At 38.4% G+C, this 288,358-nt stretch overlaps 2 protein-coding genes and 1 pseudogene across 3 annotated transcripts; all 3 read right to left on the bottom strand.

Moving 5' to 3' along the window:
• Positions 1-7,607: 7,607 nt before the first annotated feature.
• On the bottom strand, positions 7,608-223,603 carry LOC131031435 (external alternative NAD(P)H-ubiquinone oxidoreductase B1, mitochondrial). The gene is made up of 10 exons (XM_059207574.1): positions 223,330-223,603; positions 160,870-161,146; positions 125,085-125,288; positions 124,622-124,872; positions 87,451-87,670; positions 87,181-87,285; positions 42,282-42,554; positions 38,566-38,687; positions 8,202-8,321; positions 7,608-8,082 (listed from the first exon to the last, which is right to left on the bottom strand). Exons 1-10 carry the CDS (start codon positions 223,473-223,475, stop codon positions 7,995-7,997), a joined length of 1,806 nt encoding a protein of 601 aa, XP_059063557.1. The 5' UTR covers positions 223,476-223,603; the 3' UTR covers positions 7,608-7,994.
• On the bottom strand, positions 8,328-24,117 carry LOC131031433 (uncharacterized). 2 transcript variants are annotated; one of them, XM_057962551.2, is made up of 7 exons: positions 24,023-24,117; positions 23,109-23,745; positions 22,781-23,013; positions 22,534-22,686; positions 22,033-22,433; positions 21,488-21,893; positions 8,328-21,364 (listed from the first exon to the last, which is right to left on the bottom strand). In XM_057962551.2, the coding sequence occupies exon 7, from the start codon at positions 20,438-20,440 to the stop codon at positions 18,518-18,520; it is 1,923 nt and encodes a 640-aa protein (XP_057818534.1). In that variant the 5' UTR covers positions 20,441-21,364; positions 21,488-21,893; positions 22,033-22,433; positions 22,534-22,686; positions 22,781-23,013; positions 23,109-23,745; positions 24,023-24,117; the 3' UTR covers positions 8,328-18,517. The 2 variants fall into 2 exon arrangements, with proteins under 2 accessions (XP_057818534.1, XP_057818535.1); XM_057962552.2 differs by lacking the exon at positions 24,023-24,117 and having other exon boundaries at positions 23,109-23,802.
• Positions 169,733-170,761, bottom strand: LOC131031436 (phosphatidylinositol/phosphatidylcholine transfer protein SFH6-like; annotated as a pseudogene).
• Positions 223,604-288,358: the final 64,755 nt, after the last annotated feature.

Below are 288,358 nucleotides of genomic sequence, written 5' to 3' on the forward strand. Positions count from 1 at the left end.
ACGAACTGTCGTCTCCTCAGGAGGAAGCACTACTGCACGACTGACTCGTAACTTGATCCTTGTGCCCGAAGATGACTCACCCTCCTTGTTGTCAACCTAAATCTCAGACTTACGTCCAAGAGGCCCCGTAGAATCATCTTCTTTACCAACCTTGATTTTTATAAGCCTAACAACATTACTTTTCAGCCATGCGTTGGTGTTGGCCAATATAGGCTGAAATCTCTCAAGGATGGATATGCACTCTTTGTGCGACCATTGGATCAAAGGAAGTGGAGCTTCCTCAACCCTTCGTGAAATGTATTCAGGATCAAGTATATGTCCGTCCTCAATCATTCCTTGTGGGATATTCACCAAGTTCAAATCAACAATTTGCTCAACAGTGAGACTGCAGTAATCCATCTTCAGAACTTCGACTTTTGTGCGGAGATCTACCCAGATGTCCTCAATGCGATGCACATGCACAAAGGATTTCTTGATCTTCTCCTTCATACCCCTATAATCAAAATTAGCTCTAGGTTTAAACCTTTTGAGCTTGATTTCCTGCAGTTCAGTCTCCATGGCCTTAGCTTTCACAGATGTGAAAAGGGAATACCTGCCAATTTTCAATAGGTTTGTGGTAGAGATCCCCATTCCAACCTTGTGTCTAGCAGAGTGAAAAGTGTGGACAGCCATGATCTGTCTTCCCAACTCCATAAGAATGATCTTATCAGTTGGGTATCTGAGAAGCATATATGGTTGACCGCCATAGCATCTGATCCTCATATAGGTGAACGTGGGAAACTGCAAAAACAAACATCCATACTAACACACCTTGTCTCATCATCTGCTACTCTCTTGTTGCTGAGATTTCTATCAAACTGACACATGAAATATTCGAAGAATGCATCTTGGACTCTTCTGAAATGTAGTTTGCTGGGTCTCAACGGCAATTGGTCATAATATTCCCAAACTGGTATAAGTGAGTGATCACCCTTGGTAGAAAGACCTGGAAAGTGTCTAAGTGATGCTGCCAAATATACCAAATAAGAACATTAGAATGCTCAAGGCTCATCATCCTGTTGAGAAGGGTTATGGTGTCTCCAATTTCCCATTTGAAATCGCAGCAGTACAACTTTGCCCACCTTGAGAAGGAGGCTCGTGGCTCTTGGATCCACCTATTGATGTGTCATTTCCAATCTTTTTCCCTCTTCACGTAATACTCTGTTACACTTTCTTTGGAGATTTCCATATAAACAGGGTTAGGAGATATTCTGAAGACCTTCTCAATTGTATCTGCATCGAGACGAATTATAGCTTCGCCATCATCATTTTTGATAACTCTTGACTCTTTGTCAAAATGATGGGCGCAAGCAAGAACAAACTCAGGTTCTAGGGCAGCCATCGAGAAGGAAGATGCATGATGGATATGGCTGTCCAACAACCGCTACAACTTATTATCCTGTGGATCTTCTACCCTCTTAATGAATTCTAACATATCAACGTGCCCTACCTCCTTGTCTCTGATGCAATCCAAAGGAGAAGAAACCTGGGAAGGTGCAACCTCGTTATGATATTTGTCATATTTGTATTTCATCTTCTTTGGAGTTGGAGATGTCGGCAAATCTGACATTGATTGTGAACCTGGAATGCTGTGATGAAGACTTAAGGCAACATCATAGATAGCTGCAAATATCATTCTTCCTTCTCCAAATGGGAAAAACTTCGTTTCTTGAACTTTACGATTTTGTGAGAGGAAGAGGGGAAAAATATGGGAAAATCTTGACTTTGACCAATTTCGGATCTTGGGGGAATTTTCGCAAATATAAAAGTTGGAAAGAACATACATGTAATCGGCGTTTTAAAATCCGAATGCAAGTACACTTGTAAATTTGCAAATGGAGAAATGGACAGAAAATGAGATTTTGACTTGCGGAAAATGACAGAAATGGAAACTCTTCAACATGTAATCCGGTTTTTAAAACCCGAATTTGAAAGGAAGAGGTATTTCACACTTTTCAACTCGGAATTTTATCCAAAAATGGTTAAATTCCTTAACAGTAGGGGAAGAACAAGAATTTCTAGCGAACTTGTAATCGGGATTAAAAATCCCAAATACATGTAAAGAGGGAAATATGGGAAGAACAATGCAATTCAAAAATTGCATACCAAGGGGAAGATTTCTCTCACAAAAACTGATATTTGGGGGAAGAACAACATATTTACAAAAATGCAACTAAGAAAGAAAACTAAGAAAACAAGAAAATAATAAAATGAAGGAAAGAAAGGAAAGAGAACATACCTTTCTTCAAATTGAAAATGCTTCTCGAAAAATGCAACAAACATGGAATGGAGAAGAATATCCAATAAATAGAGACAAACCGTAAATCCCGAAACCCTTGCCACGTTTTTGTAAAAATGCCCAAAAATGAAAAACGTGGCAGCAAATGTATGAGAAATGAAACAAATAAAGCTCCAATCTCCATGCCTAAGTAGGAGAGTTCAAATCGATTTAGAAGAATACAGCTTCATTAAGTTTTAATCCCCCAACATGTGGCATTTTGGAAACACGTTTTTGCTGATTTGGAGCAAAAAAACAGTCAATGCAACCTCCAAATGGCGTGACAAGTGGTTTCAAAAGCATAGGTATAGGGTAGAAACCAAAACGCCTCTCCTTCCTTGAAGATCTCCACAAAAATCGATTGAAAACTTCAACAAATTTGCTTCCAACTGAAAATTGGGTTTTTTGGAGAGAAGAACAAGTTCGAATTTACACTTGCAAGTGAAAATCGGGTTTTTGGGAGACATATACATGTTTTATTTTCACTTTTTCACTTACTAAGCCTAAATCGGGTTTGTTGATCCAAATAGAAAGTTTTATTTTTTACTTTTTCACTTACAAAGCAAATTCGGGTTTTTTTGGAGTGAACTACAAGTTTAAAATTAACAAAAATGCACTTTACGCATAAAATCGGGTTTTTTGGAGAGAAATGCAAGTTTTAATTACTTGTAAAAGGGAAATAAAATCTTTACAAGAAGTTATACTTGCATGGACATATGTAATGGGGATTTAAAATCCCTATTACATGTAAAAACCATTAAAGTAGGGGTTTTTAGATCAAACTACAAGTTTACTTGTAATTTAGCTAAAAAAATCCCTATTTTAACTAAACAAGACCAAAAACAATAAAAATAATAAAAACAATAAAAGGGAAATTTATAACAAATTACAAATAACATCTTTTAATAAAAGCGCACATGTAATGAGCCAAAATTCCCCTACAACAACCAAAACAATGAATATCATTAAAACTTGCAGTTTCAAGAAAATTCTCCACCTGCAATCGGGATTTTAAAACCCGAAATTGAAGGAAAAACATAGCAAACGAACTCAAAATTTGATAAAATTCGAAATGTAGTTCGAGGATGGACTAAGGATTAAGTCAATCCAAGGATTAGTCAAAATTATGCCTCGGGAAGTGTGCTATAGAGTAAATTTTTTTATTTTTTCACAAAAATTTCATGTAGTGGTCATTCATTTTTGGAAACAAAAATGAGGACAATAGGAGACAACTTACAAAGAATTGTTTTAAATGTTTAAGTGTCATATAGTCTCTAATAACCAACTTATGCAACAAAGACATGAAGCCCTCCAAATGGTATATAAAATACATGATGAGATGGATGAGCATAGACTAATTTTTTAGGAGCAACTTGCCTTGCAAACACAACTCACTAATGTAGAATTAGTATCAACCCACTAGTTGATGTTGTGTACAAAGGAGGTACACAAGCTTCAACAACTCGGCTCCTTGACCTCCACTCCCACATCTTTTGTACATCCAACTCCAAGAATGTCTTCTCATCCACCTTCTCAATAGCTTTTGGTTTTACATGCTTTCAGCTCCCAACTTTGTCAATCTATTGTTTGGAAGATAAGTTTCCTTTTTTTTTGGTGGGGAGGAGGGGCATGATGAAGTTCCTAAATAAACAAAATAAGTTGATTTGTAATTAAGAAATTAGTTCCCAACAATAGGGTGTTGGTAGTTATCGATAATTGACATTTTCAACCACCATTGACTTCGCTATATATTTCTTACTCTACTCAAAGTCGAGGACTACATGTATGAATTCCTATATTTGTTTCTTATTTGATGAATGAATGAACAAATGAATGAAATGACATATCTTTCTAGAACATTGTTGCAAGTAATTATTATATTATGTTATTAAAAACTATCATGTTTACTCTCTAGTAATCATTCAAGTAGAATTATCGAGAAAATTGATTGCTCTTAGAATGTCAAAACTACATCTAAAAAGTACCATCGAACTATCTTGATCTCCCGAGGTCATTGTTACTATCAAAATCCCTTTTTGAAATGGTATCTACGCTGCAAGGAAGTTGGAGTTTCAAAAAATGTTGGAGTAGGGCAAAAAATGCAACATTACAAATTATTTAATAATTGGCTACTTAACCAAAATAATATGCCATGGAAGATAATCATTCTCCTTTATGTATGAGACCCACATTAGGAACAAGAGAATTGTTTTAACTTTATTTTACCCAATATCCATAATATTGCTAAGCAATTTGCCTTAGCAAACCCTAAAATAGAACTCTAAAAAACCTATGTTTGACTTCACTCTCATTAGGAAAGAAAGATTACAAATCATAGAACTTAATGCTCATTATACAATTAGCTCCATATAAACATACAAAAGGTGAGGTGCACCTTCATAAATCCGAAAGATAATAAAATATTAACTTCTTAACTTGTTAGATGCATGCATCTCTAAGTTTGAAATAAGGACATCATAAATAATAACAAAATCCCAACTAGAATCGCTATTTCAATTATTTCATCCTTTGGTAATCTTGGCTACCATGAGATGAAATTAGAATTGTCTTCTAGTAATGTTGAGGCATGGAAAGGAAATTAGAGGAATTAGAAGGATTCAATAAAGCTCCTAATCAATTAACTTTAATCAAAGTTTAAGTGTTGTTTATAGCTGGTGTCAAAGGTATCCTACCTTAGCCTCAAATAGCCAAGTTGCAGATTCGGGTACAGATGTGGAATTGCAGAATTGGCCAAAAAATTTCCTATTTCCGTTCATGTATATATATATATATATATATATATATATATATATATAGAGAGAGAGAGAGAGAGAGAGAGAGAGAGAGAGAGAGAGACTCATAAATCCATAATTGCAAGTAAATAGAATATTTTGATAGCTCATTCATAATTTGCAAAATGAAAATACTCAAGCCTCAAAATGTCATTACACAGTGCAAATTCAAATTCAAATTCGATTTTAATATTCATTTTCTTCAACAGGAGCATCAAGGTCAATCACAATCAATTGGGTTGCCATTACTACTAGCTGTGCCAAGTGTAGAAGCTGGTTCAATTTCATTTGTCAAACATTTGACAAAATGCCAAATCATTAACAATACAAGGAAAGTGATTTCACAAAACATAAGCAAACAGCTGCTACATATACATAATGTAAAACAATTGAACTCAATCTCAATAATGCTGATATAAAGTTTACTAAACCCGTGTTTACCACGTATAGTTCACAAATGCAACTGAAATGATATTTAATTGCTTGCTTGCTGGCAAATTTTGATAAAAATGCTGTCACAAAGTTATGAGAGTAAAACTGAGGTTTTAATGTATGAAATTAAGCTTGGGTACGACGCTTGGTACTTCTTGGTTGCTCAGGTTCTGTATGGTTCCTTCACAAAAGAACCCACAAAGAATCCATGCACCCAAGAAGAACCCAAGCCGTACCCAAGGTCGTACCTAAACCTTTACTCGTACCAAGACCCAGGCTAAAACAAAAGAATTCAGTATCTTAGTCAAATAGTAACCATGATATTATAGTAGATAGTTTAAAGTTGTGTTGGGTATTGAGAGCAAATTGCTTCACTATAAACTTTCTTGTGGTCAATTTTAGTTGAATTCTTACCCCATTTAGAAAGCTTCAACGAGTATAGTACCTTACAATATTATACTTTAAATATCGTAAGTTATATTCTTAAGCACGCAAGAATATCTCCTTTGAGGATTAATTGCAAGGGGAAGTTTATATTTGCTGACTATTCACACTATACATCTCTCATGAGTGGTGATTCAAAATTATCTCATCTTTGATGAGATTGAATGGTGCATTTGATATTTATTTCACTAAATAATGCTTGCAAGAGTGAATGAATCGGAAAAAAACCGGCAAAATAAACTATCGCATAGCAGCATTCACCCTCATTAAGAATTGCACTAAGATTGCCCAGTCATTATCATCATGCCTCAAGTACTCATAACACCTTGGCATTTTCCTTGACAATCAATGTGCTACCCCATGTGTAACACCTTAGTATACTAAACCATTTATTTTATAACTCCCAAGTTGTGATCTGTTTCAAAAACTTCTCAGTTTGAGAGTCACCACCATATTCCTCTAAGGATTGGATCTACAAACCTTCAATAGCCGAAAAGATTTAGAGAAGTAATCACATTTGCAGGATGCCCTAAAACCACATTTGAATGGTTGTTTGACTGTCATCATTTCAAGTGAAGTTTTAAGAATTTACACTTTTCAATGAATTAAAAGTTACCTTTCACTTGAGGGGGAAATCAAAATTGATCTTCTTTTACTTTCTACACAAATTAAGAGACCCTTCATTTGAAAAGGGAATTAAAATTTATACTTCTTTTACTAGCTAAGCATCCCTTAGAAGAGCGGCATTCCATGGTTTACTAGGCTTCATAGTTGAACAGCGTGATTCGGCATATGATCTTGGATGCAATGGTACTATAATTTTAGCCTTTTCTTCTATTTTCACTCCTACTCTGAATTGACTATTTGGAGCATTGAATTTCACCAACTTTCCCTCTCTTTAGGAAGGCCTCTGAAAACCCTTGTATAGGTCATTAATGAGAGGGGACAGAATGGGGAGACAAATGAGGGCAAAGGGAGTGGAACATAGGGAAGGACCAAATCCCGCGTATGCCTTATGCCTGCTAATTACTTTCCCTAGATAAGCTACGTTTTCCTAGTACAATATTGTGATTTACCACCTCGATTTAATACGATATGTTCTCTTGATTGACTTAGGTTCTCTCTATTAGTCAATGGCAATTGGTGTCCCCTCAAGAATACATGCCTTCCAATGCAATGGATTGAGCTAAAGTTGATGCCCTGCTGATTGATGAAATTGATGATCAGACTGGTGTTTCATTCAACCATGGAACATATTCTTCAATTGCCTTTCATTTGTAACTAATTACTGAAGTTGAGAATTGTTTGAGGTTTAAGAGTGATGGAAACCAGAATTCGGTTGTTGTTGCCTGCCCCATCTGAGGTTAAACAGTTACTTTGCTCACTTCTTGTCCCCTGTCATCATGCTTCCTCAGCTAAAGAAAAAATCAAGTTGATTAAAAAGTACAGTAGGTCACATGTAATAGAGCATAAATCGAAATCAGAACTCCTTTAAAATAAATCTGATGATTTCCATATACAAGGTAATAGAGCAGAAATAGCTTTAAACCGGCCAAGCTGAAGGGCTAGATTATTCAAATATGTTGGTGTGCTTAGTATATTTCCATAATTTAAAAAAAAAATTTAAAAATCGATAAATATCCACCTCCAGATGTGAGGATAGTGGTTATAATTGCATATTGTTTTTCGTTTATTTATTTTGCTGTGCCAAATTTATCATTTTTGGTATTTGGGAGTCCAAAACGTTCAAGGAAATCATGCCACATACCTTCTAACTCAGCTAGATACTTTTGACATGTTAAAAAGTTGTATATTTCAAGAACTTTTTCACATAATGGAGCCTAATTTTACAAAACAAAAGAACAGAATGTTCTTCTGCATAAAGGGAAACAATATTATCTCCTTAATAGCTGATAAGAGAAATGTTATAAGCTGAATGAATGGATTTATAGTTTACAAGATAAAAGCTTAAATATTGAACATCTTTGGATCTAGAAATTTGATGTATCTCACATGCCACTTGAATCCCTTCCAAATATTACCCTCTTTGTCCAATCAAAGACTACCAATACTCTTGTACGCCAACTGACTTGCTTGCTGGGTTACAAAATAAGTAAACACGTGAGCAACTGAAAAACAGATTTCTAATACAAAAATACACTCAAAAAGAAGAGTGGTAGGAAAGTGAAGTTCTTGAAAAAGATATGGAAACATGCCTGGCATAAACAGAGTACCAAAGCCATTGACTGCTATGGCCAATCGAAACCCAGTCCCCGGGTAATTGTGCAGCTGTCTGTTCACCACCCAAGGGAGCAAATTGCCCCAAGTGCTTGTACCTGTTCAGTGTCATTATTTTTAGCTTACTGTGCTTAAGTAGGCACAATTTTCCACAGCCCATAAATCTGGTTATACAGAGTGTTTTTTGGATGTAAAAATACACAATTGAATCCAAAAGCACTCTGCATAACTGAATTAGTGCACTTTGTTGTGCTCTGGCAAAAACAGAGAGACTGAAATGGAACAATCTTGGGTTTTCTATTAAAGCTGAATGAAGAAAATGACATCCTCTAAGAAATTGTGTACACTCTAAACTTATAGCTAGACTGAGACACATCTGGAATGCTGGATAAGAAATGACTGAAGTTTACATCAGAAACTCAGGTGAAATGATTTGCTCCAACCCAAATTGTTCTGCACAAATGTCTAGAAAGAAATGTTACACCCAGTTTTTTGATAACAAGATAAAGGATAATATTTACATATGAAAGTAATTTATACAAAAAGCCATAATCCTTAACCAAATATAAAAAGGATTATAAGATGAGGAGACAATATATAACTATACATTACTGTGACAAAATTTTGGCATAAACTCATCTTTTCATGAAAGCATTAAAAGAAGCAGTATATATGATCCATAAAGTGGCTCAGTTTAAATGGACCACACAGGGTCAATACTGCTGACTCACCTGTACGAGTGATAGAAACATTGTGGTGATGCAAGTGTTAAATCTTGGCTGCATATAGCTTGCAGCAGGTGCTATAGTTCTTATGGTTGGCTGCAAGATGACCTGTAGCAGTGTTGCAGATGTTCTATTTGGCCACGTTCTGAATGGCTACAAGTTAACATGCAATAGTGCTGAGAGTGTTCCAAGTGACTTAGGAGCCTACCAGGCATCAGATCAGATCAAATGCAGTAGAGTGAAGCACCTTTTTCTATTGGATACATATATTGCAAGTGGCCGATTGGCTAAGGCAGTTAATGTTGAGAGCCATGGAATGGACAGTGAGTGTGACACTTGGCAAGTTGGTCTTGTGGATGTGATGGGGATCATTTGAAGTATCATTAATATAAAGTTACTTTGATATCCTTATACCTCCATATGTTAGCTCCCACTTTGGGCTTTAATAAATGATTTTTATATCATTAAATGAAAATATGCATTTAATGCCATCAATTATAAAGTCGCTTTTAATAATAATTTTTTTAAGTCATTACTTTAATATTAATAATAATAAATAAATCATAAACTCCAATTAAAGCCACTATAAAAACAATTAATTAATTCTGCCAACACCCTAGGGGTAACCATAGTTCTTGCTGACCATCCAGATGGCTTACTATAAATAGTAAGGTCCAACCCAACGTCCATGTGACTTACTAAATATAGTGAGTGTAAATAGAGCCTGAATGACCCATGGAAGGCAAATCTCAAATATCTCAATGCATTGGAAAGGAGAACACAAGAAAACGACACCCAAACTGTCAGCTGAAGAACCCTGAATGGTCTCCAAATCAAATCATTAGCCTACAGAAACCAGTTAGATATGCTAATCCCTAATAAACACTGATGCTAAGAAAGACGCAAAAATGGGGACATTACAAATCAACCAAAGTGTTGGATGTTCACATGGAGCATTGCACAGATGGATCGAATTGCTGGAATATGTAATAGACCATTTTTATGAAGTCGATTATCTCTTGACAAATCGCTTCTTTATTATTCTCCATTTCTGCCTTATCGTATTATCAAACTGCTTCACATTCTCTAGTCCATTGTCTTCATGCACAGTCACGAAACCATTCATTTATCATTTGTTACTCATTGATGTCTTCAATACATTGATCACTTCCTAATGAAGTCATCTGATATAGTCTTTGCTTGGGTATGATATTCATAATTTCATAGTGAAAAGCACACAGAAAATACTGGGATGAGAGTGGGGTTGAATCAGTATTTTAAACTTTTAAATGCACAAAACCAGATAAAACATAGAGAGAGAGAGAGCAAAGATCAAGATGCAAACATTGGATTTCATGTGGAGAACCCAAAACGATAGCTTTCATTAACAAATGGGCACCAACCCAAATTACAAAAGTGAGCACCAACTCATTGAGAGCACCAACTCTCCTCAAAGTACCAACTTCGTGAGATGCAAGAAATACACAACACTCCCATTCATTACACCAACCAGCCTAAAATGAACAACCATGCAAAACCTTCACTAAGAAATAAGCATCCAACCACTTTCAATTTGTAGTAAAATATCATTTATGTTGTTCCCCACGCCTTTTTTACAATGGTCCTTAATCTTCAGCAACCCTAGATGAAATGAGTTCTCAGTAACAACACCCATACAATACTCAGCAAATTTCAATCTTGTTGGCAGTGGCATGAACTGAAGCAAACCAATTTTTAACCTGTCTTTGTCAAAGACAATTCCCAAAACTACTTTAGTCCTCAAAGCATAAATCACTTAGCAGAAATTTTTTAATCAGAAGATAAAAAGAAAGGACCACGCCAAGGTCAAAACGTGACTCATGACTGATATATCCCACCACTAACAAACAACACCAATAATAATCTCCACATCTGAACACGGTGTGACACTTATAAGGCAATAAGTATTCACTCTAACTTCTGCTCTACGGACTCCAACACAAACATTACACCTAAAGAAACAACGCCAAAAAATCGATGCAAATAAATACTTCTTTTAATACCAATAATTGATGTGATTTCCATTAGACTTTTGTCGAGGGAAAAAGGCCACGATACACCATGTTTCAATAATGATTCCTCACCACCCATGAATAGGCATCGCTACTAAAAGTCTAAAGCCACCACTGATAATCAACACATAGGAGATGAAACCAAGATGTCTACTACGAACAAAAACTTATAGCTCATATATTCTGAAAAAGAAAATTTGTTCAGTCGGAAAGGTATTTTTAATCAAAAACTGTCCATGCATTTCAATCCAATATTTGTATTGTTTGTTAAGAATATAATCAATGAATCACATTCTTAGCTATTTAAAGGCAGTTGGACTCTCATGGATAACCACCACTACACAGTACACTGTCCAAACTTTAAGATTATTAGATTCTATATAAATATCGCATCAACATCTGAACCATGAAAGAATATTGAATTCTAACCATTGTTTTATTGAATATTCAACTAGTGTTGTGTCACTTAGAAGTAGACAAGCTGGTAGGTGAAGTGGACAAGCAACTAGCTCAAGCTAACACCCAAGTAGCTCAAACACACAACCAAGTAGCTCAACTAGACAACTAGGAGCTCAACCAATCAAGCAAGCAAGTAGCTCAAACAAGCAATTGCTAGACAACCTTGATCATCATTCTTTGACATCATGACAAAATATCCAACAATCTCCCCTTTTGCTACTGATGGCAACTCCATCTTCAACCAACCTAAAACAAAGCTTTCAAAAAATACTGCTCCCCTTAACTTATGAGTCCCCCTTTGACATCAATGACTAATATCAATCTGCATAACTGAAATGGAGCTAAAAGAATATGATGAAAACTATCCCTGAGTTTAAAACATTAATTCAAGATGGAGTGAAATCACTCCCAACTTCTGCCTCAAGAATTCAAAAGTTTCATTTGGTAGACGCTTAGTAAACAAATCTGAAATCTGCTCTATAGTATACACATATTCCAACTTAACTTGTTGATTAGTAACTTGTTCTCTCAGAAAATGATACTTAATAGGAATATGTTTAGTCGTAGAGTGCATAAAAAGATTTTTAGAAATATTAATAGCACTCATGTTGTCGCAAAAGATAAATATAGGATGATCATACTCTACCTTAATATTGTTCTCAGTTTGCTTCATCCATAAAACTTGTGTACAACAAGACACTGTTGTAACATACTCCGCTTCAGCTGTAGACAAAGTAGAAGCTTTCTTTTTACTTAACCATGAAACAAGACAGCCACCTAGAAACAATACATCTTGACTTGTGCTCTTTCTATCATTGCCTTTGGGATACCATAACCCATAATCCATAGTACCCTTAACATACTTAAAGATTCTTTTAATTGCATGAACATGAGTATTCTTAGGAGTAGTCTGGAATCTGGCAACATAACCAACTTGCATAATGCCAGGTCTAGTAGCTGAAACCTACAATAAACTTCCTATCATAGACTTGTACAATGTTTACTTAGCATTTGGAGACACATCATCTTTACTTAACATACATCTTGTTACCATTGGAGTGCTCACAAGATTGCAATCCTCCATTCTAAATCTTTTCAACAAATCTATTATATACTTTGTTTGAGAAATGAACCAAGGAAGAAAGACAATTCACCCAACATGGACATTTCAAACTCCATCTACATATTAGTAGCAAAAGCTTGACACATCTCTTCACAATCACTACCAAATCTCAGATCATCAACAGAAACTACAACAATCCACATATGATTACCTTCTTCCTTAACATACAATTTTTTATCCGCTATCCCTCTTCTAAATCCTCTTGCAAAGTTCTCTTTGATGATTTGAAACCCGAATCCCTCCAAGGTGTTGAGCTTTTATTTTGCTGTCAAATCATTCATCTAAATCCTCAGTGAATAACCTTGTTGAGTCCATCATCCTTGTGTTGAATTTGTGGACCTAATCCTTCATGGTGTTGATTATCATGATTCCATCCCTTGCATCAATCTTCCAAAACGGACAAGTATTGGATCAAAACATTATGAAATGAAAGAAACAACATTAATCTTTCACCCTAGCAAATCTAGATATGAAATTTATGATGATTTTCAAATACAATCATCATAAATTCATAATATTTATTAGTTAGTAGCTAGCTATTGTATCCAATTCCACTAGTCAGCTTCGTATGATGATGCCATTTTGAAATCCATATGTATTGAACAATCAAATTTAATAGAAAACACTTCCTCATGGTTTTTAGACTCATTTGATACATTTTGTAATTGAATTTTGCAAAAAAAAAGTGTTTTTATAAGAAATTTCAGTACTTTTTAAGTTGTCATGTTTTTGCCGAGTTTTTGCCAAGTCAAAAAATTTGGGCTTGCCAAGTACTCTTCGAGTCCAAGTATGCGAACTATGCTTGAACTATTGCCAAGCTAAGACAACTACCCTACTGTTGACGTGTCTAAAATCGCTGAACTTGCGACTTCATCCGGCCAACGCAGAATAGAATGTACTCACTGAGTATCCTATCCTCTCTTAAGATAAGGAAATCCCTAATGCTGGTTTTGTTTGATCAAAGAGGACAACCTCAAGGTTTCGATTGTCAGGTCTTGACTGCGGGATTACTCAGTGGTCGATGTGATTTGCTAGGAGCACAAGGGGAATTACGATTTGCAACAAGCTGGTCTGCTGCGATTCTCAGACTACAAAATAAAATCAAAAGGGAAGGGATAGGAGATCTAAAACTAACACAGGTATGCGGGTAGACATGTTCAACATAACTGATTTCTGCTTGGCTAGAATAGCTCACAACCTTGCAGGAACAGTGCAATCTTCTAGGGGACTTGGAAGATTTTCAGACTGCAAACGCACGGCTAAGCTCCCAATTCTGGCGCAGCTCAGACGAACACCTGCAATTGAACTAAGCACAATCGAAGGCTCAGGTTAACCATACAAAAGGATACACAATCAGTATATCCTCAATGGTATGAGCCTGAATCTATCAAATACCTGCACACCCAAAACAGAAAGATCTATCTAAAATACCGGAAGAAACCATGCAAACAGGATGAAAACAAGACAATAAACACCAAATCAATGTTTATATATTGATTTCAGCTGCCTATTACAACAATTTCTGCAGCATCTCTATGCTACTGCTAAGATCTAACCTATTCTACCTTCTAAAATCTAACTACAAAATTCTAACCAACTGTCTGACTATCTAACAAAAACCTCTAACCATCTAACCCTTTACAAAACAAAGGCCTCTGCCTTTTATAGAATTTACAATATTGAATCGAAGGCTAGGATGGACTGCATCCAAGGGTCCTGATCTGCCTTCCAGAAACTAGCAGCCTTAACCCATGCCCATTAAATTCTCACTCATCCATTCAACCACAATTTCAACTACCTGCCACTATTTGGCTTCAATTTGAGTCTATCCGGTAGTTGGACATAACTGTCCAGAACTGACTTGTTTCCCCTTTCTTTCAAAATATCTGAGTGGGGCCTATAAGTAGTTTTACAATAAAACAAAATTAGCTTTTTAGAAATTGAATTCCTAGAATTAAATCCAGTTGTGTGCTTTTTCTCGAGAAGGCATAAACTTGCAGCATTCAGAGTGTTCTTTGGTCTTTGGTCCTGGTGGTGGCTTTATCTTTGTTCAACGACACGGTTCACAATGTTTGGTTGCTCTCACACTCCTACAGTGCGTTCCCACATCTTTTTTCTTTTCCAGTCTTCAGCGCCTGGCCTTGATTGCGATCCTTCTTCGATTTGCGTTTCAGGTCTTTCTCCTGGTTCTCTACGATGGTGTCCTGCGACCTGCAAACCATTAATCCCATTTTAATAAATTAATTTGAAAAATTAAAATTAATTTAACAAACATTAAATTTAACGCCTGGAGGGTGATTTGAAAATTTCCCAAGTTTAACACTTTTACTCCTTCCGCGAATTTACTTGTTCCTGGCAATTTCGAGCAAGAGGGGCGTTTGAAAAGTTTAATCACGCGATTTCCTTCTTGAAATTTTAAACATCGCGATTTAGAGCCCTTGATGTGAACTTCGAGATTTTGGGCACTTTTGCGAACTTTAAAAACTTTGACATTTTTACCCCTTTATGGCCAATTTCGGGATTTTAGGCACTTTTGAAAACTTTGAAAACTTTGGGCATTTTAGAAATTTTGGACCTTTTTGGCCTTTTGCCAATTTTGCTTTTTCACATTCTCACTTAAAGGTCCGAATTTTGGCCTTTTGGGGCATTTTGCCAACTATTACCTTTTAGGCGTTTTCACTTAAAGGTCACTTTGAAAATTTCAGACCTTTTTGGCCTTTTGCCAACTTTTCACTTTTCTAACATTTTGGCTAAAAGGTCCGAATTTCGGCCCTTTGAGGCATTTTGCCAACTTTTCAATTTTCTAACATTTTGGCTAAAAGGTCCGAATTTTGGCCCTTTGAGGCATTTTGCCAACTTTTCACTTTTCTAACATTTTGGCTAAAAGGTCCAAATTTCGGCCCTTTGAGGCATTTTGCCAACTTTTCACTTTTTTAACATTTTGGCTAGAAGGTCCAAATTTTGGCCCTTTGAGACATTTTGCCAACTTTTCACTTTTTTAACATTTTGGCTAAAAGGTCCGAATTTCGGCCCTTTGAAGCATTTTGCCAACTTTTCACTAAAAAGTGCAAGTTTTGGTACTTGGGCGAGTTTGTCAACCTTGGCACTTTGCATTCTTTATCTCCTTTGTATCCCTTGGCGAAAATCGACATTTCAACGTCATTGCAGGCCTTAACTCTTTCTTCACATTTAGGCGATTTTGCGAGAATTGGGGAGTTTTAAGTTCGCAATATGGCCCCAGAGGCCGAATTTGGTTTTAGCGACACCTGACCCTTCATATCCCCTTCCTCTTCCGCAAGGATAGAAAGGCACAAACTGGGGGGTCCCTGTCCAAGACGGGGATGGGTGTGCGATTCGCACAACAAATGGCGACTCGGCTGGAAAATGTTCCTGAACATTTCAAGGATGACTATCCGTATCGAACCCGAGAATCTCTACTATATACCCCACAAAACAACCCAAATGACAAAAGATAGATTCAAAGTAAAAATGAGGTCGCAAACTGAATCAAGTCACCAACCTTGAGAAATCAAGTGTGTGCAGTGAAGTTCATTCAAGCCTAAAGAAGGTTGAGATATCATTGTTTAGTTAATGCAAGTTATGTAGAGCGACTCTAACTCCAAAAGCAACCTGGATAGAGCCCCGCTGCCAACAAGCGTCTATAGCCCCGGCGGAGTTATCGCCTGTAAGCTCACAGAGATTGCTCTGTTTCTGATAAATTTTCTTGTTGAAAATCGGCAAAGGTGTTTGCTTTACCAAAGCCAAGCAACTTGATATTTCTTTGCTTTTCAATTTCTTTTCTTTTGATTTTTCTCTTTTATTTTCACTTTTTCACCTTGGCTGGTAAGCAGTGAAGCCTACATGGGATTGAGCATTATAGTGGTCGCTGAAGCAGAGCTTCAAATTTTTTCACTTGCAGTGACCTCCCTTTGATAAAACAATAGACTTAATCGTTTTTAAGCGTTTAAAAGTGCAGTGATCACAACGTTGGCAACAAGACGTAGTAAGCAACTAAATTTTTAGACTGACTAAGCCTTAAACCAAAATGAACTGACTACGGGGGCAACCGTCAATTAGGTGCTCTACCAAAGTCGGCATCCAAGAAATGAGCCGGAAAAAAATTTTCGACTTCGTACACCAAAGCTGGGAAAAGCAAACAAACCCCTTCAAAAACTGACAGGGAGACAGCCCCTTCCGAAAGGACACCTACACTACGGAAAGCAAACTAAACTAAAGCAGAAAACAAGAAATCTAAGCTAAAAGAACAAAAAACAAACAAAAACAGAAAACAAAAACCTAAACTATGTACAAGGAGAAACTGACTGTACAAAATGCGGGCTGCATGCATGCGTTTCCGACCTAGGATGATTTTTCAATATGTGCAACAGTAACAGGGCAGTGGGAATAGTTCTCAGTTTGGCTTGTTTGTCTTTGTATTCTGAAAAGAAAATTTTCAATTGGCCACTCTTGAATTTAACCAGAACATTGGGCAAAATTATTAGTTGAGGGAGTTCATTAGGTCCGTGGTGTTGACGTGTCTGAAATCGCATTGCTGCAAACTCCATACGGCCAACACAGAATAGAATAGCCAACTGATTATCCTACTCTCTTGAGATAAGGAAGTCTCTAATGCTGTTTTCTAAGTTTGATCAAAGGAGACTACCTCAAGGTTTCTATTGTCAGGTCTTGACTACGGGATTTTTCAGTGGCTTGATGTGTTTATGTTGGAAACACAAGGGGGACTGACGTTGAACTGGTAATTTATAGATAAGTTCCCTAGAACTTTTATGATCTTTCTATCGGATGATTTCAGTTAATTTGATACTGTTTTAATAAGGCTGTAGATTTTCTGAATAAAAAAGGAGAAAAAGGAGGGAAGGATAGAGAGAGAGAGAGAGAGACATGAAATGTAAATTCTAACTAAAATAGCAAATTCAGTCAAACAGACAGACACCTCCAGGAAACTAGATTAAACATCACCAGCTGCTCAAGCACAATGTTTGCATAAATCCAGTGCAATCTTCAAAGGAGAAACTAGATTTTCATATTATCAAGTATGATATTAGAACTTCTACATTCATAGTATGTATTTGATAACCGAACTAAGCATGAAAGGTCCAAATTAACAATGCTGAAAGAAAGGCAATCAGCTGCTCCCTAATGGTGTGGACTGCAAGGATTTTATCAGATGCTTGATTGAAAAACGCTATGTAAAATAAATAGACATAACTGAAAGATTTCTAAATTAAGTGAAGAAGGAGACCATGCACTCACAAGGAAACTTGAAAATAGTCTTAATTCTTTGCATTAATTCCTATAAATTTCTCCCGAGCTTTCGCAACAATCCAAGAACTTCTTACAAAAAGAGGGAAAACCAATCCCTTAAATAGGCTTCAAAAAGGATGAATGGCCTAGATTTAATCTAAACGAGTGGCCCAGATTCATCCATAAAGCATGGCTGCCCATACCCATAAATGGGAGGCAAATATCAACAACCACCCCAAAATGGGCAATAACTACCCAAAATGGGATAATTACAGCAATTTGAAATAATCCAAAAAGGTGCATCAAATAAAGCTTTACATTTGTTGACCAAAAGTCAACTGTCACCTTTTTGTGCAAAAGTGCACTTTTAAGATTTAGAGGGAAAAAAGCACTTTTGAGAAATTACTTTCTCTATTTCAGTCTCACACTCCTTTTCTAGAAATTGATCCTCGCCATCCAGGTATTTGCGCCATAAATCACGACTTGTTGCCCATTCCTCGCGAACGTATTCCTGGAACTTGATACACAACTGGAAGAGCAAACTGAATGGAGGCATGGGAGGATGGCGAATTTTGTATTGCATGCCTTCGAGATACTGGTCCACGTGTTTTAAATCATCCTTCCAGCTGGAGCGATTACGCTCAAAGCATAATATGTCTGAAAGGAACTGACTAGCAAAACTCCAAGTCCTTAGTGAAATAGGAAATCTTATCCATCCCCAATCTTTCTTCCCAGTCCGGCTGGATTGCATTATCGGACAAGTCATTTATCCATCCTGAAACCATTGATCGGAGGATGGTCTTACCTAGTTCTTGCATGTTTCCCAAAATCACTTCACATGCGTCACTTTCCTTGTCAATAATTTCTTTGGTGTCGTTCTTCATGGTGACAGTCCAGTACCACTCCTTAAGAACACTAATGCTATGAGGATCCAGGATGGCGGACAATGTAGGAATTTGCGCGTGTGTCCAGAAAAGAACTCTCATGAGGGGAAGGGTAGTGGCTGCCACTTCGTGGATGTGAAGGGATTCCTTCTTTACCTCCAATAACTTGATTAGAGTGAGCTCTCGATGGAGGGCCATTTCTTTTACTTCCTTAAGGATCTGCTCTCCCTTTTTCTTGATGTCTTGCATCCATTCCTTGACGGCCTTTGCGGTGTCCTGTACTCCTTCAAATTCAGTTGTGGTCCTTTGCACCAATGCTGTCGGGGGAATATGGGATTCGGAGGCATTGTGCAATGGCCTTAGGAGTTGATTGATGTATCCTTTGGCTTGCTCAGCACAGGCCCAATACATGTCCTTTTCAGCTGTGATCTCTTCGAGTTGCCTGAGTATATTCTGCACTGAATCTTTAAATTCTTCCTTTTCTTGCTCTTTAGTGGCTAGTCTGATGGGGATAGTTGTGATGCTATAATCTGCCGATGTTATCTGATCTGCTAGCTTTTCTACAAGCGGGGTGGCAATATGAAGAGTGCGGTTCCTTTGTTCATCTTTGGTCACTCTAGAATATGCCCTGGGCTTTTTCTTCCCCTTAGCTTTTGCTTGATCTATACGCAAGAAGATATCCTCTAGATCAATGGGTGGTTTGGTGGTGGCCTTGCGCTGGGCTCTGGCAATCAGCCACTCTTGAGGCACTGTTTGTGTTGATGATAAGGTTAAGTCAACGTTCTGTTCTCTGACATTCTCAGTTGACTCACCACAGATTCGCAGCTGCCCTGCCACCGGAGGAGTGAAAGAGGTGTGAAGCCCTTTGCTTGGAGCTGAATTCTCCCCTATTTCGCTGAACAACTGCCTGACATCTTCATGTGAAGGTCGTTCTTCAACTCTTTCAAGCTCATGAGTCTCATCTATCCTTTGTTCTCCTTCGACGGTGGAGTCATCTTTGGCTGTATTGTGGAGCAGCAACTCGTGACAGCTCTGTTGAGTAGGTTCATGCACTTTGACCCCCTGGGTGGATGGAATTTCTCCTCCTTCTATTTGGTTACCCAGTTTGGTCAATTCGAGGGCTCTTAGCTCAGTGTCTAGCACATCGAGCGCAGGAGGATCATTGGCTTCAAATGCATCGATGTCGCTCTGGGAAGGCGGAGCAGGTATACAATCCAATTCTACAGCATCGTCGGACGAACTGGGATCTTTTGAAGATGAAGTGACCTCTGGCCTCTTTATAGGAATCTTTTCCCTTCTTGTTCTTTTGGACATCCGAGTCCCTCTGCAAACCTTAGCCTTCTTCCTTTTCTCTGGTTTCTCAGTTCCTTCCTGGGGTGCACTAGATGTTCCTTCATCTTCTGAAGACTGAGAATCGAGGCTGCCCATTAAGTGGTAAGTGAACTGGACTCCCTCATGGATTAGCCTTTCAATCTGCTGATGCAACCGCTGATTTGTGTACCTTGCTGGGGCTGCCATGACTGCCTCGAAATCAATGATTGGGCCCTGCGACCAATCAACGCCTGGCAAGAGATGCCTTACTGCTTCAAATTCTCGGACCTGGAGGCAATTCCCTGAATCTGTGAGCTGATCTGGGACCCGACTGTATTCAAAGAGTTGCATCTGCTGCACACAGTCTAGAATATTCCCGTCACCTGACCTCGTAGTCATCAAAGCAATTCTTCCAATAGTCTTCAACTGATTCCTTTGCTCTGTACCAAAGTTCCCAGACTCGGACTCGGCTCGGACTCGACAAGGCCGACTCGACTCGTGACTCGGCTATGACTCGGCGACGACTCGACTATGACTCGGCAAAATAAAAAACCCTTGAAATTTAGAGATTTTTAAAGATTTTTAACTTGTTTCATGCACCCATTATTGAATAAAGCTTAAAGACACTATAACATCATCAAATAGAAGCTGATTTGATCACATACATAAACATACATCCATCACATGCGTAGAAATGTAAATTGTAGCTAAAGGAAATAGAAAACATGAATATATAGAGTTATAAATGTTGTCAAATGTATATAAAATCCATGACATCAAATGTTCCCAAACATATATATAACTGTAAACAAAAACAAGTATATGGCTCAGGCTCTAGCTCATCCTGAGCCTCAGAGTAGTCTGTCTGCCTCCTACAAATGCGTCTAAGGTAGGTCCTGGATGACTGAGAAGCCATAGTCTCCGCCTGTGAGGTGCCTGTGCTGGATGCTCTATCCTCCTCCTCTGCCATAGCCACAGCCTCAGCCTCTCTGTCTACCTGGTCAACCCACTCATGGTCCTCCTCAGTGAAGACAGGATCAGTAGACTCAGTGATCCACTCAAACTCTGGATCGATCTCTGCTAAAGTGATCGGAGAGGAGTCAATGTCCAAAATCTGTCTGGTCCTAAGACGGAGGTTGTAATGAACAAAAACAAGATCATTCAACCTCTCCACAGACGATCTATTACGCCTCTTCGAGTGGATGTGCTCGAACATGGACCAATTGCGCTCACATCCAGAAGCGCTGCATGGCTGGCTCAAAATACGGATGGCAATTTTTTGAAGGTTTGGGGTTGAGTGCCCAAACATTTGCCACCATCTATCTGAAATAACGAAAAAGAAAAAAAAATCAAACTCATTTCCAACTTTAAGGCTAGATTATAAAATCAAAAATTAAAATGCATAAGCCATAAACTTAAGAATCTTAAGTTTACATATATTTCTACCTAGCTGCAATTGTGTTCAAGCCTCTACGCACATGCTTCTTGAGAAGATTGCCCCTTCTCGATTATTATATTTATCCAGCTGGAGCGTTGTACTTGAGGCTGTGCCATCAGTACACAACTTTTGAACCACTGTATACAGGCCACTAAGAACCTTCTCATTTGCCTTGAAGTCATCACGGAATCAAAATGCCAGATTGAGGTAATAGGCTGCTGCATGGATGAGCCTGTGAAGCTGGTTCTGCCATCTCCTATCAATAATCTCCCAAATGGGGCCATACTTATCCTCATCTCCTGCATATATGGACCTAATGGCCTCCTTGGCCCTATCCATACCCTCATATATATAGCCCATAGAGGGCTTCTCCCCATCAACAACTCATAGGAGAACTACGAGGGGCTCAGCGACCTACACATAATGTTAAACAAAAACAATTAAGTCACAAATTAAATTAAAAAAAAAGAAAAATTGCAAAGTCAAATTGTTAATAAATTAAAATTAAATTACTAAATAGTAGATACTAAATGTTAAATTGTAATAAATTTACCTGCACGGTTTCTCCACAGGGGGTCCAAAAACCTGACTCATCAAAAATGCAATTTACCACATCTATCCCTGCAGTGGTTGTAGCATAGGATGAGGAAGTCCACTCCTCACCAACAAACATACGCCTCAAAGCCGCCTTTGATTTTATCAAGGATTTCAGTGTGAGGAAGTTTGAGGCAAACTTCGTGATACCAGGACGAGCCAACTCCTTTTGCCCCGTGTATTGCCTCATAATGCTAAGGACCAATGCATGATTGTAGATAAACTTGCTGATATTTTTGGCCCTTTCAACTATTGATTTCACCCATTCAAGCTTACCAATATCCTCCAACATGAGGTCAAGGCAATGGGCCGCACAAGGAGACCAAAAAAATTTCGGGTGCCTCTCCATCAAAAGTTTACCTGCAGCAATTTTAAGTTAATTAGAAATTTTGATGTGTTAAGAAAATTTTAAATAATCATAGATGCCTCTCCATCAAGACTTGAAAAGTTCAAAATTTACCTGCAGCAACATAACTTGCTGCATTATTTGTCACCACCTGCACCACATTTTTTTCCCCCACCTCTCGTATGACTTCCTCAATAGCCTCACATAAGTATGTGGCATTTTTCACATGTGAGGAAGCATCAATAGATTTCAAGAACATGGTGGATCCTGAAAATAGAGTTTCAAACTTTCAACAAATCAAAATTTAATTTATTCAATGCATTTAGGGAAGTACAAATTAGAATGAATCATGATCAATCACCTCCGCAGGAAACAAGAAAATTTAGGAGTGTTCTATTCCTCCTATCCGTCCAACCATCTGTCATGATGGTGCAACCCTTTTGGCTCCAAGACTATGGATGGTCTTCTAGCTCAACTTTCATATCCTCAACCATTTGTAACAAGAGGGGGCCACATAACTCAGCATTAGTAGGGGATTTAAACCCCGCACCACAAATGGTTATGGAATCTACCATGCCTTGCCAATAAGGAGACCTGTCACAAATAGATTATGATTAGACAAAGTAGAGTTCAACTTCAAACTATAAATTTACTTTTAAACTTAAAGCAATCAAATCAAAAAGAATTACCTAGCTGCAATAAATGGAATGTTGCAAAAGTACCAAAACTTGCAAATTTGTTTTCTTGCAGCATCATGAACCTCCTTGTTCCAACCCATGCCCTCAAGCGAGGGTTGTGCCCCAGGAGCACTACGCGGCACAAAATAACTATCCAACCTGGATTTCCGAACTCTAGGGCCAAAGGTAATAGTGCCACTAGGAGGAGTAGAAGTAGAAGCACTAGCACTAACAGAAGCACTAGGGTGAAAGGGAGGCATGGAAGAACCCTCTCCAACACAGCCTATGGATGTGGATGCGGATGCGGATGCAGATGCGGATGCGGATGCGGATGTGGGTGCATGGGAGCCAATAGCACTTAACTCTTCCAATTGCCTCTTCTTAGTTAACTTTTCTTGTTCATGTGTTTCTAATTGGACATAACAGAAATGTTTTGCCTCAGGAGTTTGTAATTTGCATACCTCAATATCATGGCCAGGTATGCCGGCAATATGGTATTTAAATCTATTGATGCCACCAAAATTAATTTCTTTACAAAAAAGACATTTTGTTTGATTTTTTTGTCTGCCAATAAAGTCTTCAGTATATTTCCAAGCCTCATCCTTTTTAGGCATTGTGAAAAATGAATGTTTTTTAAACGTGAAGGCTGCTGCAATAAGAAAATTTAATAAAGTTATAAACTAATAGAAAAAATCAGCAAACCCTACTTTAAAAAAAATAAAAATTGTAAATACATGTTTACAATTTTTTTCTAAAAAAATGTAGGGTTTGCACTTTGCTATTATTCTACTTCTCTCATTGTAATTAAGCTAAAAAAATAAAAACATTCAAGATTTGGAAAGTTAACTGTTAAACTAAAAAAAATTAACAAACAAATGAAAAAAATCCATTAACACACCTAAAAAAACCAACAAAATCTACCTTACCTCTTTCAAATGAGTTGAGAAGTCTTGCTTTGGACTCCTTGATGCTCTCAATGCAAGCCTATGGCCTCCCCAATGTGATTTTTGGTCTCCTTGATGCTCTTCTTCCTTACTGGTTGCAAACCTATGACCTCTTGTTTTCCTTCCTTTCTCTCACTTTTCCTCTCTTCTTCTCACAACTAACAATTAGAAGACCTTTTAGGGTTATATGAAAGAGAAAGGTAAAAAAAACAAATAAAAAAGCTTCTATTTTTTTTGTTTTTTAAAATCCGAATTGCCTATATCGCGAGGCCGAGTCCGAGCCGCGAGTCAGCAAAACTCGCCGAGGTTGGCTCGACTCGCCAACTCAGTGAACTCGCCTGACTCGCAGCGAGTCTGGGAACTCTGCTCTGTACCTTCTACCATAGGCTCTTTTTGCTAGATTATCATGATCGAAATATTTTCTTGGAAAATTGTCTTGTAGGCCATAAGAGGCCAGCTCTGCAAGGGACTCCTCTGCTAGGGTAGGGGTCTTCAAGTGGACATCATGGTTGCCTATGATCATAGGAAATGTGAATCCAGCCTGCTTGCTTTCTCGGAGGAAGATGTCGGCCGGGCGTGACTGCCTTGCAACCTCCATAAGAATCACTTTGTCGGTTGGGTACCGTGGAAGTCGGAGAGGGGCACCATCGAAGCCAGCTATTCGGATGTAGGAAAACCTTGGGAACTGAATGAACCAAGCTCCATACCTCTGTACTAAAGTAGTAGCTTGCTCCGAGAGCCTTATGTGTAATCCTCCTTGCATTAGCCTGACCAGGCACATTGTGAAGGCGTCATTGACGCGTTCATATTGACCAACTGTATAAGCCGGGCTGCTCTTTTCCCTCTGAGCTATATCTTGGTAGTGCAGCTGCGAGTAACAATCATAGACTTTTACCTGACCGGGCCCATTCTCGATTTCACCTTTCATTATCAATCCTGGGAGTGGCTGGTTCTTGGCGAACATATAGACCAAATAAGAGGTCATGGTGAAGTACTTCTTCATCTCGAGCTCAATCAGCTGAGTGTGGATGTTATCGCTTATAATCTGGGCCCAGTCAAACTTAGACTTTTCGGCGAAGACCTACTCTGTAAAATAGAACATCCACTCTTCAAAGTAGCTAGACTTAGGAAGTCCCATGACTTGGTTGAGTAAGGTGACCATATCCCCATGTTCATTATGAAAATCACTCCTGGGGGTCTTTTTCACAATTCTGGCCCTTGAAGGCCTTTTCTCCTTGAACCATTCTTCGTTGATCAGTGCCTTGCATCGAGCCGGATTCATATCATATGCCCCTTGTGCTTCATCTATGGTTGTACCTGTGAGATTGTTTGGAAAGGGGATGTCAAATGCATCACCAATGGCCTCAGGAGAGAAGTCGGCGATAGTCATATTCTCGAGGAGCACTAGTTTGGAATTCGGTTCATAATGTCGGGCAGCCTCTACTACTAATTCATAGTTCTGTATTGCTGGAGGAAATCCCACCGCTTGGGCGATGCCACTTTCCACCATCTGCCTAGGCCTGCCATACGCGTTGGGTGAGAAGACCTGATTCCTGAAGTTTTGAATATCGATATGGCCAAGGTCGGTATCACCGATATTGTCCCAGACGCTCTGAACCTTCGACTCCCTCAATCCTCCTCTTTGATATTGGTACTTCATCCTTTCAACCTTACGTGAGATATCTGATTTGGATGCTCGCGATGTCTCGACTGCAGTGGGCGTTTTTTATGATTCCACCACCGATTTAGGCATTTATCCTGCACAGCCGGACATGGTTTACGAGGTGATACAAGAAAAGTAATGCGGGTTAGATTAGCAAAGTGCTCCAGCATGTCGGGATTAATTTAAAATTTAGATTGGACATGGGGCGACGTTTCTAGCTAAAAAGGGCTTGATCAATTTTAACCACAACATTCATGAAGATTTTTGATTGTGAATTTATACTTAACGCTTTCTGGATTTTGAATTAATTTCAACAGAGACAAAGCATGAAAAGTTCTCCTAAGTTTGAAAAGAGATGCAATTTCTGGTGAAGCCTTAGGGGAACTTTCTAAATTTAGAGTGCTTTGAACAACGTTTTATGAGCGAAAGAGATGCAGATTTCAAGAATTCAAGCATTTTGATCAAATTTCACGCATTTATCTATTTGATTTAAGCATTTTCAAATGATCATACGAGACAAAGCGTACTTACCTGATGAGAGCGGATGGCGAGAGATTACCCGACCCTGCCGCGTGAAATGAACGGACGATCCTGCAAAGTTTTGAATTCTAACGGTTATCTCTTTGGTTTAAATTTTTTTCGCGGTTGTTGGACGAGAGAGAATTTATCATTTTAAATAGTTTTTTAACCTAGGCAATTGGCAATTTAAATTTGGATGCTTTGGAAAAGTTTACACAACGCCTTACCTTGAATATGATTTACACAAAATGGCTTTGTCTTCGTTTCAAATCTGTCGTGATCTCCTTCGCACGAAGTGCAGCAGCATGGAGGGGGTTTATCAAATTTTGGAGAAATGGAGGATTTTAAAATTTCGAATGATTTCACCTTTCAACTTCGAACCTTGGAGAGTTTGGAGACCCCTTTGAAATTTAAATTTTGCCTTCCATTCAATCCCAAGGGCAAATTTCGGATCAATAACGCTTTCTTCCTTGCAAGTTTCGCAAATTTCGCATTTTACATTTCGCGATTTGTAGGCTTCTGGCGAATTTCGGAGGTCACCGCCTTGGAGAAAACTTCGGACTAACACCTCTTCTTTTGCGATTTGGAAAGTTTGCGATTTTCACCTGTTGGGGCTTTGGCGAACTGAAGGTTTTCGGAGCACTGGCATTGTTTGCAAATAAAACTTCGGACTTAAAAGATGATCCTGCAAATTTCAGAGCTTATGGATGCTCTCGCTACCTTGGAGATATTTTCAGATTTCAATGATTTCACAAAAACTTCGGACCCTTCACTCACTGTTGGCAACTTTGGACTAACCTCGGACCTCAACGTGCTTCCAAATTTCAGAGCTTTGAATGAATTTAAACTCCCTCTCGCGATTTTAAGACAAACTTAAGAGTTGAACACGCTTCTATTTATCGAAATTTCGGACCTAGGGGATGATTTAGCAAATCTCGGGGGTATTGGATGTTTCCGCCAATTTTGTCGCCTTCAACCTTTCGTGATTTTGGAGATTTCTGGAGTTTTCGAGCCTGACATATACTTCGCGATTTCAACGCTATGGAGCCTTGGGTGTTTGAAGCGCATTTTGCAAACCTAAACAAACTTCGGAGCTTGGAGCGTTTCATGGAGAACTTCGGACCTTTATACCTTCTTTGCAAATTTGATGGGTTTTAAAATATCGGGGCTGGGGTCCGAAAATGGGTGTTTAAAGCGAACTTCGGACCTAGAGGGGGTCTTTGCAAGATTTTGCACTTTATATCCTTTTCCGAAATTGCTCCAGGGTCCGAAAATGAGGCGCTTAAGTGATTTTGGAGCTTAAAGCACTTTCAGAATACTTTGCGATTTTACCGTTTTTATCCCAAGGTCCTAAAATGAGGACTTAAGCGATTTTCGGAGCTTGAAGCGCCTTTTGCGACTTTCGACACTTTGTCTCTTTTCCAAAATCGCCCCAGGGTCCAAAAAAGAGAACCTTAAGTGATTTCGAGGCTTAAAGCGTCTTTTGCAAGATTTCGCACTTTATCTCTTTTTTGTTTTTTTGAAATTTCGGAGCTGGGGTCTGAAAATGAGATTTTACTTGCTTTTCGGACTTAAACGCCTTTCTTTTATGAATTCAATATACTTTCACTTTCCTCTCCAGGGTCCGAAAATGGGTCTCATGGCGAGTTTCGAACTAAAACGTTGTTTTACCAATTTGGAGCTCCAACGCCACTCTTGCGATTTGCCATTTTTTTAAAATTTCGGAGCTATAGTCCGAATTTGAGGCTTCAGGGCGTTTTTCGGACCTGGGGGCCGTTTGGGAATACTTTGCATTTTCACACTCTCCAGTTTTCGCCCCAAGGTCCGAATTTGGACATTCTTTAGTGATTTTTGGACCTGGAGCTACCCTTCGCGACATTTAAAGGCCTTTCACATTATTTTTGAACCAAACAGGAAACATCAAATTTTGAAATTTTCGCCCCAGGGTCCGAAATTCGGCCCCCTAGGCGATTTTGGCAATTTTAACTTAGTGAAATTTTAACCCCTTTGGGCCTCTGGGTCCAAAATTTGGCCCCTAAGGCAATTTTGAAAACTTACATAAAACATCTGACCTCAGACCAGCCTTCGCCAGATTCCACAAATTTGGATTTTGGAGGCTTCGGAATCCTAAGGCATTCAGGCAAGCTTTGCGACTTCAGCATTTTGGTCAAGGAGTTTGATCCTTCATAAGTAGGTGAAAATCATCCTTCATTCAAATCCCTACAAACATTCGTGGGAATAAACCTCATGCAACCCGTTTCGTAGCTCTTGTGCGAAAAACAGCGACTTTGGTCTTCGTGCGACCTTTAGGCGCACTACTCTTGCTTGGCGGGCTTCCCCAATTTCTACTACCTTACGCCTACCCAAGGCGATTTTTAAAACTTCGAACAAACTCTCGGCACTCACGCTCGAGGGCTAGACTAGTCAGGAGGATTCATCGGCTCACTTCCCTGACATCATCACTCTATGGACCAGTCGCGGACTCGCTCGAAAAGACGCGAGACATTCCGCGTGAAACTCAACAGGGCAAAGACGAAAGGCTCAAAACAGGAAGGGGGACACTGTCGGTGACAAGGTGCGTGTGCAACGCACAACACGTGGTTTGTAATGTCCCCTTCTCAGACCTGATCTTTGACTTGGTCATTATTGGCTTCAAGGCATGATTGAAGAGTTAAGTTGATATATTTAATTAAAAGGTCACGTTTTACTATTATATTCGAACGTTGACCCCTTGGCCTAGTCTATTGACTTTATGTTGTTTTGAAAAGTGGGCTTTTTGAGGGTGGCACCTTCATTAAAGATTATTTTATTAATTTCCAAAGTCAAAGCAAGCTTAATGTGGGCGCATTTATCAAGGTATTGAATTTAATTAAAATATCAATATTAAGCTTGAAAGGAAAAGGATGCCATCTTGGAGAAAGGATTAGGGTTTGGATATTGAAGTGGATTTTAGGGTTTCGTGAAGCCAACAAGAAGTTATAAAAGGAAGACTTTGAGCATCATTTCACATCTTTGGTCTACAGTACTGTTATGTTGCCGGTTTGGCTCTGGGTTTGCTTCGAGGAATGAAGGCCTCCTAGCTCGGGCATCGCTTCTTGTTTGTAAGACAACAACTAGTGGTGATTTTAGTCTAGTTTGTGAGTTCATTGAAATTTGTGCATTGTAATCTGCATTTGTCTATTTAGGTTCAGTTTTTGCATATTAGAGGTTTCTGGTTTTTGGCATTTTAGCTTCAGCAGATTTGATGTTTTATTCATAAATCCAAAAAGACAAAAAAAATTCATTGTGGGTATTGTTTATTTCCTTCCATCTTGGCTAGGCGCCCCTGTGTGCAAATTTGTAGGTTTTTTGAAGAGGATCTGAATTTTAAAAAGCAAAATCGCCCCTGTGCTGGGCCGTACCATTTATGGTGTCTTGGAATTCGTGCATTTCATGTAATCTGCATTTTAAGTCTGTCTTATGCTCTTAGTTTTAGCGCCTCCCTTCTATTAGTGATTTGCAATTGATATCAAGCAGTTTGAATGAGAAAAGAGTGAGTTCCGAGCATTTCAAGGAATCCTATGTTGCTGGTTATTTGTTGAAAGGTGCAGGTCTGTTACATCAGTTTGGAGAAATCTGCACTTTCTTTATTGGATGGTGATGAGAGTTCTTTTAAAGCGATGTGGATGCTTCATTGAAGATTTGTCCAAGTCTGGAGAAAAGGTTGGATCTGTTTAATGCCATTTCCGTTAATCTTACTTCTCAGCAAAGAAACTCACTAATATTGTACATCTCTATTTATATGCTGATTTGTATTGTTTGCAAGATCTCATCTTTCATAGTGTAAGCTGGCAGTAATACTGACAGCAAATTATAATCTTGCTTTACCCGATTGTAATACTCATTCTTCTTTCAGTAATTATTGTATTAGTTACATCTCCGCCCTATGGTAGCTACTTTCCCAGTTCGGGTTAGAAAGCACATTCTGGGTGTTGAGTCCCTTTCAGCAATTCAGTTATTTCATTCAAGCATTGTTATTTGTAATTACTCCGCCATATGGTCGCCCCTCACTCCACACTGGATTGGGTAGCACATACTTGGTGTCGAGTTCCCTTTCAGCATTTAGGTAGAAGATCCTCTGACCATATGCTCGCCATCACCGGCGCCATTCTTGGTTAGAGTTCCTGCATAAGCATTTTGTTTTAGATCCTCTGACCAATGCTCACACCTTGCCCACATTGGGATCCTGGTGTACATTCTGGTTAGAGTTGCTTCAGCACGTTTTGGTTTAACCTCTAACCTTAACGGGTGCATTTATTTGAGTTTGTAAATTGAAAAACAAAAAAATTTGGCTCGGAATATTTCATGGTTAGTCCATTTACAAGTTGTTTTCCCAAAATATTCAAAATTAAACGGAAAATTTTCAAAATTAACAGCAGGAGGGAAAGAAACAACCTAGCAAGTTTTTGAGTCATGCAGAGTATTGTACGGTGGGTTGTGTGGGTGGAAGGTTTCAGCAGCTGTATCAGGAGGTCGCCATTGGTGGTGCAGCATCTTGGTAGCGCTCAGAGTGTGCAAATCAGCATCAGATTTTTCATCAGGTGGCCCAAGCTGACAATTGATCTCAAAACTGAACTCGAACTCAGGAAAGAGGGGTGCATCATCTGTTGGTGCATCTTCATATTTTGTGAACAATGCAGCCTTAGGCACCTCTACCAACACGTCTTCAAACAGCAAGGATCGTTCAATTAATTGGCCCTCAAAAACATCCTCGACAAACTCTTGGACTGCATCGTCCATTGGTGAGGTTGCTGCAAACTACTCTCAACCTGTGGCTGATCCACAAAGCTCACTTGATCGTCCTTCTAAACACTGTCCTCATCAGTTGCAGGGATAATAAATTCATCCGCTACCTTGGTCTGATTGACTGGTTCATCTTGCTCAGCAATTGATAGCTGCATACTTTCATCATCGGGGAGTGTGGCACTGCATTGATTTTGCATTCGTCTATACTTGTCTGCAGCAAGGTAGGCACTCCACACTTTGCTGGTGATGCTCTCCCCTGGTTCTTTCGACAGTCCAAATTGGGCTTTGAATTGACTATCTGCTTCTATGCATAGCGAGCAGGTGAATTTTGAAAGTGGGGTGCGGTGAATTCTGCACCACCAAGGTGACAGCACGTTCTCCAAGCATAACTCCTCATCAAGACCAAACCAATTCTCAATCAAATTCTTGAATCTTGTAAATTCCTCGATGTTGGACGGAGGACTGGGGATATCTGACTGTATGATCGCCTCTGGTTTGGGGACATCCCAAAAGAATATTTGCCCCTGTAATGCGAGCTCAACCCTTGACAAAAATGTCAAGCAATTCAGTTCATCATGCGTTATGGTGTCATGAATTCTGCAGTGAGCTACAGATGCAAATTTGAACAACCACTTGGGATATAGCTGCAGACTCAACCTCTGATAGATTTGAAAAATTTCAAACTATGAACAGCCTTCATGAAGCGACTGACTCAACATATTGGCTCAGAAATAATTCTTTTTGTATTTTCAGTTTTCTGATTTTTTGGCATTTCTGGTTTAATAGGGATCTTGCATTTCCCAAGTATAGCATTTAAAAGGTCTCAATAAACTCAACTTGCTGCCTGGATCCTGACAAAGGCCCTTCTAGTGCCAATTCTGTTGCACGCGGAGGAGGTTAAAAAAGCTATAAGGTTACTCCTCACAAATATGGATTGATATGATCTTGAATTAGCTATCTACACATTTCATCATACCGGCCCTCCTAGCACCAATTCTATTGACGTGTCTAAAATCGCTGAACTTGCGACTTCATCCGGCCAACGCAGAATAGAATGTACTCGCTGAGTATCCTATCCTCTCTTGAGATAAGGAAATCCCTAATGCTGGTTTTGTTTGATCAAAGGGGACGACCTCAAGGTTTCAATTGTCAGGTCTTGACTGCGAGATTACTAAGTGGTCGATGTGATTTGCTAGGAGCACAAGGGGACTTACAATTTGCAACAAGCTGGTCTGCTGTGATTCTCAGACTACGAAATAAATCAAAAGGGAAGGGATAGGAGATCTAAAACTAACAACACAGGTATGCGGGTAGACATGTTCAACATAACTGATTCCTACTTGGCTAGAATAGCTCACAACCTTGCAGGAACGGTGCAATCTTCTAGGGGACTTGGAAGATTTTCAGACTGCAAACGCACGGCTAAGCTCCCAATTCTGGCGCAGCTCAGACGGACACCTACAATTGAACTAAGCACAATCGAAGGCTCAGGTTAACCATACAAAAGGATACACAATCAGTATATCCTCAATGGTATGAGCCTGAATCTATCAAATACCTGCACACCCAAAACAGAAAGATCTATCTAAAATACCGGAAGAAACCATGCAAACAAGATGAAAACAAGACAATAAACACCAAATCAATGTTTATATATTGATTTCAGCTGCCTATTACAACAATTTCTGCAGCATCTCTATGCTACTGCTAAGATCTAACCTATTCTACCTTCTAAAATCTAACTACAAAATTCTAACCAACTATCTGACTATCTAACAAAAACCTCTAACCATCTAACCCTTTACAAAACAAAGGCCTCTGCCTTTTATAGAATTTACAATATTGAATCAAAGGCTAGGATGGACTGCATCCAAGGGTCCTGATCTGCCTTCCAGAAACTAGCAGCCTTAACCCATGCCCATTAAATTCTCACTCATCCAATCAACCACAATTTCAACTACCTACCACTATTTGGCTTCAATTTGAGTCTATCTGGTAGTTGAACAGAACTGTCCACAACTGACTCGTTTCCCCTTTCTTTCAAAATATCTGAGTGGGGCCTACAAGCAGTTTTACAATAAAACAATTTCAGCTTTTTAGAAATTGAATTCCTGGAATTAAATCCAACTTTGTGCTTTTTCTCGAGAAGGCATAAACTTGCAGCATTCAAAGTGTTCTTTGGTCTTTGGTCCCGATGGTGGACTTTATCTTTGTTCAGCGGCACAGTTCCCAATGTTTGGTTGCTCTCGTGCTCCTGCAATGCGTTCCCACATCTTTTTTCTTTTCCAGTCTTCAGTGCTTGGCCTTGATTGCGATCCTTCTTCGATTTGCGTTTCAGGTCTTTCTCCTGGTTCTCTGCGATGGTGTCCTGTGCCCTGCAAACCATTAATCCCATTTTAATAAATTAATTTGAAAAATTAAAATTAATTTAACAAACGTTAAATTTAACGCCCGGAGGGAGGGTGATCTGAAAATTTCCCAAGTTTAACACTTACTCCTTCCGCGAATTTAGTTGTCCCTGGCAATTTTGGGCAAGAGGGGCGTTTGAAAAGTTTAATCTCGCGATTTCCTGCTTGAAATTTTAAACTTCGCGATTTAGAGCCCTTTATGTGAACTTTGGGATTTTGGGCACTTTTGCAAATTTTAAAAACTTTGACATTTTTACCCCTTTATGGCCAATTTCGGGATTTTAGGCACTTTTGCATACTTTGAAAACTTTGGGCATTTTGCCAATTTCGGACCTTTTTGGCCTTTTGCCAATTTTGCTTTTTCACATTCTCACTTAAAGGTCCGAATTTCAGCCTTTTGGGGCATTTTGCCAACTTTTACCTTTTAGGAGTTTTCACTTAAAGGTCACTTTGAAAATTTCAGACCTTTTTGGCCTTTTGCCAACTTTTCACTTTTCTAACATTTTGGCTAAAAGGTCCGAATTTCGGCCCTTTGAGGCATTTTGCCAACTTTTCACTTTTCTAACATTTTGGCTAAAAGATCCAAATTTCGGCCCTTTGAGGCATTTTGCCAACTTTTCACTTTTCTAACATTTTGGCTAAAAGGTCCAAATTTCGGCCCTTTGAGACATTTTGCCAACTTTTCACTTTTTTAACATTTTGGCTAAAAGGTCCGAATTTCGGCCCTTTGAGGCATTTTGCCAACTTTTCACTAAAAAGTGCGAATTTTGGCACTTGGGCGAGTTTGTCAACCTTTGCACTTTGCATTCTTTATCTCCTTTGTATCCCTTGGCAAAAATCAGCATTTCAACATCATTGCAGGCCTTAACTCTTTCTTCACATTTAGGCGATTTTGCAAGAATTGGGGAGTTTTAAATTGCAATATGGCCCAAGAGGCCGAGTTTGGTTTTAGCGGCACTTGACCCTTCATATCCCCTTCCTCTTCCGCAAGGAAACTGGGGGGTCCTTGTCCAAGACGGGGATGGGTGTGCGATTCGCACAACACCTACCAAGCAAAAAAAAAGTGGGGGTCCCCATTTGCAATGGGGCGATGTGTGAATACATCACAACAAGACTCATATCAATATATATTTTTTGAAGAATAAGAAATGGATACTTGGAAACACCAAAAATTATGTGTTTTACTAGGTCCTAGATCTGGTCCAAATCAAACTTAGTTTGGATTCCAAGTCAATCAAGGTAGGGATTTTGATAGGGAGCATTTTTTATAAAGTCAGTTTGTTCAAACAAATCAATGCATATCCATTAATAATCCACATGTTTTGTATTATTCCATGTGAATCCATCAAGGATTTGTGAGTTTTTAAAATTTTGACTAGATCCCAATGTCGCTCTTTGCACATTGAATACTGGTTATTCTCGAATACAATTGTTTGAACCATTGTTTTAGGACTTGACAAGTACACGCCAAGACTCACGGGTCCTAACACTTGGTGAGTGGACTCACCTAGGACTCACGAGTCGAGTCCCACCAAGTCTCGGTGAGTACTTGCCCAAGTCTCAACTTGGGACTCCTTGAGTTCCAAGATCGGACTCCCAAGTCTTAGGCAAGGACTATCGGGTCCACCTGGGTGTGTTAAAATCAGAGAAACAGGACTCACCCGGACTCGCCTGAACTTGGCAAGTCCGAGTCCGGGTCATGCTCGGCGAGTCCCTAGGACTCGGACTCAGACTCGCCGAGTTGGCAAGTCCGGAGCCCCAAACTCGGCTACTACCTGGAAGTAAAATGACAAAAAAAAACATTTTAAAATTTTTTTTTAAAAAGAATTGGTCTCGTCTTTGTTCACTACAACCTCCGCCTAAGAATGAGAAAAATTAGGGTTACAACATGTCAGCCAATAGAAAAATAACACCCGACGCCTTTATTAAATAATAAGTTTTTTTGACCCCACCTTGGGGGCACTGCCCCCACACCCCCGTCGAAAAATGTGGGGGGAAACTGCGTCGATAGAAGTAGGGAAAATTTAACCTCCGAGTCTAACATTGATTGGATCGACCAGGTAGATATAGAGGCTGAGACTGTAGCCATGGCAGAGGAGGAGCGAAGAGCACAAGCACAGACAGGAGATTCAGAGGCAGATAGTGACACGGATGTTCCTGATGTTGGTGAGCATGGCATGGTGTCACGGGGAGCGGCTATTAGTTGTATTTACCTTTGGTATTTGTATGAAACATTTGATGATGATCATATGATGACATGGATTTTTTATTCCATGAGTTTTGTAATATTGTATACATTTGACAATATTTATATATCTATGTTTGTTATTTCCTTTGTATGCTTATGTGATTGATGTATACTTGTGTATGTAATCAAATGAGCCCAATTTGATGATGTTATTGTGTCTTTAAGGTGTATCCAATAAGCGGTGCCTGAAACAAGTTTTAAATCTTTTAAAATCTCTAAATTTCTTGAGTTTTTCACTTTCCCGAGTCCAGCAAAGTCTGAAGCCGAGTCTGACTCCGAGTCCCGAGTCCGAGTCCGAGCCGAGTCTGAGTCCCGTTTCTTTGGTTAAAATAGCAAAAAGTTTTTTCCTTCATATTTTGGTTCATACTCATTCATTCTTCATATTTTGGCTCAAACTCATCCATTTCTTCATATTTTGGCTCAAACTTGTCCATTCTTAATCATCTAAAAATAGAATTATGAGGGCATAGCCCCCTAACTGCCACTAGGAAACCCCACACCCCTTCTATTGTTGGGTTTTTCTCACATCTAACACCCTGTGCAACGTATCATTCATGACCCTCAAACCCATTAGGGTCTCCACTCCCAAACCCCCACTAGTTCTTGAGTATGAATTATGATATTTCATATATTGAGTGTTTGAAGATCATATGACGTGTAATGTTTGAATTATGACAAATTGATAGTCAAGTTAGGCTTTTATGTTCTCTAAATGCATTAATTTCTTCTTTTTTTGTAAAAGTAAGGTTTTTTTTTGTTGAGTTTTTGCCAAGTCTCGAGTCCGAGTCCTATTTTGGGCTATCGAGTCCGCGTCAAGTCCACTTCCTAAAGCTTTGGTTCAAGCCATCCCTTGACATGAAGATAGGGATAGGACACTAAACATAGATATACAAAAATGCAAAAGTAGAATATAATATGGTGGTGCATAAATGTCATATTGAAGGGGTTCATCATCTTGTTGTAGAATTGTACAAGTTTTATAGAATATACTCTTCTTGCCTAACCCATATATCTAGCAGTGGCACAAATGTCAAGCTTTCTTTTACATTGAGGTGTCATGGATGGAGGACTTCCTAAAAAATTTCAATGGGTGTTGCTGAGATTTTTTAGGATTATTTTAAAGGGGACGATCTTATGAATTTTGTAGCACAGTTTAAGCTACGAAATTTATGGAAGGATGGTCTCATGAATTTTGTTATTTAGCATATTCAATTCAACAAAGTAATAAATATAAAATAATAAAAAAATTAATTGACAAAAATTGAAAAACTTGAGATAATTGACAAGTGGCAGAAAATAAGCCTAAATTGATGGGGCAATTTCTAGCTCTGCACCTTTTCCACCCAGTCAAATCTACAGTCTTAAAAAACAGGGGCTGCTATTTTTTAAGAAAAGATTTCAACTAATCCTATAGCAATTTAGTTTTTGCTTCATGAAACTTCTTGCTTCTAAAAAATAGATCCTGAAGCCCCCTCATGGAACCCCAACCTTAATCGTCTTTTTGAGTTGCTCACCATGACATAGAAAATTGTTTTTCACCATGACAAAGAAAATGGGTGGAGAGTTTATTTATTGTACACATTCCATTTGCTTTAACTTTTTCTATTTCTTATTTATGATATAAGAGGTTGACAAATTGATATTTAGGTAATAATTTTTATTTACTTATTTATTTTTCATATGTTATATGGCATTCAATATTTTAATTCTAGTTCTTAGATTGCACTATATATATGGAAAAACCTAAAAAAATCCAATTGCAAAAAAAATTGACTCAATCTACAAACTAAACCTTGATCATAAACTAATAATATAAATGATAAATAATTTTTTTATTTATATATATTATATGACATTCTGAACTTCATTTTTCTTCTTAGATTATATCATATATAGATCAACCTAATATTCCTTTTTTTTAAAACTAAACCAAAACCTAAATAAAACTAATAACTTAGATAGATATAATTTTCTAAAATAAAAAGATGAAATATATTTAAAAAAATTTAAAATGGCAAATTCATTGAAACTATCTTATTGAATCGAACGCAACATTTTAAATATCAAAATATAGTGCAGTTCAAAAGTACAAAACTTATAGCATGAAATAAGCGGATGGGGACATATAAAATTAAATAGCTTGCTCAAATTTCCAAATGTGTAAGATGGAGACGCACTCCATAAATGTTAGAGCATACATACACTATTCCATATAGTATGTTTGACAGGGAATTTTGAAACAAAAGTATAACCTAAAGTTAAACATCTCAGTTTAATGTTTCCTAAAGTTAAACATCTCAGTTTAATGTTTAATATCAAAAGTATAAATTCCTAAGCCCAAATATATATGAAATAAATTATTGACTCAGGGATCTTGGTATAATTTTTTAAGCGAGGATTTTGTGAGAGGTTGGGACCATTTGTCAACATTTTACACAGAAAGTGGGCAGATTTGCAGAAATCAATTAGATCTGATGTGCTGTCCTATAGACTTTATTAAGTTTCGTAGATATTAAAATAATTTTTTTTTCTTTCTTATATATTCAGTGTGAAAGATACAGATTAAACGTGCTCTATTAAGTTCGTGATACAGAAAAATTAGAACTTGAACGCTAGATCACATGGGAGATAGCTTAATCCTGCATGCCAAACCTATTCACAGAGCTTAACGGGAAGATACAAAGAATTCACGTAAGGCTTCGGAAAATACAAACACGGGAGGCGTCCAGAAAATCCAGAAAAAAATGCTAAAACAAAAGTTTTTTTTAAAACAGGGATGCTTGAAGATGCGACTAGAGACACGTCTCCCTAATATTTTGCATATACCTAATGAATATATCTAAAATTTCTAATGCAATGAAACATGGAAATAACAAGTAATTTTAAGGATATCAGCTCATACAAAAATGGACGAAATCGATGACGCCCTGTCCCCGTAAAACGTAAAGGGCCTTCCGGTTCAGCTGCAGATATGTCCATTCGATTGAAGCACCTTGCAAGGTAGGTGCCCTGTTGAGCTGCAACCTGCAAACACAAAAGAAAGGAATAGTAAATTGAATATTAAGAAAGATAAAGAGAAAATGAATTTTCAAATTAAAGGAATAAAATTAAGAGAACACTTGCATTGGAAAAGAAGACTAAAAGCACCAACAATATACATTAAATTATCAAATTTTAACAAATTGTAACGTTTGCAAGACAATTAACATTAGCATGTGATCAGGATAGAAGTAATGATAGTGACGGTCATAAATGGTTAAACTATATAAACCGATAAAAATAAAATATTAATGAGTATAGAAGGATATAGAAACTTGACAGACATGTATGGGAGCCCGTTGAGTATCACCTATCAAGGTGTTAGTGAAACTGAACTGTTATCTTCAGTTTATGTCCTAATATGTGTCAAACCTATTGTGTGTTGGAGAAATTTGAGGAGTCCTAATTTTTCAAGTATTAAATTTAAACCAAATTGAAGACAGGTTAGAGCGAGAATGAAATTATACTAATCTCTGCCGATCCCAAAACACGTCAATGAGACTTAAGCACTATAACCCAATATAAATAGCAAGAAAAAGAAAAAAAGAAAAAAAGAAAAAAAATAGTGTAGGCTCCAAAGAGAGGGTACAAGATTAAACTAAAACTAAAAGCAAAATAAGAGCCTAGCTACCATATAAGTGTATTGTCCACTTCCTAACTAGTTAAGTATGCTGGACAGGTGCTAATGTGTTAGGGTTAGAGAACTTTAGAGATAGTTGATCCAGCTGGATGGCAATATGAAAGGTTTAGTTGAGCTTCGGCATTTATTATGAGCATAATTGCCTTTTCTGGAGTGACTTTGGGTGATTTCTTTCATACTAGTTTCAGCATTTTTATACTTAGATGTATCAGTGGAAGCAGTGGATATCACTGTCTTGATATTTGGTATAATCCGGTGATTTAAATTTAAATAACAATAAATTAATATTTTATAAAGTTAAATTAAATATTTAACTTGCTTTGTTCCTTGTCTTGCCCTCTTCTTCCTAATGATGGATCATTTAGTTTGATCCGAAATATCGAGGAAATAAATTCACGCAATTATTTCCAGAAACAATGCATAATAAATATTTAATTGTATTGTTATTTAATATATTTTAAATAAAAGACTATTTGGGCACCAAGATTAAAGTACAAATATTTAATAAGGGGGGCTCTTTGAAGACATGGGTGCACTTTAAGAAGATATGGATTTTATTTTAATGTTTTAAAAGGCAAAATTAGAAGACACTGAACCCTTCTTGGAGGGTATAAAGAGAGACTGGGAACTCACTTGTGTTATGCAAAGTTTGATATTTAATATTGCTTCTTGTTCTTGGAGGAGATTGCTCTTCTCAGGGTTTGTGAGGACGAAATCCCTTGCAATTGACATTCTCCATGTTGTTGAAAGACACAATCTGGAGGATTCTTGGTATATTCACTCAGGAAACACAGATGAACTGATTGGGGATTCAAATATTGAGTTATTGCTGGAGTTTTTCATTGCATATTTGATTCAAAGAGCTGATTGAGGAAGTTATTGAGAAGTCTAATTGTTGTTCATGTTATTTTTGGCTGGGCCATACTCTCTCATATGCTAGCTGTATCTTTTGCGAAGGGCCGTACGCTTTATTGGCTGGGTGGTTAGGGTTTGAGGAATTTCAAGTTGCTGTTTAGAGGCATTTTGGACCTGCAATACCTTGCTTAACATCTGCTTGGGCTTTGGTGGAGACTTTGGAGAGTGGCGTCCACTTTTGGCACATCCAATTTGCATTAAATGCTGCATTTTGTGGGTATGTCAAAAATAAGTATGTAATATCATTTAATGATCTCAGTTGCTCATAGTTTTGATAAATATTGTATATTCAACTCAGAATATAAATCTGGAATTTTTGGCCTTATATATTTTTGAATATGTTATATTTTTGAGTTGCTTGATTGCTGCAATTCTCTTTATTATCTGCACTTCATTTGTCATTTCAAAACTACTGCAAAACACATTTCAAAACAAAACAAAAAAAAGACAAAACAGGGCAGCATATTACAATAAGGTAAACCATAACATGTCAAAACAATAATGCCGCGCATTACAAATCATAATAGCATTCCATTTATGCAGCATTGACACATGGCAAAAGTACAATAGATCAATGGGACTGGAATGTGCAGCAGATACAGTAGCAAAGGACTAACACTAAAAAAGAGGACCTAGAGATAAATCATACACAAAAATGTTACAAGAATTGAGAAATCCAAACAAAACAAAACAAAAAAAAGTTAAAAAAAACAATTAAACAGAATTAAGTTGATTCCCATTCCGAAGGCAGTTCAAGCTCAAAAGATGCATCAATCAAAACTAATTACCTTGCGAGAATCATTTGTTTAAGGGTGTTGATTAAGAGGGTTTACTACAGTCCGAAGTAGGATATAACCAAAACCTACAAAAGTTGATCCTATTATGATACGCTATTTCATTGCAGCTGTAGCTTTAGTGTGGCTCCGCACTAAGCTATGGTTGGCTTAATTTCCCTCCCTTAAGGTCAATAAATTTCAGGATTAGATCATGGTATAAAACTTAAAAGAGAGCATTGGCATTTAATAGTTTTATTGCTTTTAAAAATTTGCCTTTTATGGCCACCTGCCATGTGTATTCCCCCAGGTTCAACCAGGGCACTGCCTGAGCGACACCCTGGCCATTCCCAAGGCAGACCACATGGGGACCTAGGCCTGGACCCTGACCCAGACTTGTTCAAGGTGGGTACAGGCCTTCAACAGAAAACCCACAACTTAGGTTAAGGGCAGTGAAAACAGGCAAGGATAGGGCAGAGATGGAAGCTGTGGGTAGGTTAGTGTTTTCTGAAGCGTAGCCTCAAGGTATATGCATAAGTAGGGAATTAACGAGGTGGGAAATGGAGGGAGTGACATTGGCACTACCACACCTACAATTCGCAGAAGGGTTTCCTTAAGAAACCTGAAGATTCAAAGGAAGTCCTAACCATCCTCAATGAGTATTGTCTGCTGAGAGATTCACCATGCCCTTTGTTTGAGAAGCTCAGTATTTCATGATTGAAGCAGAAGGGGTTTGATTTCTACATTCTGGTCAGGATTTCATCATATATTATTAGTAATGACTCCTGTCACAATCTTGCATGTTTTCAATGCTATAAATAAAATATCGCATTAGGACATTGAATTAAGCATGTGAGTTGTAATTACAATTAATTGGTAAACAGTTGCCCATGACTGTGGTGATCATGGGAGCCTCTGAAGAGTATAAAGATTTATCCCATTTGAAATGTGGGGTTGTCATGATAGTGCAGAATTTTTACCTCAACTTCAAAGATTGCACAATAATTGATGTGCTTACTTTGTTTAATCTTTTAATTGATATTATTTCATTACATTCATTCTCATAACCATTTGTTTAACGTCCCTAATTTCGCTCTATGCTTCATTCTTAGAATGTACCACTAAACTTGGGCTTTGGGAAAAACCCATTGGAGCACAAAGACCCAAAGACAAAGCAATAATCAATTCCAAAATGATTTGTTACATGTCTCTGTTTACTATGATAAATTGGAAGAGTAAAAGAGGAATTACCTGTGCAGTTGCTGGTAGAGCCTTCATTTGAGAATCCACACGGCTGATTGCAGTCTTGAACTGCTCAATATTGAGTTGTATTGTCTGACCATGTGCATTTTCTGCTGTCCCCTCCAGCAGTTTGGCTGCATTTTTCATATGCTCTCTTTCCAAATAAAGATCTATTTGAGGGTATCTCATCCGGATATCTTCTATAACATCCTTAAATTCTTTCACGGTTAAGGTGCCAGAATTATCCTTATCTGCAATTTTGAATATGTATGATATGTCTTCCTGCAATTTATTAAACATTCAAAAATTTAACACACAACAAGACATATATCCACTCTAAACAGACTTAACAAGTTTCATAACATCAACGTTTAAGCATTATAGAACTGCAATTTGCATTTAACATAATTACCAAGGCCAAAAACTATTGTGTCAAAATTAAAACTTTCTTACTACTTTCATTAATGTTTTGCTATAGTTCAGTAGATATGGTCTTTTGTAACATCTCTTCTGGATAAGACTGCAATGATGTTTTTAATTATCATCCACACATTTTATTACAAAGATGTGTTAACAAAAATGCATGAACATAGAAATTTGAAATCTTCAGTTATTTAGTTGGCATAGAACAAAGGGAATAGCACAATGCTTTAAAGTTAAATGTGTAAAAAAGTGAGACTAAAAGCAATTCATAAAACTAATGTTTAGGTATGATTTTGGCATGCCATTTGAATGCAAGTGTAATATTCCCCTTTAAAAAAAAAATTATTTCAATGCGAGATTACCAAGCAAACATAATAACCTATTGAGGTTAGAGAAATAATCCAAAACCACTAAAAGGGAACCCTTCCACCTTTTGTTCACCGAGAGCTCAATCTGGGAGGGTGAGAGCATACGGTGTTCCAGAGATCGTTAGCACTATAAACTGAACTGAAATTACAATGCACAGGCGGCAAGCCAGCCCCTTCTGCTTATCCAGTAGGATAGAAACTCAACTACTTGGCGGCAAACCAGCCAAGGAAAACAACAAGAAATTTAAACACAATCACTCTACCGCATATTTCAGTGGGAGGATAATACATAGAAACTATCACTCTACCGCATATTTCAGCAGGAGGACAATATCACTCAACCACTTACTCAGTGGGAGGACAAAGGTTACAAACTGAAATTTCAATCACTAAGGCGGCCAAGCCAGCCTCTTCCACTTATGCAGTGGGGATTACAATGAGCACTTCAAGTTCAAATATAGGGGTTAGTACTACTAACCAATGATACAAGATGATTACAATAAAGTACTGCAAGCTTACGATAATCAACTAAAGCTGATTTCAAGCCACTAACACAAAATAACAAGTCTGATATAAAATAACAGCAATTCTAGAACTGGACCAGCAACACTGTAAATGCTCACAACTCACTCCAATCCACTCTAAATCACACCAGAACTGAAGCAAATGAAACTAACAACTAAGGCAATTAATCTCAAACCTTAAATCAGCACAATTGAAGCTTCAACAATGATGCACGCAACCTGAGGCACCTCCCAAATGGTACAGCCTACTGTAGAATTCGACTTGCAACCAAAAATCAAGAACACCACGTCCCAATCTACAAATTGGTGAAGAATATCGCCTAGGGAGTATGGTGAACCATGAGATAGAGCTAGGACCCAGAATGCAATGATCGACAAGCAGGGAGATATGAATAAAATGATGCTTCAACCACCACGTCCAGCAACACCAAAAAACACAACAGCAAACAAACTCCTCAAATCCATACAAAACGCAATCCACAGGAACACCAAGCAATCCACAATATCGAACCACAGCTAGGAGTGATGTCTCACACTCAAAACTGCAAAGGATAATCTAGGAGTTTTTCACCCTCAAAGAAGTTTGGAGTCATTCTGACAGCATAACATTATAATTTCTCTGGATGATCAAATGAGGAGCCAAGCACCTGTATATATAGATTTCCAAGTCTAGAATTCAAATTCAATTGCCTCCAAATTCACCTCTCCAATTTGCATTTCATTTCCAAAGTGGACCCAAATATGGCGTCCCCCCTTAAGTCAAAATCACGCCTAGCAAAGGGGACCACGATTTTTGGCATAAAATATACTTTGTCAAAGAAAATAAAGTCTCCTTATTCATTTTGGTGTCCCCCTTCATGACACAAATAATTCACCTAGCAAACTTAGGAAAAATCATATTATGCACAATTCCCAATATCATTAATTAGTAATAAAATAATTAAATATTAAACCTTAGGATAAGGAAATAATATTTAATTAAAAAACTAAAATCCAAGATGAAGCTGAGCAATGAAGACCACTAAAATGCACAGGATCAAGATCCCGTCCAAGACTGCTAAAAATAGAAATGCTCAATACTGCCGCTTGCAATAGTAAGTCATGAAATACTGCTCCAAAAAGAATGATCTTCGCACCCAGAGAAAGAGCTTGGAAAGCTTAGTAAAACTATGCCATCCAAACAGTCGAACCCTAACTTACTAGAAATAATAAGTTCACACTTCATCGTAAAATCAATTGCATGTTATGCCACCCTAGAGTTCATGGAAAACCCAGAAGGAAACCATAAGCGGAACTGAAGAATTCCCTCCTGACAAACCCTAAAAAGCTCGTGTAGAACTCCACAAAAGTTGGAAACCCTAATTCTCCTTTCCAAATAGCCTACGGGTCTCCGGAATAGACCAATGGACCAGTAAATGAACATCACTAAGAAGGGGGCATTACAGCAAGCATCTTCCAAAGATTCAAAATTATGAGTTTAAGGTCTGAACGTGAGATTTTAGTCATCCAACTATTGTACAGTTTTATGATATACTTCTACAAGATGTCAACAACTTTTTGGGTGATGAATATGAAATTCTTTCTCTTCGGTTTATGGAAAATAACATAGATCAGAAGCCTTTACTTTTTATATATTGGGGAAACAAAGAAGCTCCTTCAAATCAGGAAAGGGTAGACGTCATCTTGAGTCAAAGTAAATTCTTCCTAAAATAAAAAATGGTAGTGTTGTGACATTTTCCACACATCGCCCCATTGCTATTGGGGACCCTATGATTTTCCTGCTTTCTAGGGTTTTGTTAGCGTCCTGTGACCTTTTGCTGCAGTTTCACCAAGCCTTGTCCAGTTCAAAGCATTCCAAGCCCTGACAATTGAAAGTTAGTTGTTGCAAGTTATGTGATTCCGAAGTATGAACACCCCCAGAGTGCTTAGACAGACCAAAGGACGAAGATCGCAATTGATTTGGACGAATTTGGACAACTTTCTATTTTTAGAAAGTTTGCTTTTTTTGTTTTTTACTATTTTTTAGGAAATTTCGTTTTTGGCCTTTTTAGCTTGATCCCCGGTATGGCTATTTTTAGAAAGTTTTCACTAATTTTTAGGGATGTCTGCTTTTTGCTTTTTCGGAATGGGAACCTAGGGTTTACACTTGTGCCACTAACCTGCTTTGACCGAAACTCGAAAATTCCAAGTTTTGACCTAAAAAGCTAAATCCCTAGATTTTAGGCTCTTTTGCTTTTGCGGGATGCAAACCTAGGGTTTACACTTGTACCACTGACCAAGTTCGACCGGAACTTGAAAATCCCAAGTTTTGACCTGAAAAAGCTGAATCCCTAGATTTTAGGCTTTTTGCTTTTTCCGGGATGCAAACCTAGGGTTTACACTTGTACCACTGACCAGCTTCGACCGGAACTTGAAAATTCCAAGTTTCGATCTAAAAAGCTAAATCCCTAGATTTTAGGCTTTTTGCTACTTCAAATGATCCACCTAAGCATGGATTTCAAATTTCAAGTTAAACCGGTTAAATTAGATTAAACTGTGAAATTTTGAAGTTTCTCTGAATATTATGCTAAGTCTGGCTAACAAAGGTTTTTGAAGTATTTTGGCAGGCTCAAACCCCACCACGATGCAAGAGAGGCCATGAAGGAGCCTTGCCTGAAGTCCGCCATGCCTTAGAAGGTTGTGTGGGTGCTCACCCTGAAGTCCACCATGTTTTGGGAGGTCACATGGGTGCTCACCTCAAAGTCCGCCATGCCTTAGGGGGTCACATGGGTGCCAAGCCAGAAGTCCACCATGTGCTGAAGAGGCCATGATGGCCAGCACCACCAAAGTCCGCCCAAGCAAGAGGAGGGATGCCTAAAGTCCGCCCAAGGGCTAGAGAGGTCATGTGGGAGCTAAGGCCAAAGTCCGCCATGCCTTAGGAGAGTCATGAAGAGGGACCTTCAAAGTCCGCCCCATGCCTTAGCCAAATAACATCAACAATGGAGGTCATGTGGGAGCAAAGGCTAAAGTCCACCCCAATGCCTTAGCCAAATAACATCAATGATGGAGGCCATGAAGGTGCCTTAGCCAAAGTCCGCCATGCATTTGGAGGCTATGTGGGAGCACTCTCCAAAGTCCGCCCAAGGTTGGGAGGCTAAGGAGGAGGAGTAATCAAAGTCCGCCCAATGGGGAGAAGCACTAGAACTCCGCCCAAGATGCCAAGTCAAGCGAGAGGAGCCTTGCCTAAAGTCCGCCCAAGGAGGAGCACTCTCCCAAGTCCACAAAAGTTTGGGGGGTCACATGGGTCCATGAGTTTGGAGGCCATGGGTGTCATAGCCAAAGTCCGCCAAGATGATGGAGGCCTTGAAGGTGCCTACTCCAAAGTCCGCCCCACCTAGAGAGGCCATGGAGGAGTCAACACCAAAGTCCGCCAAGGAAAAGGATGCCTCGGGAGAGTCATGAGAGGGGACCTTCAAAGTCCGCCCCATGCCTTAGCCAAAATTTTGCCTTGAAGAGAGCTATGAGGGGAGCCTTCCAAGGTCCGCCCAATCATGTAGGAGGCACCACCAAAGTCCGCCAAAATCAACCTACACATGGAAGGTCAAACAAAGTCAACATGATGTCACAAAATCCACAGAGATTTCAAAATTAAATCCAAAATGAAGAAATATCTAAATAAAAAAAAATCCTCAAAATAAATCCAAAATGGAATTTTTTTTGAGAATATTGAGGGAATATTAAAAAATTATTGAGATATTAATTCAAAATGGAAAGTTTTTTTTGAAAGGGAATATTGGAGGATTGATGAATATCTTCAAACTTAAATCAAAATGGAAAGTTTTTTCTAGAATTAGAAATATGAGTTGAATGATTTTAGGGGTTTTGCTTAAGCCTTGTCTACAAATACTTCATTATCAAATTCATTATTACACCAAGAAGTTCAAAATTACTAAGGAGAGCTTAGTAAAGTATGTCAATTTGAAGATCATCTGGAGAAAATTCTAGATATCGCTGGAAGTGGGATAATATTTTTGGCAAAAGGCTTACAGATTTCTGGAGAAAGGCATCTTTTCTGAATTTTCTCAATATTTTGGAGAAAAGTCTAGCCTTCCTCCTATCCAAGTCAGAGGTGAAATTAAAATTGTGAATTTTCTGAATATTTTCCAAAATTTAATAAATGATTTTTTTGAAAATTTTGCAGAAAGAAAATCATTTTTTTTTGGCTAAGTATGAAATTTTTTTTGAAAGTTTTAACACTTGATGGTGACTTCAACCGACCTCAAGGCTGAGGGTCTGGAAGTGAAAATTTAATTTTTGTGGCTAATTATGAGAGTGAAAAATGGAAAATTTTCCAACACTTAGCCATTTTGCGGCCCCGTTATTTTTTTTCAAAATTTTGCAGAAATTTTCTAACTTAAAGTTTTCATCATTCATCTGCAGGTCTTAAGCACCATGAAGTTCCAGGTAGATAAAGATGCTCCTCCAGAGTCGAGGATGACTTCCAAGTGGAAGAACATCAGCGACACCAACCTTGGACACATCAACATGAGGGAGTTTAAGAAGCGAATGTTTGGTCTGGACAACCTTGTGCCTACCACCATTGCGCGAAAAATGATGAAGAGTGGTATCGTGCACGCTGTCGGCTTCCTCCCCACCATGCAGTGCAATGAACTAGTAGTTGAATGTGCCAAACACTACAACCCCATCAGTAAGGATATTGTTGCACTTGATGGAAGAGTGTTGGCGAATGTCAGTGATGAGGCCATCAGACAAGCCTTCAGGATCCCTGAGTGTTGTCCTCAATTTTTTATTTCAAAAATTGGACTATCACATGGAAATTTTTACTAAAAAATGAAAAAATTTACTCTATGGCACGCTTCCCGAGGCAGAAATTTGCCCCATCCTTGGACTAGATTGATTGTTGATCCATCCCCAAGCTACGTTTCAAATTTCGTCCCGTTTCGAGTCCGTTTGCTATTTTTTGCTTCAATGTAGGGGAATTTTTTGATAATTACCAGTAACTGGTATTTTGTTTTTCAAAACCCCCTTGAAGCTTTTGGTCTTGTAGGGGAATTTTTCTCCAATTACAAGTTTTTGGAAACTAGTAAAAAGGGTTTTAAAACCCCCTTTACTAGTAGAATGACTTAAATGTTTTGTAAAACTTGTAAATGGGTTTTTAAAACCCCTTTACATGTTTTTATGACTTAAAATTATTTTTATTTTTAAATAGAACTTGTAAATGGGATTTTAAAATCCCTTTACATGTTTTAAGTAAAATCACTTGTAAAGGGAATTCTATTTCCCTATTACAAGTAATTTAACTTGTATTTCCTTTTCTAAAACCTGAAATTTGCCTTAGAGGCAAAAATATGAACATTTTGAAAACTTCTTGTTTCATTTCTAAAACCCAAAATTTCTCCCATGCCTTTGCAAACTGATTTGGGTTCGAATTTTTTGGAGGAAGGATAGGGATTCCTTCCAAATGCAGATTTGCTGCAACTTTGAAGGATTCAAACCCTTGTTCTATGCATCTATCAAACTGATTATCGCCATTTGTCTTCTTCAACATTTTTTTTTCTGAATCATGTATTTGTGCCATTTGCCATGGTTTGGAGGTTCGAATCTACCCTTTCCTAAGGCGTTTTTGATTTAATCATAAATGCGTTGGATTTCAAACTTCATTCAAACCGTTTTGTGCGCATTTTGGGGAATCGATTTGCAAAAACGCCCTAAAAACCAGTCACGTTTTTTGCAAGTTTCGCACCTTTCTCATTCAAGGTATGCTTTCAATTCTAAATCATTTTTGCTTTCTCTTGTATTTAATGATGAATCAAATCATTTTTGAACTACTTCCTTGGCATTTTTATAGCAAATCGGTTTTTCTTTAGTCACCATGTGTGGCTAAGTTTCTTCCTTTGTTTAAATTCTATTTAAAGGGTTTCATCTTCCATGTTTGGCTGACTCTACAAGCTTGGATCTCTCCTCATCTTTTCAAGGTAATTTTTATTTTTGTATTTCTTTCTTGTTTCTTTCCTTGCATTTCCTTGTTTAAGTTTTGGTTTTGTTCATGTTCATATTGAGTTTATGAAAGGAAATTCCCCATTTTACAAAGAAATTTGTAAAGTAAAAGTTGTTCTTCCCTTTTGAAAATTCTCTTTCTTTACTTGCATTCGGGTTTTAGAAACCCGATTGCAAGTAAGAGGAAAATATGTGTTCTTCCCTTTTTTGAACAAAGACTTAACCTTCTTTGATCCAAAAGATCAAGTTTCAAAACAAGAAAAATATGTTCTTCCCAATTTGCAAAGAAATTTGCAAGTGTGAAAAGTTCTACCTCAAGATGCGTTCTTCCCTTTTTGGACAAAGACTTAACCTTCTTTAGTCCAAAAATCAAGTTTCAATGAAGAAAAAATCAAGTTCTTCCCAATTTCGGGTTTTGAAATCCGGATTGCAAGTTGAAAGTCCTTCCCATTTTGGCATGACAAAGTTCCAAGTGATCTCACCTGATCCCTTCGACTACCAACAATTGAAACAATCAAAACCTAAAGCTATTAAGAGGGCAAAGACAGTTTCAAGGGTGGTCGTTGATGAAAACCGGATGAGAGTGGCAGAGATTGCTGAACCAATATCAGATAAACTAGTTGAAGAAATGCAAGCAGCTGATTATCGGATCACCAAAGTTCAACTGGGTAAGCAGACTCATGAGGTTGTCAAGCACGATGCTCAACAAACAGTGGCTACATTGGTACAACGGTATGATGAGGTGTTGACCAAGAAAGATTAACTGGAAGTAGAGAATCAAAGACTCATGGCAGCCATCCAAAGTATTACTCAACCTTCAAGTGGAGAAGGCCAAGTACCTATTTCTTCCAGGGTCAGCGAACCAATCCAAGGTATCGAGAGAGCCGCCCAAAAGGTTCAAGCCTTAGACACCTGGGTTGATCAACTGCATGACTTATGTTCACAAGTCATAAGACAGGTATTTGAAACGATGGTTAAATTGGAGATCATTGAAGATAAATTGAATCAAATCTTGGGTGCTTTCAAACCAAATTTGGAGAAGGTTGAGGGAAATTTAATTTCTTAGCGAAAGATGCGTCAACATCAGTTGGGTGTTCTTCAGGTGCATAATGTGATTCCTTCCAGAGTCACGTACATTGAATATGAGGAACTTCTGAAGAACAAATCTCTTGTTCTCAGATCACTCATTGAAGAAATTGATGAAACCTTAAAGTTGCGTGAAGCAGTCTTTCAAGATGTAACCTCCCATTGCAAAAAGGCATCCTGCGACATTTTAAATCAGAATGATGAGCTGCTGCCTGAGGAAGAAGTTCTTGCAGACCTGCAACTCAAGATTCATGATGAATGGAGAAGTGAGCAATTCTCAGTCGCTTCCATTCAAATATTGATTAAGTATCAAACTGAGTTGCAGGAAATCCAATCAGCATTGGAAAAAGGGAATTCCACGCTATGCCAATGCCATGATGTCATCGTAAAAACTAGGGTGGTGGCTATGAACACTCATGAACCAGATCCTGATAAATTGCAGAAAGTTATTCAGAAGTTCGAATTGTTCGTATCTTCAAGAGTTGCAACTTAAGTGTTTTTAACACTTGTTGTAAAATTTTAAAATTGTAATTTCAGAATTGTAGTTTCCCTTTCGGCAAGTTGTCATCACTTGCATTTTTGTAACTGCAAGTTGTCATCATTTGCATTTTTGTAATTGCAAGTTGTCATCACTTACATTTTTGTAATTACTGGTAAGGCAACTACAAGTTGTGTCCGATTAGGACTGTAGTTAGAATAAGTCTTAGTTAGTTAATGAAGTCATAATTAGTTGTTGAATAGGTCTCGGTGGTTGAGGGAATTTCTCAAGTTAGTTAGGATCCTCCCACCTTTTTCTCAAGGCTCCTCTCCTATAAATAGAAGAGAGGGTCCTTTGTAATCTTTATCTTTTGGGGAAAGCAAGCAAAAACTCTGCGAAATTTACAGCAAGAAGTCTTTGAGCTTATGTATGTGAATTGAAGGTTTTGAAGAATAATAAAGATTACTCAAGTTTTGAGTCTTTGAGCTACAAGTTTGAGTTTCATTCTTTTTATTTATTCTATGCAAAGTGTTTCTAAAGGAGCTTAGTCCAATCTGATTTGAAGTCTTTGAGCTGCAAGTAGAGAAGATTAATTAAAATAGGAAATCTCTAGAAGGAGCAGCAAGTCTTTGAGCTTACGTCTATTCTTGAGAAAAAATTATTGTTTGATAAGAAATAGCAGCAAGTCTTTGAGCTTGCATTAGTTCTTGTCTTTGTGTTAAAAGAATAAATTATTCCAGTCTTTGTGCTCTCGTCTTTTATTCATTGTGAAATTTAGTATAGCAAAGGGTAGATAGGACTTCCAATAGTCAAGTCTTTGAGCTTGATATTGTTGTCCCGTCCCGAAGGAAGTGATGGAAGTCTTTGCGCTTTCAGGAAACTTCATTTCCTTTCTCTCATTTTACTTAAAAGTAGTTATTACTGTTCATATTCAATCGCTATCCTTTTCTGTGAAGAGAGAAGGAAGACTGCTGTACCATCCTGTTTTTATTTCAGTTTTAGTTAAATAGGGGGAGCCTTCCCTTAATTAGGAGAGTTTTTTACTCGTGTGCTATGGTTGAAACCACAATTTTGTATATTTCCCCAAGTGTACAAAATTTTCAACCAACACTGAGTACCACAACGCAGTATATATGACCAAGGACGAAGCTGACAGTCTGTACCACGATCACCTGGAAGAATATGATGCCATAGTTAATCATTCCTGGCTAGACAAGCCGAGGAAGGGCGCCTCCAAACTCCAGAGAAAGAGCCTAGTGCGAGCATACTTCAAGGAGGACATTGGGGAAATGATTGTCTTGCTCAATAGAATAATAGGAAATCCTCAGCGAGCTCCATTCGAACCCTGGATGTATTATTTCATTAACGAAATAATCAATGGAGTAAAAATGATAGACTGGGCCCGTATGATCAGCGACAACCTAGACAGCCAGCTAAGGAATCTAGAGGCGAATAGGACTTTCTTCATGAGTTCTTACTTGTTCTACTCTTTAGCCAGGACCTACAGGTACAGAGGTCTCACTTGTAGAGGAGAAGTTGGGAACAAGGAGAACCAATTTCCGGTATATGATTGCTATCCCCAGCTCCATATGGAGGAGAAGTTCCATTTCAAAAGGGTGAATGATGCCTTCCTGATGCACATTACCCAGACCCTTCAAGGTGGCCTGCACCAGAGGCTCTCTCAAGAGTCTATGGACTTCATCAGTCGGTTCGGGTGTTGGTACATCCAATATCCAAAGTTCACTTACCTCCGAATTCAAGGATTCTCTGGGCCTCCATACAAGCTTCCAGCTTACCCTACCAACCGAGTGGTGTTGCTCGAGGTTGTGAGACAATTGGAGGAGTATATAGTGATTCAAAGGGATAAGCAGAAGAAGGCAGGGACATCCTCTCTTACAATTGGGAATGGGTTGGAAACATGTCCATCATCGCAGGCTGCAGCTACCGCTGAGAAAGAACTGGCCTGGTATCCCTTCTACCAATACAAGGCAAGAAAAGATTTCGATCCAATCCATAGGATAAAGAAGATCGAAGGGACAACGTTTGAGCACAGACTGGATCTAGAAGACTACTGGGCTAATGCAGCCGATAGTTTCGAGATCCGAAAGAGGTTCTAGTCAAGAATTCCTTTAAGCATGGTGAGAGCAACGGAAGTGTTCAAAGTTGCCGATCAGGTGGAAGAAAGCCTAGAACTTCAGCAGCCGGGTTTTGAGAAGATGAAGAATGAACCTTTAGTCTTGATAGATTGGACAGAGGAGAAAAATCAGATCTAGCAGACCTCATGAGGTTGATGGTTGAGTACTCAAGGTGGTGGGCGTCTGAAAAGACAAAACAGTTGAAGGCCAAAGGTGTGGTTCTAACTTATGAATTAATGGGAGCAGATGATACTCTGTCCGTCCATCCTTTTACCTCCGTCGATGATGCTCGGAATCCATAAAGTGTTGGATCTCAAAAGAGAAAGGAGTTGGGTGGAAGCTCCAAAAAGGTCACAGGGAAAAGGGCTGTAGGTGAGAGAAGACAATCCAGCGAAAGTCACTCCATCCTAAGTGTTGCTTCCATTGCGCCTGATCAAAGTACAATTGGGGAGCAAGAGATGAACATCTATGTGATTGATGATGAAGTAAGAGTGCTTTCCCAGCCAGTTGAGGAAGTGGTGGAGAAGGTCTTCTGAACTCCAGACAGGGGGCAGATTGAAGCCTCTACAATCTTCTTGGATGGCATACTAGCGAACCCAGGAGAAGCAGACGATGAGTTTGATCGAAACACTATAGAACAATCAACCATTCCTGATTGGCTGAGAGCAAGGATAAAGGCCAAGGTTCCCAAGGATGCCCACTCAACCGAGGAGGTTACCGTAGCATTCCTGGAGAAGGTGAATGAACCCGCTATAGCTAAACCGCCCAAACCAGCCAAGAAGTTTTCCCTGATTCAGAGAGACAGTGTCGGATTCAAGACAGTCCAGATAGCAGTGCCCAAAGAAGGGAAGACTAGGGACAATGTCACCGCAGATGACTACAAGATTACCACCATAGAGATGGGTAAGCCTACCTAGGACCAGGAGATCCAATATTTTGATGACTCCTTCAATGTTCTAAAGACGATGCTGGCTCATGAAAAAGAAAAGAGGAAGAAAGTGGAAGAAGTATGTTCTCCATCTTACTAGCCCGCTCAACCATGAAGTCCCGGCTACTCCACCACAACCTCTTCAGCAAGGATCAATGAAGGACTATGATGATATGAAGGGATCATACACTCAAGAAAAGGAGTGGATTTCAGACGTTGTGATACGTGCTGACACCCTGGTAGAAAACTTAGTATCAGCACATGAGGCAACTTCTTTGTTGATTGATCGTATCCAGGATCTAGCATCCAATTGGGAAGAAGTGGATGAAATTCAGAATGAAATACTCCCTCACCTGAAGGTTATCCGAGACATGTCAAAGAAGAGCTTAGTGGATGCAAGCATCATACAGATAGGAGACAGGTATGACTTCGGCACGTGGTACTATGCTCTGGTCACTCGGATTGAGGTTCTGAAGAAATCCGAGACCAAGTGTTTTGAGACAGAGGCAAGGGTTAGAGAGATCCTGGGCAAGGTATTCCGTGTGGCGTCAGAGATCTGGCAGAAGGAAAGCCTAAGGGAGGAGCATTTACAAGCAGAGAACCTGAGAGCCAGGATTCAGGCAAGCTTCTTCCGAGATTCAGGGATGATGAACAAAGGCGATCTTTCGAAGATTGCAAACTTCCTCTCCATCGCTGACAACTTCCTCACCCAAGCAGTGGAGTGGGAAGGCATCCTTGCCACATGCACCGACGATGTGGATCTCATCGACTTCCAGATTGGCGGTTTGCCAAGTGTCACCATGGAGGAGGTCAAGCTCGTGGTGTCCAGATACGTTGAATCTCTGAAAGAGGAAAGTGGCCACTCACCTCAGTAAAATTAGCAGCTGTGCCACTTGTCACTCTTTCATTTGCTTGAACTGATAGTATTTCGGGAAACCCTAGTTAGGGTTTAGGACTTTCAATCTTGGCCCTTGATCACTGTTTGATCTTGGCCATTCATTTATTTTTGAGAAACTATATAAGGTTGTCTCCTCTCATTTGAAAAGGGTGAGGTTTTTGATGTATTGTTGCTTAAGGTCATTTCCAGATAATATATTGCATGTGCACTACTTTGTAATCTCTATTATTTGAATGATTTGCATGGTTTCAATTGCCTCAACACTTAGTTAGAAATAATTTAGATTTGCTTTCATTGTTGTTAATTTGAATGAAGGATTTGATAAGTATCAATTGATGGTGTATTTCTGCTCATACTTTTGGTAAATGGATGATTTCCATTCTACCGTGCAAAGTTAGTCTGAGCCCATCCCCTGTGCATCCCAACATCTCGATCATAAGCACAACCCATTGAAGATTGCACCGGCCTTGTGTAGTTGTCCCTAGTGTGGCGAAGCAAGGTTTGGTTTCTCGAAAGCACCCAGTTGATACCGTCTCTAGAATTCGTAGGATTAGATCAACCTTCCTGAACCCTATCTCTTTTGCCCTTTCTTTTGAAAGTCTAAATCCCAGAAAATCCCGAAAAAAAAAAGAAGAGCCTAAAAATTGCTAAATCCATCTAAGTCCAGCAGTTCAAAAATACTTGTCAAACATAAGTCCCCCTTGAAAATTTCAGCATATACTACCCAAGAAGCTATTCCACTAAAGTCGCTTGTTCGCACATATAGACCTTGGAATCAGTAGTTATTTTTCAGGAGAGGATAGAATACCTTCAGGTATCCTATCCTAATGTTTGGTAGATGATAAAATAGACACCAACAGGTAGGAAGGCCTTTAGTGGCAGCAAAACACGAGGCTTTGATTCCAGACCTCTTTCAATGTATGTACATCCATCTTCTTCAAGAACGGTGATAGGTACTATGATTGCAAAAAATAGATTAAGTCAAAAAGATAGTAAAGTGGTGCAGGAGCCCCTGCCTATGAAGGAATGAACCAAGAACAAGATGATCTTCTATTAGCCTAGAATGAATGTAATAAGACCCTATAGGTCCTTTTTTGTAATTCACTATCCTAGGAGTGTGACAAGTTTGTCCATGTTTGGGTCAAATTGTCATCTAGGGTCTTGTAGAGCAAATTGAGTCAATAAGGGTCACAATGGTCTAAATTGAGGGATCAAGTGACCAAAAGTTTACTTGAGTCATTTTTGATGTTTTAGGATCCAATGTAATCATTTTGGAGAACTATGATAGTCAGGAGTCTAAGTTGGTTGAATAATGCAAAAATTGTCATATTGTCAATTTACTGCCATGACAATTTTGCACTTTTTGTAAGTTGTGTTTCTCCAACGGTCCGTTCAATTTGAAAAATGGTTGGAGGAGGTTGTGTTCGTTTGGGGTAACACCTTTGAGGACCACAAACACCGAAAGATGTAAGTGGGTTCATTTTGGTTGATTTGGAAAGGAAATTGAAGCATCAAAAGTGTTGGAAACTCGGAAAACCGTCTAATTTTTGTTGATTGCATATTGAAGGTGTATTCGCAAGAATGATCATCACATAGATCCTGAAACTAGATCGTTTTACCTTTGTTTTGCATTTGGTGTGAAGTCTTGAAGTGATCGCGGCCCCATTCTACAAGTAAATCTCTACCAGGTAGCCTAAAACCCTCAAACCCCTAGGGTTTAACTGCAATAATGGGTTGTGGCCTATCAATCCTTAACTGAACACTCTGTCATTATAGAAGATGATAGGCCACTGTATCATATGTCAGTTCCAAAAGCCATTAAGAGGACACAAAAGGGCGAGGAGGATGGAGAACTAACCCTAGGTCTGGCATCTCTATGTGACTGTCATGTCCCCTTCTTGATCGTTATACATATACGGAGAGAAAGAGAGAGAGGCCCTAAAAGAAGAAATTATTATTTTATATAATGATTACCAACGAAGGAATATTTGAAATTTATTTATTTATTAAATATTATTATTTAATTAACATTTATTAATAGTCATAACTAATAATATTCCTTAAACGATAAGGATGGGTTAAAAGAATACATACAAAGTAATCACATGCTTTTTCTCCAACAAACAAGAATAGTATTTGGACTAATTGACATTAGCATTTATTCGGATATTACATCGCTAGTGGTCCTCAATTTTGTGGAGTCTCTAAAAGAGATTAAATTGCGAATGTAATCGAAAGACCATTATTATAGATAGGTTCAAGGATTGTGCTTAGCAAGAACCACCATTTAAGAAACTAATCGTATAGTCAACGATCATGATTAAAGACATATAGGGCACTCTAAGAGAATTCACACCGGATGTAAAAATACTTAATAATGTTAATATATGGATTAATTGAATTATGCTAGTGTAAAGAAATGGTTAAAATTAAGTAATCTATGAAAAAATAAGGAAATATATTTAATTCATTTTAATAAAAGAAATGATATTTAATAATTAATATATTTAAATGAAATGTTATTTAATATTTAAATATATTTAAAATGAAATTAAAGGTAATATTTAAATAAGGAAATATATTTAATTCATTTTAATAAAGGAAATGTTATTTAGTAATTAATATATTTAAATGAAATAATTCTTAACATTTAATATATTTAAAAAGAAATGATATTCAATAATTAATATATTTAAATGAAATATTATTTAATATTTAAATATATCTAAAATGAAATTAAAGGTAATATTTAATACAAACCATGCATGACTTACAAACGAACCCGCTGACTCCTAAATAGGCTGGTTAGTTCTGCACGAAGTGGTGCGTGGGTAACCGCAGCCTAAGTTGCGATTACCCCCGCACTCCTTCATGCGAAAGGGGACAGTGGGGGGGACACAACCCCTCACGAGATATAATAAGGAAATACTGAAAGAGGGCAGCAATAAGAATGTTGTTTGGAAATTACTTACAAGTATAGATATGAGATGTTAAGACTGCTAAATAATATATAGTATAATGCTATGAGTGCAAATTAAGACTATTAATATGATATATGAGGAAAACAGGAGAAGTGTCTTCTACTGCAGACAAAAGGTAAGGAACAGGTGGTTTATTGTATTAAATAACATACGTATATTAGTTAATATTCTTCTTAATATGTAACGTCATTATTATTAATGTGTAATACTCACTAATATTAGTTAATGGGTAATGTGTAATGTTAATTAATAAGTGATGTTAATTGTAGTCTAGTATATATATATATGTCTTAATCAATATATAGAACTCACTGGTCATAATGTGTAATGTTAATGAATAAGTGATGTTAATTGCAATCTAGCGTATATATATGTATTAATTAATGTATAGTATTCACTAATCACTAAAAATAGGTAAAAGATATAATTTGTTAATTATTGTATACATAAGTTTGCATATTAAGAAAGATTATGAATACAAAGGTATCTTAAGAAATGTAATGCTGTAAAGCGGAAAATCGAACCCTAGGTGTTCCCCCCACTCCAAGGAGAGAGAAAGGAGGTCACTAGGATTGACGGTTTTCACTTAGGAGAGACTTTACATTCAAAAAAGGGGTTGAAACTCACAAGATCCAATCCCACACAATGCAAGATTGAATTCTAAATGAGTTTCAAGGGTTGAGACAGCAAGGATACCCTCTTTTGTAAAGAATGTAGATAGAAGGATTGAACTAGGAGTGTATGTAAAAGTAAGAAAGATTCGCTTGTAGACGGAGATAGAGACATGGGATGAAGCTACGGACCTGGAATTAGCAGTAAAATGTTGAGACGATGCTGTCCTACAAGTTTGAGCGAAAGTTGACGGGACGATGGCACCCGGAGTGCACACGGTCCTCCGAAAAATCCGCGAAACGAAGGGGGATTTGTTCGTCTCTGTACAAGGATTCCAGATCTTCAATTACAACCGCGTACCTGCAACCTACACATAGAAAAGAGAGGACGATTGGGGGGTTAGGGATTAGAGGTTTGCCTTCAGGTCAAACCCCGGTTTTGGAATTAATCAAGAAATGAGAATGCTGTAAATGTAAATGTTTGTAATGTAATCAAGTACTGATACCTTGTTGTAAGAATGTTTGTATTCTTACATGCGAAGGTGTAATGATGTTGTATGTTGTAGGTTGTATGTTGTAAGTGATCTCCTCTTCAATGGTTGAATCATTGTCTTGAATGCAACACTTAGCCTTGAATGGAGACCTAAAATGCTCAATTGCTTGAAAGAATGCTTGAATGTTTGAATTTTTGCCTATTGCTTCCGCCTCTTGCACATATATGTTTTTTTTCCTTTCAAATGGGAGGGGAAATGTAGTTTATATACTTTTCAATTAGGGTTAGGAGACTGATTTTTCTGACCTTAAGCCGACCTAGGAACATTATTTTCCAAATTGCAAGCTTGAAGACCCGATGCCCAACAAGAGACCGGGCCCAAAATAGGGCCAGGGACCAGGGCGCTGGGCGCCATGGTCCCACCTCCCGAGACAGCAGGGTGCAAGGAGGGTTAGGCCAAGGTGTAGAAAGATGCAGTTTTTGATGTCGTAAATAGGTTTCGGGGTCTCCATTCAGGTTCAACGTTGCGCCGCCATCGTGAAGACCCAAATGCAGTCGAAATTGCAAGTGTCGCAATTTTACGACGCTACATTTAGCCCCCACTTTAGCGAGAGTATAAGCGTACGCCCATACTTCCGGTAAAGTACAAGGAAACAACATTAAAAGACTTTCACCATGTCAAGGAGGCAAGATACACCAAGTCCCCAGTGGACTAAGGATCTTACGACTTCGATTGACAAAGTAAAAGGGAAGATCACGAGGGAGAACCATGACTGTCAGTAGTAAGGTTCCCTCACTATGAGTCATGCAAGAAAGATACCAAAAATTTTCAAGGCAAAGCTAAGTTCGCCAAGAAATTTTTAAGAATCTTGAAGAGATATGAACAGAGTGTATGCCCCCTACGTTAAAGCGATCGCACACGCCTCATCGGGGGTGATTGCTTTAAGGTAGTGATACACATAAGAAATGAGAAGGGAAAGGAGCATGTTATCACAAAGATTTAGCCCCCAAGTGTGAGATAAACCCAAGGATAATAGACACAAAACACAAATCACGAGGTGACTTCGCTTTCCTTTGGGTCAGTATGCTGTATGATAATTCATGTATATCATATGTATGTATGCATAATTGTTCTTCATTCCCCAATCAAGGAAGGTCACCTAGAAGAAGGGCACACGTGTCTTTTGAGTCAACATGAGAGAGACCAAAAGAGATCTCAATGCTTTGCATCGTCCTCAAGTAGACAACACTAAGGACAACAAATAGAAGAATGAGAATAACACATAGAAGAAGTAACAAAAGAGAGGAGGAGAGAGTCTGCTATGCTAATGAACTAGTCTAGCACATCATCCACCCCCCGATCTTGCTGATCAATATTTCGAGAAGGCAGGAAACATGCTAGAGGAGGAACATCCAACACAGCAGATGGAGCTATCACGAGATCCAAACAAGGGCTATGTTCATGTTCCAAGCCACATTGTTCTTGTCTAGGAGCTAGGATAAGTGCTTTAGAAAATTCGTTAGCTAAATGGTTATCAATATCAACATATTCATATTCACTATCAGAAGCAAGACAAGTAACATTTTCATCATGAATAACATTTTCATCTATATCATCATCAAGATTTATAAAAATAGGATCTTTAACTCGCACAGGATCAAAACCATCATGCATCTTATGCTTAGGAGATTTTGGCTCAATTTTCGGCTGAGGAGAAAATGGAATAATACTAGCTGAAGGTGTTTTTGGGGATTGCAAAGTTTGAGAAGCAGTTGCACGAGCTCTAAGACGACGCTTTCGTCGGCGTTCACGCACAGAACGATTTCGTCTAGTCTTAGTAGGAAGTTGAGAAGATTGAGGAGGAGGAATGTTCTCATCCTTATCACTTGGGTGTTTAGGTTGTGGTCTCTTAGGTTGGATAATAGGAGAAGAGGAAGGTCTCTTCTCTTTATAAGAGGAAGGAGGAGGGACTGCTCCATATAAAGGAGGAATATTTGGTTTAGGAAGGAGACCAAGTCCATCATGACGAGGAAGTATAGGTCTACTTTTAGAAAGTTTATTAGACATAGGCATAGTCACATCCATAGGAATGGGTTGGGAATCTTCTTGAGGAAAGACATTAGTTTTATCTTTCAAAGGAAGAACTTCCTTCTCAAGAACGATAGGAATATCAAGTTTGGGTGTTTGAGGTTCACTTAGAGATAGGATCATATCTTTTTTCCACTTTTGATAAGATTTGAAAAGATGATCACTTCGCGGTGGAAGAGATTGGAATTGTTTAGGCCAAAAATAATCAATAGGAACGCTAGAAGTTCTTTCAGCTGGTTTAAAGAGACTATGATTGACAGTAACAATTTCACCATTATGGGGAAATTTCAAACACTTGTGAATAGGAGAAGCAATAGCTTTCATGGAAGATAGCCAAGGATAGCCTAGCTTCACACGAAATTGTTCGGATGATGGAATAATTGCAAAGCTCGCATCAAGGGATTTGTTATGGACCTCAATAGGTAATGTAATAGAACCAATTGCAGGAGAAGAAAATGCATCAAATAATTTCACAACCACATTTGTTTTGTCATAGATCACTTGATTCAATTGCAAAGTAAAAAGAAATTCTTCAGTAATGACATTAACCATGCAAGAAGGATCAATAAGCACTCCATGGCAAGGTGTATTCTTGACTTTTGCAACTATATATAAAGGACCATCAGGTGCCCTGATAGTTTCACTGGAATCAAACGTGATGGAAGGTTCTTTAGGGATTTTCTGCTGCTCTACAAAGTTAATCACATTCGGAGCCATAGACACAAGACCATCAAGTGAGAAAGAGGAACCATTAGTCTCAATCACATTAGAGGTATGAGAAGGTAATGGATCAGTAAAAATCTTAAGATTTTGGTTAGGAAGAGCTACAGATGTGTTGCCTTTATCATTCACACCCGAAACAGAGATAGTATTATTATCAATCAAATCTTGAATTTTACCCTTTAAAGCAAAACATTTTTCAGTATCATGCCCAGGTTGACAATGAAATTGACAAAAAGATTTGTTATCAAAATAGGGTGAATTAATCTTTGCAGGATCTATTTGCTTTATAGGAGGGAGAGTAAGCACATTTTGTTACAATAACTTATTCATAATACTATGCAATGATTCATTCAAAGGAGTAAACTCTCTTTCCTTCTTGAAAAACTTAGAAGTAGGAGGCACACCTGATGCTGCATTCACATTGTTGTTGGTGATGTTTTCATTGAACTTAACGAACCCTCTGTTCGGTTTAAACTTCCCAAATGGTTGTTGACTACTATCACCCTTATCACTCAGAGCCATAGGATATGCTTGTTCCATTTGACTCACAGTCAGTTGATAATTGTGAAGAGTTGCACACAACTATTGGAAAGAAGTAAACTCAGAAAACAGAAGTTTTTCTCTAATATCTTTTTGTAAATTAGAAATAAAGATTCTTTGAATATCGTTGTCAGGTACTGGAAAAGAAATTTGAGCACACAAATGCTTATATCTACCAATGAAATCAGTCACTTTTTCTTTAACACCTTGTTTACAATGCATTAAATCAATCAAAGTAACTTTAGGACTTATATTGTTTTGAAATTGTTGAATAAAAGCATTTGCAAGTTGTTGGAAAGAAGTAATAGAATAGGAAGGCAACGAGCAATACCATTGTAGAGCCTTATCTCTTAATGTTCTAGTAAACAGTTTTGCAAGCAGCCTTTAGTCATGAGCAAAATCGGTACATATTGTTTGAAAGGTCTGAACATGTGTTAGAGGATCACCTTTACCATTATAAAGCTCCAACTGCAGGATTTCAACATGCTTAGGGGGGATAGCTCGAACAATGTCAAGAGAAAGTGGGCTCGCAACATCAAATGTGGTCACACTAAACTTAGATTGATTCATAGAGGCAATTTGTTGCTGTAACGAAGAGACAGTTTGTGCAAGATTGTTAATGGTCGCTTCAGTCGAAGAGCTCATACTAGACATGTTAGATTGTGATGGAGGTATTATGTTATTGAAAGAAGGTATTGATTGAGAGTAAGGTGGCGGGACACTATGATAGTTAGTCATAGGAGATGATTGGAAAAAAGGAACACTACAAGGAGGAATGGAATGGTTGAATGAATTGCCCCCTTGCGTCATGTTCATTTGTGGAGATGTAATAGGGACACTCATTGAAGGAATGAATGAAGAAGTCGGATTGAATGAAGGAAGAGGGTTGATTGAAGAGGAAGGATTGCCCCCATGACTGGTGATCATAGGTGGAATGTTTTGTATTGAAGTAGTCATTATGTTTGATGTAAAAGTAGGTATACTACCAATAGAAGTTGTCAAAGGAATAGAATGATTGACTTGAGTAGGAGGTTGTGTATAACCCAAAGTTTCGGCACAACTCTTCATAGGCATCACATTCGAATCCACGATGTGTGCAATACTACGCAAAATATCAATTCCATTCTTATCACTTTGAACCATATGTTTTAGACCCTCAATTAATGAAAGAGCTTGACTATCGGGGTATTCTTGAGACATCCATTGCTGAAAATCATCAAATTGGTTATCCAATTTCAAAAGTTGTTCTACAGAAACCTCATGGAGAGCTTCTTCATGATTAAGAGGATTAGAGAAATTACCCGTGTCCTCGTTTAAAAGGCCATTCAAATTAGGTTCCATCTCCTCGGTAATTAAACCTTGGAAAGACTTAATTCTAAGGCTTCGTCTAACGGGAATAGTGTAAGTAGGGCTTATTGTTGTAAAACTCATGCACTAGAGAGAGAGAGAAGATTTTGAATTTTGAAAATAAAGTTGGAAAAATTGAACAATGAGATAATGATTATCCAATTTGAACTTTGTGAAAGAAGAGGGAAACACAACTTCCAAGAAAGGTAGGCACAATTGAAAATTAGGGCCAAGGAGGGTAGCTCTTAATTTTAATTGTTATCTTGAAAATTGAAATCTTGAATTTTGAATTTATTTTCAAATTTAGAGGTAGCAAATTTCAATAAAATCAGCCAATCTCCTAGATTTAAGCTGTTAAATGCAATCATGACAATCTCCCGAAATTTCAGAAAAAATGTCAGGGACCGTGGTGAACGGAGTGCACACGGTCCTCGCAACTTTTTTCGAAATTTTCAGGGATGAAAGTTATGATGATTTTAAAGCTAATCTGAAAAAATTGAGTGATTTTACGATCTGTAGATAGGCCAAATTAAAGTTGCAATCTCAAAATTGAACCCTACCAAGATTTTTGAAAAATGCAAAAGTTGAATTTTGAAAAAGAGAGGGAAACTGAAATTTTGAATTTTATGATTTTAGAGGGAATACTAAAAGCAATGCAAGCTTTGAAATTTAAAAGTTGACTCAATTTCATGCAAAATTCAATTTTGAAAGCGGAAATCAAAGTTGTTGCAATTAAACTCTTAATTTCAAAAGTCACAAATTGCAAAAATTTGAATAAAGCACTGAAACTTTGAATGAATGCCAACACACTTTTCAGATTTAGGACAGTAAGAAACACAATTTTGACACAAAATTTCAATTTCAACAATTTTTTGAATGATTAGAAGCCTTAATCCAAGCAATCACTAGACCCACTTTGACTTTAATTTTGAAAGTGTTAGAATTGATGAAATCAGCCAAGATTCTGGATTCTAGCAGAAAAATATAGTAAGATCTAGCTCTTGAAATTTCGGAAAAAATGTCGGGATGGTGCTCGGGGTGCACACGGTCCTCGCAACTTTTTTCGAAATTTTCAGGGATGAGAGATATTATTATTTTGTTGCGGAATCCAAAGTTACAGCCAATTTGGAGGTGTTCTGACCAGTGAAATCATCGGTCAAAAGTTGAATCAAGAGGGTTTTGACACTTAACCACCTAATTATCAGAATTAAAGCACAAATATGAATTGACAACTTGCAATAGAAGGGTAGATCTGAAACAAGCATTAACAATTGAACATTTCACAAGCTCAATTACTAAAAAGAAAATTTAGGGTTTTTATGCAATTAACCTCTAAAATTTGCAAAAGATCAAACATGGAAATGTAATTAAGGAAGCAAAATTTTTTTCAGATCTAACCATGAATAATCAGAATTAGGATGTTCACGTCGGGTCCACCAAAATGTAAAGCGGAAAATCGAACCCTAGGTGTTCCCCCCACTCCAAGGAGAGAGAAAGGAGGTCACTAGGATTGATGGTTTTCACTTAGGAGAGACTTTACATTCAAAAAAGGGGTTGAAACTCACAAGATCCAATCCCACACAATGCAAGATTGAATTCTAAATGAGTTTCAAAGGTTGAGACAGCAAGGATACCCTCTTTTGTAAAGAATGTAGATAGAAGGATTGAACTAGGAGTGTATGTGAAAGTAAGAAAGATTCGCTTGTAGACGGAGATAGAGACACGGGATGAAGCTACGGACCTGGAATTAGCAGTAAAATGTCGAGACAATGTTGTCCTGCAAGTTTGAGCGAAAGTTGACGGGACGATGGCGCCCGGAGTGCACACGGTCCTCTGAAAAATCCGCGAAACGAAGGGGGATCTGTTCGTCTCTGCACAAGGATTCCAGATCTTCAATTACAGCCGCGTACCTGCAACCTACACATAGAAAAGAGAGGACGATTGAGGGGTTAGGGATTAAGGGTTTGCCTTCAGGTCAAACCCCGGTTTTGGAATTAACCAAGAAATGAGAATGCTGTAAATGTAAATGTTTGTAATGTAATCAAGTACTGATACCTTGTTGTAAGAATGTTTGTATTCTTACATGCGAAAGTGTAATGATGTTGTATGTTGTAGGTTGTATGTTGTAAGTGATCTCCTCTTCAATGGTTGAATCCTTGTCTTGAATGCAACACTTAGCTTTGAATGGAGACCTAGAATGCTCAATTGCTTGAAGGAATGCTTGAATGTTTGAATGTTTGAATGTTTGCCTATTGCTTCCGCCTCTTGCACACATATGTTTTTTTTCCTTTCAAATGGGAGGGGAAATGTAGTTTATATACTTGTCAATTAGGGTTAGGAGACTGATTTTTCCGACCTTAGGCCGACCTAGGAACATTATTTTCCAAATTGCAAACTTGAAGACCCGATGTCCAACAAGAGACCGGGCCCAAAATAGGGCCAAGGACCAGGGCGCTGGGCACCATGGTCCCACCTCCCGGGACAACAGGGTGCAAGGAGGATCAGGCCAAGGTGTAGAAAGATACAGTTTTTGATGTCATAAACAGGTTTCGGGGTCTCCATTCAGGTTCAACGTTGCGCCGCCATCGTGAAGACCCAAATGCAGTCGAAATTGCAAGTGTCGCAATTTTACAATGCTACAAATGCATATGTAAAAGATGGAAAATTATATATATCTATGTTAATTAAGAATACATTAAGAATTCATGTCAACACAAGGGATAGTTTATGAATTGAAATTGCTATGCAAATGTATGGCTTGGTTGACTAAAACTCAACCAAGAAGAGAAGGATCTAATCAATTCCCCTTGAGGACTTGGATGATGGAGGCATCACCCAAGACAACGAAAGGCAAGAGTCTTCCTTGGCTGGCTTGGGTATAAGAGGTTATACCCAAGACAAGACTCAAGGTCAGGCCGATCCCCTCTGAGGACTTGGATGATGAAGGCATCACCCAAGGCAAGGAATAGACAAGGGTCTTCCTTGGAGGGCTTGGGTGTAAGAGGACAGGATTCGAACTCATCTTCGATTTCTTGGAGGGCTTGGGACCAAGGTGTTCCAAGAAGGTGGGCCTCACGGCCGCCTAAGGACATACTTACGTATGGCATTGTATCCTTTTTATTAGATGGAAATTATGATTATGTTAATTAAGCATTGAAGTTAGATTATAATTTAGATTAATTATATATATATATATATATATATATTTGTTGTGTTCTAACAATCTGTTTTGCAAGTTAATGATCTCTAATTAGTAGGGACATTACAGTGACAGACCGGTTTGATGAGTGCAGTGCATGAGAATTGAGTGGTAGAGCACTGGAAAGGGGTTTGAATGGGGTAGAAGAGTACTTTGGAGGTTTGCATAACATTTCATGGTCAGTGATGGTCACCAATTAGGAGAACCAAACAAGTTTGTGGATGATGTCCAGTCAAATAGGCCTAATAGCCCTATTAGGCCTATTAGTGCAATATAGGTTGGGATATCTGCAAGTTGGTCTAGTACCAGAAAGTGAGATATTGTTGAGAACTCCCAAAAGGGTGTTTGAAAATATAATTTGTTCGCCTAGATCCTTAGGGTGTCAAAATTTATCACCCGATTCCTTCAAATGGAGCCCTAATTGCAACTAGGTTTGTTTGTGAGCGAGTCAAAATTGGTGTTCCGGTGGGTCTAAACCATGAAATCCTGTTTCATTTGTGTTAAGGTGATGTGTGTTGATTTTATGGTGGTGCTCGTTAACCACAGGCAAACATCAGATTTGTTGCCTTCCCAACCATAGACGATAAGCTCTTATCGTCACCCTCGAGCACACTACATGTCCTTCATGTTATTGAATTCATGTCCTTGCATATATATGAATCAATACCTTACCAACCATAGATGATAAGCTCTTATCGTCAACCCCGAGCACACTACATGTCCTTCATGTTATTGAATTCATGTCCTTGCATATAAATGAATCAATACCTCCTAATGGACCTCAAGTCAGCCATATAATTTTGGCGCCAAGGATAGGGTTAGACCTATATATTACAAGTTACTTATGAGTCTCCCTTAGTTGTAAGTTACATTTAACTTAATCACAAGTTACACAAGTGGTTCGCCGAAATAGGCCCTGCCAAGGCCGACAGGCCACTTGGCATTTTGTGCACTAGGTCGGCCCTAGAAGGGATTCGACCTAGCTACATAACAACACTTCCTCTTAGCTAGGGAGGATTCCTTCTGAATAACCAAGTCACATAGTGACTACCACCATGGCTACTCCCATGAATAATACGTTCACCATAGCTACTCCCAAAGGATGAACAAGCACATCATGGAATTTCTTCCATGATACCCACCATACCTACTCGCAAAGGGTGGAAGAGGGCTTTCACCTCAACCTTCTACCAGAGAAGGATGCATTACCACCATGCCTACTCGCAGAGGGTGGAACGAGGGCTCTAACCTCAGAATTCTCCCAGAGAAGAATGCATCTCCACCATACCTACTCGCAAAGGGTGGAACGAGGGCTTTCACCTCAAACTTCTCTCACAGAGAAGAATGCATTAACAAGGGATTGCACCTCAAACTTCTCCCTCACAGAGAAGAACTCATTAACAAGGGATTGCACCTTGAACTTCTCCCTTACAGAGAAGAACTCATTAACAAGGGATTGCACCTCGAACTTCTCCCTCACAAAAAAGAGCTCATTAACAAAATTTTCATGATGATGTGGCTCCCTTTGAAACTGAAATGCCATGCTCTCTCTGAAGCTGAATTGTCAAGCTCCCTCTGAAGCTGAAATGTCAAGCTCCCTCTGAAGTTGAAATGTCAGGCTTCCTCTAAAGCTGAAGTGACAAGCGCCCTCTGAAGCGGAAATCAATCTTCGGACCTCTTCGTCCAAGGTTACTTCTGACGATATGTCAGACTTCTCCTGAATGTTCCTCTTCGAAGAAGTGCAAGCAATATTCCTTCCTTGAATGCAATCTCTGATTTGTCCAACACGGCCGAGGGTGATCTACTCAGTGCCCAGATACACGGAGTCATTGCAATGCTCCATACTGGCAATCACACCATTTCCCTATACTAGCAATCACTCCATTTCCCTTGAAGTACTTCCTCACGGACTCGCTCAGCCCATTAAAATAAGCCTTAGCCAGTTCCACCCGCCCGCCAAGGCCCTCTCTCAACAACTCCAAAATATGAATAATGTCGACCTTCACGCCATCGATCCCCGCCCGAGACAAATACAAGTGCAATGCATCATAAAGTTCTGTAGCAAGCTCCGGCAGAACGAGGCCCACGCCATTGTTAACAATCTTACCAATAGCCAGATCTTCCATGGTAGTTTCCAACCTTGGCGAAAGCCTTGGGGTCAAAATTTCAGACGGCAATTTTGTACTCCCGGGGTACACACCGCCCCAGTAACCACAAAAAGCGTGTCAGACATACACATAATCTAGACTATGGAACTTCGTTTTCAGATCCACCTTCAAGCGGTTAGGCTCTATAGAAGGAACCCGGTCTGATACCATGTTGATTTTATGGTAGTGCTCGTTAACCACAGGCAAACATCAGATTTGTTGCCTTCCCAACCATAGACGATAAGCTCTTATCATCACCCTCAAGCACACTGCATGTCCTTCATGTTATTGAATTCATGTCCTTGCATATATATGAATCAATACCTTCCCAACCATAGACGATAAGCTCTTATTGTCACCCCCGAGCACACTACATGTCCTTCATGTTATTGAATTCATGTCCTTGCATATATATGAATCAATACCTCCTAATAGACCTCAAGTCGGCCATATACTTTTGGTGCCAAGGATAGGGTTAGACCTATATATTACAAGTTACATATGAGTCTCCCTTAGTTGCAAGTTACATTTGACTTAATCAAAAGTTACACAAGTGGTTGGCCAAATAGGCCCTGTCAAGGCCGACAGGCCACTTGGCATCTTGTGCACTAGGTCGGCCCTAGAAGGGATCCGACCTAGCTACACAACAACAATGTGAGAACACCCCTCCAAGGGTTGTTGTATTGAATTGGTCAAGTGGGCCTTTCAAACCCCTAAAGCCTAGTAGGAGCCCACATATGGATGCAAGGGTATGTGTAGTCACACAAGACTTGAGAGTGTTAGTTGTTTGTAAGTGGACACATTGGAGCCTTTAAGTCTCCCAAGGTATTGTTTAGTGTCATTGAACCATTGTTTGACTTGGTGTTGTGTAAGGATCTTTGGAAGTAGGGATTTGGTTGAGTTTATGAGCCTTAGAGGTTGGTTGGTTCAAGGTTATCCTTCTAGTCTGTTGCCTCCTCATCATATTGGTATCAGAGCAAGATTTTGATGATCACTGGGGTGTGGTGTAGTCTCAGTGTATGTTAGAGGAAGAGATTGAAATAGGGGCTGACAAAATGCCTCCTACGGGTATGTCACAAGATGTGGTGAAGAAGTTGATTGAAGAGATGCTTGAGTCCAATCTTGAAGAATTGAAAAAGACTAAGGGTAAGGATAAGGAAGATGGAAGTGACATTGATGAAGAAGGGGATAAAGAAGATGGGGAAGCCCCTAAGCCGGTAGAGGAGACACCTGCAGATCAGAGGGCATTTGTAGATGCCTTGAGGTCAGTCAATAGGGACACCATTGATGGGTTGCCTATATATGGTGGAAGTATGGAAGCAGAAGAGGTGATAGACTAGATTGAGGCATTGACCAATCATTTTGAGTACAAAGAAATCCCTGAAGACAAGAGAGTTAAGTCAGCATAAACAAGGTTGAAGGGGTCTGCTCTTACATGGTGGAACTATGTACAAGGGGAGAGAGTTAAGGAGAGAAAGAGTATGATAACCTCCTGGGAAAGGATGAAAGCTAAAGTCAAGGCACAATTCATGCCCATTGACTATGAAGTGCAGATGTATAAAAAGTTGCAGAACCTCAGACAAAGAGACCTTGATGTGAATGCATATACGAAGTTTCATAAACTCGGTCTCAAATCAAAGAGACAAGAAGAGGAGACAAAGAAAGTGGCCAAGTACTTGAACGGCCTAAGGATTAACATCCAAGATGAGATCGACATCTTGGCACCAGAGACAGTAAACAAGTGTTTTCAAATGGCCCTAAGGGCAGAAGAGAAACTAAAGAGAAGAAGTGAGCAGGGTAACAGAGGTAAAGGAGGGAGAAGTTTCAAAGGCAAAGGCAGTTTTGAAGGAAGAAGTCCTAACCAAAGGTGTAGTGATGAGTCTAGCCAAGGAGAGCAAGTTGGGGACTCAAGTAGCAAAGGAGGCTATTGTGGGAGAAGACCTAATTGAAGAGGTGCGACAAATGGATCAGGGAGAGGATCCAAGTTCTCCAGTATGAGATGCTATAACTGCAATCAGATGGGGCACCCGGCCTACAAGTGTCCAGAGAAGGCCTCCACTTCTCAGAGTGGTGAGAGGAGAACCATTTTGACTCAAGAAGATGCAAGAAGTGAATTTGACATAAAAGATGGGAGAGAACCTGATGATCAAAAGGACACTGCTAAAAGAACCAGTGAAGACTGAGCCACCCCAAAGAAAGGCTTTTTTTAGAGTCAACTGCAAGATTCAAGGTAAGGTTTGTAAAGTTCTCATAGATTTGGGGTCTACTGATAACATTGTATCTTTGGAAGCAGTAAACAAGTTGAACTTGGAGAGGATACCCCATAGTTGTCCATATAGGGTCAATTGGTTGAACAAAGGGCAACACATACTCATCAATGAACAAGCATGGGTCGAGTTTAGTATTGGGGAGTATAAGGATAAAATTTTGTGCGACATCTTTCCAATGGACTCTTGCCATCTTTTGCTTGGCAGACCATGGCAATTTGACGGAAAGGCTCATCGTGATGGAGAAAAGAATGCTTACTCTTTCCAAAAGGATGGTGTGACTTTTAGGATACAGTCAATGGTAGAAGGGGACCCACAACATGTAGGATCTAGTGTGATGATGGTGGGGGAAAAAGAATTCCTTGATACACTAAAGGAGGAAGGTGGGGTAGGTTTTGCTTTGATTGTGAAGCCCAACGAAGAAAGGAAGAAGAGTGTGAGTGAGGTAGGACCTAAGGAGGTCAGGGAGCTGCTAGAGAGGTACAAAAGAGTGGTTGTAGAAGACATACCTAATTCCCTGCCACCTATCAGAGATAATAGTCATCAGATTGACCTCATACGAGGAGCAGTACTCCCTAACAAGACAGCATATAAAATGACCCCACAATAGAATGAAGAGATGGCTAGGCAAATTCAAAAGCTCCTAGATAAAGGATTGGTGAGAAAGAGCCTTAGCCCATGTGCAGTACCTACTGTTTTAGCCCCAAAGAAGGATGGGAAATGGAAGCTTTGTATTGATTCTAGGGCTATCAATAGGATAACCATCAGATATAGGTTTCCTATTCCTAAGATAGAGGATCTAGTGGATTATTTGGGGGGAGCTACCTATTTCTCCAAGATTGACCTCAAGAGTGGGTACTATCAAATAAGGATAAGAGAGGGGGAATGGAAGACTGCATTTAAAACCAATGAAGGGTTGTATGAGTGGCTTGTGATGCCTTTTGGTCTTTCAAAGGCCCCTAGCACCTTTATGAGACTAATGAATGAAGTGTTGCAAAAGTTTATAGGGAAATTTGTGGTAGTCTACCTTGATGACATATTGGTGTTCAGTAAGAGCAAGGAGGAGCACTTGAAACACTAGAAGATAGTCTTGAAGCGGCTGCAAGAGCATTATAGGAGCAGAAGTTGATGATAAATTTAGTAAAGTGTGACTTCATGAAGTAGGAATTGGTTTACCTAGGCTTTGTCATCTCTAAGGGTGACTTGAAGATGGATTCTTCCAAGGTAGAATCAAAAGAGATTGATTTGAATGTATTGATGAGAGAGGTCTTGAGTTTCTCCCATACATGGGTAGATATTCAGATGAATAAGTTAGTTGATATGGGTGTTTCCTTTACTTATGAAAAGTTGAAGCCGGAAGAATCTACTTCCGAAGATGATCAGAGGACTATCAGTGATGTCAGGATTCATGCAGATAAAGAGAGTCAAGCTCACAAGAGAAGGAAAAACACGCCAGGAGGAGTCAAGGCCAAAGGGAAGAAGATTGAGGACGTCAAAAAGAAGAAACAAAAGACGATCATTCCTTCACCTATCATTCCTTCACCACCTCTCAGTGTCTCATCAATTAAGGAAATTCAAATAACATAACAAAATAAGGAAACCCAACAATGTTCCAACACAGTGATACTACCAGAGAATATTTAGGAGTTACATGCCACAGCGACATCTGCTCCACCAAATGAGAATGATGATCAGTCGGGATCCCCTACTGTCCTTTTGGAGGTTAGTTTGGGAAATGAGATATATGATTTGACCACAAGTAATCCTAATGATGATGATGATGTTATCTCGACATTGAGAGGACTTGATCGAGATATGTGTCTCGATGATGGTATGGATATGGCCGTTATTCCTGATTGGTTGATGAAAAGTATGGAAAAGAGTAAGAAGATGATAGAGGTAGAGCCTATTGATAACATTGATGGCTACCTAGCTGAAGCCAAGAGAGATGAGATTTTGTCGCACATAGCTAGAGATAGACAGGAATGTGGATTGCGCAGGTGGTTGTTCCTATTGGAGGTGTGACAGCGAACATTGCTACTCCTATGGATTTCCAAATTACTTCAATTGCCCTTGTTCGTACTACAAGAGAGCAAGAATTTCAGGAAGTTGGTGATAAGGCGATCAGCGCAAGGTTAGATAGAGAAATTGAAAAGAAGGAGAAGTACAAAGAAGAGAATAGCAAACTTAGAGAGTATATTGTCGGGATAAGGCGTGAGAATCCCACCCTTATTTCCCCTATTGTGGTTGATCATGGACTAAATTCACACTATGAGGCAACGAGAGATACACTCTCGGAGGTGGAGAAGTGGATTGAAAGTGCAAAAAAATAGGCGGATGATTTCCTTACTCAGTTTGTCCAGGCATATGATAGGACAACAGGGCTCATGTTTAGAATCCAGTATTTGGAGGGAGTTTGGGAAGAATTCCGGCCTATTCAAGAGAAGACTATTCCACGCCTCAGAGCTTTGAAGAAGATTCCCAAGTCCACGTTGATTAGCCAGAACATTGCGCACAGTGGAGACAGAAATGATTTCCATGGCCGGTATTGTTCATTGGCCGTGAAGAAATCAACTTATGAGAACGCCCGGTTGAGTTGTACAGAGATGGAAGGATTGATTTAAGACATTCAGATGAAGATCCTTGCCTCAATTGAGGAGTTATTGGATGTTGATATTAGTGATGCTAGTGGTTTACACTTAGCCGAATTAAGAGACAAGATGAAACTTATGTATTTTTGTTAGTTGGACTCTTTGAAGAAGAGTCAGATAGATGATTTGGTCTCTTTCTTGATTCATGTTCATAGTTCGCAGAAGCTCATGCTAGATTGGGAGAACACTTTGGACGCTTGCTCGGATTCACAGGACGTGATTCATTGCAGCAAGAGAACTTGCCTAGCATTTCCATGGAGGAGTTAGATTTTGTATTGGCTAGATTCTTGGAGTTTGCTAGGAGAGAGAGAGATGCAAGGAGGAATCTTCTAGAAGATTCTCTATTTGATGACTAGGTATCTTTTCATTGGGGCCATATGTTGGTGGCACCATTTTTTATGTAAACCCTAATTAAGGGCAATTCTAGGGTTTTGTTGGCATGATCTTGGTCGTTGATCTTGAATCAATCTTGGCCATCCATTTTTGTAAGAGACTATATATACCTCCTTGCCTCTCATTTGTAAGAGAGATTTTCTGTAGAATTGTTGGTATATGCTGCAGCTATTTGAATCTAAATCATTGTTCAATTGTTGGTGATTTTGCTCTTCAAATGTTGTCTTTGCATTCATGGTTCTCAATTCCTCCAAGTTAGATTAGAATTTGTTTTCATGTTTATTAGATTGAGTGAGATTTGTTCAATATATTTGTGTGGAATCCTTAATCCATACCACTAGCCTCTTGCCACTGGTAAGTGCACCTTGTGTGGTCAACTGGAAATTTGAGTAAGCTTAACTTCAACTATTAAGCGCCCCTTGACAAGCATCAACTTGGATGCTGTCAACGTTTGATGGTGATAGTCTGAAAATCTTTGAGTATACCTTAGACGATTGCACTAAGCTTGTGTCAATACCTATTTGTGAGACCCTGCCTAGTTTGATTCCACTAAACTTGTTCATCATTTCCTACATTCCTAGACCTAGAATAGATCTCCTGAACCCTATTCCTTTTGCCCATTTTTTAGTAAGAATTAAGTCCAAAACTACATTGCTAAATCCTAAGTTGGCAGCATACCTATTCCACATATTTCATGATCGAAGAAGATAATCCTAACATTTATGTAAGTCCCCAAGTGAACACAACAATTCACATCGACCATTGAGTTACCCACTCGTCCAGACCTGAGATGTAGGAACCTTGGAATCATTTTAGTTGATCTTACCATTAGCATCTGAGGTGATTTTATTCAACAGAGGGTAAATTACTTTGGTCTTTTATTTTGAAATGTTATGTGCATAAAACACACATCAACATGACCACAGGCCAAACTCCATTCCAACTGATGTACGGGCAAGAAGCTGTTGTGCCAGCTAAGTCTATGGTGCCAAGCCTCTGTATTGCAATCGAAACCAGACTGGGGGATATGGAAAGCCTAAGAGAGAGGTTGTATTTGTTGAACAAGTTGGATGAGAAAAGAATGATGGCTCAGTGGGCTACGGAGGCAGCCAAACAAAGGAGGAAGATGTGGCACGACAAACACTCAAAGCGGATGAGGCTCACTCTTGGACAACTAGTGCTGAACTACAATGGATGCAATGAAATTAAACCTAGAAAATTCAAAGTAAGATGGTTAGGGCCATACAAAGTCCGAGAGGTGGCTAAAAATGGGTCGATCAAGTTATGAACGCTAGATGGTTGCGAAGTGGTGTAGGCTATGAACGGGTCCAAATTAAAACCATATCATGAGCAGAGTCAATTGGCTGACCCCGAATCCTCTCATAGAGTTACTTAGAGTTTTTTGCAAATTTTATTAAAAAAAAAAAAAATTAAAATTAAAAAAAATAAAAAAATAAAAGAGTCGACGAATTCACCGTACGATCAATACCGTACAACGAAAAGAAGAGCCCACCGTATGATTAACGAATATCCGAAGGGGAAACACCCTACGATATAAAACACTTGTGTACGACGCAAAACAAAAAGATTTTCGTGGAAAACCGTGCACTGTACGGCATACGGTCAAAACAGCAAGGTGCAGTACGGTGGAGGAAAAGTTTGGCGAGCACGGTATAAAGCCGACTGTACGGCAAAAAGGAAGAACTTACACCGTGCGACGCGAGGAGAACACTTTGTCGGGAGACGAAGGAAGACATATCGTACACTCGCGCGGTCACTCACGAACGACGAAAAAAAAGAAAAGACATCGCTGTACGATAAAGCACCGTACAGCGGAATTTTAAAAAGGACAATAAAGTTTCAGTTCATTGAAAAGGTTTTTCGGTGATTAGGATTGCAGGATCGAGGGCAGTCGGGGTTATCAAAATATGGCAACGTGAGTGGAGAATCGTGTTCCTTGTGCCCTCGACTTTTGACTTATATGTCTCTGGGCTGGTTTTGGGAAGATCTGCCAGAGGAAGGTTTGTAAGTACCGCTGTTGATTTAAAATCTCTAAATCAGAGAGAGGATTTTGGATTCACCATAAAGGCTGAGAAGAGGAGCAAAGAGTCGTGGTTTCCATGTCTTTTTCTTTCGCTTGAGGGGTTTCTTGAGCAGTAACTCGCAACACTACCATACGACAAATCATAAGGGAGGGACATCGTGGCGAAGGAATTCGCCAACTGGCGGAAGTGTTTAGTCATCGACGGAAGGGTCACAAGATTGGAGGACAATTAGCACATGCAGAAATTTGTTACCCTAACTATTTTTTTTAAATATTTAAAGGGCACAAAAGACAAACGCAAAATCATTTAATGGACCCCAGCGGTGGAAAGAATTGGAAAAGACTGTTGCGCCAATTACCTACTATAGTGTCATCAACCTCTGCGAACCAGAAAGTTATTCGGATTTTGCCTTCAGGTATCAAAGTAAGGGGCGCCATGGGAGACAGCAGCAAGAGTAAGGCACATAAAATAAGACCTAAAGTACAGGTACAGATGGCAGCAAAAGACGTGGTGACCTTTGAGACAGTCACATTCGAGGGCTTGAATGGGGTTGATTGTAGGAAGTGGTGGTTTGGGACGCCCCAAGACGATGGCATCAAGAAGTAGTTGAGATATACACAGGTAGATTGGGCTACCCAGATGCGCATCTTTTGTACTAAGAAATTCGAGGCAGTGCTCAGAAGCATGATCCACATCTATGACAAGCATCAGCAACAGTCAGTATTAGATTATGAAAATCACTAGATTGTGATTTCATTTCGAGCAAAGGAATTTACGAGAGTGTTTGGCATCCCAGGGTCTCAAGGAAAGAAAATTGACAATAATCAGAAACCTACTACTGACTTCAAAAAGACGCTCTTGAAGTTAATGTGTCGCAACAATCTCACACAGAAGGAACAGGATAGCTTGAAACATGCAAGCAAGGGCAGAGGGTTGAAGAAGACTTTTTTACGCGAAGGGGAGTGGAAAAGCGTGCTAGATGTATTGAAGAGTTGTCTCACAGGGGCAAGTAGGGCATCCGACATCGCCATTGCCCAAGTTGTCATCATAAATGAACAAAGGAATGGGGTGGTCTATGACTGAGCGTCCCCCTTGGCAGACAGGATGGACGAGTTTATGAGGCTACAACATCGCACATTTTACATGCCCCGCCATACCATAGGATTATTTCTTGATGCGGTGCGCCAGCAGATACCACCAGGGACCCAGGATCTTCTAGTGCCTAGCAGTCGGATGGCTCCTGACCACCTATTTTTTATTGGACCCATTTGGATATCCTAAGGCCAGGAAGTGAATTGCAAACAGGGAAGAAGAGGAAGCGGCAGGTGGTAGTTTCAGAATTAGAGTCCGACACCGACACGAATGGGGAGGATGGTGAAGAGAGTACGGAGGCACCTTCCACTGATTCATCCCACACCAACAGGGGGAGTTTCCAGATGGTTGGCAGAGGGGGAGAGCTAACAAAGGAGAGAGATACCACATCCCCCATCCCTCTTGTTGAGATAGTTTTTGTCCCACCCACCTCGGCCATCCTGTTCACACCTCCACCGTCATCGAGGAAGAGTGAGTTCATCCAACCCATGCCACCTCCTGGTGCCACAACAACTTTTGTGCCAGTACCAAGTTTTGGGCAGTTGAGAGCACCTGTAGACATGACCCCTCCAGGCATAAGCACAACATTGGTGGGAGTAGTAGCTACTAGAGCAGTTGAGGGAGGGACTCAAATAGAGGACGCCATACCGAGTGCGGAGATGGAGGGAGCTATGGCAGTCACAATACTAGGGTTGGCACCGTCGGGTGGAGCGGGTGTGCAAAGTGGCACCCCATCCCAAGCTGAGATTGTTGTCGGGAATAATCATTATATTATGTTGTTGTATTATGTTATGTTATCATCGGTAATGATGGGTTACGGCAGTCAGTTAGTCTTTCCGAAGGGCAATTGGACGCGACGGTTGGTTGCACCCCTTCGACTATTATATATTGCATACCTTTCCTTCGAAGCAAGATCATGATAGTCGTATCTGGTGTGATGTTATAAGCACTCGATGTACATGGACTGTTGAATTAATACAGAGACTGGTTCTTTAATATATTTCCATTATGTTCTGTGCATTTAATTTCTGCATTGAAACGTTTACTCGTATGTGGCAAACATCTGGCACCGTTGCCTAGACATACTCGGGAAAGGAAGGAGCGGATGGCGTACGGACACGATGGGCCTACTCGTCAATGAGATTAACCCAAAGGCCGACGACGCGCAAACAGAGCTCTACGACAGAGAAGACACTGCAACGAGGGAATTCTCAATCCTGCTTCAGGTGGCCATCGAGACCTACGTCCGAAGAGAGGCCACGGAGGCTGACATCCCAACAAGTGCAATGTGGACCGCACTGAAAGTTAGCCCCACAGTGAATCGGTTGATGAACCACCTCTCCCGGTTGCTTGCACAGGCATCACTGGCAAAATGAACTCGCCTGGAGGAGATTGCTCGTGAGGAGCGACACCAACGAGTCCTCCAACAGTACAAAGGAAACAGTCGTCACTGGGAAGTGGAGCATGATGGCACGAAGCCTACGGGAAATTGAACCCTGAACCTCTAGGAGGAATAAAGAATATTCTATATTATAATAATGGTATTGTACTATTGACACATTGTATCCAATAGGATGAATTAATAAAGAAGTGTTCTTTTTTTATGTGTTGTTGCTATTTATGGAGATGTACGAGAATTAATGCCCAACTTATTAAACAAAGATAGAAATAAGAAGGCACAAAGTGAGGAGCGGGAGGCCACACAGAGGGCCTTGATTCTAGAACAACAAGTAGAACGTAGACGGAGGCTGAGGCAACTTGTCGAAGGACGACCTGCCAAAGGGTTGCCCGAAGGGAACCAAGGACGTGTCACGGAGGGTGCAGAAGCCGAAGAAAATTTCTATGCGTCACCAGAACTTTGTAGGGTGAGAAGCCACGAAGAGTTTTTGGAGGAAACAAGACTACCAAGGAATCTGGTTGAAGAGGCCTAGGATCAGCTCAAGAACTTATCCCTTACGCTGCACACGGAGGACCACCAAAGGAAGCGAGCAAAGGAAGAGGGTGAGAATGGAGGGGAGGGCAACTGTACAACCGTAGGTGCAGAGGAGGCACAGACACACGACAGATAGGACCCCTGCAGACAGGACCCCCTCTTGGGACCCATCACACCAAGCACGCCGGTACAAAACACCGTACCCCCAATCACTCAAGCAAGAAACACCACCGGCTTAGGAGGGAGTGGCGTGGGTGCACGACAGACACAGCCACCTCCGGGGACACGACCCCCATCAATGGAAAATAGGCAGAAGCAGTCGAAATTCACTGGCGATGGGAAGGGGGATCCTATCAAGCATTGCAGAACCTGCGAAACCATATGGGCGGCCAATGGTGTCACGAACCAGGACGAATGGACGACGCAATTCCTAGCGACATTACGGGGATTTGCCATCGATTGGTACTCGGATATTGATAAAACTGTAGTGGCCACATGGGACATGCTACGGAAAGCCTTCGAGAAGGAGTTCCACCTACTCTGGGATGATAATGAAATAGTAACAGAGATATATAGTATGAAACAAGGACAAAAGGAATCAGTTCGGGCCTACAAAAGGCACCTAAAGGAGCTAATCAAGAAAATGGAGAGTCCGCCTGCCGATGGACTCAAGAAGAGGTGGTTCGAAGAAGGCCTAAAACCCAGTTTGAAGAAGAAAATAAAGATAGTCCCTCCTTCATCATACGATGATGCATACAATAGGGCTATGGACTTAGAAAGTGAATACAAAACGTCCAAGAAAAAGGGGAAGTCCTCTGAGGAAAATGACTCTTCCTCTGATGAGAGTGGTAACGAGGGGTCGAAAAAGAAAGCGACGGCCTTGCAGAGGGACATGGAACGTATGATGAGAGAATTTAAAGCGATGAAAGGCTCAGCAAGCCGGACCGAAGGAGACGTGTGGTGCACAGAGTGCAAGGAGGAAGGACATACAAAGCGTACATACCCGAAGAAGGCCTTTTGCGAAATTTGCAAAGTAATTGGACACTCCATCAAGGAGTGCCGATACAATATGAAGACCTGAAATACACAAGTGTTGTTCACTGAGCAGGCCACAACATCCGCACCAGCAGGTACGGCCCAACAAACCAACACAACCACATCATCTGGAGGTTACTGGGACAACAGACACAGCAGTGGAAGGAATAACAACGACAATAACAATACCCGAAGCCGTGTCCAGTATGACGCCAAGGGCCGACCAATGATCCAATGTAGGGCCTGCAATCAATGGGGCACTTCGCTCGGGATTGTACGAAGGAAGCCACCCCTCAACACCTCTGTCGCTGGTGTGGGCCAAGCGACCATGAGGATGCAAATTGTCGGAAGCCGAGAGTAAACCTTTTGAACATCGAACCCACGAAGGCAAGAGTGTTGGCAATCACAAGGGCACAGGCCAAAAAGGCCACATACCCCGATCCTCGCACGGAGACCGAGAGAGTGCGGGAAGCAAGGGTCGAGATCACAAAGGAAATGGCCACACAAGGACAAAGTAGCCACAAGGCCACAAGCCCATCACGTATGAGGGGAGAAGAGAGAATATTACGGCAAATATTGCAAATGGAGGTACCCGTGAAGATTCAAGACGACCTTGAAATCATGTCGCAGTTGAAAACGGCTATCTTAAACTCCATACCCACACAAATGAAAACGAGGGAGGTCGCAAGCCCCACAATCGACCCCATGTTAGTAGTCAACAGCGGACGCCAACTGGCGGTGGTAGAAATGGGCATCCTGGGAACTACCTTGACGAACACCATTGTGGACGGAGGGTCAGGAGTAAATGTGCTCCCAGAAGAGACATGGAAAAAACTAGGAAAGCCTACGTTGTGGCCCCCAACATTCAACCTGTTAGGGGCAGATCAACATGGGATTAAACCCCTTGGTACCCTCATGGGCCAATGGGTGATGATTGGCACGCAGCCATTTGTGCTAGATTTTGTAGTGATTCCACTTAAGCGGAAAGGGTACGACGCCATTCTCAAACGTGGGTGGCTCATTGAAGCAAAGGCAAACCATAACTGGAAGCGGAATACGCTTTCCTTAGAAAGCACGGGGAGGAAATACGTGATCGATCTTCGTACGCAGATGGTGATCGACGAGTTGGCATCCTCCTCCGACTCGGAATCTGAGGGAGACCAGTTGGGTTAGGATGGAGACGGACGTCGTATGGAGGCCAGTGATGGAGGGATGTTAGAACTGGAAGCATGCTTGGGGGATGACGGGGACTCCATGAATGGCCTCTTCCACTGGCAGATGGAGGATCACGAAATGTTCCAAAGCTACAGGCTCGAAGTAGAGGAACCAGAGCAAGTAACAAAGGAGGTGTACCTGCCGGAATACAGAGAATATTGGAAGGGAGATGCCCCAAACCTCGATGACGTAGATAATCCCAAGATCATTCGTGTCGGCAACGACTGGAACCCTGTGTGGAAGGCCGCAACCTTCAAAGTCTTTATTCTTATTCTTCTTCTTATGTACAGGAAGGAGACCGTGGTCCCTGTAGAATTTATGGTTCCAGGTCTTCGGATTGCCATTGAAAATAGACTTGCCATCAACGGGTCCAAATTGAAACCCTACCACGAGAAGCGTGCAGGGGAGCCGAGAGGCCGGAAGGACACCCGAGAGTCCGGAGGGGGACCCAAGAGGCCGGGCAGGCGACTCGCGAGGCATAGGACCAAAGCGAGAGGCTCTCGGGCGAGGCAAACCGAGAAGGATCAAGGGCGATTGCAGAGGCACACTGACACTGGCACCATCGACATCAGCAGTGGCATCTCCATCAGGGATGCTTCCTCAGCCCCATTCTCAGTCATGATTTCTTTTTTGTTGATCATCCCATTTTGTTTTCAGTCCTCAGGAGACGACCTTGTTTTTTTGGGGGGATGATGTTAGTGCATATTGTACATACGGGAATAAAATGTAAATAATTAGGAAGTACTTTGTTTAGTGATGTAACCGAGGGTTGGTAGTTACGGGTGCGAAGGTTGTCGCTCGCACCCCCTCAGTACCTTTATATACCATGTGATGTAACTTGTAAGTATCAAGATTATGAATGGAATGGTATCTTTTTTGTTGGCTTAATATTGTTTTTTTGGTATCTATGGCATTACTATTTCTTGTTAAGTATTTTGTCTGCATGTATTAAATTGTTCGCCCAGAGGGCAAACATTCCAAACATCCCTCTAAACCATGTGTTGACTCTTACTACTGACCATGATTTACTGCATCTTTTATCTGATTGGTATCCCACAAGTAGTGGAGAATGGGTAAAAAACACAAGTAATTTTTCCCAAACAAGAATCTTCAATCTTCAACATGCTATTGACTCGTCTTGGACCTTCGTTGACCCTTTGGTAATGCTGATTGCTCAAATTAAAATCAATAATCTGCAAATTCCTTGTGAAAGCTTAAGTGGGGCTGAAGTAAAAAACACAACCAACATTTCAAAGTCTTCCAAGTGGGTCCCATTCTGTTTAGTGGACCTGCTACTAAAAACACAACAATAATTGTGGAATCTCCAAAACCTTTTCTAATTGCTGCAATCAGCGTTTGAGGATCCTTTTATTATAGGTATCTGAATAATTATTGTTTGGGTCCCACAAAGCACTTTTGGCAAGCTTATTTTAATACTAATAAATCTGAATTTCTATTGAAGTCCTCTTTCTTTAATTCTGATATCTATGTCGGATCAAAGACCCCCCCACGTAGTATTGGCCATTCGTTTTCCCCATTCCAATCTCTTCCCACGTATATATATATCTTCCAAAAAGATTTCTCTCAAATCGGTCACATCCAATGAGGTCATATCTCTTTGTTAATTGTCTTTGTTTAAACAGTCTGCTGACTTAATAAATGTTTTCTTTAAATAGCACCTCTTGAAGAATGATCTTCTAATCGCTTTCTTTCATGTAATAAAGTTTGCACCTTCTCTTGTACACTAATCGTGGCTTAGCAATTCGCACCATTTGAAGGGTCTTCTTTTGCATCTTTTTGTTTATTATTCTCCATCGCGCTTCTTTAATAATTCCTCCTCCTATCCTTATGAAATTGTACCTTCACCATGGTCCAGGTATGTCGCACTTGTTCTTGGATTATGAATCATTACTTATACACTAACCAGGAATCGTTTTGTCTCCCTAATAAAGCATATCATTAACGACCTTATCACCTTGTCAAATGACCTCACTGGATCAGACTTTATTAGCTTATTAATGATTTGTAATTCATAACCTCCTTTCTACAGTCGACTCCATCTTTTGTTGACCGATATTAATAATCAAATTAGTTGCTACCTTTTATACGAATTACTGTTTGTAATCTGTCTTAATGAATCGATAACTAGATGTTTGTTTATATGTCCATATTGCATTTCTCATAATGACATTACAGTTTGGCTGGCACATATCCACTATATCCATTTGCATATTTATTTATTTATTTGCCTATCACATCTTCATGTATGCTTGGATATTAATCGAGCTTCCATCCTTCATTTGGTGCGTGGGCTTAGTTTGATATGGGATGTCATGATGATCTATTCTTCATCTTAGATTTTGTCTTATTTGTCTAGCTCATAATGTTTATCGATGTCAGAGCTTTGTCCTTGTAGATACTTCCTCATCATTGAATGTCTAGTTGACTCTACAAATATTGACGGGCTGATCTACACAAAGACGATGACTTGAATGTAACAATCTTGATTGAGCTGGTAATAGTGTGTGATGTAACAATCTTGTATATCAAATTTGGATGGAAACATCACACTTTTGAATAATAAGTTTAAATCTTTAATTAAAACTTATTCAGTCATATATTGACTCTTATTGTCCTTAGGTCTTAAAATGGAGACGTTACAATTGCATACCTTGCACCCAAGGAAAAATGCGTTGGAGTGGAAGTTAAGGAAACAATTGAAGGTATCCAAGCAAACGAGATGGTGGCGAGTCAAGATCAATGCTTGAAAAGATCAAAACATGAAGTTCTACAAACCATGGATACTTGTGATGATCATCAAGGAATTGAGAGGGAGAACACGATGAAAGGTATAAGCAACTTGAAGGATTATTATGATCCACTATTACTTGATGCCTCAATGTTTCAAAAACAAGGAAGTGATCTCAATGCTGTCCATGAAGAAGCAATCCTTGATAGGGAGTCAAACGAAAAATTTATCCCCTATTCAAGAGGAAGTAATCCTTGATGGGCATTTAGTTTTACAAGAGGAATCAAATGGAGAGTTTCAAGCCGTCCCAAGTGAAAAGTTTTCAAGCATCATTGGCAAGGGTGACCAAATGAATATAGTGATAAAGCCACAGAGCGAAGAGAAATTTGAGGTGGCGCTACCATCAATGTTAGCATTTGAGCAACCACTAGAGGAGATTTTTAAAGATCGACTTATCAGGAAGACTCTAATTTTCGAAGATATGCTTACAGAATTGCATAAGGATGCATGGTTTATGCAAAGTAGTGAGCCTGTTGTTACCATGTTCCTTCCTTCATCTTCTCCATCGCATACCAACTATATGAACGGGTTACTTCTTGCAGACTTAGTCTCAAAGTCCTCTTCGTCCGATACCAACTGTACGCACTCATTGTTTGCTTGGTCAACAAGATCTTCATTTACTTCATCAAGGAGTGGTAGGTTTTTGGCAATTTCCTTCCACTCACTCCATGTACGACATGTTGTGCCTTCTTCGCTGGACAATTTTTGTCTCTCCTAACTATGGCTTCAGCTAACACTTGTACTTTTACTTCTTGATGGACTCTATGATTGCTCTTTATGTCAGAGAGATCTTCTCACCAATCCCTCTCCCTTCACTCAGTTGTTTACAGTGCATGTTTTGTCCTTGTTTGGCTGTAGGGGCATTAATTGACGGAGGTACGACATCTGCTTGTCTCATGCTCTTCTTGCTTCTTCCAATTCCTTTCCTCTTACTCTACCAACATTCCTCTTTGTCCCTTTCCTCCCAAAGATGTCAAAGGGCAAAGTTACGTGGCAATAACCTTGGTAGTCTTCAGAGGAGATTGTGGTCCGCATCATTCACGGTAAAGTTATCTCAAATGACGTCCTCAGGGACATCACATTGGAAAGCCTCTTCAAATGTACGAGTTGACAGATGCTTCCCACAAGTATACCAAGTATTGCGTCAATTTGTCTTCAACCATATTTTCCTCTTCGATATGTTTGGTTCTTCAATCGGTCGGCCCATTACATCACCATACTACCTCTCTATGGCTAAGATCTCCAAGATTCATATCAGCAACAGCGCCAAAATGTTTACCCCTGTAGGGTGATATTATTTAACATACAGAGTAAACAAAGATACCATTTGCATAACATAGAATAACAAAGTATAACAATGCCAAGTACAAAAGAGTTTTAGAAAGAAGTATTATTCATTGCCATATGCATTGTGTACAATAATCAACTATTTCTGACACAAAAAAAATGAGTAAGAGAAATACTATCCCATGGTTGATTAATTTAAGATTACCAAACACCAAGAACTGGCAAACCCAACTACCCGTCGGGAACAAATGACAATATTACATAACATAGCTGACTAATACTTACACAATCAACACTTCGCCTAACACAATCTTTATTTATGAACACTTGTAATAAACTGCCAACTACAAACAATCCATAAAATTCAAGTTCCATTTTGCAGTGGTTAAGTCACAAAAAAGTTTCTCCCTAATTGCAAAAAGTGGCAAACTCTTTAGTGATCCATGCCTAGCATAAGAAAAAAGAAAACACTGATAAAAACTGCACCTTTAGGTGGTTGAAGCCAACAAAAACTCCATCCAACTTTTAAAAGATAGCAATGGCATTCACATAGCACACTTTAGTGCAAAAAGAGAAAATCAATGATGTTGAGCACTATTTTGGAGTGGCAAAGCCACTAGGAAGTTCAAGCCAGATCTATGACAAGTGGCAGATGTGTCATACAGGTACACCTAGCTCCAGAGGTAATGTGAGCCACCATCGTACTTATCCAGACAATGAATTTAAGAATATTTGTTGTTGTTTGCATTTGAATCCAACGTTATATAGCATGTTCAGCTGAAGTCACCACCAGTCTTTTACTTTCAAAAAGGAATAGCAAGCTCTTTCCATATGGCTGATGCTAAAGAGCAGTGTAAAAAAAAGAACGGGAAATAGATTCACATTCTTTTATCATTTAGGTAGACAGAAAGTTCTATCATGATGATTTAATGGAGGTTATTAGAATTTAGCTGTTCGGTTTTTTATGCATCAAATGCCATAAAAAAGATTTTATTTCCATGTGTGAAAATCTCATTTGCCATTAATGATTTCAGAAGTTTCATTGAGAATATGATAGCCAGAGGCAACTGTAAACTCCCCAACATGTATGTAAGTTCATATTACACTATATTTAGGATTTGAATCCAGGACTGTGGCAAAATTCCTCTTTAAGTTATTGTTAACTTGTATAGTATAATATGACAGATTTATTTCAAATAAGTTTATTAACATACCATTATTTTTCTCTGTTCTATTGTTGCACAGTCACCAAGTGCATATACATCATCGCATCCCTTAACTCTCAACCACTCGTCTGTTGCTAGAACCCGCCTGTCTGTCTGCATTATAGTTTGCACATTTAACATTACTCAAAAAATTACATAGTTATTAAAATGCAATCGGCTATTAATGAGGTCAAGACCAATATTGAGAGAGATGAAACCATTAAAAAGGAAAAGGCGTAAAAAGGAAATTTCATAATAGCATCTAAATAAAAAGAATACCTGGCCAATCTGCTTCATGAACTGAGATATCACAGGACGAGTCCCGATTCCAGTAGACCACACGATCATGCCATATGAGATGGATAATGTTGCCCCACTTTGTTTCTCTTTCATGTTAATATATTTATCAGTTACCTCAACCACACGACATCCTGTTTTTATTTCAATACCATCCCTCTGAAATTTGTTTTCAGCAAAATCACTAATTCTCTGATCAAACCTACAAATGAATCAGCAAGCAAAATATATAATAAGCACCTACCAAGTTTGATATTACAAAGTACCAAAGATTAATGAAAGAGTGTTTTTGGTTATTTATAACATTATAAAATGAAAGTTTCCAACCATGACTTATAACCGGATGTGAGAGCGTTTTTATTTTTAAATAATTTAACAAAATGGCACCTTAACAACTAAAAAGTGCCAACTGCACGATAAAATGTTGGCTAGAGATGAACAGAATGCAATTGGAATCTGAAGTCAGCATATACAAAACAAAGAAATGAATTACCTAAAAAGCTAGGATTAGAAGAGTATAATAGAAAAAAATCAATCCCGGGCAGGGCTGAGAACATCCAGATTTGGACGAATTATATTCACAGTTTGACCAGATTTCAAGTTAACATTATCATTTCCAGACCAAAGTTGTTCATTTCCAGATTTTTGATTAATAGAGGTTGATGTTGTTTTCTGACATAAGTGTGTAAGATTGAAGTCATTATTACCTTCCTCTTAGTTCACATATTTTTCTTTTTCAGGTTCAAGGAGTAATTACAAGGAATCCCCTGGTATGCACTCAGACCCGAAAAACATGAGCAATCAGTCATAGAGGGATGAAAGTAAGTGAGGGAGCTTCACATGAAGAGGGAAGACTTCATAGAAATGCATGAGTCGTGCGATGAAGTGATCTGAACAGTAAATGCATGCCGGCTATATGTCAAATCAGGCGATAGCTCGCATGAACTTCCTTAACTTGTACAGCTTGCTAAGTTTTAAGTGTAATTTTGTCTATCATTGTTGTGGAAGCTAGCAATTGTCTCTAGAATTTTCTTCAGTCATAATGCAAGCGGGAGACATTGAAGGTATTTTGTCTGCGTGTAGAAGCTTTTCAAGAATTTGCTATTGAAACTAGGTCAGTTTCAGTCATTCTCTCTTCTGCTATATTTTCTTATTCAGGAGATTAGCTGTCGTTTGTTCTCCTTTGCTGTGTATAAGTTCATTGCATCCCTGTAAATTGCTTGTTTAAATAAGAGGCACCATAATGAGGCCCACCCTGCCCAAACTAGGCTGCAATTCTTGCCTTGTTAGTTCACTCCCAAAGATGGGAGATACTTCATTAGCTCTAGCAGACCTCTCTGATTTTCTCAAGAGAGAGAGCCAAAAACCCAGTTCAGAATTCAATGATGGAAAGAATAGTGAAAAGTGGTTTGGTTGAAGCTGCCACATTCCCCATTGCTGCGCCATGCCCCGAGTTGGTACTAGAATGTATGAATAGGTATGATGCAGAGCACAGATGCATCAGGAATGTCAATGGCGAAGTGCTGTTAAAAAATGACAGAAACTGTAATGGCAGCCATGGGAATACCTCATAAAGAGCCATATGAGGACTGGACTATTGGCACATCATATTCATTCTTCTCCGAGAAGGAGCACTTATAAAAGTGTGATTGCAAGAAATTGGCTACTGAAGATTCAAAAGGGGGGTCTAGATTGCCGAGGCCGCTTACCAGAGAACACTTCATAGCACAGGGGCGGGACATTGTCATTCTTTTGAATAGGTTAAAAGGGAATACCCATGCCTTCTATTGGGAAGACTGGATGTACTTCTATATCCAAGTCATGTTGAATGGAAGCGCCTACCTGGATTGGGGGCAAGTAATTGCAGAAAGATTGCATGAAAGTCTGAACAGGTTTGCAGGAATGACTGGCTTCTTTATGTCATCTTATTTGTTTTATATGCTTGCATGTACCCGAGATTGGAATGGGTTGCATCATGAACCCTATATTGATGGGATAAAGGTGTATGAATATTATCCTCACCTGCAGGAACAAAAATATGCAGCGAATTTTATGAGGTGGAATGACATTTTCGCAAGGAGATTGGTTCACGAGTTGTAGGGAAACATAAATAAGAGATTGACAACGGAGGCCATGGAATTCATTGGCATTTATGGTAGTTATTTTATCCAATTTCCCCAATTCACTGATATTCGAGTTGGCGGCTTCCAAAGTGAACCTTTCAGGTTGCCCCGGTTTGTATTAGATAGTTATGTTTTAATTGAGGTCTGTCGTCAACTAGCACACATTGACAAAAAGAGTAGAGAGAAGTTCGGGGTGATATTTCCCGTGGAACTTGGCCATTATAGCTATGCATCTGTTTCAGACGCATTGAACTTTGAACTTGAATTCAAAAAGTTCAAGCTTCAACCGTATGTTGCCAAATACAAATTTGATAGCCGAGCATTTGCTAGAGAAAATTTAGAAGTGGACAGTGATTTTCGGCATGAACCTCAATTGGAGGATTACTGGGAAAATTGTGTTGATGAGTTCGAAGTCCGGAGAAGGCTGTGGTCAAGGTTCACAATTCAACAAATTGTCACAATGGGCCTATCCATGAATGTTTCTTGGGTGCAAGAAGAAGGAGATGAAGAAGTAGTCAACCCTGAGTTTGATGAGAAGATACAGGGACATCCAATCCCAGAAATTGATTGGAGTAGAAAAGGGGACGATAGCATTCAGTCCAGAACCTTTAATGTAATCCGAAGAACAGAGAAATGGTTGAAGGATCGCCATTTCAAGCAAAAGCCTGTTCCTGCACTAAGGATAAGAAAATCGATCGAACTCGTGCGGCTTCCCAAACATCTCTTCCTTCTTCTAATGTTGTTGTTGGTATTGCAGGTGAAAGGAAACAAAGGACGAAGAAGACTAAAAACACAGATCTAGGAGAATATTCCACAGGTTCAGCTTCCACCCGTGTTACCAGATCACACAGCAAGAAAAGTAATCAGAAAACCCTGGCAAGTTCACTAGTAGTGGACTTAGATTCTGAAGAGGAAATTCAAGAAACAATGGATGGCCAAATGCAAGATCAGCCCTTCCTAGATGCAGCAGACAGTGGAAAAGAAATCATGCAACCTGAAGATTCTGGGAATACTATGGCCGTTGTCACCAGTGATCAGCAATCACGATTGCCAAAGGAAACATCCACCACTCCTAAGTGGCCGAGTGTCTCACTCACCAAAAACAGGAACGTCATCCCTATATCGATCCCAAAGGAGGATATGGTTAGCAAATGCCTGGGGACGACTTCAAAGTCTAAAAGACTCAAAACAGAAACCATGATTGATGTGGATGAGCAGACAAGACACTGAAAGATCCCTGATGGATCCCCTTGCTGATCTGCTATAGTTTTTAAATTAATAAACTATATTTTCCTGTGTTTCCTTTAATGGTTTTAGAGAATAGACAGAAGTTGTAGAAGGTTTGTTTATTTTTGTGTTTTTGATAGTTTTTCAGCAAGTAATAATTGAAGAACAAGTACATGAAAAGAGTACTGGAAATAAATGTTCACACACAGCCAAATCAGAATCGTACCAAGCAGATTTCTGATTATTTAAATCAAATAATTATCCAGATAGTGATTCCAAACAATTCCAGGAAGATTACAATAACAATGATTCCAACCTGGATAAAGAGTGAATACTGCAATCAAGAATGAAGTTGCTGCAAATGTCCAACGCTCTTACATAGCTCCACATGGGAAGAGAAATGGCTGTAAGGTGATGCCAAGCTGGAAACCCCAACCTCCACGCTGAACCCTAACTCTGTCCACTGAATCCTCCAAAAAGATGTCGTAACAACTCCAAGGCACTGAAACTGAATGCTAGAACCAATAACCACTGTGTTGGGGGCTACGTCCTAGACAGGTAAGACCCTGGGGTTTTCGTCCCAGATGTTGAATCGCTCTCTAGAGAAAATTCTCCAAATCAAAGATGAAATGTGTAAAAGATACCAAGAATTAGGTCTCAACTTCCTTATAACATCTTCCCACTTAGCTCGAACCCTAAAAGTGACTCAATGTGGCGTTTAGGGTTAAAATGTTATATTTCTCATTTTAAGTTGCCAAGTGCATAGAAAAACGACCCTTTTTCAAATATAAAGAAATCCGTTCACCGAAAGGATCTGAGTCAAAAGAGAAATATTTAGAAAAGCCCAAGACCTTTCCAACAGGCTATTACACCAACGGATACGCATCTAGATGAGGCCAAAACCCCTTATTATACCAAAATGGCTATAAACATAGCCTTATTTAAATAATAAACGCTAACTTAGGAAATATTAAAAATATAACCCAAATAGCTGAAAAATGCTCAAATGACACCACAAACCAGAAAGTCAACCTGCCACCTGTCTGTGATTGAAGTCAGAAATCAAGGATCCATTGGCAATCTCATCCCTAAAATCTAGGGATGCTCCTAGAAACTAGGAAACAAACCCAAATCCTCTAAAACTGAACCCAAGGAATAATCTCAAGGAGACCCAACCCTGGGTATGGTCATAACCTCCTAAATAGTAGGGATATCCTCCATAAACGTAGGAACTACCTCCTAAAAATAATGAACTGCTCCAAACAGATCAACTATTGCCAGAACACCAAGTCCCAAACACTGTATAACCACACTGAGTCTCTATCCATCACTGTCAGCCTACAAGACCCCATAATAAGCTGACTCACATATCTCTGCTAGACAGAGCTAAAGAGGGGACATGACAGTCCTCCCCTATCGGAGATGCTTGCCCACAAGCAACTATAATGCTCGATGTTGTAAAATGGCCTCACCCTCCCAAGTGGCATCCTCTATGGAAAGATCTCTCCAACGTACCAAATACTCACGAATCACCCTGCTTCTCAACCGTCGTTCCCTCACCTCAAGAATCTCCGCAGGAACCAAAAATTTACCTTCCTCATCCATGGGAGGCAAATCGGGTGAAACTGTAATATGTTGTCCAAGGGCCTTTTTCAGGCAAGATACATGAAACACATTATGAATTCTACTGCCTGTGGTAACTCAACCTCATAAGCAACCTCTCCAACTCGCCTGAGTACCCTGAATGGTCCATAAAAACGTGGTTTGAGCTTCTCACCTCCCCCCCCTTTAAGGGTGCTTTGCCGGTATGGCTGTAAGCGCAAGAAAACCATGTCATCCACCTCAAATGCTCTCTCAACCCTATGCTGATCAGCATATATCTTTTGCTGATTTTGTGCATGTTGTAAATTCTCTCTGAGAGATCTCATGATATCCTAGTTCTCCTGTAACCAATCCTGAGCCAAATGAACTCTACTGTCACTCAGAGCTAAATCACTTAAGGATAATGCCTCATAGCCGTAGAGAGCTCTGAAAGGTGTCATACCAATGGACATATGGTGCGTAGTATTATAACAATACTCGCCTAAATACAACCAACGTACCCATGCCTTTTGCTGCCTTGACACATAATTACGCAAATATCCCTCAACCCACTTATTGACTATTTCGGTCTGTCCATCTGTTTGAGGGTGGTAACTAGTACTAGGTGTCAACTCAATGTCTCCTAGCCTGAAAAGTTCCTGGCAAAAAGAACTCATGAATCTGATGTCCCTGTCACTCACTATGGTCTTGGGAAGACCATAGAGTCTAAACACCTCTCTGAAAAATAGCTCAGCCACCGGAGATGTTGTAAAATCAACTGCAATGGGAAAGAAGTGGGCATATTTTGTTAGCCTATCCACGACCACATAGATACAATCCTTCCCTTGCACCCAAGGAAGAGCTATAATGAAGTCCATAGAAATCCTAGTCCACTTTTGTTCCGGTATAGGCAAGGGCTGTAACAACCCAGCAGGATAGGTATGCTCCGACTTGTTCTACTGACAAGTCATACACTCACGAACATGCCGCACAACATCATCTTTGAGACCCTTCCAAGAGAATCTCTCTCGAACCGCTCTGTAAGTCTTAACATACCCTGGATGTCCTGTCATAGGAGTATCATGGAAAGCATGCAAAATTTGTTCCTTCAACTGTGAACCCAGAACAAGATAAACCTTGCCCTTGTAATAGATAATATCATCTACCACACGGTATCTGTCATCCACTATCAAACCATCCATGACCTCACAAGCATGCTGATTTTTGGAATACTCAACCAAAAGTTAAGCCTTCCAATCTTCTGAAATCTCGCTCAATGAACATAGGGCAGCAAGTGAGGGTTTCCTAGAGAGTGCATCAGCCACAGTATTATTCTTCCCCTTTATGAATTCGATATCGAAATCATAAGCCTGAATCTTGCTCACCCATTTTTGTTGTCGGTCATTGAGCTCTGTTTGATCTAAGAAATATTTCAAAGTGTTGTGGTCAATTCTTACCACAAATTTGCTGCCAACAAGATACTGTCTGAATTTGGCTAAAGCATGCATAATAGCCAACATTTCTTTATCATAGGTAGAGTACAACCTCTCATTATCTTGCAACTTCCGGCTCTCATAGGCAATGGGATGTCTATTATGCATCAACATAGCCCCTATGGCCAAACCTGAAGCATCACACTCTAGGACAAATGGCTGCGAGAAATCAGGTAATGTCAAAACTGGACAAGTGCTCATAACCTCCTTGAGTCTATCAAAGACTCCCTGTGCCTGTTCTGTCCATCTGAACGCCCCTTTCTTTGTGAGGTCTTTCAAAGGTGCTGCCAACTGAGAGAAACCTCTCACAAATCTTCTGTAATAAGCACATAAACCAAGGAACCCACGTAACTCAATAATGTTATGAGGGCGGGGCCAATCCCGAATCGCCTGAATCTTCTCCTCATGCACCTTCACCCCATCAGCACTGATCACATGGCCCAAATATAAAACCTCCCTAAGTCCAAACTCACATTTGGATAACTTAGCAAATAGAGACTGGCTCTCCATAATGCTAAGCACCTCCTCAACACGTCTGAGATGGTCCTCCCAAGTACGACTGTAAATCAATATGTCGTCAAAGAACACTAGAACCGACTTCCTCAACTGCTTGTTGAAGATATGGTTCATACAGGACTGGAAAGTGGCCGGTGCATTGGTAAGGCCAAAAGGCATTACCAAAAACTAATAGTGCCCATAGTGACAACGGAAGGCAGTCTTGTGTACATCCTCTGCTCGTACACGTATCTGATGGTAACCTGAACGAAGATCAATCTTAGAGAAGTAGATAGCTCCATGAAGCTCATCCAACAACTCATCAATGCGTGGAATAGGGTATCTGTTCTTGATTGTCTTCTTGTTCAAGGCTCTATAATCTATACACATCCGTAGAGTTCCATCCTTCTTCTTAACAAGCACTACAGATGAAGCAAAGGGGCTAGAACTAGGCCAAATGAAACCCATATCCAACAACTCATGAATAGTCTTCTCAATTTCATCCTTATAGGCTCTAGGATGACGATATGGGGTAGTAATCATTGGCTTTGCTCCATCCTCCATCTCTATACCATGCTCAAAACCTCTCTCTGGAGGCACTCCAGAAGGTATGTCACCAAATACTCTCCCATGACGGTCCATCACTGACTGAATATCAACATGAAATACCCTGCCATCCTGAGGTGTAGATGTTTTGGACTTCACCAAACAGTGTGTAGCCCAAATCACATCATTATTTCTAATAATAGTCTCCATCCTGCAAGAAGACACCTCCTTAGGTCCACCATCTGAAGCTGCCCTCAAGATAGTCTTCTTCCCCCCAGAAAGGAACTCTAACTGCATACGGTGGTGATCAATAATGTAACGCCCAATACCCTATAACCACTGCATGCCCAAGACCACATCATAATCCTCTAATGGAAGCACATAAAAATCATCGGTCAGAGTATAATCCCCCATCTGAATACTAAGTTGTGGAATCCGTTTAGTACAGCCCAAAACTGCACCATCGGCCACCTTCACTCCAAAACCACCAAACTCCTCATACTGTAATCCACGCCTCTCCACTAACTTCCGCTCAATAAAGTTATGCATGGCACCTGTGTCTACCAAGCTCATGACCCGCTTGCCCTTCAGTGTACCTTTCAACCGAAAGGCATGAAATTTAGGATAACTAGAGAGGGTAGCCATACTTACTTTGGCTGTCACCAAAGGCTCAGGGGTATCTAACTCCAACCGTGTCTGCACCTGCTCAACATCCTCCATGCTATCCTCAGTGTCAGTGTCGGGTACCTCCTCATCCCCTAACTCAAATGTCACCTCAATCAAATGAACCTTTCCTTTACCCATACAACGGTGTCCTGGTTCCCAAGGTTCCTTGTAGGAAAAGCATAATTTTTTTCTTCTCAATTCGTTCCTCATCTCCTGATTCATCCAAGGGGGTCTAGATGATGACCCTCCTTTATTCTGTGAAGTATTGGCCTTCTGTGCAAGCCGAGAGTCCCTAAATAGCTTCTTATCTACTTGATAAGAAGTGGGAACAGTATCCAGTCTCAATGTCACATCAATGGCCTCCTTAAGAGTGGTCGACTGAAAAGCACGTACCAATCCCTTAAGTCTATCCTGCAATCCCTCAATAAATAACATCACACTCCGCCTTTGGGGCATATCAGGTACCATAACCGCAATACGCTGGAACTCATTAATATAAGCTTTTGCATGCCCAATCTATCTAAGATGTGCCAACTCTCTATAGTAGACCTCTGTATCCTTACGGTCAAACCATGTAATGAGTCGTTCAGTGAACTCGGCATAGGAACGTACCAAGGCGTGATCCTGGGTGACCAATCCATGGTGCCACCAATCATAGGCAATCCCGTCTAAATGCAAAACAGCAAACTGAATAGCCTCACGCTCAGGCATGGGCCTCAAGGATAGATATATGCCCAGCTTGTGCACCCAAGCTCGTGCACTCGTATCACCAGAGGCATCATATGTAGCCAATGTGATCTTCCCATTAGCTCTATTGAGGTCATAGTTCTTTTGCTGTCGTGGTCTATAACCACGATCTCCACTAAACCTAGTTGTATCTCTAAGCTGTGCACAATACTGGGGAAGAGGGAAAACATCCCTAACCTCTGGGGGTAGGGCTCTCCACTCAACTGTGGTTGCCAAAACTGACTCCTGGAACCCAACCTCTGGTGGATCTACCTGTGCTGGCTGTTCACTTGGTACAAACTGAGGAAGCAAAGGTCTATCCGTAGCAGGTGTACGATGGTGTTCCCGCCTAGAGGAATAAAGGGAGCTCCCAACTGATGAATGGGACTGATGGCTATGTTGACTGCCTGCCACTGAAACTGATCTGCTCCGCCCATGTCTGCCCCTATGTCTATCCAACTCCATTCGTGCCAAGGTTTCCTGTAATCTGTCAAGTGTCTGGACTATCCTGGGTTGTGTAGTGATGAGAGTTCTCATCATCTCCTGTTCCTCATCCTCAATCCGGTTCTGTCTAGCACCCCCTTGTTCATCCGCCATACTAGGTACCTGTTCAATTCCACTCTCATGCTCTTGTTGAGCTACCTTGCGTGTATAATACCTGTGTATCTCCTCTCTACCGAGATGCATAGAATAAAATGTAACCCTAGTGTGAAAATTCCACACAAACCCTACAGGCTGGCAAGATGATAGCTCTGATACCACTGAAAGATCCCTGATGCATCCCCTTGCTGATCTGTTGTAGTTTTTAAATTAATAAACTATATTTTCCTGTGATTCCTTTAATGGTTTTAGAGAATAGACAGAAGTTGCAGAAGGTTTGTTTATTTTTGTGTTTTTGATAGTTTTTCAGCAAGTAATAATTGAAGAACAAGTACATGAAAAGAGTACTGGAAATAAATGTTCATACACAGCCAAATTAGAATCGTACCAACCAGATTTCTGATTATTTAAATCAAATAATTATCCAGATAGTGATTCCAAACAATTCCAAGAAGATTGAAATAACAATGATTCCAACCTAGATAAAGAGTGAATACTGCAATCAAGAATGAAGCTGCTGCAAATGTCCAACACTCTTACATAGCTCCACGTGGGAAGAGAAATGGCTGCAAGGTACAGTCGTACGGCTGTAAGGTGATACCAAGCTAGAAACCCCAACCTCCACGCTGAACCCTAACTCTGTCCACTGAATCCTCCAAAAAGATGTCGTACCAACTCCAAGGCACTGAAACTGAATGCTAGAACCAATAACCACTATGCTGGGGGCTACGTCCCAGACAGGCAAGACCCTGGGGTTTTCGTCCCAGATGCTGAATCGCTCTCCAGAGCAAATTCTCCAAATCAAAGATGAAATGTGTAAAAGATACCAAGAATTAGGTCTCAACTTCCTTATAACACCTTCCCACTTAGCTCGAACCCTAAAAGTGACTCAATGTGGCATTTAGGGTTAAAATGTTATATTTCTCATTTTAAGTTGCCAAGTGCATAGAAAAAGGACCCTTTTTCAAATATAAAGAAATCCGTTCACCGAAAGGATCTGAGTCAAAAGAGAAATATTTAGAAAGTCCAAGACCTTTCCAACAGGCTATTACACCAAGGGATACGCATCCAGATGAGGCCAAAACCCCCTTATTATACCAAAATGGCTATAAACATAGCCTTATTTAAATAATAAACGCTAACTTAGGAAATATTAAAAATATAACCTAAATAGCTGCAAAATGCTCAAATGACACCACAAACCAGAAAGTCAACCTGCCACCTGTCTGTGACTGAAGTCGGAAATCAAGGATCCACTGGCAATCTCATCCCTAAAATCTAGGGATGCTCCTAGAAACTAGGAAACAAACCCAAATCCTCTGAAACTGAACCCAAGGAATAATCTCAAGGAGACCCAACCTTGGGTATGGTCATAACCTCCTAAATAGTAGGGATATCCTCCATAAGTGTAGGAACTGCCTCCTAAAAATAATGAACTGCTCCAAACTGATCAACTACTGCCAGAACACCAAGTCCCAAACACTGTATAACCACACTGAGTCTCTATCCATCACTGTCAACCTACAAGACCCCATAATAAGCTGACTCACATGTCTCTGCTAGATAGAGCTAAAGAGGGGACATGACAGACACTGGGTTGCAGAGGTAGCTAGACCTCCCAGAGATAAAGAGATTGAGAATGTTACCGAGAAAGATTTTATCATTGAAAGGCTCAATCTAGAGACAACTTCGTGGGCCGCTAATCTTAAACACTTGGAATCTTCAACTAAAAGGATTCTCGCAAGGACCTGGAAGGAAGAGAAATATAAAAGTGAGATGAAGCAATTTATAATTCATATGGCCCAGTATATTAATGCTATCCAGAATCTGAATCCTTAGCCTCTCTCCCAAGTTTCTCTATCATTGGACCCAAAATCACCTTTGAATTAGAAGTTACTTGATCAAGTTCAAAGGAGTTGAAAGATCACAAATGTTTTTAGCGAATGGCTTGAATTAATTGCACAGCAAGGGACAAGTTATATCTTTGGTCAAAGTGTTTGAGAATGCGGAATATGTTGGGAAAGAGCTAGAAACATAGATGGTTGCCTAGGAGAAAGAGAAAAGTAAATGGCTGGCTGTGTTAAGGCAGATGAGAGATACGCAGAGATATGGGGTAATGAACTTCCTCACTGAGAAGATGGTGCATGGCCTAGATGACAACATACTCTTTGTTTGTAAAGAAAACATTGAGTGGAGGAACTCAATCACTCAGCAAGGACATGAAGAATTCCTCAAGCTCTTAAAAGAATTGAAGGAGTTGACTGACACTATGCAAAAAGGCATGAAATGCATAGATCTTCAGCTCTTAAGAGAGGATAAGCAAACGCTTGAGGATTCTTCACAAATGATTCGGGCCTTCAAAGATCGAATACAACAAGTACAGGAAGCAAAGTCCCTAACAATTGAGGACATCGCAAAGGTCGCAAGAATGGAATCTATGTTAGCTGTCTGTTTCGATCATTTGGAGATGCACAAAAATAAAGTCCTACAGGTAGGTAAAAAGAAAGAAGTGTGGAAGTAGCGAAATTTACACATAGGCCTCCCACATTATCAGCTCATCTTAAGCTTCTCAACAACTCACTTGGAATGGCGGAACATTCGAATTACTCCCAGATCACAAGATAGATAGGCTGAAGCCACATCAGCTGCTGGAGCTTGATCGTGATTTCTTTGCTCGCAGATCATGTCGTGTTTTTTGTTTAGTTATTGCTTTTCAATTTTATGAAACTAGACTTCTTAAGACTTTGGGATAGAGTTAATTATTTAACTCTGGTTTTATGTGTAACAAACTATCATAGCTTGGAGGCTATTTATATGGTTGGATAAATCTTTTTAAAGGTCCGAAATTTTTTGATTAAAAAGACAAAAACTGAGTTTTTCTTTGGATTTTCAATATAGACAATTCTGGTTTTTGAATAAAAATAATATTATAGTTCGATCTTCAAATCTGTGCGTTTGAAAGATTAGCAGTCTCTATTGGGATATATGTTTATGTGCTGAATATATTTTCTTCATTACCAGCTTTATCTTAGTTTGTGGATTCATTGATTTTCTTTGTTTACATAGTACTTCATAGTTGTTTTAATGACTCTGATCCCCCTTGTCCTGTGAGACATGAGCGAGAATCGATCAGTATTTTAATCACTTTGAGTATTATGGATGGAATAAATTTTATGTTGAATGAATGTGTACAGAGATAAAGTCTGTGAGCTTTATACTTTTAAACAGATATTTTGCAGCATTCTTTTGTGTTGACAAATGAGTGTGGAAGCCTTTCTCGCTTTCTCGTTAAAAGTGGGTTTGTTTCTTGAGTAATCTGCAAAAAAATTTATTGAACATCTTACAAGGAGCTGCACTCTTATGAAGAGGGTAAACCAAAGCTTGGTTCACCCAACTGTTGGTACATTTGCTTTTTCATAATGGGTGTGTAGAAGTCTTTATTTTAAAAACATATAAAATTTAAAGAAAAGACAAATCTGTTAACCAACAATACCTAACCTCATCTCTCATTGGTCAGACTTCAAAGAGGGACATGTGTCCTAAACATTGTAATTATTTCATTGGCCAAGAGGGAGTTTGTTGTAACAAACCCTAATTAGGGTTTCACTGTTGAATCTCGGCCATTTATCTCAAATTGATCTGAGTCATTGAATTGTAAAGAGTCCTCTATATAAGGCTCAATCCTCTCATTGTAAAGGTTAATAGTTGATAATTAGAAATCAAAAGTAGAGTAGAGTAGGAGGAAAGGAGATTGTTGCCAAAGCTTGTTGTAATAAATATACTTTCTTGATTGAAGTTATGGTGGACTTTGTGTGGTATTTCAACTTGTTGGATGGTCTCTACTTCTCATTGTGTAAATGTTTGTTAGATGGATGGAAGATCTTATTGTTGATGAGTGGTGAAACCTAATGTTAATACCACTTGGAGTTTGTTGATTGCAAATTGCAATCTATGGTTAAAGTGAACTTGATCAAAAGCTTACCTTCAATTACTTTATGCTCATTGTTCATCATGTTGGTGTGTATAGTTGATTTAAAAATCATTCTCTCATCCCTAAGAGATTGCATCATCTTTGTGTAGTTGTTCCCGCAAGGCAAAGCAAAGCTTGGTTTGGTTGCACCAAGTCAACAATCATTTCCTACATTCTTAGGCGTAGCATAGTCTTTCTAAACCCTTATCTCTTTTATCTTTATTTTTCCAAGCAATTAGTAAGATCTCATGGTTCGGCAGAGTTCAAGCAAAACATAAGTCCCCTTGTGATTCCAGCAAAATCACATTGTATCACTGAGCCTATCCATAGCATTTAAGTCGCATAATTCACATAGTAAACCTTGGACTCGTCTCATTTGATCATGTTGTGTAGCATATGAGGTTTATTTGTTCAAGGGGGGATAGAATACCTTGGTATTTTATTCTATGTTCAAGGTGCATTAAAAACACATCAACAGGTTCATGATCCAATAATTACACAAAAGGTGCTGAGGTGCTAAGGTATGCCAAAGTTTTTACCATTGAAGAGATGAAAGATCTGAATACATTAACCATGGATGAACTATACAAGAACCCCACTATGTATGACACAAGGACTGAAAATGAGAAGCCATCAAAGCGAGAAGCAGCCTTCAAAGCTTCTAAGAAAATGAAGAATGAAGAGCCTGAAACAAGAAGTGAGTCAGATGCAAAAAGGTCTTACTTTGTGAGAAAGTTGAAGAAAGGATCAAGCAAGTACAAAGACAAGCTACCATTTAAATGTTTTCATTGTGGTAAGATTAGGACATTTTGTTGCTAAGTGTCCATTTGCAGAAAAGGATAACAATGATGATGAAGATCATGATAACAAAAGGAAAGGGAGCGGACCACATGAATATAAAAAGAAAAAAAACTTCCATAAACACAAGAAAAGCATCTATTTAAAGAGGGAAAGCAGCTCATATAAGGAGAGTAATGGAAGTGTTTCAAACGATGACAAAGAAGAAATTATGTTTATGGCAACAGAAACAACTGTTGATGTCATGAATGATAAAGACAGCTGACTGAAAGATTCAGAAAAAGAAGACGTTGAACTGAAAAACTCATTTGCGCCCTAACTTAGATTAAGAAGATTAAGAAAAAGATTCAAAAACAAAATTTGCAACTTCAGAAATTTGAATAGGACTGTGACTCAAAGGGGATAATATCACAAAGCCTGGGGGAATCAGAAAAGAGTATCATAAACCAAAAAGCTCGGCTAGAAGAAACAAAAAGGATAAAGTGATGAGATCTCAGCTGAAGACAAAGGAAGAGGAAGAAAACTGTGAGAGGTTAGAATCTGAAATTGTTTCTTTGTAAAGACCCCTTGTCTTCCAAACACTGATTTCCACTGAAGGATAATGGTATCGCTGATTGTCTTTTGTTTGTTTTTGGAGTTTTATAATTTTTTTGTATTTTGTGGATATATGATAATGAAAAAGCAATGCACATAAACTTCTAATAAATTCTGAAATCTGGAAACTAATATGATCATTCAAGAAATTTAGAAAAGAGGCATTATTGAATCTTTATTTCATTTATTTCTATAACATATATAGTCACAAGCATACCCGATTTGCAATCAGATGTTGTCCCTATTATTTCCAGCCAAAAAGCAAATCAGGAATGGGTCGGAATCCTCCAGAATCGTTGTAACTTGTTCGTGCATGAAGTGCTGGTGACTTACTTGCAGCTAGCCACCCTCTTCCTTAATATTTTCAGAATTTTTTGGAAACCTCTTCTGTGGAAATCGTACCTAGCTGAAACCCTCTTCTTGCTGCAGCTATGGCTGCCTATGTGCAGGTCGTACAATCTTGATTTGGCTGCCAATGCCTCCTTGTTTGCTCAGTACCAATTACACCATTAAATCTGAACCAACACTGAGTACTGTTGTGCGTTATGCACACCTCGCCCCATTTTCCTCAAACAAGGACCCCCATGGTTGCTGTCTGCCTGATAGGAGAGGAGAAATACCTGAATTTCGTTTGCATGGTCAAGTTTCAAAATCGTGCAGGCTCACTTTTCGGCCTAAAACCCTGAAATATGGGACAAAGTTGCAAACTCGGCTTTCAGGCCGAAAAAGTAAAAATTGCGAAACACTTCCATACCCCGAAAATAGTAAGCGAAGAGTTAAGTTTGCGTTTTAATTCCAAGGGCCGAAAATATAAAAACCAAGTCTAAATCACAAGGTCTTCAAGCTCTAAAAATCGCGCATTTCATCCAGTATGCCCGAAAACCACTTTATGCTCTCAAAATACCCTTTCGGGCCGAAAAACACAAAGGCCCCCAAAATCGTGATTTGCTGGTTTGCCCGAGTTTGACAATAGATAAAGGAAGAAAACACTAAAATAAAATCGCACACTTTTGTCCTTCAGGCTGAAAACCATCTTCTAAGCCGAAAACCAAGTCTAAAAATCGCGTGATATCATTACTTGGCCCGAAAATAATAGGCCGAAACTCGCAAAATCTCCAAACGAGCCGAAAATGGTGTTCAAAAATCGCACAATTTCGCCTCACAGGCCGAAACTTGCAGAAATTCATCTTTTGACCTGAAAGACATTCATCTCCCAAAATGATGATTCAACCCGAAAATTGCCGAAAATAACCTTTCATAAGCCAAAAAACAATGATGAAAGGAAGGAAACAAATCCTACAAAAGGCTTCTTTTAGCCGAAATTCACCTAAGTCCCGAAAATGAACTAAAAGTTCATGTTCATGCAAAATCGAAAAATCGGCCCATTAGCCGAAAATGCTAAAGCAAACTGCAAGAGCTTATAAAATCAGTTTAGAGGCCGAAATTGAAGAAAATATCAAAGTCGACACTTTTTGTTTGTTTACATCGAAACTAATGAAACAAGGAAAGTTCGCACTAAGGCCTGAAAGCCCGAATTTTGTCTAAGTAGGAGAACGAATCAAGAGGACAAATCGAAATTCATGTGAGAGGGTGAAAATATTCAAAAAATACATCTTACAAAGAGCTTCTCAAGCCAGACGTTAAAAATTTAATGTTTGTTAAATTAATTTAATTAATTTTTCAAATTGATTTAAGTGAGATTGATTGTTCGCAAGTCGAAGGCATCGTCTGGAAGAACCAGGCAAAAGCCTAAAATGACAAAGCCAGGTGCTGAAAGCTGAAGAACGTGTTGCAGAAGCGCAAGATCTAAACCGAGCATTGGGAAGCATGTTGTTGAACAACAAGCTCAGGTCCACCACCGAGACCAAAGACCAAAGAACACTTCGAATGCTGCAAAGTATGCATTCCTGAGAAATACACAACTGGATTTAATTCCAGGAATTCATTTTAAGAACTCAAATTGTTTTAATGTAAAACTGCCTGTGGGCCCGACAAGATATTTTGAAATAGAGGGGAAACAGGTCAGTTGTGGAAAGCTATGTTCAACTACCAGATAGACCTAAATTAAAGCCAAATAGTGGTAGGTAGTTGAGATAGTGGTTGGATAGATAACTAAGAATTAAGTGGGCATGGGTTAAAGCTGCCAGCTTCTGGAAGGCAGGTTGCAGCCCTTGGATGCAGTCAATCCTGGCCACCGGTTCGACATGTAAAATCTGTAAAAGGCAGGATGCCTCTCATTGTAAAGGGTTAGAGTTTTGTAGTTAAAATTTTGTAGTTAGATTTTAGAAGTTAGAATAGCTTAGATTTTAGCAATAGCATAGAGATGCTACAGAAATTGTTGTAATGGCAGTTGAAGCAAATATATGAACATTGAAATATGGTGTTTGTTGTCTTTGTTTTAGTCTGTTTGCATGGTTTCTTTCAGCTAGTTAATTTTAGAGTGTAGGGATTTTAATGGTGAAGTGTAGAGGGGTATTTGATGCATTTCTGGTTTATACCATTGGGGGTCTGCTGATTGTAGGTCACCGTGCATGGTTAGTCTGAACCCAAACTGTGCTTAGTTCAACCGCAGGTGTTCGTCTTTAGGCTATGCCAGAATTGGGTGCCTAAAACGAATGTCTCCGGTCTAAAAATTGTTCATCCCTTGGAGCTTGCACCGTTCTTGTCTAGCTGTGAGGGTGTCTCTAGCAAAACAAGAACTCGTTTATCGAAATCTGTCTACCCACTGCATCAACTGTTATCATCCTTGTCCTTAGGCTTCCTGAACCCTTCCCTTTTGATTTTATTTCGCAGTCTGAGAATCGTAGTAGACCATCTTGTTGAAAAACGTAAGTCCCCTTGTGCTCCCAACAAAACACATTGACCGTTGAGCTATCCTCCAGTCAGGACCTGACAATCGAAACCTTGAGGTCATCCCCATTGATCAATTGAAACAGCATTAGGGATTTTTTTATCTCAAGAGAGGATAGGATACTTAGCATTCTATTTTGTGTTGGCCAGATGGAGTCGTAGCAATGAGATTTTAGCCAGGTCAACAAGTACTAACTCTGAAAAATTTGTCACCAATCTACTCAATATTGACTCCTAGATGAAGCCAATTCTCCTATAGCCAAACTCACTGGATCTTTCACCAATTCATGAGGCTACAACACTGAAGAACAAACGTTCTCCAATGCCAAAACTCTGAAATCTGCAAGAAGTCACCTTCTTTCTAGAGCTTAAACCTTCAATCAATCTCCTGAAAATGACAAGTCAAGAATGAATCGATTTTCTCCAAAGAAGCCCTTTTATCTCCTCACCCAAGTTCAATTTTCTCCAAAAAGGCATTTAATTGGCATTAAATGTTATAACTTCGAAATCATTAATATTTCACCCAACCTTGGGAAGTGTGCTCATAAATTTAATTAAATATTTTGGCCCCTTCTTATGATGTCTAGACCCTCACTTAAGTGATTTATTATAAAGTTATTTATAACTTTACAATTAACCATTTAATGAATTAATATTAATTTGGTCACAATAATATTAATATCTCCTTAAATACACCATATATTAACGTGTCATCTGAAGCAAGAATCTCTCCTCGTAATTCTCCATGTGACCAAACACACTTTCTAAAAATAGAAAGGGTACATCTCTATTACTTCTGACTTACTATAAATAGTATGGTAAACGGAGCCCAAATGAAGTCGAACGAAGACCAAATCAATAAAACCCTGAGCACTACAGATGACACACCCCTCAAAAGACCCTCTAACCAACGTCATTAGCCAACGAGGGTCATATGATAGGCTAATCCTCTGCTACAACTGTCTATCATGGAGAAGGGGACATTACAGTCCGCCCTCCCTAAAATCGCTTGTCCTCAAGCAATCTCAACTCAGGAAGCTGCAAAATATCTTCTCTCTCCCACGTCACATCCTCAACCGGCAAATCTCTCCACTTAACTATGATGACCCTATTTCTCAATCTACTCTCCCTGCAATCAATAATAATCTCAGCTACTAATATCAATTTCCCCTCATCATCAAGAGGAGGTAGCACTGTGGAGGGAACAACATGGTGTCCTATCACCTTTTTGAAGCGTGACACATGAAAAACGTTATACACCTTTGCATCTGTCGGCAACTCTAGCTCATAGGCCACCCCTCCAACATGCCTAACAATCCTGAATGGCCCATAATATCTCGGCTTGAGCTTCTCTACGCCACTCTTCTCAAGAGTGCACTGTCTGTAAGGCTGCAACATCAAGTATACCATATCTCCTACATCAAATGACTGCTCCACTCTCTTCTGATCAGCATATTGTTTATGTTGGTTTTGTGCCTTTTGTATACTCTCTTTCAATGATCTCACAATGTCTTGACTCTCCTGAAGAGTATCCCTAGCACTTGGCACTCTGTTGTCACTCAGCAACAAATCTACAAAGTTGGGCGCGTCATACCCATACAAGGCCATGAATGGTGTCATCTCAATGGACATGTGGTAAGTAGTGTTATAACAGTACTCACTTAAGTGTAACAACTTCACCCATGCCCGATGTTGTTCGGCTATATAATTCTGGAGATAAACTTCCACCCATTTATTCACACTCTTCGTCTGACCGTTCGTCTGTGGGTAGTAGCTCATACTAGGGGTGAGCTTGGTGCCACTAAGTCTGAATAGCTCCTACCAAAAATGACTCATGAAGCTGCTGTCCCTGTCACTGACTATAGTCCGAGGCAGCTCATGAAGTTTGAAGACCTCTCGGAAGAAAAGATCTGCAACTTGAACTGTTGAATACTTAAGTAGCTAAGGTCGGAAAGAAATGGGCAAATTTTGTGAGCCGATCAACAACTACGTAAATATAATCCCTAATATGGACTCTAGGCAGTCCAGTAATAAATTCCATCGAAATACACTCCCACTTCCTATCAGGAATGGGAAGTGGCTGGAGAAGACCTGTTGGATATGTATGTTCCTATTTGTTCTGCTGACAAACAGGACACTCTCTGACCTACTGAAGAACATCGGATTTGAGGCCCTTCCAAGTAAATCGCTTCCTAATCTACCTATATATTTTATAATAACCTGGATTACCTGCCATAGGAGAATCATGTAAAGCTCTCAAAATCTTGTTCTTCATCTCTGAACCTGGTACCAAAATTACTCTCCCTTTGTAAATGATGAGATCATTCACAATGGAGTACCTGCTATCCTACACTATACCATCCATAATGCTAGAGGCCCATGAATCCTTAGCATATTCTGCTGTGATCAAATGCCTCCAATCCTCTATAATCTCAATCATAACATTCAAATGAGGCCTACGAGATAAAGCATCAGCAACCACATTATTCTTCCCTTTGACATAAGTGATGTCAAAATCATACGCCTACAGTTTGCTCACCCACTTTTGTTGGCGATCATTTAAGTCTCGTTGCCCAAGGAAATGTTTTAAACTATTATGCTCTGTTTTTATACTGAATTTGGACCCTACCAAGTATTGTCTGAACTTGGCCAAAGCATGCATTATGGCCAACATTTCCTTATCATAGATGCTATAAGTTCGCTCAGGCCCCCTCCATTTCTTGCTTTCATAGGCGATAGGGTGCTTATCTTGCATCAAAACTGCACCAATCCCCTCACCAAATGCATCACATTGGAGCTCAAATGGTCTGGAGAAATCTGGTACAGCCAACACTGGACATGTAGTCATCAACTGTTTGAACTTCTCAAAACACTGTTGTGCCTGATCAATCCAAATGAAATCCGCCTTCTTCGTCAAGTCTATCAATGTTGTTGCCTGTTGAGAAAAACCCTTCACGAAACGCCTGTAAAAACCACACAATCCCATGAAGCCTCTAAGTTGTGTCAAATTCTTTGGAGTAGGCCAATCTATAGTAACCCGGACTTTATTTGGATCCATCCGTACCCCCTTAGCACTGATGATGTGCTCGAGATATAAGAGCTCTATCAAACCCAATGCGCACTTAGACTCCTTGGCATACAAGGACTCCCTCTCTAAAATCCCCAATACTCTATCTAGATGAGCTAAGTGTTCCTACCATGTCCTACTATACACCAAGATGTCATCGAAAAATACCAGGACATATCTCCTCAACTGGTGCTGGAATACCCCATTCATAGTGGACTGGAATGTTGTTGACGCATTGGTTAAACCGAAAGGCATAACCAAGAACTCGAAGTGACCACAGTGACACCGAAAAGTTGTTTTCTCTATATCCTGCTCCCTCACCCGAATCTGATGATATCCAAACCTTCAGTCAATCTTCGAGAAGAAACAAGCACCATGTAATTCATCGATCAACTCATCGATGCATGGGATGGGGTATCGGTTCTTGATGGTCCTCTTATTTAAAGGTCGGTAGTCAATGCACATACGAAGTGTACCATCTTTTTTCTTAACCAATACCACTGATGAAGCAAAAGGAGACTTCTTGGACGAATGTGACCCATGTCCAACAACTCCTTAATTGTTTTCTCAATTTCAACCTTCATTTTCTTTGGATGCCTAGAAGGTGTAATCATGACTGGTTTGGCACCCTCCTCAAGCTCAATAAGATGCTCAATACCTCTGTTAGGAGGTCTACCTAGTGGAATAGCACTAAACACCCCAAGGTCTTTAGTCAATAAGTCTTGTAACTGAAAGATCCCTGATGGATCCCCTTGCTGATCTGCTATAGTTTTTAAATTAATAAACTATAACTTCCTGTGATTCCTTTGATGGTTTTAGAGAATAGATAGAAGTTGCAGAAGGTTTGTTTCTTTTTGTGTTTTTTGATAGTTTTCAAACAAGTAATGAATAATGAAAAGTAAACATGAAAGGAGACTGAAAATAAATAAGAACATACAGCCAAATTCAGAATTGCTACAAGCTGTACTAGACAAATTTCTGATTTGTAAAACCAAATAATAATTCCAATGCAGATCCAAGGAACTTAATCCAACAATGATGCCAAACTAAAAGGTGAATAGTGATCATGAATCAAGAATACCTCTAAGGTTGAATACATGCATTCCTTACATTCCACGTGGGATGTGCCTGCTGCAAATGATGGCCCTAAGGCTGCAAGGATCATGCCCAAGCTGAAGAATCAATCTGCCATGCTAAAACCCTTACTCTACAACCTGAATCCACAATGAAGAATGGCATACTCAATCTTTGTCAACAATGCACTCTGCCTGAAGAATCCAATGCCAATAATTGTTGAGGGCTACGTCCCAACCAGTCCAGATCTTGGGGTTTGCGTCCCAGATGAAGAATCGCCCAGTCAGAGCTAATTCGCAAAAATAAGTTTGTTGTGTAAAAAGATAATCCTGAACAATTTGGTCTTCATCTCCTTATATCTCCTTTCCTTTCCAAGCCAAACCCTAAAAGGAAGTAAAGTTGGCGCATCATGAAAAGAGTGTTATTTTCTAATTATGGTGTCAACTATAGGAAAATAACACTAAATTGCAAATAAATAGCTTCAGGCATCCAAAAAGACATTGGAAGGTGAGAATCATGTAGCAAAGTTCAAGACCTTTCCAACGAGCTATAACACATAGGCATATCAACCCAGATGAAGCCAAAAACCCCTTATTACTCCGAAATGACTAACTACATAGTCTTATTTAAATTTATTTAATCGCTAACTTAGGAAATATTTAAATATGTTAAAATATCTCCAAATATCCAATAATAGCCCAAAATAACCAAACAATCATGAATATAACTTTGTCACCTATCTGTGACCTATGCCAGAAAAGCTGAGCTAACTGGCAGTCCCATCCCTAAAACCTAGGGATGCTCCTAGAAACTAGGAAACACACCCAAACTCCCTGAAACCGAAACCATGACATGGTCCCATGGAACCTCCAATATGGGAACTGCCACAACCTCCTAAAAAATAGGGAATCTCCCTAAAATCAAGGAACTGCTCCCAATGGCCCTCAAACTGTCTGAAATGCCAACTCCGAATACTAAATACCCTGCATGAGTCTCTATCCACCACTGCCAGCCTACGAGATCCAAATAATACACCATCCCACTACTCTTCTCCTGTCACCTAAAAAGGGGACATTACAGTATATTAGGTGGATAATCAACCTTTTGTTGCTCAAACTGTGTAGGCATTATTCTACATTTTGCTGCCCACTCTAGCTGATCATGGCGAATTAATCTCTCCATCCTCCTAAAAGAGATCATTCGCAAGCTCATACCCTTAAATGCTTTGAGCACATGTTTCCTTCCATTGGCTTCAAATCTCAGCTCCATGTGTTTCACATTAAGTGTAAGATCCTCAATAGCATGAACCCAAGTCATACCAAGCACCACATCCATGTCACCCATATTGACTACATAGAAATCAGCCTTAAATTCATAGTCACTCAAGTGCATAGGGAGGTCGGTAATCATTTTGTTACATGTGAGTGTATAACCATGCACCACCTTAACACGAACTCCCTCAAACTCCTGTGTCTGAATCTCGTGCCTTGCTACCAACTTCTCATCACTGAAGTTGGGCATGGCACCTGTATCAAAGAGGGTGATGACTCTCTACCCTACTAACAATCCTCGCAACCTAAAGGTACCCTCTCGATGTAAGGAAGCCATGCACATAGTAGGTCCTTTACCTTCTAACTCATTCTCAGACACTTTAGAAGCCTTTTTGTCTCAAAATCCTCATGCTCAGTCTACTGATCTGAAAAATCAGAATTATCATCATGTGCATAAACCAATTCCATTTGCTTGGCCTTGGCCTTAGGCCTCAATGGACACTTATGCTCAGGTGTGTAGGGTGCCTTACGCCAAAAACATAACTTTTTCCTTGTCAAATCATTCAAACTCTCCTGATTTTTGCTCATAGGAAATTTATTTTTAAAGTCTGATTTTCTGGTCTTCTTGATGGAAATTTATTATCTTTGTTTGAAGAGGAAAACTTAGGTGGAAACTTGCTTCTAGGTGCAGCTAGTTCCATGCTTCGTGCTTTCTTCATTGCTTCCATCAAGGAAGGTGGATAAAATGCCTTAATCCAACCTCTCAAAGGCAACAACAATCACTCTATGAATAAAATAACCAGTCTCCTCTTTGAAATGCTCGGCACCATCTCTGCAAGTCTCTGAAATTCCCCAATATATGCCTCTAAGTTACCCACCTGTTTCAGCTATGCTAGCTCTCTGAAGTACATCTCAGGATCCTTACGATTAAACCGCTCTATCAACCTGTCAATGAACTCTACATATGTATTGATGTGATTGTGACCAAGTGTGATTAACCCGTGGTACCACCAGTCATGGGCAGCACCCTCCAAGTGTAATGTGGTAAATCTGATGGCATCTTCTTCGGGCATTGGTCTTAGTGACAAATAGTTATCTAGCTTTTGCACCCAAGCTCTTGTTGTACTTTTGTCACTTCCATCAAAATATGGCATGGTAATTTTCCCAAGAGTATGCTGATAATATGTCTGTGCTCGAGTGTGATAATCATTTCTCCCACCATTCCTTCTATCCCGTTGGTTCATGAACTGATCAAATGACCACATCTCTCTCAAATCTGGTGGTAGAGTGGAGTATTCTAAATAGGCCTGTCGAGCTTCATCTGCACAAGGTATAGAGGTTCTTCCCGTGGAGTGAAGGTGGGGAAGAGAGGTCTAGAGGCTGATCCTCTAGTAAAGGTATCACGCTGATTAACTGTTCTATTTATTCCAATGCCTTCTGCTTCATTGTTGCTGCCACTCCCACGAACACCACTATTTTCCCCTGAATTGTTTTGATGATTTTGATTTGGTTCAGGTTGCTGATTGTTGTGTGATTGCTCCATTTTTCCTAGCAGTCGTGACATCATGTCAATTAGGGTGTCAAATTTCCTTTGAATCCTAGCATCTTTATCCTCAACCACCATGTTTGGAGCTTCCTTGTCTTTTCCTCTTTCCCTCAAGACTTTTGAAAATGTTTCAACCTCATGTACCTGGGGATTTTGATATTGTTGCCTTCGTTTTTCCCTGTTATAGTACCTAATTTCCCTATCACTCATCAATCATAGGATGGCAGGATCTTGGCTTTGATATCACTATAAAGACCCCTTGTCTTCCAAACACTGATTTTCACTGAAGGATAATGGTATCGCTGATTGTCTTTGGTTTCTTTTTGGAGTTTTGTAATTTTTTTGTGTTTTGTGGATTTATGATAATGAAAAAGCAATGCACATAAACTTCTAATACATTCTGAAATCTGGAAACTAATATGGTCATTCAAGAAATTTAGAGAAGAGGCATTTTTGAATCTCTATTTCATTAATTTCTATATCATTGATAGTCACAAGCATACCCAATTTGCAATCAGATGTTGTCTCTATTATTTCCAGCCAAAAAGCAACTCAAGAGTAGGTCGGAATCCTCAAGAATCGTTGTAACTTGTTCATGCATGAAGTGCTGGTGTCTTGCAGCTAGCCGCCCTCTTCGTCAATATTTTCAGAATTTTTTGGAAACCTCTTCAATGGAAATCGTACCTAGCTGAAACCCTCTTCTTCTTTCAGCTATGGCTGCCTATGTGCAGGTCGTACAATCTTGATTCGGCTGCCAATGCCTCCTTGTTTGCTAAGTACCAATTACACCATTAAATCTGAACCAACATTGAGTACTAACTCTGAAAATTGTTATCGGGAAAAAGTGTATAGTTTAGTAATGTTAATTATTGATAGTTAGTTAGCCGACGGGTAGGTAGTTGGAGTCGCGACGGTTGTGTCGAACCCCTTCGGCTGTCATATATTGTACCACCTCCGGGTGTTGGAGGACATGTAATATGTACGACAGATATAATATGAACATCCTTTGACATTAATGGAAAGCTTATTCTGGTACTTCTTTTGTATTTGCATTGTGCATTGCTGTTCGATTTCTGTATTCTTCCTGTTTACCCAGTGAGGTAAACATTTGGCGCCATTGCCTAGACGAACTCGGAACGGAAGACACGGATGGCGCACAGACCCAATGGGCCTACCCGTTGCTGAAATAAACCCAGAAGTCGACAATGCCCAAACAGAACTCTACGTAGGAGAAGACACCGCGACAAGAGAATTTTCAATTCTACTCCAAGTAGCCATTCAGACCTACGTTCGACGAGAGGCGGTGGAGGCGAAAGTCCCACCAAGTGCCGTGTGGACAGCGTTGGAAGTGAGTCCGGAGGTAAATCGGTTGATGAACCATCTCCACCGATTGCTAGCACAAGCATCGTTGGCACAACAAGCTCGCCTGGAGGAGATTGCCCGGGAGGAGCGACACCAAGAAATTTTGCAACAGTACGAGGAACGGGAAGCAGAACGAGATGGCGCCAGGTCAAGGGCATTTGAATCGTGAGCCATATGGGACGGAATAAAGAACACTTATTGTAATAATTATGTCATATTGTTGGCATAAACTTGTCTTCCACATTATGAATGAATAAAAGTGTTCTACTTTTTATGTCATTAAGTATATAGAAAGCTGTCTGGGAATTAATGCCCAATACACTGAATAAAGACAAAAATAAGCAACAATATATAGATGAACGTGCAGTAGCCCAACGTGCCTTGATCCTTGAACAGCAAGCGGAAAGGCGACAGAGGTATAAGCGAAGAAAGGAGGAACGCTCCGAAGGGGACGGTGAGGCCAGCGGCCACCCACGGAGTCGGGAGGAGTTACTTGCGGAAACCCGCCGCAGGATAGAGTGTACCAAAACTCAGTTGAGGGATTTGAGGGACTTGCCACACACACCAGAGGCTAGGAAAACTCCAAGGAGTGGGGAGGAGGCAGGAGAGGGAGAAGACACCGGAGCTGCCAGGAGTGTCGGAGGGACACCGAGGCACGGCGGTCAAGCACCCCTTATAGGATCTGACCCATCCGGAGTAGGACAACAGCCACCAGTAGTAAAAAGACAAGGCATGGCACAAAAACAAAAACTTCCAAAGTTCCATGGGGATGGGAAAGAAGACCCTGTCCGCCACTGTCGCACTTGTGAAACAATTTGGGGAGCGAATGGTGTTACCGATGAGGACGAGTGGGTAACACAGTTTCTCGCAACCCTGAGGGGTGTAGCCATCGACTGGTTTTCGGATACGGATAAGGCTAAAATTAGCACATGGCCAGACTTGAAGAAGGAATTTCAAGCAGAGTTTCGTCTCCTAAGAGACGATAATGAGATCGTAGCCGAAATCTACGGCACGAAACAGAGAAAGGACGAGACTGTTCGAACCTACAGCCGGCGGCTCAAAGAGCTGCTAGGAAAGATGGAGAACCAGCTGGCAGACGGACTGAAAAAATGGTGGTTCGTGGAAGGTCTAAAGAAATCCCTTAGACGAAAAATGAAGATAGTACCTCCCTCTTCATATTCCGACGCCTATAACAGGGCAATGGATTTAGAAAGTGAACAGAAGACGTCCAAGAAGAAGAAAAATAAATCCTCGTCGGAGGATGATTCCTCTTCTGACAAAAGTGATAGCAATGATGACGACTCTAATCGGAAGGTACGGGCTCTCCAGAAAGATATGGAACGAATGATGAGAGAGATAAAGGCAACCAAAGGAAGCACAAGCAAAGGCGACGAAGGGGAGTTATAGTGCACGGACTGCCGTACCGACGGACACACCAAGGGGTCTTGTCCGAAAAAAGCATTTTGTGATATTTGCCAGATTGCCGGACACCTTACCAAGGAGTGTCCGTACAATATGAGGACCCGTAACCAACAGGTTCTCTTTACAGAACCATCTGCGTCAGCCGGCATGTCTCAGCCTGCGAGCAACAACGCCTCGTCTGGCGGCTATCGAAACAACAGGTGAGGAAGAGGTAATAATAACAATACGAATAATAGAAGCCGAATCCAATACGACGCTAAAGGGCGGCCGATGATACAATGCCGAGCTTGCAATCACTGGGGGCATTTCGCTAGAGACTGTACAGTGGAGGAAGCACCACAAAAACTTTGCAAGTGGTGCGGTCCGGGGGACCATGATGATGGCAATTGTCCCAAATCTGGCGTGAACCTGTTGAATGTAGAAACGGAGGATGTACTCGCCATAACAAGGTCCAAGACGAAAGCAGCCACTTATCCAGATCCCCGCACGAAAAAACGAAAGGCATTGGAGGCACGAGCGGAACTGGAGAAGGAGATGTCAATGAGCAAGGATGCACAGGGGCTTGCGGGTACTTCTCGCTCTGAAGGAGAAACAAACATTATAAACCAACTGTTACAGGTCGAGATACCCGTCAAAATGAAGGACCTCCTGGAAAGTATGCCGCACTTGCGAGCGACATTGTTGCAATCCGCAATGATAACCCCAGTAGGCCGACCAATACATGGCAAGGACAACCTTGGCGAGACAGCGGCAGACCCATTAGCCCTGACGATCAACAATGGTAGACACCCAGCAGTGGTGGAAATGGGTATACTGGGCACCATCCTGACCAACACCATTGTCGACGGCGGGTCGGGAGTAAATGTCTTGCTAGAGGAAACATGGAAAAAATTGGGTAAACCTACTCTTTGGCCGTCCACCTTTAATTTATTGGGAGCAGACCAACACGGCATCAAGCCGCTTGGCACACTCATGGCGCAACCAGTGACGATCGGAACACAGCCGTTCGTCTTGAATTTTGTGGTCATCCCATTGAAGAAGAAGGGGTATGATGCCATCCTCGGCAGAGGCTGGTTGGTGGCGGCCAAAGCAAACCACAATTGGAAGAAGAACACCTTGTCCATGGAAAAGGCTGGCAGAAAGTATACCATTGACCTCAAAACTCAACTGGTCAGTGAAGAGTTGGCATCAGAGTCAGAGTCCGACAGAGACAACGATATCAACGAAGGAAAAGATGGCAGGGAACCAGATGACGAAGGCATCTTAGGAATTCAAGCCTGTTCTGAGGATGAGACGGATTCTTTGAAAGGGCTCTTCCATTGGCAAATGGAAGACTATGAATTATTGTACGGGTGCAATATGTTGGGGATTGAAGGACCTGACATGAACGAGTTTCTGCCAGAATACGGACAATACAAGGAAGGGGATGTCCCTATGAATGACGCACCAGCGCACCAGTTTGACAAAAGTAAGCCCATAAGGTACGAAGAATGCGCACTTCAAGTTACAAACCTTGGAGAAACTTCAGAACAGAAAAACATTCTAGTCGGCGACGACTAGAATCCGGTCTTAAAGACAGCGGCGTTCAAAATCTTCACAGAATACAAAGATGTGTTCGCTTGGACGTATAAGGACCTCAAGGGGGTACCACAAGAACTTTGTGTACATCGAATCCCTCTAGTTCCCAGAGCCGTGCCCGTACGGAAGCGGCCATACAGGATGAACAAAAATTATGCGGCCAAGGTAAATAACGAAATTGACCGCATGCTTGAATCAGGGATTATCTTCAAGGTCCAGACGAGTGAATGGGTATCACCCATTGTGATATCCTTGAAAAAGGAGGCCAATCAGATAAGAATCTGTGTAGACTTCAGGTGTTTGAATGCTGTCACAATTAAAGATCCATTTCCCATACCATTCACAGACACCATCCTCGAGGAAGTCGCGGGTCACGAAATTTATTCATTTATGGATGGATTCTCCAGACATAATCAAATTTCCATTGCAGACGAGGACAAATTGAAGACCACCTTTGTCGTAGAAGATGGCGTCTATGCATACAACCGGATGCCATTCGGGTTGTGCAACGCGCCAGCTACCTTTCAACGGATAATCCTCCATATTTTCGATAAAATGTCCGTAGGAAACTTCAAAGCATTCTTGGATGATTGGTCCATTTACAGCACGGAGGAGGCACATCTGGCCGCACTTAGCGAATGCATGGAGAGATGCCGACGAGCCCGCCTCGCCCTAAATCCCAAGAAATGCAGATTCATGGTGCCTCAGGGCAAGTTACTAGGGCACATCGTCTGCAAGGCTGGACTGAAGACGGACCCTAACAAAGTACGGGTCATTGTGGAGATGGAGGCGCCCGACGATGTCACTGGCGTCAAGTCATTTCTTGGGCACATCGGGTATTATAGGCGGTTTATTAAGAACTTTGCCCAAGTATGATACCCACTTGATAGGCTGACACAAAGGGGGGAGCCGTACGTCTGGGGGATGGCCCAAGAAGAGGCTTTTCAAGAGTTAAAGTCACGGTTGGTGGGTGCGCCAATCTTGACATACCCAGACTGGGACAAAGAGTTCCATGTACATGTCGACGCATCCAACTTCGCCATAGGGGCCACCCTGGCACAGGTTGGCAGCCACGGGCTGGACCACCCAGTGTATTTTGCAAGTCGACTCTTGTCAAACGCAGAGAGGAACTACAGCACGACGGAGAGAGAAGCCCTCGACATGGTATACTCCGTCCAAAAATTCCGACATTACCTATTGGCGACACCATTCACATTTTATGTGGATCACCAGGCGTTGATGTATTTGGTGAACAAGCCAATCATCCAAGGGCGGATTAGTCGATGGTTGTTGCTGTTACAAGAATTTACGTTCAACATCATTGTCAGACCTGGCAGGAGCCATGTCATAGCCGACCAGCTATCACGGATCAAGTTTGGAGAGTCGGCCGAAGGCGTTAGCGAGGATTTTCCGGATGCCCATCTTTTCCGCATTGCCATCCTTCCTCCCTAGTACACGAGTGTGGGTGAATACCTGTCAACGTCAAAATTTCCTAAGGAAATGTCAGCAGGCGAAAGACGGAAACTTGTATTAAGAAGCCGAACATTCCAACTTATAAATGGCCTTCTCTGCAAAATGGGACCTGACCAGATCCTACGACGATGCGTCTTAGAAGAGGAAATCCCAGGAGTATTGAGAGAAGCCCATGAAGGGGCCGCTGGAGGACACATGGGATCGGATACGATAGCAAGGAAGGTCCTACTAGCGGGCTTATGGTGGCCGACACTGCATAATGACGCCAGAGAATGGGTGACAAGTTGTGATACATGTCAGCGTGCTGGGCGACCGTTAAAGAGAGATTTCATGCCACTTAACCCGTCGCATGCTCAAGAGTTGTTCGAAAGATGGGGGTTAGACTTCGTTGGTCCATTGAAACCGAGTCGCGCCCGACGATGTAGATACATTGTCATGGCGACAGAATATTTGACCAAATGGGTCGAAGTGAGGGCTTTGGCAGACAACTCCGCCGTCAGTACAGCGAAATTTATTTATGAACAGATTATCACCCGGTATGGAATACCTATTCAATTGACAAGTGATAGAGGAGGGCACTTTGTAAATCATATTATTCGACTACTGACAACCGAGTTCAAAATTTTTCATTCCCTATCAAGTCCGTACTATCCCAGGGCAAACGGTCAGGCTGAGGCGACCAACAAAATCATGGTGTCAATAATTTATAAGTCTTGTGGGGTTGAAAAAGAAGACTGGGAGGAGCGTCTGCCGTCGGTACTTTGGGCGTACCGAACAACTTACAAAGTAACCACCGGGCAGACACCTTTCCAATTGATGTACGGCCAGGAGGCTGTGGTACCAGTGGAATTCATGGTGCCAAGTCTCAGAATCGCTATTGACAACAGGCTAGGCGACATGGAAAGCCTTCGAGAGAGACTATACGCCCTAAATAAGTTGGATGAAAGACGAACGATGGCACAGTGGGCGACAGACGTGGCCCAGCAACGAAGGAAACATTGGCACGACCAACACATTCGAAGGGCGAGGTTCACCCCGGGGCAGTTAGTTTTGAAATATAATGGACGAAACGAAATTAAACCGAGGAAATTCAAAGTTCGATGGTTAGGGCCCTTCCGGATACGTGAGGTCAACACGAACGGGGCGATAAAGTTATGGACGCTGGACGGGAAGGAGATACCAGACGCAGTCAACGGGTCCAAACTGAAGGTCTATCACGAACGGAGGGAACCGGGAACCTCCAGTCAGACGGCCGCAGCTAAAAATTTGAAAATTTGAAAAAAATATATATATATAAATATATAAAATGGAAAAATATATATATATACGAAAATTTGAAAAAAAAAGTATATATAAAAAAAAAAATTGAAAAAAAAAAAAAAAAAAAAAAAAAAAGGAAAAACGAAGAAGAAAAAGACCACCGTACGGTGGACACGTAGTGGCACCACCAACGGTGGATACCACCGTGCGGTGGCACCACCGAAGGTGGAATCCACCGTGCGGTGGAAGCCACCGACGGGTCGCGTGAGCGTGAACGTGAACATAAAGCCGCCCAAACCCAAACGGAGGAAATAAAACACACCACCACTGCCGAAGGAAAACAAGAAGATATCGCCGGGGGGGAACGAAGTAAAATACCACGCGGTGCCAAGGACAGGAACAACGCCGAAGGCACATCACGCCACCCGCGCAAAGGGAACAGGAACGGCGTACGAAGAAGACCACGCCGCACGTAGGAAACACCGCGGAGGGAGAAGAGGACGCAGCCGAAGGGAAAGGAAGGGCGCGGAAGCTACCGTGCAGTGCAAGGAAGGAAGTTGAATTTTGTGCGAACACCGTGCGGTCAATAAAAACGCACCGCACACAGACATATCACCGTGTCTACCGCACGCCCAACACACAGGCACATCACCTCCGCAGTCTTAGCTGCCCGGAGGCAGTTAGCCGCTTTTTGCAAGGCGACGGCTAAAATCAAGAATCAGTTACAGGAAACTAATGGAGTCTGCAGGAAAAAGGAATTGGAAAAAACGGTTGCAGGAGGGCAGCCACATGAATAAGGATACGCGAGTTCTTCCTTCGGGTGTTCGCATAGCCGGTAACACAATGCACGCCAGGCAGAAGAGAAAGGCACCACAGCAGCATGCCGCACGAGGGAAGAACGCATTGACCCCACAGCAGATCACCTTTGAGGGATTGAATGGGTCCGAATGCAGGAAGTGGTGGCAGGATACACCAGATGATGATTTGGTGAAGAAGAGCCTTCGGAAAGCAGGAGTGGAGTGGGCCGTCCGAATGCCTGTGTTTGCTGTTCGTGAGTATGAGGGAGCATTACGATTCATGGTTGATACCTTTGATCGCCATTCACGGACGAGTACTTTTGAATACCTGGGGAGGGATATCACGGTATCCTTCAAACCTGCAGATTTTACGAGAGTGTTTGGCATTCCAGGAGTACATGGCAAGAAGGTGGAATTGAAAGCTAAGAAGATGACGCGGGAGGAAAAAGAACATTGGATTAAACGAGTATCCCGAGACTTAACCACAGCAGAATTAGAGAGCATTGTTGATGCCACGAAGAGCCGTGGGATGCGTAGGTCTTTTGTTGCAGAGGGCCATTGGCGATGCATAATGGACATCATCAAGAGCAGGTTGACAGGGTCTGGTAGGGCATCGGACATCGCTCTCCCGCAGATCATATTGATGAATGGACTTCTGAATGGCATTGTGTATGATTGGGCTACATTGTTATCAGAGCGGATGTGAGAGTTCTTGATGATGGAGCATCGCACGTTTTACATGCCCCACTATGCCATCGGATTGTTTCTGGAGGCCACGCGAGAAGTAGTACCGGAGGCAGAATTGGAGATACAGCCACAGAAACCATTAGCAGACGGTGAGCCTCCTATCATGCATTGGCGACACCTTGACATTGGCCACTCTTCCGCGAAGCGGAAAAGGATATTAGAGACCACCTCAGTAGAACCTGATAGTGGGCGAGAAACTTCTAGCAGTGCAGAGAATGAGGAGGATGAGGAGGATGAGGATGACAGTAGCAGTCGTGCCACAGACGAGGGGAGGATGGAGCCTGCCGAAGAGCGAGTGTTGTTTGCACCACCCACACTCCCACTTGGCACACTTGTGGGGTCGTCAGCGGGCAGTACTTCGATTCCGGCATTTGGGCAGAGCCGCACGCCCGTTACACTCGGGCCCATGCAACCGGCCGCATCACCTTCCGCCATACCACCGCAGCAGGCTCGTGCACCAGCCGCAGGACCGACTCCCGCAGAGGCATGTACTGACAGTAGGGCGGAGTTGTGTGGTCCATCGCAGGGAGGCGTGGCAGAGGAGATGGTTGAGACGGAGCCTCAGGTGCGACTGGACGTTGTGGGATCCGAGGCAGTGGTGACGGTTGCTGCCTCCTTGTTGGAGGAGCCCATCGCAGGACATGTTTCCGAGGGGGAGAGAGGGTCGGAGGTGTTGAGTGCAGCTCCATCGGTGGCGGCTATGGGGAGTTGGCTGACCCAGAGATTCCAGATGACAGTGATGCCACCCATAGGAGCAGCTGTATTCTCACCTCGGCAAGAGCCTCCCACTGAGGTGGTGGATCTGGAGGATTCCTCGGCGGAGACGCAGGCACCAGCAGAGGGACAGGTGACTGGAGAGGGTGTTCCTACCGGCCCAGAGCAGGCGACTGTTATACTTGAGGGGGCGGGGGAGACACCATTGTGCCAGCAGGATGCAGCAGGTGTGGTCCCTGAGGAGACTTTTGAGTTACCACGTGGGCTTCCTGTACCTACATCGGGGCTGGATGGGGAGGATATTGAGGTTTACTTGGCAGATATGGTGACGAGGGGTCGGTGAGTGGTGGCCGCGGCTCAGACACGAGCTCTGCAGCAAGTTGTGGAGGAATTAGAGCAGGTCCTCCAGTTTATGCAAGACGGCTGTCCCGCAGCTTTCACTTCATGTTTTGAGGCACGAGGGTGGCCAGTTATCCAGACGGATGCGATGTTGGAGGCTTGGAGTGTGCCTCAACCCGTCGTGGAGAGTAGGGTGACGACTCTCATCCGGGAGATTGAGCAGGTTTACAGGGAGGCCTACTATGCCTTACGCCAGACGCAGCATGAGTCTGCGGTTCGCGAGGCTACTCGAGTTGAGTTAGAGCAGGACATGGCCAGACAACAAGCCTCGTGGGCAACCGAGAGATCAGAGTTGGTAGCACAGCTTGAGACAGCCCGCGCAGAGAAGGTTGCGGTGGACACCCATCTTTCGGAGGAGCAGAGTGCGCGGAGTCTCGTCCAGCAGGAGTTGGATGTTGTTCAGGCTCAGTTGGTTCGCATGACAGAGTCCGCCGATACCAACGAGAAGGAGCTACTGGAGGCTGCGCTTATGGTGAAGACGGCCTTAGTGAAGGTGTTGGTGGCAGAGCGGGATGTGGCAGCACGCACCCAGCAGGTCTATGAGCTCCGCGCCCGCCTGGCGGCCCAGACACCCACATCTCAGCCTTCGACTTCAGGGACGCTTCCTCAGCCCCCTCCTTGACTTTGTTTTGGGTGTATATATGCATTGTATCCATTTTGTTGTTAGTCGTCGGAGACGACTTCTTTTTTGGGGGGGATGATGTTATCGGGAAAAAGTGTATAGTTTAGTAATGTTAATTATTGATAGTTAGTTAGCCGACAGGTAGGTAGTTGGAGTCGCGACGGTTGTGTCGAACCCCTTCGGCTGTCATATATTGTACCACCTCCGGGTGTTGGACATGTAATATGTACGACAGATATAATATGAACATCCTTTGACATTAATGGAAAGCTTATTCTAGTACTTCTTTTGTATTTGCATTGTGCATTGCTGTTCGATTTCTGTATTCTTCCTGTTTACCCAGTGAGGTAAACAAAAATTTGTCACCAATCTGCTCAATATTGACTCCTGGATGAAGCCAATTCTCCTGTGGCCAAACTCACTGGATCTTTCACAAATTCATGAGGCTGAAACACTGAAGAATGAACGTTCTTCAATGCCAAAACTCTGAAATCTGCAAGAACCCTTGCCTTCTTTCCAGAGCTTAAAACTTCAATCAATCTCCTCAAAATGACAAGTCAAGAATGAATCGATTTTTCCAAAGAAGCCCTTTTATATCTCCTCACCCAAGTTCAATTTTCTCCAAAAAGGCATTTAATTGGCATTAAATGTTATAACTTCGAAATCATTAATATTTCACCCAACCTTGGGAAGTGTGCTCATAAATTTAATTAAATATTTTGGCCCCTTCTCATGATGTCTAGACCCTCACTTAAGTGATTTATTATTAAGTTATAAATAACTTTATAATTAACCATTTAATGAATTAATATTAATTTGGTCACAATAATATTAATATCTCCTTAAATACACCATATATTAACGTGTCATTTGAAGCAGGAGTCTCTCCTCATAATTCCCCATGTGACCAAACACACTTTCTAAAAATAGAAAGGGTCCATCTCTATTGCTTTTGACTTACTAAAAATAGTAAGTATGCAAACGGAGACCAAATGAAGTCGAACGAAGACCAAATGCATAAAACTCTGAGCATTGGAGATGACACACCCCTCAAAAAATTCTCTAACCAACGTCATTAGCCTACGAGGGTCACATGATAGGCTAAACCTTTGCTACAACTGTTTGTCAAGGAGAAGGGGACATTACATTCTTTGAGGAAGGAATTGGACAAAACTAATGCTCACTTGAACCAAAGTTTGAAGTTTGAGAAGACTACCAAGATCCTAGATGATATTATTAATTCTTAGAGGTCACCATTCATTAAGATTAAGCTTGGATGTGAAGAAAATCAAGACTCAAAGATTACAAAACATCCTAGGAAGACAAATGTAGAAAAGCCTAAAAGATGTGCAGACACACCCAAAGGATCTGTCAAAAAATGAGGACACCAAGAAGAAAGAAGATGCAACAAGTGGGAGGACTATTCCAGCTTATTACATCTATTGATTTTGTAAGATCACCAAAAGGATTTTGCAGCAATAGAAAGATTCAACAAGTTGGAGGACTATTCATCTATAAGTAAAATCCAGTGAATTTGTTGGTTATGAAATAAGCCTTCAATACTTTCTTTTGACCATGATATCTCATGAACTGAAGTGACGCATCCTTTTGGATCACAGATGGATCTTGAAAAACAGCCAGCAAGAAGTATTTCTTGGCCATCAAATATTATATCTACCATTCCAAACAGGTACCATCTTTCCTAGATCCATCATTTGCAGGTCTTTGGGCATGGGAAGGCACCCATAAATCTATAAATTAGGGCCTATTCCATGAGGATTTGTATCCTTCTTTCCATTTCTTCCATAGAAGAGGGAAGCCTTGGGAGACTATTCATCTATAGGTAGAATCCATTTACAATAATCCTTGAGGAGGATACAACACAAAATGTTTTAATTTATTATGTCATACCTTAAATTGCTTTCAACATCCAACCAAACCTGTAAGTTGTTAAAATTATTTAGTCACTGATATATAAAGCATTAATCTAAGTCAAACTAATTGCTAAACAATATTGTCTTACAATTGATCGAATCACCATTCCAATATTATAAAATCCTTAGAGTGTAAAATGCTCAAAAACAGATTCTAAAAGCTAGCTTGTTTTTAGTTTAGTAACTATAGATATAAAGTACTACGTTTAGAGCCTCACATGTTCAAAATATGGTCACCCGACTGAACGACTGTTATCTTTACAAATTCCTTCAGTGAAGGATATAGTTTAAGTAAATCATCATGAATAAAATCATGTAACTCTGCAGCAAATTCTATTCCAGTGGGCCCTCCCCCAACTACTACAAAATGGAGAATTCTTTCTCTCTCTTCATTGCTTAAATGAGGCAGGCTTCCTCTCTCGAAACAATCCACTATACTTCCACGTATCCTTTGAGCATCCTCCACTTCCTACATACATTCAAATATGCAAAATTATTTATTGGGGTACCTCAACACTTGGATAGATAAATAGCATTTGTCCAGCATCATGCTGGTAAAAGAAATCTTTTTGGGGGATCTTTTAAATTTCCTTCAAGGACATCCCTACTTGTTATAGATAAGTGTAGTGTGTACCATCACTTTTTCACGAAATGCAACCACAAGTCAAAAGCAGGTAATACCTTTAAAAAATGGCAGTACTTATCTACCCCAGGAGTGTTAAATGTGTTTGATTTAGCTCCCACTGCAATAATCAGGTAATCATAATCCAAGGCAAAATTTTCCTTGTCTTTGCTATTATCAATATTAGAACAACAGAAGATTTTCTTCTGCTTTGAATCTATCTCCGAGCACTCTGCTTCCCAGAAACTCACATCTTCCTCCTTCTGTAAAACAAAAAAAAAAAGACACGGGGTAAATGTATCATCACTTCAAAGTTCATACCTGGTATTTGAGCTTCCTCCTGTATTTGTAAAAAAAAACACTTTCATGTTAAACGTATAATCACATACAATATATTAGGAATTTGAACGCTGACTTTGTAAACATGACATCTGAGATCATGAAAACTCATCAGTAATAGTTTGAGGACACCTCATAAAATCTCACACAACCATAAAATATTTTAAGGAAGCCGAAATAAGAATAGAAAGATTTTAAGTCTCATATTTCCCAGGCTGCTTAGTGGTTCAAAATACAAAATATGTGCCAAGCAGTTTTTGATAATTCGTTTGCTCCCATTACCAGAATTTGTCTAGTGCATTGACTCAGGATCATTGTGAAAATTATTAAGTGTTGAACTCAAATTGTGAAGAATCCAAAGTCGACCTTGGGTTTCCTTTGGAAATCCCAGATCAAGGTCAAAATCCTCTATCAAGTTTGGAAGTTCTTGAATTGAAAGGCAAAACCCATTGGAGCGATTCAAGAAAGGATTGTGGTCCTTGTCAAACACGGATTTGTCCTTGTTCTAAGATGCAAATTTTGTCAAAGTCCACATGGATTTCAATTTTTTCCCAATCTTGATGTGAAATAGGGAATTCTAACCTTTGAGCAAATTTGATCCAAGTGTTTGTCATTTGAAGGTGAAATTATGATTGGAATTATGGATTTCCACTAAGGAGTGTAAAATTTTGTGAATGGGGAAATTGTTCTTAAGGATTCATGGATTCATCCTTTGATCTTTGAATTTCACTTTAATCGATTCCTAACTTGGAACATTTCTTTATTTCACATTTAATCCATTTCCAAATCCTTATTTTCTTGGATAAGCTATAAACTTTTCACCTTATTATCCTTGAAAATCCGGATTTTGATTGGTGATTTCCTTAAGTTATTGGATTTTCTTGCAAATTCCACAAGAGGATCTCATTTCCCTCTTTATTGTGATCAATTTCCTTGTTTTTTAATTGAAAATCCATTTAGAAAAAAAAATCCTTATTTTTTGTCAAATCCTTTAAAATATTGGATTTTTATTGTCCCTACGCAGATCGACTTTCCTTTAAATTGTGAAATCCTCCTTTAATGTCCAGATGCAATAAGGATTTCCGATTTGATTTTATCCCTATTTTTGGCTTGAAACTGGAATTTTTTTCCTCATAAAATCCTTGTGAAAATCGAAATTCCTATGAGAAATTAGAGCCTTAAATTTATCAATCCTTGTTTTTGGCCTAAAATAGGGATTTTATCTTATGATTTATCCTTGTTTTTTGGGGAAAATCTGGAATTTTTTTTATCAAGCTATCCTCGTGCAAATTGATCTCCCTTTGAGAAATGAAAATTAATCCTTAAAATCACCTCCAAATAGGGATTATTGCTTTGTTTAATTCCTTGTTTTTGAGGGAAAATTGGGAATTTTCCTCAAGAAATCCTCATGCAAATTGAATTTCCTCTTCTCCCTAGAGAAAAATCTGCATCAAAGATGAAATTCCAACATTGTAAATTCATTGTTTTTGCCTCCAAATAGGGAATTTTACCCGATAATCCTGATACAAGTCAAGTCGAATTTCCTCAAGGAATGGTTAAGGATGAGCGCTCTACCCTTATTAATACTGATTTGAAATGAAAGTTACCTAAATGCTTGATAGCCGACTTGCTAAAGAAGAGACAAATTCGAAATTTTAATTGGTAAAAAATAAAATTTTAAGTCCCAAGTCAGCTTTAAGGGGAAAAGGTGTGAATCCTTTTAAGAGCCATTTATAAAGAGGATGCAAAGCAAACATCAAACATCATTCAAATTCGTTTTAAGGAGCAGATCAAAATCGAAGTGAAGGAGCAGAGCTGCAAATTTAGGCAGAATTGTTTTTTTTTTTAAAACAAATTTCCAATCAGAATGTAAGATCTCAAGGTGCGAATTAGGGAGAGATTACATGGGTTTCCAATCAGCAAAACAAATTGTTTCCAAGTTTAATGGACTGATTTACAGAATTTCTTAAAAATTAAAGTTGCATTCCCAGAGATAAAAATCAGAAATTAATAACGAAATTTTAGAGATTTCATCCATTCTTTAGTGTTTTGATTCATAGTGTTTCCTCTTTCAGGTTTGATGTAAAGGCAAACTGGTGAGGAGTGAGGCTGCAAGGATGGAATGTGAAATGGAAGACTCCACCAATGCAAGGGTAAGATCAGCACATATCAGGGCAGGCACGAGGTTTACATCTCATCAAGGGGGAGATGCCAACACAAATGTTGATAGGCAAAAAGGAAAGAAATAATAATTCAACATCAAAACATTCAAAGAGGTAGCAAGGATGGATTTCACAACTTGGGTTGGAGATCAAGTAATCCAAGGAGGCAAATCAAATAAAGGACTCAGACAAGAACACTTTGATGGTGTGAATAGGAGATCAAGACAATGTTGCATCAAGAAGGAATTTCACAAGATGGAAAGGCTTTGCAACAGCAACAGTGATCGAGACTAAGAACTTTACTTCATGGAGGAAAGAGACATCATGGCATCAAGATTTTTAGCATATCAAGTGAGCGGACTCACCAACAAACAACAAAATGAAGATCAAAATAAAGATGTTCAAGTTCATGGAGCAACTTAAAAGGCACAAGGTGGGGTAAGACAACATCAAGACTCTGCAAAATGATCAAGGCAAGCCATTCAAGTAAAGAATGATGATTCATAATCGCAAAATCAAGATCAATATCTTAGAGGGAGAAGAACTTTACAACAAGGACAAACATAAATGAGGGAATTGTTGTGACCATTTCACACATCGCCCCATCGCAAATGGGGACCCCCTCTTTTTGCTTGTTTTTCGCTCGTTTTTGCTTTCGTTTCTAGGATTTTGTTAGTCAGTTAGTCGTCTGGGTTTAGAGTCAAGCCTTAGGGTTTTAAATTTTGTCCTTTCAGGCCAGAATCCAGTCGCTTTTGAGAGTTTTTGAGTTCCTTTTCTAGAATGCAAATTTTGAATGCAATGAATTCGCCAAAATGGTCTAATTTTCAATTGGAATGTTGAGGCAGAGCTTTAATTTGTCTAAGTGTTGAAAGTGAAATATGAATTTTTGTCCGATTGAATATCTTGACCAAATTTTTGACCTTTTTTGATTTTGATCCTGGGCATTGGAATTGATTTGTTTTCGCCTCGTGAAGTGTTAAAATGTGAAAAATCATGTTATTTTGGCCTGTAGGAGCAAAATCGCTCCTGTCCCTCAGTGAAGGACGGGAGCTCATTTTCAAATATCTCACTACTCCTGCAGAGTCCGGACAAATTTCGAGTTGGAAATGATAGAGAGAGGCGAGATCTTTCCATTGAATATAAATTGAAGATTTTCATGAACACAGAAATGCCTCCAGGAGAAAAATCGCTCCTGTCCCTCAGTGAAGGACCGGAGCTACAAATCAAATTTCGCCTTGTCCTCGCAAGATTTCTATGACTTAACAATTTGAAAGGGTCCGAAGGAAGATGCTTTGCCAAATGAATATAATTTGAGATGCAAAAATGAAGGAGAATGACCCAGAATGCTAAAATTGCTCCTGTCCCTCTCCAAGGGACCAGGGCGAGGTACCTTGTAGCTCTCGTCCCTCTCCCAGGGACCAGAGCGATGTCCTTCATTAGACAGAATCCGGGCAAAAGTCAAGGCAAGTTTACGTTCAAAGATAAGGGAAAACATGAGATGGACGCGTTGAATACAAATTAAAGATTTTTTGGACGTCCACTAGGGTCCTAACTGCCTAGCTCGCTCCTGTCCCTCAGGAAGGGACCAGAGCGATTTTTGCCATAATTGCTTTTCTTGCAAAGTCACAGATGATGTCAAGGCATGGACGAATGGAGTGAAGAAAGACGAGTCCGTTGAATATAAACTTGGAACCTGGCAAAGTGAGGTAAAGGCTACAAAAGGAGGATCGCTCCTGTCCCTCTCCAAGGGACCAGGGCGATACAATGGTGATGTTACTTCCTATGCAATTTCAAGGACGATCCAAGTCAAGACAAGGTGGCGAGGGACATTTCAAGGCGTTTTTAGCAAGCACAAACATTCAAAGGTCGTTATAATGAAGAGATTTGCACCCTAGGACCTAGTTCGCTCCTGTCCCTCTCCAAGGGACCAGGGCGATGTTAGATGCATTGGCCATTTCATGCAAGTTTTTACGTAAGGACAAGATGTTGCAATGTTTTAGAGGGTCCATGGTATGATAAAAAGATGATATGCAAGGGTTTTGAACGTAAAATGATCATCATTTTGAGCATGGAGACTATATCGCTCCTGTCCCTCTCCAAGGGACCAAGGCGATTTGCTTTGGATTCCTCGTTTTGCTTCAAGTTCAAGCTAAGTCAAGACGTCATAAGATAGCATATGGTCCAAGGCATCGTTTGAAGATAATTCGCAAGAGTGTTGAACGTCCAAACATTGCCAATCAAGGTAAAAGCTCATATCGCTCCTGTCCTTTGGACAAGGACCAGGGCGATCCTATCAAAAGCGCTCATATTCCTCCAAAATCGAAACAAGGCGAGGTTAAGCGAGGCAAGGGACGACGTTTGGAGGACATCACAATGAAGATCGAAGATCAAAAATGCAAATTAAACGTGAAAAAATGAAGATCGCTCCTGTCCTTTGGACAAGGACCAGGGCGATGAACATCCAAAAGGGACCCATGAACGCACACAAGGCAATCAAATTCGAAGGACCATCAAAATGATCAATTTTCAACGTGGAGATGAAGGAGTTGGACGTAAAAAATGCAAAAATCAAGACAAAAATGGTGAATCGCTCCTGTCCCTCTCCAAGGGACCAGAGCGATGAGGTACGTCCCTTTGTTTTCATAGTTTTGGCGCCAAATAAACAAATTCAAATTTCCTTAAATGCTAAGTTCGATAAAAAATTGAAAATCCTATTTAAACTAGCATTTAATATGGCGTTGATCTTTTATTAATTATTTTTGCCTTTAAAAATCGAAATTTGAAAATTAAAAAATGCAACGCATTAATAATTAATCAATTAATTAATTAATATAAAATCGATTTCAAGCGCTCATGTATCCAAGTCGACCTTCTTATTTTATTAAAAATCATTTAAAAATCATTTAAAAAGGTGTTTTTATCTTCAAGTCAGCCAAAGGGGATGAAAGGGTGAAAGCGCTATATAAGGGGAGTGAAAGATTTCATTTTCACACATTCATTTTTTTTTTATCCTTCATGCGAATTGAGGAAAGCAAAGGTGGTGCGAAGTGTGCTTGAAGTGTGGAGTGCGAATTAAGTTGAAAACCAAAGGTGGCGCTAACATCAAAGGGTGGTGCGATATCTTGAAGACTTCATTGGAGCGAATTTGCCATGGATTAAAGACCACGTCGAAGGTGCGAGACTTGGAGATTTGTTTGTGCGAACTTGAAGATCCATTTGAGCAAATTGACAAAGGCGATAATTGAAGATCACGTTGAAATCCAAAAGGTGGCGAAGTTGATTTTTTGAGGAGACCACATTGAAAATCTATTTTTTTGCCTCAATTTTGCCTAGGCGATCTTTTCCTTTTTGCATTCTAGAGTTAGCTCTCTATTGAGGTATGGTGATTTAATTATTATTGCTTTATTCTTTCGTCGTCATATTTTAAATTTTGAAGTTTTGAATTTTGATTTTCTTAGCTCAATCGTTGTTTTTTAGGGAATGATAACTCTAGAGACTTATTATGACGTTTCCTAGAAAACTTCTCTCTCTTATTTATGTTATTCATTGCAAAATCAAGTTCTTATAATGAAATGTTGTGTAGGTATGGCAACCCCAAAGGCGGGAGTATCCACCAACCGCTCAGCTCTCATGAAAGAAGATCAGAAGACCGAAGAGGTGGAGACCAAGATCGTGTCAAAGTGGAGCAACATTGGAGATACAAACTTGGGAAACTTTAGCACGAAGAAGTTCCGAGAGGTCCCTTACATCGGCAAGCCATCACCTGTCGCCCGGAGAATAATAGAGAGTGGCATCATCAAGGCGGCCGGTTTTCCTCCAGCTATTCAGTGCCACGAGTTGATGATCGAGTGTGCCCGTCACTACAATCCACAGTCCAGGACAATTGTGTCCAATGAGGGAAACACTTTGGCGTACCTTTCAGAGGAAGCCATAAGTGAAGCCTTCCATCTTCCAGAACACAGGGACATGATATACAAGAGCATTGAAGGAGCCAGATCAGTGTACGATGATGATCCAGATGCTTGCCTAAGCATAATCAACAAGAACTGGCTACTCAAGAGTCGTCCCCGTCTAAGCAAGGTACCGAACACACCGCATAGGATTGATTTCCAGGAGGAGTACAGAGATTTGATTACCATGCTCAACAGAGTTACAGGAGCACCTCATGCCTTCTATTTTGAGAAGTGGATGTTTTACTTCATCCAGGTGATTGTTCAAGGAAAGGGTACAATACATTGGGCTAGGATAATTAGCCATTGCTTAGACGTACAGTTGAGGAGACTCAGGGCTACTAAGTCCTTCCACATGAGTTCATACGTCATCTATGCTTTGATCAGGAGTGTTGAGTACGCAGGACTACCTCACAGAGGAGTGATTGGAAGAGGACCCGACGAGGTCAGAGCTTGTGAATCCTATACTTACTTGCATCATCCGCCAGGGAAGAACTACAAGTTAGTCAATGATACTTTCACGATGAACATCACAAGGACGTTGCAAGGTGGAATTCACAACAGATTATCTCAGGATGCCCAGGAGTTCATCAAGAGGTACGGTGCTTGGTTCATTCAGTTTCCCAAGTTCACTTACATTAGAGTACATGGATGTCCTTTACCTCCATACATGTTGCCGAGATATCCGACAAACAGAATTGTGTTACTTGAAGTAACAAGCCAGTTGGCAGCGTATGTGAAGGCATTCAGACACAGACATCAGAATGGAGTTCAGGTACCTATTATTTTGGGTAATTCAGTTGAGGTATGTCCTAATGTCTTAGCCATGGATGACGCAGAGAAGGAGTTAGCCTTGCATTCTTTTTCATCTTTTGCTTGGAGAGAGAGTTTTGATCCCCATGGACATTTAGAGGAGACGGTCGGTAGAAAATTTAAGCATGAGCACCAGATTGAAGATTTTATGATGAACCTCCTAGATGATCTTGAAGTGAAACGAAAGATACATTCTAGATTGCCTTTGGATTTCATCAGGAAATGCAGGATTTACAGAGTGGCCGACCAAGCTCAGGACAATGGCAGGCACATCCAGTCTTCCTATGATAGAGAAAGCAAAACAATAAGGTTGGATTGGAATGAGCCCGAGGCCGTGGATTTAGATGATTTGATGGCACCAGTTTTGTCTTGTACTCGCAGATGGGTAGACGTTCAGCATCAGAAGTTGAGAGAACAAGGCATAGCTATGTCTTTTACTTTGGAAGAAAAACCAGCCGAAGGTGGAGCTAGCGTAAGTGAAGGCAATCCTAATCCTAGGAATTCGGGTGAAGGTAACCTTCGATGTGCCAGTGAGGGCAATCTCCATCCGAGAGGTTCGAAGAGAAAGGAAAGATCAGAAAAGAAAGAGCCTTCCAAGAAAAAGCAAGGTGCCAACAAAGATCAAACACCAGGTACTTCTTCCAGACTAGAGGATAGAACAATTCGAGTGGAAGAGTCCATGGAGTCGATGGTACAGAATGACAGGCAGGAGGAAGGACAGGCACAGCATGTTTCATCAGATGGATCTCTCCAAGACTATGATTTAGAAGAAAATAATGAAATGACATCTCCTCCCAGACAAGAAGAAATAGTACATAAAGAAATTCAAGTTCAAGAGACAAGATCGAATATCCCAGATTGGTTGAAGGAAAGATTGACTAGGGTGATCGTAGTTGAGGACGAAGACAGTGCAATTGATTTAGAGAGCCTTGTTGGACGTTCACATGTGATAACAGAGAAGAAGAAGGCTACAAAGATGTCCAAGATGATTCGAGATGAGACTGGATTCAGAAAACTGCAGATAGCTACACCGGCAGCAGATAAATATGAGGATGAGATCCTAGCAGAGGACTATCATATACAAACTATTGAGTTAGGACCGTCCACAGCAGAGCAGACAATGGATGATGCTACCGACACATTTGAAGCATTAAAAGACAAGCTTAGAGAAGAAGTGGAAAAGAATAGAAAGCTTGAGAGAGAGAGAGGTGCATGGAGGACATATTTCAGTCACATCAATGAACCTTTGGGACGTCAAGATCCAGTTAGATCACCAGTGCAAGCATTGCCCCTTCAATCAATCAATGAAGCAGAGAGATTCAGGAACCTGGTCCAGCGTACATGTAGTTGGATGGATAGATCTCATACAGTGGCCATAGAGTTTGTTAAAAGGATGTCGAAGATCACTCATCAGGCTATCCAAGTCCTTGAGATAATCCACAGATTGATGGTAACAGTAGCTGCATTTGCCCATACCAAGGACGTTACCATCCCTGTCTTGAAAGTTATAAGACACACATCCAGAAGAATTTTAGCGCAGGAGAGGATCTTAGAAGGTGATTCTCACAGTTTGTTTCAATGGTCAACCTTACTCCATATAAAGAGTGTTCTCTTCGAGGACATCAGTATTAGATGTGGCCAAGTTGAGGAGGTGATCAATCCGATCCAGGACAGAGTATTTGAGGTACTTCGTACCATTCTTGGCAGAAGGATCGAGGTCGAGACAGATGTGGATATGCAAGAATTTGAGGATAGAATCAAAATCATCTTTCGCAAGGATGCAGATGACACAGATGAGCAGTATGATCAGATGTATGCCACCATGCTCCTGATTGATAGAACGAAGGAACTTGAATCTACTTGGGACGCAGCTCTTCTAGATGCATTCGATCAGGTCATCCACTTAGAAGAGAGTATCAAGAATCTTCCCGAGATTCCAATCACAGAAATCGAAGGAATCGTGACAAAATTCATTGCATATGCTAAGAAAGAGAATTGGAAAGGGAATAAGATTCTAGATGAAAGGTTGTTACAGATGACATGACATCTTATTTCTCATTGGTTGATACCTCCTAGGTTTTTGTGCCGAATTTAATATTTGGCTATGCATTTAATATTGTTCAGTAAAAAGGTCATTTGTAACAAACCCTAATTAGGGTTTAGGTGTCATGATCTTGTCCGTTGATTTACTTTCAATCTGGACCTTTCATTGTAATTGGGGATGCTATATATACCCCCATTTTTCATTTCATTGGGTAATAGTAATAGTTGATGTAATAGAGAAGAGAGATTAAAGCTAGAAGCAATTTTATTTTGTAGCAAGATTGAGTCTTGAAGAGAGAAATTCAAGCAATTGTTGTACATGATGACTTGGAAATCAATAAAATATTGAAGTTATGGTGTTTTGTTGCAAATTTCTTGAGTTATCTTCATGGTTGTTTGATACACTTGAATCGTGCTCAATCGAGGTAGTCGTTAATTTGAAAGACTAAGTGTGAGATTTGATATTTGGTAGGATTCGCAATCCAAACCACTAGCTTCTTGCTGATTGTAGGAACGCCTTGCGTGGTCGACTGGAGAACACTTTGAGTCCTTAATCTTCAATTATCATTGTGTCTTGGATATGTACCTTCGTAGTAGTGTCCTTGGTCTTTGATGCATTGAACACCATTATATTACCTTAGAAGATCGCACTAATTTCAATTGAGTTGTTATCTTATGGCAAAATTGAAGTTGGTTGAGTCTTGCCAAATCTCGTCCATGCTAAGTCATTCATAGGGTTAGGCTAGATTAGAACTCTTAAACCCTATCCTTTTGCTTTTTTTTTTTTTTGAAAGTTCCTTTAGTTTAGTAAAATCTTCGAGCTTTAGAATGCGTAAGACCCCTTGGAGGAAACAGCAAATCACATCATACCACTAAAAAGCTTGTCCACACGTGGAGACCCCACTAAAAGAACCTTGGAGTCTACCTAACTGATCCTTTACGCGAATCTTCAGCAGTTAGAGACTATTTTCTCAAGAGAGGATAAGATGCCTTTAGGTATTTTATTCTGTGTATGATTGTGTATAAAATACACGTCAACAGGAATCAAGTTTCAACAATGCAAATGAAAGATCAAAAACTAGATTGCAAATGAAAGAAGTAACAACAATCTTGAATTTCCTTCAGAAATCCAAGAATCAAGGTCAGGACTATAAGGATATCATGGTTAGAGGTGTCATATACAAGAGGATCAAGGTCAAAGCATGGGCATCATCGGAAAGTCTACACCAAAGTGTAGGATCATCACAAAGTTAGGAGCAAGCATCATCAAGACGAAGTACATCTCAAGGATGAAATTCCCAAATATGAAGATTGAAATTTGAATGTGATCAAGGAAGAGATAGTTTCAGAAGAATTAATCAAAGCTAGAGACTTGATCATACTTAGATGATACAATTTGGGAATTTGTCCCACCATCTTCATCACATCGGGCAATTGGAAATGTTGAGTATCAAGAGATATTGGCCCATCACAAACACCTTGTGATGATCTACATGTTGTGCACAATGATGTGACATCCAGTCATCATCGGGCCAATCAGATTCTTCCAAGTCAACACGTCCAGGTTCAATGTATCATACTCATCCAAAGAGTGGAGCAAGTGACACATGGCACTTCATCTCTTATTATTTCACATACCTAACCTCATCTCTTATTGGTTAGAATTTCAAGATGGACACGTGTTCAATTCAGAGTAATTTTCTTATTGGCCAAAGGGAGTTTGTTGTAACAAACCCTAATTAGGGTTTTGTTGGTTGAAAATTTTGTACACTCGTGAAAGCAAACAAAATTGTGGCTTCAACCATAGTTGTGTGAGTATGAAACTCTCCTAATTAAGGGAAGGCTCCCCCTATCTATCTAAAACTGAAATAAAAACAGGATGGGACAACAGTCTTCTTTCTTCAAGGAAGCCTATATCCTTTTCTCTCCTTAGAAAAGTGATAGCAAGAAAATGTATAATAATGGTAAAAACTTCAAATGAAAACGAGAGAAAGGAAATGAAGTTTCCTGAAAGCTCAAAGACTCCCGTCACTTCCTTTGGGATGAGACAACAATATCAAACTCAAAGACTTGACTATTGGAAGTCCTATCTACCCTTTGCTATACTAAAGTTTACAATGAATAAAAGACAACAGCTCAAAGACTGGAATAATCTATTCTTTAAACACAAAGACAAGAACTAATGCAAGCTCAAAGACTTGTTGCTATTTCTTATCAAACAAAAAATTTTCCTCAAGAATAGACGCAAGCTCAAAGACTTTCTGCTCCTTCTAGAGATTTTCCTATTTTAATTAATCTTCTCTACTTGCAGCTCAAAGACTTCAAATCAGATTGGACTAAGCTCTTTTAGAAACACTTTGCATGGAAGAAAAAAGGTTCAAACTCAAACATGTAGCTCAAACACTCAAAACTTGAGTAATCCTTCTTTATTATTCTTCAAAACCTTCAATTCACATACATAAGCTCAAAGAATTCTTGCTGTAAATTTTGCAGAGTTTTTGCTTGCTTTCCCAAAAGATAAAAAATACAATAGACCCTCTCTTCTATTTATAGGAGAGGAGCCTTGAGAAAAAGGTGGGAGGATCCTAACTAACTTGAGAAATTCCCTCAACCACCAAGACCTATTCAACAACTAATTATGACTTATTCAAGGTTACAAGTCCTATTCCAAATTGACTTGTAACCTGCCTACTTGTAATTACAAAAATGCAAGTGATGACAACTTGCAATTACAAAAATGTTATTTACAAGTAAACTTGTCGAAAGGGAAACTACAATTTTGAAATTACAATTTTGAAATTTTACAACCAAGTGTTAAAAACACTTAAGTTGCACCTCTTGAAGACATGAATAATTAGAACTTATGAATAACTTTCTGCAATTCATCAGGATCTAGTTCATGAGTGTTCATAGCCACCACCCTAGTCTTTACGACAACATCATGGCATTGGCATTGCGTGGAGTTGCCCTTTTCCAACGCTGACCGGATTTCCTACAACTCAGTTTGATACTTAATCAATATTTGAATGGAAGCGACTGAAAATTTGCTCACTTCTCCATTCATCATGAATCTTGAGTTGCAGATCTGCAAGAACTTCTTCCTCGGGCAGGAACTCATCATTCTAATTTAGAATGTCGCAAGATGCTTTTTTACAGTGGAAGGTAACATCTTGAAAGACTGTTTCACGCAACTTTAAGGTCTCATCAATTTCTTCAATAAGTGATTTGAGAACAAGGGATTTGTTCTCTAGAAGTTCCTCATATTCAATGTACATGACTCTGGAAGGAATTACGTCATGCACCTGAAGAATGCTCAACTATTGTTGAGGCATCTTTCGCCAGGAAACTAAATTTCTCTCAACCTTCTCCAAATTTAGTTTGAAAGCACCCAAGATTTGATTCAACTTATCTTCAATGATTTCCAATTCAACCATTGTTTCAAATACCTATCTTATGACTCGTGAACATAAGTCATGCAATTGATCAACCTAGGTGTCTAAGGCTTGAACCTTTTGGGCGGCTCTCTCGATAACTTGGATTGGTTCATTGGCCCTGGAAGAAACAGGCACTTGGCCTTCTCCATTTGAAGGTTGAGTAATACTTTGGATGGCTGCCATGAGTCTTTGATTCTCTACTTTCAACTAATCTTTCTTGGTCAAAACTTCATCATACCGTTGTACCAATGAAGCAACTATTTGTTGAGCATCATGTTTGATAACCTCATGACTCTACTTACCCAGTTGCACTTTTGTGACCCGATAATCAGCTGCTTGCATTTCTTCAACCGGTTTATCTGATATTGGTTCAGCAATTTCTACCACTCTCATCCGATTTTCATCAACGGTCACCCTCGAAACTGTCCTTACCTTTTTAACAGCTTTAGGTTTTGATTGTTTCAACTGTTGATAGTCAAAGGCATCAAGTGAGATCAACTGCTTCTTCCTCTTTGCAATAAAGGAACTGAGCCATGGAGGTAAAGCCATTAACTTTGACTCTGGGAAAGAAGGAGAAGCAGTTTTTGTTTGAACAACTGTGGTGACCTTGGGAGAAGTGTTTGTCTGAATAGCCACTATAGTCTGCTGAGTGACGACAGGATGTGATGAAGATGTCATGAATTCATTAAAACAGGTCAAAGAAGTATCAATATCAGATAAAGGTGCATATGAAGGATCATTTGAAAAGATATTCAGCAAATTTTCCTGAGAACGATTTTGAATTGGTTCTGCTGCTGAAAGTGGAAGAACGTCTTGTGGAGATTCTGAAACTGAAGGGGCAGATTGAGAGTTCACATCTATCATAGGAGGAAACATGGGTACCTGTTGTGACCATTTCACACATCGCCCCATCGCAAATGGGGACCCCCTCTTTTTGCTTGTTTTTCGCTTGTTTTCGCTTTCGTTTTTAGGGTTTTGTTAGTCAGTTAGTTGTCTGGATTTAGGGCTAAGCCTTAGGGTTTTAAATCTTGCCTTTTCAAGCCAAAATCCAGTCATTTTTGAGAATTTTTGAGCTTTCTTTTCTAGAATGCAAATTTTGAATGCAATGATTTCGCCAAAATGGTCTAATTTTCAATTGGAATGTTCATGCAGAGCTTAAACTTGTCTAAGTGTTGACCGTCAATATGAATTTTTGTCTGACTGAATATTTTGACCAAATTTTGACTTTTTTGAAGTTTGATCCTGGGCATCGGAATTGATTTGTTTTTCCCTCGTGAAGTGTTAAAATGTGAAAAATCTTGTTATTTTGGCCTGTAGGAGCAAAATCGCTCCTGTCCCTCAGTGAAGGACGGGAGCTCATTTTCAGATATCTCATCATTCTTGCAGAGTCCGGACAAATTTTACGTTTGAAGTGATAAAGAACGACAAGATCTTTCATTTGAATATAAATTGAAGATTTTCATGAGCGCAGAAAGGCCTCCAGGAGGAAAATCGCTCCTGTCCCTCAGTGAAGGACCGGAGCTACGATTCAAATTTCGCCTTATCCTTGCAAGATTTTGAAAACTTAATGATTTGAGGACGTCCGAAGGAAGATACTTTGCCAAATGAATATAATTTGAGATGCAAAAAACGAAGGAAAATGACCTATATTGACTAAATCGCTCCTGTCCCTCTCCAAGGGACCAGGGCGAGGTACCTTGTAGCTCTCGTCCCTCTCCCAGGGACCAGAGCGATTTCCTTCATTTTGCAAAATCCAAACAAGGGTCGAGGCAAGTTTACGTTCAAAAACAAAGGAGAACATGAGATGAGCACATTGAATATAATTTGAAGATTTTTTGGACGTCCATGCCAGTGCTAAATGCCTAGTTCGCTCCTGTCCCTCAGGAAGGGACCAGGGCGATTTTTGATATAATTGCCTTTGTTACAAAATTACAAACAATGTCAGGGCATGGGCGGATAGAGTGAAGAAGGACGACTCCGTTGAATATAAACTTGGAACCTGGCAAAGTAAGATGAAGGTCACAAAGGAAGGATCGCTCCTGTCCCTCTCCAAGGGACCAGGGCGATACAATGGTGATGATGCGTCCCTCCAGAGTTCAAGGTCGTCCCTCCAAGGTTCAAGGCCGATCCAAGCCAGGACGAAGGGTGGCGAGGACATTTCAAGGCATTTCCATCAAGCGCAACGTTGCAAAGGTCATCACATGGAAGGATTTGCACTATAAAGACCTAGATCGCTCCTGTCCCTCTCCAAGGGACCAGAGCGATATTTCTATTAAAGCATCGATTTCAAAAGACAAGCAAGTTTCAAGCTACCAAGAGGGTCGAAAGGACATCATTCCACGCAATGAAGATGATTGCAAGTTGGTACAAACAAGAACAAGCATGTTATGATGAACTTCGCTCCTGTCCCTCAGGAAGGGACTAGAGCGATATTGATATATTAGATTAATCCATGCAAAATTTACGTAAGGACAAGACATTGCAATGTTTTGGAGGGTCCATGGTATGGTAAAAAGATGATAAACAAGAGTTTTGAACGTGAAATGATCATCATTTTGAGCATGGAGACTAGATCGCTCCTGTCCCTCTCCAAGGGACCAGAGCGATTTGCTTTGGATTCCTTGTTTTGCTTCAAGATCAAGCTAAGTCAAGACGTCTTAAGATAGCATATGGTCCAAGGCATCGTTTGAAGACAATTTGCAAGAGTTTTTAACGTCCAAACATTGCTAATCGAGGTAAAAGTCTCCCATCGCTCCTATCCTTTGGACAAGGACCAGGGCGATATCATTAAAAACACTCACGTTCCTTCAAAGATCAAGGCGACATGAGGATAGGAAATGCGAAGGACGACATTTGGAGGACATTGCAAAGGAAATCGAAGTGTAAAGTTGCCAAGGTCAAGGAGAAAACATGGATCGCTCTTGTCCCTCTCCAAGGGACAAGGGCGATGGTCCCTTTAAATACGTCCAAACACATAATGAAGCGAATGGGAATGAGCGCAAAGGACACAAGCAATGATTTTTTCGAAGGTCAAAGATACAAGATGAACATAAAAACATGGAGATCGCTCCTGTCCCTCTCCAAGGGACCAGAGCGATGAGGTACGTTCCCTTTGTTCTCCAGTTTTGGCGCCAAATTTAAACAATTCGAATTTGTTTTAAATGCTAAATCAATTTAAAAATTAAAAAATCCACTTTTATTGGCATTTAATATGGCGTTAGACATTAATTATTTTTTTTTTGCCTTTATTTAAAATCGAAATTTGTAATTAAAAAACGCAAGGCATTAAATAATTAATTAATTAATTAATAAAAAAATCGATTTGAGCGCTCATATATGGAGGTCGGCCTTGTTATGTCATTGCAAATCATTTAAAAAATGGTTTTATTTTTATTAAGTCGGCCTAAGGGGTAAAGGACGCAAGCGCTATATAAAGGGGGGTAGAATTATCATTTTCTACATCATTGTTTCTCCCTCCTTCATGCGAATTGAGAAGAGGCGAATATAGTGCGAGTTTCATTCATCCAAGGGTGGTGGCGAAGACACTCCAAAGGTGGTGCGAATTGCATTGGAGACCCAAAGGTGGCGCTAATATCATCTTGTGAGGAGTGCGAAATGTGTTTGAAGGGGTGCGAATTCAATCCAAAGGGTGGCGCTTTATCCAAACCAAAGGTGGTGCGAGCTTGAGGATACACCAAGAGCGAATTTGAAGATCCATCCAAGACCACGCCTAAGGCGAATTTGCTAAGGACTTGGAGATTTGTTAGTGCGAACTTGAAGATCCATTTGAGACCAAGTCCAGGGTGATAATTGAAGATCACATTCTCTCCAGAGGTGGCGAAGTCAAATTTGAGGAGATCATATTGAAGATTATCTTTATACCTCAATTTTGCCTAGGCAAATTTTGTTTTTGCATTCTAGAGTTAGCTCTCTATCGAGGTATGGCGATTTAATTGTTATTGCTTTATTCATTCATCGTCATATTTCAAATTTTGAAATTTTGATTCTTGAATTTCTCTCAGCTCAATCGTTGTATTTTAGGAAATGATAACTCTAGGGACTTATCATGAGGTTTCCTAAAATCTATCTCTCTTATCTACGTTATTTATTGCAAAATCTATTTCTTATAATGAAATGTTGTGTAGGTATGGCGACCCCAAAGGCGGGAGCATCCACCAGTCGCTCGGCTCTCATGAAAGAAGATCAGAAGACTGAAGAGGTGGAGACCAAGATCGTGTCCAAGTGGAGTAACATTGGAGATACAAACTTGGGGAACTTTAGCACGAAGAAGTTCCGAGAGGTCCCTTACATCGGCAAGCCATCACCTGTCGCCCGGAGAATAATAGAGAGTGGCATTATCAAGGCGGCCGGTTTTCCTCCAGCTATTCAGTGCCACGAGTTGATGATCGAGTGTGCCCGTCATTACAATCCACAGTCCAGGACAATTGTGTCCAATGAGGGAAACACTTTGGCGTACCTTTCAGAGGAGGCCATAAGTGAAGCCTTCCATCTTCCAGAGCACAGGGACATGATATACAAGAGCATTGAAGGAGCCAGATCAGTGTACGATGATGATCCAGATGCTTGTCTAAGCATAATCAACAAGAACTGGCTACTCAAGAGTCGTCCCCGTCTGAGCAAAGTACCGAACACACCACACCGGATCGATTTCCAAGAGGAGTACAGAGATTTGATTACCATGCTCAACAGAGTTACAGGAGCACCTCATGCCTTCTATTTTGAGAAATGGATGTTTTATTTCATCCAGGTGATTGTTCAAGGAAAGGGTACAATACATTGGGCTAGGATAATTAGCCATTGCTTAGACGTACAGTTGAGAAGACTCAGGGCTACTAAGTCCTTCCACATGAGTTCATATGTCATCTATGCCTTAATCAGGAGCGTCGAGTACGCAGGACTACCCCACAGAGGAGTGATTGGAAGAGGACCCGGCGAGGTCAGAGTTTGTGAATCCTATACCCACTTGCATCATCCACCAGGGAAGAACTACAAGTTAATCAATGATACTTTCACGATGAACATCACAAGGACGTTGCAAGGAGGGATTCACAATAGATTATCTCAGGATGCCCAGGAGTTAATCAAGAGGTACGGTGCTTGGTTCATTCAGTTTCCCAAGTTCACTTACATTAGAGTGTATGGATGTCCTTTACCTCCATACATGTTGCCGAGGTACCCGACAGATAGAATTGTGTTACTTGAAGTAACAAGGCAGTTGGCAGCATATGTGAAGGCATTCAGACACAGACATCAGAATGGAGTTCAGGTACCTATTATTTTGGGTAATTCAGTTGAGGTATGTCCCAATGTCTCAGCCATGGATGACGCAGAGAGGGAGTTAGCCTTGTATCCTTTTTCATCTTTTGCTTGGAGGAATAGTTTTGATCCACATGGACATTTAGAGGAGACAGTCGGTAGAAGATTTAGACATGAGTACCAAATTGAAGATTTTATGATGAATCTCCTAGATGATCTTGAAGTAAAACGCAAGATACATTCTAGATTGCCTTTGGATTTCATCAGGAAATGTAAGATTTACAGAGTAGCCGACCAAGCTCAGGACAACGGCAGGCACATCCAATCTTCATATGATAGGGAGAGCAAAACAATAAGTTTGAATTGGAATGAGCCCGAAGCCGTGGATTTAGATGATTTGATGGCACCAGTCTTGTCTTGTACTCGCAGATGGGTAGACATTCAACATCAGAAGTTGAGAGAACAAGGCATAGCCATGTCTTTTACTTTGGAAGAAAAGCCAGCCGAAGGTGGAGCCAGTGTTAGTGAAGGCAATCCTAATCCTAGGGATTCAGGAGAAGGTAACCTTCGATGTGCCAGTGAGGGCAATCTCCATCCGAGAGGTTCGAAGAGAAAAGAAAGATCAGAAAAGAAAGAGCCTTCCAAGAAAAAGCAAGGTGCTAACAAAGATCAAACACCAGGTACTTCTTCCAGGCCAGAAGATAGAACAGTTCGAGTAGAAGAATCCATGGAATCGATGGTACAGAATGATAGACAAGAGGAAGAACAGGCACAGCATGTTTCATCCGATGGATCTCTCCAAGACTATGATTTAGATAATGATAATGAAGTAACATCTCCTCCCAGACAAGAAGAAGTAGTACACAAAGAAATTCAAGTTCAAGAGACAAGATCAAATATCCCAGATTGGTTGAAGGAAAGATTGACTAAGGTGATCGTAATTGAGGACGAGGACAGTGCAATCGATCTAGAGAGCCTTGTTGGACGCTCACATATGACAACAGAGAAGAAGAAGGCTACAAAGATGTCCAAGATGATTCGAGATGAGACTGGATCTAGAAAACTGCAGATAGCTACACCGGCGGCAGACAAATATGAGGGTGAGATCCTAGCAGAAGACTATCATATACAGACTATTGAGTTAGGACCATCCACAGCAGAGCAGACTTTAGATGATGCCACCGACACATTTGAGGCATTGAAGGATAAATTTAGAGAAGAAGTAGAGAAGAATAGAAAGCTTGAGAGAGAGGTCGGTGCATGGAGGACATATTTCAGTCACATCAATGAACCTTTGGGACGTCAGGATCCAGTTAGATCACCATTGCAGGCATTGCCCCTTCAATCAATCAATGAAGCAGAAAGATTCAGGAATATGGTTCAGCGTACATGTAATTGGATGGATAGATCTCACACGGTGGCCATTGAGTTTATTACAAGGATGTCGAAGATCACCCATCAGGCTATCCAAGTTCTTGAGATAATCCACAGATTGATAGCAACAGTAGCTGCATTTGCCCATACCAAGGACGTTGTCATCCCTGTCTTGAAAGTTATAAGACATACATCTAGAAGAATTTTAGCACAAGAGAGGATCTTAGAAGGTGATTCTCACAGTTTGTTTCAGTGGTCAACCTTACTCCATATAAAGAGTGTTCTCTTTGAGGACATCAGTGTTAGATGTGGTCAAGTTGAGGAGGTGATCAATCCGATCCAGGACAGAGTATTTGAGGTACTTCGTACCATTCTTGGCAGGAGGATCGAGGTCGAGACAGATGTGGATTTACAAGAGTTTGAGGATAGAATCACTATCATCTTTCGCAAGGACGCAGATGTTACAGATGAGCAGTATGATCAAATGTATGCCACCATGCTCCTGATTGATAGAACAAAGGAACTTGAACCTACTTGGGACACAGCTCTTCTAGATGCATTTGATCAGGTCATCCACTTAGAAGAGAGTATCAAGAATCTTCCCGAGATTCCAATCACAGAGATCGAAGGAATTGTGACAAAATTCATTGCATATGCTAAGAAGGAAAATTGGAAAGGGAATAAGATTCTAGATGAGAGGTTGTTACAGATGACATGACATCTTATTTCTCATTGGTTGATACCTCCTAGATTTTTGTGCCAAATTTAATATTTGGCTATGTATTTAATATTGTTCAGTAAAAAGGAGGTCATTTGTAACAAACCCTAATTAGGGTTTAGGTGTCATGATCTTGTCCGTTGATTTACTTTCAATCTGGACCTTTCATTGTAATTGGGGATGCTATTTATACCCCCATTTTCATTTCATTTGTAATAGTCAGTTAATAGAGAATAGAGTTAAGAGTGAAATAGAGAGATTAGAATTGTAAGCAATTTTTATTTTGTAGCAAGATTGAGTCTTGAAGAGAGAAGTTCAAGCAATTGTTGTATATGATGACTTGGAAATCAATAAAATATTGAAGTTATGGTGTTTTGTTGCAAGTTTCTTGAGTTATCTTCATGGTTGTTGGATGTACTTGAATCACGCTCAATCAAAGTAGTTTGTTAATTAGAAAGACTAAGTGTGAGATTTGATATTTGGTAGGATTCGCAATCCAAACCACTAGCTTCTTGCTGATTGTAGGAACGCCTTGTGTGGTCGACTGGAAAACACCTTGAGTCCTTAACCTTCAAGCATTTTCGTATCTAGGATATGTACCTTTGTAGTAGTGTCCTTGGTCTTTGATGCATTGAACATCATTATTACCTTAGAAGATCGCACTAATTTCAGTTGAGTTGTTGTCTTATGGCGAAATTGAAATTGGTTGAGTCTTGCCAAATCTCATCCATGCTAAGTCGTTCATAGGGTTAGGCTAGATTAGACCTCTTAAGCCCTATCTTTTTCCATTTTTTTTGAAAGTTCCTTTTAGATTAGTGAAACCTTCGAACTATTGAATCCGTAAGACGCCTTGAAGGAAACAGCAAATCACATCATACCACTAAAAAGCTTGTCCACACGTGGAGACCCCACTAAAAGAACCTTGGAGTCTATCTAACTGATCCTTTTTGCAGATCTTCAGCAGTTAGAGACTATTTTCTCAAGAGAGGATAAGATGCCTGTCGGTATTTTATTCTGTGTATGATTGTGTACAAAATACACGTCAACAGTACCTCAATAGGAAGTGAAGAAAGAGAATTATGTGGGGACTCTATAGAAAACAACTAAGGAGCATTATCAAATTGAGTTTCTTCCTCTGAAGCTTCAAGATCAATCACATGAATTTCCAACTATGTCTTCTCCTTGCCTTGGACTATTATTTCCTGGGGAGGAAGCACCATTGCACGACTGACTCGCAGTTTGATCCTTGTACTAGAAGAGGATGCACCTTCTTTATTGTCCAGTTGAATTTCAGACTTCCGCCCAAGAGGACCTGTAGAATCATCTTCTTTCCCAACCTTAATCTTAATGAGCTTGACACCATTGTTCTTAAGCCAAATATTGGTATTGGCAAGAACTGACTGAAATCTATCCAAGATAGAAGTGCTTTCCTTATGGGACCAATGGATAGAAGGAAGTGGAGCCTCATCAACATTCTGATTGACAAACTCAGGATCAAGAATGTTGCCATCATCAATCATACCTTGTGGCACGTTCACGAGGTTTAGATCCACAATCTGTTCTGCAGTGAGTCAACAGTAATCCATCTTGCGAATCTCCTTTTCCGTACAGAGATCAACCCAGATATCTTCTATCCGATGCACATGGATGAAGGTCTTCTTGATCTTTTCCTTCATGCCTCGGTAATCGCTCTAGGTTTGAATCTTTTGAGTCTGATTTCCTGCAACTCAGTCTCCATAGCCTTGGCCTTGATTGAAGTCATTAGAGAATATTGACCAATCTTCAATGGGTTATTGAAAGAAATACCCATGCCAACCTTGTGCTTGACTGACTGATGTGTATGCATAGCCATGATCTGTCTTCCCAGTTCCATGAGAATAATCTTCTCGGTTGGGTATCGTGGGAGCATATAAGGCTGCCCGCCATAGCATCCAACTCTTATGTAGGTAAAAGTTGGAAACTGGAGAAACAAACAACCATATTCTTTCACCCTTTCCCATGCTTCATCTGAGACTCTTTTGTTCTTCAGGTTCTTGTCAAATTGACACAGGTAATGACCAAAGAAAGCCACCTGAACCCTTTTGAAATGAGACCTACTTGATCTTAGGGGCAACTGATCATAGTATTCCCAAACCGGTACAAGCATGCGATCACCCTTGGTGGAAAGACCTAGGAAATGTCTAAGTGACGCAGCAATATACACGAGATATGAATTCATGTGGAAGGTGAAAGTAGTAGGGACGACTGCAAGTTGTTCACACAAAGCATCATTGATGAACTCGCCCCAACAGATGTGCTGAGACTACCTTATTAACATAATGAATTGGTACGTCCAAGGTTCAAAAACATTGGAATTATCCAATCCCATCATACGACTTAGAAGGGTAATAGTATCACCGATCTCATTCTTGAAATATGATCGATATAAATTAGCCCATCTGGTAAGCGCAGTGCGAGGTTCATGAATCCATTTGTTGATATGACGCTTACTGTCTTTCTCCCTTTTGGCAAAGTATTCAGTTGCACTTTGCTTGGAGATCTCTATATAGATGGTTTCAGAAGGTATTTTGAAAACCCTCTCTATAGCTTCTACATCCAGGTGAATGATCACTTCTCCATTATCATTTTTAATAACTCGTGTCTCTTTATCAAAATGATGGGCACATGCTAGAACAAATTTTGGTTCTAGGGCAGCAACTGGAAAGGATGCGGCATGATGGATATGGCTGTCCAACAACCATTGCATGTCCCCCTCCTTCGGATCTTCAATCCTTTGTATGAATTCAGACATGTCAACATGCCCTATCTCAATATCCTTGATATGATCAAGGGAGGAGGAAACCTGTGACTGAGGGACTTCATTTTGGTATTTGTCATACCTATATTTCATCTTTTTTGGAGTGGGAGATGATGGTACATTTGTCATCTGGAAACAACTGGGAATGGTGCAATGTAAATCCAAAAGTATCAAGGCAATATCAAAGTCAGTACCTTTAGACATTTTTACTCCTCCAAATGGGAAGGTTCAACTTTCATGCTTTGGCTTTGTGAGAGGAAATATAAGAGGTGGAAAGATAAGCTTTTGACTTATTTCGGGTTTTGAAACATGTTTTGCAAGTACACAAGAGGGAAGTACAAATGTGTAATCGGGTTTCCAAATTCCGAACGCAACTATACTCGCAACACACGAAGCATGAATAAATGAAAGGAGAATGAATTTTCAGTTTGGAAGTTGGGAAGAACATATTTGCAAGTCGTTTTCTAAATCCAAATGCAAACTTATTTACAAACTGAAAATCGAAGGAATGGATGAAAAAATGGTATTTAGGCATGTAGGAAATGACGAAGATGATAAGTACGGATGAGGGAATTGGAAGCGGATAGGTAAAAATGAATTTCAAGAAGATCACTTGGAACTTTGCCATGCAAAAATGGGAAGAACTTTCAACTTGCAATCCGGATTCCAAAACCCGAAATTGGGAAACACTTGATTTTTTTAATCATTGAAGCTTGATTTTTGGACTAAAGAAAGTTAAGTCTTTGTCCAAAAAGGGAAGAACACTAATTTTCCTCTTACTTGCAATCGGGTTTTTAAAACCCGAATGCAAGTAAAGAAAGTAAAATTCCAAAGGGGAAGAACAACTTTACTTTACAAATTTCTTTGTAAAATGGGGAATTTCCTCTCATAAACCTATTATGAACATGAACAAAACTAAAACTAAACAAGAAAATGCAAGGAAAGAAAGAGAAAGAAAGACAAAAAAAAATTACCTTGCAAAGTTGAGAAGAGATCCAAACTTGAAGAATCAACCAAACACGGAAGATGAAGCTCTTTAAATAGAATTTAAACAATGGAAAAAACTTAGCCACGCATTGTGACAATAGAAAAACCGATTTGCTATAAAAATGCCATGTAAAAATGCTAATGAAATGGTTTGAAACTGATTTCATTCATCATTAATCACAAGACAAAGCAAAAGCGACTTAGGATTGTAAGCATACCTCAAAGGCGAAGAATGCATAACTCAGCCAAACACGTGACTGATTTTCAGGGCCTTTTTTGCAAATCCAAAACCATAAATGCGCATAAAATGGTTTGATTAAATCTTAGAATCCAACGCACTTATGGTTGAGCCAAAAAAGCCTTGAGAATAGATGGATTCAATGCCCCAAATGATAGCAAAACGCATAAATGCATGATTCAGAAAAAACGGCTTCAAGAAGACAAATGGCGATAAAATGGTTTGCAAGAATGCGCAAAAAATGGGTTTGAATCCTTCAAAGTTGCAGGGAATCCACACTTGGAAGGAATCCCTAAATTTCTTCCAAAAAATTCGAACCCAAATCAACTTGCAATGGCATGGAAGAATTTCGGGTTTTAGGAACAAAACAACAAGTTTTATAAAATGTTCATATTTTTGCCTCTAAGGCAAATTTCGGGTTTTAGAAAAGAAATTACAAGTAAAATTACTTGTAATAGGGAAATAGAATTCCCTTTACAAGTGATTTCACTTAAAACATGTAAAGGGGTTTTAAAATCCCATTTACAAGTTTTATTTTAACATTATAAAAATAACTTTAAGTTATAAAGACAGGTAAAGGGGTTTTAAAATCCCATTTACAAGTTTTGTAAACACTTAAAGTCAAGCTACTGGTAATGGGGGTTTTAAAACCCTCATTACAAGTTTATAAAAACTTGCAATTGGAGAAAAACTCCCCTACAAGCCTAAAAGCTTCAAGGGGGTTTTGAAAAACAAATTACCAGTAACTGGTAATCATCGAAAAATTCCCCTACATCGAAGCAAAAACATAGCAAACGGACTCGAAACGCGACGAAATTCGAAACGTAGCTTGGGGATGGATCAACGATCGATCCAGTCCAAGGATGGGGTGAATTTATGCCTCGGGAAGCGTGCCATAGAATAAAAATTTTCATTTTTTAAGAAAAATTGATGACAACAGGTTTAATTGTTAAATCTTGACCATTGATTTGAGGATCAATTTGGGCCCTTCATTGTAACAAAGACTTCTATATAAGGCTCTGTTGGTTGAAAATTTTGTACACTTGGGGAAATATACAAAATTGTGGTTTCAACCACAGTGCTAAGTAAAACTCTCCTAATTAAGGGAAGGCTCCCCTTATCTAACAACAACTTTAAAAATAAAATGGGATGGGACAGCAATCTTTCTTCTTCTTTCAAGAAAGCCAATATCCTTTTCTCTTCATAGAAAAGTGATAAGAATTTAACATAAAACAGCAGTAACAACTTTTTGAAATAAAATGAGAAAAAGGAAATGAAGTTTCCTGAAAGCTCAAAGATTTATGTCACTTTCTTCGGGACGGAACAGCAATATCAAGCTCAAATTCTTGATTATATGAAGTCCTATCTACCCTTTTCTATACTAACGCTATCAAGAATAAATTATAACAGCTCAAAGACTGAAATATCTTATTCTTTTCTACATAAAACAGTGGGAAGTAGTATAAGCTCAAAGACTCAGCTATTTCTCACAAAATCTGCTTCTAAACTCTCTGAAGAATAAGTGCAAGCACAAAGACTTACAAATCAAATTCTAATTTATATTAACCTCAAATATTTGCAGCACAAAGACTACAAATCAAATTCGATTAAGTTCTTTGAAGAAACACTTGCAAGAAAGATAATATAGAACACAAACTCAAGAATGTAGCACAAAGACTTAAAGCTTGAGCAATTTCCTTCTATTTCTTTCAATTCTTGAATTCACACATGAAAGCTCAAAGACTTCTTTGCTGAAAATTTGGCAGAGTTTTTGCTTGCTTTCGAAAAGATAAAGATTACAATAACCCCTCAAGTATTTATAGAAGAGGAGTCTTGAGAAAAAGGTGGGAGGATCCTAACTAACTTGAGAGATTCTCTCAACCACAAAAACTTAATCAATAACTAACTAAGACTTATTCCAACTACAGTCCTAACTGAATACAACTTGTAGTTGTCTTACATATAATTAGAAAAGTGCAAGTAAAGACTTAACTTGCAATTTACAAAAGGTTTTTTTTACATGCAACTTGTCAAAAGAAAAACTACAACTAAGAGATTACAAATCTGGAAAAATACAACTAAGTGTTAAAAAACACTTAAGCTGCAGCACGTGAAGACATGAATCCCTCGAACTTCTCGATGATCATTCGTAGCTTAGCGGGATTCGGTTCGTCGATGTTCTTGGCAACAACCATGGTTTTCACAATGGTATCATGGCATCAAAGAAGCATAGAGTCGTTCTTCTCCAAGATGGATTGGATTTCGTGCAAAAAGATTTGATGTTTCATCAAAGCCTGAATTGAAGCAGCCGAGAATTGTTCGCTCCTCCATTCATTATGAATCCGCATCTGTAGATTTGCGAGCACTTCTTCTTCTAGTATCAGCTCTCCATTCTGACTCATTATGTTGCAAGAGGCCTTCTCACAATGGGAAACAATACCTTGGAATACCTCACCCCGCAATCTCATTGCATCATCAATCTCCTCAATGAGGGATTTGAGAACAAGGGCTTTATCCATTTTGAGAACCTCCATTTCTATACGGAGATCTACCCAGATATCCTCAATACGATGCACGTGCACGAAGGACTTTTTGATCTTTTCCTTCATACCCTGGTAATCAAAGTCTGCCCTAGACTTAAACCTTTTGAGTTTAATCTCTTGCATCTCAGTCTCCATAGCTTTGGCTTTGACGGATGTGACAAGAAAATACCGGCCAATTTTCAATGGGTTTGTTGTAGAGATCCCCATTCCGACCATATATTTGACAGATTGATGAGCGTGCACAGCCATGATCTGTCTTCACTCTTCCCAACTCCATAAGAATGATCTTATCAGTCGGTTATCTAGGGAGCATATATGGTTGCCCGTTGTAGCATCCGACCCTCACATAAGTGAAAGTTGGGAATTGAAGAAACAAGCACCCATACTCATTGACTCTTTCCCATGCTTCATCTGACACCCTTTTGTTCTTTAGAGTCTTGTCAAACTGGCACATGAAGTAACCAAAGAATGCATCTTGAACTCTTCTAAAATGTAATCTACTGGGTCTCAAAGGCAGCTGATCATAATATTCCCCCACAGGTATAAGCAAGCAGTCACCCTTGGTAGAAAGACCAGGGAAATGTCTGAGTGACGCTGCCAAATACACTAAGTATGAATTCATGTAGAAAGTCATGGTGGTAGGGGCAGCTGCAAGTTGCTCGCACAAAGCATTACTGATAATCTCTCCCCATGATATATGATGGGATTGCCTTATGAACATGGTAAACTGATACATCCAAGGTTCAAAAAAATTAGAGTGTTCAAGACCCATCATCCTGCTAAGGAGAGTTATGATGTCTCCAATTTCCCACTTAAAATCACAACAGTACAACTTAGCCCACCTTGAGAAGGCGGCTCGTGGCTCATGAATCCACCTGTTAATATGACGTTTACAGTCTTTTTCCCTCTTGACATAGTACTCGGCTGCACTATCCTTTGAAATTTCCATATAAACAGGTGTTGGTGGTATTCTGAAGACTTTCTCAATTGTATCTGCATCAAGGCAGATTATTGCCTCACCATCATCATTTTTAATGGTTCTCGTCTCCTTGTCAAAGCGATGGGTGCAAGCGAGAACAAATTCAGGTTCTAGAGCAGCCACTGGAAAAGAGGATGTGTGATGGATGTGGTTGTCCAACAGCTGCTGCATATTACTATCCTGCGGATCCTCCACTCTCTTGACGAATTCTGACATGTCCACATGCCCTATCTCTGTCTCTTTTATGTGATCCAAAGGAGAGAAAACTTGCGAAGGTGAAACTTCATTCTGGTACTTGTCATATTTATACTTCATCTTCTTCGGAATAGGAGAGGATGGTAAATTTGACATCGAAGGATAACCTAGTATACTACGATGAAGACTTAAAAGTGTTAAGGCAACATCATAATCAGCTGCAACTAACATTTTTCCTTCTTCAAATGGGAAGAACTCCAACCCGTGCACTTCACGAATTTGTGAGAGAAAGATGGGAAATAAATAGGAATGGTGGAAATTTGACTCTGACCAATTTCGGATATTGGGGAGAGTTTTACAAGTATACAAGTTGGGAAGAATGAACATGCAATTGGATTTTTAAAACTAGAATGCAAGTATACTTGTAAAACGGAAAATGGAGAAATGAGTGAAAAATGGGATTTAGACTTGTGGGAAATGACGTGAATGGAAAGTACGGATATAAACAATATGGATGGATAAAAATAGGAAGGTTTTGGGAATGTCATTTTCAAGAAAATGGGAAGAACTTTGGACATGCAATCCGGTTCTAAAAACCCAATTTTGGAAGGATGGGTATTTTTCATCTTTGCAACTTGGAATCTCACTAGAAGATGGTTAAATTCTTATAACCATAAGGGAAGATCAATTATTTTCATCCAACTTGTAATCGGGATTTAAAATCCCGAATACAAGTAAAGAGGGAAAAAGGGGAAGAACAATGCAATTCAAAAATTGCTTTGCAAAGGGGAAAATCTCTCTCACAAAACCGATTTTGGGGCAAAATAAACATATATACAAATTTACAACTAGAATGGAAAAACAAGAAAATGAAACAAGAAGATCAAACAAGAAGAAAAGAAATCATACCTTGCTTCGATCTGAAATGCTTCTTCAAAAGATGATCAATCTTTGAAAGAAGTGAGGAAAACTCTTAAATAGATAATAAACCGCATTCCTAAACCCTAACCACGTTTTTGCCAAAACGCCATAGGCAGCAAAACGTGGCACAAGATGCAAGTTTATAGAGCCAAATTGCTAAGGACAAACCACGCCTAAGAGTCCCAAAGCCAAACACCTAAGGGAGAAGTGAAAACGTGGCACCAAAACCCCCCAAAATGCAGCTTGGAAGAATCACGTGGAAAACGATTTTTGCAGAAAATGAGGGTTAAACCATTTACCAAATCAAATGCAACGTGTTCTTAAACTCACAAAAATCGCCTTGCAATAATATCGCCTCCTTGCTCCATGAATCTCTCTACAAAAATCGGGAAGAATTTGTGGCAAAATTGTTTTAGGAGAGGAAAATCGGGTTCTTGGGAAAGAATGACAAGTTTCATTTTACATGCAATAGAAAAAATCGGGTTTTTATTCTCATATTACAAGTTTAAAATTTCACTTTTCTTTCAACAAGGCAAAATCGAGTTTTATAAATCCAATTGCAAGTTTAAAATGCCTCCATTTTCACTTTATGGAGCAAATCGGGTTTTTTAGACACAATAGCAAGTTTAAATTTCACTTTATTCCATTTCTAAGCAAAATTGGGTTTTTGAGAGAGAAATACAAGTTATAATAACTTGAAAAGGGAAAATAAAATACCTACAATAAGTTTTAATAACTCAACACATGCAATAGGGGAATAAAATCCTCATTACAAGCAAAAAAAACTAAAATAGGGGTTTTACAAAAGAATTACAAGCGACTTTTTAAATATGCAATTTAAAATTAACTTGTAACTTATCCAAAAAAACCCTATTAAGACTAAAAAAGCCAAAAAGCATCAAGGGGGAAATAAAAAGTAAGTTACAAGTTCTTTTTTTTTTTAAAGTGCACTTGTAATTAGCCAAAAATTTCCCTACAAAGACTAAATCAAAGGAAATCATTAAAACTTGCATTTTAAGGAAAATTTCCCACCTACAGCCAAGGAGAAAAAACTCAAAATTGAAGGAAAGACATGGCAAACAAACCCAGAATGCGATGAAATTTGAAACGTGGTTCGAGGATGGACTGAAGATTAAGCCAGTCCAAGGGCAAAGCAAAATTCTGCCTTGGGAAGCGTGTCGTAGAGTAAAATTTTCATTTTTTGACAAAAAATTTATGTAATGGTCCTTCATTTTTGTTTTCAAAAATGAGGACAACAGGCTCAATCTTCTCATTTGTAAAGGGTAAATAGTTCATAGATAATAGTTGTTGGCGGTAAATTGCCAACATATGAATAATACTTTGTTATGTTTAGTTTAATTAATGGCAATGTAATGTTCCCATACGGATTAGTTCATAGTTGTCATCAGTGGGTATCTCAGCCAACCATCGGGTGGTATATATATGTCATATTGAATCGAGAACGGGATCACTATTGTATCCGTTACATGTTGGAATAAAAGTTATATCTTTCTACCATAATTGCCTCTATGAATTTTATATGTTGTTACTGTTCATGTAAGTGTTACTTTTTGTTACTTCAGTAGTTAAAGAACATACCCCATAGGGAGTAAACCTTTTGGCACTGTTGCCAATAAAAACTCGGAGATCAATATGGCGACAGGCGGTAGGCACGCATAATGGGCCAACCATTCCAACAACAATTACTGGTAACCGAAAGTGACACCCAAGAAGAAGTAATATAGGCGGAAGTACAGGAGGATCAACTGACAGAAGACTAGGTAGGTCTATGGGAGGTTTCGGTCACTCGGTACATGCGGAGGGAAGCACAAGAGAGAGCGGTCCCTGAAGGCACAGTGCGTGGGGAACTCATAGTGAACACTACTGTCTTCAATCTTCTCAGAAGTCTTCCAAGGTTGTTGGCATGAAATTTGATTGAACTGCAAGACCAATGAGAGGAAAGCAACCGTGAGTGAGGTCGGCAACAGATATTGCAAAGATACGAAGAGAGGACTCATAGGAAGGAAGAGGAGCAGGATACGAGCAGACGTCGTACCCTTAGCAATTAATGCCCCTACGCCCAAACAAAGACCGACGTACTGAAAAACACTTGAGAAGAGGGAGAAACACTAGTACGAAGATCCCTCCACCTAAGAGAACAAAGTGAAAAGAGGCAAAAGTTAAGAGGAATCCTTGAAAGTTCAGAGAGTCCAATGAGGAGTAGGAGTGCAAGCAGAAGTCGTGGTCAGGAGAGGCAAAGACTGTGTACGTGGAACGAATTGGTAGAGGTTGTGAGGAATCTACCACTTCCAGCCGTGGCGGAGGAAGATCTTGAAGACCAAGCTGCACACCCTACTTCTAGTGACGACTCTGAAACTGAATCTGACTTCATACATGACGAAGAGGAGGCACGAAACCTCGCAGCCAAGGTTGTCGAAATCTTTGGAACCAACTTGTACTGAATTGGGAATTTGTCCCTCATGGAGCAATCAAGGATAGGAGAGCCTGAGTCGAAGACTCCAGGAAGAAGAAACTATAAAAACGAGGGCGACCAAGGTGCGAAAGATGCAAAAGGTGGATGCATAGAGAGCTTCCACGTGGTCGAGAGTGCAAGAGAGGCACGGGAACATGGAGAGAAAGGCGGTCCAATCTAGTCGAACACACATGGTACCTTCCAGGCAACACACAATACCTTCCAAGCAAGGACAATGTTGCACAATCAGAACAACTCGGAGAGGCAAGAACTTCCAAAGTTCACAGGAGATGGATCAGAGGACCCTGAACGACATTGTAAAACATGTAGAACAATATGGGAGGCGAATGGCCAAGATGACCAGGATTATTGGTTGAAGGCATTCCCCGCCACGTTTCAAGGAATTGCTATTGACTGGTACACGGATCTAGATGCCAAGGAGAAGACTGGATGGAGTGAATTAAAGAAGGCATTTGAGGAGGAATTCAAACTCCTGAGGGATGACAACGAGATTGTGGCCGAAATCTATAATACCAAACAAGGAAAAAGTGAGTGTACGCACTTACAACGTAGGCTGAAAGAATTGTTGAATAAGATGGAACACCATCCGGCCAATAAGGGACTTTCCCCATCTCTCACAAAGAAAAAGAAAGCGGTTCCTCCACCATCGTACGATGAAGCCTACAATCGGCCGATGGACATCGAGAGAGAGAGTAAAACATCCAAAGGGAAGAAAAGGCTCAGAAATGATGATAGTACAAGAAGTAGCAACGGAGAGTCTAAAACCGTACAAGCTCTTCAACGAGATATGTTGCGGATGATGGAGATGAAGGTATAAAAAGAGAGTCAAGGAAAGCAAGGAAGTATGGTGTACCGACTGCAAGGTAGAAGGTCATACCAAGGGCACCTACCTGAGAAAATCATTTTGTGACATCTGTCAGGTACTAGGCCATTCCATTAAGGAATGCCCGTACAACTTGAAAACAAGGAGCACACAAGTGCTCTTCGCCCAAGGGGAAGAGACTAGCCCACCAAACACACCACCCAAACCACCGGCAAACTCAAATGCCTCACTAGGAGGGTACCGTAACAATCGGCGAAGGAAAAACCGGTCTAACAACAACACACAGAGGAGCAAAATCCAATGCTGGAAGTGCAACAAGTTGATTCACTTTGCTGGTGAGTGCCAAAGCAGTAAAAATAATCGGAGTTTGTTGTGTAAGTGGTGTGGACTTGGAAACCATGAGGATGCGGACTGCCCAAAGCAAAAGGGAGTAAACATGCTAGACATAAAAGAGCCAAGCAAGGAAGTAGTGGCGATTATCAAGCTCCAAACAAAAAAAGCATTGTACCTCAATCCACGTACGAAGAAGGAAAGACTCCCAAGCAATGGCGAAAGAAAGAAGGGTCTCACATGAAGCTGCCAGTAATCCACTACGAGCAAAGTCCGAGAAAACTATAATGAGTTAGATGTTGCAAGCCACCATACCTATACAAGTGTCAGACCTTCTACAAACTACGCCACAATTGAAGGTGGTCCTCAGCAATGCAGTCGAGGTTGAACTAGTTAGCCGGGAACACTGTAAACCAACAGCGAAATCACTCGGCAACCTGGCTACTAATCCCATGCTACTCACAATTGGGGTTGGAAGGAAGTTGACGGTGGTAGAAATGGAAATCATGGGGCAGAAGTTGACTGATACCATCGTCGACGAAGGCTCCGAAGTGAATGTATTGCCTAAAGAGACTTGGAAGGGACTCAGCAAGCCAACACTTTGGCCGCCAACCTTCCAACTGGTAGAGACCGACCAGCACGACACCAAACCTCTCGAGGCACTCATGGCACAAAAGGTCAGTATTGGTACTCAACACTTCTTCCTCGACTTCATGGCCATCCCACTCGAGAAGAAGGCGTACAATGCCCTCCTCGGAAGGTGTTGGCTGATTGCCGCCAAGGCAAACCATAACTAGAAGAAGAACACACTCTCCATAGAGAGCAAAGGGCGGAAGTACATCATTGATCTCAAGAACCAAACAGTCAGGGAGGAATTAACCTCCTTTGATTCGGACTTGGATGATTCAAACGAATATGAATGGGACCTCGAGAGTGAAAAAGAAAAGATGGAACCCAATGATGAAGGGGTGCTAGAATTGGAAGGTTGCTTGGAGGATGAAACCAGCTCTCTTAATGGGTTGTTTCACTGGCAGATGGAGGAGTATGAGGTCTTCCACTCAGAATGTAATATGTTGGAAATCAGGGAGATCGAAGAGGTTGGCGAAGGTACGGAGAGAGTTGCCTTCCCCTTAGAGTACAAAGAATATCGAGAGGGAGTGGCATGAGTGAATGACACACCAACCCACTGATTTGAAAGGGACAAAGCAATAAAATCTAAGGAATGAAGCATAAAGAAAGTGAACCTTGGTGACGAAGATAACCCAAAGATTATTTTGGTCAGAGATGATAGGTACCCAGTACTGAAGGCAATGGCGTCTAAAAATTTTATGAGTACAAGGATGTGTTCGCCTAGACATACAAGGACCTGAAGGGGATCCTTCTAGAACTTTGTATGCATCGAATCCCTCTCATACCGAGTGCCCAACCTATACAGAAGAGGCCATAACGGATGAACAAGAATAATGCTGCTAAGGTGAACAAGGAAATTGACAAGATGCTGAAAGCAGAATAATTTTTAAAGTGGACACGAGCGAGTGGGTCTCACCAATAGTGATATCCTTGAAGAAGGAAGCCAATCAAATAAGTATTTGTGTAGATTTCAGGTGCCTCAATGCAGTCACGATCAAGGATCCTTTCCCAGTCCCATTTACTGACAATATCTTGGAAGAGGTGGCAGGCCACGAAATGTACTCCTTTATGGATGGATTCTCGGGGTACAACTAGATAAGTATAGCAGAGGAGGACAAGGACCACGTTTGTGGTGGAGAACAGGGTGTGTGCATACAACAGAATGTCATTTGGCCTGTGCAATGCCCCAGCCACCTTCCAGAGGATCATACTACATATTTTTGAGAAAATGTCCGTCGGCTTGTACAATGCCCAACCCACCTTCTAAAGGAGCATTCATCTAGTTGTCCAGCTTATTAGGTTGTGACATCTCTGCTTGACCTGTCATTTGTGTCAAATCACTTCAACTTTGATATCAGCCACACCACGTTTCCTTTTGCATCAGCATCAACACTGACATCTAAGTCTTTCGTCCATCTAATTTCTAGAGTGAAAAAAAGTTGTCACTAAGGAGAGAGGGCCTACAGTTCTCCTTCCATCAATTTCCCATAGTAATCTTACGAGGGGATGATAGTGTATAGACCTTTTCTAGGACTTATGCACATTAGAGTCAGGTTTATATGTTATTTCCTAAGTTAACATTTTCAATAGTTAGGCAAATAATTATGTAAATATGGACAATTCTACATATATCCATATCATTAGGTGACACAGATAGATTTGATTATACTAAGCAATTGTCCTAGTTTACTAAGTAATCATCTTTGCATGCCTTATACACCTAGTTGGGTTCACTTAAATTAACCTGATAAATAAATAATTGCAATTCCTGTTCCACCTTTGTTTACTGCTATATAATAAATTAAATATAGGAAATAATAATATACATGACAATGCATACCAAGCACAGCAGTAAAATATGTCTTTATTCACACATGAAAATATTACAGAGAAGACCACCAGAGATGGTCGGCCAAGTATTACAATTGATCCAACTATATCCTACCACCTTCCTTGGCGGTACACAACGTATTTAAAGGACCCAACGGTTGCCAAGAGGAACAAAACTGTCAACCAACGAACACATAACTACCCAAGAGTGACAACCCACTTAATACAAATAATTAATACATTGGCAGATAACCAATATAATCGGAAATAACAATAAGCGTTTTATGCTGACTACAACCTCTATCTCCTTATGGCTATAAATAGAAGATGGCTCCATATCCAATTTACAGGGCTTGCAAAGATGTATAATTGTTCCATGATAAAGTTGTTAGATTATTGTGTCAATTATCTATTGAATTTGTATTGTGTGGTGTGCAAGGTTGTTTTTGGGATGGACGATCCTGGGAGAATTTGACTGAGTTGCGTCTGCATTCTGTCTATACTGATCGCGTCCAAATCTCCCAATAGAATCAAATGTTGGGGTTTTCCACCCATGATCCATTGCTCGAGCTATTCTAAAATGTCTATTGTTGTGTTTTCGATCAGTTAATAATTAAAGACTCCAATGGTTCATGTGTGTGTGTTGATACATAGATAGATATGAAAAATTTAATAGGGCACAATGCAGATACAAAACAAAGGTTATATTTAAGGGTTCCAAATCAAAGTTACAAAGATTAAAATGCAAACTACATTCTTTTATACAAAATCATAAATAATTTGAGCATGCTATATATCTCTGTAATGGATACTAAAATTCATTTTGAATGACTTGACAACCTCTGAAACAATATAAATAAAACAATAACAAGAAATCTGCCTCAAAGGAACAAGTTCTCACATGGTACCAGTAAGAAAACAATCAAATAATTAATAAAGCAATCACATCAAGTTCAATACCACTCACACGTTTTACAATCTTTCGAATTGGCTCTGAAATGCTTCTTGCTTCCACTGTTCCACATGTCACACTTGGAAGCAAAGGAGTGAAAGCAAAATAATTGCGGGGAGAAACAACTTGAACATTGTACTTGGAACAATCCAAGTTTTTCAAGAAACTAGTGCCAGCCCATCCAGTACCTAGGACCAGCACTTTCTTTTTATTCAGATCTTTATCAGATCCTTCAGCTGGGTTCAGCTCTTGAGATAAAGCAGCATCTGCCAGTACCATAAGACCACCACTACTGCAACAAAAATGAGTATAATCAATACTTTATATCCCAGGCAGTGCATTTTTCTCTCCTAGGAAAAGATTTTTAAAAATAAAATGATCTGAACATAATTATTCAAAATGCATATGCTGCACTCAAGAAGCAGCCAAATATTACCAGCATCATAAATCAGTTCGTAAATTAAAGAAATGATCAAATTGCTGCATTTTTTATATCACAAAAGATACATTCATATCAAAACAATTACATAATAAAAGCTTACATAAAAGAAAGAAACCTCAAAAGATATGTAATACATACTCAACATTTTGCTGTGTTATCCTGTTCAACTCCGAATTTCAACATAAGCTCGAAACTCTCATTTTCCAGTTCCTTTATTGAGTATCCAAGTGATTATACCCATTTCAAAATCCACAATATAACATCGATTATCCCTCTTATTTCTCTGTACTTACAACTAAAGATGCATTTAGGTTCCACGAGCACCAATTTGGAATTTGAAGAAGAAAATGTTAGTGATAAAATACTTGCCAAAAATTGAACACACAATGTAATAATACAGCCACCCAGATAGGACCCAGACAAAAGGTGCAATTATAGACCCATTTTCACGATTGGTGTGATGCCCACAATCCACCATGGACAAAACTCAGCATATCACAAGCAACAATTTTGTTTTTCAAACCAAATGCATTGCACGAACAGCAATATGACATGCACACAAATGTCATTGCCATGTGCTACACCAACTAAAACCGATCACACGTAGAAGGGACATGTCAAGAGTGCACAAGAAAGAGAAAAGCTAAATTGTTAAGGGTAGAGTCGTAGACAAGTGCCACACATTCCAATACAACACATCCTATCTTCTGAAAGGAAGAGATAAGAGCAAGGTGAAGGCACGAACAAATGTGGCACTCAAAGGAGTGTCAACCCCCAAGGTAGTCCAATCAGCAAGGGTTCTAGATGCAAAGGCAAAGCACAAAGCTCCCCGAAACTCAATAACAATTGATACATCAAATGAAGCATAAATAATCTAAGCTCCCCAAGTTTTGAGGACGAAGATGGTAGGGGACGGGAGGTGTATTTCCAAGACAAACTTTTTCAAGGTCATTTTTCTAATGTCCCTTTCTGGAACATTTCTTTTCTTTTTTCTTAAAACAATATTTATAATTCTAAAATGATAATTGCATTTACATTTATAAATATAATTTAAATCAAAATCACAAATTTTATTATTGGTGCAAGAGCACCTAATAGGTCCTCATGGCACAATGAGGTCAAGTTGATACAAGGTCAAGTCTTTTGAGTTCATTTCATGTAAAAAGGTCAATAATGTCCATTTGTGATGTAAAAAGTGTCTTTGAGTTCATTTGTTAAGGTTTTGAGTCATAAAGTTGTAATATTGACAAGATTGTCAAAAAGTTGTCAATATGGTATAAAAATGTGTAAATGATCCATGTAAGGGGATTTATGATGTAAAAGGGTCTATTTGATGTATTCTGACTTATTTGGATCCATTTTGGGTCATGGGAGTTCTAGGTTTGGTCTAGGTTGGATTTTGTGCAAAATTGTAAAAAGTTGACAAAAGTTGTCATGCAAAAAAGTTGCATTTTAAAGGTAATAATGTAAGTTTGTTCCAAATTTGGTTGTGAGGTAGTTATGAACGGTGGGAGGCCTGAAAATGTTTAAAAAGGCCCTTTCCCACGTGAGCAAGGGTTGTTGTTGGATGTATTTCACAAAATATCAATTAAGAGCATATATTTCCCTGCACTTTCTCTGAATTTTCTGAATGTTACAGTCTGATCTGTTATAGTTTTCTTTATAAAATATTTTCCAAGGGCAGTGAAAACCTATTGTATATGTTATAGGGGTGAATCCCCAAATTTTTGGTTTTGGTTTCATCTCATTTTGTTGTGTTTTGACAAAGTTATAGCATTTTTGGTAAAACTGGTCAAAACCCTGCCCTAGGGTTTGCAGTGACATTATAAAATGTAACTAGCCTCCATTCCACATGACCAAGGGACAAAACTTGGTGGAATGGAGGGAAATAATGTGTATTTTAGTTCTTCTATGGTTGCAGGGATTCATCCATGGTTTGGCACATGCAAACTTGAAGGAAGTTAACTGAAATTTTGTCTCAGTCTAGGACAGCAGTGTTTTGGAAGGAGTTTTGGTTGGTTTAAAAAGCATTGGTGGACCTTGACGGGTCAAGTGAGGGTTGTGGATAGTGTGTGTGAGGGTTCCCTTGATGTGTAACAAGGGTTTTCAAGTTGGGGAAACAATCCAAATTCACAAACTATTGATTGCCCTAAAGTTGCTAGTGGTTGTCCTAGTTGACTGTGTGACAAGAACTTGAGTTTGTAAGTTGGTATGCTGGTTGGTAGTTACTGTGTTTGGAGAGTAAGGAGGGTTCGGGCAGACCCTATTGAGTCTCTAGAAGCCTTTGGAGGCATTGGGAAGTGGAAAAGAACCCTTAACATATGACTGTCCTAAACTTGTTTGACTGTCCTAAAGTGTGTCAAGGCTGTCATAGAAAACAGTAAACCAAAGTTAAGTGTTGTGTGATCCCTTAGGAGGTTGGGTGGGTAAATAAAGTCCCTTGTTTCATGTTTGGGAAGTCAAGAAGAGTCTTCAAGGGGTTGTGTATGTGTTTGGGAAGAAACCATTGTTGTTGTGAGGTTGTACTAGATGAAGAGAAGGAGACCTATTTGAGGGCAGTCCTAATTGAGTAACCAATTGAAGTTGGTGAGTGTTTGAGTGTTGTGAGACATGGTTATGAGTTCAAAAAGGTTGAATAGGCATGGAGAATGTGTGTATGGTTGGATAAGAGATTGAGAAGATTGAGTGAGTCTTGGCTATTGGAGCCTTGTGAGTAGTTTGTGAAGTTATTGAAGGATTTCACCTATTGGATAGGTGAGTTAAGAGAAAGATCTCCTAATGCGGTTAAGTGTCAGGATGCTCGGCATCAATCATAATATTCAGATTTTTCACATTGACATAATTCTGAAAATAATCTTATCTTGATTTTCTGCTATGTTTCTTCTTCCAATTTGCAGCTAGTTTTTCTTAAATGTTTTTCCTTGATATCTAGACAAGCTTTAGGATTTAGTCCATAATTTGACAGGAGAAATTAAAGATTTTCATACCTAAATCTCTTAATTTTTCCTTGGAGGGTTTGTGTCCTCTTTAGCTATAATGTTTAATTGATTGATTCTTCTTCTCGTGGAATGGTCTCCTCTATATATCTTATTTTTGAAAGAATCAAAACCTTTCTCCCACAACCACTGCCCTTTGTAACATATAATTTGATTTTAATTTAATTCTTCCTTATACGCAATCGCTAGATGAAACTAGCATCACGTTTTCCTGAAGTATTATCTCTATTGACTTATATGATATAGGCGCCACTTCAAGCGATTTCCTTATTTGTTAATTTAGAAAAATCATCACTGTCTAATGCTAGAGAAGCAATCTATGACGCTAGCATCCTTTGTCTTTTGCGAACTGCAATTCATATTGTAATTCCCAGCCATAAAGCTGCTGCTTTCAGACATTAGAGTATAGGATTTATTGTCGCTGATTCGTCCAAACCAACCAAAAGCTACCACAAGGATTGCAACATTGCCTCCTTAAATACATTGATTATGATGCAGATGGGAATTGTTGGGTATAGGAGTATTGAATGATATTTTGTTTGAAAACAGATAATTACACATATTTAGGAGATGATAGGGGATAGTTATTAAAAAAATTCAAATTTCAAATATTCATATGATAACTGTTATGGCCCAAAAGTGCACCCGAAAACTAAGCTATTAAAACCTAGCACTTTGGGATAACATGGGAACAATCATGAGTCTGTGGGTAAACTATTATTATGATTGGACCTCCGGATAGGCCGGTTCCTGATAATGATGGATCACCTATTCTAACAAGACCTTAAAAAAGCTTTTGGGGAAAAGGGAGAGGGAATAAATAAGGATGAAAAGGAAAACTAACAACCTAAATAGGGTGATACACCATATGATCTGAAAAGTTGACAGGGGAATTCTTCTAAATCCACCAGTTTTACACATAACATCTCTGAATCTAAATCACAAAAAATGTTTCATGCATAGGATCATTACTCAGAAAAATTATAAGGAAAAGGCTTTCACAAACAATTAAATTGATAAATCACAATGCATAACCTATGATGCATGCATGAGACAAAAATTTCAAGAAAGGTTATTTAATAAATAACACAAAAATGATAATTACTCTCAATCACACAATGAAAAAATAAACTCAGAAATATGAAGGGCATAAACTGATATTTTTATTGAATTCACTGTCAAAACTATGAATGGGTTACAAGAAATCTCTGCCAAACTTGAGAAAAAATCTAGAACCCCCTCAAACTAAAATCCTTCCTTTATGCAAAAAGCCTTCCAAAGGCAAGGATAAGATGACTGCAAGTCCACTGAAAGCCTCCTTGAGTGATCTCCAAGTCAAAAATATCTCCAAATCCGAGTAGAGAAAGAAACCCCCACAAAAAAGCTTCAAACTCTGCATAAATGTGTGAAATCAGGTGTAAACTCTTGGTCAACTGAAGGTTCACCCATGAAATACTCAAAATCAGGCTTTGACTGCTGGAGAACTAGCTCAAACTCATGGATAACTGCATTTCAAGCTCAAATTCGACCCCAAATTCTTGAGATAACTTCACCTCTTTAGGATTCAATATTTTCCATCCATATGCATATTGGGAACAATTTTAAAGATACAAATAACAAATATTAATTGGATTTATAAATTATCCAATTAGAATATTTGTTTTAAAGTTTTCATGTGTCTATGGATGAAAGGTATTGAATTCTAAAGGTTAAAAAGATGCAAAAATTCAATTTCCTTATAGGAATATTGCCAGGAAATTTATATGCAAAAAATAATTAATTGAATATTTATTAATTATATTAATGTTGGTAGAAAATGTTAATTTTTTCAACATTAATATAATTAATAAATATAAAATTTAATTTACATCTTTTAAAATTATAAGTCTTTGAAAGACTTAGGGGTTTTAAAGCCTCCCCACGGCTAGGCAAAGACATTACTATAACACATAAGTGGGAGTTTGGAGCTCGACCACTATGTATTAATTACCTTGCATTTTAAAAATGCGATCCCATTAAAATGGGAAAAGGCAAAGTAAAGGGCAATATAGCGATGAAAACCTAAAGTTAATTATTCATTTTTGTGTTCTTTCCACCGCTGAAGAGGTATCCCACCGAGCTGCTAGGGTTTGGACAGTGTTGATGTGTCTAAAATCGCTGAACTTGCAACTTCATCCGGCCAACGCAGAATAGAATGTACTCACTAAGTATCCTATCCTCTCTTGAGATAAGGAAATCCCTAATGCTGGTTTTGTTTGATCAAAGGGGACGACATCAAGGTTTCGATTGCTAGGTCTTGACTACGGGATTACTCAGTGGTCGATGTGATTTGCTGGGAGCACAAGGGAACTTACGATTTGCAACAAGCTGGTCTACTGCGATTCTCAAACTACGAAATAAAATCAAAAGGGAAGGGATAGGGGATCTAAAACTAACAACACGGGTATGCGGGTAGACAAGTTCAACATAACCAATTCCTGCTTGGCCAGAATAGCTCACAACCTTGCAGGAATGGTGCAATCTTCTAGGGGACTTGGAAGATTTTCAAACTGCAAACGCACAGCTAAGCACCCAATTCTGGCGCGCAGCTCAGACGGACACCAGGAATTGAACTAAACACAATCGAAGCCTCAGGTTAACCATACAAAAGGATACACAATCAATATATCCTCAATGGTATGAGTCTAAATCTATCAAATACCTGCACACCCAAAACAGAAAGATCTATCTAAAATACTGGAAGAAACCATGCAAACAGGATGAAAACAAGACAATAAACACCAAATCAATGTTTATATATTGATTTCAGCTGCCTATTACAACAATTTATGCAGCATCTCTATGCTACTGCTAAGATCTAACCTATTCTACCTTCTAAAATCTAACTACAAAATTCTAACCAACTGTCTGACTATCTAACAAAAACCTCTAACCTAACCCTTTACAAAACAAAGGCCTCTGCCTTTTATAGAATTTACAATATTGAATCGAAGGCTAGGATGGACTGCATCCAAGGATCCTGATCTGCCTTCCAAAAACTAGCAGCCTTAACCCATGCCCATTAAATTCTCACTCATCCATTCAACCACAATTTCAGCTACTTGCCACTATTTGGCTTCAATTTGAGTCTATCTGGTAGTTGGACATAACTGTCCACAACTGACTTGTTTCCTTTTCCTTTCAAAATATCTGAGTGGGGCCTACAAGCAGTTTTACAATAAAACAATTTCAGCTTTTTAGAAATTGAATTCCTGGAATTAAATCTAGCTATGTGCTTTTTCTCGAGAAGGCATAAACTTGCAGCATTCAGAGTGTTCTTTGGTCTTTGGTCCTCGTGGTGTACTTTATCTTTGTTCAGTGGCACAGTTCCCAATGTTTGGTTGCTCTCGCGCTCCTGCAGCACGTTCCCACATCTTTTTTCTTTTCCAGTCTTCAGCACCTGGCCTTGATTGCGATCCTTCTTCGATTTGTGTTTCAGGTCTTTCTTTTGGTTCTCTGCGATGGTGTCCTATGACCTGCAAACCATTCATCCCATTTTAATAAATTAATTTGAAAAATTAAAATTAATTTAACAAACATTAAATTTAATGCCTAGAGGGTGATTTGAAAATTTCCCAAGTTTAACGCTTTTACTCCTTCCGCGAATTTAGTTGTTCCTGGCAATTTCGAGCAAGAGGGGCGTTTGAAAAGTTTAATCTCGCAATTTCCTTCTTCTTGAAATTTTAAACTTCGCGATTTAGAGCCCTTGATGTGAACTTCGGGATTTTGAGCACTTTTGCGAACTTTAAAAACTGACATTTTTACCCCTTTATGGCCAATTTCGGGATTTTAGGCACTTTTGCAAACTTTGAAAACTTTGGGCATTTTGCCAATTTCGGACCTTTTTGGCCTTTTGCCAATTTTGCTTTTTGACATTCTCACTTAAAGGTTCGAATTTCAGCCTTTTGGGGTATTTTGCCAACTTTTACCTTATAGGCGTTTTCACTTAAAGGTCACTTTGAAAATTTCGGACCTTTTTGGCCTTTTGCCAACTTTTCACTTTTCTAACATTTTGGCTAAAAGGGAAATTTCGGCCCTTTGAGACATTTTGCCAACTCTTCACTTTTTTAACATTTTGGCTAAAAGGTCTGAATTTCGGCCCTTTGAGGCATTTTGCCAACTTTTCACTTTTTTAACATTTTGGCTAAAAGGTCCAAATTTCAGCCCTTTGAGGCATTTTGCCAACTTTTCACTTTTTTAACATTTTGGCTAAAAGGTCTGATTTTCGGCCCTTTGAGGCATTTTGCCAACTTTTCACTTTTCTAACATTTTGGCTAAAAGGTCAGAATTTCAGCCCTTTGAGACATTTTGCCTACTTTTCACTAAAAAGTGCAAGTTTTGGCACTTGGGCGAGTTTGTCAACCTTGGCACTTTGCATTCTTTATCTCCTTTGTATCGCTTGGCGAAAATCAACATTTCAACGTCATTGCAAGCCTTAACTCTTTCTTCACATTAAGGCGATTTTGCGAGAATTGGGGAGTTTTAAGTTCGCAATATGGCCCCAGAGGCCGAGTTTGGGTTTAGCGGCACTTGACCCTTCATATCCCCTTCCTCTTCCGCAAGGACAAAAAGGTACAAACTAGGGGGTCCCTGTCCAAGACAGGGATGGGTGTGCGATTTGCACAACAGACAGGGAGATGGGGAATATAGACTACGAGTTGACTCTGCTCTTTTCGGCAGTTGTTCACGGTTCCAATTGGTTTGCTCCATCTTTTTTGAATTCGCAAGTCTTCTTTATAAAACGTGGCATTTTCTGCATCTGCGAAAACAAGAAAAGGTATTTTCGAGCTGCATATTTGAATAGATCTTTGCAATTTTTATATTTCCATTTGAAAACTCGGTGAATGTGTATTTATTCACTAGCTTTGCTTGCATTTTTTACTACTGAAGAAGAACTCTCTGAAATTTTTCGCACAAGAAGCTGCATTAATGGGTTTTTCGTTTAATTCCTTGTAATCTCTACAATTTGTAATTCAATGAAACTCTGTTATTTTCTCTTCACACACTGGCAGCTAAATGTAAATTTTATATTTACAGGAAAATTTCTTTCTCTACTGCGTTGGGTCTATCTTTGCCTAGTCGTGGAAACTCTGTAATTTGTTGGGTTTTTTTGCTTGCATTTTCTGTAGAAGAAACCCTCTCTGCAACTCTTTATTTTGCTGAATTTCTGCAAATTTCCATAGTCTCTGCACTTCTTTTCAAGAATAAAAATAAATCTGTTTTTCCCTTTGTTAAAAAAAATGCATTTTTAGATTGTATTTATGGAATTTGTTTTGTTTTTTTAAAACCCTACACTTTTCTGAAACTCTACAATTTTCTGGGAAAGAATCTTTCTGCAATTTTCACGTATTTCTGCATTTTGAAAGGAAATTTGGGGTTTTTTGGCATTTGATAGAAGAAAATTCTGCACTTTTTCTGGGTTTTCCATTTTCAATATCCTTATACTTTGGAATCAGCATAAATAATTTTTGTTGCAGACTTTGGTACTCCCTCCATAACTTTCTTCCTTATTTTTGTATCCTTCCAAGGACCTCTATCAGAAAATAAGCAACCACCTAGGCCATCACAGGTGCAAGTTCCACCCAAAATTCTGGCAACTTCTATCTATGATTTCAAAGACCTTACTCAGGTATTGGCTGCCTAAAACATCAATTTTCGCTACTGTTCTAGGATCTAGAAATGCCTTTATTGTATTCCATAAAAGCTTGAACCCGGAACTGGCATTCACAATTAGTAGGGTATGCAAGGTCTCTGGATAGTTTAGACCATCAATCTTCTGTATTTCTATTATTAAATCTCTGGCAGTCTTGGTGAAATTCTTCAAACTCACACCAGTAACATCTAAGATCGCAGTTGTTGAGTCTATATGTCTTTTTGCTGCTATTGAACAAGCAAGAAACCTAACCTTAAGACTTTTCTCCAACTCTTGCATATGATATTTCAAATATTTTTCCGTAGTGGTAATCCGCATCAATGCATTAGGATCTACCTTCCCTATCCTTTCAATGTAAACTGGCCTCCCATGCTTGTCAACTCCATGATAACCATGTGGATAGCACTTCTTTACTTCCTCCCATTGGGTGAAGATAAAATCCTGTTCAATTGTATCTGCACCAAAGTCTTTGCGCCATTGCAAAATGATAGCCCACATTTCTTTCATTTTAACAAGATCAAAACTTTCTTGCATGCAAAAACCTTGTGCTTCCAGTATAGCTGCGGTTTTCTTTCCATTTGCAATGTTGAAATTTGCTTGGCATATTCCTTCAGACTCCAGAACTTGGGCTCTCTTTTTACATTATGCCTCTGCTTGCATCTCCATGGCTGCCTTTACACCATCTTATGCTTCTTGTATATACCTACAAGTACACTCTGAACAATCATATGGTTTCTATGAGCTGGACTCAACCCTTGTGGGAGCCTCATTTAATCCCACTCGTAATAAAACCTCTGAAATCTACAATTCTTTTACCTGTCTCTGCACATTAAACAAACAGTTAGAAAAAACACTAATTCTCCAAGCAATAAGAATGACCTTTTCTTATTTGTCTTCCAAGATGTTTATTTTTCTGTCAAAAAGAGATCTTGATTAAATAATGCAAACGTATAGGCAAGATAAGTAGGAATTTAGTCATTGCTTGGATCTCTTAGATCTAACCCACTTCACTTTTTGACTTTTTTAGGACAAGGAGGAGACTGGAAGAGAAAAGATGTCAGGAATGGGAACCTACAACTTCGAGAGCAGACTTATGCCAGCCATATACCCCCAGGCAATGGCTGGTTCCCTTCTTATCTCCTCTATGCATTTGTTTTGTTTAATTCAGTTTTTCTCCTTTGCATAGGAAAATAAGGATCACTCTCACGGTCTTGTGTGAGAGAAAATTTATTTTGTAGATTACTTTCTCGTAATCTTTTCAACTGTATAAAATATAATGAATTGAAAGACAATTGAAAGATTTTCTGAAATTCACTCATGTAACTGTAATCTTTACTTTGGTACTTGAATTTTCCATTAAATTGTAAATATCATGAAAATTTCAGTAACAATAACATTGATCAAACATTTGTCATAAACATTACAAAATCTTTGTGAGCATAGGTAATTAGTAAGAATTGTGATATATATATATATGTATCATGGAAGTAAACATCTGCAAAAAATTGCGAGTAATCAGCATTAAAACTAAGGTGTTTTTATTTTGTTTTCAACGTTTAAAATATAAATGTTTTTTAAAATAGAATTTAGTATTTTTATTTTGTTTTTAGATGTCAAAATAAGATAATTATATAAATGTATGGAAATGCCCTTATATATATATCTATTTTATTTGCCTACAATATCTCTATGGTATGGAAATGCTCTTATATATATATATATAGTAGTTTATATTGTTTTTGTGCAATTTTTTACGATTTTTTATAATTCGATTTTTTCAAAAAATCCTATACTTTTGATTTGCCGAATAAATCCCCAAACGATTAATGCTTCTTTGGTATATATGTATGTATATACATACATACATGTATGTATATATATGTATGTATATATATGTATATATATATACATACATAGCCTTGAAGACTTCAAGACTACATGTTATATCGTCAAACTATTTAACAAAGATGAATGATTAAGTTAAAAGATAACTAATTATATTCCGATTTGACCTCAACTAGGATACCACTAGATAGGATTGTTTTATCGGTTGTCTATATAGGACATGATTCATAAATTTTAATTTTTTGCATTATGAAAGTGGCATTTCTTGCAAACTATGATTTAACTCATATTCAATAGTATAATGGTTGTAGCATGCCAACTTTATCTATGGCAGTCCTTGTGTACCAAACAAGTTGCCCAAAGCATGAAACATGATAATCATTGACTAACTTCAACTGTGAAGATGAAAAGATCTACAACAAGGGACATGTACTTTGTAGATTTTGTGATCATGATTAATAAATTGGTCTATTACTTGGTTACACTTATAAATTGGTGGGCATTTGGGGGCATTAATCGAGGGGTAGTGCCCCTTGAAGAGTCTAGAGGAAACACCCCTATCACATTTTGTATCACAATATAGGGCAAGGTCGAGAAGCAAAGCTAGAAAACCAAGCCCAAATGACAACCTTCAAAACTACACAAATCGTCATGGCCCACCCATTCCCTACATCCATCAAGCTTCCCTTGTATTTTTTAGACACCTTGATGATGTTTCCTATAATGTCCCCTTTTTTCGACAGCGGTGAGTGAAAAAGAGATAATTTAATTAAATAAATAAAGTTGTCTTAAATTGATATTTTTAGGCAACTTGTGTTTAATTAATTATTAAGATGAATATTTTAATATTTTATTAAAGACTTTAAAATGGGGACCAAAAAAATAAAATAATATAAAGTCATTTTAGTGGAGGGAAAAAGAATTATAAATTATTATGTAAAAGTGACTTTTAATTATATTTTCCCAAAAAGCTTCAAGGGAAAATTATAAAAAGAGGATGAAGAGATTCATTTGGCATTATATGCATTTGATATTTTTTAAATACCCCAATTGTGGAGTTAAGCAAACTTCCTCCCGTCATAGGACAAAAACCCTTACAGGAAGATTGGTTTCAGTGTGATACATCTACCCTAGCCAATTTGCAGATGGAATCACACAACTTTCATGTAGGTGATGAAAAATTGATGGTTTAATAAAATATTGAAGGTTTGCAAGCAAATGATAAATTATTATTTTTCAGATGTGAGATAAAGATTTTATTGTTGTACTTGGAATAAAAAATAGAAGGCAAAGATGTTGAAGTAATTAGGACATTTATCTAATTATTTATTAATTAGGTCCTTTAATTACTTTTTCACTTAAGCTAAACTTAGGTGCTTTTTGTTATCTAGAGTTTTATTTTCTAGCTTTAGTTCAAGCTGTAGTTGAACTTAGTTGAGCTAATTTAGCTCCTACTTTGTTTTTTCTTTAGTTCTAATTTTAGGATTAGGGCATCTCGTGCTTTCTACAAGCAAGCATTCATTCACTGTAAACGTATCTCCAATATTCTCATGTGCAATCAATACAGAATTGCCAAGTTGTTATGGAGCATATTATCTTCGCTTGATCTCTTTTGTGTGATAGACGTTTTGCTTGCAAATGATTCTTGGCTCCTATGGTTGTATCCTCAACTTCTACATGGTATCAAAGCATTTGATTTGTCAAGTTCCTCTCCACGTGCTTGAGGGATCCAACCTTGTATGATTTTTATGTTCATATTGGACTCAAACAGAGGTTGCCATTGTGTTCATAAAATCCAAAAACCCTAAGATCGACTATCGTTTCATTAAAACCTGAGCAGTTGAAATTTTGGGTCAATTTGGTTGAGGGCACAAAAATCAAGGCAAAATCTAGGGGTAGTTGAGAAATCCAAGCACTTTGGAGCGAAATGGAGGTCACTGTTGCACTCAAAAGGCCTAAAACCCCTTAAAATGGCTATCAATTCATAAAAATTGGAGATCAGGAAATTCTTGGCTTTTTTAAGGGCACATTTTCCCATGCAACTACGAATCCATACCTTCACCTGCGTCAACCATAAATTCCATCAAAACAAAAAATTTCCTAGAATTTTTAGCAAAAAAATTGTATTTTGCAAAAAAAAATTATATTTTCAAAAAAAAAAAATTGTAATTACAAAAAAAAGGAGGTTTTTAAATCAAAGAAAGGTACTAGCGTACCTAACCTAAAATACTTGTGGCCATGAAATTTGAGACCAACCCCTCCAAGGACAAGCCTATAATTCTTCCATCAAAAACACACTCCAAAGTATTCCCATTGAAATGAGGGTTGTAAGAAAGAAGATAAGGGACAGAAGTGTTTCTTTTGTAAGGAGAGATGGGGGCTGAGTCATTCATAAAACAAAGGAAGCCCAAAAACAAAGAGACGACCTAAGGAGGAAGAACTTGTGCTTTAAATACAAAGAACCATGGGGACGAGATCACCAATGCAAAGAAGGACGAGTACACTCCATAGAGGCAGCATCCAATGAGGAAACAAATGAGAACCCTAGCAAGAGGGCGAAATTCGATGTTGAGAAACCATAGAACTTTAATAGTCATTTCTCAAATCTCCGAACATAGACCCCTTAGAATTAAGGGCACTCTTAAAGGACAGAAGGTAATTGCTCTAGTAGATAGTGGGACTTCCCACAATTTTATCAACAAGAACCTAGTATCAAAAAGGAAGTTAGAAGCCAAAGAATTTAAAGGTTGCAAAGTGGCACTAGCAAATGGATCTATAGATCAATGCACCAAAATCATTCCCCAACTAGAGATCAAGGTGGGCGATCACACAATCAGGGGAGATTTCTATGTTGTTACTCTGGAAAATGATGTGATATTGGGAACACCTTGGATTCACTCTTAGGGAGGCTTCATCATGAACCTCCCAAATTTAGAAATCTGCTTTCAACATAATGGGCAAGAGGTCACATTAAAAAGACTACCAGATGACTCTCCAAAAATGGTTTCATGTAAAAGAATGGAAAGAATCCTTTGGCATGGTCAATGGGAATGGTAATTGATGGGTACAAGCTCTCTTGTACTCGTAAGATTTCCAATCTAAGCATATAGTTAGGAGATTATGAGTTGAAGATGAATTTTATGTGGTGAATATAGGGGACGCTAATTTGGTCTTAGGAATGCATTGGATGCTATCTCTTGTGGAGTTCTTCAATTTGCAAAAAATGGAGATAAAGTTTGAATCAAATGGGAAGAAGATAGTGCTCAAGGGGCTATCAAATGGGGGTCCTAGAGTTGTATCCTTCAAGAGGATGGAGCATTTGATTAGACATGATCAGGTGGAGCGGGCAGCAAAGTGTCTCATGATGCCTACAGTTGCAGATCAGCAAAATAAAAATTCTCATCCAGACATCCAAAAGTTGTTATCAAAGCATAGCAAGGTGTTTGGGAGGATCCCACTTGGAGTGCCACATGAGAGAGGGATATAGCATGTGATAGAGTTGGAGAAGCGTGTTGTTCGTGTGTTTTTTATGCACGTGCAACTCAAAATAAAATACCTAGAGATATCATATTCTCTCTTGATCAAAATCTTCTATGTGCTAAACAAATGGACTGTGTGATCACAAAGACGACTCCGAGGTTCCAGATTCATGCCAGTGGTTTCAGATGGTTCGTTGTGATATGTTGGTAATCTCAAGGGGGACTTACACAATTGTTTGAGTGAATCAATCAAAGATTTCTATTGATTCTTGGCACTTAAGACTTTCTCCTTTTTTGGAATGATTTTTCAATAAGTTCTCCTACGACTAAAAAAAGGCAAAAGGATGAGGGTTTAGGAAGATAAATCTAATCCTACGCTAGTCCTATGAACTCTAGAGATGGAAATCGCAAAAGTGGAATTAAAAACCAATTCTTGCTTCACCAAATTCAACAACTAAACAAGAAAAGTGCAATCTTACAAGGAAATCAAAAGATTTTTCTAATCCTACGCTAGTCCTATGAACTCTGGAGACGGAAATCGCAAAAGTGGAATTAAAAACCAATTCTTGCTTCACCAAATTCAACAACTACACAAGAAAAGTGCAATCTTATAAGGAAATCAAAAGATTTTCATATCACTCGTATTCACCAACATTTTGAACAATGAATGTAGCAATAGAAGTTAAGTTTTCATTTATTGGTTCAGACTAACTTTGCACAATGATTGAAAATCATCCAATTATCAAAAGTATGAACACGTTATTCCACATTGAGCAATTCTATCAAATCCTTCATTCAATCTAACTACTTGAAAATAAAATTTATTCTATTGAGAGCCAAGAAACCATGCTAACTTGCAAAAGTAGACAAAAATCACCAACAATTGAGCAATGAATTATGTCTTAGCACTTGAGAAGTATCACTACAACAATTTCTCATAAATCTCTCTCTTTCCAAATGAGAGGAGGTGGGTTTATATAGGCACCTCATTACAAATCAACGGCATAGATTGATCCAAGATCAACGGCCAAGATTAACAAATAAAACCCTAATTAAGGTTACTCGCAAAAAAACTCGTTTCGGCCAATGAGAAAATTACAACACTTTGGATAACCAATGAGAAAACAGGAGCCGCTTGTTGAGTCCGGTTCATTGCACCTGGACATGACTGACTTGGGACCCCTAGATTGGTTGATTGACGACTAGGATGCCACCTCAACTTGCCTTGCAGATTTGATTCTTCATCATGAAGAAGTGCTAATTCTTTAGGCGATATCGTTTGGATGATCAAGTTTCTAACTTTGATTAACTCTCTTGAAACTATCTTCCTTCTTTGATTATGAAATTCCTTGCCTTGGACTTGGATTCCTGGGTGGAGTTCTTGACTTCATGTTGCAACGTTCCTCAACCAAGATTAGCTCCTTGTATTGACCCTTACGCTTGGATTGCCAAAGGAAATTCACGATAATTCGAATATTTTCTTCATTCTCATTGTGTCTTGAACTTATCACTCCTTGGTGGGGAATCTTTTGATTTTGGATTTCCAAAAGAAATCCAAGATGATGTAGAGCATTTCATCCTTGTATGACTTAATCTTCTTGAATGTCTTGATGAAGTGTAAGTCCTCCTCCTTTCTTCCTTTCATCCTTGGGTTCCACCTTGAAGCGTGAATGTTGTCCTTCCATGCGTTGTGAAATCATCTTTCCAACCAGTTTCCTTGTTATTGAACTTTATCTGCATCTTTCTGGAAATCTATTCCTAAGCTGACATCTACTACCTGAAAGACAAGAAAAATTCTTAAGTTAGAGAAATAGGCTTGATGTTCACTTAAGGAATTTCGAAGGATAACTCCGATTTTTCTCATAAATTCTTAAAATCAGACCCAAAATCTGACTAAGTCAAGTCTGAAAATGAAAATCGGAGTTAAAAAACCTTTGGAAATTATGAAACTAAGTCTGATTATGGACTCAGGAATGAAAATCAGACCTAGGAAAACTCTGAAAATTGAAATCAGACTTGGAAAAACTCTTGAAATTATGAAATTAAGTCTGCTTTAGGAATGAAAATCAGACTTGGAAAAGATTCTAGAAACTAAAAAGTAAAATCAGACTTGGAAAATTCAGGAAATTGTGAAACGAAATCTGATTTTTGGGAATTTCTACCTCCAAGATTGAAAAGCACAAAAAGACAACCCTGTTCTTTGATGAAATCCAAAGAATTTGATGTAGAAAACCTATGTACAGGTCTGAGAATGAGAAATTTCAGACTGAGAAAAGAACTTTGAAGTGTTGAAATCTTGAAAATCCACCTTAGAAAAGTTTAAACCTGAAAATCTCGAAGAATTTTTCCAATTTGCTTCCAAAGGTTTGAACTCTTCCATCAAATTATTTTGAACCTGCAATTACACCCTAAAAATCTACCTCACAATTTGGAAGAAATTCTTGAAAGAGTTCGAATTCTGAAGTGTGAGAAGAAAGTTGTGAATAATGAATTGCTATGGCTGGTGTTTATAGGAAATTCGAACCTTGCATTGCCTTGTTCTTTTGTTTTAAAGAGTTTTATTGGCCATAAATGTAGTCCAATTTTACTCTCCAAGTCAAACCTCTCTTGTTTTTTTTGTCTTTTTTGTGTTTTAAGACAAAGGCAACTTTTTTTTCCCTTAGAAGCTTATCTTCTTCATGAGCAAACTTGGCTTTAATTGTTTTCCAATTCTTTTTGCTTTTTCCCTTTTCAATTTAGCCAAGTTCAAACTCTTTCCTTCCATGAATTAGGCGATTTTGTCTTTGTGCTCAGCTTTTTTTTTTTATCTTTTTAGATCCAATACTTGCACAAATTCTTGCTCTTTCCTTTGGCTTTTCCCTTTCCTTGTTTTAATTCATTTTGCCATCAGCAATTTCTTTTAGAATTAGGGCGATTTGTGTTTTAATTCCTTTTTTGCTTTATTTATTTTCCACCTTGCCAAAACTTTTTCCTCCTAGGGCGGACTTTACCTTGAGTTGGGAATGTTTTCCAATGTCCATGGGCGGACTTTGATGCTAACCAAGGAAGTTTTTCATGTGCTTGGGCAGAGTTGGGGTGTGTCCAAGGAAGTTTTTACCACCTTGAGGGTGGACTTTGCAAGCACTTAGGGAATTTTTCATGTTTGCCACACTTCACCAATATTTCTGATCTTTTCCTCAACACTTCATCACTTTTTTACTCCTACTCCCTAGGCAAACTTCGCTAGTGCTTGAGAAATTTCACCAAGGGGGGGGAGCGGAGTTTGCATGTGCACACGTATGATTGCCAACCTAGAGAGAGTGGACTTTGCATGAGGTCACATATAATTGCCAACTTGGAGAGGGCAGACTTTGCATAGTGTCGCGCAACATTTACATTATACTTGGCGGACTTTGCAGAGTGCCACGCAACATTTACATTATACTTGGGTCTTCAATTGGAAATTTTCCTCTTTCCAGGCGACCTCCATGATTTGAACAAGAAATTTCTTGATTTGGGTTTCAGACTTAGCCATTTCTTCCAAACCTTCTACTTAGCTTTTCAAAAATACATCCTCTGAATTCGAAAACTATTTCACAATTGGTGCATTCTGGATGAATTTTTCCAACCTAACACTTACTCTGACCTTGAAACCATCCATGATCAAATAAAGCAAAAAAGCAACTTTAGAAAAAAGTAACTTTCTACTTTTAGAAAAAAAAGCAAGTTCTCGAATTGGATACAAAATGCCAAAAACAAAGCTATCTAAATTTAGAAAAAAGCAAAAAAGCAAAAAATCCTAAAAAAGCAAGTTGTCAAAAGTGACTCCGGGAAATTGTGATTTTACTCTTTGACCTATCTGAGCTCATCTATAGCATCAAAACGTCCATTTGACCACTTTTCCTCGTTGATTTCGAAGACTCCTCAAAATTTTCAAAAAATTTGACTCATTTGCAAAAGTGAGAAATTGGAGACAAAAACCTAAGATGCTCAGACACAACCCTCAAAAAAAGGGGGTCCCCATTTACAATGAGGTGATGTGTGTAAACGTCACAACAGGTGCCAAACCAGTGATTACTACACCTTACAAACATCCTAAGAGGCATAAGGATGAGATAGAGAAATCTATTAAGGAGTTACTAGAGATGGGGCACATTAGACTCAACAAAAGCCCTTGAACTATAGCAATGGTTTTCATTAAGAAGGAGGATGGGACAATGCGAATGTGCATTGATTATAGGGCTCTTAATAAAAAGATAATAAAAAATAGGCATCTCATTCCTAGGATTGATGAGTTGATAAATGAGTTAAATGATGCTTGCTATTTTCAAAGATTGATTTGTGGTCAGGTTATCATCAGATCGGGATGAGGAAGGAGGCTATAGAGAAGACAACTTTTAGATGCTACTTTGGACACAGTGAGTTTTTGGTGATGCCTTTCAGATTAACTAATGCACCATCTACTTTGTAGTCTTGCATGAATCGGGTATTCAGGAAGTGGTTAAGAAAGTTTGTGTTAATATTTTTTTGATGATATCTTGAATTTCAATAAAACTTGGGAGGAACATATGAGGCATCTTGAGGAGGCCCTAAGCATATTGGAGAGTGAGTTTTTATATGCTAAGAAGTCCAAGTGTGACTTTGGCATGACAAAGCTTCTCTATCTCGATAACATTGTTGTAATGTCCCATTTTCCACTCTAGTTTGTTTTGGGGACGGTTGGCTAATTACGAGACCCGTTGGTCAGTCAGAGGCAGAAATTAGGGTTTCTTTTTTCTAGGAGGATGTTTTGGTAGTTTTGGTGGCTTGCATGTTAGAATTTTACAATTCTAATTCTGGATTCCTTCTGGGTTTTTAGAGAGCTTTGTGATGGTGTGACATGCAACTGAATTTGAGGTCTTTTCCAAACTTACTTTTTTTAGTAAGTGGGGGCGAGGACAGCTTATTTTTTGGGGTTTTCTTGGGTTTTCAAAGAGTCTCGTAATGGTGTGGCATGCAAACGAATCCAAAGACTTTTCCGAACTTACTATTTTTAGTAAGTTGTGATGGCTACTCAGAATGTGGTTAAAATGCATTTGGACACACTCACTATTTTTAGCAGTATGCTATTTTTAGTAAGTACTGTTTTTGGCAGTGTTATTTTTGGCAGGTTTCGGTGGTCCAGTTCAAAGGCTATTTCTAGCAGTGCAGTTTTCAGTATTTTTGGGCCTTCAACTCACTTTGGCAGTTGTTCAGCACATGGAAAAAGTATTTTTTAATGCCCCCCCTTGGCCTAGGCGTATGACTTATGTATTTTTGGTTATGACTTAAAGGGAGGACTTGAGGAGATAAAGTATTATTTTATATCATTAGGTTTGGGCGATTTATTGTAGGGAAAATATTTTATAAAAAGAAATATTAATAAGGCAAGATGGACACCTTATGGAGAAACTAGTAAATTTTATGAAAGTTCACTTATCTACCTTTGTAATGTCCCCTTATGGGTTTAGCGATACTTTAGCCATAATTAATCAATTTCAAGATACTTATGACTCAGACTGAATATATTAGGAGACAACTCCACCTTAACATGCATCAAATCAATGATATTTCGCAAATCAATCAATTAAATATTCATAAATAAATTATTCGTCCATCAAACATCCCTAGTTCTTAATGTAAGTATCAAACCAATTGTAATGTCCCCTATTAGGAACATCTCCTTCCCCACTTCTTAAATACTGATAGTAATAACATGTTTTAGACTATACGTATACTAATTTCTTATGTATTATGAATATATATATGAAATTAAGTATGACTGTCATACATATTGCAGTCCATATTAATATTACTATTTATTTTGCATAAGAACATTATCGGGCTTCATATATTAAGCATACTTATTAAACACATCCCCATGCATACCACCAAGAACAAGGATGTTACTGCCTGTAACTTAATAACAGTTCTAATCTGATTTGATCCATGGTGATCTTACTAGATGCTTTTGATTCCTTTCCTTTATATCTCTCAATGTGAGGGAGAGGTCACACCTCTTCATCATGTATACCCTTTGGCAAGAGATACACCCTTTCACCATTAGCACCCTTTGAAAGAGTGCAACTCTTCATTGTTTCTGCCCTTTGAAAGGGACACAACCTCTCATAATCAGATCTACACTTATCATTTAAATCAGATCTACACTTCTCATTTCCAAATTATTCCCCCCTCTCAAATGAGGTTCTCTTCTCCCTTTTATATCTCATTGTTGAGGGAGTCACAACCTTTCCTTTCATTTCTTTCGACTTTTCATTAACTTAATTAATTTTTAATTAATCATATTTAATTATATTTAATTATTTTACTTTATATTTTAATTTAATTTTAAATATTTTAATTTTATTATTATCATTTATTATTGAATTTTATTTCAAAGTGGGGACATTACAACCTTGGGCGCCACATTATTATTTTATTGTCATTTTTATAAAGTATATTTGCTTCTATGTGAAGGTCAACTTCAAAAGGAAGGGAAATAAAATGTAATTTCAAAATAATGTGAAGTGAATGTGCATTTGGGTTTGGCGTCCATTTGGAGGGAATGTGAATTTGAATTTGGAGACACAGAATCTATAAATAAGTGTGTTGGGCTCTTGTTTTTGGTATCCATGAATGTTTGATAACGAAGTGCTGCTGAATTGTTTTCAGAGTCTTGGCTTCGGGGTTGCATGCCCTCCTAGCTCATCTTCAGTTTCGAGTTTGAAAGATAACTTCTAGCTGAGAGAGTGATCTCATCCAGAGATTACCAGTGGATTTCAAGAAGTTTGGTGTGATAAATTGGTGAAGAAACCCTACAGCTGATCCACTTTTCTACTCATTCTGGTTGGAGCTTTCATTCGAATTTTGTGGGTATGGATTCAAAAGTTTTGTATGCTCTTGGCTCCCATTTGCTCGGAATTTGGTCGATTTTGGTTGAGTGGTTGATTTCATATTTCAAATCGAACTTGTTTTTTGCCCTAGTGCGATTTTCTATTTTGGAGAGTGTGCCCTTGCTGAGACCCCTTTGGTGGCGTGTTTCCTTGTCCCTCCTTGGCCGCCTAGCTCTTGTGCTTTATCTGCAATTCATTGGAGCTCATTCGGAGGTGTTTTGATGGAGATATGGGCTTCACAGTGCTACTGGTCTGATTTTTGGTAATGCTGATATGCTATATCAGATTTGGTAAAGTGTTATTTGTGGCTTGTGTTTTCCAGTATTCTTGTTTGTGGCTTCTTGGAGTACTTTCTTGTATCCATTAGAGGTTGGAGCTTTAATGTTCTGACAGTATCTTGCAGAGTTTTGTTATTGTAAGATTGTATTCAATAGTATTGAAACAGTCCATTTTCATACTACATTATACTTGTATTGCCCACTGCATAAGTGGAAGAGGCTAGCTTCGCCGCCTATCTCTATTTCATTTTGTACTCCTGTCCTCCCGCTGAATAAGTGGTTGAGTGATAGTTTGTTATTTCCAGTCCTCCCGCTGAATAAGTGGTTGAGTGATTGTCTTTATTCAATTTCAATTTTCTTGAATTTGTAATTCGCTGGTTATACCACCAAATAGTTGTTAATTTCCAGCATGTCTTTATCCCGTTGAAAAGTGGAAGTGGCTGGTCTAACCGCCAATATGTATTGCTCTCAGTATTTCATCTTGCTAATGCTAATGGGAGAAATTATTGTGTTGAATATTTGAAAAAAACTAAGGGGGCCATTTCAATTGTCAACACAAAGGGAATCAAAGTTGATCTTGAGAAGATCAAAGCTATTGTTGAATGGCCTACACCTATGAATCTCTCACAACTTAAGGGTTTCTTTGGTTTGTGTGGTTTTTATAGGAGGTTTGTTAAGGTTTTTTCACAAACTGCAACTCCACTTACAAATGAACAATGGAGCTTTTGAGTGGTTTGATTCAACGCAAGAGTGTTTTGAGCACTTCAAACAAGCAATGTTTACATACCCAGTGTTGGCAATTGTAGATTTCTCCAAACTTTTTGAGTTGGAGTGTGATGCTTCAAGAGAGAGGATTAGTGTTGTTTTAATGCAAGAGAAGCATCCCATAGCCTTTGAGAGCAAGAAGTTAAGAGTTGCGAAGAAGAGATACTTTGAATATGATAGGGAGATGTTGGCTATCATGCATGCTTTAGCCAAGTTCAAACCAAATCTGGTTGGGGGCAAGTTCTGTTACAAGTGTGGTTACCATTGCACCAAAAGATTGACCTGTTAATGCCCGATACAACCACTAGACTTATAGAATCCACAGGAGGCGGTTAAGCCATGTCACAAACCCAAACGCTACGCTGCACAGCACAAGGAAACCAAGGGCGCACACCTTGCAACAATCGCCCCCAGCACAAGCAAGGGGTTTGAACCTGTGGTTGTGACCAAACTCTGATACCACTTGTTACAAGTGCGGTTGTCGTTGTACCAAAAGATCGAACTATTAATGCCCGATACAACCATTAGACTTATAGAATCCACAAGAGGCAGTTAAGCCATGTCACAAACCCCAAGCGTTGTGTTGCACAACACAAGGAGACCAAGGGCGCACACCTTGCAACAAGTTCATCGTCAAAACAAATCACAATAGCATCAGCTATTTATGAACTAGAAAGATGTCAAAGATAAGCAACAAATGTGGGTTAGTAGACTACAGGCCTATGATTTTGACATCGTGATTGTATATATCAAGAAAAAGAAGAATGTAGTTGCTAATACACTTTCCCAAAGGTTTCATTTGTGTTCATTGGTTGAGATCACTATTGATTGGAGAGAGTTGATTTTAGCAGAATATGCCAAGGATTATTTGACAACAAGAATCATTGAGAGCACTATTCATGATGAGAGATATACAGTGATCATTGAGCTGATCATTTACAAGAAAAGAATCTATTTGGTGCCTACTTCACAGCTTAAGATGAATATATTGAGGACTTTTCATGATGCACTCATGGCTGGTCACCCAAGATTCTTCAAGACTCGTAGGCAGATGGACTTAAAAATGAAATCCTTATGTATGTCAAAGAATACCCCACTTGCCAACACGATAATAATGAGCACACTTATCCAATTGGTTTACTTCAGCCCTTACCCATTTCTAATAAGAAATGGGAATGTATCTCTATGGACTTCATCATTGGGCTACTTAAAGTACATGACAAGGATTGTATATATGTTGTAGTAGATAGGCTGACTAAATTTGCACACTTCTTTGCTATTTCTGCAACAAATACTATAGCACAAGTAGCTGATTTATTTTTCAAAGAAATTTTAAAAATTCATGGGATGCCCAGGAGCATAGTGAGTGATGGGGACAGCAAGTTCCTAAGCCTCTTTTGGCGAGCACTCTTCAAATTGAGTGGGATTGAGCTCACTCCTAGCATAAGCTAGCACTCATAGATAGATGGGTAGACAGAGATACTGAACAAATCGATGGAGGGGTATCTCAAGAATTATGTTTCACAACTGCAAAGAACATGGGTGAAATGGCTACACCTTGGAGAGTATTGCCATAATTCTACCTATCACATGTCGATCAAGATGTCACCATTTATGGCATTGTATAGGTACGAGACACCTAACTTTATTGATTTTCTCTTTGGGATAGTAGAGTGCCTAAGGCAAGAGATTTGTTGGAAGAGAGTCAAGATATTATGAAATCTTTGAAGAACTTGCAGCAAGCAAAATGTAATATCCCCACTTTGAAATAGAATTTAATAATAAATGATAATAATATCCCCAATTTGAAATAGAATTTAACAATAAATGATAATAATATCCCCACTTTGAAATAGAATTGAATAATAAATGATAATAATAAAATTAAAATATAAAATGATATAATTAAATATGATTAATAAAAAATTAATTAAGTTAATGAAAAGTCAAAAGACATGAAAGGAAAAGTTGTGACTCCCTCAACAATGATATATAAAAGGGAGAAGAAAACCTCATTTGAGAGGGGGGATAATTTGGTGATGAGAAGTGCAGATTTGATTTAAATAATAAGTGCAGATCGGATTATGAAAGGTTGCGTCCCTTTCAAATGGTAGAAATAATGAAGAGTTACACTCTTTCAAAGGGTGCTGATGGTGAAAGGGTATGTCTCTTGCCAAAGGGCATACATGATGAAGAGGTGTGACCTCTCCCTCAAATTGAGAGATCTAAAGGGAAGGAATCAAAAGCATCTAGTGACATCACCATTGATAAGATCAGATCAGAATTGTTATCAAGTTACAGGAAGTAACATTGGTGCTCTTTATGGTATGCCTCCCAATCTGCAGGCGACATCTACAGTGCGAACTCCAACCGCAGGCTGCAATCTGCGTACAGGTAAGAGGGGTTAAGAAGTCTTAAGGTATATATGTGTGTGGATGTGTGTGCCACACACACACATATGCATTTTTATGAATACATATATCTCTAATGATTACTTATATGAATGTAGCAATAAAGATAGGAATCTATGTAGAATATGTATGTATATTTAGGATCATTAGAAAGATTAAAGAATATGTAAATGAAGACATAAATTATGGAATGGAAAACAGTAATGAATTATAAAATGTAATATTAATGTGATTATATGATGAAGGTTATAGGGAAGAAATTCCCTTAGCCTAATGGAGGGATTATGATAATCCCTAGAGGGCAGTATATACTGAATATCTATATGCATATATATGGCTTGGTTGACTAAGTTCATCCAAGAAGAGACGGATCTGGCCGATCCCCTCTGAGGACTTGGATGATGGGATGCATCATCCAAGGCAAGGAATTGACATAGGGTCTTCCTTGGATGGCTTGGGTGTAAGAGGTTACACCCAAGACAGGAATCGAATTAACCTTCGATTTCCTGGAGGGCTTGAATGTAAGAAATTACATTCAAGACAGGAGTCGAATTAACCTTCGATTTCCTGGAGGGCTTGGATGCAAGAAATTACATTCAAGACAGGAGTCGAATTCACCTTCGACTACCTGGAGGGCTTGGAACCAAGATGGGTTCCAAGAAGGCGAGCTTCACGACCGCCTAAGGACATACTTTCGTATGGCAATCGTATCCTTTTTATTAGATAAAAGTTGCGATTATGTTAAGTATTTTAAAGTTAGATTGCAATTTAGATTACTTCTATATATATATATATGTTGTATTCTAACAATCTATTTTACAGGTTAATGATCTCTAACTAGTAGGGACATTACACAAAACATCAACAAATTTTATATGCTGATCAACATTGAATAGAGTGCAGTTTTGAGTTGGGTGACATAGTATATTTGAGGCTCAAGCCATATAGACAGTCCACTCTCAAGAAGAGTGGGTCAAAAAAGCTAAAACCCAGGTTTTGCGGTCTCTTCAAAGTCTCTAAGAAAATTGGGGAGGTTTCCTACGAGCTAAAGTTACCAACTAGTAGCAAAGGGCATAATGTGTTTAATGTGTCTCAGCTCAAAAAGGCACTCAAACATAATGCGGTTCCCTCTTTAGAGTTGCCACCATTGGATGAGGAGAGAAAGTTAATTTTGATTCTAGAAGCCATTATAGACTACAAGAAGTGTACTCTTTGGAAGAGAGTCATAAAAGAGTACTTGGTCAAATGGAAGAACTTACCAGTAGGATAATGAACAGATTTTACAGCATCCAGAGTTGGAATTGCTTGGGGACAAGCAATTTTGGGGAGAGAGGACTATAATGTCCACTTCCTAAGCACTTCAACATGGTGGATCATTACCCTATTCAGAGGATTCCCGTAGACTAATGAGTGAGGATTAGGAGACTCATGATGACAATTTAATCCAGCCTTTGGCAATGACATTTGTCTCATTCAGCTTAAGTAGTTGAGACTTGCATAACACCCTTTTCTGGAGTGGTTTTGGATAGTTTGCCCATACTATTTTCAGTAAGTTGGCCCAAGCACCAACTAAGCCAGGTGTCAATATTATTTTTTTTATATTTGACAATGGATGTAATTAATGTTGATATCTTGATATTTGACATAGTCCAATGCTTCTAATTTAAATAATGATAAACCACAAAGTTAAGTTAAATATTTAACTTCATCGTTTATTTTAATACTGACTATATGCCACCTAAAGTTAAAATTAAAAGGGGCTGAGTGCTAAATATTAAATAAATGACTTTATTGGGTTAGGCGCCCATTTTATGGAGATGAGAAGTTTTTAATAAACTAAAAAGGTACTCCTTTGTTGGGTGTGAGTTTTGAAGGTTATAAAGGAAATCTTTTGAGCTCATTTTTTCATGCTTGGATTTGATATTTTGGAGAACTCATTTTCTAGTTGAACTTGTTCACCTTGTGGCTTAGAGAGGACGAAAACCCTTGCAAGGAACATCTTCTACGTTGGTGAAAGATCCAATCTAGATGATTTATCTGATGGTTTCATATAGAGATTAGAGTTGGGCTTCATTATGGAGTTGTACTTTCAATTTGCATAGAGTATATTTCAAAATAGACTTGAGAGAAACTGATTGGAGGGAGTTTTAAGGATATTATCTATTGTTTACACCTTTCCTTGCTGGTCGTACCTTCTCTTCAAATGGCCTTACAATTCTTGGAGAGGCGTGAGGTTTTTGTACTATTATTGTCAACAAAAGTGCCCCATGGAGTGGTAAAAGTCCTTTTATGTTGGTCTTTCAATGCAACACTATAGCTTGAGAAACCGTCAACCATAGACATCATCTCAGGACCTAAAACTGTTTACAAAATATGATCCATAACTGGAAGTGAATTTAAAGAGAGGCTTGATTGAGATTGCGAAAAACAACACAAATTATAATTTAACCATTCTTCTTTTTAACCGGAACTATATTTGCAACCCATGTAGAGTAATGGATAGGATGAAAAATTCTAGCTTTGAGCATTTTATCTACCTCTACGAAAAATGGCGTCAACTTGTTGGTTGAAAATTTTGTACACTTAGGCAAATATACAAAATTGTGGTTTCAACCACAGTGTGTGAGTAAAACTCTCCTAATTAAGGGAAGGCTCCCCCTATCTATCTAATACTAAAACTAAAATAGGATGGAACAGCAGTCTTTCTTCTTTTTTCAAGAAAACCAATATCCTTTTCTCTTCACAGAAAAGTGTTGGCAATTTAACATAAAACAGCAATAACAACTTTTTGAAATGAAATGAGAGAAAGGAAATGAAGTTTCCTGAAAGCTCAAAGACTTCTGTCACTTACTTCGGGACGGGACAGCAATATCAAGCTCAAAGTCTTAACTATGTGAAGTCCTATCTACCCTTTTCTATTCTAATGATGTCAAGAACAAATTATGACAGCACAAAGTCTAAATTAACTTATTTTTTTCTACACAAAAGAACAAGAACTAGTGTGAGCTCAAAGTTTCAAAGCTATTTCCTATTTTAAAATCTACTTCTAATCTCTGTCAGGAACGAGTGTAAGCACAAAGTCTTATAGCTTTTCTCAATAGAACTTCTATTTTAACTAAATTAATTTCCAATACTTGTAGCACAAAGTCTGCAAATCAAATTTGATTAAGCCCTTTAAAAAACACTTGCAAGAAAGGTAATGTTGAACATAAACTCAAGAATATAGCACAAAGTCTCAATACTTGAGTAATTCTCTTCTATTCCATTCAATTCCTTAATTTACACATAAAAATCTCAAAGTCTTCTTTGCTGCAAATTGGCAAAGTTTTTGCTTCCTTTCCAAAAAGATCAAGATTACAATAGACCCCCTCAAGTATTTATAGGAGAGGAGTCTTGAGAAAAAGGTGGGAGGATCCTAACTAACTGGAGAATTTCTCTCAACCACCAAGACTTATTCAATAACTAATCGTGACTTATTTAAAGTTACAAGTCCTATTCTAAATTGACTTGTTACTCGTCTACTTGTAATTACAAAAGCGCAAGTAATGACTTCACTTGCAATTTACAAAATGTTTTTGACAAATAAACTTGTCAAAAGAAAAACTACAGCTAAGAGATTACAATTCTGAAAAACGCAACTAAGTGTTGAAAAACACTTAAGTTGCAGCATGTGAAGGCATGAGTCCTTCGAACTTTTGGATGATCATCCGTATCTCAATAGGATTCGGCTCGTGTGTGTTCTTGGCAACAATCATGGTCTTCACAATGGTATCATGGCATTGAAGAAACATAGAGTTGTTCTTCTCCAAAAATGGATTGGATTTCATGCAAGAAGACTTGATGTTTCATCAAAATTTGAATTGAGGCAGCTGAAAAATTGCTCACTCCTCCACTCTATGAATCTTCATTTGTAGATCTGCGAGCACTTCTTCTTCTGGTATCAACTTCCCATTTTGACCCATGATATTGCAAGAGGCCTTCTCAGAGTGAGAAACAACACCTTGGAATACTTCAACTCGCAATCTCATTGCGTCATCAATCTATTCAATGAGGGATTTTAAAATGAGGGCTTTGTTCTCTAGAAGCTCTTCAAATTCCAGATACATGACCCTGGAAGGAATAATGGCATGCTCCTGAAGAACACTCAACTATTGTCGAAGCATCTTGCACCAAACCGTCAAGCTACCTTCAACCCTTTCCAAGTTCTATTTGAAAGTCTCGGAGGTATGATTCAATTTTTCTTCAATGATCTCCAACTTAACCATCATTTGGAATATGTCATTTAGCACTTGTGCACATAGATCATGAAGTTGATCCACCCAAGAGTCCAACGCTTGTACCTTCTAAGCAGCTTTTTCAACTCCCTAAATTGATTCTTGTGAACCAAAAGAACTTTAAGGATTACTCCCTTCACCAACAGGTTTTGTGATTTTATGAACAGCTGCAACAAGTTGCTTATTCTCCTCTTCTAGCTTGTCTTTCTTCGCTAGAAGTTCATCATACCGTTGTACTAGTGAACCTACGGATTGTTGGGCATCATGTTTGACCACTTCATGCATTTGTTTACCCAATTCTATCCTTGTAACCCTGTAATCAGCAGCTTGCATTTCCTCACGTGGCTTATCTGCAAGAGGCTCAACAATTTCAGCCACCTTCATCTTGTTGATGTCAACTGTTACCCTTGAGATCGTCTTGGCTCTCTTAGAAACATTGGGCCTAGATTGCTTGAGATGCTGATAATCAAAGACATCAAGAGAAATTTCCTGCTTCTTCCTCTTAGGAGTGAAAGAACTAAGCCATGGAGGTAAAACGATTAGTTCTCCTGCAGTAGCTACTGAAGGCAAAGGAGAAGAAGTTTTTGTTTGAACAGTCGTGATCACCCTAGGAGAAGTATCTGTCTGGATGGCAACCATGGTTTGCTCGGTAACCAAAGGGCATTAAGATTGTCTCATAAACTCTTCAAAGCCGGAAGTAGAGGTATCAATCTCTGACAAATGAATGCATGCAGGAGTATCCTCGAAGATTTCTAGCAAACTCTCTTGTTGATGATCAAGAGGTGGCTCAATTGCTGAAATGGGAACCGCATTCTGAGGAGACTCATCCACTACTGTGTTAGGAGGAGATCGAGGCAGCTCCATGGAAACTGAGGAGGGAATCTCATGAGGTGACTACGAAGCCAGTGACTTAGGAGCATCATCCAATTGTTGTCCTTCCTCCGGATCATTGGGATCAATCACATGAATGTGAATTTGGGACTTTTCTTTCCCACGAACAATCGCCTCCTCAAGGGGAAGCACTATTGCCCAACTAACCCACAATTTGATCGTAATGCTTGAAGATGATGCACCTTCCTTGTTGTCGATCTGAATCTTAGACTTACATCCAAGAAGCCCCATAGAGTCATCTTCTTTTCCAACCTTGATCTTGATGAGTCTAACACCATTACCTTTGAGCCAAGTGTTGGTGTTAGCTAGGATAGGCTGAAATCTTTCAAGAATGGAAGTGCATTCTTTATGTGACCATTGGATTAAAGGAAGTGGGGCTTCATCAACCCTTCGTGAGACATACTCTGGATCAAGCAAATTCCCATCATCGATCATCCCTTGCAGAATGTCCACCAAGTTCAAATCAATAACTTGCTCAAGGGTGAGCCTGCAGTAGTCCATCTTGAACACCTCCTTTTCTGGATGGAGATCCGCCCAAATATCCTCAATGCGATGCACATGTATTATGGACTTTTTGATCTTTTCCTTCATACCTCGATAGTCAAAATCTGCCCTTGACATAAACCTTTTGAGTTTTAACTCCTGCATCTCAGTCTCCATAGCTTTGGCTTTGGTGGATGTGATAAGGGAGTGCCGGCCAATCTTCAATGGGTTGGTTGTAGAAATCCCCATCCCAACCTTATGTTTGACAGATTGATGTGCATGAACAACCATGATCTGTCTTCCCAACTCCATAAGAATAATCTTATCATTTGAGTATCTAGGAAGCATGTATGGTTGCCCACTATAGCATCCGACTCTTATATAAGTGAATGTCGAGAATTGAAGCAACAAGCAACCATACTCATTCACTCTTTTTCATGCTTCATCTAACACCCTTATGTTCTTGTTGCCCCATATTTGGCATGCCCAAAATTTGAACTTCAAATTGGTCCCAATGTTGAATGAAGGCCCAAATGTGTGTCTATGCGTAACAAATCAGCATGTGATCCAAGGTTGTTGTCAGTCAAAATATAAAAAATGGATGAATTTTGAAAATTTCCAAGAATTGAGGGAAATCGTTTGATAGACATGTCCTTAGTATAATTTTGTGTCATGTGGCTAATTTTCGCTTGAACCCAGTTCATAGTTTATCATTTATTAAACTTTCAAATTTTGATGTCTCTCGCCCAAAAATGATTAAAATCTCTCATCCTAGGTATCGTCATGAGGAATAAATGATGATGTTGGCTCATTTCCCTACCATCAACATGTGTTTTAAATTTCAGAGCCTAACTCCCTACCGTTTGGAAGATATGGCCGTCTTTCCTAAGTTTGGGCATTAAATTTAAAATATTTAAATTATTTTTCAAAAAATAATTTAATATTTTAATTTGTTTTAATATTGTGGTCATTTGAGGGAAAAAAAGTTGTCTAAAAACGTCATTATTTTCATGTTCCCTTTATTCTCCTTCGTAGTCAATGATTTATGGAGGTCAAGATCATAGTCTTTGAAAGAAATGGTTAAGGATGCTCCGTTTTCAAGCATTTTTAACCCATATTCATAACCTCAAAAAGAAAAAGGTTAAGAATGCTCCAAAACGGAGCATCTCTAACCTTATTTCTTAACCTTGTGTGAACCCGCTTTGCATAAAAAGGTTAGAAATGCTCCGTTTTGGAGCATTCTTAACCTTTTTCATAAGAGTTAAAAAGAAAATGCACAGATGAAATGCAGTATCATGGGTTTTTGTAAACGAAGACAATATGATCAATAATGCAAACCTGGAACGCAAGTTTGTCCTCCTTCCATGTCATTCATAACTAAGTCAAGAGCTTTTGAACTAGTCATGGACATTCATCAAATCTTTCAAATGAGTGGGATTTTATTAGTTGTTGTCATTGCACTTGCTCTAGGAGAGGTGACTACCAAACCTGAGACTATTGCCTACTGTGAGATTTGCTTACAGGATATATATGCTGCAATTGGCAGATGTAAAGCCAAACTCCGCGATGTTAACGCTTTGTAAGGTTGATATGCATGTAATGTACCGCGGGTGTGGGTGGAAGAATAAGGAGCATCAACATTGCACGTGGTACTTGACAGAATGCTCAGGTGAATCGTGGAGGTATAGACAATGCATTTGACTTGTTTGACAGAATGTTTCAAAGAAGGTATCATCTCATGTAAAGCAACGATTGTAGGATAAGCACACAGTGTTTTGTTGGAAAAGATTTCGAAGCTTTTTAACAAATGAAAGTGGCGGGTATAAAGCCAAATTCCACAAACTTCGCTAGCATCCTTTCTGTCGTACAAAATGGAAGCTTTAGAACAACAATATGGACATTCATCAAGGCATAAAAGAATATAGGAGGTTAATCGGATGTTGTAGTTGCAGCTGCTCTGGAGACATGACTGCAAATCGTAGAGGCAAGACTATGCCGTTAGAACTGCTCTGATAGACATGAAAGGAAATCGTGGAAGCATAGCCAATGTTGTCAATGTTTGATAGGATGCCACAGCTGCAGATTATGGAAGAATAGACAAAGCACATTGAATTGTTTGACAGAATGCCATGTCAAAATGAATGCAGATAGTGGAAGCTTAGACACGGCAAGTGAAATGGTTGACAAATGCCTCAGATCGATGTCATCTCATATAATGCAATGATTGCAGTGAGTGCACAAAATGCATTTTGCAAAGGAAGCTCTCAAAATCATTGAATTAATGCAGCTCGGCACTTTTTTCACTACAGAAGACACAGCCAAAGCCTACGATGATGCTGCTTTGAAATTCAGGGGTAGAAGAGCTAAATTGAACTTTGCGAAGGAAGCATCCTTCTCTAAAGTCGGTGTGAATTCAAATCAGAAAAATGTTGAGGATTGTAGCAGTGTGAAATGTCACGCTTGCGGCGCATCGGCGGTAATTCTGACTTGTTTTATTCCGCACCATGTTTGTCTAAATTCGCCAACTTTTGTGAGCATAAGGAAGTCGTGAATAAAGTTAGAGATGATGATTACCCACCTTATGATGTTTGTCAACGGTATTCTAGATTTACAAAGGCATGCGATCTGTTTTATAGAACAACTCAAAAAAATCATCTCACGGCTTGCAATGATTATAAGAACAACATAAATCGATTTGTTGAATAGGCTTCATAAAATTTCAAACAAATGCAATTCACAGTTGTAGGTTCGTGTAGACATGCATGCAAAATGTGGGAGATGAGTAGATACTTGCAATTGTTGTTACACCATGGATCTCTTCAACCAATTTCACAAGTAAATTTATATGAGGTACTATTAATATCTTATTCCAAACATTCATATGACTCGAAGTTATGTAAAGATGAGCATGATACAGGCAAATTATCAAATCGGTCCAATTACATCTCTCAAAAAATGGCTCAAAAATATGAGAATATAGTCATATCCTTGGGGATAATAGTAAGAAGGACATTGAAAAATGCCTCAAGCAAACTAGAAGGTATTTCTTATAATGAATCAAAATGTCCCATGTACAAGGCTTGCAATGAAATCCTCCATGATAAATAATGTCACTAGCTCCCAATGTGTATGCCTAGATGCAAAGAAAGCATTGATGAAGGTGGGATAACTATGCAAATCAAAGTTTTTATCTTTTCTCATCTCATTATGTGTCAAACAAATTCTAAGGAAGCTTGAGCAACTTATCGGATATCTTACAATAGACATTATCTTTCGAAGACAATCAACAAGCATGTGAAATGGTGATGAAATATGTTTAAATGATGTAGTCAAAGAGTGTATTATTGGAAGGAAGATGTTTGTGAATGATTTCTTCGTGTCATGATGAAGATTCCAATTGAAAAATATTTTTCAATGGAAGATCTTTTCATGTTTATGGAGAGCCTCAAAAGGATATATATTTTGTGTCCTCAAGAAAATGGACAGCAAGATGATTGCAGCTACAGATGAAGTGGATGAAGATGGAGAAGTGCGTTAACATAACTCATGAATTGGTTCTTCATCGATATTACAAGTTTGAACTTGTATTTTTGTAAAAGTGACTTATGTTACTCATTGTAACTAAAGGTTAGAAAGTGGACCTTATTCACGCAAAAGTGAAGTAGTTTCTAACTAAGCTCTTTTTGCATAAAAATGAGTTAGTTATTAACCTATCCAAAGTTAGTTACTAAGGTAGTTGTCCTACAAAGCCTATAAATACAAGGATATTTGGAATGAAAAGGGGGACTTTTACAACAGGGAGACTTTGATAAGGGGGAAACTATGCAGAATTTTGTAGAGAAACTAAGTGAGAACTTTTGATGTTGATACCTTTGTACCAAGGGGTTTTGAACTTGTATATTTTCGAAAAGAATAATGAAGAATGCATTGAGTTTGTGTGTCTTGAATGTATTCATGAGTTATTATCACTAGTTTCTCATATGTTGAATTAATAATCCCTTTATGTATTGGTGAAATATATTGATGAAACACATCATTTCATGGTATCTTGACTTGAATGTGCTAGTACAACCTATCTCTCCCTATGTCGAGGTTTATTGTACTTCTTTCATCATCGTTGCATGACTAACCTATTTGGCGGTGACCCCTTTTGTAATCGTTATCATTTATGGAATCCTACTTGGTATTCGTATGTCTTCTAGTAAGGTTTCTATTATTAATCTTGGTTTAAGTTCTATGTTTTCTCCTTTATATACTTTCAGGTTAAAAGTACACAAAAATCCTAAATACCCCTATCATACGAGGGAGTTGCCCCTCTCAAACGTAGAGGAAGATTGTGGTTTTACTCCAATCTCTCCAACTGTTGGAATGTTTGTCATTGCTCATCGAGCAAACAGGATCAGTTTTAGATAAACGACCGCAGTGACAAATCTGTTTACCAACAGTTCTTTAGAGTCTTGTTAAACTGGCACAGTAACCAAAGAATGCATCTTGAACCCTCCTGAAATGTAATCTGTTGGGTCTCAAGGGCAACTGATCATAGTATTCCCACACAGGTATAAGCAAGCGATCACCCTTGGTAGAAAAACCAGGGAAATGTCTAAGTGATGCTGCCAAATACACTAAGTATGAGTTCATGTAGAATGTCATGGTAGTAGGGACTGCTGCAAGTTGTTCACACAAAGTGTCATTGATAATCTCTCCCCATGATATATGATGGGACTGCCTTATGAACATGATAAATTGATACATCCGGGGCTCAAAAACATTAGAGTGCTCAAGACCCATCATCCTGCTGAGGAGAGTACTGATGTGTCCAATTTCCCACTTGAAGTCACAACGGTACAACTTAGCCCACCTTGTGAAAGCGGCTCGTGGCTCATGAATCCATCTGTTAATGTGGCATTTGCAGTCCTTTTCCCTTTTGGCATAGTACTCAGCTGCACTATCCTTTGAAATCTCCATATACACAGGTGTTGATGGTATTCTAAAGACTTTCTCAATAGTATCCGCATCAAGGCGGATTATTGCCTCACAGTCATCATTTCTAATGGTTCTCGTCTCCTTGTCGAAGTGGTGAGCGCAAGCGAGAACAAATTCAGGTTCTAGGGCAGCCACTAGAAAAGAAGATGCATGGTGAATGTGGTTGTCCAACAACCGTTGCATATTAGTATCTTGCGGATCCTCCACCCTTTTAATGAATTCTGACATGTCAACATGCCCTATTTATGTATCCTTGATATGATCCAAAGGAGAGGAAACTTGTGAAGGGAAAACCTCATTCTGGTACTTGTCATATTTATACTTCATCTTCTTTGGAATGGAAGATGATGGTAAATCTGACATTGAAGAACAACCTGGTATGCTGCGATGAAGACTTAAAAGTGTTAAAGCAACATCAAGATCAGCTACAACTAACATTTTTTCTTCTTCAAATGGGAAGAACTCCAACCCTTGCACTTCACAACTTTGTGAGAGAAAGATGGGAAATAAATGGGAATGATTGAAACTTGACTTTGACCAATTTCAGATCTTGGGGAATGTTTTACAAGTATACAAGAGAAGGACAAACATGCAATCGGATTTTTGAAACCCGAATGCACGAATACTTGTAAAACGGAAAATGGAGAAATGAGTGAAAAATGAGATTTTGACATGCGGGAAATGGCGTGAATGGAATGTACGGATAAAGGCAATGTGTATGAACAAATATGGAAGTATTTTGGGAAGATCGCTTTCAAGAAAATGGGAAGAACTTTTCAACATGTAATCCGGTTTTAAAAACCTGATTTTGAAAGAATAAGTATTTTCCAACTTAGACATTTGGAATTTCACCAAAAAAAGGTTAAGATTTTCCAGCCAACGGGGTAGATCAATTATTTTCATCTTACTGGCAATCAGGATTTAAAACCCCGAATGCAAGTAAAGAGGGAAAATGGGGAAGATCAATGCAATTTACAAATTGCTTTGCAAAGGGGAAAATCTCTCTCACAAAACCGATTTAGGCAATAACTATCAAAATAAACATGATTAAGCAAGGAAATAAAAACAAGACAAGAAATAAAAACAAAAAAGAAAGGAAAGAAACATACCTTGATCAATCAAAACGTCCTCCAGAATGCAAGAAGCAATCCTTGAAATGGAAGATTGAAACTCTTAAATAGAAACAAGGAGGAGATTCAAACCCTAGCCACGTTTTTCCAAAATACCATGTGCAGCAAAAATGACTAACAAAATGGCACAATAAATGGTCAAATCTCCATCCAAACCCCACGCCTAGGTGAAGGAAGCAAAAACGGACTTAGGAAAGAATGGATTCATGGCAAATTTCAAAGGTAAATCATGGCATTTACAAACATGTTTTTTGTTGTTAAACACCATAAAACCAGCGATCATGACCTCCAAATGGCATGGGACATGTTTGAAAATGCACGAAAATAGGGAGGAATCGAAAACGCCTTTCACTTCCTAAGATTTCTCCACAAAAATTGCTTGAAATCTTCAAACAAATTCCACCTCTATAGCTGGTCGGGTTCTTGGAAGAGGAATACAAGTTTTAAATTGCATTTTTCACTCTGCATGCTCTAACTATTTTCATCCTAATGATGGATCACGAAGAGTGATCCGAAACGTTGATGTAAAAAAATCACACACAATTGAATCCGGAAACAGTTGACTAATATTGTAATAATGAAAATCGGGTTTCTATTTTCATACTACAAGTTTAAAAAATGACTTTATCTCCATTCTAGAGCAAATTGGGTTTTAGAAACTCATCTACAAGTTTAAAATGTTCACTTTTTCATGCACAAGGCAAAATCGGGTTTTTGAGATAAATTTACAAGTCACAATGACTTGTAAGGGGAAAATAAAATCCCATTAACAAGTTTTAATAACTCAACTTTTTTTAAAAAGAACTTGTAATGGGGAAATAAAATTTCCTTTACAAGTGACTTGAAAATAAAACATGTAATAGGGGAATAAAATCCCTATTACAAGTAAAAACACTTAAATATGAACTTTATAAAATAATTACAAGTGACTTTTAAATTTATAATTTAAAATTATCCAAAAAGTTCCTATTATAACTTAAAAAGCCAAAAAGCATCAAGGGGGAAATAAAAAGTAAGTTACAAGTTCTAATTTCATAAAGTCCACTTGTAATTAACTTAAAATTTCCCTACAAAGACTAAAACAAAGGAAAACATTAAAACTTGCAACTTAAGGAAAATTTCCCACCTGCAGTCAAGGAGAAAAAACCCGAAATTGAAGGGAAAACATAGCAAATGAAACCAGAATGTGATGAAATTTGAAATGTGGTTTGTGGATGGACTAAGGATTAGTCCAGTCCAAGGGTGAGGCGAAATTATGCCTTGGGAAGTGTGCCATAGAGTTAAATTTTCATTTTTTGACAAAAATTTTATGTAATGGTCCATCATTTTTTAAAACAAAAATGAGGACAACACAACTATCTTTGGATTAAATTGCCTTTGTTTTGTCTGAAAATGAAGTAGATTCAGGCTTAAGAGAAATATGGTGTTTGAAATCGTCATCTATAAATAGCAGAGTTCATCATAACACCAAACAAAGACATCTTTGTACTTTCTAAGAATTTCCTTGTACTTTTGCTTCTCCCTTCGAGTCAGACATTTCCCAATCAAGACAATTTTAGGATCATCTTCAGGCCTGATGTTTATCTTTTCATAATTTAAATAACTGGACGACTGTTGTTCAACTTGCTTTTTGACATATCGGTCATTTTTATCAAAAAGGTTTTCTAAAGAAACCAAACTGAAATGTACCCCCACATATTTTTTTCAATTTTTACACAATAATTTCACCCATTAGCATTAGCATAAAGAAATACTGAGAGCTATACATATTGGCAGTTAGACCAACCACTTCCACTTTTCAGCGAAAAAAAAGAAATGTTGGAAAATTAACAACTACTTGGCGGTATAACCAGCCAATTAAAAAACCCAAAAGACTGAAATTAAACAAGACAATCACTCAACCACTTATTCAGCGAGAGGACTGGAAATAAACAACTATCACTCAACCACTTATTCATCGGGAGAACTGGAAATAAACAATTATCACTCAACCACTTATTTAGCGAGAGGACAAGAGTACAAAATAGAATAGAGATAGGCGGCAAGCCAGCCTCTTCCACTTGTGCAGTGGGCGATACAAGAAGTATTGTGCAGCAATAAAAATAGATTGTTTCCATACTACTGAACACAGTTTTATTATGACAACTCTACAAAATACTTGTCAGTACATCAAGCTCCAACTTGCCAGTACATCAAGCTCCAATCTCTAAGAGATACAAGAAGATACCCAAATAGCTGCAAACATGAACACTGGAAAATGCAAGCCAAAAGATCACTTTACCAAATCTGAAAATAACACACCACAAACACCAAAAACCAGACCAACAACACCGTGAAGTCCGTATCTCCTCAAAACACCTTCAGAAAGCTCCAAATCAAAGGCAAATGAGAGCTAGGAAGGGGACGCCCAAGTCACAACCAACAAACTAATTCAAACAGCCTTCAAACTTTGAATGCATGCATCCCAAGGTCATTTCTAGCATGGTACGACCTACCTGGAGAGGGGCAATTTGCCTTAAAAATTCAACTCTTTGCAATAACTCATGAAACTTAACAAAAAGGGATGCCTAGCATAGAGGAATCCAACGAGCCAATACCCAGAATGATCAGAAAATCAGGCAAGGAGATATGATTGAATAACTGTTTCAGCCATAGGCAAACCAGCAACATAAAAAATCACACTAACACTTCGAAAACTGAAAATATAATAGCAAAATTCATCTCAATGAAGCTCATTCTATTCCTTTGGATGAGAAATAGGCTCTCCAACAGCTAGGTGCTATCTCTCAAGCACGAAACTGACACAAGCTACGAAGCTCTTGACTTCGAAGCACAAGTCTGGCACAAATTCGGCAACACTTCGTTGCAAATATTCATGAATACCAAAACAAGAGCCCAACACACTTATTTATAACCTTGGTATCTCCAAATTCAAATTCAAATTCACATTCCCTCCAAATGGACGCCAAACCCAAATGCAAACTAATTTCACCTTAATTTGAATTTTGCATTTCATATCCCCTCCTTTTCCAAGTCGACCTTCACACAGAAGCAAATATATTTTATAAAAATGACAATAAAATCATAATGTGGCGTCGAAGGTAGATAAATGAAATATATTATAAAATTAACTTATTTCTCCATAAGACGTCCATCTTGCCTTGTTAATATTTCACTTTACGAAGTATTTTTCCTCAACAATAAATCGACCAAACCTTGAGACATAAAATAATACTTTATTACATCAAGTCGTCCCCTTAAGTCATAATCAAAAATACATAAATCATACGCCTAGGCCAGGGGGGGCATTAAAAAATATTAAAAATACTTTTCCCATGTGTTGAACCACTGCCATAGTGAGCTGAAGGCCAAAAGTATTGAAAATTGCACTGCCAGAAACAACCTTTGAACTGGACCACTGAACCCTACCAAAAATAGCATTTACTATAAATAGCATATTGATAAAAATAGTAAGTGTTTCCAAAGTGATTTTAACCACATTCTGAGCAGCCGCCGCAACTTACTAAGAAATAGTAAGTCTCGAAAAGTCTTCAGATCCAGTTGCATGTCACACCATCGCGAAACTCTCTAAAAACCGAGAAAAAACCCAAAAAAATGAGTTGTCCTCGCCCCTACAAACTAAAAATAGTAAGTATACCAAACTCCACTGATTACTACACCAGAGATTAGAAAATCGCCAGACTCGCCAAACTCGGCTAGTTCGAGCCCGAGACATGCTCGCTGAGTCTCTGGAGCTCGGACTCGGCCTTGCCCGAGTTTGGCAGGCAAACTCGCCAGACTCGCCGAGTTTGGTGAGTTTGGCATAAACTCGCCAAACTCGGCGAGTCCCGAGCATCAAACTCGATCGGCGGTAGGGTCAAAAAAAAAAATTTACATTTTAAAAAGCTTTTTCAACTTCTTCTTTTTTTGTTATTTATCTCTAACCCCTAAAAGTGAACTTCATTTCATTCACTTGCAAAAATAGGAGTAAAGTGAGTTGGGAAGAAAAACCAACAAGGAGGAAGCTCAAGTTTTCTTCAATTTTTCACATTGTGGCTGCATTGTGTTTGGATTTGGTGCATCAAGAATTGGATAGGAAGAGTTTGCAACTCATTTCAAACTTGTTGTAAGAGGTAAGATTGTTTTTTTTGAAATTTTTTTGTTTCTTGTATGCAAAAATTCCATTTTCTATTCATTTATTTTGAAAGTTTTACATTTTCTTCCAAAATCTTTTATATATTTGTATGTAGTATGTACCATGTAGGGTTTGTAATTTTATTTTTTTTAAAACTAGGGTTTGACAAACCCTACAATTTTTATTTTTTTTAAATTACAAACCCTAACTTAGTTTTTTTGAATGTATGTATTAATTTCATTTTGTATTGTAATGTTTTATTGCAGCAAACTTCACTTTCTTATTTGCCTCAACTTCAAGTTTCACAAAACTATCCTACAATGTCTACTTCAACGTCTAGACCCCCCATTAGAAAGGACCCTGCTTGGAAATATCACGAGGATTTTCCAGGGCAAAGAAAGGGGCAAACAAAATGTACATTTTGCAAAACAATATTCCATGGAGGTATATATAGACTGAAATACCATATTGTTGGTGTGTGTGGACATGATGCCGAACCATGCCTAAAAGCACTCCTTGAGGCCGTATGTGATTGTTATGTAATGGTTGAGGAAATTGAAAGGAAAAAGAAGCAAAAGGAGGATCGAGCGGCCATTGGGAGAGAGGCAACTTTAGGAAGAGGGACATAGTTAGGTTGTGTTGGAGGCCCTTCTTCCTTACCTCCATATCGTCCCACTCAGTTTGCTACTGCTAGTGTTGGTGTTTCTAATTCTGCTTCTGTAAGTGTCACTGCCACTGCCACTTCTCATGTTCCTAGCACTGGTAGTTGTAGTGGGAGTGTTAGCATTGGACCTAGTATTCGTAAATCTAGGTTGGATCCCTTCTTTGTGCCTCGCACTACTCCTGGGTCCCAATAGTCGCTTGAGAGCATGGGTTGGAACACGGAGGTCCATGATGCCACTAAAATGGCAGTTGGCAGGTTTTGGGTCTACGGCAATGTTCCATTCTTTACAGCTAGGTGAATGTTTTATGTTTGATTGTTTTAATTTTTATACTTTGATTCTTCGTTTTATTTTTTCTCGTACATACTTAACTTATCTCATTTAATTTATTTGTGACAGGTCTCCTTAGTGGCAAGAAATGGTCGATGCCCTTACCATATGTGGGGCAGGGTTCAAAGCCCCTTCTGAGTCTGATTTGAGGGGACCCATCTTGACTCAATTGGTGAATGATGTGAAGAAGAAATTAGGTGAACAACGCTAGATATGGAGCACTAAAGGTTGCACCATCATGACTAATTGTTGGACGGATAGGAGAAATAGAACTCTCCTTAATTTTCTTGTTTCTTCTGCAAGTGATTGATTAATTTTAGTTTCATTTAGTCATTAATTTTTTATTTTTTATTTAATGATTTATTGAATGATCAATGATCTTGCTTTATTTTTTTATTTCAAGGGGCACCATTTTCATCAAGTCCATTGATGCCTCTGCCCATTGCAAGAATGCCACCTACCTATGTGAGCAGATAGAGGAGGTGATTGATGAGGTGGGTGAGGAGAACGCGGTACTAGTGGTGACCGACAATGCAGCAAATTATGTTGTTGTGGGTAAACTTTTGATTACAAACTAATTTTGTTTGCAAATTAATTACTATTTTGTAACTTCATTAATTACAATGCAACAAATTATGTTGCTGCAGGTAGACTATTGATGGAGAGGCACCCATCTATAGTTTGGACTCCATGTGTCGCCCATTGCATTGACCTCATGTTGGAGGATATTGAAAAAATCCCATGGGTCAAGAGATGTGTAGAAAGGGCGAGAAATGTGTGCAAATTTGTATATAATCATTCATGGGTGTTGGCTCTTATGAGACAATACACAAAGCAGAAGGAGTTAGCTCGTCCAGGAATCACAAGATTTGCCACAAACTTCATCACATTGCAGTCCATGCTTCGCTGTAAGTCGGCCTTGAGACGTATGATTGTTGGTGAGGAGTGGTCTTCCTCATCCTATCCTACCACCTCTACAAGGAAAGATATGGCAGACTACATTTTTTATGAGTGAGACTTTTGGATCCCTTGTGATGAGATAGTGAAGGTAATTTTTTTATAAATTCTACAATTTAACTTTTTGTTTAATAACTTATTCATCATATTCTCTTATTTGCTCATTTTTCTAAATTACGCAATATTTTCAATTTTGCAATTTGTTAAAGCCTTTGGTGGTTTTGTTGCGAGTTGCGGATGGAGAAAAGCCCACAATGGGCTACATATACGAGGGCATGGACAGGGCAAAGGAGGGCATCAAATCTGTCTATGAAGGAGATGAGAGCAAGTATGGTCCCATTTGGGCGATCATTGAGAGGAGATGGCATCATCAGCTTCATAGGCCCATCCATGCAGCAACCTATTATCTGAATCTGGCATTCCATTTTATCCCTACTTAAGGCTAATGTGGAGGTCTTTAATGGGCTATACTCAATCATGGAGAAGATGGCACCTGTTGGTACTACTCAAACAGAGCTTATTCGAGAGCTACAGTTGTTCTCAAATGCACAAGAGGAGACCTTCTCTCATCCTATCACCAAAGAAAGTAGGACAACTATGATGCTAAGTAAAAATAAATTGTAAGGCTTAATTTTAGTTTTATTGTATATTGTTAAATGAGTTTATGAGTGAGACTAATTTTATTTATTTTTCTCATTTCAAACTCAGATAATTGGTGGAGCTTTTTTGGCCCAATGACACCAAATATTCAGAAGTTGGCCATTCGCATCTTGAGCCAACCATGCAACACATCTGGTTGTGAGCACAATTGGAGTATGTTTGAGCACATACACTCCAAGAGGCGCAATAGATTATCCATGAAGAAGATGAATGATCTCGTCTTTGTTCACTACAACCTCCGCCTAAGAATGAGAAAGAATGCATTAGCTGACATCTCTCCTATCATTCTAGATGAGGTTGATCCTAATGCAGAGTGGGCCACTGAGATAGATCCTGCAGTTGTCTTTAGTGATGATGACAATCATTGGATTGACCAGGTAGATATAGAGGCTGAGGCTCTAGCCATGGCAGAGTAGGAGCGGAGAGCAAGAGCAGAGGCAAATACTGATAGTGACACAAATGTTCTTGATGTTGGTGAGCATGGCATGGTGTCACGGGGAGCGGCTATGGCTATCGAATCATCCAGGACCTACCTTAGACGCCTTTGCAGGGGGTCAGGGCCAGAGGATGCACGCTCCTCTAAGCCATAGGCTTGTAGTTGTATTTAGCTTTGGTATTTGTATGGAACATTTGATGATGATCATATGATGACATGGATTTTTTATTCCATCAATTTCATAATATTGTATACATTTGACAATATTTATATATCTATGTTTGTTATTTCCTTCAACTACAATTTGCGTTTATGCTTATGTGATTGATGTATACTTGTGTATGTAATCAAATGAGCCGAGTTTGATGATGTTATTGTGTCTTAAAGGTGTATGCAATAGAGGGTGCATGAATCAAGTTTTAAATCTTTAAAAATCTCTAAATATCTTGAGTTTTTCACTTTCCCGAGTCTAGCCGAGTCTGACTCCAAGTCCTAAGTCCGAGTCCGAGTCAGCCTTGCCGAGTCCGAGTCCCATTTCTTTGTGCTACACGTACCATCATTGCGAAGCTTTCTGAAAACCCGGAAGAAATCCAAAATCAAAACTATAAAACTCCAAACAAGCCACCAAAACTGCCAAAGCATCCTCCTAGAAAATAGGAAACCCTAATTTTGCCTCTGGCTGACCAGTGGGTCTCAGAATTGGCCAACAGTCCCCAAAACAAACTAGAGCGGAAAAAGGGAAATTACACAAACCTTTAAAAATGAAATTCCCTTTCAACTACAAAATTCCAAGTTCTTTTTCTTCTCTCCCATCAACTTGTTGTTGACTTGCAGAAGAATGAGTTCCTTCAAAGAATAGATTCAAAAAAGACCCATTTCCCTACAAGAAGGAGATGATATGTTGATCATTGATGGAAATGTCGTCATTGATGACAAAGATGTAAGAAGACAAATCAGTGATAGAGATTTATGAACACATTAAGAAGATTGATGAACATATTGTGGGGATTGAGTCATGGAGATTAATGAACATATTGTCATCAAATCATGAACACAGAGGTATATCATGGGAAACTGATTACAAATTACATACTATGTAATATATATATATAAACATCTATACTTGTAGTCTACGGATGCATACACATATACAGAACAAACAAACCTACAGTACATATACAGGCTAGAGCAAAAACAGATGATTCCTGCAGTGCCTATAATATTTCATTATCTCAGTATATACAGGGTCAGATATGTGTTTTTATGATTCGTATTTATATAGATTAAAAGGGGAGCAGAACATATTCATGGCTTTGGTAGACCATACTTCAGGGATAAATATCTGCAGACACGTATAAAACATATTTCACTTCAAAATGTCTTGCACATTAAACATATTGTTTATCAATACGTAAATGTTCGTATTGCTGCCTATTTTTAGAATATGAATGCAACCTCAGCAGCTTACGTGGAGTCCTTGACTATGGTCAAAATCGTGGAAAACAAACATTTATTAAAATCACTTCCACCGTTCACACCTAAGTCACAAGGTTTGAGTTCGAGTTCGGCAGCTATGGAGTTCGGATGAAGTTCGGCAAGGGCAAAAAATTCGGAAAAAAAATTCGGCATCAAATTCGCCTTATATAAAAAAAAATTTTAAATTAGTAATATATCCAACAAATTATCAATATACTTAAGATTGCAGAATAGATTCAAAATCATTATAGAGAGATGCAACATTCTTAATATAAACCATAGGAAACATGTGATATCATGATTGTCAAGTTTTTTTTAATCAAAAAGATACAATCAAACGTCGAGACTTTAGAACTTCAAAAAAGATACAAGCCTACATGTCATCAAGACTGCGAAGATGTTTTTAGTCAAAAAGGTATAATCAAAATTCAAGACTATAGAGCTTCAAAAAAGCTCCAGGTCGTCAAGAGCACATGGTTGAGTTGCTGCTGTAGCATCATCATCATCATCATCATCATCAGTATCACTGCCCAATTCATCATCCAAAAAGTCATCCTCAGGCTCATCTACAACTCTAGTTACCATGCCTTCTGAAATTCGTTGTTGTGAAGAAGATGTGGAGTCATTTGCTGATCTATTCATGAACAATTTTAAATTGCTCCGAATGTAGACAAGATCTCCCAACTTTCCGGACAGCAACTTGTTCCTCTTTTTGGAATGGATGTGGTCAAAGCAACTCCAGTTCCTCTCACAAGCTGATGAACTGGCTCCCTGACTCAATATTCGAATGGCAAAGCATTGTAGTTCAGGATTTTGTGCTCCATAGCTCATCCACCATCTATAGCCAGGTACCTCATCTCGTGTCATATCATCTCGGGCTGCTTCTATTCCAAACAACCCTTCTGCTCTCTTGTATTTCCAACTTTGGTCTCTAATTAGACCTGCAATTGTTCTATCTTGTTCAAACCTGCTAATGGCTTCATAAAACCCTGGCATGATTTCAGGATCAGCTTGTCTATCAATATGAAATAACTTAGGCTCCAAATAGCATGCTACTGGATGCAAAGGTGTGTGCATCATCTTCCATCTATCCCAAATCTCCATGTACTCTGTTTCTACATTATTTAGTGCTCGCTGAATAGATTCCTTACAACGGTCCATGCTTTCATAAAGCATGCCAAGGCAAGGAGTGTCACCATCCACCATACGAAGAACATCAACAATTGGTCCACATATATTCAAAACTTTTGCTCCACTCTCCCAAAAGTTGCTGCTCAAAATGATTTGCTCTATGTTCTTCCCCTTAGCACTTTTAGAAAGTGCTGAACTTTCCCACTCATTGGAACAAACAACCAATCTCAAAGCTGCTTTCTCTTCAATCACTCTTTTCAAAGTGATATAAAATGAAGCAAACCTTGTGTCACAAGGCCTCAACAACTCCCTAGATGCATGTTGCCTGTATAGACTCAATGTGAGACGGTGGTTTCTAATGAAATTTGCCACTGCTCTTCCTCTATGGATTGCTTCATGTATCCATGGGAATTTCACCAAGTCATGAAGTAGCAAATCTAGACAATGGGCTGCACATGGGCTCCAATATATCTTTTGGTACTTCTCTACAATCAGCTTCTCAGCACCCACACAATTCGTTGCACTATCAATAACCACCTGAACCACATTTTCCACCCCTACTTCAAGAATGGCTTCATCTAGTATCTGAAAAACATATTCTGAAGTTTTCTTCTGGTTCATGGTGTCAATCACTTTCAAGAAGACAACACCTTCAAGGCAAGCTACTAAAACATTAATCAATGGCCTTTGACATATATCTGACCATCCATCACTCAATATGGTGCAACCTGTTACTTTCCAAGAAGCTTTGACGTCAGCTAACTTTTGTGTCACTCTATCTTTTGACCTCTCTAAAAGAGTTGTTCTAAAAGCCTCTAAAGTTGGAGGTGTGTACCCTTTGCCAAACTCTACAACTTTCTGAATTGCATTGCAGAAATGAGGATTTCTTGCCACGTTGAATAGAATGGCAGTTGTATAAAACAAATCAGCCAATGCATCATCCACTTGTTGTTTCTCTACCGGTTTCCAAAAGCTTTTCAATGTTCCACTTTCTCCTGATACACCTGTGGCCATGGGTAAACTAGAAGAGGCATTGGGTAAACTGGAAGAGGAAGAGATAGATGTGAACCTGGACACCTCCTCCTTTACCCCCACTGATTCCAAGTAAGTGGTCTCTTGCCCTTGTTAAACTTCCTTTGAAAGGTTTCTTACATTCCTTACAAAAGAGCTCATTACCATCACGTGTCACATATTTCCATACTAGAGAATCTGATTTTTTAGGAGGCATTTTGTTACAATCTGTAATGTTTCAAAAGAAAAACAATATTTAGTATTTAAATTATTTACATTCTATTTAAAAAACATCAAAACTAAATATATGAAATTTTTACTTTTGACTCTAAAAAGGAAAAGTAATATTAAATTATATTTCAATAAGCATAAAACAAAAATATATCAATTTTTATTATAATATCTAAATATATCTTCTAAAACATGTTTTATCTTTTTATGTAAAACATAAAACATAAAATATAAAACATATAAAATATCAAAACATCTATTTAAAATATAAATTAGCAAACATAAAATTTATCTAAAATACAAATTATTATAAAATATAAAATTTATCTTAATATCTAATAAAACATAAAAATATAAAAACATTTATAAAAGATTGGAGAATATCTTAACATCTAATAAATATAAAATATAAAAACATTTAAATATAAATATAAAATATCTTAATATATATATAAAATATCTTAATATCTTAATATAAATATAAAATATAAAAACATTTAAATCTAAATATAGAATATCTTAATATAATAATATCTAATAAATTATTATAAAATATTAAAAAAAAAGGTGGGAAGAAATAATGGCCTACCTAAACACACAGGCCCGAATGGAAATCACGTAGGGTGCGAACACATGGGCGCCAACAGTAGGCGCGAACACATAGGCGCCAACAGCAGGCGCGAACACGGCACGCACAAGCACGAACACGCAAGGTTAGGCACGATCAGGCACGAACACGGCATGCACAAGCACAAACACGTGACGCACAGGCACGAACACGCAAGGTTAGGCACGGTCAGGCACGATCACAGCACGCACAAGCACAAACACGCGACGCACAGGCACGACACGAGCGGAAAAACAAACAGAAAACCCTACTCCGTGCGGCACGAACTAATTATTTTTTACACGAAATGGGCATCATATTTTTTTTTTTTAAATGACATAAACCCTAAAAAGCGCCCACAAAAAAATGCTTTGAAAACCGGGACGAACTTTAGGCGTATTTTTACGATTTTTTTGCAGTGTTTATGGGTTCACCGAATTCCGAACTCCAAGCCAGAAGTTCGGCGAACTCTGTGACTTAGGTTCACAAATATACATATATTTTTTCGAAGCCAATAAAGGATTATTGCAATTCGTGGTCAAAGTAATTTTGAAGGAAATACGAAGTCAAGAAAACAGTGGATCATGAAGAATAAAAATACCAATCCATTACAAACCAATGTTTGATTAGTTTATCATTAAAATAAAGGGCACAATAAAATAATATTTATGATATAAGTCAAAACGACTTACATATGAGTTGTGACTCCTCATCTAAAAGTCACGCAAATACTATATATATATATGTGTGTGTGTGTGTGTTGTCTGAACAAAATGTAATGGGGTGGAATACTATATGATGGTGAATTAATTCTTCAGCAATAAAAATAAAGAAGAATACGTTGGCAGTGATTTTGAAAATAATACTGAGGTGCTGTGAATTCTTGTAGAAGTAATGCTGAGAAATTATTAAAAAGATAAGTACTGTGTATAAATGTTGTGGATTACTTTGTATCAAAAGTAAATCAGACAGCATATATGTGTGTTCCTTTTGGTATTCGTAAATTTCATCAAGTGTAAGAGAGTAAGAATCAATGGTAAGGAGATTATGATTGCTGTACCTTCAGACAGTGAAACAAAAATAAATATGTTGTTGAATGTGTGTAGAATGAGGTTCTGAGGTTGTTTTCAGAACTGAATATATATGTGATGTAAATGAAATATTGTGAAAATTTATAAGACATTCATGTGGAATATATGTGTCAGTATACAGTGATTATTAAATCAAATCAGGGACAGCAGTGTGATTGTTGTAAAGACTGGTTTATGAAAGTAAGTTTAGATTGAATAAATGTTTCAGACCAAAAAATTCTGGTAGAAGTAATTTGAGTGTAAGTGTGGTTAGGGTAAAGGGTGAAGCTTTATCCTTGTGAGTTGTAGCACACTAAATTGGTGAAGGGATTGGAGTCTCTTGTAGGTTGAAGCCTATGAATTGGAGTTAGGGCGTTGGAGCTTCCTGTAGGTTGAAGCCTACTAAACAGTGTGGGGAGTTGGAACTTCCGTGGGTGATTACTCACAAAGCATGTAGGAGGTTGTGTACCTCTAAAGACCTTTTTAAAAGGAGATAAATTGATAAGATACCCATTCAACACCCCCCCCCCTCTCAGTATCTTTGTGTATTCTTCAGATCATCATCAAAGACTTGCCAATGTTGGTCATTATCAAGAACACTTGTTATGTAGATCATTTGTACTGGAATCACTTGGTATATATCTCTTTCTCCAACTCAAGATGTGGAATCAAAAGTGAAGACGAAACAGCAAAACAATTAGCTTTGGAGTTTTGCTCCCTTGGGACTGCTCGTATTGAGAAAGCGTCAAAATGCTCTATATCATCCCAAACCTTGTTTTGATCATTCTCGAATCTCTCATTGTTGGTTTGAAACTGATTTCTTACTTGGTTCACCACTGATTCAACATCGCCAATAACTTTGAGTTTCTTAATCTCTTTTTCTTTTGCGGATTGCAAACCAAGGAGGGCTTCGTATTTCGCAGTATTGTTGGTGGTTTCAAAAGCTAACTTGTAAGCTTTAGGAAAATTTTCTCCACTAGGAGATATGAGAACAACTCCAGCTTCAAAACTAGAAGATAAAGAGCATCCATAAAACTGCATTGCCCAAAGCCCTGAAGATATATCAGCAGCATCTCAGGCACATTACTTTCATCTGATGTAAGCATATAAGTACCAAAACCAGTCTCTACATACAAGATTTCAACTCTTGGATCATCGAACTTCAAAATAGTATATTTAGCCTTAGGTTCAAGATTGAGTTGAACCTTTTTGGCACCCATAGGTATCAATGCATGCAACCAATCTAATTGGATTTTACCACCAAGATCTTTACAAAAGATCCTACTTAACTGCATGCCATAACTAGCTGGAATATCAACTACTAGAATATTAAGCTTCATTTTCTTTTGGGGATATGCAACTACGGCAACCTTTTCATCTTAAATTTGTTCAACGAGAGGGACTTGCTTTGACTCTGTTGGCTGAAAATTTTGTACACTTGGGGAAATATACAAAATTGTGGCTTCAACCACAGTGTGTGAGTAAAACTCTCCTAATTAAGGGAAGGCTCCCCCTATCTATCTAATACTAAAACTAAAATAGGATGGAACAGCAATCTTTCTTCTTTTTTCAAGAAAGCCAATATCATTTTCTCTTCATAGAAAAGTGATAGCAATTTAACATAAAACAGCAGTAAAAACATTTTGAAATGAAATGAGAGAAAGGAAATGAAGTTTCCTGAAAGTTCAAAGACTTCCGTCACTTTCTTCGGGACGGGAACGCAATATCAAACTCAAAGTTTTGACTAAGTGAAGTCCTATCTACCCTTTTCTATTCTAATGATATCAAGAACAAATTATGGCAGCATAAAGTCTGAAATAACTTATTTCTTTCTACACAAGACAGCAAGAACTAGTGTGAACTCAAAGTTTCACAGCTATTTCTTATTATAAAATCTACTTCTAATCTCTCTTAAGAACGAGTGTAAGCACAAAGTCTTACATCTTTTCTCAATAGAACTTCTATTTTAACTAAATTGATCTCCAATACTTGTAGCCAAAGTTTCGTGACTCGCCATGACCCGCCAAAACTCAGCGAGTCACGCTGCGAGTGACCCTCAGCGAGTCCTGGGTGGCTCGGACCCAGACTCGGCGAGTTTTGGCCGAGTCATGGCGAGTCACGTGACTCAGTGACTTGGTTCGGACCCGGCGAGTCCTAATGCCAAGACTCGGCCAACATAAACTACCGAAAAAGTAAATTAAAACATGTTAAAAAATGGTTTTACTTGCTTTTTTTTTCATTTATATTTGATTCTAAGTTGTAAAAGGCATCTCATTTCATTCTATTGAAAAAATAAGAGGAGAAAAGTGAGTTGTGAGGAAAAAGAAGATAGCATAGTAGGGCAACCAGCAAGGAGGAAGAGTAAAATTTCTTCAACAAATCACATTGGGGCAGTGTAATCCTTGCATTTGGAAACCTGTTAGGGAAAAACTACGAAGAGGGTTAACTCTCAATATAATATAACTAGTTATAGAATATTACAAGTGCCCACTGCAAGGCTCACTGCCAAAAATGAAGGCTCACTACCAAAGGGCTCACTGCCAAAGGGCTTACTGCACAAAAGAGAACAAACAAACTGCTAAAGTTGCATCTTACATATGCATGAAATACGGTTCCAATTAAGCTCAGTAGACAAACTTCACACACTTCATTCATTCTTCAGCTATCTCTCATCAAAAGAATACATCACATATATATACATATATATACATATACATATAAATATGCATATACATACATAGATATATATATATATACATATATATATAATATATATATCGATTCATAGCTCAAGTCGGCCATACATGCCTTACAAAGAAAAATACCTTACACGCTATTACAATATAATTCATACGTTTCATTTACGTATGTTGGCCAAGGATATAGCAAAAGTTAACACCAACTAGAATACACACGTCCACAATGCTTAACCATGTCCCAAAACCGCAAGATCAAAAACAATCAACTAAGGAAATGCAGATGTCAAAACAAATTGTTCTATTCCGGAGGAACAAAGCAACTGACAAATTAACTACCGAACCATGTATCTCACCTTTTGGAGATCCAAAACACATACAAACTAGAATATAGGTACTCTAATATACATGAAGGTACTAACCAAACCACAAACCCATATCTGCAACAGTGGAGCAATGTGAAGCAAAACATGATGGATAGGATCACCAAATTACTGGAGCAACAACAAAACAATTCAACAGAAATATGTTGACATCAATGACATCCTGTTGTGACGTTTTCACACATTGCCCCATTGCAAATGGGGACCCCCTACTTTTTAGGCCCTCCCAGTCTTTTGTCTTGCGTTTTTGGGGTCTTTTCGCAGCAGTCTCGTCAGTCTCTCTGCTTTGCAGGCGTTCGAGGGTCATTTGGGTTTAATCTGCTTTTCGTTTGAGTGAGTTTGGTAAAGTCTAGGGCCTGTTTTGTCCTTTTTTAAGGTTTCTACCTTTTGTCCTAGATTTTAGGGGTTTCTGTTAGGGTTTTGGAAAAACTGAACATACAACTGGAATTAGGACCCTTCAAAGAACCTCCAAGTAAAATTTGAGCCAAAACGGAGCAACTTTCTATTTTTAGAAAGTTCCTATTTTTTAGGGATTTTACTGAGTCCCGGATTGGTCTAATTTTGCCAAAAATCAAACTTACTATTTTTAGTAAGTTCTATTTTTAGTAGGTTTCTATTTTTAGTAAGTGTTTTTCTGACCTATTTTGCCCAAACCTTGACATTTTGAAACACTTACTATTTGGGAAAATCTATTTTTGGCAAGATCTTCACAGGAAAACACTGAAAGCTGAATATCTCCGAAGACGCTAAAGACTGAACGTTCCTGAAGACCATTTCTAAATCCGGAAAAGTCAGAAGGCAGACAATTGGATCAAAAATGGTTAAGTTTGGAACTCCTATTCCAGAAGAGGAAAGCATGCAAAATCATCCAAGTCCAGAAATTCACATCAATCCACCAATGTCATCCTGATTTGAAAATGGCCTGAAATTTGACTAGGTCTGGAAATTTGGAAGATCTTCCAAAATCCAGAATTTGCATTATGATTCCTATGGACCTGAAACCACTCTCAAACATCCTGACAATATATATGAAATATAACTTAAAGCTCAGTTACCGGTTCTTGCCAAAAATGGCTGGGTCCTGGTCCTGGTCCTGGTCCGTGCCCGGTCTTGGTCCGAGCCTGGGTTCGACCTGGGTCCCACCCGGGTCCTGCCCAGGCGGCTGGGTTCCCTATGGGACCCAGGTCGAACCCAGGAGGACCCGGGTGAACCCAAGCCTGTGGGTTCCCAAAAACGGGGCCCACGCGTTAGAAAACAAATAAAAACAATTAAAAAACAAATTTTTTAATCTTAATATTTGTATGTTTGAACTGTGAACATATATAATTTTGATGTTTGAAGTTTGAACATATATATATATAAAAAAAAAATTAAAAAATATCTATATATGTATGGACGAACCCGTACCCGTACCCCCAAAAAAAATTTTTTTGCCGAATCCGCGAATCCGTACCCGAATCCGAACCGGAACCGGTAACTTAGACTTAAAGTATAAGTGGCTTCCTTATACTTAAATGTTATATTTCATATATATATCCTGACGAAGAGCCTGAAATGATGGAAAAATCCATGAACGTGGTGAAAATGCGCCCAAGACTGGGCTGGGGCGCTGAATTGAAGATGCCATTCACAAGTGCAATAATCCACCTCTCCATGGCAGAGCCAAAATGCGCCCAGGTCTGGGCTGCGGCGCTGAATTCATGAAGTCATTCACAAGTGCAAAAATCCACCTCTCCATGGAAAGAGCCAAAATGCGCCCAGGTCTGGGCTGGGGCGCTGAATTAATGAAGCCATTCACAGAAAGAAAATTCATGAATCCTTGGCATGGTGAAAATTTCACCCAAGCTAAAAAATTGAAATTTTGCCCAAGGCATGGAATCCAAGGAGTCAAGGAAGAATAAAACGCATAATTCCTCTCGAGCAAATTTTCGAATATGCTATTTTTAGACACCAAATCTCGACCAAGTGTGGAAAAATTTATAGATTCGAAATTGGGGTGAAATTCTTCATCCAATGAACCTGGCTCCTAAATTTTAGGAGGATCCCTCAAAATAGGGATGTTGAAAAGGAGACATAGACAATTCACAAAGTAATGGAAATTCCTTCCTTCAGTACATAATTCCAAGAAAGGTGAAAAATTGACTAAGTGTTGGAAATTCCTTCCTTCATGACAGAGTTCCTGAAAAAGGTGAAAATTTGGCTAAGTGTTGGAAATTCCTTCCTTCATGACAGAGTTCCTGAAAAAGGTGAAAATTTGGCTAAGTGTTGGAAATTCCTTCCTTCATGACAGAGTTCCTGAAAAAGGTGAAAATTTGGCTAAGTGTTGCAAATTCCTTCCTTCATGACGGAATTTTGGGAAATGTGAAAATTTGGCTAAGTGTTGGAAATTCCTTCCTTCAGGACAAAATTCCAAGCAAGGAAGAAATACACCCAAGGATGAATTGAACATAAAATTTCTAAGGCAAGGAAGGAATCAGGGATGAACTGAACAAGAAATTTCCCCTCCAGGGAAAAAATTGAAAAATCCATTCTCGGGCATCAAATCACATCCAAATTTCAAAAGTTTTACAGATTTGGATTTGTAGGAGAATTTTCTCTCTCCTAGAACGCAGAACCCTAATTTGAAAATTTTCCTAAAAAATAGGAAATGTGCAAAATTGATGAAAAACCTTCTCTGAGCAAGGAAAGATGAAGAGACTTCAAGAAAATTCTTACTGAATCGAATTTTCCCTCTCCAACAATTCCAGATGTGCAGGAGCGGATATACGACGGCAAGGTCCATTCGCATGGCGAGGATCTATTGAACGCATGGCAATATGGTGGCGCATTCATTGCCGGAATATTTGACCAAATGGCAACCTGGTCATTGCATGTTGAATTTATGGCAGATTCCTTTTGCATGCAGCCGCCGCATGTGGAATGATGGAGCACTTATGACATAATGGGGTGATTTTTGCATGGATGAATATTCAATGCATGTTGGGCGAATTTGAAGGAGGTGGTGCATTTAATGCACAATGGATGCTATTTTGGGTACTTTTGAATTAATTGTATATGGGCATGATGGGTTATTAATTGGAGATTCCCACCTTGTTGCATCTTGAGTGGAGAATCTTTTAGGGAAAACCCTAATTAGGGTTTTGCATGTAGTCAGGGCTTGAAGCCTATATAAGGGGTGACCCCCCTTATTTGTAAGGGAGGGAGCTTTGTATGAAATTGTTGCGATAAGCTTTGAGATAATAACAGTGAAACATTGTTCTTTGATGGTGTCCACTTAAGTTATTTTTTTAAAGCTTGCATGGTTTCACCTTCCTCACTTAGATTAGAATTAGTTTCGTGCTTTGATTCCAATGGAGAACGTAATGGTGTCTGATGAATTTCCATGGTTCATACTTTTTGTATCTTGCTGATTGTAAGTTGCAGTGTAAAGTTAGCCTGAGCCACTAAACTTGTGCTAAGTTCGGTTGTGGATAGTCGTTTGGATTGCGTCGTTTTGGGTATTCAAAAGCACTTTCCCGATTTGAAAATCCTTCAATATCCTCAGAAGATTGCACCGTTCTTGCGGAGTTGTAGTTGAACTTGGCGAAGGAGAGCTTGGTTTATTTAAAATTTGTCCACCAGAGCACTATTCATTGTTATCACTGCCCTTAGGAGTAGATTTAGATCCTTCTAACCCTTTCCCTTTCCTTTCCAGTTCATTCCAGTTCAGTCCGTTCGAAGCAGTAGCATCGCAGAATTGTCATATCCGATGATGGAGTTCCAGCCACAGCAAAGAAGTGAAAGAACGATGCACATGTAAGGCCCCTTGGATTACCAGCAATCACATCAGCCAACTGAGTCACGTCCACGCATTGAAGGAACCTTGGAGTCGATTGTTTGAACTTCTTGCAATCTTAGCATGCAATCGTACTTTGATCAAGAGAGAGTGAAGTAACCGTTAGGCAACTTTATTCTATGTTCGACTCTGTCATAAAAAACACGTCAACACAACCGATAGTCAACACAACATTCTCCTTCATCAATGACAAAACTCCAACACATAACGCCTTTTTCTAGAGTATACTTACTATTTTTAGTAAGTCAAGTGTCAACACCGACAAAGCCAATTGTTAGCATTTCTATATTTAGACATGTCTATGGGAGCAGTGGATATCATTGTCTCAATATTTGATATAGTTTGGTAGTTTAAATTTAAATAATAATAAACTAATATTTTATAAATTAATTTATCATTATTTAATATAGTTTAAATAAAAGACTATTTGGGCAATAAGATTAAAGTAAAGAGCCCATTCATTAACCTTGCCAGGTCAATCCAGTTGAGCATCGGAGATCTAGTGTGAAATGGATTGCTCCTCAACAGGGTTGGTGAGATAGAAAGAAAGAAAGAAAGAAAAGAAATGAATTTTAACGTCCATGAGGCCAAGAATAGCCTATGGTATAAAGCAAATTTCAATGGAGCTTCTAAAGGTAACCTAGGAATATCAGGGGTAGGGTTTGTAAGAAGAAATTGGTTGGGTAATATCTTGGTGATGGGAGCAAAAAAAATTGCTGGTAGGAACGAACAAGGTGGCATTGGCACAAGTGGCTATGTTGGCGATACAATGGGGCGTTTCAAAATTTGCATTTAAAAGGATATTCTTTAATAATAATTAATGCAATTATGAAAGGTGAGGCTCAAGCATGGCATCTCAACAAATACATTTTTACCATTTTAAATGATTTAAAAACATTTAATAATTACTGCATCACCCATGTACGGAGGGAAGGGAATGAGGTGGCGGGTGTCCTTTCAAAGTGGGCATTATCATTTGATGATAAGGATGAAGTACATGTGGAAGATTACTGAGATCACACGAATGATGATGTGGATGGGGGAGAGTACAATGTCGCGAGTATTGACAATTATGTTTCAGCAAGGCCGAATGTGTAGGAAAAGGTGTATTTTTTCATTATTTAAAGGTGGCAAGGTATGATTTGGGTTTGTTATGAGGTTGTTGGTAGCAAGGTGTCTGTGCAAATGGAGGCCACCTTCACACTCTACACTTCCAAGCAACAACTGGCATTTGCGGGGGTTATTTTGGCGAAGAGAATGAAGTGTGTTTTCAAGCATGGGGACGAGGCCTTCTTGCCAATAATGGAGACCCTGTTAGGAGATTGTTTTTTTAGGACAATGCACAAATACAGAACCAATGTGGACATTGTCACAATTGTTTTGTCTTGGGGGCTCGAATTGGGGGAGAATGAGGGCGCCATTGTGAGGGTATTAAGGGGATGTGTGGAGGACAACTGGTTGTACGGTTTGAATAAGCTTCTAAAAATGGCGATGTCGAGTGCAAGGTTTGATGTGGGTGAGGGTCTTGATATAGATGGGGTGCATGAGCTCCGAGAGTTGGTTCCTTTCATACAATGGCCTTTTGGAGTGGACCAAGATGAAAGGCGTGCAGCGGCCGCAATTGGATGGGACTCCTTGAAAATGTACCTGAGGGAGAAGGAGATTGAGTCTCGGGGAGCCGGAGAGTGTGGGCTTCCAGCACAGGTTGGGAAGGCAAAGGGTAAAAGGAAGGGTGCGGATGTGGGGAAGGCTCGACAGTGAAGGAAGAAGAAGTTGTGGGGTGGAGAAGAGGTGTCCACAACCGAGACGTGTGGAGTGGGTGATGGTGCGAGCTACCTTGTGAGAGATAAGCTTTAGCCCTTTTTCTGTTGTTTTTGTGTTTTTGTCAACTTTTTTGGTAATGTAGTCTATTTGGCCCAATTGTTTTGGTGCAACCAATGAATTTTATATATGGGCGTTTGTAAATGTCATACAAGCCCTATGAAAGAAAGTGACGTAAATTTGTCATCAGGGTAGAATTACGGGGTGTTTGCAGATTTAGGCGAGGTTTGTTACGGCGATGTTGGGAGTAGGTTTTGTCTCTTTTTCATTGTAGGGTTGGCGATCTTTTTTGTTAAAGCCAGCTATTAAAAATGGTTTCATTCTCTATGCAGGTGTAGTGGCGATGGTGAAGTCTGTTGTAGGGGTATGCGGTATTGTTTGGTTTGGATGGGTGGTTTTTTGTTGAACTCTTTTGAAAACTTCTATTATAGCATGTAAAACTCTTTTTATATATATCAATAAAAGTAATCATTATTACTGTCCCGAAAAAAAAAAAAAAAAAGATTAAAGTGCAAATATTTGATATGGGGGCCTTTTTTGGAGACATGAGAACACTTTATGAAGATATTGATTTTATATTAATGTTTTTAAAGGCAAATTAGAAGAGGCCAACCCCTCCTTGGAGGCTATAGAAGAGGGACTGGAAGCTCATTTGTATTATGTTGAGTTTGATATTCTGATATTGCTACTTGTTCTTGGGGGAAATTATTCTTCTCAAGGTTTGTGAGGACAAAATCTCTTGCAAGTGACACTCTCCACGTTGTTGAAAGACAACCTGGAGGATTCTTGGTGTTTTCAATCAGGAAACACGGTTGAGATGATTGGTGATACAAATATTCAATCTTACTAAAGTTTACACTGCATATTTGTTTTTGGTGGACTAATTGAGAGAGTTTTTGAGGAGTTTGTTGTGGTTTATGCTTCCATTGGCTGGTCGTACCATCTCCATTGCTGGTCATACTCCTTGCAGCAGGTTGTACAGTTCTTTTTGGGACTTGAGCCTTCTTGGAGAGGCATTTGAGGGTTTTGTTGTGTATATTTGCATATGTGGTGCAATCTTGGGTTGTCATACTCAGAGCTACATCCTCCTTGATCATCAGGGAAGGCTCTTGGGAGTGGTGTTCGTTTCCAAGGAAGCCAAATGCATATTTCGTAAACAACTCAAGACATTTCATTGCTGTATTTTCTGAGTATGTTTGAAATAGATATGTAATGCTATTTAATGATCTGGGTTGCTCTTACATTTGAGAAAAATTGTACTTTCGGATCAGAAATAAAATCTGGAATTTTCTGCCTTATGTATTTCTGAGTTTTGTCAATTTTCTGAGTTATTAGTTTGCTGCAAATATATATATTATTCTGCACCATCTATTATTCAAAAACCTTTTCAAACACAAAACAAAACACAAAAAATTAATAGCAAACAGTGCAGCATACTACAAGGGAGTCATAATTACCTGCACTTGTTACTTGGTTGCTATTCTCATTCAACAATGTGCAGAAATGAACAGCTTTGTTTTCATTCTATTTTTTGTTGAGTGCAAGTCTTCTATTTAACATGAAAATGCTTTTTCATATTTAGTGGGGTTCTAAAGATTAGTTCTTGTGCTTATTTCTAGAACAAGTTGTTTTTTGACTTCTATTTTTTTTTACTTTCTGCTTTAGTATTTTAGGACAAAGGTTCTTTTTCTAAACTTGGTAGTCCACTAAGGTGGGAGTTTATAAAGCCTAGAAGCTTCTATAACTCTAGAAAACAGACCTTAGGCATGTAATTGAGTTTGAAAATGTAAAGGATAGTGAGAGCAATTTTGAGTACAGTGTGATTTGTTTTGGTTTAATAGAAGATAGATTTTTAGCATTTGTTGTTGATGTTTTCAGCAATGCATGTTGGCAGGTTATTATCATACTACTACTCAGTTTTGTTTTTTTGATTGAAATATTAATTTACAGCTAAGGTCTTAAGATTTAATAGACATGTCTTGGAAACCTTGATGAGCGCTTCTTCACCTCGACTGTTCACTACCTTTCCTCATATCCAAATCTGTCATATTGACCTTGTCTGACACACTGCAAATTCTCCCTGCATAGGCTTTGCAAAGGTGTTACATGTATTGACGATAATGATATTTACAATTACAAGGAACAAAAACTTGGATTAAGTTAAGAAAAAGAAATGACTGAACTACTACCTTTCCTCATATCCAAATCTGTCATATTGACCTTGTCTGACACACTGCAAATTCTCCTTGCATAGGCTTTGCAAAGGTGTTACATGTATTGACGATAATGATATTTACAATTACAAGGAACAAAAACTTGGATTAAGTTAAGAAAAAGAAATGACTGAACTACTACCTTTCCTCATATCCAAATCTGTCATATTGACCTTGTCTGACACACTGCAAATTCTCCTTGCATAGGCTTTGCAAAGGTGTTACATGTATTGACGATAATGATATTTACAATTACAAGGAACAAAAACTTGGATTGAGTTAAGAAAAAGAAATGACTGAACTACTACCTTTCCTCATATCCAAATCTGTCATATTGACCTTGTCTGACACACTGCAAATTCTCCTTGCATAGGCTTTGCAAAGGTGTTACATGTATTGACGATAATGATATTTACAATTACGAGGAACAAAAACTTGGATTGAATTAAGAAAAACAAATGACTGAACTGTGGCTTACAACTTGACAAATATATATATATATATATATGGGTACAGCACCTTTAAGACTTCAACTAGCAAAGGTCAAGAAAAACTCAGATGACAAATCCCCAATCAAAGGGAGGAAAGAGTCAATATCCATTGCAGATAAATTATGCCTTGCAAGTTCTAGGACCTTCCTGTTCTTAGACTCGGTTTACTTTAAGGATTTACCTTAATCCCATCCTTCTACCTAGGCTTGTTCCAAATTGTCATACTACCATATGCTGCCCAAAAAAAAGCAAATTAGTTGTTAGCTATGTCCTTTCCAAACGACACACAACAAGTGCAGAAAAAAGAAAAAAATTATACAGAGGTTCAAATATTCCAATTGATCAATTGGCTTTTGTAAGATCGGGCTAAATGAAGTATTGCAAAGGTACGTACAATGAGAAAAAAATTCACAATGCACTAGGGGAAATGCATAGAGAACATGAGAGTGACTGCATGGATACTGCAAGCAAAATCTTGCTAGCCAATGTTCTTCAAAGATGTGCATTGACGAGCATAGAGTAGAGATGCTATTGCTAGCTAATAGCCAAGGAATTCGTTCACGAGGGACTTCATGCCCCTAGGCTCATCACAGAGTTGTTTGAGTGTCAGCGACTAAAATTTATAGGCCCTTTAAGAAGCTCGGAAGATTACACTTATGTAAGTACATTGTGGTGACAAAGGAGCATTTGACAAAGCAGCTGAAGTCATGGCCTTGCCAACTAACTCACGAGAAGCGATGAAAGGATCATTTATGAAAAAGAATTGATACGATTTGGGATTCCACCAGCATGCTCTTTGGTTGGGCGACCTAGGTCAAAGAGCAAGACGTTTTTATTTGTACTTTAACTCCCACTTCCTCAAATAAATATGATTTGATTTCTCTTCTTTCTTTCTTAGATTTATTTCATCACAGAAGGGTTGCTTCATTTGGGGAAATGGCTATTCAACCTGTACAATGCACCAATGCATAAATTATTCTCATACACTACATCATAATTTAGTCATTTATACATCATAATAGCTGAATAGCTGCTTCACTCAAGACATTTATACATCATCAGAGCTGAATAGCTGCTTCCCATTTTGAGTGCTCAGGTTGAATGTTCTTCCTTAAAGTCAGCCATATATTAACAAATCTTGTACTTTTATTTCATCTCTATCCCTCCCCTAGTTTACATTCATATCCTTTTTAGTGGTGAATGCCAAAGAAATTAAACAAGTCTACTTATCGAAGGACCCTCTACATTCTATTCGAATTCGATCTGTTCTACCTTACTTTGTCCAATTTGAAATTATTCGAATTAGAAAATCTTAATGAATTTTATCATTACAGCACAAAGATGCAATCAAACATTTCAATCTGTAGGCAATTACAGCACAAAGTGTGACATGAATTGACCTGATGGTAAAGGCATGTGTACTATACACTGGAGATCACATTTTCAAATGTTGGGGTGGGAGCGGTTCTACATCTCAAAATCCTAAAAATTAATGGAAAAACAATCCCCGTATGTCATGCTTGCATAAGTAAGATCTCAACCACCAAATTGGTATCTCCCATGGTGACCTACAAACAACCTTTACTATGTAATCATAACAATATTTTTGAAAATGTGGTTGGAACAAAAGCTCTGGATAAGATTATTGGATGGGTAGTCTTCATCAGATTTGCCAACGCCCACTGAAATAAGGCAATGTGTTTGAATAGAATGCAAAATAATAATAATATACAGTTGAAAAAGGAGGAATGTGCAAATGAAGAGTACGCACCCTGCCGCCAGCAACAGAAGAGCGCGGCGATTCCAGAACCAGCTCGATTTAGATGGTTGAGATGAAAACAATCTGGATCTGCAAAAGCTATGGCTCCATTCAATGCTTCTGAAAAATACAGACATGCCTCCTGGAGATATCGGCATTGTTCATCCACCTAAATTGTGCACTAATTTTGTTCGTCCTATTTAAACGAATCCCTTGGAAGTTTCTAACGTTGAGGTCAACACAAAACTTCCGCTCCCGCATGTGCGATGCTATCCTTATAGTGAACACAGTGAACATGCTTATTCACTGAAGGAGGGAAGGAATGTGAACCACACGTTCCACTCAGGCCTGGAATTTGACAGGCTATATGACCGTTTTTGCACTTTTAGATCGTATATTACAACTAATAAAATTAGTGGACCGTAAGTATTGACATGCTATTTTTTCCACAAACTGTATATATGACACTTAAAATTATTAATAAGCCGTAAAATATTATAATAGATAATATATATTGATATATATTATTTTACAATGTTTATTATAAATATATGAATTTATTTAGAATATTTTAAAATGGTATGATTAAGATATAATTATTTCTAATTTTATATTATTTTTCTATGAATTTTTAGTATGTTTTTCTTATATAAATTTAGAAACTTTGTCAATTTAGTTTTTAATATTTTTTAAAGATTGTCTTAAATATCAATATAGAAACTTCTAACAATTGAAATGATAAGATATAATCATTTCTAATTTTTTAAAATATTGTAATAAAAAAATCTAAAATGGTTTTTATTTTTATAATAAACAAGATTTTTGGGTTGAATTTAGAAACTTACAAGTAAATTTAAAAAATTTTAAGTGCATTACTAATTTATCATTGTTTTTCAAAGTTTTACTTTTTTTTATGGAATTATTTCTTTTCACCTCAATTGAATTTTATTGGAACTTCAATTCTATGAAGCTTAAAGAATTTATATTAAACTATTCACAAATTAAAAAAAATTGACACTTTAACATTTTTTTAAAAACGTAAAATAAAAGACATTAAAATTACTAAACCGTCATAAAAAAATTATATGACAGGCAGGGGTGGCCGTCAAATTCCAAGCCTGGTTCCACTGACGAGACGAAACTTCACTTTTTAGAAAAATCAAACTTTGATTTTGGCCACGTTATAAACATTTGCGGGGAAGTGCGTTTGCAAATCTCGGTCTTCCCGTCTTACAGGTAGTGTTCCCTACATTCCTGGAGGTTACGGTTGTTTTTACTTTTTTATTTAAAGACCATGTCAGATATATTTTATTAATAATAAAACCTGTCTAGTTTTCTAATGCATGGAATTTTAATTTCGGCCGGCTTTCAATTAAAATGAAATAATTGGGTGAGAAATATTTTATTTATTAATAATAAAACTGTCTAGTTTTCTAATGCTTGGAATTTTAATTTTGGCTAGCTTTCAATTAAAATGAAATAAGTGGGTAGCATTGTATTTAGTAATGAAATAAGTGGGTGAAAAGTATATGCCTTGTACTTTATTTCTTTAGCATTTCTTTTGGTAGTATGTAAGTAACATTACTTTGTATAAAAATATATAATTAGCAATTGCACTTTGGTGTGCAATGGGTACGCCAAATAGGTATGGAAGGTCAATTAGGAAAAAAATGGTTTGTTATTTGCATGCATTTTTGTAGTACATGAGGTCAATTATTTGCATACATTTTTGTATTACATGAGGACAATTGAAGCAATTTAGAAAATAATGTTGTTTGTACAACAAAGGTATCAATGGGGAAGTGATAGTTAAATCAAGAAGATAATCATGTTCCATTATGAATCTAGGCTCATGTTATGTTTGCAATAGGTAGAGAGGGAGAGAGATATAAAGAGGAAGAGATAGAGGGGAGGATTGTGTAAGAGTGTGTGTGTGTGTGTGTGTGTGAGAGAGAGAGAGAGGGAGAGGTAAGGAGAGAGATTTAACAGATATCTAGATAGAGGGGAATATGGAGAAGGATACGTAGAGAAGGAGAGGGACATATAAAGAGGGACACGAGAGAGATAGATAGAAATAGAAGAGATAAATATATAGAGAGCCTAGAGATATATAGTAATAGAGATAAGGTAATGAGATAGAGATAGAGGGTGAGATGGAAGAGGAAATAGTGAGAGATAGAGCTAGAAAGGTAAAGATATATCAATATAGAGGTCTAGGGAGAGGGAGACATGTCTAGAGATACAAGGGGAGATACCTCTAGGGTGAGGGAGAGGGCGAGAGGGAAACATGTCTAGAGATACAAGGGGAGAGTGAGAGGGAGAGTGAGAGGGAGAGAGGAAAACATGTTTAGAGATACAAGGGGAGATGATAGAGAGGTAAAGATATAGAGAGAGATAAATATCTAGAGAGAGAGAGAGAGTTGTGTTTTATGAATTTATTGTCATATTCCCTGAATTGGGGAAAATTCAGTTAGCAACAAGTTTATAAATTTTGGTATTCCTTTCAAAAATATTAAGATAAATATTGTTGACTAAATCAAGCTTTACACCTATTGAGATTGATTAGATAAACTATATTAGCTTATATTGTATAGATTAATTAGATAGACTATATTAGCTTATATTGTATGTTTCATGTAATAAACAAACACAAATTTGAGCTCTAAATTTGTGGCATCTGAAATTGATTGAAAATTGTCGTTTTCTCCTATGCAAACAGGAACATTTTGTTCTCTAGAGATATTTACAAAACTTTAGTTTTTATATGGCAAGTTATGCATTGAGGGAATAGGAACTCAAACTTCCAAAACTTCATATGAGATATATGAGCTATGTTGTAGGTTTATCTAACTATTTCAATTGATCGTCTTCTTATGTAATTGCCATTTATTATTGATACAAATGCTTATTCTAGTTTTTAAGGATCTATGCCTGATTTATATTTGGTTGGTGGTGATAAAGTGTAAATGAAAATAAAAATTGGAACTACATCAATTTAGTTGATTAAATCTTGGAAACATTTAGCCATATGACAGTTGATAGTCACACATTGTGTTCATATTCTATGTTTGTCTGAGTAGAGGCTTATCAAATTTGGTGTACCCAAGGAAGTTGTGGCACAACAACAAGTTGGATTGGTAGCATATTCCAAAGCTCCCATTTTTGCACAGGAAGGGAGAACACTAGCAAAGGTTGTTAAAATCTGGCTTTACAACTGCCAAATGCATTTGCTTGAAAGTTTTTAACCAAATCCTTTTTTGTGCATATCCTGCAACATTGCAAACCATGAGATCATATTTTTTTAAAGAATATTGTCATGTTTTTGTCTATGCTTTGATGGATGTCCATACCCTATTTTTAAACTACCATTTTGACACGGGCAAGGAGGATGCTGGCAAAGGTTATGAAATTTGGATTTACACCTATCAATTGCATTTTCTTGAAAGTTTCAAAAGCCTTTTCAACGAATCCATTATGTGCATATCGTGCAATCATGGCATTCCATGAGATCACATTTCTTTGAGGCATTTTGTCAAATAGCTCGCGTGCCTTGTCGATGCTTCCACATTTTACATACATCTACTGAAGCATTTCTAACTATATCATCTGACAAAAGCTCCCCCTTCATTATACTTTGGTTATTAATTTTGGCCAGCCTTAAACATCACACACTAAGCATTGACGCTTAGTGTGGTCCCCTCAAAATTCAACACCGTTTCCCCAAACTTGCAACCCTGTTTCCACATTTCATTTGTGTGCAGAATATTGTCAAACATCCGTGCAGAAAATTAAGTGTTGAAAAGCTTTCCTTACTCTTTTTTACCTTTCTACATTTTAATCACCCCGGAATAATGTATGCGAAAGAAACATGTCCGTTAAATTCAGCTAAGTTTGAATTTAGTGTAAAATTGATTTGTTCGTGCAATTTTTATTCTATTTTATGTTTATGTTTATTTTTAATTAACTTACATTTTTTATTTTCTCTGCATAAAGACTATTTAATAACAATAATAGAATATGTTTTTGTATTAAATATAATTATTTTTATAAATTTAATATTTATTTATAAATTTAATAATTATTAGACTAAATGTTTTTAATTGTATATTTTTCAAATATAAATTATTTGTAATATCATTAATAAAAAGAAATATTTTTACAATTTAATAATAATTTAATTTTTATATAATTATATTTTGTGTCATAAGATATTAAAAATAATAATTAATAATATTCTTAACACTACAACTACTCCTTAATTGTATTTGTGTCTCTAAAATTTACTTCTAACTCTACAGCTAGTCCTAACACTAACTCTATTTCTAGCCCTAAGCTCCATCATTACCTTAATCCACTGCTAAATAACCTTCATCCTAACCCTAGTTCCAATTGTACCCTAATTATAACTTTATCCCTAATTATAATCATAATGCTAATTCTAATGCTAACTCCAATTTGTTGGTAAATAGATTTGTCTTTTCTTATCTATTTAATTTAAAGCACTATGAACCATAGAAAAGCAAACAAACTTTCCACCAAACAGTTGGAAAATCATCTAATTGATTAACCTCTGAATTTAAGTATAGCTCCCTCTAGTAAATATTCATTCGGCTCCAAATTACACATAATCAATAGAATGCTTTTCACCAGAAAGCACTTAAAGGCAATTGCATACACCAGTAAATACAAAATGAATGCAAGCACTGATCCATATATAACTTTCATATAAAGCCGACAAACTTCATACGAACACTAAAACAAAATGAAAAAGCTTATAAAGATGAACTTAGCCAATAGTTTTCTGCACATATAGAAAGTATAACAACCTCTTCCTCGAAATAGATTTACACAGAAATCAGACTTCAAAAATCAAACACACAGATTTGAAACTGAAAATAGCTGTTAATAAGATTTCGCATTCACTGATGGTCATCTACTTTCTTCATACACAAAATGTTCTTAGCTAATCTTAAAGATAGTCTTTTCCAAAAACTTAGCGAACCCATTCAAAGTCATTACATAAGATATTTATAGGTCACCAGACCCAATAGTTCTTTTAACCAAAGTAAAATTAACTCATAAGAGTTAATAGAAAGGCAACCCTAACTGTATAACTGAAATTTAAAGAAAATAACAAGACTCGCTAGCAAACTATTGCTAGCAGTGCTAGTCATGTAGTCTGCTCAGTTCCGGTGTGGTCGCTCGGGTTGGTGTCTTGGACAGACACCATCACCGCCTTGGTCGCGCTCCACTCTCAATGCACTTTAGAAAACTCTTGGATTATAGTTACGTGCGGCAAACTGATATGAATAACTCTCTGCTTCCAGAGCTCCTTTTTCCTATTTACCAATTGCACTTTATCTCTCTGTGAATCCAGATGATCGAGACAAACGGTGAGCATCGATTCCACCTTAGAGATCCTCGTAAAGTCTTCCATGAACAAGGATTTCTCCATCTTGATCTGTCTGATGTGGCTGCCAAACTGGTTAATCATCTCCGTGGTGTCTTCTAGAGTTTCACTGTCCTCCTTAAGTAATTGAACATCCACGCAGTGTAAGTCCTTCTGCATGGTCGCCCTCAAAGCTGTTAATTCGCCACGCAGACTAGCTGACTTGCTATAACCTTGCTCAATAATCTGATTGCTCCACTCAATAATCTCTTTGCAAATGAACATGACATCTTCATTTAGTCCTGACACTTGGTTTTCAGCAAGAAATTTCTTTAGCCCATAATGCTGAATATCCCGCATCTGCTTCGAAATCACAACCCATTTAGATTTCTCCTTCTGCCATGAGACCAAGTCGGAGTCCAAGGCTTTGCTGACCTCATTGGCATCCTTGAAAATTTGGACCAGGTTAATTATGTAATTAGTTGCCTGGTGCATGATCGAGGTGAGCCATTCTAAGAAAACCTCGGCGATCATCCTGTTTCGTTGAACTTCATCCAAGAATTTTTGATTGCTAGGTGACTTTGAACTAAATGGGCCTGAATGTTGGGACAATGGCAACAGGTTGTTCTGCAAAGCATGGATATACTAGGCCATATGCGTTAAACTTTGTTTCAACTCAACCTTGTCCCTCTCATCCTTCTAGGTATGGGAGATAATTCGTTTGGTGGACATCTCCAAGTGCTTAACATCTACGGCTCTGGTTCTGATTCCCAAATCTATTTGTTCAACAGCATAGTCTGCTTCTGAAGTCGTAGCAGCATCTTTGTTAGGCTCGGGTCTAGCAATGTCTGTAGTCCAATGCTTCGTATTTTCATCAAAGTCAATCATTTCCTTTGTTTTTAACTTTTTGGGCTTTGTAGTCCTTCCCAGACATTTACTCACGACGTCCTCCATTGATACTGAAATCGGAACTACATTCCTTTTCCTGGTGATTGAATCACTTAGCCATTTTGTTGCTAGGGTCGGCTCTTTTGAAGGCATGGATGGAAACTATGTTGAGGATGGCGACATGGAATGGTCTATATGAGACTGGATTTCGAGTGCTCTTGAGTCCTGAAAAATACTATCTATGTCGATTTAAACCTTGTCTGCTTCGGAAACAAGGTCATCTTGCTCGGTGTTTCCTCTGGGTCCAAATCTAGAATGAGGTGAGAAGCCAGCGGTTTGAAACCCTTCTTGGATCTCGATCTGGTAACTCGGCTGGCAATAGGAACCTCAACCTCGATGTCAAGTTTCTCTTCCTTAATCCTTGCCTTTGCTTTCCCTGCATCAGAAATGGGAATGTTAGTCCTACTTCTTGAACTGGTTGCTCGTGCCGGATGAAAACGGCAACTCCTAAGCCAATTTTTCGTCCTTCGGATCACACTAAAAGTGTGTGTCTAAATACTATCCCCCATCTTCTTGTTACAATCTACTTTTGGAAGAGGTTCATCATGGACCCGTTTCATAAACTCTGGGTCAAGTATGTCTTCATCATCGATAGAGACACCTAAGGTATCCATGGATAATTTCATGTCATGAATTTGCCTCAAAGTTAATCTAGACCAACTCCTTCTTCGTACTTCAAATTCATCCTGGCAACCCTCTCAATAATCCTCCAACTGAGGAACATGTTGATCAGGTACCACTTTCTTTACATACTGAGCAATGAAACCCTTACTATCAAAGTTATCCCTTTTTACAGAGGACTTTAGATGAAACCTTTTAAATTCAAGTTCAAGGTTCAAGGCATCTGAAACTGATCTACAGCTATAATGGCCTAAATCAATGGGAAAAATTTCGCTTGTATCGGAGTCCTCACCATAATCTTTTGCGACATAAGCAAGCTGTCTAAATACTTCGATCAAAATCCAGGAGTCTGAAACATACCTAGGAAGTTTAAAGGGTTCACCCTTAAATCCTCCGACCCTTAAATAAGTGAAATGGTTGAACTGTATGAAGAAACTACCGTATATGTTAACGAGCTCAATTGCCTCCACAGACATTCTTCTATGCAAATTACCCTGTAGTTCAAAGGTCAGCCTTCCAACAAAAACATCATTCCAACAGAGATAATGATTGACATGCTCTCTCAAAGTCAGACTAGGATGATACTCATAAATTCTCATGCCTTGAACCCATTTTACATGAGACAACCCAGACCACTCTCTCACACAGGCAAGCATATATAACAGATAGGATGACATATAAAAATTAGGCATTCCAAGATAATTACTCAGACCTTCATGTAATCTATCTGCAATAACAGTTCCCCAGTCAATGAACCAGTTTCTATCTAAAGTAACCTGGATGAAGAAATGTATCCAGTCTTCCCAGTAAAAAGAGTGAGAATTACCCTTCACCCTACTCAACAGTATGACTAAATCTTGCATTTCTGGAATTAAATGTTCACGAGTTAAAGGTCTCGGCAACCTCGAGCCCCCTTTTTGGAATCTTAAGAGCCAATTCCATGCAATCACTATTCTATAATATTGCTTCTTCTCAAAGAAAATCTGGTAAGATTTACCCATGGTCTAGTCTTCATAGGGTTCCCGGTGTGGAATACCCATGGCTGCCATTACCATCTGTCTATCAATAGACAACAAGACTTCACCATCATTTTTCCTTATGCACCTATTGCCCTTGTTGTAATGATTCATGCATTCTAAGACTAACTCAGGGCAAGGAGCAGCTGTGGGGAAGGCGACGACTTCCAGTAATCCGCTCTGAGCCACATCTCTCATCATGGGGACTGCAGTTGAATTCTTTACTCTCTCTAGAAAAACCTTTAAATCTAGCTGAACCAGCGCTATGTCACCCAACTCCAGTAAAGAGCTTACAAGGGAAGACGAGCTCATCAATTTGGGTAAAACGAGCCTCATATTTTGGTTCGTGGTTTTCCCAAATCAATCCCAAGTGAAGAAGGAAAGTGAAAACAAAAACAAGCAACTAAAGAACACCCAAATCTTTTAAAACAAACTGCAGGAATTTAGAAAACTATTGAACATACCTTCCTCTGCTCTCTGTAAACCTCTCTCGCTACCTATTTTTCCTACTCTGAAAACTCCTTCTCAAAATCTTCTCAAGAAAATAATAATCCCAATGAGACAACTACTTAGTTTTAAAGCGGAGAAAATCTTACCCATCATTACTAAAACTGCCTTCATTACTCCTTGTTCATGTGACCTTACTTTGATATGATTGCGCTGAGGTACACCTTACCATTAAGTCACTTCTCTTCTGACACAGCAAATCTTCACACATACTGGCCATAAATGGCAGATTTCAAATTATTAGGGAAAGAATATATTTTTTCCTTCGGCAGCCATCTATCGTGTTATAAAAGTCTGCATCGTCACCACGTGGCAAGTCACATGCCTTCCAAGGAACCTATACATAAAACTCAGAGCCTTGCGAAATCATCACAATATATTATTAACATGACAAATCTTGAACCTTGAACCTTAAACCAACAAGGTTCAAGTTCACGGTTCAAAGAATACAAAATGTCGACAAGAACTCACAAAGCTTAAAATTGCACGAGAGGAAAGATACTCGAAGCAACGCCTATTGAACTTTGAACCTTGAACCAACGAGGTTCAAGTTCAAGTTCAAGGTTCAAGTTCAACGCAGTGTAACCTAACGAGGACTGAATGAAATGAGCAAAAACATTTAAACAAGTTCTCGACTGATGGATTAGACAAGCATTACTATAGATAGGGACACATATGGAATGAAAATTTTATATGGGGCCAATAGTGGCTTTGCATGGGGACTGGGACTCGTAAGATACCAAGCAATGAATCACAGGATCTTTGGTTTCACAGCATAACTGACTAAGGATCAACTTACAACAAAAACAGACACACCTAAACTAGCACGACAAAAATATATGTACAAACTAACAGGGGATGCTTGTTTACAATTGATACAATTTTAAATCTTGGCCATTATAAGACGGGGGAAGATCAAAACCATCCTGATAAGAAAGTTTAAAAGAATTGGGCCCCTTTACCTCCTAAATCACATAAGGTCCCTTCCACAAGGACTCAAATTTGCCATGAGCATCTTTCTGTTCTCTTCTTTTATCCCATAATAACACTAAGTCCCCTTTCATGAACTTCCTGGGCCTTGCTCTTTTATCAAAAATCTTTTTAACCCTCATCTGATGCTCAGTGATCCTGTCAACCAACTTCTCTCTCTTTCTTCTTCAATTTTGGTTAAATACATGATTCATTTTTCAAGAGAGCTCTGGAAAAATGCATCTTCTATCACCGTCTGCAATTTAGAAGCTGCTAATTCTAAAGGAAGAGAGATTTGTGCGCCAATACCATAAACCGGCTCAAATGGTGACATTCCTATGGCCTATTTTGGTGAAGTTCGATCCGCCCATAGTGCTTCATGTAGCTTCTTATGCCAATCTCTGAAATTTTCACTGACTAGCTTTCTCATGATATTGATCAAGTTCTTGTTACTTGATTCTGCCTGACCATTACCATGCGGATAATAATCAGAAGTGTGTGCTAGAGAAATTTCGTGATCATAGCAAAATAAGCTCAATTCTAATGAAGAAAAATTTGATGCATTATCTGTGACTATTTTCTAAGGGACTCCAAACCTGACAAGGATATTCTCCTTAAGGAATGTACACACAATTTCTGAGGTAGTTTTCCTTACAGGGATAGCTTCCACCCACTTAGTGAAATAGTCCATCGCTATTAATATGTGAGTGTGCACCACGCTAGAAATAGGGTTTAAAGGACCAATAAAATCTAGTCCCCACTGCTTAAATGGTTCTTCAATTACCATAGGCCTCAAAGGTAAGGCGACCAACTGGGGTTTACCAGTAAACAACTTGCATTTCTCACACCTCGCCACCCAAGCGTATGCATCTCAGAACATCCCTGGTCAATAGTAACAGTTTCTTAGGATTTTATATGCAGTAACCGTAGAAGAAAAGTGACCCCCACAGGCTTCATTATGGAAAGTCTTCAATAAAGCCTCTTGGTGCGGTTTATCCACACATCGGAGGAAAGTGCCATCTAAACCCTTTTTATATAATATGTTATTTGAGATAACGTACTTTGCAGCTTTCAACCTCAAATTCCTTTTTTCCCGAGGAGAAAGATGATCTGGACAGTCCTTATACGTAAGATAATATGCCACATTAGTGAACCAAGAATCTTGATGATCAACGAACAGGGTCAAAGGTAAACTACCGTCTTCTTTGGACTCATTTTCCGCCATCAATCTACAGAGGCCTTGTCCTCTGACTAGTTTATTGGGCTTGATATCTAAATTGAATTCTTGTATCTTGGAGACCCAAGATGCTCTATTGTTGATGCCAACATCTTATTGAGTTAAAACAACCTTTACTGCAGAATTGGGAACAAAAACAATCGTATGCGAGTGGAGTATATAATACATGAACTGCTTCACAACTTTTACCACCGCATAAGCCTGCTTCTCTATCTATGGGTACTTCAACTCATGCTTCTTCGGGGGGATACTCATAAAAGAGATCGACACTTCCTCATTATCTTCACCTTTTTGTACCAAAATCCCGGACATAGTATGTTCTAATGCATAGCAATAAATAATAAAGTTCTTATTAAAGTCTGGATTTACCAGAGTAGGCGCATGTGCAATTGCCTTCTTAATCTCTTTGAAAGATTTTCTACCAGCTTCATTCCACTTAAAAGCTACCCTCTCACTCATCATATTCACAATGTACTTGGTTGTTTCAGCAAAATCAAGGATTGAACGCCTTAAGAAGTTCACCTGTCCAAAGAAATACCTCACTCCATTTCTATTTGAGGGGAGACTACGCTGTTGTATGGCCTTTACTCTCTGTGGATCAACTTTTACTCCTTCCTATGAGACAATGTGTCCTAGAAGTTTTCCTTCTATGACACCAAAGACGAACTTTTTGGGATTTAGGGATACCCCATGCTCTCTACATCTCATTAGAACTTTTCTCAAGTCCCGCACATGATGCTTCCTTTTTCTGGAGAAGACAGTTAAATCGTCTAAATACACCACAATAATCTTATCCCTCAAATGTCCAAAAGAAAGATCCATTGGTCTTTGAAAAGTTGCTCCTGTGTTTATCAACCCAAAAGGCACCCTGTTATAAGCGAAGGTTCCTCAGGGAGTTATAAAGGTTGTCTTGTGTTGATGCTGCTCTGCGACACTTATCTGATTATACCTAGAGAAACCGTCCAACATAGACATCATCTCCAAGCCGGAAACAGTTTGTAAAATATGATCCATCACAAGCAGGGGATAATTATCTTTTAGACTTGCTTGATTTAAGTTTCTAAAATCAACACAGATCTATATCTCATCGTTCTTCTTCCGAATAGGAAGTATATTCGCAATCCAGGTAGAATGGTGTAGAGGATAAATAATTCGGGCCTTCAACATTTTGTCAACCTCATGAAAAATTGCTTCTTCTACCTTGGGATTAAAGTTTTTTAACTTCTATCGGAATGGATTAACACCTGGTTTCAAAGAATCTGGTGTTGAAACCTTCCATCCCTAAAGTTCTTCAAATCATCATAACTTCACACAAAAACATCCTTAAACTCAATCAACAAATCAATGAACCTCTTTCTTTCCACTTCAGAATAGGATTTTCCCAAATTAACAAATTTAGGATCATCATTGGTACCAATGTTAATTTGCTCATACTCCCCTGGACTCTGAATCACAGGAGCTTCCTTATCTCTTCGCTTAACATATCCATCTTTCCTGTCAAAAAGATGTTCAAGAGAAACTAAACCCTTTGGGATTTTATTTCCTTTTAACTGCAACATCCCATCATGTACTTCCTCTTCCGTATCAGGAGAAAACTCTTTACAACTCACCTCTGACCCTTCATAAAACAAGGATGTAAAAATATCAGCACATTGCAGAAAGTTCTGAATTTGTTTATCATTTTCAAACACCTGCCAGGATTCAGAATTATCTGGCACACTAGGTCTATAAAGTAGTTCAACCCTGTAAGTGTCGGTCGTGAAATCTGGGTGTGGAACCAGCAAGGTTGCAGATGCCACCAAAGAATCTACCTTCGAATTAAATTCCCTAGGGATGGCTTCAATTGAAAAGGCATCAAAGGCTTCAATCTCATCCCAAACACGATTCCTATAGTGTCTCAATCTCTCATTTTTTACCGCAAATAAGCCCCTCACTTGCTTGACAATAAGTTCTACATCACCTCTCACCTTCAACATTTTGATTTGCAACCTCTTTGCTTCAGCCAAACCTAATAGCAAGGCCTCATATTCGGCCATATTATTTATGTTTTGGAATTCCAGTTTGAAAGAATAAGGAATGACCTTCCCGCGGGGAGATATCAAAATGACCCCAAGCCCTAATCCTAAAGATGAACAACTCCCATCAAATTCCATAGACCATAGTTTATTTGACTTACCTACATTTAGTAACATACTCTCATCCTGAGGGTCAGTCGATATCATGTAATTACCAAAGCCACAATCTTGATACAAAATTTGAGCTTTCAGATCATCAAAGGGAAAAACTGTGTACTTAGCCTTCGTTTCAGGATGCAAGAGGACTCTGTGTTTTCCAACTGTGATCACTGCCTAAGACCAGTCCATCTTAATTTCCCCTCCCATGTCTTTACAAAAAGTGCGACTCAACAACATACCATAGCTAGTAGGAATGTCAACCACTAGGATTGTCAACTTGATTCTCTTGGCAGGATGAGCTACCAAGGCAACCTGCGCATCTTTAATTTGCCCTAGTAAAGGGACATGCTTGGAGTCCATGGAGTAACATTTGCCAAAGGTCTTTGTTAGGGTTAAACCTAAATCTTTTGCTACAGCTGAAGGCATGACATTATCGGATGCTCCCGAGTCAATTATGCAATTACTCAACTTATGTCCGTTAATATATAAGGACACATAAAAATGTTCTAGTTTATTTTCAAGGTTGGGTTCAAGGAGATTATCTTGGAGAGTAATAGAACTTGATGAGCCCTCGGGAATTACTTGAGCAGGACTGACATTAGCATGTGCTAGTGAATCAGTGCTCATGGGTGTCTGGGTTTCACTTGCTAAGGCATGGGCATCATCCCCTTTAACAAATTCAACCAATCTATCTAGTTCTCTCGAGTTTAACTTCAAATACTTAGCTAGAGAAATCTAAACACAAGATGTTTTGCAAAACTCAATTATATCAAAAGAGTTAGTAGAAGAATCAGAACTTGAAGAAGCAATTCCTGGAACCACTTTTGACATACCTCCATGACGGGTTAAAATTTCTTTTCCTTCCTCAGAATTGTGTGCGGGTGTTGCAGCATCTTGGGATCTCAAATTTTGTTGAGTTCTTGTAAGAATTGCATATGAGGAATCTTCCAAAGATACCAACATGTTTCCTCCCCTCTCTGAGTCAGAGACATATTCCATATAATGAATTTCAGAGTCGCCAGGCATACCTTGGGAACCTACTTCATCCACTTCTAAGATTGTTTCTCCTTTACTGATCATTTAAGAAAAACGAACCATCTTCGGGCACAAAGATCCATCATGTTCATCAGTTAAATGAAACACACAAGAATTTGTCTTTAGTGGTGGTGCTTCAATGGCAAGTCTTTGCTGGACAGGGGGTAGTTGTAATTGTCTCCCTCCACCTCCTCCCTATTGATTAGGATATCTCCTAGGAACATCTTGATATGGCTGAGAATAGGAAGTATTTACTTTAGGAGTCTACCTCTTCAGGGCAATTACATCATTCATTAACCGTTGAATGATAGGGTCTAAGGAAGTAGTAGGTTGTGCATTGGATGTTTACACTTCATGTTTCCATTTGCCTGCAGTGATCAAATCATCTTCTAGTTCAACTGCAAGGGTTTTGGCAGCATTCAAATATGCAACCCTTTGCCTACGAATCAAGAAACTTATTTTAGAGGGCATTGAGTTAATAAAAAAACATTTGAGATTATCATCTGAAGGTTTTTGGTTAAGCGGAATCTTGTGGAGAATCTTATCAAATCTGGCTACGAAGTCTCTCATATATTCAGGAAGTTCCTTTTTCAATTGGGATAACTAAGCTAGGAGGGAGTGCTCATCTTCAACTACCTTGAATCTAGCTTCGAATCTTGTCTTCAAATCTTGCCAGGTCGCTATCACGATGTTCGGCAAATGATAAAACCAATCCACCGCCACTCCTGTCAATGTCTAGATAAACAACTTGATAGCCACATCTTCATGTTGAACCGCTATCACTCCATAGGCTACACTGAAAGCATTCAAATGCTCATCTACAGTGATCATCCCATCCCTACTAAATTTAGGCAAATGGTCTCTGGCAGCCTTTGGTAAGGGATTAAGGTTTAAGCCTAGGTTCAACAGGCCTACAACTACCCCCCAAGGGTTATTGACCGCCATTGGAAGTATAATATTAAGGGGAGTAGGGTTGAATGAAATGGGTAGAGCAACATCGTGCAGGACCAATGCTTGACAAACTGGAGACGTAGGTGATGATGGCAAAGGAGATGGAGGTCTATTTCTTGCCTTTCGTTGGGGTGAGTAGGTGGGTTGGAAACTTAGATTCTGCAATTCTTCAAAAATAGGATCAGAAACCCCCCCCCCCCTCCTCTGGGATCTAGTAATGTCTGGGAATTTGAAATTGATTATCAGGGATGTGGATAAAGAAAACCCTAGGAACTACTTTTCTTTCAATGACTAACATAGGCTAATCTGATTGTCTTTCTATTTCGCTAAGAAGGGCACTGATTCTATCATATTCTGCTCAACTTCTTCTGTGCCTCTAGGCTAGAGTATCCAGCTCTGAGGTAATGTTACTTTGTTCCTCTTGTACCCAGTTTAGATTTGGTTGCAACAAAGGAAAATACCCTTCAAGAGGCAATACCATTTATAGAAAACAGAGTACACTATAATGATGATCTGATTTTACAATCAGTTATTCTCTTCGTTCCCTAGCAGAGTCGCCAAAAATCTGTTGGTAAACAAATTTGTCTTTTCTTATCTATTTAATTTAAAGCATTGCGAATCATAAAAAAAGCAGACAAACTTTCCACCAAACAGTTGGAAAATCATCAAATTGATTAACCTCTGAATTTAGGTACAGCTCCCTCTAGTAAATATTCATTCGGCTCCAAATTACAAATAATCAATAGAATGCTTTTCACTAGAAAGCACTTAAAGGAAATTGCATACACCAGTCAATATAAAATGAATGCAAGCACTGATCCATATATAACTTTGTTATAAAGCCGACAGACTTCATATGAACACTAAAACAAAATGAAAAAGCTTATAAAGATGAACTTAGCCAATAGTTTTCTACACATATAGAAAGTATAACAGCCTCTTCCTCGAAATAGCTTTACACAGAAATCATACTTCAAAAATCAAACACACAGATTTGAAACTGAAAATAGCTGTTAATAAGATTTCGTATTCACTAATGGTCATCTACTTTCTTCATACACAAAATGTTCTTAGCTAATCTTAAAGATAGTCTTTTCCAAAAACTTAGCGAACCCATTCAAAGTCATTACATAAGATATTTATAGGTCACCAGACCCAATAGTTCTTTTAACCAAAGTAAAATTAACTCATAAGAGTTAATAGAAAGGCAACCCTAACTGTATAACCAAAATTTAAAGAAAATAACTACACTCGCTGGCCTACTACTGCCAGCAGTGCTAGTCATGTAGTATGCTTAGTTCTAGTGTGGTCTCTCAGGTTGGTGTCTTGGATAGACACCATCACCGCCTTGGTCATGAAACACTCTCAATGCACTTTATAAAACTCCTAGATTATAGTTACGTGCGATGAACTGATATGAATAACTCTTTGCTTCCAAAGCTCCTTTTTCCTCTTTACCAATTGCACTTTATCTCTTTGTGAATCCAGATGATTGAGACAAATGATGAGCATCGATTCCACCTTAGAGATCCTCGTAAAGTCTTCCATGGACAAGGATTTCTCTGTCTTGACCTGTCTGATGTGGCTGCCGAACTGGTAATCATCTCTGTGGTGTCTTCTAGAGTTTCACTGTCCTCCTTAAGTAATTGAACATCCATGCAGTGTAAGTCCTTCTGCATGGTCGCCCTCAAAGCTGTTAATTCGCCACATAGACTAGCTGACTCACTATAACCTTGCTCAATAATCTACTTGTGCCACTCAATACTCTCTTTGCAAATGAACATGACATCTTTATTTAGTCCTGACACTTGGCTTTCAGCAAGAAAGTTCATTAGACCATAACGTTGAATATCCCGCATCTACTTCGAAATCACAACCCATTTAGATTTCTCCTTCTGCCATGAGACCAAGTCGGAGTCCAAGGCTTTGGTGACCTCATTGGCATCCTTGAAAATCTAGACCAAGTCAATTATGTAATTAGTTGCCTGGTGCATGATTGAGGTGAACCATTATGAGAAAACCTTGGCGATCATCCTGTTTCATTGAACTTCATCCAAATTTTTTTTGATTGCTAGGTGACTTTGAACTAAATGGGCCTGAATGTTGGGACAATGGCAATGGGTTGTTCTACAAAGCATGGATATACTGGGCCATATGTCTTAAACTTTGTTTCAACTCAGCCTTGTCCCTCTCATCCTTCCAGGTACGGGAGATAATTCATTTGGTGGATGTCTCCAAGTGCTTAACATCTACGGCTCTGGTTCTGATTCCCAAATCTATTTGTTCAATAGCATAGTTTGCTTCTGAAGCCATAGCAACATCTTTGTTAGGCTCAGGTCTAGCAATGTCCACAGTCTAATGCTTCATATTTTCATCAAAGTCAATCATTGCCTCTATTTTTAACTTTTTGGGCTTTGTAGTCCTTCCCAGACATTTACTCATGACGTCCTCCATTGATACTGAAATCAGAACTACAGTCCTTTTCCTAGTGATTGAATCACTTAGCCATTTTGGTGCTAGGGTCAGCTCTTTTGAAGGCATGGATGGAAACTATGTTGAGGATGGCGACGTGGAATGGTCTATATGAGACTAGATTTCGAGTGCTCCCGAGTCCTGAAAAATACTATCTATGTCGATTGAAACCTTGTCTGCTTTGGAAACAAGGGATGTCATCTTGCTCGGTGTTTCCTCTGGGTCCAAATCTAGAATGAGGTGAGAAGCCAGCAATTTGAAACCCTTCTTGGATCTCGATCTAGTAACTCGGTCGACAATAGGAAGTTCAACCCTGATGTCAAGTTTCTCTTCCTTAATCCTTGCCTTTGCTTTCCCTGCATCAGAAACGGGAATGTTAGTCACAACAAAAGTCTTACTTGTAGTACTCCTCTTCCCACTCCTACTTCTTGAACTGGTTGCTCGTGTCAGATGAAAACAACAACTCATAAGCCAATTTTCTATCCTTCGGATCACACTGAAAGTGCGTGTCTGAATACTATCCCCCATCTTCTTGTTCCAATCTACTTTTGGAAGAGGTTCATCATGGACCCGTTTCATAAACTCTGGGTTAGGTATGTCTTCATCATCGGTAGAGACACCTGAGGTATCCATGGATAATTTTATGTCATGAATTTGCCTCAAAGTTAATCTAGACCAACTCCTTCTCCGCACTTCAAATTCATCCTGGCAACCCTCCCAATAATCCTCCAACTGAGGAACATGTTGATCAGGTACCGCTTTCCTTACATACTGAGCAATGAAACCCTTACCATCAAAGTTATCCCTTTTTACAAAGGACTTCAAATGAAACCTTTTAAATTCAAGTTCAAGGTTCAAGGCATCATAAACCGATCTACAGCTATAATGGCCTAAATCAATGGGAAAAATTCCACTTGGATCAGAGTCCTCACCATAATATTTTGCGACATAAGCAAGCTCTCTAGATACTTCAATCAAAATGCAGGAGTCTGAAACATACCTAGGAAGTTTAAAGGGTAGACCCTTAAATCCTCTGACCCTTAAATAAGTGAAATGGCTGAATTGTATGAAGAAAGTACCGTATATGTTAACGAGCTCAACTGCCTTCGCAGACATTCTTCTATGCAAATTACCTTGTAGTTCAAAGGTCAGTCTTCTAGCAAAAACATCATTCCAATGGAGATAATCATCGACATGCTTTCTCAAAGTCAGAATAGGATGATACTCATAAATTCTCATGCCCTGAACCCATTTTACATGAGACAACCCATACCACTATCTCACACAAGCATGCATATATAACAGATAGGATGACATATAAAAATTAGGCATTCCAAGATAATTACTCAAACCTTCATGTAATCTATCTGCAATAACAATTCCCCAGTCAATGAAATGGTTTCTATCCAAAGTAACCTGGATGAAGAAATACATCCAGTCTTCCCAGTAAAAAGAGTGAGAATTACCCTTCACCCTGCTCAGCAGTATGACCAAATCTTGAATTTCTAGAATTAAATGTTCACGAGTCAAAGGTCTCAGCAGCCTCGAGTTCCCTTTTTGGAATCTTAAGAGCCAATTCTGTGCAATCACTGTTCTATAATATTGCTTCTTCTCAGAGAAAATCCCGTAAGATTTACCAATGGTCCAGTCTTCATAGGGTTCCCGGTGTGGAATACCCATGGCTGCCATTACCATCTGTCTATCAATAGACAACAAGACTTCACCATCATTTTTCCTTATGCACCTATTGCCCTTGTCATAATGATTCATGCATTCTAAGACTAACTCAGGGCAGGAAGCAGCTGTGGGGAAGGTGATGGCTTCCAGTAATCCGCTCTGAGCCACATTTCTCATCATGGGGACTGCAGTTGAATTCTTTACTCTCTCTAGAAAGACCTCTAAATCTAGTTGAACCAACGCTATGTCACCCAACTCCTGTAAAGAGCTTACAAGGGAAGACGAGCTCATCAATTTGGGTAAAATAGGCCTCATATTTTGGTTCGTGGTTTTCCCAAATCAATCCCAGGTGAAGAAGGAAAGTGAAAACAAAAACAAGCAACTAAAGAACACCCAAATCTTTTAAAACAAATTGCAACAATTTAGAAAACTGATGAACATACCTTTCTCTACTCTCTGTAAACCTCTCTCGCTGCCTATTTTTCCCACTTCGAAAACTCCTTCTCAAAATCTTCGCAAGAAAATAATAATCCCAATGAGACAACTACTCAGTTTTAAAGTGGAGAAAATCTTACCCATCATTACTAAAACTATCTTCATTACTCCTTGTTCGTGTGACCTTACTTTGATATGATTGCGTTGAGGTACGCCTTACCGTTAAGTCACTTCTCTTCTAACACAACAGATCTTCACACATACTGGCCATAAATGGTAGATTTCAAATTATTAGGGAAAGAATATTCTTTCCTTCGGTGGTCGTCTATCGTGTTCTAAAAGTCCGCGTCGTCACCACGTGGCAAGTCACATGCCTTCCAAGGAACCTATACATAAAACTCAGAGCCTTGCAAAATCATCACAATATAATATTAACATGACAAATCTTGAACCTTGAACCTTGAACCAAAAAGGTTCAAGTTCACGGTTCAAAGAATACAAAATGTCGACAAGAACTCACAAAGCTTAAAATTGTACGGGAGGAAAGATACTCGAAATAACGATTGTTGAACTTTGAACCTTGAACCAGCAAGGTTCAAGTTCAAGTTCAAGGTTCAAGTTCAACGCAGTGTAACCTAATGAGGACTGAATGAAATGAGCAAAAAAATTCAAACAAGTTCTTGACCGATGGATTAGACAAGCATTACTATAGACAGGGACGCATATGGAATGAAAATTTTATATGGGGCCAACACAATTGTAACTCTAACTCTAATATTGTTAATATAATCCAAATTTTAATTTAGCCCAACCCTAAACCTACTATAACTTTAATCCTAATTTAGTGATTTATTTAGTGATAAAAAGTCAATTCCAAATTTAGTGATTTATTTATTTCAAGTTATATATATATATATATATATATATATATATATATATATATATATATATATATATATATATATATATATATATATATATATATATATATATATATAATTTCTAAAATAATAATTATATTTATTTAAAATTTCTATTTCAATTATTTATATACTATAGTAAAGTAATTATCAAAATGGATAATATTAATTTTTTTTTTTTTGGATTAGATATCATATAAACATTACATATCATCAGGAATGTCTGAGTTTAGTAGTATCAAGGCACCAAGGGAAGGTGCATACACAAAAAATATATAGTTGATGAGCACCTCCACTATGGGAAGATGATTACATTAGATACACATATTTATAACAGCAAAAACAAAATAAACAGTCTTAAAGAACTAGGAAAATAAGATTTCAATTCCTGGTGCAGAATTGGCTCCCAATGGAAGGATCCAAGCCACCCATCCCAACTTTACATCTTGCCATACTTTCGCTCAACCATCAAGTATGTCCTATTTATGGGGGTGTGAGGTGCGCTCATGGATCAAGTCAGCTTCCTCTCAAAAGATCTCCATGTGTAGGTGTCTACGTTCCATTTGCCTCATGAAGGCCATTGGTGCTTGTTCAAATGTGGCCTTGCCCGATTCATCCCTCTCCCACATGAAGCCATAAGATAGCTCTCGGATGTACACAGTGGTGGCTCCTTCCTTTATCCATCTATCAAATTTGTCTGAATCCAGCTTTATTACCACAGTGACCTGCATCGAGACAGTGTAAAAAATGAGTCTCCTAAGAGACTCAGTGAGGTGCCTGGTGTTGTTATCAAAGACGTCATCCTTGCAATACTTCCAAATGAGCCAAAGAACCTCTAAAGAAAAACAAGACCAAAAGATATTTGCAGTTTTCCTACAACCCTTAAGGTAGCCTAAAACAACATCTATGATTTCAACAAAATTAGATTCCAAATTAAGGCCGAAGAATCTCCATATTTCTTTTGCAAAGTGACATTCAAAAAAAATATGCTTCACAGTTTCATGTACTCTACATATTTTATAGTTTATGCGATTACCCTCCTTATCTTTTATGGGGAGTTTATTTAACAGTAGGTGCCAGTCAAAGAATTGTTTTTTTGGTTCATTTTGAGCCGTCCAGAACTTACCCAAGCTATCTTTCTAGTCCTTTGGTTCCCAATTTAGACCCCAGCATCTGTTAAGGTGAAGAAATATGGTATCAGCCTCGATAAGTGAAGAATATATGCATTTGGCTTTAAGGGAGGGGAGAGGTGTGCCATTGGCCCAACAGAGTGCGGAGAGGGGGGGGGGGGGGGGTGAGGGAGAGGAGGGTGAGAGGGGGGGAAAACAGAAGCTAAGGCCATTTTAAGGATGTTATAGATCTTGCTTTGGGATTTCAGGATAGAGAAGGTAAGTTTCAGCTCCTCTCATGTTCTCAATTGGCCATTCTCAAATATTTGATCAAAATATTTAATACCCATATTGTGTCATTTTAGTGCAAAGTAGCCTTGAAGAGCGGCTAAGGGTTTCCCATTATGAAATAGATTCCACCATATTGATCTGTTATTGGCAATCTGCCCCTATATAGTTCCATTCACTTTGATGTGTACCAAGTGTTTCACCTATTCCCAAGCTTTCCATAGGGACTTAAAGACCTTAGAACCAGTTGGGGATACCTTTATCTGTACAAGAAGAAGGTCAAGCATGGGGAGATCCTTCTATTTCCTGGCTTTCTTATGGGTTGAGGATGCAATATTATTTCTTAATAGAACATTCCATGGCTCATCCCCTTCCATGGCCTTGAGAATCTAGTTGGAGGTGAGGGCAATGCCCTATAGTTTGAGGTCTTTTAACCCCATCCCACCAGAAAGCTTATGCATAGTGCACCACTCCCATTTCACTGCATGTTGCTTCCTAGTACCTTTTCCCTCTGACCATAGGAATTCCCTAATCTATTTTTGGATATGATTAAATTGGTAGTTTTTAAAGAGCCAAGCAGAGGAGAAATAGATATTATATGATGCCAATATCTTTTGACAAACCTGAAATCTTCCAGCCAAAGACAAATAGTTCATGATCCATTTAGAGAGTTTCTTCTCTATCTTATTTTTTACCCATTCCCACATTTCTTTTAAATTTTGAAGGATAGAGAAAGGGATGCCTAGGTATTTTACAATCTGTGTAGGGCCCAACCAGTTGAGAGATAATTTTGAAAGCCAGTTTGGGGGGTTGTCATCCCAGCCAAGGAGACTGGATTTGTGCATAGCTATCTTACTGCCAGAGGCTAGGCAAAATATATCTATATTTTTCAGTAGAGCAACAAGGTTTTCTTCCTCAAGTTTAATCAAAATTGCAGTATCATCAGCAAATTGGACATTACAAATTTCCTTTTTGTTAGGTAAGGATATGCCCCTAACAGGAGGAGTGATAGAGGAGTCTTTAAGTAAGTAGAACATTGCATCAACAGCTAGAACAAATAGGGTTGGAGCTAAGGGACATCCTTGCCTGATAGATCTAGTTAATGTAAAATTGGAGGACCTTATCCCATTTACTTCAACAAAGGCATTGGCATCACATAATAGTGTTTTGACCAGTTTACAAAATCTAGGGGGGAATCCTAATGATCGAAGCATTTGAATGATATATTCCCATTCTATTCTATCACAAGTTTTCTCAAAGTCTATGAGTAACGTAGCTCCATTTTGCCCCGATTCCTTTGCCCAATGGAGTGATTCCCAACATTTGATTAGTTTTTACAATATATATTGTCCTTTAACAAACCCTGTTTGAGTAGTACTAATAATCTTAGGTAAGATTTTCTCCAATCTGCATGTCATCAATTTCGCTAAGATTTTATATGACACATTCAACAGTGTAATAGGTCTCCAGTTTTTAATTAGGGTTTTGTCACCCTGTTGAGGGATGAGCTTGATCAGACCTTGGTTAATGTTTGCTCCCAGGGATCTAATGTGGATAGCCTCAGTATATAGAGAGTGAAGATCATCCACAACCCATTCAATATTTTCTTTGTAGAATTCTATCGCAAATCCATTAGGGCCAAGGGATTTGTCATTATTGAGGGCTGATATAGCTTTCCTGATTTCTTCTTTAGAAATAGTCGTTTCAAGCATCTTACTATCTTCCTCATCAAGAAGTTTGGGGACCAAAGAAATGACTATCTTTCTAGCATTATCCTGCTCCTCCCTAACTGGTTCTGCAGAGAACAATTGCTTGTAGAACTGAGCAAAGCACTCTAGAATTTCAGTTGGCTCAGAGAGGTTCTTATTCTATTCCCATATGGTATCTATTTTCTCTCTTGCTTGTTTCATTTTAAGAATTTGGAAGAAGAATTTAGATCCTCGATCCCCAGTATCTAGCCAGTTTAACTTAGCCCTAGTTCTCCATCCTTTGATTTTTTGATTTTGCAATCTTCTAAGATCATTCTTGGTATTAATTAGTTGATTGGTGAGTGCTACATTCTCAGGATCCCCTTGAAGATCAAGCCTAGCCACTTGTAGGGCACTATGCAATTGCATCTCAAAGGCTCTGGCATCTTTAGCCTTCTTTTTACCCACAGCCTGACAAAGTGAGGTCCAGGTTATAACATTTTGGTTCCATCTATCAATGTTGGACAAATGGTTGTTGCCATATTTATTAAACATTCTAACCAGGCACAACACACATTTTAGGTCATCATCCTTTAGAAGACTAATGTTCATTCTAAAGTTTGAACTAGGGCTTGGTGGGGCCACCCTACTATTAGTTATCTTTAGCCTAATCATAATAGGGTGATGATCTGATAGTGTATATGGTATGACAACATATTGAACACCCTCCTCATTTTTAACAATTTCGAAGAAGTCTTTGTTGAAGTAAAATCTATCTAGTTTGCAGTAGACTCTCTTATTATATTGTTGGTGGTTACACCAGGTGTACCATATTGACTTATGCTCTCCCTTCTTTCCTGCTATCGGGTCAGTCAGTCTCATCTGGTTAACCATCCTTTCCCAGTGTATTCTCTCAGCACCTTTCCATTCCACCTTGTTCCCTCCCTATTTATCTGGTGCATTAATTACCATGTTGAAGTCCCCTCCCAAGAGCCAGGGGATGTCTTCCAATTTTGTAAGCCATTCCCACATCGCCCCTCTTTCTTGGTATTCATTAGATGCATAGATTGAGTAGAGACCAAATGTAGAATTGTCATTTTGTATGATAGCCCATACTGCCCTTTCACAAGGGGATTGTCCCCATTTAACAACTTTATTTGCCCATTTAGGGTTTAATAATATTGCAGCTCTACCCTTTCCTTTAGGGTTATTGGTGTAGGAGGGAGTGGCCTCCGTCCAGATGGATTTTAGACCAATTTATAGGGTAAACCCCATTTATTTTAGTTCTTGGAGCATAAAGCAATCAATCTCCTTGTGCATATTTAGAAATCTTTTGACCACATATTTTCTGTCAGGGGCCTCTAGTCCCCTGATGTTCCATGAGATGGTTTTCAGCACTAGGAGGTTAATTCAGGAGTGTCCACTAGGGATTTAAACCCCTCAAAGCACTTAGGCCATTCCTCAAGTTTAGAAAGATGATTGGCATCAAAGGCCACTATTGAGAGTGGTCTACCTCTCTTCTTCCTAAGTTTAGAGAGTTGCTCAGGTCCCAATGATTCTTTCTTGGCTATAGTCTCTTTATTGGCCTTAGGAGACCTTTTTCTCCTTTTTTTTGTTTTATTACCAGTTAGGTCTTCTCCCCCATTATTAGTTCCAAAATCAAAGGTTATAAGATCAGGGGAAAATGAATTATCCCTCTCATTATTGCTAGTCACAATTTCATCAAACTTCAACCCAAGTCCAGTACCATGACCATTCTCTAGAGGTTGGTTGGAAGGGGGAATGGTAGGCCCCATCTCCCCATCAGTGTTATCACATGTCTTCTCAGGAGGTTTGGTGGGGTGTGGTGTTGTATCACCTCCATCCTCAATCTTCAAGGGAGTATTTGTAATTTGAGGAATGCTCATATCCCCGATAGGGTCATTTTTATCCCTACATTCAGGCCCTTGAGGGAAATGACTAACAACATCGATAGCATTGGTGGTAACATGAGCACCACCATCCTCCCCTTTGATCAACTCTTGGAGGAAGGGTATGGTATAGGATTCAATCTCCTTTTTTTGGTTACTTAATGTTAATTCAAGTTGTTTTCTGTGTTTTGCAGCCATTTTCAACTTTTCCAAGACAATTTGCTGAGCATTTTGAGTTCTGGGTCCACCTTTATTAGTGGAGATTTTAACTACATCTGGTTCCAGTGGCTTAGATTCACTGGTAGCCAAATTATCTTCTTTCAAGGCCAATTGATACTTGAGTAAGGATTCAACAATCGAGGGAGGAGCATTGGCAGGAATAGGGCAAGCTTGTGGTTGACATGGTGGGGGAGTAGGTTCGGATGGGGGTAGTGATTCAGTAGAGATAGGATGATTATTGATGGATGGGTCAAGAGGTAAAGGGGTAGAGTGCACTGGGTGAGGAGTAGGGTCATTCTGCTTAGAATTCGAGGGGTCTTCCGAGTCCAGGTGTAGGTGGTTTCGAATAGAGGTCTTCTTGGAAGAGGTACCATTTTTCCTTCCCATCAGAGGACAATTTTTAAGGAAGTGCCCACTTCTTCTACATTTATGACATGCATTAATCCCCCCCAAATACTCTAAGGGACATGAGAATAACTAGTTTTCAATATATATATCTATTCCAGAGGGGAAAGTTGAGCCAGGGTTGAAAGCAGTGAGTACCCTTGCATCCATATGGGGTAGTAATGCAATAGAGGAATCATTTTTAATTACTTTGCCTAGAGGTTCAGTGATTTTTGTGATACAGTTCCATAAAAATGGGGGGACATTTTTAATAACTACCCATTTAGGGTTAGAGAGTGCCATGATTTCCTTGTTACATGCAAGAGGGGTCCAGGGAACAGCCCTAAAATAAGCATTACCTATATCCCATAATTGTTTATCGACAACCTTCCTCTATGTTTCTTTATCATTAAAAAAAAAAAGAAATAACCCTTTTTGCAACATTCTACAGAACGAAAAAATGAATTCCAGGTTTTATACAGCAAGTATCTTGAAACCATTTATTCAAATATTGTCTAGATGGTATTCTATCTACATCAAGGGCTGCTAAAAAATCACAGAATCCCTAAGCCTAGAAATTTCTTTAGAAATGCAATCAGTCATAGAAGAATTAGGTTTAATGACAATTCTTGAGGCCAAGGCAACCTCACCTTCTTCGCGGGCTTGGGTTGCTGTTGCATCTTGAGCGGCCTCTGGTTTGAATCTTGCCTCGTCTGGGAAGGTCGTGCAGAGCCCTTGGACGGCTTGACGAAACATTTTTTTCCCATCGTTGGTGTTTTGGTGGGTATTAATCCCAGCGCCATCAGAGTTCTTCTCCATTAATGGAGGCATGAGTAGGAGTAAATGCAGGGGCTTCCCACTAGGTCTGGGAGCCCCCAGGTGGAAAGTCAACCTGCCGCCAAGGACTGTTTGTATTTGTCCTTGGTTGCAGAGCTCCACCACAAAAAAATTTCCTCGCATCGATAATATTAATATTTTTAAAAATAAACATAAAATTTACAATTTATATACCATATTTATTATTTTGTAATTATATATATATATTATAATATAATATAATAACTATTTAAATATTAAAAATAAACATTATCAGTCTTGATAATGTAAAAGTAAATAAAAACAAAAAATTAAATAGTTCTATTTTTTTTTAAAAATCAATTAAAAATTAGTAGATAACAATAATAATAATCAAAATTGTGGTCACATAAAAAATACTTGATAAATAGGACTCTGTATTAAATGAAAAGATTGAAACCCAGTTGAATGTCGTAAATAATTTCTGACAATGTCTGACAGTTATCTCCATTTTTAATAGAAACAGAAATGGATTTTTAATATTGCGGGGCCCACACAACGCTTAGTGTGTGTTGTTTAAGTGTTAGAACATAATGTTATTAGGGATCACATCCTTATAACATTTATATATAATGTTCTAATATAAGGTTATAAAACCTTATATATTATATGCTTTATAAGCATATCCCATTTGAAATAATTATAATCTAATAACTATTAGATTATTAATTATTTATGAGTGGGGGTTACTGAAAAGGTGTGACTAGTGAAGTCACCCTTCCTCTTATATTTAAGGAGGTTCTCTCTCATTTGAGAGGGGTGTGAATTTGGAGCTTTATGGTGAGTTGTATCACTATGCTTATGAGGTATTATTGGCCATGTGGAAGGATTGGAGGAGTGTCCCTGGGTTCATGTCTATTTTATTATGGACTATATTTGTAAGTGTTTTAATTAAATGATGCTTTATAGGGTTTTTTACCTGAAAGGTTTTTCCCCATGTATATCTTGTGTAATGTGTACATTTTGCCATTAAATATTTGCCTTGGTCCAAATTATATTTAATTTGGGTATTATTAAATTTTTAATTGTCATTGGTTGAGAATCATTGGAATAGTAAAAAGTTCAAGATGTGGCGCATAGACTCATTCGAAGGAGCTTGGAGTTAATGTAGACTTTTCCTTAGTGAATAAAACTTAGATGTGACGCATGTCATTCATCTCGAAGAATGTAAAGCCAATGAGCTGAGGAAAAATCAATGGACTAAACTAAACAGTTGCAATGGTCTTGCATTGGTTCTAATGAATTCTGAACTGTTGATTTTGCAATCCAGCCAAGGCATCTCAAATAAGAGATGCCTTTGGCATAATAATTAAATTTTAGTTAATTAATTTTGTTTAGATATAATTTTTAAATTTCTTATTTTTTTATCTTAATTGAATTTATAGGTATTCTTTTCAATTTGGTGTAAAATCATAATTGTAGTTTTAAAGTTTTGAATTTTTAAATATAAATTTTAAAATAGACTTTTTCTTTTTATTTTTACATTATTCATCAACTTAAACATAAAATGTGTAATTCACAAGTTGGGATGTTGTATAAAAAGATAAATTTAAATTCTCTTTATTAGTCTATTAGCATTTGATCAATTCATTACTCTAAGAATCACTGCATAATCAAGAGATTAGATATCATTAGCATCTATATATTATACCCATATGAAAACTTGTTGTACCCATAACGCAAAAAAAGTGTTTTCTAGTCTATTGTAGGTCTTTCAACCTCTAAAAAGTTATCATGAAATCCTTGATTCTCATGTTCAAGGAATTTCACTCTTATGTTTTGACAAGTGCCATTGTATAACTAAAAAGACCTTTGCATCAAATAATGTAAAAAGTTATATTTGCAAGTAAAGGATATGAATACTTTAGCTAAGATGGGTTAAGTGCTAGAGACAATCCAGGTGTGCAATTGGTATAAGTTCACTAAAAACGAGAAGGATCTAAGGGCACTTCTTGGGAGGTATAACTAACTCCTACATGGTAAGAAGAGTTGGGGATCATTACTCGTCAGCTAGAGTTATTTTATTAGATAAATGACTCAAGGATCCCAAAAGACCACCTAGAGAGTGATTGTTAATTTTTTGAGTGGCAAAGGAGCAGTCTTGGATTTTATATGGCAATTTGATAATGATAGAGAGACCCCAAAAAAGTGGTTAGGTCACTTATGCTAATTCTAGTGATAATTGTTACCAAAAAAATTATGCCCAACATGATTGATCATTGTCCCTCTACTTTTTTCAAGGTGCTAGCATTTCTTTACGTTGTTTTTTGCTCAATGTTTAAGGTGATAAAAAGGCTACAATAAGGTTATAACATAAATTCAATTAGTAGATTTGGATTTATTTTAGATAGTTAGACCATTGTGGTCATGTACTATATAGTAGTTAAGTGCATAGATGTTGTCAAAGATGACAATTATTACTAAATTCTACTCTTGTTACCAAAGTTTGTCTTGGTGAAGTTGACATTTTATTGTTGATGAAGTTAACAATAGCTACATAAGTCACAAGGTTGATGCAAAACTCAAATTGAGATGTCAAAAATATGAATATGTTATTGAAAGTATGAACTAACAAAGTGTACATACTAGTACAAAGTGATCATGATGTTGTTGAAGTGCAAGATAATTTGGCAAAACATGCATTTTAGTATTTGACAAAAATTTGCTAACACAAATGAGGTGGATTTACTAGACTATTAATGTGGTAATCACAAGTGACAATCATTAGATGCATAAATAATTGGATAGTTATGGTCATGGAAAAAACCACTGATGATAAGTAATTAACAAGTAAATGATTTATGTTGAGCCATTTCCAATTAGAAGACAAAATGATGGGAGGTGGTTATAATAGAATAGTTACAAATGATAGTTTTGATACTTAATATAAGTACAGATCCAATAGCCAACAAGATGAGAGGGGGGGGGAGGGGTGAATCATACAAACTTAATCATCCATAAAACCATAAGATTCAACCTCGGTAACATATATATCAGTCATATAACCAAAACTATCAAACATGCAAACTCAAAAGCATATGAACAATATAAACCTCATAACACCAGATTTAACATGGAAACCCAAATAGGGAAAAACCACTATGGGATTTCGGACCCACTAAGAAATATACTCTTCTAGAGTATGCTCGGTTAAAAACAAATCCTGTTAAAGATTACAAACACATTGCTAGATGTGACCCGGTTAAGGGATTTCCCTTAGATCTGTTAGGATCTTCACTTTGTTAGAAGTGACCTTGTTAAAGGATTTCAAACACTCAATAAGAATGTCACCTTGCTAGAGGATTTTACAAATAAGATTGTTAAGTCCACTCTATTAAGAGATTTTCTGCTGCTTCTCAAAATAACAGTAATAAAAATATGTCTGCAACTTCACATCTAAAACTGCTAAAGCAAATTCTTATTTGCTCAATACAATCAATTCATAGGACTTATCTTGTCCCTCTGTTGGGCTCTACACTCTATTATCAAAACAGGTCTTCAAGCTTCTGTGCTCGGTAATCACTATGTAGCATCCCTGTGCATACACTTGCCCACATACATTGTTTATCAACAGTTTCCTATTTATAAACAATCTTCCAACCACTTAATCTTCTTGATCAGATTTCCCATGATCAATCATAGCCATCAGATCTTTAATCTTGTCCAGGTTCAATGTATCCTTTGATCTGAAAATGTTTTACCCTGCCTTGGAACTTGCATTTTCACCTTGGAACTTGTGTTAGGGTATTGTGGTTCAATCTGAGCTATAGATCTTCTTGTCGACCTTTCTTTACCATAGATTCTTTAACAATCTTCATACATGGCTTTCCAATCATTTAATTCGCTCCAGCTCATTAGCTTCCTTCATTAAATATCACATGTAAACATTTATTGCATTTTGTTATAGCTCGGTTGTAACTCGGTAAATACTAAACTTCACTCGGTAGACATTCTGCCTTCATTAACCGATAGCGATAACCTTAGGATTTACCGACTAGGTTCCTTAGGGTTTACCGACTAGGTTCTTTGCTCGGTAACATGGTATAGTATTAACCTTTCAAACAATAGCATATGTAGGATATCAAAATAATCTAAACATCATGATCTCATCATTGTCTAACTCGGTAATAGTTGCCCATTGAATAACTTATCCCCTTATTCATCATATTCTTTATGTGTCTTTTACTGACATCTTTATACTCATCAAATCATACTTCTTAAGATATGGCAACATCATATTGAATTAGAAAATCAATTTCTTGACATCAATGACAAAATAATAATATTAAGACAATAATCATCCTTAATTAGTTATATCCATAGTCATCAACAACCTTCTCAATATCCTTTTTGAAATGCCAACAATCTCTCATTGTAATTTTAATGCCAACCTTCTTCTTGTATGTTATAATGCTAACAACAAATGGTAAGGCCATTGATATTCCTAAATCACTATCAGTTAGTAGAGAGAATGTTGTGACTAGTGTTTAAATGTGTAATGCATAGCCATCGGTGCCTTCCTCGTTATCTTGTGATCTTGTATCAGATATAATATACAATAATCTTTATGTTACTTTGTATATCTTGTTGATCACTTGCAATACAAACATGTTGTATTTTAATACGTTAAATATATATTTTTATGATATATCTTGTATATCTTTTTCAACTTCATTGTTTTCATATTATTCTTGTGATACTAATTGATAAATTAATGTATTGGAATGTGAAATGTATATAATGTGAGAGATGTGAGTGTGAAAAGTGAACCTGTATCTGTATCTAGAATACACAACACTTCAATTAAGTCATTACATGTATGGTTAGATAGATATAAACATTAATATGAAAACCATAACAAATCGACCCATTTCCTTCTAGTAGATGCGAGTTTAGATTGCTCTCAGATTGCTAAGCTATCCAATGACTAGACAACACCTAAACGAAGGATTTTATCTGTATGAGCATGAATTCAAGCTAGATGGATGCAAGATTAATCTAACACGATTTAAGCAATAAATGAGATAAATGATCTAAATATGTATGCAATAACTTAATATGCAATATATCAATGCACAAATATCAATGAACCCAGAGCAAAAACAACATGATAATAATATATTCTCCAGGATCTTTTAACAAGAGATGAGAGCTTGAATTTATAGAAAATTCAAAAAGAAACCAAAGGTTGAGCTCAAATGATGATGAGCGGTCAAGATTTTCCAAGAGGAAGCACAATCCAGGTGAATTGATGTGAGTGGATGCTTTTCTCAGTTTTAAAGGAAATTGAACTAAAATTAAGATAAAATCAGAAAAAACCCTGAAAATTTAATTCAAGAAAAACCCTGAAAAGTGAAACCTGTTTTTAATCCAATAGAAAACAGAGTTGTATAACAATTCTCACAGAATGAAATGACAAAATACTTTTATCGTACGAGTCAGAAATAAGCACAAGATGACATAAGATAAAATCAAATAACCAGAAACAGTATGTCGTACGAGTCCATATTATGATTCGTACGACAAATAACAAGATTTAATATTATGTCATATGATAAAAGGCAAGCTTCAATATAATGTCATATGATGCAGTGAAACTACTTGTATGATATTTCACAGAGATTGTACGGATGAAACCTGTAGAATAAAAAATGTGATTTTTGAGGCCAAAAAAAGTAGTTTCCTGCCCCATGGTGGGCACCAAAAATGTGTGTGTGAAAAGTGGACCTGTATCTGTATCTGGAATACACAACACTTCAATTAAGTCATTACATGTATGGTTAGACAGATATAAACATTAATATGAAAACCATAACAAATCGACCCATTGCCTTCTAGTAGATGCAAGTTTAGATTGCTCTCAGATTGCTAAGCTATCCAGTGACTAGAAAATACCTAAACGAAGGATATTATCTGTATGAGCATGAATTCAAGCTAGATGGATGCAAGATTAATGTAACATGATTTAAGAAATAAATGAGATAAATGATCTAAATATGTATGCAATAACTTAATATGCAATATATCAATGCACAAATATCAATGAACCTAGAGCAAAAACAACATGATAACAATATATTCTCCAAGATCTTTTAATGAGAGATGAGAGCCTGAATTTATAGAAAATTCAAAAAGAAACCAAAGGTTGAGATCAAATGATGATGAGCAGTCAAGATTTTCCAAGAGGAAGCACAATCCAGGTGGATTGATGTGATTGGATGCTTTTCTCAGTTTTAAAGGAAATTGAACTAAAATTAAGATAAAATCAGAAAAAACTTATTTATTCTCTATTTCATTCAATTTTAATATTTAATTGTTTTAATTGCTTCCTTTTGAGATTGTTTATCAATTTTTAATTTGTTTTTCAAGATTATCTCCAATTGATTTCTTTTCTCAATTTTTAATTGAAGATTTGTGCTCATAATTTCCAATTCCTCTTTCTTGATTTGTTTCCTTTTTTTGAAAATTTGTGGCAAATTGATTTATTTAATTAAATATGCTAGGATATTTAATAAAATAAATAAGATAATTGTTTAAAATGATTTACTTGGAATGATTAATTAATTAATTAAATATTTAATTAATATTGGTGATTAATTTGCCATGTGAGATTGATGATTAATAAATTAATTGTGTGCTCAAGATTTATTTAATTGCCTTTGGTTAGGACCTTGGTGATGTTGTCGAGATTAGGGGCCCATGGTTTAGATGATAATTTTTAGGGTATTACATTTGCCCTTCTCTGAATTAATGTGCGAGCAGTGCGTTGGTTCAAAGAATAGTTGATGTCTAGGAGATACCATATCTGAACTTGATTGATCATGAACTAGATGAAAAGTGAGGTGTTTAGCTTGATTTGAAGCGACGAAGCTAAATGAAGTTTGATTAAAGTCATACCGATCTCGAACTTGATTGAACTTAGGAACGATAGAAAACAAAAGATACCGAACTTGAACTTGATTGATCAAGAAGCGGATCTTACTGATCTAGAACTTGATTGATTTAGACATAGTGAGTGATGATAAAAATCGATCTTGAACTTGATTGATCAAGACACGATGAGCAAAGATAAACTGTCCAGCTTGATCCAAAGCAATGAATACTGAACACCTGCTTAGATTGAGTGTGATCAAAGATACTATTTTAACCCTTGATTGAGTTTAAACAAATAATCAGCTTGATGAAAAGCGATGAAACTGATTAACGTTAAGAGATTGATTTAGATGAAGAAAAATATCAGCTTGATTTGAAGCGATAAAACTGATATGCCCCTAGAGATTGATTTGATTTAGATGATCGAGATATCTCAACTTGATATAAAGCGATGAAGTTGAGATGCCCCTAGCGATGAGGTCTTATTTGATTTTCTTTAGTTGAAAAATATTTTTTGCTCAACTTTTGATGAAGATTTGAAAATTTTCTCGACATTTGAAGATGTGAGGTCATAATGTCACGAGTATGCCCCCTGGGGAGTGAAATCAAAAGATAGCGAGGGTACATGATGATAGGCAATTTTGAGCGATGATAATGATTTGAGCACAAATTGATTCAGAGGAATTTTTGAAAATTTTGCGTTGATGGATAAGAAATTGAGCACAAAGTTGATTTGTAGAAGTTAAATTGAGATTTAGCGTTGAAATTGAGCGCAATTTGAAGAAAGAATGAACATTTGATGAAAAGAGCGGTAAGTGGTCCAAATTGTGAAATTGACTAGCAAAATGATCTCAAATTTTGATTTGGATCTCGAAAATGGAGTCAGAACGGGCAAATTAGCTAAGGGTACAATTTTCATGTCCATCAGAGCAAGTTGAAAAATTAGGTTTTTGGCTATATATGGGACAAAAGTGTCATTTTCAAATCATTTTAACCCTCCAAAGTTTGAAAATTCAAAAAAGCTTTCTGCGAGAAAAATGGTGGTCCCTACTCGTTAGCATCGATTTGAGTGCCAGAGATGTCATAACCGACCCCAAAACTATGAGCCAGCGGTAAGTGATCTATCTTAAGCCTCTTTATGTTTCCAATTTTGAATTTTTTTGTTCATTTTTCAAGTTTTTTGCATGTTTGGGGTCGGGTCTTACGTTTTATCGTGTGAGACAGGATCCTATCTCGTATGAGTAACTGGTAAATCTTCTTTTTTCGTTTGGGACCATTAGATTTATCATTCAGACCCTACCCTTGTGTCGTACAACATCTCAGTAAAAAGACCATTTTGTCATGTGAGGTCTTATAATTTGTCATTTGGGAATGTTTTATCATATGAGAGCCATTCCTGACTCGTACGAGATGCTGCCCTTTTGTGTTTTGTCGTTCGGGAAACAGTGAGCATTTTTAAAGGTCTAAACTTGGAAATTTGATTTTGCACTTGGCTTAGTTGGATTTGCGTGATGTTTTATTTCTCATCTTGGCTTATTTGGAATGTTTTCTGATGTTTGTTGTTGGGTTTTTGCAGGTTCGATTACCTCATGTGCCCTTCAGATGCATATATCCTCCCACCATGGCATTAGTATGACATTTATCTAAGGTTGAGCAGGGTCAAGTTGATTTATGTGGTTTGACTCATCTTTTGAGATTACCTGATATCCGTGTTAATCATGGTATGCTCACAACATTGGTTGAGCATTTTCACTCAGAGCATAACACGTTTCATTTTCTAGTGGGAGAGTTGAATATCACTCCCAAGGATGTGTACATGATCCTTCGTATCCCTTTTGTTGGGGATAAGGTGGATTATGATACCGCACTGTTACCTGGATTATAGACGGTTAGGCATGTATTCAGGGATCCAGACATTTTGACCCGTTCCATCAGTTGGGACATATTGATGAGTAGATATAGCTAGGAGTTTCCGCTGGCATGTGTTCTAGCAGGTTTCATTGGTTGTTTTTTGATGCCAGATAGAGGGCAGCAGGATTTCCAGTGTGGATGGGGTCGGATGCTGGAGAGATTGGTTGAGACCCCTCATAGACTTGGCTGGGATTCTTGAATACTGGCTCACATACATCAAGAGATGCATGAGATTGTGTACAAAGATGGTAGGAGCATGGTTGCGGGTGTATATATTTTACAGGTTTGGGCTTGGGAGCACCTTCTCGTTTGTCGGCCAATGGTAGATGATAGTAGAGAGCTTGGGCAGCCGATTATATATAGGTATGCCAGTTATATTACACAACCCCATCTGGGCAAGACAGATTTCTGGAGACGACAACTTGATGACCTGATAGTCATAGTATGGAGACCATATAGGGGCTTAGAGCCGTGGGATGACTAGCGGTTGGTTTGCAAGGACCTTTTTGTTACACGCCCTCTCATCGGGAGATCACAAACCATTGTTGAGCGATTCATCATTTCACGGGTGATGAGACAATATGGCCATCCTCAGGGGATATCCCAGGAGTATACAGCTTATGCGCGTTATGCGGATGAGGAGAGATATGGATGGTCTCCATGGTTATCCTATGCCTTGGCTATGCAGGAGTTGACTGGTCTCTAGCTTCTGAGATGGGACTATTTGGACGATGTGGTAGATGAGGGGGTATTGCCCTAGTTCATGGATTGGTTTCAACAACATCCATTCCCTCGATTCACAGATCCAGTAGAGTAGGCTCCTCATATTGAGGATGTTGAGGATGATGCCCCACACTAGGACAGGGACAGGGACAGGGACAGAGAGTCGAGGCTCTCAGGCGGACATGTGGTGATCCTGGTGCTAGAAGTAGCAGGGTTCCATCTGAGGGTGGACAGTAGAGGGGTGAGGGAGGATCCCTAGGGCGTGTAGGAGTGAGATTGGGTGGGACTAAGGAGGAGCAGCTTCAAGACAGGTTCGACAGTGGATGGATGAGCAGGGTGGTGTTAGAGGTGGAGATAGGGGTGGAGATCCTGTTAGAGAGCAGGGGACTGACGCAGAGCAGTTGATGAGAGTACATCTTGCAGAGCTGCAGTCACAAGTGACAGTGGCTTAGACTTAGCTGGCAGATCGAGATCGACAACTTGCTGATCTTAGGGTCAAGCGTGATCACCAGATCGCAGCACTGAGAGCAGAGATAGAGCCCTTGCGACATGAGGTCCTTCACCAGACTAGTAGGGCAACCTACTATGTTGCAACATATAGTGTTGTAGTTCCTTTTGCATAGCAAGTGATACCCTACTCACAGTATATGGCACCTCATCAGGATCCCGGGCATCAGACTCCTCCTCCTCCACCTAGCGATGAGCCTGAGATCATGATGTTTAGATTATTTTGATATCCTACATATGTTATTGATTGTAAGGTTAATACTATACTATGTTACCAAGCAAAGAACCTAGTCGGTAAACCCTAAGGAACCTAGTCGGTAAACTCTAAGGTTATCGCTATCGGTTAATGAAGACAAAATGTCTACCGAGTGAATTTTAGTATTTACCGAGTTGTAACCGAGCTGTAACAGAATGTATTAAATGATTACATGTGTTATTTAATGAAGGAAGCCGATGAGTTGGAACTGATAAAATGATTGGTATGCCATGCATGAAGTTTGTTAAAGAATCTATGGCAAAGGAAAATCAGTAGGAAGATCTACAACGCAGATTGAACCGCAATACCCTAGCACAAGTTCCAAGGCAAGGTAAAATGTTTTTCAGATCGAAGGATACATTGAACCTGGTCAAGTTTGAAGATCTAATGGCTATGATTGATCATGGGATATGTGATCAAGGAGATTAAGTGGTTGGCAAATTGTTTATAAATAAGGAACTGTTGATAAACAATGTATGCGGGCACGTGTATGCATAGGGATGCTACATAGTGATTACCGAGCACATAAGCTTGAAGACCTGTTTGAATAACAAAGTATAGAGCCCAGCAGATGGACAAGAAAATTCCTATATTGTATTGAGCAAATAAGAATCTGCTTTAGCATTTTAGATGTGTAGTTGCAGATAGATTTTTATTACTGTTATTTTGTGAAGTGACAGAAAATCTCTTAACCGAGTGGACTTAGTAGTCTTATTTGTAAAACCCTCTAGCAAGGTGACATTCTAATTGAGTGTTTGAAATCCTTTAACAAGGTCACCTCTAACAAGGTGAAGATCCTAACAGATATGAGGGAAATCCCTTAACCGGGTCACATCTAGCAATGTGCTTGTAATCTTTAACATGATTTGCTTTTAATCGAGCATACTCTAGAAGAGTATATTTCTTAGTGGGTCTGAAATCCCACAATGGTTTTTCCCTATTTGGGTTTCCACGTTAAATCTGGTGTTATGAGTGTTATGATGTTTATATGCTTTTGAGTTTGCATGTTTAGCAGTTTTGGTTATATTACTGAAGTATATGTTACCGAGGTTGAATCTGTTGTTTTTATGGAAGATTAAGTTTGTATTATTCATCCCCCCCTCTCATCTTGTTAGCTATTAGATCTGTACTTACATTAAGTATCAGAACTATCAATTGGTATCAGAGCTTCAGACTCTGAAAGAAAATTTTAAAGATACTTGAGGAAAAGATCTAAAGAAGTATAAGAGGGATGCATCGAAGCTGAACAAGTCAATTTTCTCTACATGGCAGAAAAGGATGAAGCTGCACCTATCAGGAGTTGGAGAATATGTTGTATATTATCTAGAGAATGATTTCATTACACCTAGCACCTATCCATTGACAATGGAAGAGATAAAGGCAATGGAAGAGATAAAGGCAAAGCAAGAACATATCCAAGCAATGATTGAAATAACATCTGCATTAACTGACTCAGAGTTTAATGATCTAGAAGGCTGCAATGATGCAAAGGCAATGTGGGACAAGATCATATCTGTGTATGGTGGTGATGAACATGTTCAAAGAGAAAAAGTGGATAGTCTAAGAGGACAACTTGAATCGATGAGAATGAATGAAGGTGGGAACATAACCCAGTACAGTACAAGACTAAAGGAGATTGTTAATCAAATCAAAGGAGAAAGTGGAACTATTGAAGAAAAGGATATAAAAAGTAAGTTATTAAGAACCCTTCTACCAGCTTATGCAATCCGAGTCTCTGCAATCAATGAATTAAGGTATGTACCCAATATGTTAGTTTCTTTAGATGCTACTATTGGTAAGCTACATGCATTTGAGTTAAGTAACTTTGATAACAGTGGGTCATCGGTAAATAAAGTTGAATATGCATTTAGTTCTTTCCATCTTGATGAATCTAATGATTACAATGAAATAAAGTATGAGTACTCTAAAGGAGATCATAGTGGAGCAAGTGAAAGATTTCGTAAGAACATGGAAGAAGTACACAAACTGTATGAGGAAATCAGGAAGCAAGAAGAGTTTGAAGCACTATTAGCCAGAAGGTTACTGAAAGGAAAAGGTAAGTATAAAGGAAAACTACCTTTGAAATGTTTCAATTGTGATAAGATAGGACATATGGCTTCTAACTGTCCTGACAAAGAATCTACTAAAAAGAGAGATTACCGAGATGACAGACATAAAGATAATCATTACAAAGGACACCGAGACTTCAGAAGAAGAGATAGAAAGACATGCTTAATAGCCGATGAGGAATCCAATGATGATAAATCAGATGAAACTACTACAAAGGAATTAGTTTATGTGGCTATCAAAGATGGATCAGATGAAGAAAGGTATGAAGAAAAATCCGTATTATCTCACATAAATACTAATGATTCTTGGATCATAGATAGTGGATGCTCACCTCACATGACAGGTGATAAGCACAAGTTTGTTATGTTAGAAGATTATGATGGAGGCTATGTAAGATTTGGTAATGATGCACCATGTCTGGTAAAAGGTAAAGGATCAATAACACTTCTTGACAGTGCTAAATGCAATGATGTTTATTGGGTTGAAGGTTTGAAATATAATTTGTTGAATGTAGCACAACTAAACAACACAAGTTATGGAGTAGAATTTCAGAAAGGAATCGTCAAAGTTCATGACAAGAGTGGAAAGTTAGCTACTACTGGGACACAAACAAAAGGTAACACATTTCACCTTGACTCAACTCAGAATAAATGTTTGTATGCAAAGATAGATGATACTTGGTTATGGCATAAAAGGTTTTGTCATGTAAATTTTGATAATCTAATCAAAATAAGTAAGAAGCACTGAGTAAGAGGTCTACCGAGTTTGGAAAAGCCTGTGAATGCTATGTGTCAAGGATTCCCGATGGGTAAGATGACAAGATCAAGCTTTACAAGTAAGTCCTACACTTCTAAGGGAATTTTAGATCTTGTGCACACTGATCTTTGTGGCCCTATGAAAGTTCAAAGTTATTATGGTGATAAATATTTCATATTATTTGTGGATGATTATTCAAGGATGATGTCAGTAATGTTTTTAAAAGAAAAATAAGAAGCTTTTCAAATGTTTAAATGGTACAAGGCAAGAGTTGAAAATGAAACAGGAAGACAACTGAAATGTCTTAGATTAGACAGAGGAGGAGAGTTCACATCTGATGAGTTCAACTTATTCTACAATGATCATGATATAAAAAGACAGGTCTCTGCACCAAGAACTCCATAACAAAATGGAATAGCTAATAGAAGAAACAGATCTATTGTGGATTGTGCCAGAATCTTGATGATTGAAAAGAAAGTGCCACAAACATTTTGGAGAGAAGCAATAAGCACAACAGTTTACACTCTGAACCGAGTACAACTGAAGAAAGGAACTTTAAAGACACCATATAAAATCTGGTATGACAAAAAACCTAATGTAAGTTACTTCAAAATCTTTGGAAGTAGATGCTATGTACACAAAGATGATAGAAATGGCAAGTTTGATCAGAAAAGTGAAGAAGGAACATTTCTAGGTTATTCTTCTAGAAGCAAAGCATTTAAATGTCTAATCAAATCATCTAACAAAATACTAGAAAGTGCAAATGTGAAAATTGATGAATTTGCAGAAAGCAATGATGAAGGAAACTCCAAAGAACCAGAAGATTATGATGAATTTGTCTATGTTCAGCCGACAAGTCTTATTGAGAGAACTGTTGAAGAAAATGAAGAGAATATCCAGTTATCGAGTGATGAAGAAGATCATACAGAGCCTACCGAGCTTGTATTAGCCAAGTATGTCAGAAGACATCATGCATCAAGTCAAATTATAGGAGATAAGGATGATCCAGTGATGACAAGGAACAAACTAAGACAGAACACATGTCTGATATCTGAATTTGAACCAAGAATAGTGAAAGAGGCATTTAACAATGAAGATTGGATAAATGCTATGATAGAAGAGATTGATCAAATCAAGAAGAATGACACATGGACATTGGCCCCAAGACCGAAGGACAAAAATGTAATCGGTGAGGTCATTCGAAATAAATTAAGACTAGTTTGCAAAGGTTATGCCCAAGAAGAAGGAATTGACTATGGTGAAACTTTTGCACTTGTGGCTAGACTTGAAGCAGTAAGAACATTTTTGGCATATGCTGCTCACAAAAATCTCAAGGTATGTCAAATGGATGTCAAATTTGCATTTCTGAATGGTATATTAGAAGAAGAAGTTTTTACTGAACAACCTGAAGGATTTGTTGAAGACAAGAATAAAGATTAGGTATGTAAATTGAACAAAGCTTTATATGGTCTGAAACAAGCACCTAGAGCATGGTATGAAAGACTGCACTCTTATTTAATCAAGATTGGTTTTATAAGAATAAGTGAAAACAACAATATGTACATGAAGAATGATGAAAATGGAATACTGATCTCAGCCATATTTGTTGATGATATTATATTTTGTGGAAATGACTCTCTATGCAAGAACTTTGGAAATGAAATGAGCAAAGAATTTGAGATGTCATTAATTGGTGAGATAAAGTATTTTATAGGTTTACAGATACTGCAAATAAAAGATGAGATTTTCATTACTCAATCCAAGTACATAAAGGAAATCTTGAAGAAATTTGGAATGGAGGATTCAAAACTAGTAAGTACTCCTACGACTACCAACTGTAAACTATCAAAAAATGATGAATCTGCATCTGTTGATGAGACACTTTACCGATCCATGATTGGAAAGCTACAATATGTTGTTCACAATAGGCCAGACATAGCACATGCAGTAGGTATGGTTGCAAGATTCTCTACAGATCCTAAGGAAACACACATGACAACAATTAAGAGAATTTTTAGATACTTGAAAGGCACTGAAGATTATGGCTTAGTATATTAGAAAGGAAATGACTTTGATTTAAAAGTTTATACTGATGCTGATTGGGCAGGCAACATTGATGACAGGAAAAGCACAAGTAGAGGAGCTTTCTTTTTAGGAGAAAGACTAGTGAGTCGGCTTAGCAAGAAACAAGGATGTGTTTCACAGTCAACAACAGAAGCTGAATATGTTGCTGTAGCATTGAATTGTACCAACATAGGATTGATCAAACAATTGTTGGATGGTATAAATGAGAAAGTTACCAAGCCAGTAACTATATTCTATGAGAATACTAGTGCCATTAACATTTCAAAGAATCTAGTTATGCACTCTAAGATAAAGCACATCTCTATCAAATATCATTATCTTAGAGAAGAAGTTCAAGAGAAGAAAGTGGTGTTGGAGTATGTTAGCACAAAGGAGCAAATAACAGATATCTTCACCAAGCCACTACCAAGGGACACTTTTGAGTATCTCAGAAGTAAGTTAGGGGTCCTACCCCTATCTTCCATTCACTGACCGAGTTCGGTGAAAGCATCAATTCGATGACTCTACAAAATATCTTTTAGGAGTTGATGCTGATTTATACACTTTAGGAGGTTTTGTAAAGCGTGCAGGAAACAATACAGGGAACAGGAATTGAAGACATAACGCTCTGACTGAGACTAAGTTAACACATCACAACAGGAAATCACTTCATATAGGAAGAAATTATGTTTTAGTCATTTACTTTTTGGCATTGTTGTCAAAGGGTGAGAAGACTGAAGAAAAGAGGAGAAGACTAATGTATGGGGGAGAAGACTGATGACAGGGGGAGAGCATTTCAGAATCACAGTTCAGAATCATAGCAATTTGAATCCGAATCTTTTAGGTCAAATCAATTGGTTTTGCCATCAATGCCAAAGGGGGAGATTGTTGGCATTATAACAGACAAAGGGAGATTCTTGGCATTTCAATAAGGATATTGAGAAGGTTGTTGATGATTATGGATATAACTGATTAAGGATGTTTACTATCTTAATATTATTATTTTGTCATTGATGTCAAGAAATTGATTTTCTAATTCAGTATGATGTTGCCATATCTTAAGAAGTATGATTTGATGAGTATAAAGATGTCGGTAAAAGACACAGAAAGAATGTGATGAATAAGGGGAGGAATAAGTTATTCAATGGGCAACTATTACTGAGTTAGACAATGATGAGATCATGATATTTAGATTGTTTTGATATCCGACGTATGTTATTGATTGTAAGGTTAATACTATACTATGTTACCGAGCAAAGAACCTTGTCGGTAAACCCTAAGGTTATCGCTATCGGTTAATGAAGACAGAATGTCTACCAAGTGAAGTTTAGTATTTACCGAGTTGTAACCGAGCTGTAACAGAATGCATTAAATGATTACATGCGTTATTTAATGAAGGAAGCTGATGAGCTGGAACTGATTAAATGATTGGTATGTCATGCATGAAGTTTGTTAAAGAATCTATGGCAAAGGAAAATCTGCATGAAGATCTACAACACAGATTGAACTACAATAACCTAGCACAAGTTCCAAGGCAAGGTAAAATGTTTTTCAAATTGAAGGATACATTGAACTTGGTCAAGTTTGAAGATCTGATGGCTATGATTGATCATGGGATATGTGATCAAGGAGATTAAGCGGTTGGCAAATTGTTTATAAATAAGGAACTGTTGATAAACAATGTATGCGGGCAAGTGTATGCACAGGGATGCTACATAGTGATTATCGAGCACAGAAGTTTGAAGACCTATTTGAATAATAGAGTATAGAGCCTAGAAGATGGACAAGAAAAGTCCTATATTTTATTGAGAAAATAAGAATCCGCTTTAGCATTTTAGATGTGAAGTTGCAGATAGATTTTTATTACTGTTATTTTGTGAAGTGATAGAAAATCTCTTAACTGAGTGGACTTAACAGTCTTATTTGTAAAACCCTCTAGCAAGGTGACATTCTGATTGAGTGTTTGAAATCCTTTAACAAGGTCACCTCTAACAAGGTGAAGATCCTAACAGATCTGAGGGAAATCCCTTAACCGGGTCACATCTAGCAATGTGTTTGTAATCTTTAGCAGGATTTGCTTTTAACTGAGCATACTCTAGAAGAGTATATTTCTTAGTGGGTCCAAAATCCCGCAGTGGTTTTCCCCTATTTGGGTTTCCACGTTAAATCTGGTGTTATGAATGTTATGATGTTTATATGCTTTTGAGTTTGCATGTCTAGCAGTTTTGGTTATATTACTAAAGTATATGTTACCGAGGTTGAATCTGTTGTTTTTATGGAAGATTAAGTTTGTATGATTCACCCCCCCCCCCCTTCTCATCTTGTTAGCTATTGGATTTGTACTTACATTAAGTATCAAAACTATCATGTAATGCAAATGATCATGGATGTTTCTTTTTCTTTTTTTTCATATGCAAATAAATGAATGTGAATGAGTAATGAGTAATGCAATTTTTTTCATTTTTCTATGCAATAAGATGAATGCAAATGAGTGAATAAGGAAATGTATGAATCTATATAAGATGCTCATGTATGTAGCTAACATCTCAAATACAAGTACTCGATCGGAGAAATGATGAAAAAGAGAGACCACTTAGCTAAGAAATGATGAAGCTTCCAGCTCTCATTCAGACAATAAGGAGATCATTATTACCATACCGAAATCACTCTAAATTTACAAGATGCATAATAAAATGCAAGATGATATGCAAAATGAGATGCAATCCTAAACCTAGTCACTAGACTTTGAAAAGCTTTATTTTCATCATTGAGCGTTTTAAAAACAAAGCATGCAAAGTAGAGTTCCTTGCTTTTCATGTGCTATATTAATTATCTTGTCCATAATGACCCTTTTTTCGTTCATATCCTTGGAGAGATTATGCATGGACCTAAATTGCATCATAAAGAAATTCCCTCAAAAAAGACAAAGAAATGATATGGACCTCCTTGTAGCATTCAAATAAGCGAAGTCGAGGTATGTGAGGCGATTTCACATTGATGTGAAGGCTCTTATCACAGACACCCAGCTAATTTATATGTTTCCAGATCATTGGGATCATTCCTACAAGTAGAGAACAAGAAAATATTATGCCCCCAATCCTTGCTCCTCTTAGTCACAATAGACTTCCTCGAGTTACTCAGAGGGATAATAATCGAAAACCAATATAAAAGACAACACACACAGAAAATTTGCATGCATATCTCAAATAGTTTAGTGATTGTTTTCTGTTATGTTGTTTTTCTTGTTGATTCAGTGATAAAACTCTTCAGTAGTCAGGAGACAGGTAACTAACTTGGAGTGGACGACTAGGTTTCACTGACAGAAATTTGATTTGGTTGACACTGCTTAGGGCATGTAATGTGCTTTTGTCGATTAACCTAAGACTAGGACATTGATCAATTTCAAGCCATGAGGGTTCCAACGAACTAGGATGTCGCAAAAGTGACTGAAATATGTACACACGAAAGCAAATATGTAGGAAAGTGGGAATGGCAACGTTGCGTTGATAGATGGAGCACTTGAGTACAAGAGGTGCCTGTTTGCCAGGTTTTCACCTGCTTGGTAGAGATTCATATTATTATTATTTTTCATCAAGGCATTTTCTCTCTTTTCCTTTTTTTTTTTTTTCTTTTTCTTTTTCTGATTTTTAGGATTTTGTTCAGGACTCTTTTTCCAATTTTTATGATTTCTTCAGGACATTTTCTGATTTTTAGGATTTCTTCAGGATGTTTTCCAATTTTTAGGATTTTTTCAGGACTTTTTCTAATTTTTATGATTTTTTTTCAGGACTTTTTAACTATATAAGCTGCTGGAGCATAGAATATTTCGGTGAAGAATTTCTTTAGATGGATGGTGTTGATCGGTTCACGGAGCTGTTCTCCTTTCGATGTTGAGAGTTGATAGGCACCAAAGCCAAAAACTGTAGTAACAATATAGGGACCCATCCAATTGGGTTCAAACTTCCCTTTGTTGTCTCGAAATTGTTAATTTTTAGGATTTTCTCTTAGAACTAGGTCACCAACCTGAAATTCTCTATGTCTAACCTTTTTGTTATATCCTCTGGACATTCTTTTCTAATACACTCTGAGATGATCAAACGCTACTTGCCGACTCTCATCCAGCAATTCGAGTTCTTGTAATCTAAATATTCTATAATCTTCATCAGTAACAAGACCTTGCAAAGAAACTCTTAGATATGGTATTTCTACTTCAATAGGGGGTACTGCTTCAGACCCATACACCAGAGAAAAAGGTGTAGCCCCAGTAGGTGTTCTGATACTTGTTCTATAAGTTCACAATGCAGGATTGAGTTGTAGATGCCAATCCTTCCCAGATTTGTTTACTGTTCTATGCAAGATAGTCAATAGGTTATTGTTAGATGCCTCTGGTTGTCCATTACCTTGAGGGTAATATACTGATGACCAATGTTGTTTTATTTTAAATTTCTCACAAAGTTCATCTAGATCTTTGTTCTTGAACTGTCCTCCATTATCTGTTATAATAGATGAAGGTATACCATACCTGCAGATGATATAATTAAGAATAAATAGAGCTACTTGTTTGTCGGTTGGTTTGATGAGCGGAACCGCTTCTACCTACTTAGTGAAGTACTTAGTAGTAGTGATAATAAATTTATGTCCGTTAGATGATGCAGAATATATTTGGCCAATTAGATCAAACACCCACTATTGAAAGGGCCAGTGTGTCACAAAGGGTATGAGATCCCTTGCTAGAGCATGGATAAGGTGCCCATGCAGTTGGCACTTTTCACAAGTTTTAGTAAATTTTATAGCTTCTTTCTCCATGTCTGGCTAGTAGTAGCCAACCCTTAGTAGTTTTCGTGCTAAAGTTAGACTGTTTGAATGGAATCCACAAACACCTTCATGAACCTTGGATAATGCGGGTTTGGGACTCCTCAGTTTCTATACATCTATGCAAAGTATCATTTAAACTTCACCTGAATAGATCGTTAGCAATGATGACGTATCATGACGCATTTCAGATTAGGTTCTTTTTTTCATTTCGAGAAAGATTAGTAGTGACAACTTGGTCATGCGGGTAAGAGTAAATATGGCTATAACGGGATGAATCATGTCCAATAATAGAACAAACCATCTGAGACTCGGGAGAATCATAGGCAGGCTAATGTAACTCTTCTACCATGAATTCAAAGAAAAAATTAGATTCCTGTAGCTGTGGTATAGATGCCAAAGTGGCTATTGCATCCGCTGCTCTATTTGTTGTTCTGGGGATTTGCTGAAATGATACGAAGGTAAAGTATTTCTTGAGATCATCCACCATTGTTTTATAAGGTATCAGTTTCTCATCTCTTGTCTTATATAGGTCATTTATTTGGTTGATGATGAGTTGAGAATCGCCATAGATGTGTAATTCAAAAATCTTCCACTCGGTGGCCAGCTTGATGAGTTGAGAATATTTTTGAGGAGTAATAAAAAGTATTTCTGCACCAGAACCATGTTGAGTGAAAGACCCATCAAAGAACATCTTCCATGCTTGTTTAGTAAGGTGCATGATTGATTCATCTGGGAATTCTATATGCAAAGGTTGACTGTTTTCAAGTGGAGCATCAACAAGTTGGTCTGCAATAACTTGTCCTTTGATGGCCTTACATTCCACATATTCAATATCAAATTTTGTAAGAACCATGACCCATTTGGCCAGTCTCCCTGTAAGCGTTGTTTTACTAAGAAGATATTTGAGCGGATCAATCTTGGCTACCAGCTTAATAGAGTGTGCTAACATATAGTGCCTTAATTTTTGTGATGCAAAGACCAATGCAAAGCATGCTTTCTCTATTATAGTGTAGTTCATTTCATACGACACCAATGTTCTACTGATGTAATAGATAGCTCATTCCTTTTTATTGTCATCTTGTTGTGCCAGGAGTGCCCCTAGCGAAGTATCTATAGCTGATATGTATATAATCAATGGCTTACCTTGAATCGGTGGCATTAATATGGGTGGATTAGAAAGATATTCTTTGATTTGTTATAAATGTTGTTCACAATCTTTATCCTAGTTTTATTGAATTCCTTTCCTTAATACCTTTGTGAAGGGTTGAGCTTTGTCTGCTAGCTAAGATATAAAAAACCTTATTGACTGAAGACGGCCCTGTAAGCTTCTCATTTGACTGATATTCTTGGGTGGAGGCATTTCCAGTATAGCTTGGACCTTTTCAGGATCAACCTCAATTCTTTTTTTTGAAATTATGTAACCAAGCAATTTTCTCGATGTTACCCCAAATGTACACTTTTTAAGGATTTAATTAGAGCTTGAATCTCTCCATTCTATCTAGTATGAGGCCTAGTTCTTGAATATGTGTAGATCTCTTCATAGTCTTTACTAGGGTGTCATCAACATAATCTTCCATATTTTTATGCATCATATTGTGGAAGATAGTGGTTACCACTCTTTGGTAATTTGCTCCTGCGTTCTTTAGCCCAAATGACATAACATTCCAGTAGAAGGTTTCCCATGCACATGTGAAAGCTATATTTTCTTGATCTTCAGGTGCTATCTTGATCTGATTGTAACCAGAGGATCCATCCATTAATGAATACATCTCATATCCAACAATCATATCTACTATCATGTCAATATTGGGCAATGGAAAATCATCTTTCAAACATTCTTTATTGAGATCCCTGAAGTCTGTGCAAACTCTAATAGATTTGTCTGCCTTTGATACAGGTACTATGTTTGATATCCATTCTACGTAGTCTATAGCTCTGATAAATCCGGCTTTTAGCAATTTCTCTAGTTTAGCTTTGACTAGTAGTGCCACATGAGGATGCATCTTACAAAGTTTTTTCTTGATTGGTTTAACTCCTAGTGTAATAGAGAGATGATGCATGATGAGATCAGGATCTAGTCCTGGCATATCTGAGTATGTCCATGCAAAGTTGATCTTCTTTTCTGAAAAAAGGTTGCTGAAATCTTTTAACTCTTCTGCTGATAGTGATTGAGCTAAATGAATGATGTGTGGTGTCTCTTGACTCCCAATGTTCACTGGCTGAGTTGGCTCGATCAATATGGAAGATCTCTCCTGGAAGTGACTTGGTAGTATATCAAGTATCTCACCTTCAGGCGCCTCAGAGAGGTTTTCACCTTTAGGTACGTCCTTTATTTTCTCTTTTTTAGATTCTGACACCGCCACAATGTGGTTTTCGCCATCAGGTCTTTTATTTTTATTTTTCTTGTTTTTGTGACTAAGATACTTGATATCTGCTTCAGTCACATTTTCATTATGTTCACTGGTGGAAGAGTACACAGGTTTAACTGCATTGAGATAGTAGGATAATGCATAGTCATTGGAAAAAGTAGGTATATTCAAGGGTTGGTTATAAAGAGTATAATCAATCAGTTCAGGATGTATTAGGGATAAGGTTGGAATAGGCTCAAGGGAGTTCACAATACTATCATCATGGATTTGGACCGACCAGTCGAGTTCCAGAAGATTACCTTGCGTATGTGTCTCGAGACCAGGAAGAGTTACGACACAATTATTAAAATTTATGTTAGTATTTATTGGACCTAACCTGACTGACCTACTTCTAGCGTCGTCACCTACTTCAGACTAGACTACATACCGTGGTGTGACAGTAACAGGGCCAGTAGACAACATCTCAATATTCATGACAGAGTAGTCATAATGTGTTGTTGAATAATCGTTGTTATAAATAGAGCTCCTGTCTGAGTCATCAGAGTCATAAGATGAAGTTGTTGACTCATCTTCATGCGACTAAGTAAAGGTATATATAATATCAATACCCACATATTTGATGCTACAAGTTCCTTCATTATTTGGTTCATTGATTACCTATATTTGACACACTTGTGAACATAACTTTGATGGTTCTATTAATCCTTGTCGTCTATTCTATTCTGCTTCTTTTGTACTGATGACTGGTTCTTTTTCTGTAGCTTCTAATTCTTCTTTTGTAGTTCCATACCTGATTTGTCCTATCTCTTTAGAGAGAGAGTTAGTAGGTGAAGAAATTGCTTGTGTCCTTTCTTCCTCCAACTGTCGTTCATAGTCTTCTTGTCTTTTTAGTCTAATTTCTTTTATTTCTCTTTGCATTCTTAGGCGTACCAGCTCTTGTGCATCATATGTGATATCACTGGATTCTTCAGGGGTTTCTATAGTAGATGTATATGAGAGATGGTTAGGACCCCATTCATACTCATTTAAATTAGTTTCTAAACCATCTACTTTTTGTCTGCCAGTATATGTGACTGGAATGTTCAGCGGTGCAAACAATTCTTTGATTATGTATACTTCATCTCTCATATCCTCTGGGACTTCTACTTTATGTGGTATTATAGCTAATATAATTGGAACTTGATTACCCTCTGTTTCCTCTCTCTGGGTGGGCAATTATTTTTGTTCATCGTCACTCTTCCTAAGTTTGTTGAGTATTAATTTCTTGTTTTGTTAAAGGTAGTACCTTTTTCTTCCACTGAGGTTGATGGTGGGACATGTGCCTCTGATCTGATGTCTTTCTTGGATTATATCCCAGTCCAGGTTTATCATTGGCAGACTTAGTGTGTAACTGAATAGGTTCAACAATACCTTTTTGACGTGTGCCTAGAGGACCAGCACCTGAATACCCCATGCGTTGAAGCATTTTATAGCCTGGACCATATTGTGTCGGGGAAATCTCACAATGTCATATTTCTTTGTTTGCATCATCTTCTTTGAAAAGAGATTTGAGCACATCATCCCCTTCTATTTCACCTACAAGAGAAGTAGAGGATTGTATAAAGGTGCCATCATAAAGGATTTTTGGAGTTGAAGTTTGTGGCTTCATAACCTCTGATGGTCTCCCTGACTGTCTTGGTGATGGAGGAAGAGACATTAAGGAGAGTATAGGCTCTATTTTGTGGCCATCTATGCCAGTATTTGTTATTTTCAATTTCTTTTGTAAATCTTTTAGCAAAGATTTCGAACTTTTAGTTGTGGAGGTCGCTCTATTATGAGGAACAAAAGCATCAGCACTTTGCGTTAATGCATTGCAGGTATAACTTGTATCAGCATGAATGCTGACTTCAACTCCATTATAAGGAAATTTCAAGCATTGATGATACGTAGATGGTACTGCTTTCATTTCGTGAATCCTTGGCCTACCCAGTAAGATGTTGTATGAAAGATGAAGATCCAGGACTTGAAAAATGACATCTCTTTCTATAGGTCCTACCTTGATTGGTAATAGTACCAGACCCTTAGAAGTTCTTTCTTCGTCATCATAAGCCTTGATTGTTATTTTCTTTGTTGGATCAATATCATTTGCAGAAAATCCCAACTGTGTCAGTAGATTGTAGGTATAGATATTCAACCCAATGCCTCCATCTATCAAAACATGTTTAACACGGTGTTTATGGATCATGGCTTCAATGTGTAATGGTTGTTTATGTGGGTGACTTAGTGAGTTATCATCTTCTTCAGAGAAGGTGAGATAATGAGGTGAAGTCATGTGACCCACTATATATTGAAACCGATCTCTGTCTAAATCTTTAGGGACACTAGTGGTGAGAAAAGTTTTGTCTAGGACCTCTCTATGAGCATAAGAGATCTTAAGCAGTTCCAAAATGGAGATTTGAGCATTGGTTCTCTTCAATTGTTTGACAATACTATAACCAAGAGAAGATGATAAAGCTAGTTGTTTTGATTTAGCCGTGATTGTATCTATTCATCTATTTGGTAGATTTGATGTTGTTTGATCGAAAGTTGAGGAACTAGCTTCTGGGAGAGTGATCTTCCTTTGAGTGCGAGTCACGAAATTAGCAGTTTGTGTTGGATTTTGCTGATCCTGAACTATGATCACATTGCAATATTCAGGTTGAGTAGATTCAATCATGTTGATCACATTATCGTTGTTACTGTAGGTATGATTGACTCTAGCTCCTCCTTTGGATTTTGAGGAATCTCCTTGTTCATAAGTCGGTAAGGGATCTTTAAAGGCCTTATGATTAGCATTAGTCGCGTAATTCCCAACAAAGATCTTGCCCGCGTCAATGAGATCTTGGATTTCATGTCGGAGTTTCATGTAGTTGTTTATGTTATGTCCCTTGTTCCGATGGCAGTCACAGTATTCATTTTCTCTCCACCATTTGGGTCTTATTTCAGGGTCATATGGTCTAGAATTGTCTTGCAACGTTATTAGATTATGTGCCAATAAAGTTTTAAAAGTTGATTCATATGATTTGTCTAGAGGAGTAAAATCATGCTTGGTTTTTGAGAGCCAAGGCTTTTCTTTAAACCATTCTCTCGTTTTCTTTGGAGGATTTTTTGCTGCAGTTTCAACTACCTTGAGTGATTGCGTGCCACTAGCCAAGTTAAATTCTATGGATTTTGTTTTTTCTTGGACAGTATCTACCACTCCATCACTAACAATGTTTCTATTGTTATCTTTGTCATATTTCCAGTACTTGCTCTTTTCTTTAGAACTAGAACCTTGCAATATTTCTTTCCAAAGTGATATATCTCCCTTTTTTATAAGCACATCTTCCATTCTGAGGGCGTTATCTACCATTTTGTTGAATGAAGGATGTACTTGCATCTGGACACTGTACTTTAATTCAAGGATTTGGTTGACAAAGATATCCATTTTCTCAAGATATGGGATAGTTTGTGAATATCTAGAGAACATCTTTCTCCATCGTTGGAGAAAAGTGAGAAAGGGTTCTCCTGTCTTTTGTTTGGTATTGCAATGCTCTATCATGGTGACCAGGTGGTGAATGTTGTAGGAGTATTGTTGTAAAAATAGTTGGATTAGCTCTTCAAATGTTTTTATTCCTTTGGGTAGACTTGAGAACCATTCCATTGCTTGACCCCCTAAACTCCTTGGGAAAAGGCGCATGAGGTACATTTGATCATGCTTGAACTCTGTACAGGCAGCACAAAACTCTCTGACATGATCTTGAGGATCTGAGGTACCATCATATTTGTCAAATTTTGGGATCTCAACTCATGAAGGAAATGGAGGCATGTAAAGGTTTTTGTCAAATGGGAATGGGCATATTGTGTCCAGAGAATATTATTTTGGCATTTTATCTTTGTCTTGTAGTTTTGTAACCGCGGTTTGTAATGTTGGCATTTGTTTTCTTATTTTTCCCCATGGTGTCTCTTCCTCTTTCGTGATGAGGGCCTCCACATTATAAATAGTAGAGAGTTTGGCGCCTTGCTTAGCTAATTCTGGGAAATAGTCTTCTTTTTTCCCTAGCTATGATGACCTTCATCATTTTTCAAAACTCTTTATCATTCTGACATCTATGTACTTCAACTTTGGGAGGTTCAGGAAGCTCAGATTCAGTCGATGAGGAATCACTATCAATGGCATGATTGCTGAAGTCATCACGAGTGTCTCGTTTATTAGCTTCTATTTCTTGTCTTTCCCCAGACATGGTGGGAGGTAGGGGCTAACCAAAGATTGGTAGATCGTAAACTGGTATTTATGATGAGGACGGTTTATTTTGAAAGAGGTTTCCTCCAAAGAATGGATTTTCATTTGATTAAAAGGGCATTTCTTTTCCTTTGTCTATTTTGTTGCCAGAGTTTCTGGTTTGAATAGGCATTTGTAATCGACAGGACCGAGTGCTAAATGTGTTGCAGAAGTCAAGATCAAATTGTAGCTAGTTTGTTCGTTTAACATAGTGATTTTAAGAGAAGTAACTAAGATCTAGTCTAGTTTCAAGAATGATCTATCCTGTGTAAGACGTTATCTAAGTTAACTTAGGTTTGATAAGATTTTGTTTGGACTAGCTGAGAGATGATCGACAAAATCATGCAACGCAATGACATGGGTACACTATCAAGGTTGTTTATGCTCAGGAGGATGATAACCAGTTTTAGGCGTGTTGTAGACTATTTTTATGCAGGTTTGAGTGTTCTGGACTGGCAAAATCAGAGACTCATACGACAGGATTTCTGAGACCGTACGACAGTATAACAACTTCAGGACGATAACAATTCTGTTTCGTACGAGTTGCTACCTAGTACCATACGACAAATGGGCAGGTCCCGAACGATAAATGATTCAGTGTAGTTTTGTCTCGTACGACACAAGATTTATCTTGAACGACAGACTTTTGGATCTCATATGACACAAGATTGAGCTTCAGATGACAATGTAGAAGACTCATACAACACGAGATACGGTCCAAGACGGCAATTCAAAAGACTCGTATGACACAGGATACTGTCCAGGATGACAATTGATCAGGTTTGTACGACTGTTAACAGGACAAAGACAAAAATTTCGAGTTCTTCAATAACTGAGTATGACCAATTCTGAGGTGGACTGACTTTTTACTAGGATAGACTAGTTTTGACATGAATAGAGTTTTTATCACTGAGTTGTTGATTTGTTTGATTTGTTTTCTCCAGTTTCAGTATTTCAGTTTTAGTTTGAGGGATGAAAACATAGAAACATGCAGTATGAATAGTAACTCCAATCACAACATGAAAACCCTATGGATGTTGTCTTGCTTGCTGACTTAGGTACACACCCAATAGCTGATCAGAATACGGTCGTTGAGTCTCACGCAATGGATTCTCAATGCCGTATTAGCCGACTCCAAACACTAATGGGGGCATGATATGGAAAGTGTCTTGGGAGAGTTACTATCTCTCTTGCACAAATATTGTCAACCTTTTGGAGGTGAATCAGGTAGCTTCTAATTTTAATTGGATCTAGTAAGGGTTCCATTCAGTGCGTCGAGGTATAAACTCAATTAAGAGGTTTCCCAGCCTTGAAAACCAAGGTTCAATATACCCGAAGGTACTGAGGAGAGCTATTCCCGAGAACTGCCATTGACTTGATTTTCATCAAATGATGTTTATTTTATAGTGGGTTGGAGTACTTGGCATTTATTCATTCCCACTTAGGTCGTTCCGCTCACACCGACCGTAATGACTTTAAGATTTTTTAAGCTCCTCGGGAGGGCAAGCTTGCTAAAGATGTACAAATCTCAAACAAAGAAAATGCCTCAAGGGTCTAGATTTTTTATTGTCTAAAAAAAGACAAGAGCATACTCTCCTACCTCTCAAAATTTTCTAAAAATATGAAAGACAGATTTGTTCAATAACCAGATAGAAAGGTAGGTGCCTAAAACAAAGTAAAGAATACACGATGTTTGATTGATTCTCTTTAGGCAACCTGCAAAAACAACACATCAGTAGTCATATTGTTTTTATTCTTTGACAGGCGTATGTTGGATTGATAAATTCTTTGACAAGCGTCTTGCAAGAAACTGGTTAGGCTGTGAAAATATCAGGCAGACAAAAGACAATCCAGGGTTAGTGTCAGTGTGATCAAAATTTAATTCAAGAAAAACCCTGAAAAGTGAAACCTGTTTTTAATCCAATAGAAAACAGAGTTGTATAACAATTCTCACAGAATGAAATGACAAAATACTTTTATCGTACGAGTCAGAAATAAGCACAAGATGACATAAGATAAAATCAAATAACCAGAAACAGTATGTCGTACGAGTCCATATTATGATTCGTACGACAAATAACAAGATTTAATATTATGTCATATGATAAAAGGCAAGCTTCAATATAATGTCATATGATGCAGTGAAACTACTTGTATGATATTTCACAGAGATTGTACGGATGAAACCTGTAGAATAAAAAATGTGATTTTTGAGGCCAAAAAAAGTAGTTTCCTGCCCCATGGTGGGCACCAAAAATGTGTGTGTGAAAAGTGGACCTGTATCTGTATCTGGAATACACAACACTTCAATTAAGTCATTACATGTATGGTTAGACAGATATAAACATTAATATGAAAACCATAACAAATCGACCCATTGCCTTCTAGTAGATGCAAGTTTAGATTGCTCTCAGATTGCTAAGCTATCCAGTGACTAGAAAATACCTAAACGAAGGATATTATCTGTATGAGCATGAATTCAAGCTAGATGGATGCAAGATTAATGTAACATGATTTAAGAAATAAATGAGATAAATGATCTAAATATGTATGCAATAACTTAATATGCAATATATCAATGCACAAATATCAATGAACCTAGAGCAAAAACAACATGATAACAATATATTCTCCAAGATCTTTTAATGAGAGATGAGAGCCTGAATTTATAGAAAATTCAAAAAGAAACCAAAGGTTGAGATCAAATGATGATGAGCAGTCAAGATTTTCCAAGAGGAAGCACAATCCAGGTGGATTGATGTGATTGGATGCTTTTCTCAGTTTTAAAGGAAATTGAACTAAAATTAAGATAAAATCAGAAAAAACTGATTTATTCTCTATTTCATTCAATTTTAATATTTAATTGTTTTAATTGCTTCCTTTTGAGATTGTTTATCAATTTTTAATTTGTTTTTCAAGATTATCTCCAATTGATTTCTTTTCTCAATTTTTAATTCTTTCTTTTGGTCAATTAATTCCTTTTTTGATTTATTTCCTTTTTTTGAAGATTTGTGCTCATAATTTCCAATTCCTCTTTCTTGATTTGTTTCATTTTTTTGAAAATTTATGGCAAATTGATTTATTTAATTAAATATGCTAGGATATTTAATAAAATAAATAAGATAATTGTTTAAAATGATTTACTTGGAATGATCAATTAATTAAATAAATATTTAATTAATATTGGTGATTAATTTGCCATGTGAGATTGATGATTAAAAGATTAATTGTGTGCTCAAGATTTATTTAATTGCCTTTGGTTAGGACCTTGGTGACGTTGTCGAGATTAGGGGCCCATGGTTTAGATGACCATTTTTAGGGTATTACAAGAGACATAAAGCAACAAGTGGAGATCTTACTAGTGACAAAGCATTTCGAGCATCCTTACCTTAAGCATCTCCATAATGGTGAAGAATTGATTTGGATGGAAGGGTCGGCAGGGTGGACTATATAGGTGGAAATTAGTGGTATCCTAGCTCCCTTTGAGGGGACTTACCAATTCGTGTGATGCATAGGATGGTTGTCTCTTTTTATTTTGTGCACATATGCTTTGTCATATTTTTTAATCTGTATATAAGCTTCAAACTGAATCATAATTTTTAATGTAATGGTTGAGTAAGGGAGTAGATGTTTGATTGGGAATAGTTTCTTTAGGGACAAGGTGTTTCTGTTGTTCTGAACTATAGTTCTATTGATTCCTATGATTTTGTAATGTGACTTCCTAATAATTAATATAAAAAAATGTATATAATGAGGTTGTATGATGATCAAGCCTTATTTGATTTGCATTTAGATGGTTGTTACATCTTGTGCTTTAGCTATTTGTATTATGTGAGTGCAAAAAAAAGTGTTAATTGATTGTGCAAGTTTAGGAATGAAACTAGTGATGGTTAATTTGGAGTTAGTCACAAATTTTTTTGAGTATTGTTAACCCATTTTGCTTAATGTAGGAGTGAATCTTGCTCCATGTAGGGGTGATAAAACATGAGATGTTTATGTTGTCACTAAGGCTTGCATCCTAGCTAACCCTAGACTTAGCTAATTTGTGAAACATGGAACTACTTTTAGGTTGTGGGTATCTTATACGAAAGTAGACCTCCAAAGAGGGCTAGTTCTCTTTGGAACTCTCTAAAACTACTAATTTTGATGTGGTAAAAGGATATAAGGATGGCTCTTGGATTGAAACTACTTGTACTAATAGGTGATGCACCAATGATCTGATTCTAAAAATGAATATTATTTTGCCTACAACTTGACTCAATTCAAATCCTATTATGTGAGCATAACTTAATTTATACTATGTTGATCATAAATATTTCATGTGAAGGTTTTGGCTTTTTTCAGTTTTGCTTGAAGGTGAATGAAATCAAACAACTACTTCTGAAAATAAAAGTAAACATGACATATAACCTAATCAAATCATAATATTGCTTGCCAAACATCATGAAAGTGAAAAAGGGAAAGAAGGATTTAGACAAAATCACAATGTATTCACAAAAAATTCATACAATCATAATAAAAAAATTAGAAACATATGAAGGAACAACTAATCTTTATTAATCTTAAAGAAGAAGTTGATTACAATGCATGAAGAGACTGATAAAACTCAAAAGGTTTGAGCTGCAAGATCAACTTTCTATTGTAATACAGATAAGAAAGAAGTAAGAACTAACTTCAAAGAAAGGATGAAGTTGCCTTTATTGGAAAAGAAGCTCTAGAATTTTTCAATCTGAAATTTTGGCTCCTTTGGGATCTTCATACTCTAGCTATTTGACTTGACTGAAGTGGAAGAATTGTGTGAACTGAAGACATGGGTGTACTCACACCAATTTCCCCTCCAAATCAGGTACTAACCGATATTGAATTTTGAAATCAAAGCTTGGATGGGCAAGAAGACTTGAAAACCCCATGCAAAAAATGGGTTGGAACTAGAGATATCATGTTGATTTTTCTCTCTAAACTGCCCTTGGTTGATGACTAACCCAAGTCGGATCTTAGACTGATGATAAACTAATGTATGAGCTTTAGAATCCAACTTTTTTAGGCCTTAAACTAATGATATTTCAAAATTTGAATTTAAAAAATACCCTTTCTATTGATGAGACAATCTTGTACATGGAGAATTACTTCTCACACCTGTTTATTTGATCTTGGTCAAAATTGTCATCATTCACTATTGGATTGATCTTGATTTTGCTCCCTTCAACCATGTTTTGTATGCTATTGACTGTGAACTTTTTGTTACAGCAATAGTCTTGAACCTCAAGTCCCTAGGCTTGATCTCCTACTACTTGATGTTGTGTTATATATTTCTCATTCTAACTAAAATCCTTAAGTATTTTCATTTTCCTTACCCATACTTGCTTCCTCTCTTTGTTGCAAGCTTGTCTTTGTTATGACTTCTCGCGTAGATTGTCAAAATATGATACTTACACCACCTTATGTTCATCCTATCATTCTATCTTGACTGTCATCATCATGGATTTTATCTACCTCTCTATCCATCTCTTGAAAGGCATTGTTACAATGAGCATGCGATTGTCCATTGCTCTTTTCTTTATGATCCTTGGTATGGGAATCATCCAATGTGGAAAATTCATTCTTGACAAACCTATCTCTTGATTTCAAATCATTGCCTTACACTGCCAATCAAAAGAAAGGAAATCATAGCTTTCTATTCTTTACCTTGCATATTATATCTAAGACTATGATAATGCCACTGATCTTGGCAGCCCTTTGTGTTTTTTGTGACTTCAATATATTTCATGGACTATTCTTTCACTTTTATGAACTTTTCTGGAAGGTCCGGTCACCACCATAGGACCTTGTTTTCTTATACTCTGTGACATAAATGTTTCCCTTTTGTTTGTTAAGGCCATGGACATGGCACTATCTTTAATCCATGTTGACTATATTTTTTTGTGATAGTTTTTCTCCTTTTTCTTGTATCATTGTGATAGGCTTATGGTATGACTTCATGGTATCATATCAATAATAAGGGTTGCTATTCACTATTATAAATGCCTTATAAGGTCATTTATTATCTTATCTTCTTGGCAAACTACTGATATTGTCCTAATGAAGAACATTATTCATTGCTTTCTAATCATTGTCTTGGCTATGTTCATGATGAAGATTGACTACTTTGCATTTTATGAAGCCTCACATCTCTTTTGACTACTCTTTTAGACCCTTTCAAACTAACATATTGTCTATTGTTATTTCCAAACCTGTCATGCCCTTGTCTTTTGTAAAAGCATGTTCACTTCTCTCTATCTTTGATATTGTATTTGTTGTAACTCTGTGTGGTTGTATTAAACCCTTATGATAGTAACAACAACTATTTGTTCTTGTAGCACCATTAGTTTGTCATTGTTTCCAACTATTATCTCTTGATTAATTATCTATCTATGATTTGAGTCTTAATTGTGATCCTTTCTTTCTTTATTCTATAGGGATTTGTCATGACAATGTGTTTCTCACAACCATGACTCTCATTATAGTGCTATATTGGTTGCAATGAAAATTCATGGGGACCTTGTTTCACTATTTTTTTACTCATGCTTTAACTCTTGGTGATATTGTCTTGGACATTCATATCTTTTGGCTCTTACAAGAACCGTGGCTTGCTTTTTGACAATCTTTATCTGTAGATTATTTTTTACCATCTTTAAATGGCTGCAAATCATTCTTTTCTGACAATAAACATTCAATCACCTATTTCTCTTATAATGCTTATGATTGTTCATGAACCTGTTAGACAACTCAGATAACCAGAGGACAACTGAGAGGGGAGGGGGGGTGAATTAGTTGTCACTGGATTACAAAACTTTAAGCATTTAAATCTTTATTATCGGAACACATAAACTCAATGCCAGAATGCATAAACCAAATACCAGAATGACTGATATAGCAATTAAACATAAACATAAATCACAAAACAGTTACCATCCATCCAGAACACATGACACCAACATGTGTACATGAAAAAATGGGTAAAGGGAAAAACCATGGTGGGAAGCCTACCCATAGTTAGATAATACTTCTAAAGTAAGTATGTGATTACAAAATGAGGGGCCTGCACATGCAGGAAAGCCAATAGCCTAGAGTGCACTGCTCATCACAAAAGGAGCCTCACTAACTACAAAATAAATCCAGACTACAATCTGGAAAGAAGAGTGAACTGCAAAGATAGCATCTCCTATGCCTCATTAGTACAGTTCTAGTTAAGCTCAGTACTAGAGGTCTTAAACCTCTCTTACCATCCCAATTCGATCACCTATGATCGACCAAAACTCTTGCATATGATTACAACATTATTCACACATAGATAATCATATATCCCATACCATACCTAATCTACAAAGAGATCTTACATCATATTTATACCAACCCAAGATCTAAACAATTAGGTCAGCCACCTAAAAGATAATACAATAAATTCATAACATAAACCCACAATCCAATGATCAACCAAGTTGTCTTAGGCCGAAAACAATGTAAACCAGTCATTAAATCCCATCGGTAACGCATCGAGATCATCCACCAACACGTTACATAAGCTGGTCCATAACTTAGATACACACCGGACCCAAAATAGGTTGCCATAAACCAAATTCATCACCACTGATCAACATGAACATGAACAAGATAACCAATAGCATCCTGAAAGCCATCTAGAAGCCTCACCAACACCACTTATCACGTGCATCAAAAGATCTTCAACAAAGCTTTGTCGGTAAAACCCTTACTGGTGACCAAAAGGCTTACTAGAACAAATGATAGCATCTGAGTCATCAAAACCCGAACCAACTGATTTTTATATTCACCTGAATAGCATGAATGACAGATCCAAACTAATTCTACAAACCAAAGCATACCGGAGCATACCTGATCAATATCATAATCCAACCACTCTATCGGAAACCAGTAAACAACCAAAATAGTCGGTGTTTCCATCAATGAAACACATAACCAATTCCTCCAAATTGCCACTAGTACCAACAATGATACTCTATTGTCTGCAACAATATCTTTATGGTATAGATCCAAGGACTATGAACTTGCCCTTGTGGCATGAATTGGATGCTCTGAGTCTTGGTTCTTTATCACTATCTTTGAAGACTCTACCCCTATACTCCATGGTGAATATGAGTCTTAAATACCGCTTTAGTGGCTTTATTGAAACCACGAATAAGCCACAACACTCACAAACATAGATCCTATATACATCACTTTGGTCAAAAAGCTTCTTGAATTATTGTATTCTCCATTATTTTTCTTTAATATACTAGAATAGTAACTATATTGTTGAAAACTTTAGTGCCTCTCTTTTCCAATCAGAAAATCACGAAGAAATACTGAGGATTTCCATTCTAATCAATGAATAATACATGAAAATAGTGAAAAAAAACATATCATGACATTGGGAAGCCCTATGGAGTAGTCAAATCTTTGATTCCCCTAAAGAATGAATGTCAACTATCAAACAATGAATGGAATGATAAATAAACATCCATACATTTTGAGCTAGTGGATTTTGATACAAAAGCCCTACCTCTTCATCACTATTTCTATACATACTGCTATATTCTTCTTCTTCTAATACTACTCTTTCATGTGATTGTTGCTCTAACTTGAAGTTAATGTTCCTTAGATCCAATAAACCCATGCCTCCCTGAAGAAAAGGTACTTGTTCTTTTCGATAAATAAGGCATTATTCTTCAAATAATTATTGTTTATGCATTCATGACTGTTGTGATGCTATCCATATGGGATTTGCAGTTATTTCATGGACAAGTGAGACTTAACTGTACAAATCTGCTCCATGTTTGGTGGCCAAAATGAAGCATGAAACTAGGTTTTCAAAATTTGAAAAAGTCTTAAACACACCATTTGACCATGGGTTAGGATTTAAGTTGGGAAACTTTGAACAAAAGAAAATTAAAATTCCCCCCCAAAATAGAGACAAATGAATTCACCTTATGTTGACCACGGGTTCATAAAGATTAACAACATATTATCCCATATAATGAAAAGTCAAGACATTTTCTTTGTAGGACCCACCTTAATGCTTCTCAAAAGACATGAAACCTTGAAGATCTAAGAATTTAGACATAAAACTAAAAAATGACAAGAATATCCCCAAAAAAACACACAATATGCAATTTAGACTTAAAATCTAAATTGGTTAACAGTTTATACATGTGAAACATTATGTTAATCATGTGTGATTCTAGATCATCATTATGCTAGATCAACAAATATTACATTCATTTACATATTTTTATTATTTTTACATAAGAATATTGGTTGCTTTGGGAGAAAATTATTAAATAGTATGATGCCACCCCTATTCTGGCCCTAATAACCTAGCTCCATGTTCTAATTATGCATCCATGTTTTAATATGTTCTTTTGGAGTAGTCATATTTTAAAGTGTACTTACAGTTCTACCTGTATGTGGGAAAATGCGACGATCAAAGTGAATAAATCAAGATCAAAAGACCCACATACCAATCAGACTCTTGGTGCAAGTATATAAACTAATTTAACTAGTTTAACATCCCAAGGGGTGTCCCATTGTTCTCTATCTCATAGGATCCCTAAAGCCAATGTTTTGCTCTCAGATCATTGAGTAAATGACTTAGGAATGACAACTCCAAGAATGAGTGATATTGTATTCTACATGCATGAATTCATTCTAAGATCTATATGATGTGCTAAAACTATGATGATTAAATTAAGATGATGATAGTGATCTAATAAAAGATTAAAAAATTATCTTAACATGATATACTAGCTTAGCATGAATATTCTATGATATGGAAAATGCTTATAAATGCTATGATGATGTTTTAATAAAGAGAGGCTAAAATGCTTAGTAAATTAGGCTATAATGTAGATGCATAAAACTTGGAGATTTGAAAATGAAGAATGAGAGATCTATTTATAGGGAAAATAGGGCAATAGATTGTTAAGATTGAATAATCTTAACAAGGGCTAGGATTGAAAGTTAATCAATCCATGTTTACAATTCTCACCAATGAAATGGTGACAATTGTCAACAAGAGGTTGCTTGAGAGGAGATGCAAGAGGCATTAAATGCTTGAGAATACATGAAAGTTATCGTAGGAGGTAAAGGCTAAGGTTAGGTTAGGGTCATCCATTGGATCAAGATTTTACCCAAGGGGTAAACTCTTGTGCAAGGGTCAATAGGATAACCAAGGTTAAAGCCATGGGTGCTTGATAAGACCCTTGGGTTAGATGAGGGTTAAGTTAGAGAGAAAGTCTCTAACCATGAGGGGAAGGTTGAGTTAACCATTAACGATTTGGAAGACTTTGGGGACAAATTTGTAAAAGTCCTTCCAAATTTGGGGGAACTCAACAAGTTAGCTTGTTGAAGAAATATAGCCTTAAATGAATTTAGAAGACTTTCCTCCAAATTTGAGAAGTGATCTCCTCAAACTTAAGGAAAGGACATGTTTAGAGGGATTAAAGCTAATTAATATAGTTTAGAAGAATCTAGAAGGCTTTAGAAGATGTTTAGGAGGCAAGTGGGAGATGTAGGAAAATGCATGTGGGGGGGATTTTATAAATAAATTAGATTTATTTATATGCAAGGGTTAATTTAATTAAAAGGGGAGAAAGGGGTTTTAATTAAATAAAGTGATTTATTTTAATTAAAGGCTAGAAAAGGTTTATAAGAATTTAATTAAATAAATTGAGTAATTTATTTAATCAAATAGATGAATGCAAAGAAATCAATTAAATAGAATTTAATTAATAAGGGGATATGGTTAAAATAAATATTAAATATTTATTTTGGAAGGTGGTCAGATTTATACGTCTACATTTTTCCCCTCTTTGAAGTGACGTGTGTGCACATGTTGATTCAAAGAAAAATTGTTGGATATGCCACCAAAAAAAATTCGATATGATGTTGTTGCCAAAGTTTCCGATATGATTCCCTGGATATGAAAAATTAATTTTGATATGAAACACTGATATGAAACTGATCGATTGATATGAGACTGATGATAATGTCGATATGGAAATGATGATATGATAATGACATCGATATTCTATATGATGCCCTAGATATGAAGAATTGATTTGATATAAAAAGTCGATATGAAGTTGGGGTCAATATGAGATTGATATGAAATTGATGTTGAGATTCGATATGATGCCCCAAATATGAAGAATTGATTTGATATGAAAAGGTGATATGAAGCTGGTGTCGATATGAGATTGATATGAAATTGATGTTGAGATTTGATATGATGCCCTAGATATGAAGAATTGATTTGATATGAAAAGGTGATATGAAGTTGGTGTTGATATGAGACTGATATGAAATTGACATGGAGATTCGATATGATAATGCCCCCTCTAGAAATCATTTGTGCACTAAAGGCATGAATGATCTCTCGAAAGAAGAAGAAAGCTATTTGAAAGATATAAGAGTGGATAGTTGATGATATGCATGGGCTTGACAAGATTGATTAGATTGATTGGATTGATAAGATTGATCAGATTGAAATTAAGTCTGGTTTCAGGAATGACACCTCCTATATAAGACAAATATGATGAAAACGTCTATCCTGTATAAG

This window comes from Cryptomeria japonica, chromosome 6, assembly GCF_030272615.1.
Source record: "Cryptomeria japonica chromosome 6, Sugi_1.0, whole genome shotgun sequence".
Lineage (NCBI taxonomy): Eukaryota > Viridiplantae > Streptophyta > Pinopsida > Cupressales > Cupressaceae > Cryptomeria > Cryptomeria japonica.

Bases quoted from the DNA above. Each gene is read 5' to 3' on its own strand.
- LOC131031433 (XM_057962551.2), bottom strand. From the start codon at position 20,440: ATGACTACGAGGTCAGGTGACGGGAATATTCTAGACTGTGTGCAGCAG.
- LOC131031435 (XM_059207574.1), bottom strand. From the start codon at position 223,475: ATGCCGATATCTCCAGGAGGCATGTCTGTATTTTTCAGAAGCATTGAA. The intron at 38,688-42,281 runs GTAATTCCTCTT...TTGTGTTTGCAG, and splicing joins CTCTACCAGCAACTGCACAG to GTTGCAGCTCAACAGGGCAC. The intron at 8,083-8,201 runs GCATGTTTCCAT...TTTGTAACCCAG, and splicing joins TGGTACTCTGTTTATGCCAG to CAAGCAAGTCAGTTGGCGTA.